We start from the raw sequence: 288,358 nt of genomic DNA on the forward strand, positions 1-288,358 counted from the left end.
TCCAAAAATGTGCAGGTTAGGTGGATTGGCCAAGCTAAATTGCTCCTTAGTGTCCAAAGGTTAGGTGGGATTACGGGTTTATGGGGGTGGGAGGGGAGTGGGCCTGGGTAAGGTGCTCATGTGGAGGGTCATAATAGGCTCGATTGGCCAAATGGCCTCCTCCTGCACTGTAGGGATTCTATGATTATACGATTTGCCAAACATGATTTCCCTTTCATGAATGCATATTGGCTCTGCGTGTTGATTTTCTAAGTATCCTATTACCGCACCTCTAATAATAGATTGTCACATTTTGCCTACTACTGATGTTAATCCAGCCTTCTGGATGCAACATTGAGTTCAACAATTTCAGACTGTGAACTCTGTCCTCCATGTTGAACTTCTTTCCCCAAGTGCCAGTCTGTGTCTTGTTCTCATGGTTTTGCATTCAGACAGAACTTTCTTTTGCAATGAACACCTCCTCTGAACCAATGCTTTGGGTCTTTCATCCTATCAATACCACTCCCTTGGCCTTGGGTTGAATTAAGCGCTTGCGGAGCAGGAGAGTGGTGGTCGCAATCCTTTGAGAAATACCCAACCTCATCTTGCCACCGCACAGTATTTCAGTAAGGAGGCGCGCACAGATGTCGGAAGTGCACCGGATAACAATTAAAGGGCCAATTAAGCCCATTGAAACTGCAATTGTCTCCTATTTTGAGCAGCCTGTGCACTTTTACGGTTGACACACAGGCGACGCAGCCAGGCAGCTTTCACGGTTTTCATGGCTTCTATATCCAGGGCAGGATTAAGGCCCACAGGATCTTGGCAAGGTGAGTATGTGGGAATTTTGATGTGAGTTGGTTGGAGTTGGTTTACAGACAGTTTCTGTCATTTTTTGGTGTTCTAGAGAACTCTGATTTCTCAGCTTTTAAGGAGGATTTCTGCTGGGAGGCCCCTTCAGTATATTATTGTCTTTAAAAGAATGGTGATCGTCTACTCTGCTGGGAATCTCCTGCGGTTGGTTTGAACTTTCCTGCTTATCATTGTAACAATATGTATATTGTAAGGAATACAAAGGGATAACAATTTGATGTTAATACTTCTCACCACCAAATGAAATAAGGAGCAGTCATATAAATATCCTGGGATTCCTGGGATTCTAGGAGAAGGTGTTTAGGCATGAAAGAGATTAGTTGCATAGTGTCGAGTTTTGTAGTTAGAGATATTGTATAGTTTAATTTGATAACTTTTTCCTTGTGACTTGTGCGAATCTTTTTTTAAAAATTTAGAGTACGCAATTCATTTTTTCCAATTAAGGGGCAATTTGACGTGGCCAATCTACCTAGCCTACACATCATTGGGTTGTGGGGGCGAAACCCACGCAAAAACGGGGAGAATGTGCAAACTCCACACGGACAGTGACCCAGAGCCGGGATCGAATCTGGCACCTCGGTGCCGTGAGGCAGTAGTGCTACCACTGCACCACCGTGCTGCCCTTACTTGTGCAAATCTTATTTAAGTAGTGTAAATAAATCAGCTTTGTTCATTTACTTAGCTTGATGGCCTTTGTTCAACACTGCGTTCTCAAGACACCCTGACTTATAAAACAGAGAACATCACCTGGCACCAGGAGTAGTCACCAAGGTAGTATAGTTTGATTTAGAGAGAGAAAGAAGAAAAAAAAATCTCCGAACAAAATACTTGAACATTGAAAAAAAAATCTCATCCAGACACTGATCGCAACGACTTTGTGGAAGCCAGTCACGTCGAACAGAAGAGCCCAGTTGAAGCTTCATGGAGGGTTTGCAGACTCCAAAGCAGTTCAGGACATTGGGTAAAGTAGATGTGAACTGGAGGAACTTCAAACAACAGTTTGAATTGAACCTCTCAGTCTCAGACCTCAAAGCGGCCAGTGATCAGCGAAAGAATGTGTTGTTCTTAACCATGGCTGGACTGCAAGCGTTAGAATTGTATTACTCATTCCACTTCGAGAATGATGTTGATAAAGAGAATACAATACGGTCATAGGAAAGTTCAACAGACACTGTGAATTGCAGAATAATGAAATGTTTGAGCGTTATATATTCCGAAAATGAGTCCAAAAGGCAGGTAAAACAATTAATTGTTTCACAACAGATCTCAGGCTCAAAGCGCAAAAGTATAATTTTCGATTTTATTAGACTCTCTTCTGTGGGACCAGATTGTATTCAGCATAAAAAATGAAAAGCTGCGTGAACGCTTGCTCAGGCAACAGAAATTAACACTAGAAGAAGCTATCAGTATGTGTTGTGCGAGTGAACTTGCTAAGAATCAATATTCCGAGATGGAGGTTTGCGAAAGTGGCACGAAAACAAACAACGTGGCTAATGGCATTGATGCTGTGGCGCACATAAGAAAACAGTGAGCTATGGACGGTGGCCATTTTGCGCATGATGCAAGCAGCGTCGTGACATGCAAACGTTGTGGCCACGGCCACCCATAGAAAAAATGCCCAGCCTTCGGGAAAGTATGCAGAAAGTGTCACAAACTGAACCATTTCGCTACGCAGTGCCGAACGGGAACTAGATCGCCACAGTCGAAGAAAAGAAGTTCAGTTAACAAATGCAGAACTGTTCAAACAGTAAATGCAAATAAATGTACAATGAAAGCGATCAAACCTGACAGTGTCCCAGATATGTGCGACTTGGAAGGCACTTTCTTTGTCAGCATTGGAAAAAAAATTAATGCTACTCCAAAGGTTATTTCTACAAAGGAAAACTTAAAGCCAATATCAATTGCCAATACTAAAGATGACTGACCAATTCCATTGAAGATTAATGGAACGGACATTCTATTTAAATTGGATACAGGTGCTCATGCAACTTTAATTAATGAATTGGACTTAGCCAAATTAAATGAAGCCTCCAATACATGACAATCATTGTCAACTACGAGACTATAATGGCAATTCATCAGTATGTTGGGAACATGTTATCTCACGGTACAAGTTAGACACGGGGATGCCTTTAAAATTTGAAATAATGGGACCAAAGCATTCATCACTCCTAAGAGTGCAGGCATGTGAAGAGAATTCACAGCACAGACAAAATCTCAGTCCATGCACAAGATCAAATAGATGCCATAATTGATAGATTTCCAAATGTATTTCAAGGAATGGATACATTACTATTCAGGTACAAGATAGAGTTGAAGGAGAATATCAAGCCGGTTATTCACCCAACGAGAAGAATACCTGCTCCCTTGAGAGAACGCCTGAAACAGGAACGCAACCACTTGTAGCTGTCGGGAATCATCATGAAAGTGATAGAGCCCACTGACTGGGTTAGTTCAATGGTGTACGTCAAAAAAAACAAATGGAGATCTCAGAATCTGTATATATCCGAAAGACCTCAATCAGAATAAGAAACATTATCCTATCCCAAAACGTGAAGAAATCACAAGTGAAATGGCACACGCCAAGATTTTTTCCAAACTAGATGCCTCTAAAGGATTTTGGCAACTGGAACTGGATGAAACCAGTAGAAAGTTATGCACATTCAATACTCCCGATGGTCGATATTGCTTCCACAGAATGCCCTATGGCATAATATCAGCCTCAGATATACCGTCGTGCAACGGAGCAAATTACTTAAGGAATTGATGATGTCCGCGTCTACGTTGACGATATAATGATCTGGTCGTCAGCCCATGAAGAGCATAATGCAAAACGTCTGAAAGTAATAATAACAATAACTTTATTGTCACAGTAGGCTTACATTGCAATGAAGTTACTGTGAAAAGCCCCGACTCGTCACATTCCGGCGCCGGTTCGGGTACACAGAATGTCCAAATTACCTAACAGCACGTCTTTCGGGACTAGTGGGAGGAAACCGGAGCACCCGGAGGAAACCCATGCAGACACGACACAGACAGTGACCCAAGCCGGGAATCGAACCTGGGACCCTGGCGCTGTGAAACCAGAGTGCTAACCACTGTGCTCTGTGCAGACATATTTGGTTTGAAGCTCAATCCGACCAAATGCAAATTTGGTATATCCAAACTCACATTTTTGGGGGACCAGATTTCCGCTCAAGTTGCGCAGCCAGATAACTAGAAAGTTGCAGCAATTAACAAAATGTCTTTGCCAAGGACAAGAAAGCGGTTCTCAGACTACTTGGGGTCGTTAACTTCCTTGGAAAGTTTATTCCAAACTTATCCTCAAGAACAACAGCTTTGAGACAGCTGATAAAGAAGAATGTTCTGTTTACATGGACAGACGAACATGCAAAGGAGTGATCTGATTTGAAATCAGCATTCACAACTGAACCAGTACTATCATTCTTCGACCAAATGAGTGAAACCAAGATACCAACCGATGCAAGTAAGGATGGCATAGGAACTGTGCTACTTCAGAAAAATTCTGATGAGCAATGGCGACCCATCACCTACACATCAAGAACGATGACTCTGACTGAACAACGCTACATGCAGATAGAAAAGGAATGTCTAGGTCTTTTCACAGGAATTGAGGAGTTCCATGACTATGTATATGGATTACCAACCATTACTGTAGAAACGGATCATCGTCCACTTGTAACAATCATCAAAAAGAATTTAAATGATATGTCATTGAGACTACAAAGAATCAGAATAAAACTTCAATGTTATGATTTCGAGCTTGTATATACACCCGGTAAGGATCTCGTGGTAGCTGATGCACTGTCACGGGCAACTGAAGAAGATACTGGGATAGATGACATAGTTCAGGTAGTAGAAGCTTAAGCTAATTTCTTGGAAGAAAATCTATCTGTATCAGATGAAAAACTTAAGTTGATAAAATAAGAAACCACCAAAGTGGACACATTACAGCGTGTGATGCGTTATACGAGAGATGGTTGGCCTAAAGGAAATTGTTTTAGTTATAGGAACATTCAAGCTAATCTAAGCACTATCAATGAATTTGTGCTTAGACAAGACCACATAGTGATTCCAACTACGCTAAGGCAAATGATCCTAACCAAGGTTCATGAAGGAGTCTTAGGAATCGAAATGTGCAAACAAAGAGCTCGACAGTCAGTCTACAGGCCAGGCATTAATGCAGACATCACTAACCTCGTATCAGAATGTGAAACATGTCAACGCAACCAATCACAGCAACAAAAAGAAAAATTGATGATGCATGATCTTGTAAAGACTTCATGGTCAAAGGTTGGCATTGATCTATTCTACTTTCATGGTAAAGATTATTTACTAATCATCGATTACTATTCGAATTACGCTGAGGTGATAAGATTACCCAACTCTAGTTTGCAAGCAGTAATCAAAGCCACCAAAGAAGTGTTTGTTCGACATGGGATCCTGCTCACAGCCATGACGGACAACGTGCTTTGACAGCTGCGATTGGACGGAATTTTCACAGCAATATGATTTTAAGCACAAAACGTCTAGCCCATTACATCCGCAATCGAACGGAAAAATGGAGAAAGGTGTTCACGTTGTGAAAAAAATCCTCAAGAAATCCCTGCATTCAGGAAGTGATCCATTCTTAGCTCTACTCAGCTACAGAGCTACAGCACTAGCTACAGGTTTGCCACCAGCTCAATTGCAGATGAATTGACAGCTATGTACAGCGTTAACATGCTTAGAACTAGCAGATCCTCTTACTGAAGATGTTGTAAATAAAATGAAGCAGAACAAGCAAATGCAACAATGGTATTATGACAGGATAGCTAAAGAAATGACAGGATCAAAAGAAAGCCAGACAGGCTCAATCTATGAACTGTAAAAAGTTTTAAAATTGTTAACATGTAAAAATATTCATTTACATGTATAGAGCACATATGCTTACCATGTATAAATGTTTGAAATGATGTACAAACATGTTCAAAGAATGGGGAATGTAACAATAGGTATATTGTAAGGAATGCAAAAAGTTAACAATTTGATGTTAATACTTCTCACCACCAGATGGAGTCATATAAATATCATGTGACTCCTGGGATTCTGGGAGAAGGTGTTTTGGCGTGAGAAAGATTAGTTGCATAGTGTAGAGTTCTGTAGTTAGAGATATTATATAGTTTAATTTAATAACTTTTATCTTGGGACTTGTTTGAATCTTACTTAAGTAGTGTAAATAAATCAGCTTTATTTACTTCATTTACTGAGCTTGATGTTCTTTGTTCAACAATACATACTCAAGATATCCTGATTTACACAACAGAGAACATCACACAAAGTATTCGAGAAACATTTTTTAAAAATATTTTTATTCACCATATTTTCATCATTTTCACCATACAAAAAGAAACAGAAACAAAACAACCCCAACAATATAACATATCAACTGAAAACAGAAAAGAGAGCAGTACTGCCCCCATCCATCTCCCGTCGCCCCCCCCTCCTCCCCTACCCCCCTCCTCCCCCCCCCCCTCAATATTCAATGGTAACCAACTCCCGAAAGTGCATAATAAACAAACCCCAAGAAACTTCACCTTCTCCAGGGTCAAACACTCCAGCAGGTCCCCCAGCCACTCCGAGGCACAGGGTGGAAAGACTGACCTCTTCCCCAACAGGACCCGCCTACGAGCGATCAGCGAGGTGAAGGCTAAAACATCCGCTCCCGCCTTCACTCGGGCTGGTCTGACACCCCAAAAATGCCTTCTATGAGCTGGATTCTCTGTTTCTGGGACGATGTCCTTACGCCGTCATAAAAATTGTGGTCTCTTATGCCAGAAAAACTGGCGTCAAAATGCCACAGATTCACCGTCTTGCAGGGGGCTAGCTCCAGCTGCCGATACGGGCCCCCGCATGTGCGGATCAGAGATCGCACATGCGCACGGCGGCGGCCTCCACTGGCCGCGACTGCGGAAATAGTCCGTCCGATTGGCCACTCGCCAGGCCCGGACCACCCTCACAATAAAGGCCCAGACCCGTATGAGACCCCCCCTGCTTTCCGATCGGCCCACCCCTGAAGATGGCAGCCACGGACTGAGTCTGCAGCCGCCTCGCGAGTATCCCGAATGGCAGGGCCTGATTAGAAATACACCGTCGGGACTTCGGCCGGTCGGGGGTGGAGAATGGAGAGGCGGACCTCAAGCAATCGCCACAGGTGGTGGATACGCGGCATACTTCCCGAGTATGCCGCTTTTAGGAGGTGGACAATCGCGGAACCGGCGCTGGGCCCGATTTCATGCGTGAAACTGGATCCTCCGCCCCTGCGCCGAATGCAATTTTGACGTGGGGGTGCGGAGAATCCAGCCCCACATCTATGTGCAAGATCCCCGAGATTGTGCTAAATATATCCTGCCAATACCTTGCCAGCTTTGGGCAGGACCAAAACATGTGAACATGGTTCGTGGGGCTCTCTCACATCGCTCACAGACATCCTCCAACCCCTCGAACAGCCGGCTCATCCTCGATTTTGTGAGGTGTGCCCTATGCACAACTTTCAGCTGTATCATTAACAGCCTCGCACTTGAGGTCGAGGCAGCACCTCGCACCACTATCCCTCTTCCATCGCCGGCCCTCCAGCTCCTCCTCCCACTTTGCCTTAATCTCCTCCATAGTCACGTTGTCTTCCTCCAGGATCCTCCCATTAATCTCTGAAATAACCCCCTTTTCCAGACACCCCTGCCTCATACCCAGGTACAGAGCAAAGTACCCCAAATTCATATTATTGATGCGAACACTCGCCATCGGCTCTTTGCACAACAGTACCACCATCAAGTAACCCGATCAAACGCCTTCTCTCCGTCCACCACCTCAATCTCCTTTCCCTCCGCCGGATACAGGATCACATTAAGTAAACTCCTCACGTTCGAGAACAGCTGCCTTCCCTTCATGAAACCTGTCTGATCTCTCCAATCACCTTTGGGAGACACTCCTCCAGCCTTGCCTGCCAAAACCTTTGCCAATATCTTGGTATCTGTATTCAGTCGGGATATGGGCCTCCTCAACCCACACTCTGTCGTAATATACACCAGTATATCATGGTGCAGGCACACACACTGATGGACACATAGCAAGACCAATCAACACACACAACACCGCAGCCAATCACCAGTTAGAGCACACTCACTATACAGACAGAGGGCATCAGAGTTCCCGCTCATTCGGGATGCAGCCTCTTAGAAGGACAGAGCTCACAGCTTACAGCACAGATCTTCACCATATGCTGAGTGCATAGACTGGTTAGGACAGCATAGGTCTTTAGTTTAATCTAACATTGTGTTAACCCACAGTGAAAGTATGTTCAACAGTTTCTAACTTAATAAAATAGTGTTGTACTATTTTAAGTGTTGGTGGCCTGTATGTGTTCCATGGATCCAGAGCACCCAACACATCATGATACCAGGAGTTGAGGGATGTTAGAACTTCTTAGACCTACCTGCAAGTGATCTGCCTTCCACCAGCACACAGCCATCCTGCAAAATGGACAGCGTCCGCCCGCCGCCGCCGCTCCGCATCACCGGTAACCTAGGGGCCAACTGGAAGATATTCAAACAACGCTTCCAGATCCACCTTGAAGCCACAGACCGGGAAGCTGCCTCAGACACCAGGAAGATCGCTCTCTTCCTATCCACGGCCGGGGAACATGCCATCCACATTTTCAATTCTCTCACCTTTGCTGATGGTGAAGATAAATCAAAATTCAAGACGGTCCTCCTCAAGTTTGACAGTCACTGCGACATCGAGGTGAATGAAAGTTTCGAGCGCTATGTATTCCAAAAGCGTTTGCAGGGTAAGGATGAACCTTTCCAGTCCTTTCTCACCCACCTCTGCATCCTTGCGCAGTCCTGTAATTACGGGTCCACCTCCGACTCCATGCTACACAACCAGATCGTTTTTGGTGTTCAGTCGGACCCCCTACGCCAGCAGCAAGGTAAAGCAGCTCACCCTAGCGATTGCCATCGACACCTGCGTGCTACATGAACACGCCACTAGTCGGTATTCCCACATCCAAGCAGCTGAAACGGCGCGGCAAGGTCCCCACGAGGCAGAACGGCTCCAAGCAATCGAGCAACTCCAGGGCCTCAGCCTAGATGCGGGCGGCCATTTTGCGCGCTTTTCGCGGACTCCCGCGCTTGTGCGCACCGAACGAGGTGACGGCATCGTCGACGAACGTACTGCGCAGGCGCGCACCATGTACGACCACACCACGCATGCGCGGTGGTGCAGCGAACGCACTGATGCTACAACATGCGGCAACTGTGGCTCCGCCCACTTAAAGCAGCAATGTCCTGCTTTAATAAAGACCTCTGCCTTGTCCTAACCAGTCGATGCACTCAGCACATGGTGAATGTCTGTGCTGCAGGCTGTGAGCTCTGTTCTACTGGGAAGCTGCAGCTCGAATGAGCGGGAACTCCGATGCCCCCTGTCTTTATAGTGCGTGTGCTCTAACTGGTGATTGGCTGCTGTGTTGTGTGTGTTGATTGGTCCCACTGTGTGTCCATCAGTGTGTGTGTGTCTGCACCATGATATACTGGTGTATATTATGACAGACAACTGGTCAAACTTTGCCTGAAGCTCCTTCCTCCTGTCCCAAAACAGTCAGGCCCGGGTCCCCGCGTACCTCCTGTCCACCTCCAGCAACTCCTCGATCAGTTTTTGGCCCTCTTCTCTCTCCTCCTTATCCACCTTAACCTTGAACAAAATCACCTCCCCCCTCACTACTACCTTCAGAGCCTCACAGACAACCAACTGCAAAACTTCCCCTGTGCAATTAAACCCCACATATTCCTCGATTACCTTCTCGAGCTTATTGCAAAACCTCCAGTCCCCTAATAGCTCCACATCCATTCTTCACCTTGACCTCTGAGCCATCCCCTTCTCCAGAACCACATCTGTGCAATGCGGCTCATGGTCTGCAATCAATATTGCTGAATACTCCTACACTTTGACCCCGGCCAATAACACCTTCCCCACCATGAAAAAGTCTGTTCTCGAGTACACTTTATGTACTGTGGAGAAAAATGAATACTCCCATTTCCGCGAGTGCAGGAACCTCCACGGGTCAACTCCTCCCATTGCTCTCATGAGACCAGGCACCGCCTTTGCCCCCCCCCCACTCCCGACAGGGTCAGCGAGCGCGGTTGAGACCTGTCCATCTTCGGTTCCTGCACCATATTCCAGTCCCCCTCCCCCTAATAAATCGTGGGTATCCAAATCAGGGATGGCACCCAACACCTTTTTCACAAACCTCCCATCATCCCAGTTGGGGCCATATACGCTTGACAGTGCCACCAACCTCCTGTCACAATCACGTACCTGGCTCCCGGTCCGCCACCACCTTCTCCATCTGAAACCTCACCCTTTTGCCCACCAATACCGCTACTGCCGAGCCCTACAATCGAACCTCGAGTGGAAAACCTGGCTCACCCAACCCTTTCTAAGCATCACCTGGTCCTTCCCCCTCCCCCAACAACTCCGTCAACATATTTTCAAAGTACTCAGTCAGCCTCGGACCCTCCACCCCTTCCAGCAAGCCCACTATTCTCAAATTCTGCCACCTCAACCTATTCCCCATGTACTCCACCTTGGCTCTGAGTCCTTTGTTGGCCTCCGCCACCCTCCACAGCTCCTCACCCATCGAATTGAACTGCCCACTGTGTTGCGACACAGATTCCTCCACCCCCTTTAACTTCTCTCCTTGCTTCCATATCTCAGACAATGTCTTCAACACTGTCGCCTTTGCGGGGGCCATTGCCTTCTCCACGAGTTCCTTCATCATAGCCATTATCTCCTTTCACAGCACTTCCATGTGCTTAGCCAACTGCCTCTCAAATTCTCTGGTCATCACCTCAGTCAGTCTCCACTGTGAAGGGTGGGGCTCCATCTAGCGATTCCGACTCCGCCATCTTTCTGCTGCCGGGCTGACCCGTTCACTCGACGGCGAACTTTCGCTCGCCTCCTTCTTCCCAGCGGCTTTTTTCTGGGTCCTAGACATTACCCAGCTTCCTGATGTCTTCCTGCATCAGCTTATTCAAAAACTGCCCCTAGAACAAGGCATTAAACTCCAAAAAGCAGAGTCTCGAGCAGGATCTACCCAAAGTCTGACTTCTACCTGAATGCTGCCACCAGACGTCAGATTTAGAGAAACTTAAAGGGCTAAAATCCAACAATTCTCCTGGGCCTGACGGGGATACCCTAGGGTTCTAAAAGAGATAGCTGCAGAGATAGTAGGTGTGCTGCCCATGATATTCCAAAATTACTTAGATTCGGGAACAGTTCCAGTGGATTGTAAATTGCAAATGTTACATTGCTTTTCAAGAAAGGATGGAGAAAGAAGGCAGTGAACTAGAGGCCAGGTAGTCGAACATCAATTGCTGGGAAAATGCTTGCGTCTATTATCAAAGATGTATTAACAATATACTTAGAAAAGCATGGTATAATTAGAACAATCAACATTATTCTTCTAAAGAGCAATCTTGTTTGACAAGTTTGTTCGTTCTTTTGACGATCTAACTGGTAGAGTACATGGAGGGGAACCAGTAGATGCAGTATACCTGGATTTCAGAACGGCATTCGATAACATGGCACATAAAAGCGTAATAGGTAAGATAGAAGTTGTGGAGTAATATATTAGCATGGATAGAGGATTGGTTAATGGATAGAAAACAGAGAATGGGCGGAAACAGGCCTTTTTCAAGCCACCAGACAACAAATCGTGTTGGAAGTCTAAGAGTTGTAAGGGATGATGGTACCTGGGGCAGTCCGGAGGGCAAGATCCGTCCCGGCCGGAGGGAGTATGGCAAGTACCTGGACCTCAGCTATTTACAATCTATATTAATGACTTAGATGAAGAGACAAAGAGTAACGTATCTAGGTTTGCTAATGATACCAAGCTGACTGGAAAGATAAGTTACAGGAAGGACAAAGAGAGGCTGAAAAGAGATACGGGCAGGTTAGCTGAGTGGACAACATGCTGACAGATGGAATATAATGTAGGGAAGTGTGAGGTTATTCACTTTGGTAGTAAGAATAGAAAATCAGAATTCTTTTTCAAAGGTGATAATTTTTAAGTGTTCATTTGCAAAGAGCTTTGGGTGTTCTGGTACAAAGGACACAGCAAGCAACTAGGAAAGGCATTTTGGCATCTATTGCAAGGGGATTGGAGTACAGGAATAAAGAGGTCCTGGTACAATTGTACAGACATTTGGTGAGACGGCATCTGGAGTACTGTGTGCAGTTTTGGACTCCATATTCATGAAAGTATATACTTGCAATAGAGGCAGTACAGCAAAGGCACATAAATTGGTCCCTGGGATGAGGGGGCTGTCCTATAATGAGGCAATTTAAATTAGTCTCAGGATAAAAGCAAATTACTGCGGATGCTGGAATCCGAAACGAAAGAGAAAATGCTGGAAAATCTCAGCAGGTCTGGCAGCATCTGTAGGGAGAGAAAAGAGCTAACGTTTCGAGTCCGATGACTCTTTGACAAAGCATCCAACAGATGCTGCCAGACCAGCTGAGATTTTCCAGCATTTTCTCTTTCGTTTTAAATTAGACTCATATTCTCTGAAGTTTAGAAGAGTGAGAGGCGATTCCTTGAAACCTACAAAATGTTGAAGGGGCTTGATGGAAAGATGCTGAGGGATCGTTTCTGCTGTCGGGGAATCTGAAACACAGGGGCATGATTTCAGGATAGGAGCAGAGCATTTGGAACTAAGATGCAAAAAATTACTTCATTCAAAGAGTAGTGTACCTTTGAATTCTCTACTCTAGTGAGTTTGGTCATGGAGTGACAAGCCCGAGTACCTCTACAAAAAGTAGGAATTGCAAGGTAGTTAGATCAATGGTCCCATCCTCTGCCAGTCAATTAGCTAATGGGTATTTTCCAAGTTTGGGGAATCTAATGCTGACATTGCAAAACTCATAATCTATTTCTTGAATTCTCCCTCTGTGTACCCGAACAGGTGCCGGAATGTGGTGACCAGCTGCTTTTCACAGTAACTTCATTGCAATGTTAATATAAGCCTACTTGTGACAGTAAAGATTATTATTATTATTATTGTGGATGCTCCGTGGTTGAATACATTGAAGGCTGGGATAGTCAGATTTTTGGTCTTCAGGGAAATGGTGTTAAAGCCCAAGGTCAGCTCTGATTGTACTGAATGGTGGAGCAGGCTCAATGGGCCATGTGGTTTACTCCTGCTCCTACTTCTCATGTTCTTATTTTATTATGTTCTCAGTAATAGCGACCCTAAAAGCTATCTCAATTTTTGCAAAAAAAAACACTTGGTTCATTGGTAGGTGCCCTTTAGGGAAAGAAATCTGTCATCCTCACCTCACTGTGCATGGTGGCACAGTGGATAGCACTGATGCCTCACAGCACCAGGGACCCCGGTCCAATTCCAGCCTCAGGTGACTGTCTGGGTGGAGTTTGCACTTTCTCCCTGTGTTTGCATGGGTTTCCTCCGGATGCTCCCTTTTCCTCCCACAGTTCAAAGATGTGTAAGTTATTGCCCCTTAGTGTCCAAAAGTTTAAGTAGGGTTACTGGAACAGGGTGGAAGTATGGGCTTAAGTAGGGCGCTCTTTCCAAGGGCCAGTGCAGACTCAATGGGCCGAAGAGCCTCCTTCTGCACTGTAGGGATTCTATGATTCTATAATATGGCCTACATGTGACTCCAGACCCACAGCAATGTGGCTGACTCTTTATTGCCCTCTGAAATGGCCTAACAAGCTACTCCGCTCAGTGGCAATTAGAGATGGGAAATAAATGCTGGCCTTTAATAAATGATGCCCACATCCCATTAAATAATTTAAAAAACATGCTTACACTCACATGGACCATGAAAACATTAATAAAATGCAGACCATTGCCGACAATTTTCCTTTGCACTTGTGCAAGGAAGGATTCAGAAATCCAACACAATTGTTTCTATTAGATGCCTTGTGTGACCTGGTATCACCGGACCAATATATAAGTGTTTGGTGCTACTAGATTTCCTTTAATTGGAATGAGTGGTGATTCGTTTTTTCCCCCAACCTCCATTACATCCTGCTTGACAGGCCTCACCAGAACAATGTCAATATTATTATGCGCTTTGTCAGGTATTGATCTGACAAATCTGATCTGGTCATGGAGTGACAAGCCTGAGTACCTCTACAAAGAGTAGGAACTGCAAGGTAATTAGATCAATGGTCCCATCCTCTGCCAGTTAATTAGCTAATGGGTAATTTCCAAGTTTGGGGAATCTAATGCTGACATTGCAAAACTTGTAACCTATATCTTGAATAGATAAAGTATGATCTCTGCAGCAGAACAGCCCGAAGACTGAAGTCAACATTTACATCAATAACTGCAACAAACTGCAGTGAACTGGCAATATGATTTTTTTTTTACAAGTTTAGCTACGGTTTTCCCCCATTAAGGTTCGGTTCTGTGCGTTCGATTTGTAACATTTTAGTAAAATACAATTGTTACTTCGTTTGGTTTAAAACAGTTGCAGTGGCCCCTTTTAAGTTGCTTGCCAGGTGGCAAACCGTGTCCTTTTCGCTACCTTAAAACCAGGAGTATAAAAATGAATATCTGTATAAAACATTTGTAATCTCTAGCGGCTGACTATTTGGTAGATGGAAGTTTGCATTGGGAGACTCTGTTGTTGACTGTATTGTACAACCCCAATGCTTGCTTTGTCTCCTGTGCGTTTTTCCTGCTTTATCCGAATTCGTCAAGTTTTACCCAGAGTTTTTCATGAATTGCCTTCGGCCTTTAATGAAAGAGAGAGAAAAATTGATTTAACTTCCGTTTGTCCAAAAAAAAAAGTATGAGTGAAAGCAATACCATGCTGGGGCATAGCTCTCTCCTTAATTGCATCGTCATTAAATCCGGAATAAAATAGGTTTAATAAATCAGATTTGCGTGATGCAGTCGATCAATAACCTTAAACTGTGTTGGAGTGCGGAACCATCCCTGCCAGACTGATCAAGGTCCGTCGAGTGGTAAGAACTGGCAATTTCTTAATGTTTACTCACTGTTTCCCTGTAAACCCCAGTCTTGAGGATTTAAAGGCAACGGCGACTATCTCATAAACGCTTTTATATATCTATCTATATATATATATGGGAAGTTAACCTGGTACAAGCAGAGGCAACAGGGCGGATATGAAAATATCCCGCGCGTTTTTTTTCCGTTTCTTCATTAGTTTCCAGTGTCCTGCTTCCCTCAACCGGATCAGACTGAAGTACAGATCTGGCCCATTTGTGACTCGTCAGGTCCCTTGTTCTCGGTCAGTCTGCAGCAGCTCGGTGCACAGGTCAGACACAGCGTGGAGTGATATCATTACAGATCCATCGGTAGCCGCACGATGGAGAATAAGGGCCCATATCAGCAAATTAAAGCACTATCATTTATAGAGATAACCCCCATTGTTGAATGTGCAGCTCCAGTAACAGTTTAAACTGTTGGAAATTGAGTGTGTGCAAGCACATTTAAATAGAGATGCGATATACAGATGGTATAAACATCTGGATAGAACTAATTACTAGCATAGATCCATTTATAGTGAAGTCAGACCAATATAACAAGCAGATATAGGTCAAAAAGCAGATATAGGTATCTGGAACAGAGCAGGTGTGCGGAAGGTATGTACTTCTAATTTTAAAGGTTGTAATTCAGAGTTTGAGTATTTATTTTCGGTGAAGACATCAAGTCCACTTTTAATCTGTCACGACTGTCAGATCTATTCTCGAGGCAAGTGAGCAATAATCCTTGGCCAGTTAGCCTCGAGAAGGCCACACAAACCAGCCTCTATTTCATGGGGCCGGGGGCAAGTGTCTGAGTTGAAATCCTTGTTGTTAATGTCTTTATATTGGCTCCATTTGGTTTGAAACGATGCCCTGTGAAGAAGCTCCTCGAGTTGTTCCTGTGTGTGAATTGGGCGCAGCGACGGGGGGGGGGGGGTCAATGTTGATCTGGTGGAGGTGCTGGCTGAGCTTGCCACTTGCTCCTGAGCGCCTCCTCGCTGCCACTAGCCGCTCCCAGCTTCCTTAGGCATTTTAACATCGCCTCCCGTTCCCGGGCTGCAGGAGGAGTTTTTTAAAAAATCACGTGTTACAGTCAGAACCCAAAGATATGAAAAAGGGCACCGGGTATTCCACCGATTACCTGGAGGGGGGAATCTTGGCATTTTTATTGAAACCAGTCTCTCGGCTGCAGGCATTCAATAGGTTTCACCGCATTGATGTTTGAATGGTCAGAGCACCGAGATCACGACAAGAGGGGCTTGAGGATTGACTTTACAGAATTAAATGGTCTAACTAGGTAAGTGAGAGAGTTGTATTCCACCGTCAATGATGTAACAGTCCTCGTTTTAATCACACTTTGTTTGACTTACATTCGTGACTGACACCCTGTGCCCCTACAGCCGATCGCTGTAACTCCGCAGGAGGCATTTTACACATTGAGTATTACAACCCCCCCCCCCCCCCCCCCCCCAAGTCATTAGAAATGCCCCACTCACTCGGACTGATTCTGAGCCTCCGGCTACAGCCGAGGGCGAAACAGCTCAGGCAGCCGATCGTTTCCTTGTGCGATCACTATGAACACCGAGGAGGAAGTGGGGCTCTCTCTGGGCTAAAGAAAAAGCTGATGGTGTTTTATTCGATCAGTAATTCGCAACATTTCGGAAAGTCAAAGCCAGCCTGTCAATTCCATCCCTCGAGCGCCAAAATGAATGGGCTATTTTTTTATTAGATCATAATTAATGAGGTGGTATCTATATTGAGTTTGCGATTCATGTCTAGTCGGTTTAGGATTAATAGGTGTGGCACTTTTAATGGATTTAGGATTAATAGCGATTTATGGTTTGCAATCAGTCGGGATGCTTTCTCCATTGTGTATAGGATGTACAGAATGCATCTTTATTGTGTTTGGAATGAATGAGGTGGTATCTTTGAGATTGGGAATGACGGTATATGTATTGCCCTGGGGCGACTAGAGGCTGTTTATTGAGGTTAAGATTATGATGGGTGCTTTTTGTTGGAATTGGGGGTAATGGGGACACATGGACCAAATGGGGGTCCCAAACCAACTCAGGACTGTTGGAGCTACCTTCCAAGAGGCAGCCTCCAAACAGGCTATCTCTGAGCTCCCTGAGCCTCAGCAAAACCATGGGGAGAGGTGGGTGCTGCTGAGGCAGGTCAGAAACACCCAGGGCAGATCAACATTGCCCTTCTTAAAGGCAATGAGAGGATGGGCAACACATGCTGGCATAGTGGTCATGCCACACAGCATGATAGAGGGTAATGAAATGAAATAAAATGAAAATCACTTATTGTCACTAGTAGGCTTCAAATGAAGTTACTGTGAAAAGCCCCTAGTCGCCACATTCCGGCGCCTGTTCGGGGAGGCTGGTACGGGAATTGAACCGTGCTGCTGGCCTGCCTTGGTCTGTTTTCAAAGCCAGTGATTTAGCCCTGTGCTAAACCAGTGTAAAGAAGAGACTTGGTTTCATAAGGACTGTAAGGTGGTCTCTCCTACCATTACTGTCATGGACAGATGCATCTGTGTTGATTCTCCTACCAGCTGCCAAAGGCCTTGTCTGACAGATATGTTCTTCAGAACTCAATCAGTAGTTGTACCATGGAACCAATCACCCAGAGAATATTCTGTGTCCTTGCTTCTTCCAAGTGGTGTTCAACATGAAACATTACTGATTCATCAAATGAGGGAGGGCAATAAGTGGTTGTTAGCAAGAGATTTCCTTTCCCATATTTGACCTAATGCCATAGGACTTCAATAGGATCCGGAGTCAATGTTGAGGATTCCCAGGGCCAGTCCCTCTGACTATATACTACTGTGCTGCCACCTCTGGTAGTCTGACCTGCTTGTAGGGCAGGACATACCCAAGGATGGTGATAGAGGAGTCTGGGACACTGGCTGTAATGTATGCTTTGATGTGCATTACTATATGGGACAGCTCTTCTGATGTTGGCACAAGCCCCCATATGTTAGTGAGGACTTTGTAGGTTCAACTGGGTTGGTGTGGATTTATGTCATTTATGGTGCCTAGGTTGATGGCAGGACTTTTCTGTGGTGATCTAGTCCATTATGGAGGGCATTTAAGGGTCAACCATATTGCTATGGATCTGGAATCACTTGTGGGCCCGATCAGATAAGGGCAGCAAATTCCCTTCCCTGAAGGATTCTAGTCTAGTGAACCAAATGAATTTTTAATGATGATCCACAGTTTCTTTCACATAATTAGTATGAGTATAATCTCTATCATAGTTAGCAATTAATAGGAGCACAATTTTTCTTGGGTTTAGGATTAAGAAGTATCATTACCTATTTTAGGATTAATAAAGTCAAATATTTGTTTGGGTTGAGATTAATCGTGAGGATATCTTTTTTGGGGCCAAATTTAATAGGGGCAGTATCTTTATTGTGGTTCTGCTCAATGGGAAGTTTTGTTTATTAGGTATACTGAGGCACGCTTGTAGTTTGTATTAATAGCTGCAGTAGCCTTATTCAATCTGTGATGAATAGCTGAGTTAACTTGATTAGATTTAAGGTTAACAGGGACAGTATCGACTTGCGGTGGCGGCCATGGAGGGGTAGGCCACACATTTGATAGCTCCAACCTGTAACAGACTTTTGGACCTTTTCCCCCCCGGTTATGTTCGGATTTTATGGGCTAAATCAGTGAAGAGTGAGACAGTAAGGAGAAATCCCCCTCCGGGGTGGAGAAGTGGACCAGAAGTGGCCGGGTGAGACGACAAAGTCCTATAAGGGAGACGCAAGCAGAGCTGGTAACACGGGACAGCATGGCGAAGGGCAAGGGCCGCGGGGAGACGGCACAGTGGTCGACGGAGCAGCTGGCGAAGTTTTTCGAGGATTGCTTCGCCAAGCTGAAGAGGGACACGTTGGACCCGATTAAGGCTTTGATTGATCAAGTGGTTCAGAATCAGGAAACCCACTGGAGAGTGATCCAGGGGGTCAAACAAGAGTTGTCCGAGCATGAGGAGTATATAACCATGCTGGAAAGCAAGGTGGGGATGATGAACGACCGCCAGAAAAGAATGCAGAAGCTGGAGGACCTGGAGAATATGTCCAGGAGGCAGAATCTCAGAATTGTTGACCTCCCTGAAGGCAGTGAGGGATCAGATGCGAGGGGCTATGTGACGGACATGTTGGGGAAGTTGATGGGGGCTGGGGCTTTCCCTCAGTCCCTGGAAGTGGACAGAGCGCACAGAGCCCTCGCTAGGAAGCCCAGAGCGAATGAACCGCCGAGGGCCATGGTGGTACGTTTTCACCGGAACACGTTTTGCGGTGGGCCAGGAAAGAACGGAGCAGCAAGTGGGAGAACTGTGAGTTGCCAAGAGGCGAGCTGGGTTCAATCGGGCAAAAACGACCCTTTTTAAGAAGGGAGTGAAGTTCGGGATGCCGTACCCAGCCCGTCTGTGGGTCACACATGAGGAACAGGACTTCTACTTTGAAACACCAGACGAAGTATGAACCTTTATTTAAGAAAATAAGCTGGAGGTGAATTAAAAGACATTTAAGCCTCGGAGAAGTTCTGTGGCGGCGATTTGTGGTGTTGGATTGTAAAAATGTAAGTAGTTCTGTGTGAAATAATGGGTTGTGTGGATGGTTAAAGGTTGTTTTGTGTTGCAGAGACCTTGTTTGAGGGGGGGGATGGGCATTGAATTTAGTTCTGCTTTTTGGGTGACTATTTTTCTAAAGTGTTTGCTTCTTCACTGTTTTTTTTCTGTTGTTTGTTTACTGGGGAATGTGATGCTGTTAAAATGTTTATTCATGTGGGGGGGAGAGAGGAGTGAACAATAGGGAGACAGACTGCTTAGTGCCAGGGGTGGGAGCTATCGAGTCAGCTTGGGTCAGCTGACTCTCGGAAGCGCAGTTGGGGTGGGGGGGGGTGGACAGGTGGTAAGCTGGAGCTTGACTTGGGGGATAGGGTTTTTAGTGTTGTTGCTGGGGGGAGGGGGGGAGCTGCTTTGCTGACAGGGGAGGAATTGTTATTAGGGGACAAATGGGAGGTCGGGAACGGCGACAGCCCGAGGGGGGACTCGAGGAAGCGGGAGGCGCGAGCTCGAGGCTGGCCTAAAAAAGGGTGATGGCTAGTCGGCAGTGGGGGAGGTGGAAGCCCCTCGTCCAGGCTGATCACATGGAACGTGAGAGGAGTGAATGGGCCGGTCAAGAGGGCTCGCATGTTCGCACATTTGAGGGAACTGAAGGCGGACATGGCAATGCTACAAGAGACACACCTAAAGGTTACAGACCAGACGAGATTGAGGGAGGGGTGGGTTAACCAAGTATTCCACTCTGGACTGGACTCAAAGACCAGGGGGGTAGCGATCTTGATCAGCAAACGAGTGGCATTCGAGGCTGGGAGAATCGTGTCAGACAAGGGGGGTAGGTACATAATGGTGAGTGGGAAGCTGGAGGGGGTACGAGTGGTACTTGTGAACATACATGCTCAGAATTGGGATGACGTGGAATTTATGAGGTGGCTGTTAGGTAAGATCCCAGACTTGGACTTCCGGTTGCGGTGATGCCGAGCTAGCCGCACGTTTCGGCGGCTCCAGCTCCGACGGACCTTCGGGCTCTTTTAAGAGCCCCAACGGGGAATTTCTTGTCGACCCAGCCCGGTGTGGGGTGTGGGAGAAGGGAGTCCCCCCCAAATGAAGGAGGAAAAAACTGGCGGCGGCGGCTGCAGCCCGAGGAATCATCGACCAAAAGGTCAGAGGGAGAGAAGTTCAAGATGGTGGCGGAGAAAGCGGACGCGACATGGGGGCCTGAGCAGGATGAAATTGTGAGACGGTGCGTGGAGCTGCTGAAGAGGGAGGTGCTGACCCCGATGCTACAGGCAATTGAGGGGCTCAAGGAGACATTAAAGACCCAGGAGACAGAGCTTCGCGTGGTGGAGCAGAAGGTGACAGATATTGAGGACGAGATCCTGGGCCTGGCGGTTAAGACTCAGACGCACGAGGCACTTCATAAAAAGTGCACTAAAAGGATCGAGGCCCTAGAAAACGGAGTGCGAAGGAAGAACCTTCGGATACTTGGTCTCCCTGAGGGTGTGGAAGGAGTGGACTGTGGAGCGTACGCAAGTACGATGCTGAGCTCACTGATGGGTGCTGAGGCCCCTACGGGCCCCATGGAGGTGGAGTGGGCAAATCGGATTCCGTCGAGAAGACCAAAAGCGGGAGAACCACCGAGGGCGATAATCGTGCGATTTTACCGCCTTAAGGACAGAGAAGAGGTCCTGAGATGGGCTAAAAAGGTGCGGAGTAGCAGATGGGAGAACGCTGTGGTACGGATATACCAGGATTGGAGTGCGGAGGTGGCGAGAAGGAGGGCGAGCTTCAACCGAGCCAAAGAGGTGTTGCATAAAAGGAAGGTGAAGTTTGGGATGCTGCAGCTGGCAAGACTATGGGTCACGTATCAGGAGAGACACCATTATTTCGAGACGGCGGAGGAAGCATGGTCCTTCATCAAAGAAGAGAAATTGGATGGGAACTGAGGGACTGATGCTGCAGGAAATGTTATTGTTATTGATTTTGTTAATGTTATGGGTGAAGTTAATTGAGAAGCAAACTGGGAAGGGGGGAGACATTGGGGAAATGTGGGCGCCGGTGATGGGGGAAAGACGGGACACAGTCGGAGAATGGGGAAGGGGAGGGGGAGGGGAAAGGGAGCTGCGCCATAAGAGGCGGGTCAGGTAAACGGATGTTCCCGCGCCAGAAAGAATAAGGCGGGAAGACAGGCGCAAGGCGGATGGGAGTTCCCCCACACGGGGGGGGTCGAGGAGTGAGCAGGAGCAGCCGGGGTCAGTTGAAGTCAGCTGACTTACGGAAGTGACATGGGGGGAGCAATCAAGCTAAATAGGGATCTAGCGGGGGGGGGGGGGGGGGGGGGGGGGGACAACTGGGTTGCTGCTGCGGAAATCCAAAAGGAAATGGCTAAAGAGTGGGTGGGCGGGGATGGTGTGCGACGCTGGGGGAGCGAGATGGAGCGCGGAGGCGGGATATGGGACTGGCCTAGAGAAGGTAATGGCTAGTCGACACGGGAGGGGGGCAGGTAGCCCCCTAGTGAGGCTGATCATGTGGAACGTGAGAGGCCTGAACGGACCGATAAAAAGGGCCCGAGTGCTCGCGCATTTGAAAGGACTAAGGGCAGACGTGGTTATGCTCCAAGAGACGCACCTAAAGGTGGCGGACCAAGTTAGGCTAAGGAAAGGATGGGTGGGACAGGTGTCCCACTCAGAACTGGACGCAAAGAACAGAGGGGTGGCCATTTTGGTGGGGAAACGGGTAGCATTTGAAGCAAAGAACATCGTAGCAGATAGTGGAGGTAGATATGTAATGGTGAGTGGTAGGCTGGAGGGAATGGAGGTCGTGTTGGTTAATGTGTATGCCCCAAATTGTGACGATGCGGGATTTATGAGACGGATGCTGGGGCGTATACCGGACCTGGAGGTAGGAAACTTGATTCTAGGAGGGGACTTTAATACGGTGCTAGACCCGGGGCTAGATAGTTCCAGCTCAAGGACCGGAAGAAGGCCGGCAGCGGCCAAGGTACTTAAGGGGTTTATGGACCAAATGGGGGGAGTGGATCCATGGCGATTTCTTAGACCGAGGGCTAGGGAGTTTTCCTTCTTCTCCCATGTCCATAAAGTGTACTCTCGGATAGATTTTTTTGTTTTGGGAAGGTCGTTGATCTCTAGGGTGGAAGAAGCTGAGTACTCAGCAATAGCGGTTTCGGATCATGCCCCACATTGGGTGGACCTGGAATTAGGAGAGGGCAGGGAGCAGAGAACACTCTGGCGATTAGATGTGGGACTGATGGCGGATGAGGGAGTGTGGGCAAGAGTGCGGGGGTGTATTGAGAGATACCTGGAGGTCAATGACGACGGCGAGGTCCCTGTGGGAGTGGTTTGGGAAGCACTAAAAGCGGTGGTCAGAGGAGAGCTGATCTCTATTGGGGCCCACAAAAGGAAAACAGAGGCCAAGGAAAGGGAAAGATTACTGGGGGAGATTTTAAGGGAATTTGCAGAGACCCCGGAGGAGGAATTGTACAGGGAGAGGAGACGACTCCAGACGGAGTTTGACCTTCTGAACACCAGAAAGGCGGAGGTACTGTGGAGGGAGGCACAGGGGAGGAGGTACGAATATGGGGAAAAGGCTAGTCGCCTGCTGGCTCATCAGTTGCGAAAGAGGGCAGCAGCGAGGGAGATAGGAGGAATTAGAGTCGAAAAGGGAGCCACGGTGCGAAGGGCAGGAAAGATAAATGAGGTGTTCAAGACCTTTTATGAGGAACTGTATAGGTCTCAACCCCCAGAGGGAGAGGAGGGGATGCGGCAATTCCTGGACCAATTGAGGTTCCTGAAAGTGGAGGAGCAGGAGGTGGTAGGCCTGGGGGCACCGATTGAGGTGGACGAGGTCATTAAGGGACTGGGAAGCATGCAAGCAGGGAAGGCCCCGGGACCAGACGGGTTCCCGGTGGAATATTACAGAACATACAGAGGGGGTGATTGAGAAGAGTTACAGGGAGGTAACCACACCCAAGGTACAGGACAAGAATAGCTGGGTTACAGTCAGGGGGAAAAAAACAAACAGGCAGACAGTGCAGGGATCCCTCGTGGCCGTTCCCCTTCAAAACAAGTATACCGTTTTGGATGCTGTTGGGGGGGATGACCTACCGGGGGAAGGCCCTAGCGGCCAGGTCTCTGGCACTGAGTCTGGCTCTGGGGCTCAGAAGGGAAGGGGGGAGAATAGAAAAGCAATAGTTGTAGGAGATTCAATGGTTAGGGGAATAGATAGGAGATTCTGTGGTCGCGAGCGAGACTCCCGGAAGGTATGTTGCCTCCCGGGTGCCAGGGCCAGGGATGTCTCGGATCGTGTCTTCAGGATCCTTAAGGGGGAGGGGGAGCAGCCAGAAGTCGTGGTGCACATTGGTACCAACGACATAGGTAGGAAAAGGGGTGTGGAGGTAATAAACAAGTTTAGGGAGTTAGGCTGGAAGTTGAAAGCCAGGACAGACAGAGTTGTCATCTCTGGTTTGTTGCCGGTGCCACGTGATAGTGAGGCTAGGAATAGGGAGAGAGTGCAGTTGAACATGTGGCTGCAGGAATGGTGTAGGAGGGAGGGCTTCAGGTATTTGGATAATTGGAGCGCATTCTGGGGAAGGTGGGACCTGTACAAGCAGGACGGGTTGCATCTGAACCAGAGGGGCACCAATACCCTGGGAGGGAGGTTTGCTAGTACTCTTCGGGAGGGTTTAAACTAATTTGGCAGGGGAATGGGAACCGGATTTGTAGTCCAGCAACTAAGATAGCCGATATTCAGGACGCCAAAGCATGTAATGAGGCAGTGGGGAAGGGAACACTGACAAAGGAGAGTATTTGCAGGCACGGAGATGGGTTGAAGTGTGTATACTTCAACGCAAGAAGCATCAGGAATAAGGTGGGTGAACTTAAGGCATGGATCGGTACTTGGGACTACGATGTGGTGGCCATCACGGAAACGTGGATAGAAGAGGGGCAGAAATGGTTGTTGGAGGTCCCTGGTTATAGATGTTTCAATAAGATTAGGGAGGGTGGTAAAAGAGGTGGGGGGGTGGCATTATTAATTAGAGATAGTATAACAGCTGCAGAAAGACAGTTCGAGGAGTATCACCCTATTGAGGTAGTATGGGTTGAAGTCAGAAATAGGAAAGGAGCAGTCACCTTGTTAGGAGTTTTCTATAGGCCCCCCAATAGTAGCAGAGATGTGGAGGAACAGATTGGGAAACAGATTTTGGAAAGGTGCAGAAGTCATAGGGTAGTAGTCATGGGCGACTTTAACTTCCCAAATATTGAGTGGAAACTCTTTAGATCAAATAGTTTGGATGGGGTGGTGTTTGTGCAGTGTGTCCAGGAAGCTTTTCTAACACAGTATGTAGATTGTCCGACCAGAGGAGGGGCAATATTGGATTTAGTACTGGGTAATGAACCAGGGCAAGTGGTAGATTTGTTAGTGGGGGAGCATTTTGGAGATAGTGACCACAATTCTGTGACTTTCACTTTAGTAATGGAGAGGGATAGGTATGTGCAACAGGGCAAGGTTTACAATTGGGGGAAGGGTAAATACGATGTTGTCAGACAAGAATTGAAGTGCATAAGTTGGGAACATAGGCTGGCAGGGAAGGACACAAGTGAAATGTGGAACTTGTTCAAGGAACAGGTGCTACGTGTCCTTGATATGTATGTCCCTGTCAGGCAGGGAAGAGATGGCCGAGTGAGGGAACCATGGTTGACAAGAGAGGTTGAATGTCTTGTTAAGAGGAAAAAGGTGACTTATGTAAGGCTGAGGAAACAAGGTTCAGACAGGGCATTGGAGGGATACAAGATAGCCAGGAGGGAACTGAAGAAAGGGATTAGGAGAGCTAAGAGAGGGCATGAACAATCTTTGGCAGGTAGGATCAAGGAAAACCCCAAGGCCTTTTACACATATGTGAGAAATATGAGAATGACTAGAGCGAGGGTAGGTCCGATCAAGGACAGTAGCGGGAGATTGTGTATTGAGTCTGAAGAGATAGGAGAGGTCTTGAATGAGTACTTTTCTTCTGTATTTACAAATGAGAGGGGCGATATTGTTGGAGAGGACAGTGTGAAACAGATTGGTAAGCTCGAGGAAATACTTGTTAGGAAGGAAGATGTGTTGGGCATTTTGAAAAACTTGAGGATAGACAAGTCCCCCGGGCCTGACGGGATATATCCAAGGATTCTATGGGAAGCAAGAGATGAAATTGCAGAGCCGTTGGCAATTATCTTTTCGTCCTCACTGTCAACAGGGGTGGTACCAGGGGATTGGAGAGTGGCGAATGTCGTGCCCCTGTTCAAAAAAGGAACTAGGGATAACCCTGGGAATTGCAGGCCAGTTAGTCTTACTTCGGTGGTAGGCAAAGTAATGGAAAGGGTACTGAAGGATAGGATTTCTGAGCATCTGGAAAGACACTGCTTGATTAGGGATAGTCAGCACGGATTTGTGAGGGGTAGGTCTTCCCTTACAAATCTTATTGAATTCTTTGAGGAGGTGACCAAGCATGTGGATGAAGGTAAAGCAGTGGATGTAGTGTACATGGATTTTAGTAAGGCATTTGATAAAGTTCCCCATGGTAGGCTTCTGCACAAAGTAAGGAGGCATGGGATAGTGGGAAATTTGGCCAGTTGGATAACGAACTGGCTAACCGATAGAAGTCAGAGAGTGGTGGTGGATGGCAAATATTCAGCCTGGATCCCAGTTACCAGTGGTGTACCGCAGGGATCAGTTCTGGGTCCTCTGCTGTTTGTGATTTTCATTAATGACTTGGATGAGGGAGTTGAAGGGTGGGTCAGTAAATTTGCAGACGATACGAAGATTGGTGGAGTTGTGGATAGTAAGGAGGGCTGTTGTCGGCTGCAAAGAGACATAGATAGGATGCAGAGCTGGGCTGAGAAGTGGCAGATGGAGTTTAACCCTGAAAAGTGTGAGGTTGTCCATTTTGGAAGGACAAATATGAATGCGGAATACAGGGTTAACGGTAGAGTTCTTGGCATTGTGGAGGAGCAGAGAGACCTTGGGGTCTATGTTCATACATCTTTGAAAGTTGCCACTCAAGTGGATAGAACTGTGAAGAAGGCCTATGGTGTGCTCGCGTTCATTAACAGAGGGATTGAATTTAAGAGCCGTGAGGTGATGATGCAGCTGTACAAAACTTTGGTAAGGCCACATTTGGAGTACTGTGTACAGTTCTGGTCGCCTCATTTTAGGAAGGATGTGGAAGCTCTGGAAAAGGTGCAAAGAAGATTTACCAGGACGTTGCCTGGAATGGAGAGTAGGTCTTACGAGGAAAGGTTGAGGGTGCTAGGCCTTTTCTCATTAGAGCGGAGAAGGATGAGGGGCGACTTGATAGAGGTTTATAAGATGATCAGGGGAATAGATAGAGTAGACAGTCAGAGACTTTTTCCCCAGGTGGAACACACCATTACAAGGGGACATAAATTTAAGGTGAAAGGTGGAAGATATAGGAGGGATATCAGAGGTAGGTTCTTTACCCAGAGAGTGGTGGGGGCATGGAATGCACTGCCTGTGGAAGTAGCTGAGTCGGAAACATTAGGGACCTTCAAGCAGCTGTTGGATAGGTACATGGATTACGGGAAAATGATATAGTGTAGATTTATTTGTTCTTAAGGGCAGCACGGTAGCATTGTGGATAGCACAATTGCTTCACAGATCCATGGTCCCAGGTTCGATTCCGGCTTGGGTCATTGTCTGTGCGGAGTCTGCACGTCCTCCCCGTGTCTGCGTGGGTTTCCTCCGGGTGCTCCGGTTTCCTCCCACAGTCCAAAGATGTGCGGGTTGGGTGAATTGGCCAATGATAAATTGCCCTTAATGTCCAAATTGCCCTTGGTGTTGGGTGGAGGTGTTGAGTTTGGGTAGGGTGCTCTTTCCAAGAGCTGGTGCAGACTCAAAGGGCCGAATGGCCTCCTTCTGCACTGTAAATTCAATGATAATCTATGATTAATCTAAGACAAAGGTTCGGCACAACATCGTGGGCCGAAGGGCCTGTTCTGTGCTGTATTTTCTATGTTCTATGTTCTATATGTGGACTTGTTGGCCCCGTTGATGGCGAGGATGTTCAATGATGCCAGGGAAGGGGGGGACTCTACCCCCGACGATGTCGGAGGCGACGATATCGCTAATTTTGAAGAGGGACAAAGATCCGTTGCAGTGCGGGTCCTATAGACCTATTTCACTATTGAACGTGGACGCCAAATTGCTGGCAAAGGTACTGGCATCGAGGATAGAGGACTGTGTCTTGGGGGTGGTGCACGAAGACCAGACAGGGTTCGTAAAAGGGAGACAACTGAATGTTAACGTGCGACGACTATTAGGGGTGATAATGGAAGCGGATGGAGGCAGCATCATGAAAAGACACCAGTCTGAGAGCATTGGTAACGGCACCTCTGCCGTTCTCGCCGGCCTGATACTCACAGGTCCGGTGGTAGTGGCAGCTCTGAGGGATCTGGGGCAATGGAGGAGATGTAAGAGAGTGAAGGGAGCATCGATTTGGACCCCGATTTATAATAACCACAGGTTTGTACCGGGTAGGCTAGATGGCGGTTCTGGAGTTGGCAGAGGGCAGGAATTAGAAGGATGGGGGATCTATTTATAGACGGGAGCTTTCCCAGCTTGAAAGCTTTGGAGGATAAATTTAAATTGCCAGCAGGGAATGGGTTTAGGTATTTGCAGGTGCGAGACTTCCTGAGAAAACAGGTGCCGGCCTTTCTGCTGATGCCGCCACGGGGGATACAGGACAGAGTAGTTTCCAGTACCTGGGTGGGGAGGGGTAGGTATCGGATATTTACCAGGCGCTTTCGGAGGCGGAGGAAACTCCGGTGGAGGAGCTTAAGGGCAAGTGGGAGGACGAGCTAGGTGGAGAGATAGAGGCGGGTCTATGGGCGGATGCTCTAAGCAGGGCTAATACCTCCTCATCGTGTGCCAGGCTTAGCCTGATACAATTTAAAGTAGTCCACCAGGCTCAGATGACAGTCGCTAGGATGAGCAGGTGTTTCGGGAAAGAAGATAGGTGTGCGATGTGCGCGGGAAGCCCAGCAAATCATGTCCACATGTTTTGGGCAAGCCCGAAGCTTAGAGGGTTTTGGCAGGGTTCTGCTAAGGCAATGTCCACGGTGCTAAAAACACGGGTGGTGCCAAGTCTGGAGGTAGCGATCTTTGGAGTGTCGGGAAAACCGGGAGTTCAGGGGGCGAAATAGGCCGACGTTCTGGCCTTTGCCTCCCTGGTAGCCCGGAGACGGATCTTATTAATGTGGAGGGACTCGAAGCCCCCGAGTGTAGAGACCTGGGTTAGTGACATGGCTGGGTCTCTCAGTCTCGACAAAATAAAGTTTGCCTTAAGAGGGTCAATGTTAGGGTTCACCCGGAGGTGGCAGGCGTTCGTCGCCTTTCTCGGGGAAAATTAAAATGTCGGCAGAAGCAGGGGGGTGCGGGGGGCAGGGGGGGGGGGGATTGTTGTTGTTTGGTTGAGGTGTGTGAAGATTGGGCTGGGGGGGGGGGGAATGTTTATTTTGCCATGTGGATGTTATTGTTTCTGTTAATCCTATAAAACATTTCAAATACCTCAATAAAAATATTATTTAAAAAAAACAGGGACAGTACCTTTATTGGGATGAAGGCAAAACATGCATAGTATCATAGTGCAGGAATCCTGGGAGTGAAAGGGAATGCGGTAGTGATAGGGGACAGTATAGTCTGGGGAAGGGATATTGTTCTCTGCTGCTGTGAATAAGAATTCCAAAGTTGTGTTGTCTGCCCATGCCAGGGTTAAATACATTTCCTCAAGGCTAAAGGTGGATTTGGAGAGGGAGAAGGAGGATCCAGGTGAAGCTGAATCTGAAATCCAAACAGAAAAGTTGAGGCATTTATGCAGTGTAGCAATATGGGTAAAGATAGGCATGGTGGGACAGAAAGAGCAAAGAGTTTACCAGTAGTGGTGCATGGATAAGGGGTGGGATTCTCCGTCGGCCAACGCCGGAATTGGAAACACGATTTGGCGGAAAATTGGTATTGATGCCAAATCTGGCGGGCACCGGTTTCAATCCAAATCGCAATTCTCCAGTGCCTCAACTGCGGCACCAATGTGTTCCACTCCGCACGTACAATAAATGCCGTTGGCATTTCATTCGCTGGCCCGACCCAGTCCAGGGAGTCCACGATTCTTTGCCTTCTCTGGGGGAGATCCCGACTGCAAGATTCACTTGTGATTCAAAAAATCGGGAAACAGGCACCGTGGCTGATATGGGAGAGAAAGGAGGTAGGAGACGGTGGGGTGCGACCATGGCTGCTGGGCCTGACACTGGCCGAGCAGACTGGGGTTGGGGGAGCGGGGGTGGCAGTGACGTGGGAATGACGCCCCGGAGTTGGGGTGACTCCTCACAGGACTGGGGCGGTGTGCAGGCATGGTCTGTGATTTCTTCGGCCTGCAAGGCAGCCATCTTGATGCGCACGCCACTGACCACCCAACTTGGCCCCTGGTTATGCAGAGTGACACCGGCCACATGGGTGTCCCCACCCCGCACCCCATCCCCCACTGGGGGGACATGCAGGGGCAGAGTCCGCAGAGCGAACAGGAGCCACCATGTAGTATGGAGGACCTGGTTGGGCATGGGGATAAGCACCATGCTAACATGTCGGCCATTCACCTCCTACAGACAATGGGTGTTGGAATACGATCAGCAATGGTGGTCTTCCTCCTACTCGCCACAGCCCTGGTGGTCTTCCTCCTACTTGCCACAGCCCTGGGGGATGCACTGGAGGAGGAGGAGGTGGCTGCCGCAGCAGAAGCTGCCCCAGAGGAACAGGAGGCAGCCGCTGAGGATGGAGAGCAGGCCATCAAACAGTCCGAGGAGGGGGAGGTATAAATGAGGTGCCTTATGAGCATCGTGTGTACTGGCAGCGCCTGTCATTCGAGGACCTGTCGGACGGGCCATGCTACATAGATACAGAGAAGATAGGAGCAGGATGAGGCCTGTTTGGCTCTTTGAGCCTGCTCCGCCATTTATCACGATCATGGCTGATCATACAACTCAATAGCCTAATCCTGTTTTCTCCCCATAGCCTTTGATCCCATTCTCCCCAAGGGCTATATCCAGCCGCCTCTTGAATATATTCAATGTTTTAGCATCAATTACTTCCCGTGGTAATGAATTCCACAGGCTCACCACTCTTTGGGTGAAGAAATGTCACCTTATATCTGTCCGAAATGGTTTACCCTGAATCCTCAGACTGTGACCCCTAGTTCTGGACACATCCACCATTGGGAACATCTTCATCTGCCATGTCTAGTCCTGTTAGAATTTTATGAGTCTCTATGAGATCCCCCCTCATTCTTCTGAACTCCAGCGAGAACAATCCCAACCTAGTCAATCTCTCCTCATATAACAGTCTCGCTATCCCGGGAATCAGTCTGGTAAACCTTCGCTGCACTCCCTGGAGAGCAAGAACATCCTTCCTCAGAAAAGGAGACCAAAACTGCACACAATACTCCAGGTGTGGCCTCACCAAGGCCCTGTATAATTGCAGCAACACATCCCTGCTTCTATACTCAAAACCTCTTGCAATGAAGGCCAACATACCATTAGCCTTCTTTACCACCTGCTGCACCTGCATGCTTACCTTCAGCGACTGGTGCACAAGGACACCCAGGTCTCTCTGCACACTCCCCTCTCCCAATTTACAACCATTCAGGTAGTAATCTGCCTTCCTGTTTTTGCTTCCAAAGTGAATAACCTCACACTTATCCAAATTATACTGCACCTGCCATTGGTTTGCCCACTCGCCCAACCTGTCCAGAACATGCTGTAGGATCTCTGCATCTTCGTCACAGTTCAAACTCTCACCCAACTTGGTATCATCTGCAAACTTTGAGATGTTACATTTTGCTCCCTCATCCAAATCATTAATATATATATTGTGAATAGCTGAGGTCCCAGCACCGATCCCTGTGGTATCCCACTAGTCACTGCCTGCCAATTTGAAAAGGACCCGTTAATTCCTACTCTTTGTTTCCTTTCTGCCAACCAGTTTTCTATCCACCTCAATACATTTTCCCCAATCACATGCACTTTAATCTTGCACGATAATCTCTTAATGTGGGACTTTGTCAAACGCTTTCTGAAAGTCCAAATATACCACATCGATTGGCTCCCCCTTGTCTACTGTACTGGTTACATCTTCAAAGAATTCCAACAGATTTATCAAGCATGATTTTCCCTTCATAAATCCATGCTGACTCTGACTGATCCTGCCACTGCTTTCTAAATATTCCGCTATAAAGTCTTTGATAATGGATTCAAGCATTTTCCCCACTACCGGTATGTTAGGCTTACTGGTCTATAATTCCCTGCTTTCTCTCTACCTCCCTTTTTGAATATTGGAGTGACGTGAGCTACCCTCCAATCTGCAGGGACAGTTCCAGAATCGATAGAATCCCAGAAGATGACCACAATGCATCCACTATTTCCAGAGCCACCTCCTTAAGCACTCTGGGATGCAGATTCTCAGGCCCTGGGGATTTATCCGCCTTTAATCCCATCAATTTTCCCAGCACCATTTCTCAGATAATTTTGATCTCCCTGAGTTCTTCCTCTTACTAAATCTTTCATTCTCCAACATTTCTGGTATCTGATTTGTGTCCTCTTTTGGGAAGACAGAACCAAAGTATGTATTCAATTGCTCAGCCATTTATTTGTCCCTTATTATGCATTCCCCTGTTTCTGTCTGTAGGGGGCCTATATTTCTCTTTACCAATCTCTTTCTCTTCCTAAATCTATAAACTCTTTGGACTCCGGCTGAGCAGGGGGACAGTGCGATATATCTGCCAGATTATGGAGCACCTGGCACCCCGGGGAGTGGGGGAGGACACACGTTCCCGATGGCCATCAAGGTGACAGTTGCCCTACAATTCTACCCAATGGGGTCCTTCCAGGCGTTGAGTGGGCACCTGTCCGGGATCACACAGAGCTCGGTGCACAGGTGCGCCAAGGCCCTATATGCCCAGTCGGCACAATACATCACACCCTTTTGACAGAGCATCGAGGCAGGTTGTAACATTGCGCACAGGTGTTTAATGCGAATACAGATTCATGCCCTAGCCCCTATCACTAAACTGTGCCCTGCACCCGTGACAATTTAAGTGGTGTCTACATTTCTGGCCTTATGGTCCTAATGCTACGTCTAGGTGAATCCATAGACGGTACATCAGGCGTGGAGGCAGCCTGCTGTGATTCCTGCCCTGCAACCTGGGTCCCCTTTGGTGGGCACCTTCTGGGGCCACCAGGCCTGGAAGGGCCCGGCTGCTGCTTGGGTGTCCCAGGTGGCGTGGTGCTGCCTTGTTCTTCCCGCTGCCCACCAGATGCGCCAGGGACAGGAGCAGATGAGTCCAAGGTGTTCCGGCACATCCCCTGCAGGAGTCAATGGCACCGTCCCCATCACCTTCTCCTCCACTGGGGTGCCCAATGGCTCTCGGGCTGCTCCATGGGGCAGGGGTGCGAGCAGAGCTAACCCCTGAGGCTCCCCCGCCACCTGGAGCTGCCAGTCATGGAGGTCTGCTGCCATCACAACCAGGGGCTGCATACATTTGCGGCCATGGAGAACAGAGAATGAACCACTTCCAATCGGGATTGCACCATATCATCGATTGACTGCGCCATCTCCCTCTGGGACTGGTCCACCTCCCTCTGTGTCTGCGCCACGTTAGCCAGCGCCTGGGTAATGCTGCCGATGCTCTCAGCCATGGCCCACTGCGATTGGGCCACGCTTCGGAACGCCGCTGCAATGTCCAGGTGGCTCTGGCACATGGTTGCCTTTGAGAGGCCAGCCCTGTCCTGGGCCTCAGCCGCTGCCTGTACAGAATGCCCCAGGCCTTCGACATGCTGATCCATGGCCGAAACCCTCGCCCCCAAGGCTTCCACCATGGACGCCACCCGTGCGGTGTTTGCCTGGGTGGCACGCATGGCCGGCACCACCTCCTGCACGCGGTTGGACTCCTCCACCTGCATTTGAAGGTGCTGGATGTTCGCTGACACCCCCTCATGTAGTCCCTGGCTCTGCAATTGCATCTCCACAATCGATGGGACTGTCTGTTCCAGAAGCCTGAAACCCCTCTGCTAGTCCCTGGGGTCGGTCTGCCCTCCGACCGTCCGCCCCCTCGGGAGTTTCTACCTCCACCTGCTGTACCGGAGCATGTGTGTGGTGAGATTCAGCTAGTGCCCCATGAGCCTCTTAACTAAAGTGCCCAACCAACGTAAGTGTCTCTGGGATGGTGGAAGGTGTTGGAGACAGATGTGACGGGAAATCAGTGTCATCCTCGGACTCAGGCTCCGGGTGCCCTGGGTCTCTGGACAATGGCTCGCTTCTGTTCCAGTGTCACCATCTCTGGTCGGCTCCTGGGATTCTGACTGTTGCTGGGGTTGGGGGTCCCCAGAATGATCCGCCCCATCACCAGCAGCTCCAGCAAGACACAAGACAAGACGCATGATTAGATCGCAGGCTGGGGAGGGTGATGTGTTTGGGAGGGGGAAAATAGGAGTGGTGGTGGAGCAGGGTGTGTGGGTGTGGGGGTGGTGTGAGGGGGTGTATGAGAGTGAGGGTAGTGTGATGGTGCTGTGGGGCTGGTGTGGGGGTGAGCGTGGTGTGGGGGTGGGGGTTGTCATGATATGCAGACACACACATAATGATATACAGACAAGCAGCTAATGGACGCAGAGAACAGGACATGACCAATAAGCAGGCAGGACACTCAGGGGTGGGATCTGACTATAAAAGACACGAGGCAGTCACACTCCGCCTCTTTCCACTGATGAACATCTAGAGAGTCAGTCCATGGTGTTGTTACAATCTCACACCTCCACCACGTGGCTAAGAGCTAGTCTGGTTCAGTCAGACAGAGTAACCACACTTAAGTTAGCAGAGAGTCGAACTCACAGAGAACTGTGCTAATTGTGCTATTAGCTCAATAAACCTGATTGAACTAACTTCAAGGTCTAGAGTATCTTTCTGATCTAAGCTGCATCCAGTTGCAGCCAGTGTTAGACCAGTGTACCTAACACGACAGGGCCCACACAAGGAACTGCAACTCAACAGGGTCTCACTGCCTCGCCCATTACAGCCCTCCACACTGGCCACTTCCTTTCTTCCCTTTCCTCAGGCCCGGCGACCATATCCAGGTCCCGGTGCTCTGCCATGGTGTGGGACCACAAGTTCAGTGGTCCTCCTCAAGTCTTCTCCTGCTCCTGGCAGTTTTGGGTGCCTTCTCCTTGGGGGTGGGGGAACAGAAGTCACACAGTGTTAGACAATCCATGCATGCAGTCCAGGAGGTCGGTAGCTGGTGGCTTCAGTGTCCAAGGCACCCCACCATGGCTGCCGGTATGGATGCCGGCATGTGATGCAGGGTGGGAATTTGGCTGTCCTCCAGGTGGTGGGGAGGTGGGATAACGGGTGTGTGAGGCACTGACGGCCTTTGCTATCTGTGCCCAGTGTCATGTGAGAGTACCTTTAAGAAATGGGTGTTTATAAATGGGTGTGTATATAAATATCTGTAGTGAGAGTACCTTTAAGAAATGGGTGTTTATTAATGCAGTGATGTCAGAGAGGGGATGGAGCTGGGCTGTCTGTCAGCTTTTTACTTTAATTTTCGGCTGTTTGCTGCAGGGTGTGTTTTAGTTTCGCTTTCAGAGCTGAATAGCTACAGTCACAGCTAAAAGGTGTATTAGAGTCTCGCTCTCTAACCTAAAGACTGCAAATCGATCCTGGTGATTCAAAACTAATAACTGCTCTCAGTAGTGACTTTAACCTGATGTGCTTCTGTTAAAAGTTCTTTTTTAAGTTTTATGGATGTTAAAAGGAAAGCTTAAAGGATTACTTAGTGTTGTATTCTTTGGGGGTTGTAGTTGAATTGATGGTTGCTAAGATGTTCACTGTATGTTTTAAAAATGTTAACTCGAGTTCATAGAATAAACATTATTTTGCTTTAAAAAATACTTTTCCATTTCTGCCGTACCACACCTGTAGAGTAGGCCGTGTGCACCCCACCACAATCCAGTAAAAGTTGTGGATCAGATTAACTCCATGATACACTTTGTGGTTCTCTAAACCCTGGTCCATAACAAATTGGGGGCTCGATCGGGATAAAAGTGTATCTATTGGATTGGCTTAGTGAACTTAAAGACAGTGAGGGGTGAGCATATTGTGATTGCTTTTCAGGTGTGGTATTTCAGTTTAAGTAGGTAGTGTGTTGTGGACAATGGCTCTTTGAGAGGCTCTGAAGTTTCTGGGGGTGGAGACGGTCGCATGCAGTACCTTACGGACAGGGACTAAAAGCAGACTGTTAGATTTGGCAAAAACATTGCAGTTAACATTACCTGACAAAATGCGAAAAGGTGAGGTAATTATGGTGGTGGCTAAGCATTTAAAGTTGCCTGAGATACAGTTTGACTCATTGGAAATGGCAAAAATTCAGTTACAAATTAAACAAATGGACCATGAGAAAGAATTAAAGCAGCTTGAATACGAAAGAGAGAGAGAGGAAAAAGAAAGAGAAGGAGAAAGAGAGAGAGAGGAAAAAGAGCAAGAAGAAAGGAAAACAGAAAGAAAAGCCCGAGCAGAACAAAAAGAAAGAGAAACGGAGATACAAATCAGGGAAAAAGATAAAGAGAGAGAGTTTGAACTTCAGAAAATGGCCATGAAACATGACAGTCAGTTAAAATTGGCGGATGTAAAGGGAAATATACAGTTGGAGGATAATGATGAGGATAGTGAGAAAGAGCGTCAAAGTCGAAGGCTTGGTGGGAATCTATTTAAATATGTCCAAGCATTGCCAAGGTTTGATGAGAAGGAGGTAGAAGCCTTTTTCATTTCATTTGAGAAGGTGGCTAAACAAATGAAATGGCCACAGGACATGTGGGTATTACTGATTCAATCAAAGCTGATAGGTAGGGCTCGTGAAGTGTTTGCATCACTACCGGAGGAGGTATCTGGGTCGTATGAGGAGTGAAAAAATCCATCTTAGGTGTATATGAACTAGTGCCTGAAGCCTACAGACAAAGGTTTAGAAATTTAAGGAAAGAATTTGGTCAAACATACATGGAGTTTGAAAGGCTCAAACAGAGTACTTTTGATAGGTGGATAAGGGCTTTGAAAATAGACCAAACGTATGAAGCTCTCAGAGAAATTCTACTTTTGGAGGAGTTTAAAAGTTCAATTCCTGATGTCGTGAGAACTCAAGTGGAAGAGCAGAGGGTTAAAACTGTGAGGTTAGCAGCAGAAATGGAAGATGATTATGAATTAGCTCATAAATCAAAGCTTGGTTTCCGACATCAGTTTCAGCCTGTGAGGGACAGAAAGTGGAGACATGAGAAATACTCAAGTGGTAAAGGTAAAGGTGATCTGGTGGGAGATAATAAGGAGAGTGTACCTCAGAGTAAAAAATAAATCCAGGAGGGTGGAAAAGAAATGAAAAGTTTCAAATGTTTTCACAGTAATAAACTAGGCCATGTAAAGTCACAGTGTTGGTGGTTGAAGAAAAGCACTGGGAAGGCTGATGTGGTAAAACAAGATAAGCCAGTGGGGTTTGTTAAAGTGGTAAATGAAAGCCCAAGTGAAGCAAAGGAGGTGCAAAAGATTGTACAGCCTGATCAAGGGGAGATTGATAAGAAGGTGCCAGATGTCTTTAAAGAATTTACTTGTGTGGGTAAAGTTTACTCATGTGTATCAGGAAGAGCAGATGAAGAAGTCACAATTTTAAGAGATACGGGAGCTAGTCAATCTTTAATGGTAAGAGATGAGGAGTTATGTAGTTTGGGAAGAATGTTGCCAGAAAAGGTGGTAATATGTGGAATTCAGGGTGAGTGGTGAAGTGGTAGTAGGAGTAATAGAGAAACTATCTTGTCCAGGAATACAGTTTATCTTGGGTAATGAGAGGAGTAGTGTTCCGTTATATACGGTAAGGTTGGAAAGTCCCTTTAAGAAATTGGTGTTTATAAATGGGTGTGTATATAAATATCTGTAGCGTGAGTACCTTTAAGAAATGGGTGTTTATTACTGCAGTGCTGTCAGAAAGGAGGTGGAGCTGGGCTGTCTGTCAGCTTTTTTACTTTCATTTTAGGCTGTTTGCTGCAGGGTGTGTTTTAGTTTCGTTTTCAGGGCTGAATAGCTGCAGTAACAGCCAGAAGGTGTATGAGAGTCTCTCTCTGTAACCTAAAGACTGTAAATCGATCGTGGTGATTTAAAACGAATCACTGCTCTCAATAGTGACTTTAACCTGATGTGCTTCTGTTAAAAGTTCTTTTTTAAGTCTTCTGGATGTTAAAATGAAAGCTTAAAGGATTACTTAGTGTTGTATTCTTTGGGGGTTGTATTTGAATTAATGGTTGCTAAGATGTTCACTGTATGTTTTAAAAATGTTAACTTGAGTTCATAGAATAAACATTGTTTTGCTTTAAAAAATACTTTTCCATTTCTGCTGTACCACACCTGTAGAGTGGGCCGTGTGCTCCCCATACCACAATCTAGTAAAAGTTGTGGGTCAGGTGAACTCCATGATACACTTCGGGGTTCTCTAAACCCTGGCTCATAACACTAGGCTTGGTGAATGGCGACGACTGGCAGCCTCCTTCCTCGGCTAGGGTACAGGGTCGGCCACTTCTCCACCATGGCGTCCAACAGGGTCTCAAACTCGACGTCGATAAAATGGGGTGCTGCTCTCCTCACTGCCATCTTGTTGGCTGGGATGGTGTGTGTGGGGAATGAAGTGTGTATATGCGGCTGGAGCTTGTAACCTCCTGAGTGTCCATTGCGAATCCCACACCATTTCCCATTGGAATCGATTGTGTTCCACGTGGTACTAGTACTAGCCCCTTAACGGCCGCTGAATCGGTCCAGCTGAGGCGCCAGTTTTGCTGTTGTTGAAGTCCATGAATCCTACCCCGACGTCAATATTTAGTCTCAGGATTGTAGAATTCTGCCTAAGGTCTATGCAAATAATATTGATAAAATAATAACATTTAATGCTCTTTGTATGAATGCACGTCACAGGATAAACACAAATGTAGATACATGAGATTGGTCTATAGTAATTACCATTACAAATACAAGGTTTCAAGCTGATTAAGGTGGTAAATACATTTTCCAGTGTACACAATTAGAACATATGCAGGCATCAGGATCATTCCTGCAGGGGTTAGAGATGTGCTGATGGGGAAATTGTTTCTGAGAGGCAGCCAAATAAGAGGCTGCATCTATGTTCGCTGTCCAATTGAGGATGGTGGGTGGATTCCCATGGCGGAGGCACATGAAATCGACTCACTCCAGTGGAATCCAGTGACCCCCCACTGTGAAACCAGTGGGAGAGCTGCTGAGGTGCAGCAAGAAGGAACTGCAGTCACCATTACTGTCTGTGGAACGGATGCAAGTTTCACGGCATATGACCATCAGTGATATCCGTATCCACAATGTCTTCACTCAAGGGCATTGTTGTGGCATGGACAAACAGCAGCCTCACCATTTTCTGCCAGTGAGGCCTTCAACAGCCTTAAACTTAACAAGGCTCTGCTCACCCGCCAGGGAGCTGACACCGCAGGGAAGGGGTGGCATAGGAGGGCTGTGGGCTGCTTGCAAGATCACTGCATGTTGTTTAACTGACAATGAACTAACCCCTAATTGCCCACCCATCACTGCTGAGTGGTTGGACACTGCCGTGCTGCCACTAATTCTGGCAAGATCGGAGGAATGTGTTGAGGAACCGGTCCAACAAGTAACTCACAAATTTTGCTCCCTATCCCACTTCTAAAATTGATTCTGCAGGGCCAGGAAGGTTCCTTCCAACATATTGTAAATGCAGGCAGGAGAGAAAAAGAGTTGGAATAGCCCTAATAATAATGGATGAAGGGCGGCAGAGTGGCGCAGTGGTTTGCACTTCTGTCTACGGCGCTGAGGACCTGGGTTCGATCCCGGCCCCGGGTGACTGTCCGTGTGGACTTTACACATTCTCCCTGTGTCTGCGTAGGTTTCACCCCCACAACCCAAAGATGTGCTGGTTAGGTGGATTGGCCACACTAAATTGCCTCTTAATTGGAAAAAAATAATTGGGTACTCTAAATTTATTTAAAAAAAATAAAGGATAACATAAGTACAGTAGGAAGAATGGATCTTGAAAGAAAGGACAGGAAACCAAATCAGTCAGGATGAAGATTAGGAATAACAAAGGTTAGAAAATGCTGGTGGAAAAGGTTTATGGATCTCCTCATAGTCGTTATAATATCAGACAGAACATTAAACAAGAAACAGTCGGAGCTTGCAACAAAGAAAATTTAATGATCATTAGGACTTTAATCTTCATATAAACTGGACAAATCAAGTTAGCCAAGGGAGTCTGGAAGATGAATTTGTAGTCTGTTTTGCAACCGTTTACTGGAATAATATTTTTGGGGACCAATTTGAGACAAAGTTATTTTAGATCTAGCATTGTGGAATGACTCTGGGTTAATCAATAAACACATAGTAAAACATCCCCTCAGAAAGTGAGATTGAATTCCATGTTAAATTTGAGACCGACAAATTTGAGTCCAAAATAAGAGTCTTAAGCTAAAATAAAACCGAGGTATGATGGGACAGCTGGTTAAGATTAATTGGGTAAATAGACTAAAAAATATGCTGGTAAATAAACAGCGGGATATATTTAAAGGAATTACTCAAAACATTTAACACAGGTAGATTACATAAAAAGACACAGAAGCACAATGGTTAGCACTGTTGCTTCACTGTGCCAGTGTCCCAGGTTCGATTCCCGGCTTGGTCACTGCCTGTGCGGAGTCTGCATGTTCTCGTGCCTGTGTGGGTTTCCTCCGGGTGCTCCGATTTCCTCCCACAAGTCCCGAAAGACGTTCTGTTAGGTAATTTGTACATTTTGAATTTTTCCTCTGTATACCCGAATAGGTGCCGGAAAAGGCGACTAGGGGCTTTTCACAGTAACTTCATTGCAGTGTTAATGTAAGCCTACTTGTAACAATAAAGATTATTGAAAAAAAAAGCTCAGGGAAGTAAAAATAATGCCGTTAGATTAAAAGACGAGGCGTGAACACTGAGCACCGGAGGCCAAAGAGAGCGATCCTGGTGGGGAGCAGCTGATCGGAATGATGAGGACACTTCAAAAGGAGCAGTGCAGTGAACCTTCACTGAATCCAGAGACAGAACTCCTGAAGTAACGTTAAAATCAAGGGTGACTCGGACTTGGCTGGTGAGGAACCGCAATTAGTGCTGACCCTAAATAGTAGTAAATTAGAAAAGTGTAATATTAAGGGATTAAGCACCAGAAATAAATAAAAGTCAGAGCCAGTATAATTATAACTAGTAATACAAGGATAAGAAGTCGAAGTAGGTTTAGACAAGGAGACTACGTTAAGGCAAGGGGAGTATCTTTCAAGTAATTAGAAAAGTTAGCAAGTAAGACAAAGTACATTTAAGTTTAAGACATGGCAGGTGAGGTCAGCCAATGGGAATGTGTAACCTGCCATATGTGGGAAGTCATGGACCGTTCCGGCGTCCAAGATGACCACATGTGCAGGAAGTGCTCCCAATTGCAGAAACTTGAGCTCGAGTTTCAGAGCTTCAGCGGCAACTGGATACAGTGGCGCATCCGTGAGGCTGAGAGCTACCTGGATTGCACGTTTAGAGAGGTGATCACATCCATAGCTCAAGAGACTTGATGAAAGAAGGGTGACCACCAGGCAGTCCAAGAGAAATAGGCAAGTAGTGCATGAATCCCCTGAGGCCCTGCTCACAAATCAATTTTCAATTTTGGAAGCTGGTTTCACAAGAGAGTGCGGTCAGAGCCAAGATACTGGCCCCACAAGTGGGCTGACTGTACAGCAGGGGAGGAAGGAGGAAGGAGGAGTGATAATGGGAGGGGATTCATCAGTTAGGGAAACAGACATGCATTTCTATGGCTGCAGTCAAGACTCCAGGATGGTGTTGCCTCCCTGGGGCCAGGGTCAGGGATGTCACTGAACAGCTGCAGGCATCTTAAAGGGGGAGGGTTTGTGAGCAGTTTTGGTCCCTGTATCTAAGGAAGGATGTGCTGGCCTTGGAAAAGATCCAGAGGAGGTTCACAAGAATGATCCCTGGAATGAAGAGCTTGTCATATGACGAGCAGTTGAGGACTCTGGGTCTGTACTCGTTGGAGTTTAGAAGGATGAGGGGGGATATCATTGAAACTTACAGAATACTGAGAGGCCTGGATAGAGTGGACATGGAGAGGATGTTTCCACTAGTAGGAAAAACTAGAACCCGAAGACACAATCTCAGACTAAAGGGACGATCCTTTAAAACCGAGATGAGGAAGGATCACTTCAGCCAGAGGGTGGTGAATCTGTGGAACTGTTTTCCGTAGAAGGCCAAATCACTGAGTGTCTTTAAGACAGAGATAGATAGGTTCTTGATGAATAAGGTGATCAAGGGTTATGGGGAGAAGGCAGGAGAATGGGGATGAGAAAAATATCAGCCATGATTGAATGCCTAATTCTGCTCCTATGTCTTATGGTCTTATAAGTCAGAGGTCGTGGTACACGGTGGCAACAATATAGGCGGAATGAAGGATGTAATCTTGAATAAAGAATTCAGGGAGCTAGGCAACAGATTAAAAAGCAGGACCTCAAATGTTGTAATCTCTGGATTACTCCTGGTGCCACATGCTAGCGAGTACAGAAATAGGAGAATAGGACAGATGACTGTGTATTTCAAGAGTTGGTGCAAGAGGGAGGATTTTAGATTCCTAGATCACTGGGACTGTTTCTGGCGAAGGTGGGACCTGTCCAGGCAGGACAGTCTGCACCTGAACTAGAATGAGACCAAAATCCTTGCGGGTGGGTTTGTTGGGGGGAATTTAAACTAGTTCAGCAGGAGGATGGGACACAGGGCATTAGCACATCAGGGACATAGCATACTATAGTGAAGGAACCAAGATAGGGGGAGTTCAGCCATGCTGAGTTCCAAGGGAGTAAGGTGAGGCTGGATGGCCTCTACTTTAATACTAGGAGCGCTACAGGTAAGATTGATGGGGTAAGAGTATGGATTGACAAGTGAAATTGTGATGTTGTTGCCATCACAAAGATGTGGTTCAGGGAAGGGCCAGACCACCTACCTTCAGGCGGTGAAAAGCATGGGACCTGTGAGGGACACACTTTCAAACAGAGGATTAAAGAGAGCGTGGGGCTTGAGGCTTTCATCCACCTTCAGGCAGTGGAGAGCATCGGACCTCCGAGGGACACACTTTCGAGACAGGGGATAAAAGAGAGCGTGGGGCTCGAGCCCTTCACCTACCTTCAGACAGCGGATGGCTTTGGGCCTGTGAACACTGTTCAGACAGCACACTGAGGTTGATGGCTTTGGGCCTGTGAACACTGTTCAGACAGCGGATGGCTTTGGGCCTGTGAACACTGTTCAGACAGCGCACTGAGGTTGATGGCTTTGGGCCTGTGAACACTGTTCAGACAGCACACTGAGGTTGATGGCTTTGGGCCTGTGAACACTGTTCAGACAGCACACTGAGGTTGATGGCTTTGGGCCTGTGAACACTGTTCAGACAGCGCACTGAGGTTGATGGCTTTGGGCCTGTGAACACTGTTCAGACAGCGGATGGCTTTGGGCCTGTGAACACTGTTCAGACAGCACACTGAGGTTGATGGCTTTGGGCCTGTGAACACTGTTCAGACAGCACACTGAGGTTGATGGCTTTGGGCCTGTGAACACTGTTCAGACAGCACACTGAGGTTGATGGCTTTGGGCCTGTGAATACTGTTCAGACAGCGCACTGAGGTTGATGGCTTTGGGCCTGTGAACACTGTTCAGACAGCACACTGAGGTTGATGGCTTTGGGCCTGTGAATACTGTTCAGACAGCACACTGAGGTTGATGGCTTTGGGCCTGTGAACACTGTTCAGACAGCACACTGAGGTTGAAACAAAATCCAAGAGTGACATCACAGGAAAGTGGTAAGTTAATTGGATGATGAGTAACTGATATTAGGAACAGTGTCCAAATTGTTGAAGCTAAAAAAAGTATTATTTGTTGGGAAAAATATGACTTCCAGGTTTGTTCCAGTCTAAAGCGTAAATTTGTACTTTTAAGACATGTCAGCTGAGTGGAATGTGTGGCCTGGGGGGCACGATAGCACAGTGGTTAGCACAGTTGCTCCAAAGCTCTAGAGTCCAAGGTTCGATTCCCAGCTTGGGTCACTGTCTGTGTGGAGCTTGCACTCTCTCCCCGTGTCTGTGTGGGTTTCCTCCGGGTGCTCCGGTTTCCTCCCATAGTCTGAAGATGTACAGGTTAGGTGGATTGGCTATAAATTGCCTTAGTGTCCAAAAAGGTTAGGTGGGGTTACTGGGTTACGAGGATAAGGTGGAGATATGGGCTTAGGTGGGGTGCTCTTTCCAAGGGCCAGTTCAGACTAAATGAGCCGAAGGCCTCCTTCTGCACTGTAAATTCTATGATTCTATGTGGGGAGTCTTGGGCCCTACCAGTGCCTAGATGACCACCAGTGCCTAGATGACCACCAGTGCCTAGATGACCACATGTATGGGATGTGCTGCCAGCTGCAGAAACTGGAATTCCAGGATTCAGAGCTTGAGCAGTGGCTGCAGACACTGTGACACATCCCCGAGGCTGAGTGTTATGTGGTTAGCACATTTAGAGAGATGGTCACACCACAGCTCAAGGGGCAAGAGGAAAAAAGGAAGTGGGTGACCACCAGACATTCCAAGAAGAACAGGCAGGTAGTGCAGAAGTCCCCTGGGACTCACAAATCAGCATTCTTCTCATATTGTTGGTACCAACATGTATCATGACCTCTGACTTTTCACCCTCCCCCTTTAGGATGCCCTGCAGCCGTTCAGTGACATCCCTGACCCTGGCACCAGGGAGGCAACACCATCCTGGAGTCATGTCTTTGGCCGCAGAAACGCCTGTCTGCTCCCCTGACTAATGAAATCCTATTACTACTACTCTCTCTTTCTTATTCCTCCCTCTCTGTACAGTCAGGCCACTTGTGGTGCCAGCAGCTTGGCTTTGACTACACTCCTCTAAGATATTGGAGCCCTTATCAGCTTCCAAACCTGAACCACATTGGGACCAACATCCTTGCAGGTAAGTTTGCTAGTACTGTTGGAATGAGTTTGAACTAGTTTGACAGGGGGAGGAGATGAGCATTAGCAAAATAGAGACACATCGTGCTACAGTAAAGGAAGTAAATCAGAGGGAGTTCAGCTACATTGAATGTCAAGAAAGTAAGACAAGGCTGGATGGTCTTTACTTTAATGCTAAAAGTGTAATACTGATGAGTTAAGGGCGCGGATTGACACATGAAATTGTGACATTGTACCCATCAGAGAGACGTGGTTATGGGAAGGGCAGGACTGGCAATGTAACATTCAGGGGTATAGGGTATTTAGGCGAGACAGAGGAGGGTGTGAAAAGGGAGGTGGTGTTGCACTATTAATTAAGGAATCAATTACTGCAATGAGGAGAGGTGATATCTTGGAAGGGTCTTCAAAGGAGGCTTAATGGGTAGAATTTAGGAATAGAAAGGGGGAAATCACATTACTAGGTGTGTATGATAGGCCCCCAAAGAGTCCATGGGAAATAGAGGAGCAGATTTTCAGAGATGTGTGATGCACGATCAATGACCACTAAAGCAAGGTTGTAGTCCAACTGAAGGCTTTAATAAGCTAGATGTTTCCCCCAGCAGCTCAGGTACAGAATGAAGGCTGCCGGGGCGGCACGTGTTCTTATACCCTGCCTAGCAGGGCGGAGCTATCATACATTCTAACCAATAGAAAGCATACTGTTTCCACCAATGGTGCTTTACCCTATCAGGTACTGTAATACCTATAATACCACATTCACCCCCTGTTAAAAAAGAGTCCGGCGGGGGTAGTGGCCTGAAACTACAAAACATGGCAACGTGGTATAATGAGTTATGGAGGTACCGTAATATCTCCGTACAGTGTTTAGTAACTATTTACAATTCTGACAGCTATGTACATTTGATGGTTTATATTTACAGTTTACAATTAAAATGAAGCAATCAGTCGATTGGGGGCCCTGGTCGTCCACTGTGATCATCGGAGCTTCGGTGGTGACTCCGGTGGAGGCTCGGGCGTCTGTGACTCCGGGAGCGTGGCTTCGATCTCCATGGCAGCTTCAGCACCCCTAGGCGGCGTTGGTGGGGAAAACGGTTGACCTGGGAAGGGAGCGCCTGTGGAGGCATCGGAGGGTGGGGGGGCCTAGATGGGGCCGGCGGAAGGACTGATCCTCCTGTAAGGTGCTGCGGTGGAGGGGAGGGTGGGACTGGTGGCTGGGATGTGCGTGGGGTTCCGGCGGCACCAGGTCCTATAGGGAAACCGTATCTTGTCGGCCGTCGAGGTACGCCACGTAGGCGTACGGGGGGTTAGCATGGAGCAGATGGACCCTCTCGACCAACGGGTCCGACTTGTGCGCCCGCACGTGTTTTCGGAGCAGGATGGGTCTGTGTGCTATCAGCCAGGTCGGGAGCGAGGTCCCAGAGGAGGACTTCCTAGGGAAGACTAGGAGACGTTCATGAGGTGTCTGATTGGTGGTCGTACAAAGCAGTGACCGGATGGAGTGGAGGGCATCTGGGAGGACTTCTTGCCAGCGGGAGACTGGGAGGTTCCTGGATCATAGGGCCAGTAGGACGGTCTTCCAGACCGTTCCGTTCTCCCTCTCTACCTGTCCGTTACCCCGGGGGTTGTAACTGGTCGTCCTGCTCGAGGCGATGCCCTTGCTGAGCAGGAATTGACGCAGTTTGTCGCTCATAAAGGAGGACCCCCTATCACTGTGTATGTAAGCGGGGAACCCGAACAGTGCAAAGATGCTATGGAGGGCCTTGATGATGGTGGTTGCGGTCATGTCGGGGCAGGGGATGGCGAATGGGAACCGGGAGTACTCGGCAATCACGTTCAGGAAGTACGTGTTGCGGTTGGTGAAGGGGAGGGGGCCTTTGACGTCAATGCTGAAGCGTTCAAAGGGACGGGAAGCCTTTATCAGGTGCGCTTTCTCTGGTCGGTAGAAGTGCGGTTTGTACTCCGTGCAGATTTGGCAGTCCCTGGTGGCTGTCCTGACCTCCTCAATGGAGTAGGGCAGGTTGCGGGTCTTGACAAAATGGAAAAAGCGAGTGACCCCCAGGTGGCAGAGGTCCTCATGGAGGGCTCGGAGGTGGTCCACTTGTGCCGCGGGACAGGGTGTCAGGAGGCTTGTTTAGCTTCCCGGGATGATACAAGATCTCGTAGTTGTAGGTGGAGAGTTCTATCCTCCACCGCAAGATCTTGTCGTTTTTTATCTTGCCCCGCTGTGCATTATCAAACATGGAAGCAACCGACCGTTGGTCCGTGAGGAGAGTGAATCTCCTGCCGACCAGGTAATGCCTCCAATGTCACACAGCTTCTACTATGGCCTGGGCCTCCTTTTTGACTGAGGAGTGGCAGATTTCGGAAGCATGGAGAGTACGAGAGAAGACGGCCACGGGTCTGTCCGCTTGGTTGAGGGTGGCGGCCAGAGCTACGTCAGACGCGTCGCCCTTGACCTGGAAGGGGAGGGACTCATCGATGGCATGCATCGTGGCCTTTGCAATGTCTGCTTTGATGCGGCTGAAGGCCTGGCGGGCCTATATCGACAGGGAAAAAGCTGTGGATTGGATCAGGGAATGGGCCTTATCTGCGTAGTTGGGGACCCACTGGGCGTAGTAGCTAAAAAACCCTAGGCAAAGTTTCAGGGCTTTGGAGCAGTGAGGGAGGGGGAACTCCATAAGGGGGCGCATGCGTTCAGGGTCGGGGCCTATAACTCCATTTCGCACTACGTAGCCGAGGATGGCTAGGCGGTCGGTGCTAAACACGCATTTATCCTTGTTGTATGTAAGGTTAAGGATTTTTGCGGTCTGGAGAAATTTTCGGTGGTTGGTGTCGTGGTCCTGCTGGTCATGGCCGCAGATGGTGACATTATCGAGATATGGGAATGTTGCCCGTAAACCGTACCAGGTCAACCATTTGGTCCATCTCGCGCCTGAAGACCGAGACCCCGTTGGTGACACCGAAGGGAACCCATAAGAAGTGGTTGAGCCGCCCATCTGCCTCGAAGGCAGTGTACTTGCGGTCACTAGTGCGGATGGGGAGCTGGTGGTAGGCGGACTTAAGATCCACCTTGGAGAAGACCTTATAATGCGCGATCCTGTTTACCAGGTCGTGTATGCGGGGGAGAGGGTACGCGTCCAGCTGCGTAAACCTGTTGATGGTCTGACTGTAGTCGATGACCATCCTATGTTTCTCCCCGGTCTTTACCACCACTACTTGAGCTCTCCAGGGGCTGTTACTGGCTTCAATGACCCCTTCCCTCAGTAGCCTTTGGACCTCTGACCTAATAAAGATCCGGTCCTGGGCACTGTAGCGTCTGCTCCTGGTGGCGACGAGTTTGCAATCCGAGGTGAGGTTCGCAAACAGGGAAGGCGGGTCGACCTTAAGGGTCGCGAGGCCGCAGACAGTAAGGGAGGGTATAGGGCCGCCGAATTTGAAGGTCAGACTTTGAAGATTACACTGGAAGTCTAAACCCAGGAGTGTAGCCGCGCAAAGGTGGGGAAGGACGTAGAGACGGAAATTTTTGAACTACCTTCCCTGGACTGTGAGGTTTGCTACACAAAACCCCTTTATCTCCACTGAGTGTGAACTGGAAGCCAGGGAGATGTTTTGATTAATGTGGTGGATGAGGAGAGAACAGCGCCTTACCGTGCCAGGGTGTACGAAGCTCTCCGTGCTCCCAGAGTCGATTAGGCAGGACGTCTCGTGCCCGTTGATGAATACGGTCGTCGTAGCAGTTGAGAGTGTTCGAGGCCGAGACTGATCCAGAGTCACCGAGGCTAATCGCAGCAGTTGAGAGTTCTCTTCGGGCAGTGCGTGGTCAGCCGAGCTGGGGTCCTGGGGGTTCATCCAAGATGGCGGCTCCCATTGGTCGCACATGGCTGGGGGTGCACAAAATGGCAGTGCCCATCCCTCCATCCCATCCCATCCCGTCCGCGGAACAAAATGGCGGCGCCCGGGATCCGCACGTGGCCCTGGAATATGAAGATGGCGGCGACCGCTGGCCGCATGGTGCCCGTGGAGAAGTTTGTGGTCGCGGACCGCATTCGCCGCCGGAGACCGCAGCAACCGCACTGGCCTGACATACCCCCACGAAATGGCCCTTTTTGCCGCATCCCTTGTAGGTGGATGCGCGGGCCGGGCAGCGCTGGCGGGGGTGCTTGGCCTGCTCGCAAAAGTAGCAGCGGGGCCCTCCAGAGTTGCTAGGCTGCCTTGCAGTGCAGGCCTGTGGGGGAATGGGGGAAGTCTCGGGGTCGGCCGCGGAGGGGTTCCACGCTGTCCAGGGGGCTGCCGCGCAGTCGGGAACGTAAGCGCGTGCATTCCTGGAGGCCACGTCCAGGGAGCCTGTAAGGGCCCGTGCCTCCCTGAGACCCAGGGTGTCCTTTTCTAACAGACGCTGGCGGATTTGTGAAGAGAGCATACCTGCCACGAAAGCGTCCCAAACTAAGAGTTCCGTGTGTTCGCTTGCCGAAACTTGCGGGCAGCTGCAGCTTCTTCCCAACACCAGGAGTGCATGGTCGAATTCCTCCAGCGATTCCCCAGGGGTTTGTCGCCTTGTTGCAAGCAGGTGCCGGACGTAGACCTGGTTTACCGGGCAAATATAGTGTCCTTTTAGCAGCTCTATTGCTGCATCGAAGTCTTCCGATTCCTCGATGAGGGTGTAAATCTCCGGGCTCACGCTTGAGTGCAGGACGTGCAGTTTCTGCTCTCCCGTGGGTGCATTTTCGGCCTTCTCGAGATACCCTTTAAAGCATGCCAGCCAGTGCTTAAAGATTGCAGCTGAGTTTGCCGCGTAGGGGCTAAGTTGCAGACACTCCGGCTTGATTCGGAGCTCCATCCTTTCTTCTTAAAAAACTAGCTTATTAAATTGATGCACGATCAATTACCACTAAAGAGAGGTTGTAGTCCAACTGAAGGCTTTAATAAGCTAGATGTTTCCCCCAGCAGCTCAGGTACAGAATGAAGGCTGCTGGGGCGGCACGGGTTCTTATACCCCACCTAGCAGGGCGGAGCTATCATACATTCCAACCAATAGAAAGCATACAGTTTCCACCAATGGTGCTTTAGCCTATCAGGTACCGTAATACCTATAATACCACAATGTGTAAGAATAGTAATCGGGTAATTATACCAGGAAGTTTCAACTCCCCCAACATAAATTGGGATTGGGTTTAGAGGGAGGCGAATTTCTTGAAATGTATTCAGGGGAGTTTTTGTATCAATATGTAGAGTGCCCAACAGGAAATGGAGCAGTGCTCGATCTGGTTCTGGAGAACGAAGCCAGACAAGTGTTCAATGTGGCAATGGGGGAGCATTTTAGTGATAGCAACCACAACATAGTATGGTTTAAGTTTCTTATGGACAAGGTAAAAGATGACCTGCAAAAGATGACTTTGGATTGGGGCAAGGCAGATTTTACTACAATAAGGCAGGATCTGGACAAAGTTGATTGGGAAGTCTTTTTGCGGTGGAGGGTATTCAGAAAGGAAATGGGGAGAGTACAGATTCAACATGTTCCCTATAGGGGAAAATTAGGAACAATAAGTTCAGGGAACCCTGGATGTCTAGGACAATCCAGAACTGGATGAGGAGGAAGAGAAAGGCTTTTAGCAAGGAGCTTAAGAAAGCAATTAGAAGAGCAGAAAGGGGGCATGAAAGAGGACCTGCGAATAAGATTAGGGAGAACTCTAAGACATTCTATAAATACATTAAGGGGAAAAGGTTAACGAGGGAAAGAGTAAGGCCCATTACAGACCAAGGGGGCAATCTGTGTGTGAAGCTGCAGGACTTTGCATGGGTGTTAAATGAGTACTTCTTATTTGTCTTCATTCAGAAGAAGGACATAGGTACAGAATTCAGGAAATGGGACTGTGAGGACCTTGTGCAGTTTGACATAGGGAGTGAGGAGGTATTGGAGACTTTGACAGGCTTAAAAATAGAGAAACGCCCAAGCCCAGATGAATTGCATCTCAGGCTGCTGTGAGAGGTGAGGCAGGAAATCTCAGGGGCTCTGACCCAAATTTTTAATTCCTCTTCACAGGGAAGTGCCAGAGGACTGGAGAACAGCTAATGGTGTTCCACCTTTCAAGAGGGTGGTAGAGATAAACCAGGGAATTACAGAATGGTGAGCATCCCGTCAGTAGTATCATAGAATCATAGAATCCTTGCAGTGCAGATGGAGGCCATTTGGCCCATCAAGTCTGCACTGACCTTCTGAAAGCATACTTTATCCAAGCTCACTCCCCCGCCCTAACCTATTAACCCCTTAAACTAACCTACACATTTTTTGGACACTGAGGGGAAATTTAGAATGGCCAATCCACCTAACCTGCACATCTTTGGACTGTGGGAGGAAACCAGAGCACCCAGAGGAAACCCATGCAAATACAGGGAAAATGTGCAAACTCCACACAGACAGTCACCCAAGGCTGGAATTGAACCCAGGTCCCAGGCACTGTGAGGCAGCAGTGCTAACCACTGTGCCGCCCCAGTAGTAGGAAAACTATTGAAGAAAATTCTGAAGGAGAGAACTAATTTACACTCGGAAAGGCATTGGTTGATTAGGGATAGTTAGCATAGCTTTGTCAAAAGGAGGTCATGCCTAATAAATGTGATAGAACTTTTTGATAAACAAATTTGATTGAATTTATCGAGGAGGCGATCAGGTGTCTGGATGAGGATAGTGCTGTTGATGTAGTTTATATGGATTTTAGCAAAGCCTTAGACACGGTCCCACATGGGAGTCTGATTGAGAAGGTGTAAGCACATGGAATTCAAGGAAACTTGTCGAGATGGATCCAAAATGAGCTTAGTGACAGGACACAAAGGGTGGTGGTAGAAGGCTGTTTGAGTAACTGGAGGCTGGTGTCCAGCGATGGATCACAGGGATCAGTGCTGGACCCCTTATTGTTTGTTATATATATAAACAATATAGACGAGAATGTGGGGCAATGATAAGTAAGTTTGCAGTTGACACCAAGATTGGTAGGGTGGTTAACAGTGACAAAGAGAGTTGCAGGTTACAGGAAGATATAGATGAGTTGGTCAGATGGATAGAGAGTAGTAGATGGTATTTAACGCTGATAAGTGCGAGGCAATGCACTTTGGAAGAAACAGGACAAGGGAGTGTGTAATGAATGGTAGGACATTAGGAAGCTCAGAGGAACAGATGAATCTTGGGGTACTTGTTCACTGATCCCTGAATATGGCAGAGCAGGTGAATAGGGTAGTTAAGAAGGCATATGGAAACCTGCCTTTATCAGCGGTGGCATAGAATATAAGAGCAAGCTGTACAAAACATTGGCTAGGCCACAGCTGGAGTACTGTGTGGAGTTCTGGTCACCTCATTATAGGAAGGAGGTGATTGCACTGGAGGGGTTACTGAGGAGATTCACCACGATGTTACCTGGGATGGAGCAGCTGAATGAAATTAAATGAAATGAAAATCGCTTGTCACAAGTAGGCTTCAAATGAAGTTACTGTGAAAAGCCCCTAGTCTCCACATTCCGGCACCTGCTCGGGGAGGCTGGTACGGGAATTGAACCTGCGCTGCTGGCCTGCCTTGGTCTGCTTTAAATGCCAGCTATTTAGCCCACTGTGCTAAACCAGCCCCTTACGGCTGTAAGGAGAGATTAGATAGGCTTAGATTGTTTTCCTTAGAGCAGAGAAGGCTGAGGGGGGATATAATTGAGGTGTATATGATTATAAGGGGTGTGGGCAAGGTAAATAGGAAGCAGCTGTTACCCTTGGTTGAGGGGTCAATCACAAAGGGACATAATTTTAGGTTGAGGGGCAGGAGATTCCGAGGGGATTTGAGAAAACTTCATTCAATCAGAGGGTGGTGAGAATGTGGAATGCACTGTCTGGGAAGGGAGTGAAGGCTGGAAACCTCACAACCTTTAAAAAGCACTTGGATGAGCACCTGAAACAACATCAATTCAATGATATGGGACAAATGCTGGTAATTCAGATTAGCCTGAGATAAGGGGTAGTTATTGCCGGTGCAGATTTGATGGACCGAAGGGCCTTTTCTGCTCTGTATGACTCTATGATCTGGCCAAAATAGACTGGGAACAGCTTATTGTGGGAAAATCTACACTAGAGGAGGGGATTCAAAAATGTGTCCAACATGTGACCTTTAGGGTGGAATGTAGGAGCAACAAACCCAGAGAACCCTGGATATCTGGGAATGTTCAGAACTGGATAAGAAAGAAAATAGGTTTTTAGCAGGCGTAAAGGGAGAATATCAGTGAAGGCCTTGGTGGAGTATAGAAAGTGTTGGGGAAAACATAAGAAAGCAATTAGGAGAGCAAAGAGGGGACATGACAAAGCACTGGTGAGTAAAATTAGGGAGAATCTCAAGATATTCCATAAGCATATTAAGGGTAAGAGAATAATCTTGAAAAGAGTAAGGCATCCATTAGGGACTAAGGGGGTAATCTGTGCGTGCAGCCGGAGGACATTGATAGGGTGTTAAACGAGTACTTTACTTCTGCCTTCACTTGGGAGAAGAAGGATGTAGGTACATAATTCGGGGAGAGGGTCTGTGAGGTTCCTGAACAGTTTTACATAGGGAGTGAGGAAGAATTGGAAGTTTAGCCTGGTTTAAAAGTGGACAAATCCCATGGCCTGGAGGAGTTGTATCCCAGGCTGCTGTGGGAGGCAAAGGAGGAAATTACATGGCTCGGATCGGAATTTTAAATTCCTCTCTGGCCACATGGGAGGTGCCAGAGGATTCGAGGACAGCTAATGTAGTTCCATTTTTCAAGAAGGGTGGTAGAGATAAATTAGGAATTACAGACCAGTGAGTCTCAAATCAGTGATATGGTAACTATTGAAGATACCATCCTGACTTGGAAATATATTGCTGTTCCTTCACTGCCGCTGGGTCAAAATCCTGGTACACCCTTCCTGACATCACTGTGGATGTACCACCATCACATGGGCTGTAGAGGTTCACGAAGGCAGATCTTCTCAAGGAAAATATGGGATGGAGAATAAATGCTGGCCTTGCCAGCAAAGCCCACATCCCATGAATAAATAAAGAAAATACTTTGTTCAGTCTCCCTGTGTATTTTTAAAAAGTATTTTCATTCAAAATTTTTAACATTTGAAACACACATTACAAAGTAAAACCAACACCGAACCCCAAATCTGCCTCCCCGACACGCTAACCAATAACCCCACCCCATGCAACCCCCACCCCCACACCCCAGATGATGGGAACCATTCCTTGAAATGTAGTATAAACAAATCCATCTCTTCTGGAACCCCTCACTTGCCCTTCAGAGCAAATTTCACCTTTTCCAAATGCAAGAACTCCATTAAATCCCCCAGCCATACCAAGGCGCAGGGTGGAGAAGCTGACCTCCACCCGGACAGGACCCACCTGCGAGCGATCAATGAGGCGAAAGCTAAAACATCTGCCCCACTCCCGACCGTAGCTCCAACATGTCCGATACCCCGAATCTGGCCCCCAGGGACTGGGCTCTGAATCCACGTGCAACATCACTGACATGGCGCTGAAGAACTTCCTCCAAAATTTCTCCAACTTTGGGCAGGACCAGAACATATGTACGTGATTGGCGGGGCCCCTCCCATACCGCTCACAAATATCCTTCAGCCCCTCATACAACTGGCTCATCCTTGACTTTGTCAGATGCACTCTTTGCACTACCTTTATCAACCCACACCTCGTGCACGAAGTTGAGGCATTCAGCCTCCGCAGCCCCTCACGTCACAACCCCTCCATACGCCATATGCAAAGAAGATTTACCAGGATGTTGCCTGGAATGGAGAGTAGGTCTTACGAGGAAAGGTTGAGGGTGCTAGGCCTTTTCTCATTAGAGCGGAGAAGGATGAGGGGCGACTTGATAGAGGTTTATAAGATGATCAGGGGAATAGATAGACAGTCAGAGACTTTTTCCCCAGGTGGAACACACCATTACAAGGGGACATAAATTTAAGGTGAAAGGTGGAAGATATAGGAGGGATATCAGAGGTAGGTTCTTTACCCAGAGAGTAGTGGGGGCATGGAATGCACTGCCTGTGGAAGTAGTTGAGTCGGAAACATTAGGGACCTTCAAGCAGCTGTTGGATAGGTACATGGATTACGGGAAAATGATATAGTGTAGATTTATTTGTTCTTAAGGGCAGCACGGTAGCATTGTGGATAGCACAATTGCTTCACAGATCCATGGTCCCAGGTTCGATTCCGGCTTGGGTCATTGTCTGTGCGGAGTCTGCACATCCTCCCCGTGTCTGCGTGGGTTTCCTCCGGGTGCTCCGGTTTCCTCCCACAGTCCAAAGATGCGCGGGTTAGGTGAATTGGCCAATGATAAATTGCCCTTAATGTCCAAATTGCCCTTGGTGTTGGGTGGAGGTGTTGAGTTTGGGTAGGGTGCTCTTTCCAAGAGCTGGTGCAGACTCAAAGGGCCGAATGGCCTCCTTCTGCACTGTAAATTCAATGATAATCTATGATTAATCTAGGACAAAGGTTCGGCACAACATCGTGGGCCGAAGGGCCTGTTCTGTGCTGTATTTTCTATGTTCTATGTTCTCTAAAATGTTTTTGTAGATCGCCGAGATGACACCCCCTCCCCCTCCAGTCCCTTCACCGACAGCACCCCCTCCAACAATGAGGAGGGTGCTGCCACCGGAAAAGTCAGAAAAACCTTTCTCGCAAAATCTCACACCTGCATCTACCTGAAAACCTCCCCCGCGGGATCCCAAACTTCTCCCCGACTCCTCTAAACTCACAATCCGCTCTTCCAAAAATAGGTTCATCATTTCCACCACCCCTTACTCTTCCCATCCCGGAAACCTAGCATCCATAGTCGCTGGCTCAAACTCATGGTTCCTTCTGATTGGCATCAACTTCGACCCCGCCCCCAGCCTAAAGTGCTCCGAAATTGCCTCCATATTTTCAGTGTGGCCACCACCATTGGACCCCCCGGGTACTTCCCTGGAGCAAATGGGACTGGCGCCATTGCCAGCGCCCGCAGCTCTGACTCCTTACAAGAGCCTGCCTGCATCTTCACCCATTTAGCCTCCGGCTCCCTACTCCAATCCTGCACCTTCTCAATGTTCGCCGCCCAATAATAGTGCAACAGGTTCGGAAGGCCAGATCCTCGCTGACTGTCACTCTCTCTGAATACCGTCCTCCTAATCTTTGCCACCTTACCTGCCCATACAAATGACAAATCCAACCTATCCACCCCATAAAAAAACTATTTGGGTCAAAAGACTGGTAGGCACTGAACTACAAATAAAAATCTGCAGCAAAATATTAGTCTTAACTGCCTGCACCCAGGCCTGCCAATGATAGGGGAAGGAAATCCCACCTCAGTAAATCTGCCTTGAGTCTGCCCATCAGACTCGTGAAGTTCAATTTACGGAGCCGAGCCCAGTCCTGAGACCCTGCACTCCCAGATACCTAAAGTGGGTTGTTACTACCCGAAATGGCAATCCCTCTGCCCTAACTGCTGACCCTGGAGAGGACACCACAAAACTTTATCCCAAATTTAACTTGGAGCCTGAAAAAGACCCAAATCTTCTGAGCAGTCCCATTATATTCCCCACTGAAGAGGCAGGGTTGGAGATATACAGCAAAAAATCATGAGCATTCAGGGACACCCTCAGCTGGATTCTCCGCTGGCAGGATGCTCCGTTTTATCGGCAGCCCGGGAGTTTCCCGACAGGGTGGGGCTGCCCCACAATGGGAAACCCCATTGACCAGCTGGCGTAACAGAGCATCCCGCTGGCGGGGTAAAACAGAAATGTGGCGGGGTGGAGAATCCAGCCCCCTATGTTCCCCCATCCTCACTATCCCCCTCCATTTATCTGAGCACCTAAGTGCTGTGGCCCAGGGCTCTATTGCCAGCGCAAACGGAAGGGGGAGACATGGGGCACCCCTGCCTCGTTCCCCTAAGCGTTCTTCAAACTCGGGGGCGCGGCCCGCGGGCGGGTGTCGGGAGGGTCGCGGAGCCGAACTTCGCGGCGCTCCCGATCGCGCAAATCCCCGCGTAGCAGCCGGCTTTTAATAACGTCGGCTGCAAGCGGCCTTTAAAATGGCCGCGAACATGTAAAAAATAAATTTGGCCGCTATGCGCATGCGCGCCGATGATCGCATGCGCAGTGCGGCCACTATTTTTTTTAACGGTCGCAGTTTTTTGTTTTACAAGTTCGGGGGGGGGGGGTTTATTCATTTATTTTATTCATTTAATTTTTATTTTTTTCATTTATTTTATTCATTTTTTTTTTACCAAGTTCGGGGGGGGGCGTTTATTCATTTATTTTATTCTTTTTTTTTTACAACTTCGGGGGGGGTTTTATTTAATAAAATTTTATGGAAGAAAATGCAGAACTTTGGACAGATGGAGACTCCATACTTCACCTTCAGCCAACAGGTTCCATTGGAGGAGCGTGTACGAGGGCCAAAGGGACCCAAAACCATTTCCTCAATTTTTATCAGCAGCAAACAAGGTAAGAGAAAATGGTGGGTCTCTCAGGTCGGCCGGCGTGGGTCGCGAAGGTCGGGCGGGTTGGGTCCCGAAAGTCGGCCGGGTTGGGTCCCGAAGGTTGGCCGATTGGTAAAAATGGGTCCCCGAAAAAAAAGTTTGAAGAACACTGCCCTAAGCATCAGAAAGTACCCTGAATTCATCTCATTTGTGCGTATACACGCTATTGGATCTTTATACAACAATTTCACCCGCGCCACAAACTTAGGCCCAATCCCAAACCATTCCAACACCGCAAACAAATAGCTCCACTCCACACAAACAAATACTTTCTCTGTATCCAGTGCCACAACCACCTCCCTTCTTCCGGAGAAAGCAAACAACAGACGTCACACATTTGATGACAACTGCCTGCTTTTTACGAAACCCGTCTGGTCCTCCCCCATCACCTTTGGGAGGCATTCCTCCAACCTAAACCCAAGCACCTTCGCCCAAACCACATTCAACAGAGATGTTGGCCTATGCACTCCACGCTCCACTGGGTCCTTGTCCTTTTTAAGCAGCAATGAAATGGATGCCTGTCCCACTGTCACTGGCAGTGCCCCCTTAGCCACCACATCCTCAAACATCCCCACCAACAGCAGGGTCAGCTTATCCAGAAACTTTTTACAGAACTCCACTGGGAAACAATTCGGCCCCGGAAGTCTGACTCATCCTCCGGAAACTCTGACTTATACAAATTCTTATAAAGATCCTCAACTGCCTTGTTCACTTGCTCCTGTGCCACCACCAGCTCCCCTGTCTCATCCCAGACCCGAACAATCTCGCTCGCTGCCACCTGAGCTGGCCCACCAACAAGCGGCTGGCCTTCTCCCCATACTTGTACACAGCCCCCCTCAATTGCCGAACCGCCTTTCCCATGGACAGAAGGTCAACCTCACTTGTAATTCCTTCCTCCTCACCAGAAGACCTGGAGTCGGATCCTCCGCATACTTTCCATCCACCTTCATAATTTCCTCTACCAACCATTGCCACTCCTCTCTTGCCTCTCTGTCCCCCTCAGCCTTAAATGAGATGACCTCGCCCCTCACTACTGCTTTCAACGCTTTCCACATTACTGACGACGAAACCTCCCTGTTCCTATTAAACCCCACACAAGCACCTTCCCCACTTTGATTAAAAATTTGGGTCCGCTAACACCCCCACAACCAACCTCCATGCAGGCCTCCCTGCCAGCCGTTTCTCCAAGACCACATCCATCCAATGTGGAGCATGATCCGAGATAACAATCAGAGGTTATTCTGCCTTCCTCGCCCTGGCCAACAGGACTTTTCCTCAGGAAATTAAGGAAATTCAGAATGTCCACATTGACTCTTACCAATTATTATAGATGCACCATAGAAAGCATCCTACCTGGCTGCATCACAGCCTGGTATGGCAAATGCTCGGCCCAAGATTGTAAGAAACTACAGTCGTGAACACAGCCCAGTCTATCACGCAAACTCGCCTCCCATCCATTGACTCTGTCTACACCTCCCGCTGCCTAGGGAAAGTGGGCAGCATAATCAACGACTCCTTCCACCCGGGTTATTCTCTCTTCCAACTTCTTCCATCGGGCAGAAGATATAAAAGTCTGAGAACACGCACTAACAGATTCAAAAACAGCTTCTTCCCTGCTGTTACCAGACTCCTGAATGGCCCTCTTATAGACTGAACTGATCTCTCTGTTCATCGTCTCTACAGTTGTAGCACTATATTCCGTACGCTTCACCGGTCTATGTATTTACACAGTATTTATCATATGTCCTATGTTTTTCATGAATGGCCGATCTGCCTGGACTGCACGCATTACAATACTTTCCACTGTACCTCAGTACATGTGACAATAAATCTAAATCTAATCTTCCTCGTGGCAAAAAAGTCAATGCTTGAATACACATTGTGTACTGTCGAAAAGAACGAGTACTCCCTATCCCATGGGTGCAAAAACCTCCACGGGTCCACCCCTCCCATCTCCTTCATAAACACCGCCAGCACCACTAACCTCCCCTCCAAAGCACCCGCTACAGTTACGTACCTACCCCCCCTGGTCGGCCACCACCTTCTCCATCTGGAAACTCACCCTCTTACCCACCAGTATCTGTACCCTCCCAGGCCCTACTATCAAAGCTCGAGTGGAATACCTGACTCACCAAGCCCTTCGAAGCCTCACCTCGTCCTTCACTCTCAGATGGGCCTCCTGCAACAGCTTTCAAACTCTTCAAGTGCGAGAAGACTCTTACTCACTTCACCGATCCCCCCAGCCCTCACACGTTCCATGTCACCACCCGGACCGGGGGTCTCTCACTCCCCCTGTCCCTCCTAACAGTCATAGCTGCTACTCCTGGCACTACCCAACAGGTGGGGCCCAGCCCCACGCCCAGTCATCATCACTTACCCCGCCCCTTCCCAGAAATCCCCCAGCCACTTCCTCTCATAAACACCTCACCCAGTATCGTCCCCATCAACTCCACCATTCACACCTCCCAGGCCTGTCGAAACCTGTCCATACAGGTTCCAATGACCACGGCCCCTCCCCCCACCTCACTCTTGCTCACTAGCCAACTTATGTTCGCCAGTGAGATGGCCCCTGCTAAAGCCCCCTTCCTCATATCGAGACAAGCAACACAAGCCCTCACACCAACCCTTCCAAATGCCACACAGTAATCCCTCAAACCTAAACAAAACAAATCACCACACAGCCCCAAACCATGCCTTCCCAAACATAACTTGAGAAGAGTGAGAAAAAAAAGAGAAGAGATAAAAAGAAAAGAGAAAAAAAGATTAACACAACTGGAGTCCAAATTCATTTTAGTCCCAGCCCTTCAGCTTTCACGAACGCCTCCACCTCCTCCACCGTTTCAAAGTAGAGGTCCTTGGAGTTGGGTGTACCCCTCAGCTTCACAGGGTACAGGGAGGGGTTCTCCTCCTCCCCCATCAACTTGGCGAACATCTCCGTGAAGTCGACCTCCAGCCCTCCCACCCCTCAGGCCGTCCCACGATCCTTAGATTCTGCCTTTGTGACCTGTTCTCCAGGTCCTCCACTTTGGCTCTCAGCCTTTGTTACTCTCCACCACCCTCCACAGCTCCTCACCCATCGAGGTGAACTGGTCATTGTGCTGCGACAATGCCTCCTCAGCGCCTCTCCTTGCTCCTCCACCGCCGTTGACGTTCTGTGCCAGAGCCTCCTTCATCGGAATAAGAGTCTCATCCACCCACTGCTTGAGTGAGGACATCATCTCCTTGCGATGCCTGTCAAAGTGCTTGGAAAACAGCCACTCAAAGTCCCCCGCCATCACCTTGGCAGCTTAACCACCATGATGGGCGCGGCCCCACTCGGTAAATCTACTCCAACCATCTTTCCTCCCGCTGAACTCCCCACCAAACCCACCGGCAGACTTTCGCTCGCATTTCCCAGATCCTTTGGGTTTTCGACATCCTTTGGTTGCCTTAGACGTTCCAACAAATAATCGTAGAAAATTCTCCCCAAAAACTGGGTGCAAAGGGCCAAAAAGCAAGAGCTCTAGCAGGAGCCACCCAACCTGTGACCTCCAACTACTGGAAGTTCCCTTCCTGTGTATTTTTGTGTGAAGACGCTGAGTAGGTTGAGCAATTGAAAAATGTGCTGCACGTATAAACTGAGTAAGAAGTCTTACAGCCAGGTTAACACCAGGTTAAAGTCCAACAGGTTTGTTTCAAATCACTAGCTTTCGGAGCACTGCTCCTTCCTCAGGTGAAGGAGCAGTGCTCCGAAAGCTACTGATTTGAAACAAACCTGTTGGACTTTAACCTGGTGTTGTAAGACTTCGTACTGTGCTCACCCCAGTCCAATGCCGGCATGTCCGCATCATATAAACTGAGTGAGCTGACTGTTGTCAGCTACTGAAAAGTCTTCTTTCAAAAACTTCAATTGATTTTGTAGGTCATTACCAGAGCATGCCTGTTTTTGTGACATTTTTGGAGTAAAAATTGAACACATGGCTTCCAGTGTGTGACGAAATGATACAACGTTGGTTCAATAGATGGGCGGACGGTAGTGCAGTAGTGAGTGATGTGATATTGTGGATCTGTACACATGTATACATTCGCATGATAATATAATTCTTAAATCATTTTGGAACGATCTAACAATATAACCTTACCCATGGCTTTGCTTCAGAAACAGTATAGCCATTTGGCAAAATCAGCTGTTATGAAATGCAATAAATATGAGGAGGCAGAAAATATGGGACCGTTTGCAACTTAAGAAAAAGGTCAGGACATCTGCGACAAGGCTTAACATGGGACAGTCCCTTTAAAAACAGAATATCTGGTCATCCGAGAAGATAAATGAGACTTTGTGTTTTGGGGGGTTAGATTTAATGGAGCGGTGTTGGCGTGAGTAATATGTGTATCTTTATTAGAGGAAAAATTAATAGAGTTGCTACCCTTTATTGGTGTTGGGTTCAATAGGGACTTTATCCCGTTTGGTATTGATAGGAGAGGCGCCTTTATTGATCTGCTTTGAGGGATGGTGGCATGCTTTTGGGGGTTAGGTTTAAGAGGGCGGTGTTCACCGGCGATTGACGAATTTTCTTTCTGACTCTTCATCGCTTCTGGTTTCAAATTTGCACATTCCCTTCTAAAGTTGCGGGCCCCGGCACGGTGTCAGTACCTGCTCGGGCGGCCAGGGTTTTATTTTCTACTGACAGATTAAAATCATTCATTAGGCGCCCTAAGAAGATGGGAAGTAACGCGGCAAGCTGGAAACAAAAATAAAACTCCGGTTGTTAATAATTTCGAAGGCGCCTTTGGGGTTGGAGAAAAGGGCGCGCTCAGGCCGTGTGTGTGTGTGTTTACATCTCCCCTCAACCTGACCGTCCACTGCATTCATCACCAGTAATGTGCGATGTCAGTGTCTAATATCCGCCATGGGGCTTGTGTTGTAAAGGCAGCTGATGTACTTTCAGTTTAAATATAGCCGGGCGTGCGGCAAGGAGAAGATTTAATGGGAAATGTTTGCCATTCTTCCCCTAAAGGCAACAGCGACGCCAGCGTCAAGTTTGAATTGCAGCCGAGCCGGGATGTTCCCCATCACCTTCGGATTGTTCCTCCAGCTCTTTTTCTGCCATGTGCTGGCTGAATCCACCTTCTTGGACAACGCTTTCCCATTACAAGCAGGTATTAACAGATGAAGTCGTCTCTCGCACTCTCTGTCCCCCCTCCCTTTGCTTGTTGCTCCGTATAAAATGCATGCCATCGGCAATGTGTGTAAAGGAGGGGGCCCGGCTGCAGATTGCTCTTGTCCACTCGGAGAGATCCTTAACCCAGCAGATTGACGACTTGACCCGGATCAGGATGTGGAAAGATTGTCCATTTCTAATGTTTTGTAAGCGCGTTCATTCTATTTCGGTTGGTCCGTCGGGAGAGGGAATAGGGTCCAAACGTAAATGTTCTTTCCAAAAATACCTCTCGGGTCTCTTCCTTATTGCCATCGGACTCCAATCGGATGTGAGGAAGGGGGGGGGGGGGGGGGGGAGGTAAACATCAGCTGGCTCCCTTCATATCACATATTCAGTGAGGTCTCCTGAAATAACTTGTTCAGCCAGCGGGGAATGTATGGGAAGCTATTTCTAATTGTTTGCGGATGTTGCCTTGGGAACGCCAAAGTCAGATGGGCACCAGCATGTTTTGATTGGTTGGGGCTATTGAGCAGAGCAACTCAGACGTTATCTGCCGAAGAATCCAATTAGTTAGAACACCATCGGGACCATTGTGCAACAAATGTATGGCACGCTCCTTATAATAATATATTTAAGACTGCAGAGTGCGAAGTCCATTTTATTTTAAAGTTGGAAATCATTCAGCACTCTCAGTGCGGGTAGTTTGTATAACAGCAGCTATCATACTCTGTAATGTTTCATCCATAATACAAAGGCGATACGATTGGCAGCCCACTTTTGAAACACATGCATCGAACACAGATAGGGATGTAAGAAATTTAGGTTTATACCACAGAATACAAACAAAATAACTTTTATATAGCAGTAATATATATGCATGGTGTATTTTCACCAGTATTTTCACCAATAATATATATGCCTTGTTCAGCAGAGTAATAATGAAATATTGTCAGTAATTTATATGTATTGTTTAGCAGAGTAATAATGAAGTATTCTAAATAATTTTAGCATTGTTTAGTAGAGAAATAATGAAGTATTATTGCCAGTAATAAATATGCATTGCTTAGCAGAGTAATAATGAAGTATTGTCTGTAATTTATATGCATTGTTTAACAGAGTAATAATGAAGTATTATTGCCAGTAATATATGTGAATTGTTTAGCAGAGTAATAATGAAGTATTACTGCCAGTAATATATATATATATACATTGTTTAGCAGAGTAATAACAAAGTATTAAATACCAGTAATTTCTATTCATTGTGTAGCAGTGTAATAATGAAATATTATTGCCAGCAATATATGTGCATTGTTTGGCAGAGTAATAATGAAGTATTGTCAGTAATTTCTTTGCATGGTTTAGCAGAGTAATAATGAAGTATTATTGCCAGTAATATATGTGCATTGTTTAGCAGAATAATAATCAAGTATTATTGCCAATAATATATATGCACTGTTTAGCAGAGTAATAATGAAGTATTATTGCCAGTAATATATGTGCATTGTTTAGCAGAGTAATAATGAAGTAGAACAGGTTAACAAACATATTAATAAAGCTTATGAGACCCTAGGCTTTATAAATAGAAACAGAGATTACCAAAGCCAGTAAATCGTGAAAAGTCTACATAATACAGTACCTTCCACCCAGTTGGAGTATCGTGTCCAATTCTGAACTCCCTCCTTTAAGAAGGAAGTAACCGCTTTAGAAAAAGGCTTTGAAAGAGATTTACTAAAACGGCTCCAGTCACGAGTGGATTACTATTATGTGGACAGAATTGAGAAACTGAGGCGCTTCCTCTTGGAGAGGCGAAGGCTATTAGGAAATTTGATAGAGATGTTAATGTCATGAAGATCTTAGGTAGAGTAAATAAAGTAATGCAAGTGTTTCTAATGGCTGAAGTATTGATAACCTGAGGGCACAGTCTTAAGATGATTTGTTCTTATTCATTTACGGGATGTGGGTACCACTATCTATGCCAGCATTTATTGCCAATCCCTAGTTCACCTTGAGAAAGTGGTGGTGAGCTGCCTTCTTGAACCACTGCAGGTAGGTACACCCACAGTGCTGTTAAGGAGGGAGTTCCAGGATTTTGACCCAGCGACAATGACAGAATGGCAATATATTTCCAAGTCAGGAAGGTGCGTGACTTGGAGTGGAGCTTCCAGGTGCATCGGTTTGGAAGGTGCTGCCTTAGGAACATTGGTGAGTTTGGGAGGTGCATCTTGTAGATGGTACACACGGCTGCACTGTGCATGGTGGAGGATTTGAATGTTTTGTGGAAGGGGTACCAATCAAGTGGGCTGCTTTGTCCTGGATTGTGTGAAGCTTGAGTGTTGTTGGAGTTTCACTTACCCAGGCAAGTGGAAAGTATTTCATTACGCCCCTGATTTATGCCATGTAGATGGTGAGGTACACACCAGTGAATTCCCAGCCTCTGACCTGCACTTTTATCCACAATATTTGTTTTACAAAAGATATTTGTTCAAATTTTTCAACAAATTTTCAACAAACCCCCCCCCCCCAACAATAAGAAAGAAACAAGAACACAACAAGCAGAAATTATACATTGGATTTCCCCCATATACAATAACACCCCATATAACAATAAAAAACACAAATAGGGGAAAAAAACACCTTCACCCAAATGCCACCTCCTGCACTCCCAGCTCGTCCGATACCCCAAATAATGCTATTCCCCAGCTCGGCTTGACCCGGACGTTCACCACCTTGGACATAGTCCTCGCAAAACCCCTCCAAAACCCATCCAGCGTCGGGCACGACCAGAACATAAGGACGTGATTTGCCGGGCTCCCCGAGCACCTCCCACATCTGTCTTCCACCCTAAAGAACCTACTCAACCTTGCCCCCGTCACATGCGCTCTGTGAGTAACTTTGAACTGTATTAGGCTGAGCCTGGCGCAAGAGGAGGAAGAATTAACCCTACTCAGGGCATCAGCCCACAGACCTTCATTTATCTCCTCCCCAAGCTCCTCCTCCCACTTGCCCTTTAACTCCTCCACCGAGGCCTCCTCCTCTTCCTGCAGCTCCTAGTAAATCGCCGAAACATTGCCTTCTCCAACCCATACACACAAAATCACCCTGTCCTGAATCCCACGTGCCGGAAGCAGCGGGAATTCCCTCACCTGCTGCCTCACAAACGCCCTCACTTGCATGTACCTGAAAGCGTTTCCCGGGGGGTAGCCCAAACTTCTCCTCCAGCGCCCCTAGGCTCGCAAACGTCCCATCGATGAACAGGTCCCCCATTCTTCTAATCCCTGCCTGATGCCAGCTACGAAACCCCCCATCCATCCTTCCCGGGACGAACCGATGATTCTCCCGAATCGGGGACCAAACCGAGGCTCCCACCTAGCCCCTGTGCCGCCTGCACTACCCCCAGATCTTCAGCGTCGCCGCCACCACCGGACTCGAGGTGTACCTTGTCGGCGCGAGCGGCAGCGGTGCCGTCACCAGCGCCCTCAGGCTCGTGCCCACACAGGACGCCATCTCTAGCCTCTTCCACGCCGCCCCCTCTCCCTCCATTACCCACTTCCGGATCATCGCCACATTGGCTGCCCAATAATAGCCACACAGATTCGGCAGCGCCAGCTCCCCCCCTGTCCCTGCTATGCTCCAGAAACACCCTCTTCACCCTTGGGGTCTTATTCGCCCACACAAACCCCATGATGCTCCTGCTTACCCGTTTGAAAAAGGCCTTGGGGAGCAAAATGGGAAGGCACTGGAACACAAAGAGAAACCTCGGAAGGACCGTCATTTTGACTGACTGCATCCTACCCGCTAGTGAGAGTGGCAGCATATCCCATCTTTTAAAATCCTCCTCCATCTGCTCCACCAACCGTGTCAAATTGAGCTTGTGCAGGGCCCCCAACTCCTAGCTACTTGGATCCTTTCCGCCCTCTTCATCGGTAGCTCATCTATCCCCCTTCCCTGGTCCCCTGAATGCACCACAAAGAGCTCACTCGTCCCTACATTAAGTTTATACCCCGAAAAGTCCCCAAACTCCCTAAGTATCTGGAAGACCTCCGCCATCCCCTCCACTGGATCCGCAACATACAACAACAGGTCATCGGCATACAACGACACCCGATGTTCCTCTCCCTACCCCCCGAACCAATCCCCTCCACTTCCTGGACTCCCTCAGTGCCATGGCCAGTGGCTCAATTGCCAGTGCAAACAACAAGGAGGATAAGGGGCACCCCTGCCTCGTCCCCCGGTACAGCCGAAAGTACTCCGACCTCCGCCGGTTCGTAGCCAAACTCGCCACCGGGGCTCTATATAGCAGCCCGACCCAACTGATGAACCCCTCCCCGAACCCAAACTTCCGCAACACTTCCCAAAGATACTCCCACTCCACCCGATCAAAGGACTTCTCCGCGTCCATAGCTGCCACTACCCCCCTTCCCCCTCCACCGAGGGCATCATAATCACATTGAGGAGCCTCCGCACATGTGTATTTAGCTGCCTACCCTTCACAAATCCCGTCTGGTCCTCATGAATCACCCCCGGGACACAGTCCTCGATTCTCGTAGCGGCACCTTCGCCAGCAACTTAGCGTCAACATTGAGGAGCGAGATCGGTCTATACGACCCACATTGCAATGGATCCTTGTCCCACTTCACGATCAAAGAAATCAGTGCCCTGGACATTGTCGGGGGCAAGGTCCCTTCCTCCCTCGCCTTATTAAAAGTCCTCACTAGCAACGGGCCCAGCAGGTCCACGTATTTCCTGTGAAATTCAACCGGGAACCCATCCGGCCCCGGGGCCATCCACAGTATTTATATGGCGAGTCCAATTCAGTTTCTGAACTGATTTTTTTTAAAAAAATTGACATGAGAAAAAACACTTTGATTAGGATTAGTATTTACAATGCACTTCCTGATAGGGTGATGGATTTGGATTGAATAACAGCTGTCAAAATGAAATTGGTTGAATAATTAAAGGAGAAAATACTGCAGGGGAAGGAGTCAGGGTGTGGGACTACCTGGACTTCCCTTCAAAAGAGCCAGAACAGACTCAATAGGCTGGACAATCTCTTTCTGTACTGTGCTTTCTTTTTTTTTTTAAATAATATTTTATTGAAAATTTTTGGTCAACCAACACAGTACATTGTGCATCATTTACACAACATTGTAACAATACAGATAATAATGACCTTTTTAAATTTAAACAAAAACAACAACAAATAAATAAATATTAAATAACAAAAAATAAAAACTAGCCCTAATTGGCAACTGCCTTGTCTCAGGCCACCCCCCCCCTCCCCCCCCATCCCTCCCCCCCCCCCCCCCCCCAAGTCCTGGGCCGCTGCTGCTGCCTTCTTTGTTCTCCCCTATCTATCTTTCCGCAAGATATTCGACGAACGGTTGCCACCGCCTAGTAAACCCTTGAGCCGACCCCCTTAGGACGAACTTAATCCGCTCTAACTTTATGAACCCCGCCATATCATTTATCCAGGTCTCCACCCCCGGGGGCTTGGCTTCTTTCCACATTAGCAATATTCTGCGCCGGGCTACTAGGGACGCAAAGGCCAAAACATCAGCCTCTTTCGCCTCCTGCACTCCCGGCTCTTGTGCAACCCCAAATATAGCCAACCCCCAGCTTGGTTCGACCCGGACTCCTACTACTTTCGAAAGCACCTTTGTCACCCCCATCCAAAACCCCTGTAGTGCCGGGCATGACCAAAACATATGGGTATGATTCGCTGGGCTTCTCGAGCACCTCGCACACCTATCCTCCACCCCAAAAAATTTACTGAGCCGTGTTCCAGTCATATGTGCCCTGTGTAATACCTTAAACTGAATCAGGCTTAGCCTGGCGCACGAGGACGACGAGTTTACCCTGTTTAGGGCATCTGCCCACATCCCCTCCTCAATCTCCTCCCCTAGCTCTTCTTCCCATTTCCCTTTTAGTTCGTCCATCATAGTCTCCCCTTCGTCTCTCATTTCCCTATATATATCCGACACCTTACCGTCCCCCACCCATTTCTTTGAGATGACTCTGTCCTGCACCTCTTGTGTCGGGAGCTGCGGGAATTCCCTCACCTGTTGCCTCGCAAAAGCCCTCAATTGCATGTACCTGAATGCATTCCCTTGGGGCAACCCATATTTCTCGGTCAGCGCTCCCAGACTCACAAACTTCCCATCCACAAATAGATCTTTCAATTGCGTTATACCTGCTCTTTGCCACATTCCATATCCCCCATCCATTCCCCCCGGGGCAAACCTATGGTTGTTTCTTATCGGGGACCCCCCTAGTGCTCCGGTCTTTCCCCTATGTCGTCTCCACTGTCCCCAAATCTTCAGTGTAGCTACCACCACCGGACTCGTGGTATAGGTCCTTGGTGAGAACGGCAATGGGGCTGTCACCATAGCCTGCAGGCTGGTCCCCCTACAGGACGCCCGCTCTAATCTCTTCCACGCCGCTCCTTCCTCCTCTCCCATCCACTTACTCACCATTGAAATATTAGCGGCCCAATAATACTCACTTAGGCTCGGTAGTGCCAGCCCCCCCCTATCCCTACTACGCTGTAAGAATCCCTTCCTCACTCTCGGAGTCTTCCCGGCCCAAACAAAACCCATGATACTCTTTTCTATCCTTTTGAAAAAAGCCTTCGTGATCACCACCGGGAGACACTGAAACACAAAAAGGAATCTCGGGAGGACCACCATCTTAACCGCCTGCACCCTCCCTGCCATTGACAATGCTACCATATCCCATCTCTTGAAATCTTCCTCCATCTGTTCCACCAACTGCGTCAAATTTAGCCTGTGCAATGTGCCCCAATTCTTAGCTATCTGGATCCCCAGGTAACGAAAGTCTCTTGTTACCTTCCTCAACGGTAGGTCTTCTATTTCTCTACTCTGCTCCCCTGGATGCACCACAAACAGCTCACTCTTCCCCATGTTCAATTTATACCCTGAAAAATCCCCAAACTCCCCAAGTATCCGCATTATTTCTGGCATCCCCTCCGCTGGATCCGCCACATATAGTAGCAGATCATCCGCATATAAAGATACCCGGTGTTCTTCTCCTCCCCTAAGTATTCCCCTCCATCCCTTGGAACCTCTCAGCGCTATCGCCAGGGGCTCAATCGCCAGTGCAAACAGTAATGGGGACAGAGGACATCCCTGCCTTGTCCCTCTATGGAGCCGAAAATATGCCGATCCCCGTCCATTCGTGACCACACTCGCCACTGGGGCCCTATACAACAGCTGCACCCATCTAACATACCCCTCTCCGAACCCAAATCTCCTCAACACCTCCCACAGATAATCCCACTCCACTCTATCAAATGCTTTCTCGGCATCCATCGCCACTACTATCTCCGTTTCACCCTCTGGTGGGGCCATCATCATTACCCCTAACAACCTCCGTATGTTCGTGTTCAGCTGTCTCCCCTTCACAAACCCAGTTTGGTCCTCATGAACCACCCCCGGGACACATTCCTCTATTCTCATTGCCATTACCTTGGCCAAGACCTTGGCATCTACATTGAGGAGGGAGATTGGTCTGTAGGACCCGCATTGTAGCGGATCCTTTTCCTTCTTTAAAAGAAGCGATATCGTTGCTTCTGACATAGTCGGGGGCAGTTGTCCCCTTTCCTTTGCCTCGTTGAAGGTCCTCGTCAGTAGCGGGGCGAGCAAGTCCAAATATTTTCTGTAAAATTCAACTGGGAATCCGTCCGGTCCCGGGGCCTTTCCCGTCTGCATGTTCCTAATTCCTTTCACCAATTCTTCTACCGTGATCTGTGCTCCCAATCCCATCCTTTCCTGCTCTTCCACCTTGGGAATTTCCAGCCGATCCAAAAACTCCATCATTCTCTCCCTCCCATCCGGGGGTTGAGCTTCATACAATTTTTTATAAAATGTCTTGAACACTTCATTCACTCTCTCCGCTCCCCGCTCCGTCTCTCCATCTTCGTCTCTCACCCCCCCTATTTCCCTCGCTGCTCCCCTTTTCCTCAATTGGTGTGCCAGCAATCTGCTCGCCTTCTCTCCATATTCATACTGTACACCCTGCGCCTTCCTCCATTGTGCCTCTGCAGTGCCTGTGGTCAGCAAGTCAAATTCCACATGCAGCCTTTGCCTTTCCCTATACAGTCCCTCCTCCGGTGCTTCCGCATACTGTCTGTCCACCCTCAAAAGTTCTTGCAACAACCGCTCCCGTTCCTTACTCTACTGCTTCCCTTTATGTGTCCTTATTGATATCAGCTCCCCCCTAACCACCGCCTTCAACGCCTCCCAGACCACTCCCACCTGAACCTCCCCATTGTCATTGAGTTCCAAGTACTTTTCAATGCATCCCCTCACCCTTAAGCACACCCCCTCATCCGCCATTAGTCCCATGCCCATTCTCCAGGGTGGACGCCCTCTTGTTTCCTCCCCTATCTCCAAGTCTACCCAGTGTGGGGCATGATCCGAAATGGCTATAGCCGTATATTCCGTTCCCCTCACCCTCGGGATCAATGCCCTACCCAACACAAAAAAGTCTATGCGTGAATAGACTTTATGGACATAGGAGAAAAACGAGAACTCCTTACTCCTAGGTCTACTGAATCTCCACGGGTCCACCCCTCCCATCTGCTCCATAAAATCCTTAAGCACCTTGGCTGCTGCCGGCCTCCTACCAGTCCTGGACTTCGACCTATCCAGCCTTGGTTCCAACACCGTGTTAAAGTCTCCCCCCATTATCAGCTTTCCGGTCTCTAGGTCTGGGATGCGTCCTAGCATTCGCCTCATAAAATTGGCATCGTCCCAATTCGGGGCATACACGTTTACCAAAACCACCATCTCTCCCTGTAATTTGCCACACACCATCACGTATCTGCCCCCGTTATCCGCCACTATAGTCTTTGCCTCGAACATTACCCGCTTCCCCACTAATATAGCCACCCCCCTGTTTTTCGCATCCAGCCCCGAATGGAACACCTGCCCTACCCATCCTTTGCGCAACCTAACCTGATCTATCAGTTTCAGGTACGTTTCCTGTAACATGACCACATCTGCTTTAAGTTTCTTAAGGTGTGCGAGTACTCGTGCCCTCTTTATTGGCCCGTTAAGCCCCCTCACGTTCCACGTGATCAGCCGAGTTGGGGGGCTTCCCACCCCCCCCCCCCCTTGCCGGTTAGCCATCATCATTTTCCAGCTTCTCGCCCAGTTCCCACGCGGCTGTATTTCTCCCAGACGATGCCCCCCCGCCCATCCTTTCCCGTACCCACTCCCCCCTTTCCCCAGCAGCAGCAACCCAGTAATTCCCCCCTCCCCACCCCCCCCGCTAGACCCCCCGCTAGCGTAATTACTCCCCCCATGTTGCTCCCAGAAGTCAGCAAACTCTGGCTGACCTCGGCTTCCCCCCGTGATCACGGCTCGCCCCGTGCGGCGCCCCCTCCTTCCTGCTTCTCTATTCCCGCCATAATTATCATAGCGCGGGAACCAAGCCCGCGCCTCTCCCTCGGCCCCGCCTCCCATTGCCAACGCCCCATCTCCTCTCCCTCCCCACCTCCCCCATCACCACCTGTGGGAGAAAGAAAAGTTACCATACCGCAGGATTAATCATACAATCCCTCTTCGCCCCCCCCCCCCACTCGTCCCACCACTTTGTCCCAACGTTCATTTTCGTAGTCCAATCATTCCAATTTTTCTTCTACAGTAAAAGTCCACGCTTCATCCGCCGTCTCAAAGTAGTGGTGCCTCCCTTGATATGTGACCCACAGTCTTGCCGGTTGCAGCATTCCAAACTTTATCTTTTTTTTGTGAAGTACCGCTTTGGCCCGATTAAAGCTCGCCCTCCTTCTCGCCACCTCCGCACTCCAATCTTGATAGACGCGGATCACCGCGTTCTCCCATTTACTACACCGAGTTTTCTTCGCCCATCTAAGGACCATTTCTCTATCCTTAAAACGGAGAAATCTCACCACTATGGCTCTGGGAGCTTCTCCTGCTCTCGATCCTCGCACCATAACTCGGTATGCTCCCTCCACCTCCAACGGACCCGTCGGGGCCTCCACTCCCATTAACGAGTGCAGCATCGTGCTCACATATGCCCCGACGTCTGCCCCTCCACACCTTCAGGAAGGCCAAGAATCCTCAAGTTGTTCCTCCTTGCGTTATTTTCCAGTGCCTCCAACCTCTCCACAGATCGTTTCTGGTGTGCCTCCTGTATCTCCGACTTCACCGCCAGGCCCTGTATGTCGTTTTCATTCTCTGCTGCTTTCGCCTTCACGACCCGAAGTTCCTGCTCCTGGGTCTTTTGTTCCTCTTTTAGCCCTTCAATCGCCTGTAATATCGGGGCCAACAACTCTTTCTTCATTTCCTTTTTTATCTCCTCCACGCAGCGTTTCAAAAACTCTTGTTGTTCAGGGCCCCATATGAAACTGCCACCTTCTGACGCCATCTTGGTTTCTGCTTGCCTTCCTTGCCGTTGTTCCAAAGGATCCGCTGCAATCCGGCCACTTTCCTCTCCTTTTTCCATCCGTGTCCAGGGGGAACACCCTTCTGGTTTACCGCACGGTGTTTTCAGCCGTTAAAATTGCCGTTGGGGCTCCTATCAAGAGCCCAAAAGTCCGTTTCACAGGGAGCTGCCGAAATGTGCGACTCAGCTGGTCATCGCCGCACCCGGAAGTCCTGTACTGTGCTTTCTATAATTCTATGATTTTTATACATTTAAGACATGTATACATCCATTGTAGCTGTTCAGCTCTGACAATAATAATTTATACAGTAGTTAAGAAGAAAAATAAGAAAAATACTGCAATGAAAATATAAGTTTGATATTGGCATTTCCAGAGCAAAGTCATATAATTATATGAAAGAGAATTCAATTTTTTTGCCATAATTCCAGATTATTCAGTTGTAGCTGGACAATTGGGCAGCCATTTTACACATTTGCATCGGGGTCATAGGAAGTGGTGAAAAATGAGCAGTATAATATACAGCAGGTAGTCTTGCTCAATGCCATCTTTGCACCTTGTTATTGTGTGACTTTGTCAAGCTCATCGTTTGAAACTCTTCATTTAAAGAACCCTTATTAACGTAGAACTTTTAATGATTATTGAGAGATTAGGATGCTCCCTGATGAAGCTAGCAAACAGCAGGACCATACAGAGTGGTAAGGTTCCACTGTTCATTTCTGTTCTGCACAGTTAGTTGGTCTTAGTCAGAGCAGTGGTGCATTAAATGGCCCATTACTAGGAGGGAATGTTGTGATGAGGGCAGGATGCATTACAGATAACAACTGGCCCCTGGCAGGGACTCGGATTTATGTGCAGTATCAGGTTTCAAGAAATGTCCCAGAGGGGGCCAGAGATGAACTTTCATGGCTTTGCTGTCACTTTGAGGACCCTAGTTCTCGAAAACAATAGCTTGGTACCAATAGCGCTGAACGCTGAAATGTTCATCAGTATTGAAAGCCAGAAAAGAACTGTAACCTCCGGAGAGGCGATTTGGGCTGGAGTCCGGAAGTTGCGGTTCACAAGAAAGAGCCCCAGGGGATTGCATGCTGATGGTTCCATTGGGATCTGCCAGTCGGGAAGTTAGCCTGATTGTCTTACACTTAATTTGTCTTGTACTGAATTATTTAGGGCTACTCATTGCAAATGTAGAGCACAGCCCTTTAAACCAGCAGAGGTGTCAAAACATTCTCACAGCCCTGTCCCCCTCACTCCCCTCGCACTGGCAAAACTGGGACATATTCTCATGCCATACATATATCATTTGTTTACAGTGAAATTAATAACTGTGACACAGTGGTTAGCATTGTTGCCGCACAGCTCCAGGGTCCCAGGTTTTATCCTGGCTTGGGTCACTGACTGTGCGTCTGCACGTTCTCCCCGTGCCTGCTTGAGTTTCCTTTGGGTGCTCCAGTTTCCTCCCACAGATGAAAGATGTGCTGTTAGGTGAATTGGACATTCTGAATTCTCCCTCTGTGCACCCGAACAGGCGCCAGATTGTGGCAACTGGGGAATTTTCACAGTAACTTCATTGCAGTGTTAATGCAAGTCTATTTGTGACACTAATAAAGATTATCATTATTATTACTAAGTAGTTTTGCAGAACATCTGCATTAGATACAATCAATATGCAGTGCTAATTACAACATCTATAAAATCAGAGAAATATACCAGCTCAACAGAGTCCTGTATGATTTGAACGCTTCCAATTTGGTCATGCCCAGCCTAGACTGACAGGGTCTGTAAATCTACCTTCTGTAATAGTCCACCCTGTACAACTTCAAATTATCCTTGGCCTGAAGGGAGCATGCTAATTAACCATAGAGGAACAAAATCGGTCCTGTCGTGTTGTGTGTTCCGCTATACAGACGAGCCAACACGGTTGTAGATGGTACAACTCTGTTTTATTACTCTTGATAACAACATCTGTAAACTTATGACTGTGGTTCGTAATTTACCCGTTAACCTGTGGACCCAGCCCTAACACTATCTTAGAGAGGCACTCAGCACATGGTGTATGTCTGAGTGGCACGCTGTGAGCTCTGTGCCCTGAGCTGTCTCCTGCTGGAATGCGCGGGAACTGTGGTGTTCCCCGTTTTATAGTGCGTGTGCTCTCACTGGTGATTGGCTGTGATGTTGCGTGTGTGTTGATTGGTCCGTTGATCTGTCCATCAGTGTGTATGTGTGTTTGCACCATGATATGTTTATCTGAATATCATGACATCCCTCCTTTTTACAAGAATATGTGCCTATGTGGTAATAAATATTGGTGTGTACTGAGTGCAGCTGAATATGTGTGTGCAATATCTACAACATGTACATGAGGCTAAACTATATACATAGGAAGGTGTCAGGTGCAACATAGCAACGAGGTTGTACCATAAACAAAACAAGTGCAATCATCAAACATCGAAAACGAACTCCTGTAACGACAAAAAGAGAAACACATTAACATTGTGGCATAACACTTTAATGAGTCCAATGTGCAAACAGGCTCATAAGTCCAGCCTAGTAGGTGGGCGACGAATTCGGATTGACCGTTAGGGTGGCACGCCATTCATCACCCGGATTAACGCTGTTCACTGGCATCAGCTGGTGGGTCCTACTTGGGGACATCCGATTCCTGTCAATGACCGCAACGTGGAAGGCTTCCCGGTCGTCGGTATCACCGGTCTGTACATTCTCAGGGTATGACTCGGTGTATGGAGGCTGAATGGCCTGCACGTCCCTGCGAGGCTGGCGGAATTGGGGAGCGTTGGCAGGTTGAGCTGCTCGACAGCAGGCAGCGTAATGTCCCATCTTGCCACAGCGGAGGCATTGTCGATTCTTTGCTGGACATTGCCGCTTTAAATGTGCGGATCCACAGTTGCCGCACATCGTGACGTCATGGCGTTCGTTGCGCCACCACGCATGCGCAGTTCAGTCCTGCGTAGAGCATGCCTGCGCGTCATGTCCCTCTGCGTCGACGTCTCTTTTGGCGCGTACAAGCGCGGGAGGCCGCGGAAAGCGTGCGAAATGGCCGCTCTCGTCCGGGCCGCGGGCCGGGAGGAACTCGATCGACTGGACCCACTCGGCCTCGTAGGACTCCTGCCGTGCCGATTCGGCCGCCTGGAATTGGGAGTACCGGCTGGTCGCGTTTTCATGGAGGACACAGGCTTCGATGGCGGTGGCTAGGGTGAGGCTCTTAATTTTGAGTAGCTGCTGGCGTAGGGTGCCCGAGGTGACCCCAAAAACTATCTGGTCCCGAATCATGGAATCGGAGGTGGCCTCATAGCCGCAGGACTGCGCGAGGGTACGGAGGTGTGTCAGGAAAGATTGAAAAGGCTCATCCTTACCCTGCAGGCGCTGCTGGGAGAGGTACCTCTCGAAGCTCTCGTTCACCTCGACGCTGAAGTGTTGCTCAAGTTTTAGAAGGACCGTCTTGTACCTCGTCTTGTCCTCACCTTCCGCGAACACCACGGAGTTGTAGATGTGGATGGCGTGTTGCCCTGCCGTGGAGAGGAGGAGGGCGATTTCCTGGTGTCCAATGCATTCTCCCTTTCTGTGGCTTCTAAGAAGAACTGGAAGCGCTGTTTAAACAGCTTCCAGTTGACGCCAAGGTTTCCAGCGATTTGGAGCGGCTGCGGCGGGATGATGGTGTCCATGGCGCAGGATGGCGGATCCCTGAAGATGTGCAGGTAGGTCTCACAGTTGCTGGGTTCCAATCCTGGTACTATATCGTGTTGGGTGTTCCGCTATACAGATGGTACAACTCTGTTTTATTACTCTTGATAACAACATCTGTAAACTTATGACTGTGGTTCGTAATTTACCCGTTAACCTGTGGACCCAGCCCTAACACTATCTTAGAGAGGCACTCAGCACATGGTGTATGTCTGAGTGGCACGCTGTGAGCTCTGTGCCCTGAGCTGTCTCCTGCTGGAATGCGCGGGAACTGTGGTGTTCCCCGTTTTATAGTGCGTGTGCTCTCACTGGTGATTGGCTGTGATGTTGCGTGTGTGTTGATTGGTCTGTTGATCTGTCCATCAGTGTGTATGTGTGTTTGCACCATGATATGTTTATCTGAATATCATGACGTCCATAAGAGAAGAATTTTATTTACAGAAAGAAACTCTGGCTCCGTAAAACAACATGCTGATGTCTCTTGCTTACATTCCTCCTGCATCACTATTGCTCTCGGTGGAGCAGGTTACTTCGAGGGGTAAATTATTAAATGGAGTCAGAAGCAGCAGTAAAGAACACAGCCAATTTACTTACTACACAAAAGATGCACCTCAAATTACTCCTCAATGTTTATAAACAGCTATACCTAAATCTAACAATTATGCCCTACTTGCATACACTCGGGTATACTCCTGTGATCAGGCTTCAGAATTAAAGTTTTGTGAATTTGTTGCATGTATTATATTATTTTAGTGTAATAAAAATTTTAATAACAGCGAACAGTGGCCAACTCTTTAAAATACATTATAAAAAGTCATCTACTGTAAATCCCTTCCACCGACCCTCTCACAGTAAACCTGACCTTCTCGGGGTGCAAAGCCTCCATGAAATCACCTAGCCACACCGAGGCGCTTGGCGGTGTAGTTGACCTGCAGCCCAAGAGGATCTGCCTCCTTGCCACATGTGAGGCAAAGGCCAGAATTTCTGCTCCTGCCCCCGCCCGGAGCTCCGGCACAACCAAAACCCCAAACAGCACCACCAGTGGGCAAGGCGCCACCCCAATGCCCAGGATTGCTGACATGGTATCAAAAAAGGAACCTCAAGAAGCCCACCAGCTTTGAGCACGACCATAACATGTGCGTGTGGTGCGCTGCCCCCTTGAACACTGATCGCATTAATCCTCCACCCCATTGAAAAACCGACTCATTCTAACTTTTGTGAGGTGTGCTCAAAACACTACCTTTAGCTGGATGAGGCTCAGCCTGGCACAAGATGAGGTTGCGTTCACCCTTCTCAGTGCCTCACTCCAAAATCAGCCACAGTTCCTCTACCCACTTTGCCGTCACACCCTCAACCGAGCATGTCTCCTCCCCCACTATCCGCTGGTATATGCCCGCGTACAGGCCACCTTGGACCCTGAGCAGGATAAAATCCACTCGGGCAACGTAGAAGAATGCTTCACCGGGAAGGTTCCAAAATGCCTTTTGACCCAGCTACGCACCTGGAGATACCTGAACCCATCAGCATTTGTAAACACATATTGCTTCTTCAGTTCCCCCAGGCTAGCAACCCACCCTCGAAAAACAAATCTCCCACCTTCTCCAATCCCTTTTCTTTCCACTCCCTAAAACTCACATCTGACCTCGCAGACTCGAATAATTGGTTTGCACAGATGGGAACTAGACTCAAGGTAGCCTTCAAATTGAAATGTTGACGGAATTGCCTCCAGATTTTTACCGTGGCTACTACCACCATCTTAGTTGAATCTTTCTTCAGCACCGCCGGGAGGGCAGCCATTATCAATGCCCCCAGGCATGTCCCCCTCACAGACTCCGCTTGCACCGGCCCACAGCTCCTCTGAATCCCCGCACCACTCTAGCACATTTTCAGCATTGGCTACCCAATAGTAATACTGAAAGTTTGGCAACGCCAAGCCCCTTGCTTGCCTCTTGCTCTGGAGCTCCGTCCTACTCATTCTCAGGGCCATTATCCGCCCAGAAAGACCCAGTCACAAGCCGGTCAATCTCTCTGAAGAACACTGAGGCCTTGAAATAAAAATAAAAATCTCGGCAGTATATTCATCTTAACCGATTGCACGCGGCCTGCCAGATAGAATAATGAAAATCGTTTAGAATAATAATCTTTATTAGTGTCATAAGTAGGCTTACATTAACACTGCAATGAAGTTACTGTGAAAATCCCCTCGTCGCCACAATCCGACGCCTGTTCGGGTACAAAGAGGGAGAATTCAGAATGTCCAATTCACCTAACAACATGTCTTGCGGGAGGAAACCGGAGCGCCCGAAGGAAACCCACGCAGACACGGGGAGAGCATGCAGACTCCATACAGACAGTGACCCAAGCCGGGATTCAGACCCGGGTACCTGGCGCTGTGAAGCAACAGTGTTAAGCACTGTGCTACCGTGCTTTAATGTACCTTGCAGTTTGTGTGGTTCAACCTCTGGGGTTTCCCCAAGTCCCTTGCTATCTGGACTACCAAATAACAAAAATGACTTTCTGCTAGCCGGAGGGCAACCCTCCAGGGCCCCCTCTCCATCCCGGTGCCCCAACCACCAGGTATTCGCCTTTCCTGCATTTAGCTTTTAGCCAGAGAGGCCCCAAAGCACTGCAAAATCTCTATCACGCTTCACACTGAAGTCTCCAGATCCCTAAGATATAACAACAAATCGCTGGCGTACAGCAAGACCCTATGCTCCACCCCTCCTCCAACTATTTCCTCACAAGCTTTCAAATTCCTCAGTGCCATGGCCAGTGCCGCTACTGCTAATGCAAACAACAAAGGGGACATCGGACATCGCGGCCTGGTACCCCTATACAGACAAAAGGGCTCAGAAGTCATTTTGTTAATGCAAACACTGGCATATGGGGCAATTTACAACAGCCGCACCCATGCTACACAGCCCGGTCCAAATTCAAATTTCTCTCGTATCACGAAGACATAGTCACACTCTGCCCGGTCGAACGCTTTCTCCGCATCCAGCGAAATTATGATCTCTGGAACCTGACTCTCCCCTGGGGTAAGTACCACGTTCAACAGCCACCTCAAATTTGCCGTGAACCTTCAACCCTTTACAAACCCCATTTGGTCTTTCCCCACAACCTCTGGGAGACAATTCTCCAGTCTTACCACCAACACCTTAGATAGAAGAGTCGCACCCACATTTAACAGGGAGATCGGACAATATGGCCCAAAGCCTGCGGGGTGTTTGTCCTTCTTCAGGAGCAGGGAAATAGACACCTGCCCCAGCATCTGTGGCAGAGCACCTATTTCCAAGAACATCCCCAACAATAAAGGGGCCAACTGCTCGACAAATCTTTTGTAAAATTCCATTGCGAACCTGTCGGGCCCTGGTGCCTTCCCCAGCTATCAATTTCAGCACCTCCTTGATCTCTTCCAACTCCAACAGAGCCTCTAATTCTTTCCGTAACTCCTGCCCTACCATGGGAAATTCCAGCTCCCCAGGAACTCCACCACATCCCTCGCATCCCGCGGCAGTTCAGACCTGTATAATGTTTCGTAGAAGACTTTAAATACCTCATTCACCTTCTGCTGAGCTGAGACCAGCCCCCATCCTGTGCCCTAATCTGGACAATCTCCCTCTATGTCTCCCATTTTCTCAGTTGATATGTCAGGAGCAGAATTGCCTTCTCCCCATATTCGTAGATTGTCTCTTGCCAACTGAATTGTCAACTTAAAAAAAACGCCCCATCCATAGAGATCAAATTGAACTGCATTTGCAGTTGTTTTCTCTCTGCTGATAGCTCTGGGGATGAACTGTTCACATACCTACGATCAACCTCTATAATATCGTCTATCAGCTTTTCCCACACTCTCCCTGCCTCCGCATCTACATGTGCCTTGAGGGATATAATTTCTTCCCTAATTACTACCTTCAGCACCTCCGATAGTATCGATGATGAGACCTCCCCATTGTCATTGTCCCAAATGTAATCCTGGATAGCCCATGAGATCTTTGCAGAGAACTCCAGATCCGTCAACAGATCTACATCCAAACCGCCACCCCTTGCGAAGCCCCCGGCCTATCTCCAACTCCAAGTCCACCCAATGTGGAGCATAGTCAGAAATGACCACCGCCGATACTTGGACTTCTTCACCGCTGCCAACAGCGCCCAGCTGATGACAAAGTAATCAAACCTGGAAAACACCTTATGTACTGAGGAAGAGAACAAAAACTCTTTCTCCCCTGGGTACCCAAACCGCCAAGGGTCTGCACCCCCTGCCCCCCATTTCCTCCATAGAGGCAGTTAACGCCTCTGCCATTCCCCCCGAGACCAGTGACCTTGGCCCAGAGCGATCCCCCCTCGGGCCTAGCACACAGTTTATGTCTCCCCTCATAATGAGTTGATGGGTATCTTGATTTGGTATCGCTGCCAGCAACCGTTTCATGAATATTGTATTTTTCCAATTCGGGGCATGTACATTCATCAACACACCTGTTTCTCTTCTAATACCCCCATGACTATAACACACCGCCCACCCGCGTCTGCTATTACCTTCTCCAAACTAAACTGGACCCTTTTATTAATGAGAATTGCCACCCCTCGGACCCTGCTGTCAAACCCTGAGGGGAAAACCTGGCTCACCCAAGCCTTCCGAAGCCGTGCCTGATTAACAGGCACATTTTAACAGGCACTTTTTAACAGGCACTTTTTAACAGGCACTTTTTAATATTAATTAATTAAATTGTAGTTATCCACTTTATGCTGTTGACATAATATGCCTTTTAAGGGATAGCATCACTTAAGGCATATTAAAACATGGTCCCCTAATGAAAATCTTAATGCACTGAACAAATAAATCCTTTTGGGCAAGCACGTTTGTATCTCAGCAGGGAAGTTTGTACAATTTACTGCGTAGTTTGAATTCTGCCCAGCCGCACACATGCAAAGTTTATTTAATTGTACCTGGATATTGCATGGTTAAGGTCGACTGAAAGCTATACCTCAAAAAGATATGTAGGATTTGACACTGAAGTGGTTAAACACTGATACTTGAAAAGGGCTTGATTCTGAGGTCTGCTGATTGGTTTGATGAAAGACTGCATTTCACCCTCGTGTTACAATATGCTGCTACAGTTTTGCAAGGAGATCGGCCAATTGAAGTCATCGTTCAGAAACAGAATATTATTTTGGATTCATGGGAATTTTTAATATTCTATTGGAAGATCTCCTCAGGAAGATTGTTTAACACTTGACAGACTTCGCTGGATGTATAAGCGCAGGCCTCAATTTTGACCTTTGTTCTTGCAGAGGGATCACACCCATACTGTTAAAGTACTCTGGAGAATGTTTTAAGTTCTTCCTGCTTTTGGGTTAATGCACATTTCTGCGGGCACAAACTTAGAAAATCAAGGGCGCAATCTAACCAAAGAAAGCAGTCTGTTCTGGGCAGGAATTGAGGGGTCGTTTTTGGCGCAGCCCCACCAAGGCCGCACGCAGCCGCTTTTCCTGCACTGGGGAACTCCGACCAGCAGAGCCCCTCAGTGCAGGAAGAAATATGGCGCCCCGATTTCTCAACATCCCCAGAAGTGACCCCGGACCCTCCCCCCAATGCCCCAACTTACCTGGTAGGGGGTCCGTGAGCCCCCCTGCACCCCACCTCATATGAGCAGGTCACCCCTGAGCCTGATCCCCAGTGCGGGCAAACTACCACCTGGGCACCTGGACACTGACAGTCTGGTAACCTTGCACTGACACTGCCAGCCTGGCAGTGTCACTTGAACACCCTGGCATTGCCAAGTCAATACCTGCTAGGGTGCCCAGGTGATATTGCTGGGGTGCCTAGCTGGCAATGCCAAGGTTCCTGGGTGGCATCAGCAGTGCCAGGGTGCCACTCTTCCCAGGTACCAGCCACCCGGGCGTCGGCAGAGTTAAGTGAGTTTGTAAACTCTGCGAGTCTGTGGGCGGGATCCAGATCACGACGTCTTGCGAGATCTGGTTAGATCTCGGGAGGCTAATGACTGTCGGGGATCCTGGGAGAGGACTCTTGCGGGATGTACCAGCCGAGTTCCATCCCGTCCAGATTCCGGTGGGACGCGGAGGGTAAATCACACACATAGCCTCTAGGACACTGAAAGATACGCCATTTAAGGAGTAAAATCAGGAGGTATTTCTTCTCAGTAGCGGAATTTGGAAATATCTCCCTCAAAATAGTATGGGTCAGTTGAAATTTCCAAGAATGAGGTCAATCAACTACTTTCAAAGGGTATCATGCAACATGAAACAAAGACTAGGAAGTAGAGTTGAGGTATAGGACAGCCACAATTGTATTGAATGACAACAGGCTCAAGGCCTAGCCCTGTTTTACTTGAAGTATTTGTCAAAGACTTTTGATTTATATGACTGTTGTATTGTGAAGAGAGATCTGTTACTTTTATTTGTAAGTCACTCACCTGTCAGCACGGTTAGCCAATTCAAAATGAGTTTGCTACCATACCATAGTATTGCATTAATACCTGTAAACTGATTAGTGCAAATGAAGCCATTAATAATCTCCCAGATATGCATATCTGTGAAAAGAGATCGGAATGGATATGCCCGCTTTAGGTGATTTGTGTCAATCATTAATAGAGGAGATGATTAAAAAATGTCCCATATCATGTTCATTAATTTAAACAGACATTTCACTAAAATACAGCGGGCTTGATTCTCGGATTCTGCGGCTATGTCCGGAGGATGGGTCTGGTTTTACGACCAAAACGTCGGCGCCGCCACCACGCCAATGCTCCGTCTGGTGGGGTACTAGCAGCCGTGCCATGCAAAGCCCCCGGCTTTACCTGCCGATATGGATGCAGAATGGCCGGATCTGCGGCGGCCGCGCCGTACAACATGGCACCGGACATTCGCGGACGCAGCCTGCCAAAATGTACCCCCTGTAACCCCGCTCGCCACCCCCCATCAGTTCCCCAAGCCCCTGCCGAAGCTCCCCTGCCAGTGTAACGGCTCCCCCACCGACTGTGGCGGCGCTAGACACAGTCCGCAGCCGCCACGCCAAGTTTACAAAAATTGAGAGGACACGTGACCGACATCGTCGGGAAGTCGGCCCATCGGGGTGGAGCATCGGGGCAGGGCCTCAGGTGACGTCCCGTCCCAACGGCGCGCGGCATACTCCTCGAGTACGTCGTTTTTGAGGGGGCGGAGCATCGTGGAAACAGCACCGCCCCCGATTTCGGCGTAAAAATGGATTTTCGCCGAACGCGATTTTTGCGTCAGCAATCATATAATCCGGCCCAGCAAATATCCAACCTTACTATACAACACATTAGTACTTTAAATAATAGTATTTGGAATCCAATCAATGGAATCCTTTTCACTTCTTTTTTAGAGGTAGCTTTTATTTACTCTTTATTATTAAAGTATTTCCAATCCTCATCTCCGCAATGTCCCACATTGGCAATTGCCTGGAAATTATGGGGAGTTTTGCCAGGAAACTGTCAGCGTTCACTGTCATTATCCCTCTGAAACTGGCTGTAACTTCAGTATTTAGTGCAGAGGCAGATTAACACAACAATCCTAAAGTTGTCCTCCATTGCTCACTGATCTGCCACCAGTTGTGCTGTAGACCCCCTCAGCCCAAGAGTCAGCAATCAGTGAAACCAGTTAACGTAGTGAGAACTTCCCCTTTGCTGCTTTGTTTAGTTCGGTGTAACTGGGTTTTTAATGGGAAGTCAGAATAATGACTATTACTGCACAAAAGATCTGGCTCAGAAAAAATAATTTATGCGTGTGGAGTGTTGTGTCAACACTAAGATTAATAATTATTATTCAATTTTTATACTTTTATTTTTTAGATTTTCATAAATTATTGTTTGAAATAATATTTTTGAATGTTTTTCATGATATTTTAACTTCTATCTTCACCCCATGCTTATGTCCAATGTTTATTTTTCCCTTTGTAAAATAATTGAGAAATTATGTAATTTTAGAGTTTTTAATTTCTTGGTGAATTGTCTGTGTGAATTCTTTAATGATTGAGACTCAGAGTAGATATGGAGAGATATATAACCAAAAGAGAAAATGCTGGAAAATCTCAGCAGAACTGGCAACATCTGTAGGGAGAGAAAAGAGTTTTTTTTTAATTTTTGAAATTTTTTATTTAAAACAAATTTGTAACATTTACAGAGAGAAAAAAGGCCCTATGCAAAGAGCCTTAACATAGTGAAAACGAACAATGGAAAGAATAAACATGTTAATAACGCACTTCCCCTGTCAGCTCTGTTTGCCCATGCCACACGTGTTCAACTAAACTAACGTGGCTCTAGCCCCCCTCCCCCCCTCGGGTGCTGCTGCTGTCGGTTTCCTGCGCTGTTCCCTGAGAGTCTGCAAGCGACTTTCTCCCCCAGGGGGATACCTAGACACCCCCCCCTTGCCCACTTAAGTCTCCTCTGCTCTCCTTCCCGGCTGCACCCCCCCAACCTCCCCTACACCCCCCCCCCCCCCCCCCCCCCCCCCCCGAGATCAAAGCCCTGCGCTTGGCCCTAGCCCGCCCCCTCCTCCTACTCTTCCTGGTGCCCCCTGACCTACGCTAGCTACGCTGACTCCTGCCCTTGGCGCCTGTCTGTCTCCTGCCTGAGCGCTCGGGCCGTCCCCCCACGCACCAAGGACCCATTGACCTGATCGTATCTTCCCGTGCCCTTTCAAGTCCCTTAACCAGCCCCTAGCCCAACCCCCTATCAGAGGCCCCGATCTTCTGCCAAAAGGTACCAAGTGCAGGGTCCCCTTTGCAGGCCCCCCCCGCATTGCAATCTCCCGAAATCACCCGAAGCAGTGCGCCCTCCAGCCCCCACTCACTGAAAACAATCTTAAATAAAACATTACAGTACAGGATAATTTAACAAACCGCCGCCACTCAAAAGCTCTGAGAGCCCAGAGTCCTTTAGTTCAAGTCCAGCTTCTTCTTTTAATAAAAGTCCACTCCTAGTCAGAGCAAGTTAGGTTTACACACCACCGCCACTGTACAGCACTGAGAAAACTAAATGCCCGTTAGTTCAAGTCCAGCTTCTTATCTTTAATGAAAGCCCAAACCTGTTCTGGTGTCTCAAAATAGTAGTGGAGTTCCTCAAATGTAACCCAAAGCTTCGCAGGATACAGCATTCCAAACGTCACCTTTTTGTAGAGGGCTGCCTTCACCTTGCTGAATCCTGCACGCCTCTTGGCCAGCTCCATTCCCAACTCCTGGTAAATGCGCACCTTGCAATTCTCCCATCTGCTGCTCCCGTCCGCCTTGGCCCATCGCAGCACACGTTCCCTGTCAGCAAGCCGGTGAAAGCGGACCACCAAGGCCCTCGGTCGGTCGCCCGTCCTGGGCTTCCTTGCGGGGTCTCTGTGCGCCCCATCCAACTCCAGGGGTCGAGGGAAGGCCTCCAGTCCCATCAGCGCCTCGAACATACCCGTCACGTATGCACTCACACCTGATCCCTCGCAGTCCTCGGGGAGGCCAACGATCCTCAAATTCTGCCTCCTGGCTCTGTTCCCCAGCTCTTCAAGCTGCTCCTGCATCCTCCTCTGGCGGGCGTTCAGCTCCTCCACCTTGTGCTCCAGCTCCGTTACTGTGTCCGCCTGGCTGGAGAGCTTCACCTCAACCTCCCTGAGCGCCTTCTCTTGGACCGCCTGTGTCTCGACCATTCGGTCCATTACTGCTCTCATTGGGTCCAACGTGTCCCTCTTCAGTTCGGCGAAGCAATTCCTGAAGAACTCCATCTGTTGCTCCCTTGGCCAGTGAGCCTCCGCTCCCTGGTCCCTGCCGTCCGCCATGCTTCGCCGCCTGGTCTGGGGTCCCCGCTGCTCCCGCTTCGATCCTTGCCACTCCACTTGACCACTTCTGATCCAGCTGTCCATACCCCAGGGGGAAAGGCTCTTCCCTATCGTCTTCACCATTGATTCAGGTCGGCAGGTCCCGAAAAAGCCAGTCGAAAAAGGTTTGTTTGCCCATCGTGGGCGGGAGCGATCCGACTTGCGACCTGCTTCCTCGAGGGCGCCACCGGAAGTCCGGGAGAGAAAAGAGTTAAAGTTTCGAGTCCAGATGACCCTTTCTCAAAGCTAAAAGACAGAGAAAGTGGGGGATATTTATACTGTGGGGTGAGGGAATGAAAGATGAGTCATAGCATGGTTTCTGTGGGTATCACTCCACAGTATAAATATTTCCCGCTTTCTCTGACTTTTAGCTTTGACAAAGGGTCATCTCGACTCGAAAGGTTATCTCTTTTCTCTCCCTACAGATGCTGCCAGACCTGCTGGGATTTTCCAGTATTTTCTCTTTTGGTTTCAGATTCCAGCATCCGCAGTAATTTTCTTTTATATATATATAGATATATAGATACAGAGATGATACAGATATATGCATAGATATAGAGATTTATCTATATCTATCAATATCGTAACACAGATTTAATCAAGTGTTTTGTGGGTGTGTGAGGGGGGCAGAAAGTGGAGTTAATGCCAGAATCAGGTCAGTCATTATCTTATTGGATGGCGGAGCAGGCTTGATGGGCTGATTGGCCTACTCATGCTCCTATTACATATACTCTTATGTTCATGTAATACCTTGCTGTGGAGATAGAAGCCACTGTCTAACAGTGGCATGTAAATGCACAAAGTAAGAATCAAAGGGTTAGATTTCTACAAGCAACGATGGCTGCAGTTATGTTAAGTAGACAACCCCCCATGACAACATGTCACTGCAGCTTATCATAACTTCATATTTCTTTAAAAGATGTTGCAAGCATAATAAAACACTTGAGCAAAAATAATGGGTGGGATTCGTCGTTCCTGAGACTGTGGGCGGGATCCTCCGCTTGTCGACGGCGATTTCATATCGGCAATCGGGCGGAGAATCCCTTTTTACGACCAAATCGGGGGCGGCACCTATTTTCATACGCTCCGCCCCCTCCAAAACGGTGTCATTGGGAGCAAGGCGCACGCCGTTGGGACGGCCTGAGGACGTTAGCTGAAAGCTCTCTCTCGATGCTCCCCCCCCCCGATGGGCCGAGTTCCCGATGGCGCAGGGCACGAGTGCTCTCAGTTTTCGGTAACTCGCCGTGGCAGCTGTGAACTGTGTCCAGAGCCGCCACAGTGGGGGGGAGCCGTGCAGCTGCCCGGGGGTGCTTCGGCGAGGGTTGGGGGTATTGGTGGGGGGTGGTGAGTGGGTGTCCAGGGGGGCACTATCTGGCAGGTCGTGTCCGTGCTCAGCCAGTGCCATGTTGTACGGCGCGTCCACTGCAGGTCATCGGCGTGCGCATGTGTGGCCACGGACCCGACAATTCTCTGGCAGTTTGTGAAGGCCGTGGGCTGGATTCTCCGCAACCCTGCACCAAAATCGTGGCTGGCGCGGGGGCAGAGAATCCACTTTCACGCTATAATCGGGCCCGGCGATTCTCCGGGCCGCAAAATCAGCGTGATCGCAGAGTACACCGTGCGGCCGGGGGCCCATTGCCAGAGGCCCACCCAGCAATTCTCCGCTCCCTACCGGCCGAGTTCTCGACGGCGTGGAACTAACCACGTATTGCTGATCGGGATGCTGGCGGACTCAGTCCGCGGCCGCCCTGGTCGGGGGCGGGGGTATTGGGGGGCCTTATAGGTGGTTGGGGATTAGATCTGCAGGGTTAGTTGCACGGGCGCGTGGCCAATCGGAAGGGGTCTCATTTCTCGGTGTGGCTTCGCGGTCTGAGTTCGCCATGGAGCTCGGCGTGGCCGCTGGAGGCCGCTGCTGTGCGCTGTGCACATGCGTGGACTCAGAACCGGAAGTGCGGAGGCCCGTATCCGGGTCCCTGCTAGCCCCCCTGCAGGGCATGGAATTAGTCTAACTTTTTAATAGGAATTTCGGAAGTAAAACTCCACTGTTTTTATGCCGGCATGGGGACATAATCTCATTTTGGGAGAATCCAGCCCCGTGTGTTTTATGTGGCGCGGCTGCTAGCCCCTCACCGGTTGGAGGGTCGGTCCTGGGGCCTCACCGATTTTTTTCCTCACAGAACTAGACACTTCCTCTGGACATAACGTCAAAATCGTAGAATCCAGCCCTAAGTGTTGATGCCAGGGCAGGGTTCGTGGACTTCCATGACAGCAAAACTGGCACCTCACCTGGACCAATTTGGCGCCTGTGGAGGGGCTCGCACTGGCACCACGTGGAACACAATTGATTCCAATGAAAGATGGTGTCAGATTCGCCGTGTCCATGATTGACACTTGGCAGGCTGACATGCTGCAACCGCATATACACATTACACTCCACAAACACACTCATCCCAGCCAACAAATGCCCTCCGGTCAATGGCACAACTGTCAGCAAACTATGGCGATGTTGGACACTTTCCGTATCCCCTCTCTCTCTCTCTCGCCTGTTTCAGGATGTTTAAAAGCACAAGTGATCCTCGCTGTCAGATATTCGCCCCAGTCGAGACGGAGAATCACGGAGGCTCCGCAGAATACCGGTTCAGGCCCCTAATGATATGCCAATGGCGTTTACTGTATGTGAGTTCTGGAACGCATTGACGATGCTGTCAAGGTACTGAGAAATGCGATTTGGCGTGAAACTGGCACCCGCTACGATTCGGTGTCAAAACTGATTCTCCGCCCAGTCGCGATTCCGGCGTCAGCCGATGGAGAATCCTGCTCAATGTCTCTTGACATCCAAAAGTGAAAAACTAATTATCAGTCAATTAAATATGTCAATTGTATTCCAAAATGAAATTGAACATTTGGATTAACTGATAAATCCATGAATCATTACTAATCTGCAGAATTTCAATCTGCCCAGTATACGGTTTAAACCTTTAACGTCACTCCTGCCAATCGATGCAAGGTCAGCTTTAATATTTAGGCTGCAATATTAATATACTCAGCCTAAAAGCAAAATGTGGACTAGAAACTCTTTTGGATCAATGCATTGCTTTGCACCAATTCTTAAGATGCTTATTCCTTAAAATGGAAGTGTTGAGCTGGAATGGTACCAACATAAAGATGATGCCTTGATGTGTTTCCTTTCTGATGCAGCACTGGCACGCGTGGAACACAAAAAGAGAAGCATTCATAAGTGTTGTCTTCTGACGCCTCCTCCACCCCCGATGTTTCCACCACCCATCTTCATGGAAAGTCTTGTGAGTACCCCCATGTTCCTTGGTGTCATTGGCACTCTGCTATCAGTGCCATTAACTGCATGATCGATGACGGTGAGGTTCTCTTTGCTGTTTCTTTAAGCTTTGAAATGTCCTTTGACAATTTTCATTAGTTACATGTGATCCATCGAATAACAGCTGTAAAAATTACCTGCAACAAATTTCAATGATGTGCATTAAAAATGAACTTGCTCTGTTGGAACCGGATGAGGGCAATTGATTGTGCACCTTCTTTTTTGAACTGAACATCTAGTTCAAACTCCAAAGTGCCTTTTCTTTCTTGCAGCTTTTCAACTGATTCAAATTGTTTTTGTGTCTTGCAAATATATAAATACGTATCTACTTTTAGAAATATAAAATTATGAACATAATGCTCTCATGACATGAATGGGCTGAGCAGATGTATATCCTGTTGTGTAAGTGAGTGATACAGGCTGTGGAGGTGCCAACTTTACTCTGTGGTTTGAGCTGAAGTTGCTGATCTCAACCAGCAGCAACAGATATGTTCCGGGGGGTGGAAACACAGCTCAGCTGCGATGCCCCTGTGGTCATACATCTCCCCAAAAGCTATGTTCCACATTTCAGCATAAAGAAAAGCCTCATGAGTAAATGACAAAAGTGTACCGGTGCCTATCAGAAGTAACATCCGGCATGTGTTCATTAGGGTTTTCACCTTTGTCAGCAATTGTTTCAGTGCCTCACGCCAAGATACATGCTTAACCAATAAAATCTCATTCATGGTACAGTTACTGTTTGTTGTTTTTTGCTGACAAGGGAAATATGTAGAATCACAGACATTCTCGTATTATATTAGCAACTTGCATTATAAGTGCTCTGACTGACTGGCTGGCTGTAAGTGAGTAATCCCCACTATCACATTCTAACAACAATGAGTGGGATTCTCTGTCCTGGGATGCCTGGAATGCGTCCCTGATGGGACAGAGAATCAGGCGTCGGAGGAAAATCGGGGTCAGCGTCAAACTGCCCCCCACTGGTGGAGTGAACGAGGTCCACAATGCGTGCTGTCCGGGGGGGGGGGGGGGGGGGGGGGGGGGGATATAGATAAATGCAAATGGATCGTAATGACCCATTTGCATCTAGTTAGCGGGCCTAGCCCTATACTCCGGCCTCCCATGATTCTCCGGTCCTCGCATTGGCCTGCCCACGCCTTCTATAGCAGACACCCCCCCCACAGCACCCCCCATAGGGACCTCTGTAATTGTGGGTTTCCCCCCCCTCCCCAGGAACCCGCCCAGGGGCCCCTGTATTAGGAGGACCCCCCCCCCCACAGGGACCTCTGTAATCGAGGGACGGGGGTCACTAAGTGCATTCCAATCACTCAAGCGTGTGATTTCATTGCACTTACCTCCCTTTGAAGTGGTCAATGTTTACAAACATTGGGGATTCACCACTTAGGCCACTGAAGCTGTCAATCATAGACCACTACTGGAAAGCTATGAATGGCCTGCAGATAATGGATCTGTGGGAACCAGATGCAGGCACAGGTGCTCTCCTTCTAGGAATAGACACGTGGAGCTGCAAGATAAGTATCACAACTATAATGCTCCCAACTGCCTCTCTAGCTTCCAGACAGAGGCCCCTTTTCTTGGGAGGGGAGAGGGTGATCTGTGAACGGAGCTCCTTTAGGCAAGGGGTTCCCCTATTACAGGGGTCCCTAGGGGGTCCCCTATTTCAGGTCCCAGGAGGGGGGGGGGTCAGGTCACCCCCATACCTGGGGGTAGGGGGACACCCAGGCAATCCGGGTGGGGGGGGGTCACTGCGGGGAATGGCCGGCCACGAGACCTCGCTATGGCACCGCCCGCTCTAGATGGCAGCCCGATAGCGGGATTCCCGGGAATCCCTCGTATTCCACGGCATGCGAATAATTGTATACCGCTCTACAACCGCAAGAAGATTGTAAAACTGGTGCAATTCAGCAAGAACATCGTGGGGGATTCTCCGTTTGCCGACGCCGAAATCGCGAAACGCGATTGGCTGTAGAATAGCTTCCGACGTCAAAATCGCGGTAGGCACCGGTTTGATGCCAAATCGGGATGCTCCGGCACCCTGAAAATGGCATGAATGCGTACAGTAGGCAGATCATTAGTGGGCCTGACATTCTATTCCCTGGGGCCTCCGAGATTCACCGCTGCCGAAGAGCCGAGGTTGCCAATGGCGTGGTTCACTTGTGGTCTCAAAAGTCGTGAACCTGGCATTGTGGCTGCTGAGCGAGAGAGAGGAGGTAGGAAATGGCATGGAATGACTGCGGGCTGCTGGACCAGACACCGGCCGTGCTGGCTGCGGCGGTAGGGGGGGGGGGTGAAGAAGCGGCCTTCTAACTGCGCACGCATAGACCACCCACCCCGGCCCCTGGATCTACACGCTGACACCAGTCGTATGGACGCGCCCAGCCCGCACCCCACCCCCCGCCACAGCACGCTCCACCCCGCCCCCGAACACCCCACCCAACAGGCCGCCACCCACCGGCGGACCACTCAGGGCAACACCCACGGCAGCCCCAAGTGAGGGCAGTGCCAGCCAACAGTACTCCTGTAAGCAGGGATGGGCGCTAGTACCAGGGGCCCCCATGGTGCTGGAGACCGATGGGGCAGGGTGCGGGGGTGGGGGAGGGACATGCGTGGGCAGGGCCCGCAATGCCAACCGGGTCACCGTGTAGCCCCTGGAACCTGGCTGGGCCCAGGAGTATGCGCCATGCTAACATGTTGACCTTCCACCCCCTGCAGACATGGTGTTTGACATTCAACCTGCAATGTTGGCCGCAGCGGCGATGGTCGCAACCCTGTGAGATGTCCTGCGGCCGCTCGGAGAGGAGGGGGAAGCTGCAGCAGCGGAGCGGGCAGCAGCAGAGCAGGCAGCAGCAGAACGGCCAGCAGAGGACCGGGCTGCAGAGGGGCACGTGGCGGCCACTCAGGCTGGAGGGGCAGCCGCCCAACAGGCCGAGGAGGAGGAGGTGCCAAGGCGGCGCTCCATGAGGCCTCGTGTGTACCGGCACCGCCTGCCATCCAAACCCAGATGCTCACAGCGGGTGCCCTGTACAAAAACCTAATCCACAAAATGAAATTAGGTCCGAAGCCAAATTGCCCCAATTACTCACAGATTACACCACTACACCCAGTCAAACGCTGTTTCCGCATCCATGAAGATGATTACCTCTGAATCAGCCCCAACGAGGGTGACAGCACCACATTCAGCAGTCTCCTAATGTTGGCTGACAACCCTTCGCAAAACCTGTCTGTCCTCAGAACTTTCCCCAGAGGCATCTCTTTCCAAACAGGTTGCAAGCACCTTAGCCAGCAACTTTGCATCTGTATTCGACAGAGAGATGGGCCTATATGATCCACACACCTGGGAGCTTTATCCTTTTTCAAGTTCAGGGAGATCAATGCCTGAGCCAGAGTGGCTAGTAACATCGGGACAGAGAATCCTTAAATATGTCCAACAGGTGTGGTCCCAACACAGTCCAAACCGTTTATAAAATTCCACAGGGAATCCGTCCTAGCCCGGTGCCTTCCCGATCGCATTGAACAAATACATTTCATAATCTCCTCCAACCCAAGAGGTGGCTTCAGCTCCTGCCCTCTTTCCCTTTGCACCCCCGGGAAAACCAACCCATGAAAAACTGTACCATAGTCCAGTCTTCTGCTGGAGGCTCAGACTTGTATAGCCCCCAATAAAAGGTTTCAAACAACCCTGGACCTTCGCCAGCACAGAAACTAGCCCCTCCCCCCGGTCCTTAACTTGGATTATGTCCCACGAGACCACCTGTCTCCTCAATTGGTGAGCCAATAAACGGCTAGCCTTCTCCCCATGCTCATAAAATATCCCTCTTGAACGACAAAGTTGGCTCACCGCCTTCCCTGTTGACACCAACTCAAACTCCATTTATAGTTTTTTCCTCTCCGCTCCCAGCTCCACCCTTGGGGCAGCAGAGTATTGGCAGTCCACCTAGAGGTTGGAATCCACCAACATCTGCCTCTCCACCATACCAGACTTATCTCTATCGGCCTTAAATTAAATGATCTCCTCCCTGACAGCCGCATTCAATACTTCCCAAAATGTGGAAGGTGAAACCTCATTCTTATTAAAATCCACATAATTTCCAATTGCAGAAACTATCCTCTCACAAAACCCCTCGACCGCAGGCAGCCCCGTGTCCAACCTCCACAAGGTCTCTAAAAGCGGCCCATCTCCAATCGCATATCCACATAGTGTGAGGCATGATATGACATTACAATCGGCGAGTACCCCGCCCCTACAACCATGAGGAGTCACAATTTCCCCATTACAAAGAAATCAACACTGGAGTAGACCCCATGCACTTGCGAAAAATGCCTTCCCTCTCGGATATCTAAATCTCCACAGGTCCACCACCCACACCTGTCCTCTCCCCCCAAAGAGCCGACTCATCCTTGTCCCGGTCATGTGTGCCCTGTGCAGCACCTTAAACTGTATGAGGCTGAGCCTCGCGCACAATGAGGAAGAGTTCACCCTCCCTAGGGCATCTGCCCACATCCCCTCTTCGATCTCCTCTCCCAACTCCTCCTCCCACTTACCTTTCAACTCCATCACCGAGGCCTTCTCCTGCATCACCTGGTAAGTTTCCGAGATCTTCCCCGCTCCAACCAACCCACCCCCCCAAGAGCACCCTGTCCTGTACTGTGCGTGGCAGCAGCCGCGGGAATTCCACCACTTGCCGCCTGGCAAACGCCCTTACCTGTAAATATCTGAAGGTGTTCCCCGGGGGGAGCCCATACTGCTCCTCCAGCTCACCCAGGCTCGCGAACTTCCCGTCCACAAACAGTTCCCCCAACCTTCTTATCCCTGCCCTGTGCCACCCCGAAAACCCTCCATCTATTCTCCCTGGGACAAACCGGTGGTTCCCCCGTATTGGGGTCCATACCGAGGCCCCAACTTCCCCCCTGTGCTGCCTCCACTGCCCCCAGATTTTGAGGTTAGCCGCCACTACCGGGCTCCTGGTACACCTCATTGGAGGGAGCGGCAGCGGTACCGTTGCCAGCGCCTCCAGACTCGTACCCTCACAAGACGCCGTCTCCAGCCTCTTCCATGCAGCCCCCTCCCCGTCCATCACCCACTTGCGCACCATCGCCGCATTGGCGGTCCAGTAGTACCCACAGAGGTTGGGCAGTGCCAGCCCCCCCCCATCCCTACTCCGCTCCATGAACACCCTTCTCACCCTCGGAGACGCTCGCGCCCACACAAACCCCGTTATGCTCCTGTTGACCCGCCTAAAGAAGGCCTTCGGGATACAAATGGGGAGGCACTGGAACAAGAACAAAAACCTTGGGAGCACCGTCATCTTAACTGACTGCACCCTACCCACCAGGGACAGCGGCAGTGCGTCCCACCTCTTGAACCCCTCCTCCATTTGCTCCACCAGCCTCGTGAAATTAAGTCTATGCAGGGCCCCACAGCTCCTGGCCACCTGGACCCCCAAATACCTGAAGCTCCTCTCCGCCCTTTTTAGTGGGAGCTCGCCAATCCCCCTCTCCTGGTCCCTGGGTGAACCATGAACAACTCGCTCTTCCCATGTTGAGCTTGTACCCTGAGAAATACCCGAACTCCCTGAGGATCCTCATTACCTCCGGCATTCCCCCCACCGGGTCTGCCACATATAGGAGCAAGTTGTCCACATAGAGCGACACCCTATGCTCCTCCCTGCCCCGCACCAACCCCCTCCAGTCCCTCGACTCCCTCAGTGCCATAGCCAGGGGTTCAATCGCCAGTGCGAAGAGCAGGAGGGACAGGGGACACCCCTGTATCATCCCTCGATGCAACCGAAAGTACTCAGACCTCCTCTTGTTCGTGGCCACACTCGCCATCGGGACCTCATACAACAACCTAACCCACCTAACAAACCCCTCCCCAAACCCGAACCCCTTCAGCACCTCCCACAAGTACCCCCACTCTACCCTATCGAAGGCCTTCTCCGCGTCCATCGCCACCACTATCTCCGCCTCCCCTTCCCTCGCCGGCATCATAATAACGTTCAGGAGCACATTCGCGTTCAACTGTCTCCCCTTCACGAATCCCGTCTGGTCTTTGTGGATCACCTGCGGCACACAATCCTCAATCCTCGTGGCTAAGACCTTTGCCAGCACCTTGGCGTCTACATTTAACAACAAAATTGGCCTGTAAGACCCACACTGCAGGGGATCCTTGTCACGCTTCAGGATCAGGGAGGTCAGTGCCCAGGACATCGTCGGGGGCAAAGTCCCCCCATCCCTTACCTCATTGAAGGTCCTAACTAGCAACGGGCCCAACAGGTCCACATATTTCTTGTAGGATTCGACCGAGAAACCGTCCGGCCCCGGTGCCTTCCCCGCCTGCATGCTCCCTATCCCTTTGGCCAGCTCCTCCAGCCCAATCGGGGCCCCCAATCCTGCTACCTGTCCCTCCTCCACCTTCGGAAACCTCACTTGTTCAGAAAGCGGCCCATCCCTCCCTCCTCCAGTGGGGGCTCGGACCGATACAATTCCTCATAAATGTCCCTGAAGACCCATTGATGTCAACCCCACTCCGTACCACACTCCCTCCCCTATCCTTAACTCCCCCGATCTCCCTAGCTGCGTCCCGCTTCCGAAGCTGATGCGCCAGCATCCGACTTGCCTTTTCCCCATACTCATAAGTAGCCCCCTGGGCCTTCCTCCACTGCACCTCCGCCTTCCTGGTGGTCACCAGGTCGAATTCGGCCTGGAGGCTGCGCCTCTTCCTCAGCAGTCCCTCCTCCGGCACCTCCGCATACCTCCTGTCTACCCTCACCATCTCCCCCAGCAGCCTCTCCCTCGCCCTCTGCTCTCTCCTCTCCTTGTGGGGCCTAATGGAGATCAGCTCTCCCCTAACCACCGCCTTCAGCGCCTCCCATTCCGTCCCCACTCGGACCTCCCCGTTATCGTTGGCCTCCAGGTATCTCTCTATGCTTCCTCGGACTCGCTCACTCACCTCCTCGTCCGCCAACAGCCCCACCTGCAAACGCCACAGCGGGCGCTGGTTCCTCTCCTCCCCCAGCTCTAGGTCTACCCAATGCGGGGCGTGATCCGAAATGGCTATCGCCGAGTACTCGGTATCCTCTACTCTCGCTATCAGTGCCCTACTCATAATAAAGAAGTCCGTGAATAAGCCTTATGGACATGCGAGAAGAATGAAAATTCCCTAGCCCCCGGCCTTGCAAATCTCCAAGAGTCCACCCCTCCCATCTGGTCCATAAACCCCCTCAGCACCTTGGCCGCCGCCGGCTTCCTACCCGTCCTTGACCTGGAGCGATCCAGTGCCGGATCCAACACTGTGTTAAAGTCTCCCCCCATTATCAGGCCCCCCACTTCCAAGTCCGGGATCCGACCCAACATGTGCCGCAAAAAACCCGCATCGCCCCAGTTCGGGGCATACACGTTGACCAGCACCACCCTCGCCCCTTGCAGCTTACCACTTAACATTACATACCTGCCACCATTGTCTGTCACAATGCTCGACGCCTCGAACGACACCCTCTTTCCCACCAAGATCGCCACCCCCTGATTTTTGGCATCCAACCCTGTGAAACACCTGACCTACCCACCTCTTCCTCAATCTTACCTGGTCTGCCACCTTCAGGTGCGTCTCCTGGAGCATGACCACATCTGCCTTCAGCCCCTTCAGGTACGCGAACACCCGGGCCCGATTCACCGGCCCATTCAGTCCCCTTACATTCCAGGTTATCAGCTGGATCAGGGGGCGACCCCCCCCCCCCCCCCCCTCCCCCCACCACACCTGGGATCTAGGATTCCTCCTAGCTGCTTTACTCCCCCATTGCACTCCCGCAAGTCAGCTGACCCCGGCTTCTCCCGCCTCTCCTTCGACTCCTCCCATTGTGGGACATATCCTCCTCCTCCTCCATTGCCCATCCACAGACTCTCCGCCTCCCCCTTCCATCCCAAGCGCGGGAAACAACCCTCGCTTCCCCGCCCCCTTAGCGCGGGAAAAAGCCCGCCCTTTCCACCTGCCCGGCCCCGCCACCCCTGTCGCTGCTCCATTTACAGGGCTAGTCCCCTCACCCCCGACTCGGGCCTCCCCCTCCCTCACGGGGCCCCATCCCCACTACCGGCCATCCACCCCTACTCCATTTACTTACCCCATCCAAGAGCGCACCCGACAGACCCAACCAAAACAGTGCCCAACCCACCCTAACCACCCTCATCGAACCAAACAGAAATAAGAGCAAAGAACCCCCCCTCAAAGTGTACCAACCCCAAAAACAATCCCCGACCACCCATCCCGACCTTCAGTTTGTGTCCGGTTTCTCGGCCTGGACAAAGGCCCCGCCTCCTCCGGAGACTCAAAATAATGGTGCCGGTCCTTGTAGGTGACCCACAGTTGCGCCAGCTGCAGCATGCCAAACTTCACCACCTTTCTGTGCAACGCCGCCTTCGCCCGATTGTACCTGGCCTTCTTCTTCGCCACCTCCGCACCCCAGTCCTGGTATATTCGAACCTCCGCGTTCTCCCACCTGCTGCTCCTCTTTTTCTTGGCCCACCTGAGCACACACTCCCGATCAGCGAACCGATGAAACCGCACCAGCACCGTCCGCGGTGGCTCGTTAGCCTTGGGCCTCCTCGCCAGCACTCTAGGGGCCCCTTCCAGCTCCAAGGGCCCCTGGAAGGACCCCACTCCCATCAGCGAGTTTAGCATGGTGACCACATAGACCCTCACTTCCGACCCCTCCAGCCCCTCCATGAGGCCCAGAATCCGCAGATTCTTCCGCCTCGACCGATTCTCCATCTCCCCGAACCGTTCCTGCCTTTTCTTGTGGAGCGCCTCGTGCGCCTCCACCTTTACCGCCAGGCCTCAGATCTCGTCCTCATTGTCAGAGATCTTTTGTCGGACGTCACGGATTGCCACCCCCTGGGCCGTCTGGGTCTCCAGCAGCTTGTCTATAGAAGCCTTCATTGGCTCCAGCAGGTCTGCTTTAATCTCCCTGAAGCAGCGCTGGATAACCACCTGCTGCTCCCACGCCCACTGCATCCATGCTGCCTGGTCCCCGCCCGCCGCCATTTTGCTCTTCTTCCCTCGCACCTTCTTTGGGTTCACCACCACTTTTTTAGTCACCTCGCTCCTGGTCCAAGCCATACACTGTCGGGGAACTATTGCAATCTTCTTCCCACACCGGGAAACGTCGAAGAAATGCCGTTGGGGGCCCTGAAAAGAGCCCAAAAGTCAGTTTTTATTGGGAGCTGCCGAATGTGCGACTTAGCTCCGCATAGCCGCAACCGGAAGTCAGAATCCCCCTATTACACCTATCTATCAGACCCCCCATTAGAATCCTCCCATCAGACCCCCATTAGACCCCCCAACAGAGACCCGTCCCCTTCCGAGACCCGTCCCCTTCTGAGACCCATCCCCATCAGAGACCCGTCCCCATCAGACATGCCACCCATCAGAGACTGAACCCCATCTAAGAGGATCAACAAAATCATTTTGGGCTTTGTTTGGGCGGGTAAGTCTCCACAGGTGAAGAAGGTGATGCTCGAGAGGAATCAGGGGAAGGGGGGCTTGCCCTGCCAAATTTTCGTAATTATTATTGGGCGGACAATATTGCTATGATAAGGAAGTGGGTGGTGGGGGCGGGGTCGGTTTGGGAGCGGATGGAGGCAGCTTCATGCAGGGGCACCAGCTTGGGGGCGTTGATAACGGCACCTTTGCCGTTCCTGCCGGCCGTGGTCGTGGCGGCCCTGAGGATCTGGGTTCAGTGGAGGAGGTACGTTGGTGCAGTGGGTGCATCGGTTTGGTCCCCAATATGTGACAACCATCGGCTTACTCCGGGGAGCTGAGATGGAGGGTTTTGGATATGGCAAAGGGTGGGAATTGAGAAGATGGGGGACCTGTTTCTGGAAGGGAGCTTCCCCAGCTTGAGGGCGCTGGAGGAGATGTTCGGACTGGCAGCAGGGAATTACTTCAGATATGTACAGGTGAGGGACTTTCTGCGCAGGCAGGTATCATCCTTCCCACCCCTGCCACTAAGGGGAATCCAGGATAGGGTAGTGTCTGGGGGCTGGGTGGGGGAGGGGAGCGTCTCGGACATATACAAAGAATTAATGAGGGCGGAGGAGACGCAGAAAGAGGAGCTGAAACATAAGTGGGAGGAGGAACTGGGGGTGAGATGGAGGACGGTCTGTGGGCGGAGGCGCTGAGCAGGGTCAACGCGATGTCATGAGGGCCTGCCAATCAATGCAAGGGTGTTTATAAACATTGTGGTTAGCACCAAAGCAGGATGATGGAGATACATTCAAGCGTGAAGGGAAAGATCAGTGAACAATCCACCAAGCAGCTGTCTCTGGAATAATTAAACTGTCAATCTTTGGCTAATGCAATGTATTGATGTGTGAAATTGAAATTGAAATTGAAGACCTGCATTTGGAAGGCTGTCAAAGGATTTAAAGCCCTTTGAGGTGTACTGGACTTTCAAAAAAGCCTCTGACACTTGTAACAGCTGATGCTTTAAACAATTTTGTCAGAGGCAGCAGATGTGGGGAAGGATAAATGCAAATGCCGTGATTTTTCAAACTACTGCCTGGACTGCTCTTCAGCTTTCTGGCAGAAGTCTTTGATGGGGGTCTCTGAGCGCGTGGATCTGATGGGGCTGTATGTGTTGGGGGTTGAATGGGGGAATCTGATGGGGCTTCGGTTGGGAAGTCATGGGGGGGTCCTAGTCACCCTCATGCGTGTGTGCAAGAGCATTGAATGCTTGATAAGAAACGCTTAGGAATCTTTTATACAAGATAAATTTAGCTCAGTTAGAAATGAAGCAAATGTTGCAGAGGCTGAAAATGTTAGAGTTTAGGCTTTTAAGGTGTAAAACTCTTCTAATTAAAATTTCTAGGCTTCGAATTCTTAAATTTAAAAAAAAATTGTAATAAAAATAATATTTTAAAAAACCTTCTCTTAAAAATAGGATTTTTTTTTTCAATAATCAAAGTTCAAAACATCTCTTCTCCTGGGACCGGACTTCAAACATCCCAAACATTGATTTCCATCGGGCAGGAGATACAAAAGTCTGAGAACACCCACTAACAGATACAAAACAGCTTCTTCCCTGTTGTTACCAGACTCCTGAATGACCCTCTTATGGACTGAACATGTTCTCTACACATGTTCTCTACTGAGTAGTACTGCACTCCGTATGCTCACCTGTTGCCTGTACCTATGTATTTACATTGTGTATTTATGTATGTCCTTAAGCTAACAAGGTAAAAAGGTAAAAATAACTAGTATTAATGAATCAAGTACGATTTATTAAGCTAGCTTTTAAATATACTTTAAAAAAAATAAATTTAGAGTACCATATTTTTTTTCCAATCAAGGGGCAATCTACGTGGCCAGTTCACCTACCCTGCATATCTTTTTGGGTTGTGGGGATGAGATCCATGCAGACATGGGGAGAATGTACAAAATCCACACGGACAGTGACCCAGAGCCGCGATCAAACCGGGTCCTCAATGCTGTGAGGCAGCAGTGCTAACCACTGCACCACCATGCTGCCTGCTTTTAAATAGCAGCGAACACAACATCGAAGTTTCTTATCCCACAAGTTCCATTGAATCATAGAATCCCTACAGTGCAGAAGGAGACCATTCGGCCCAGAGCACTCTGGCCATGTCCACCCAGCCCTATCCCCATAACCCCATAACCACACTTGCACATCCTTGGACACTAAGGGACAATTTGCCATGGCCAATCCACCTAATCTACACATCTTTGGGCTGGGGGAGGAAACCGGAACATCCGGAGGAAACCCACGCAGAACGCAGACACGGGGAGGACGTGCAAACTCCACACAGTCAGTGACCAAGGCCTGAATTGAACCCGGGTTCTCGATGCTGTGAGGCAGAAGTGCTAACCAATGTGCCACTTTACTGCTCAAGTTCCAAGACTCCTTGAGTGTTGCCAGCAGAGGAAACGTCTTTCTTTTCTCTTGACTTTGAAGTGATGTTGAACTGTATCCAGAAGAGTCATACTCCAGAAGCATTGGTAATAATATGCTGACAAATATTACAACTTCCCAACTTTTATTCCCATTTCTCATTATTACTTCTTCATAATTGGAAATAGTCCTAATTCGCCTCTTCCACCATTGGCTAAGGCTGTAATCATCACCTGTCACCCCACCTTTGTAACCAGAGCCAAAGAGGCGAAAGACAATTGTTCTTTGCTTTTTTCCTTGGGGCCCGCAAAACATTACACATTTTCTTTAGATACAGCGGTCACAAACAAAGTCATGTCCTCTTGTCAACCTATTTTAACTCATTCTCAAAAATAATAAAACCATTAAGAACAATTGTTAACACTTCCTATCATAATGTCAAAACAGGAAGATGTCTTCCCCAACAAATATAGTTAATCAATTACATCGATGCATGAGTTTTATTTATAGACCTCAGAACAATTTTCAGCCATTAATTCAAACTGAGCTGATAACAGTCTCTTGGACAATTAAAAACATATTTTTATAACCATTTTTTAATAAATAAAAGAATCATTAAACAAAACAAACAATCAGACACAACAGCATCACCCCCCTCCCTCCCCCCGCTAAGCAGCTGCCGGTGACTAGCTCTTTAAAGAATACAATCAAAGGCTGCCATACTTTGTAGAACCTCTCAATTGAACCCCTTAACTCATATTTAACTTTCTCAAGATGCAAAAACTCCATGAGATCCCCCCGCCACACCAAGGCACTCGTGGAGAATCTGTCCTCCTTTTGAACAATTTTAAGTCATAAAACAATTAAGTTTATCCCAACTGCCTTGACTGCCCATTGTCTCACTTCCAGAAATTCAAACTAAACCATTTGATTTAAAATGTGGTTAACAATAAAATTCATAGATGTTACAGACCAACAGCAAACCCTAAAAATTAGTAGACTTATCAAAATCTTACAGCAAACCGAAAATGCTGGAAATACTCAGCTGGTCAGGCAACATCTTTAGAGAGGTCAACTGAACTAACAAGCTGGATTTTTACTTTCCTGGCCCACGGGAATTGGGACGAGATGCATGGGGGATTCGTAACTTGCAGAGACCCCAGAAGTTGGGATCCCCCTGCACGCTGTGAAGTTTTAGCGTATGTGAGATAGTTCCCTATCCAGAAACCAAGCCTGATTGACATTTGACAGGCAGCTAGATAGTGAAGGTCGCAGGGTCAGGTAAGTCAGCACCTGGAAAGGGGAAAGTGATAGTGGAGTAAGTGGTCCAGGGGATGGGGAAATCAAATGCTCGCTGTTGGGGGTGTGGGAGGGGAACTGAGGCCTAGTGGGGGGGGGGGGGCATGGTTGGGGATGGGGGGGGAGAGATGAGAAAAAATCAGTGGCTTAGGGATTTGGCACGGAGTTGGAAACTGAACATAAGAACATAAGAACTAGGAGCAGGAGTAGGCCATCTGGCCCCTCGAGCCTGCTCCGTCATTCAATGAGATCATGGCTGATCTTTTGTGGACTCAGCTCCACTTTCCGGCCCGACACCATAACCCTTAATCCCTTTATTCTTCAAAATACTATCTATCTTTATCTTAAAAACATTTAATGAAGGAGCCTCTACTGCTTCACTGGGCAAGGAATTCCATAGATTCACAACCCTTTGGGTGAAGAAGTTCCTCATAAACTCAGTCCTAAATCTACTTCCCCTTATTTTGAGGCTATGCCCCCTAGTTCTGCTTTCACCCGCCAGTGGAAACAACCTGCCCGCATCTATCCTATCTATTCCCTTCATAATCTTATATGTTTCAATAAGAACCCCCCTCATCCTTCTAAATTCCAAAGAGTACAGTCCCAGTCTACTCAACCTCTCCTCGTAATCCAACCCCTTCAGCTCTGGGATTAACCTAGTGAACCTCCTCTGCACACCCTCCAGTGCCAGTACGTCCTTTCTCAAGTAAGGAGACCAAAACTGAACACAATACACCAGGTGTGGCCTCACTAACACCTTATACAATTGCAGCATAACCTCCTTAGTCTTAAACTGCATCCCTCTAGCAATGAAGGACAAAATTCCATTTGCCTTCTTAATCACCGGTTGCACCTGTAAACCAACTTTTTGCGACTCATGCACTAGCACACCCAGGTCTCTCTGCACAGCAGCATGTTTTAATATTTTATCATTTAAATAATAATCCCTTTTGCTGTTATTCCTACCAAAATGGTAGGAATAACAATTGTCAACATTGTATTCCATCTGCCAGACCCTAGCCCATTCACTTAGCCTATCCAAATCCCTCTGCAGACTTCCAGTATCCTCTGCACCTTTTGCTTTACCACTCATCTTAGTGTCGTCTGCAAACTTGGACACATTGCCCTTGGTCCCCAACTCCAAATCATCGATGTAAATTGTGAACAGTTGTGGGCCCAACACTGATCCCTGAGGGACACCACTAGCTACTGATTGCCAACCAGAGAAACACCCATTAATCCCCACTCTTTGCTTTCTATTAATAAACAATCCACTATCCATGCTACTACTTTCCCCTTAATGCCATGCATCTTTATCTTATGCAGCAACCTTTTGTGTGGCACCTCGTCAAAGGCTTTCTGGAAATCCAGATATACCACAACCATTGGCTCCCCGTTATCTACCGCACTGATAATGTCCTCAAAAAATTCCACTAAATTAGTTAGGCACAACCTACCCTTTATGAACCCATGCTGCGTCTGCCCAATGGGACAATTTCCATCCAGATGCCTCGCTATTTCTTCCTTGATGATAGATTCCAGCATCTTCCCTACTACTGAAGTTAAGCTCACTGGCCTATAATTACCCGCTTTCTGCCTACCTCCTTTTTTAAACAGTGGTGTCACGTTTGCTAATTTCCAATCCGCCGGGACCACCCCAGAGTCTAGTGAATTTTGGTAAATTATCACTAGTGCATTTGCAATTTCCCTAGCCATCTCTTTTAGCACTCTGGGATGCATTCCATCAGGGCCAGGAGACTTGTCTACCTTTAGCCCCATTAGCTTGCCCATCAGTACCTCCTTGGTGATAACAATCCTCTCAAGGTCCTCACCTGACATAGCCTCATTTCCATCAGTCACTGGCATGTTATTTGTGTCTTCCACTGTGAAGACCGACCCAAAAAACCTGTTCAGTTCCTCAGCCATTTCCTCGTCTCCCATTATTAAATATCCCTTCTCATCCTCTAAAGGACCAATATTTACCTTAGCCACTCTTTTTTGTTTTATATATTTGTAGAAACTTTTACTATCTGTTTTTATATTCTGAGCAAGTTTATTCTCATAATCTATCTTACTCTTTATAGCTTTTTTAGTAGCTTTCTGTTGCCCCCTAAAGATTTCCCAGTCCTCTCGTCTCCCACTAATCTTTGCTACTTTGTATGCTTTTTCCTTCAATTTGATACTCTCCCTTATTTCCTTAGATATCCACGATCGATTTTCTCGCTTTCTACCGTCCTTCCTTTTTGTTGGTATAAACCTTTGCTGAGCACTGTGAAAAATCGCTTGGAAGGTTCTCCACTGTTCCTCAACTGTTTCACCGTAAAGTCTTTGCTCCCAGTCTACCTTAGCTAGTTCTTCTCTCATCCCATTGTAATCTCCTTTGTTTAAGCACAAAACACTAGTGCTTGATTTTACCTTCTCACCCTCCATCTGTATTTTTAATTCCACCATATTGTGATCGCTCCTTCCGAGAGGATCCCCAACTATGAGATCCTGAATCAATCCTGTCTCATTACACAGGACCAGATCTAGGACCGCTTATTCCCTCGTAGGTTCCATTACATACTGTTCTAGGAAACTATCGCGGATACATTCTATAAACTCCTCCTCAAGGCTGCCTTGACCGACCTGGTTAAACCAATCGACATGTAGATTAAAATCCCCCATGATAACTGCTGTACCATTTCTACATGCATCAGTTATTTCTTTGTTTATTGCCTGCCCTACCATAATGTTACTATTTGGTGGCCTATAGACTACTTCTATCAGTGACTTTTTTGCCTTACTATTCCTGATTTCCACCCAAATGGATTCAACCTTATCCTCCATAGCACCGATGTCATCCCTTACTGTTGCCTGGATGTCATCCTTAAATATGAGCTACACCCCGTCCCTTACCATCCACTCTCTCCTTCCGAATAGTTTGATACCCTCGGATATTTAACTCCCAGTCGTGACCATCCTTTAACCATGTTTCAGTAATGGCCACTAAATCATAGTCATTCACGATGATTTGCGCCATCAACTCATTTACCTTATTCCGAATAATGCGAGCATTCAGGTAAAGTACACTTATGTTGGCTTTTTTACCTCTGTTCTGAATCATAACACCTCAGTCAGTAACCTCTCCTAAGTTATATTTCCTCTTAACCTTTCTCCTAATTTTGCTTGTCGTTGAACCCATATCTTCATGTCAGAACCTGCCGCGTCGCTAATATATTCCATTTCTCTTGAACAAAACACCAACATTTAATTTGCCATCCTAATCACTTGCTGTACCTTTGTTTTTTATTCATTCATGGGAAGTGGGCATTGCTGGCTAGACAAGCATTTATTGCCTCTCCCTAATTGCCCTTGAGAAGTTAGTGAGCCACCTTCTTGAACCGCTGCAGTCCTTGTAGGAACACCCACATGCTGATAGGAAAGGTGTTCCAGGATGTTGACCCAGTGACAGTAAAGGAACAGGGATATAGTTCCAGGTCAGGATGGTGTGTAGCTTCGAGCGGAACTTGAAGATGGTGGTGTTACCATGCATCTGCTGCTCTTGTCTTTCTAGGTGGTTGAGGTCACAGACTTAGAAGATGTTGCTCAAAGATCCTTGGTGAGTTCCTGCAGTGCATCTTGTAGTTGGTAGACACTGCTGCTGCTGTGTGGCGGTGGTGAAGGGAGTGGGTTTTTAGGTTGGTGGATGGGGTGCCAATCAAGCAGGCTGCTTTGACCTGGGTGATGTTGAGCTGCAAGTGTTGTTGGATCTCCACTCATCATGCAAGGGGAGAGTATTCCATCACACTCCTGACTTGTGCCTTGTAGATTGTTGAGAGGCTTTGTGGAGTCAGGAGATGAGTTACTCATCACAGAATTCCCAGCCTCTGATCTGCTCTTAGAACCATAGAATTTGGACAGTACAGAAGAAGGCCATCTTGGCCCATCCAGTCTGTACCAACCCTCTGGAAAAGCACCCTACCTAGACCCACTCCCCCACCCTATCCTCGTAACCCCATAATCTAACCTACACACAAGGGGCAGGTTTAGCACAGTGGGAAAACAGCTGGCTTGTAATGCAGAACAATGCCAGCAGCGCGGGTTCAATTCCCGTACCGGCCTCCCCGAACAGGCGCCGGAATGTGGCAACTAGGGGCTTTTCACAGTAACTTCATTGAAGCCTAATTGTGACAATAAGCGATTATTATTATTACACATTCCTGCACACTAAGGGGCAATTTAGAAGTACCAATCCACCTAACCTACACTTCTTTGGCCTGTGGGAGGAAACCGGAGCGGCCAGAGGAAACCCACGTAGACACTGGGAGAAAGTGCCATTCCACACAATCACCCAATGCCGGAATTGAACCTGGGTCCCTGGTGCTGTGAGGCAGCAGTGCTAACCGCTGCCATCGTGCTGCCCCAGATTTGAGGCCACTGTGTTTATATGGCTGTTCCAGTTCAGTTTCTGAACAGTGGTTACCTCCTAGGATGTTGATAGTGAGGGAATCAGCAATGATAATGCCTTTGAATGTCAAGAGCATTCTCCTCTAGGTGCCGCTGACTGCCTGGCTCCACATCCTCCTCTCATACTATCCTCTAGGTGCCGCTGACTGCCTTGCTCTACGTCCTCCTCTCACACCATCCTCTAGGTGCCGCTGACTGCCTTGCGCTACGTCCTCCTCTCACACCATTCTCTAGGTGCCGCTGGCTGCCTTGCTCTACGTCCTCCTCTCACACCATCCTCTAGGTGCCGCTGGCTGCCTTGCTCTACGTCCTCCTCTCACACCATTCTCTAGGTGCTGCTGACTGCCTTGCTCTACGTCCTCCTCTCACACCATTCTCTAGGTGCCGCTGGCTGCCTTGCTCTACGTCCTCCTCTCACACCATCCTCTAGGTGCCGCTGACTGCCTTGCTCTACGTCCTCCTCTCACACCATCCTCTAGGTGCTGCTGACTGCCTTGCTCTACGTCCTCCTCTCACACCATTCTCTAGGTGCCGCTGACTGCCTTGCTCTACGTCCTCCTCTCACACCATTCTCTAGGTGCCGCTGACTGCCTTGCTCTACGTCCTCCTCTCACACCATCCTCTAGGTGCCGCTGGCTGCCTTGCTCTACGTCCTCCTCTCACACCATTCTCTAGGTGCTGCTGACTGCCTTGCTCTACGTCCTCCTCTCACACCATTCTCTAGGTGCCGCTGGCTGCCTTGCTCTACGTCCTCCTCTCACACCATCCTCTAGGTGCCGCTGACTGCCTTGCGCTACGTCCTCCTCTCACACCATTCTCTAGGTGCTGCTGACTGCCTTGCTCTACGTCCTCCTTTCACACCATTCTCTAGGTGCAGCCGACTGCCTTGCTCTACGTCCTCCTCTCACACCATCCTCTAGGCGCTGCTGACTGCCTTGCTCTACGTCCTCCTCTCACACCATCCTCTAGGTGCTGCTGACTGCCTTGCTCTACGTCCTCCTCTCACACCATCCTCTAGGTGCTGCTGACTGCCTTGCTCTACGTCCTCCTCTCACACCATCCTCTAGGTGCCGCTGGCTGCCTTGCTCTACGTCCTCCTCTCACACCATCCTCTAGGTGCTGCTGACTGCCTTGCTCTACGTCCTCCTCTCACACCATCCTCTAGGCGCTGCTGACTGCCTTGCTCTACGTCCTCCTCTCACACCATCCTCTAGGCGCTGCTGACTGCCTTGCTCTACGTCCTCCTCTCACACCATCCTCTAGGCGCTGCTGACTACCTGGCTCCACATCCTCCTCTCACACCATCTTCTAGGTGCCGCTGACAGCCTGGCTCCAAGTCCTCCTCTCATACCATCCTCTAGGTGCCGCTGGCTGCCTTGCTCTACGTCCTCCTCTCACACCATCCTCCAGGTGCTGCTGACTGCCTGGCTCCGCATCCTCCTCTCACACCATCCTCTAGGTGCCGCTGACTGCCTTGCGCTACGTCCTCCTCTCACACCATCCTCTAGGTGCCGCTGACTGCCTTGCTCTACGTCCTCCTCTCACACCATCCTCTAGGTGCAGCCGACTGCCTTGCTCTACGTCCTCCTCTCACACCATCCTCTAGGTGCCACTGACTGCCTGGCTCCACATCCTGATGAGTTTATCCAGCATTTCCTGTTTTTATTTAGGCTTCTATTAAACCTGTTGCTTTGTAACAATCTGTACACTCTGACATATGGCCTAGGTGGTACTGCATGCTGGATCAAGTTTATCGTAACTATTCAAATTTTTTGACAGTAGCTGTTGACTTCAGTTTTTTCTTTCGGTGGAGGATTTAGCCATGCCCCATGGAGCAGTGCAGCCACAAATCATTGACTGCCAACCTAACCACTTGCTCTTTAATTTGTCTTGATTGCTCTCCTACCTTTTTCAAATTTGGTAGTGTCCAGTGCCACAGACTTTAACCTTCACACTTGTCACTCAATTTCATTAGCAATGGGTCAAATGTTCTTATTATTCTACTTGGCTAACACATGGGAAGAATCGGATGTCAATGGAGACTATTCAAGTTTCTGTTCATTATTTAAAATAGTTGGAATGTAGGGTGAGCTCTGCCCTTGAATTTTGCCCTCCTCACTTAATTCTACTTTGTACATGCCGTCAATGTTCAGAAGCAGTTGCATGCTTGGCCATAGACTGGTTGCAAATGAGAAGGGCAAGTCCTTTATATAGCACATTCACCTTTTGAATGAGCTCATTTAGACATGACCTTTTTCTGGTGTTTTTGTCCCTTAGCAAGAAGAATTAAATTTGAAGAATTTACCACTGGAAATAAAGACAACTGAATCTTCATGTAAAGTAGAAGGTACAATCGGTCCTCCTGGGCCTTCAGGACCCCAGGTAAGATTAGTAACCATTTTGAGATGAACAGGATGATCTGAATCTTCGTTCTCCTTTAATGTAGGATTTTCTCTGTTTAAGAATAATGCAATTTGCAGGTATTTGCGTTCAGTTTGCCGTATCTCCAAATTTGCAGATGACACCAAGTTGGGGGGAGGGGAAGCTGTGTGGAGGATACAGAGACCCTTCAGTGTGATTTGGACAAGTTGAGTGAGTGGGCAAATAAATGGCAGATGCAGTATAATTTGGATAAATGCGAGGTTATCCACTTTGGTTGCAAAAACAAGGCGGCAGATCATTATCTGAATGGCCATAAATTAGGAGAGGGGAACGTGCAACGAAACCTGGGTGTCCTCATCCACCAGCCACTGAAGGTAAGCTTGCAGGTACAGCACGCGATAAAGAAGACAAATTGTATGCTGGCCTTCTTTGCAGAGGATTCGAGTACAGGAGCAGGGACGTCTTGCTGCAATTATACAGGGCCTTGGCGAGGCCACACCTGGAATATTTTGTGCAGTTTTGGTCTCTTTATCTGAGGAAGGATGTTCTAGCTATAGAGAGAGTGCAGCGAAGGTTTACCAGACTGATTCCTGGGATGGCAGTACTGACGTACGAGGAGAGATTGAATCAGTTAGGGTTGTATTCGCTGGAGCTCAGAAGTATGAGGGGGGTTCTCATAGAAACCTAGAAAATTCTAACAGGACTGGACAGGGTTGATGCAGGAAAAATGTTCCCGATGGTGGGTATGTCCAGAACCAGGGTCACAATCTGAGGATATGGGGTACACCATTTCGGAGGAGAAATTTCTTCACCCATGTGGTAGTCGGTATTAGAGGTATTACGGTACCCTGTAATGCTGTACGACCATTGGTGTAGGAGGTACTGTTTTCATTGGTTAAGCCTGCCTGCTGGTTCCGCCCAGTGAGGCGGAGTATAAGAGCCCGTGTCTCCCCAGCAGCTGCCTTCTGCACCTGCGCTGCTGGGGGAAACATCTAGTCCAATAAAGCCTTCAATTGTCTCCAATCTCGCTTCTGGAGTTATTGATTGAGCATCAACCCAGAGAGTGGTCAGCCTGTGGAATTCATTACCACAGGAAGTAGTTGAGTCCAAAACATTGTATGTTTTCAAGAAGCAGTTAGATATAACACTTACGGCGAACGGGGATCAAAGGATATGGGGGAAAGCGGGATTAGGCGATTGAGTAGGTGATCAGCCATAAATCAGTAATGAATGGCAGAGTAGGCTTGAAGGGCCGAATGGCCTCTTCCTGCTCCTATTTTTTCTGTTTCTTTTTAAAAATAAATTTAGAGTACCCAATCCATTTTTTCCAATTAAGGGGCAATTTAGCGTGGCCAATCCACCTAGCGTGCACATCTTTTGGGTTGTGGGGGCGAAACCCACGCAAACACGGGGAGAATGTGCAAACTCCACACGGACAGTGACCCAGAGCCAGGATCGAGCTCTGAGGCAGCCAAGAGGCAGCAATGCCACCGTGCTGCCTTTTTTCTATGTTTCTAAACATGCTCGCTATGGGACTCTGTTCCCATTTAGTTAAATCCCACCTTAGGAGCTGGTATCTCTTTGACCTGCGCACCTTGATTTAAGAAATGAAAATGGAGTTACCCAAATGTCAAAGGCACCAAAACTAATTTAACATGATTTCTGATCGCCAGTAAATGGACTTTATGCCAGCATTATATAGTTCTCCTTAAGGAAACACTTAAGATGAACAATAATGCTATGACTCAAAAGTTTGTCACTTTTTGCAGTAGTTGCAATTATGATTTGCAGAAGACTTCGTCCTGTGTGAACATCTGCATCAGTTTGGTAGTAACAGTGAAATAAAAATGATGTATACAGGAGCACTGTGAAAATCTGCACATGAACAAGCACTAAAAGTGAACAGAGGCTTTATGATATACAGCCATACATAGAGGATCCAGAGGAAAGACCTGAGAGAATAAAAGAGCAGGATTATCAATAATATTTCTGCAGTGAATGAGGTCATATGCAAGAATTGCTTGAAATATTTCCCGTTGTAAAGTTTCCAATTCGGATATTCTCCTAATGCTGTAACTACATTAACAAGGTGAATTTATTTCTCATATTGCTGATTCATTTGTGTAAATGAGTTTTGAGCCTCTGTCTGGAGAACCGAGCCCATAGGTGAAATGTGTTGTGTGTCGTTGATTATATGCTCGGTATGTGGTTTAGTTTGTGTTGAGCTCAGTGGGTGAGAGGCTCATTTAGTAATCATGGGTTAATGAACATTATTTTACCACCAATTTTTTGAAAATCTATCATTGTGGCGTTAACGTATGGAGTGCAATGTGAATCTGTAATGTGTTACAAATATCTGTGAACATTCCTTGTACTTTTATTCCCTGTGCCCATATCTCTGTAAGTGTGTTGCATTGTTGGTGCTGGAGCAGCTTGAATATATATCTCCAGGCTCTTCAGTCTTAATTGATGAGAAGCTTCTTTGTACCACATACCTCTGTTTCACTGCTTCCCAAATTACTGTAGATTTTACTATTTAATTATACTTAAATAAAATCAAACTATCTCATTTATATTAAAATCGTGGAGTGGCCCACAACATTCCATTTCCAATTGGTACCTGTGCCAGGCATTCTTTATGGGGAAGATCATTATAAGCATTGTTATGGGCCAGGGCTTAGAGAATCCCAAAGTGTATCATGGAGTTCACCTGACCCACAACTTTTAATAGATTGTGGTATGGGGAGCACAAGGTCCACTCTACAGGTGTGGTACTTCAGAAATGGAAAAGTTATTTTTTAAAGCAAAACAATGTTTATTCTATGAACTCAAGTTAACCTTTTTAAAACAAACAGTGAATATCTTAGCAACCATTAATTCAAAGATAACCCCCACAGAATACAACACTAAGTAACCTGTATGCTGTCCTTTTACATCCAAAAGACTTAACACACCTTTAAACAGAAGCACATCAGGGTTTACATTCAATACTGAAAACATTAAAATTTCTGAATTCACCAAATGATCAAGAGATAGTCCTTCATGGCAGAGAGATCAACAATCCAGCTGCTTTGGCTGACTTCAGCTGCAACACACTGAAAAACGAAACCAAAAAGACAGACCCACCCAAGCTTTTCTCAAAGTGAAACTAAAAAGCAGAGCCAGAGCTCAGCTCCACCCACAATCTGACAACACTGCAGTAACATGAACAGCTAAGAGCAGCTAACCATCTCTTAAAGCGACATTCTCATGACAACATGTCCACATGAATGTACAGTACCAGTTCCACCTGCAGGTAGTGCTGCAATAGGCCATTGTGGTGATAAATATGCCACATGAGCTGGTGTTGTAACCTGGTAGTTGGGTGACTTCATGCTGATTCACATCCTGCCCTCCACGTGGCTTCTTTCAAATATTCGGGTGATTTTTAATTCAGCCCACAAGGTGGAAATGGGGTGTAATTGAGCTAAAATCGCTGTGTAATGCCTACCAGCCTGTTCCAGCTCTGTCACCATATGCACTGGGCCTTTCCATTGAGTGACGCAGGTGCCCAGCTAAATCAAATGGGAACCTACACTACTGTATGTAAACTGTCTATGACATAATTTTGAGGGATAACCAGGCATATAATTCCCCACAAGTACCGGGTAATGAAGAGTAGGAGGTCCCAAAAACGTATGGGACCAATTATTTTTATGAGGTGAGGAGGGGCAAGAATAATTTGGGCTATTGCCACTCTGGTCCCCCCCCCCCACCCCCAGAAAACCCAATATTAGTCTGGCCTGGGGATGTTGAGCTGCATTAGGAATCCCACAATGGTGTGCAGTTTGCCAGCAGCACGTAATGAGATCCTACCCTCGAAATAGTCCAGGCTTCTTGCCAGCAGGATTAGGCAGCCGGCTCACATTGCTGGCCAACTGCCCGAGGGTGATAATCCAACCTATTGTTTCAAAGTGAAATATTGGGGTCAAGACGTTAAATGTGGTGAAAGGGAAAGACACAGAGAGAAAAAGCCAGTAAAAGGATGATTGAAATTCTGGGATCTTACTGTGGATAATAGTGAAATATTGTTCACTAATATTGGGTGAATGAGGAACGAGGGAACAGTGATCTGAGTGGAAGGAACAATAGAGAGGGGAAGAAGAATGTTTAGCAACTGAAAGTTATTTGACCATGGGATCCTTCATAATGTGTGGTGATTTGAGATGCAGGCTAAAACATTTTCTTTCCAATTAAGGTTAATTTAGCGTGGCCAATCCACCTACCCTGCATATCTTTGGGTTGTGGGGTGAGATCCACGCAGACATGGGGAAGAATGTGCAACTCCACACGGACAGTGACCCAGGCTAGGATCAAACCCGGGACCTCAATGTCGTGAGGCAGCAGTGCTAACCATTGCACCACCATACTGCCCAGTGAAATGCAGGCTAAAATATAGTGCGCGATTCAACTAAATGGTAACAAAGTCCCATAGCGAGCGCGTTTAGCCGCGTGTTTCCCGGCGCTCACAGTGCCAAGAAAACGTGGCTCTGAAACGCCACTCGCATTAAATACAAAGAACATCACAGCATAGGAACAGGCCCTTCGGCCCACCAAGCCTGCGCCAATCCAGATTATTTATTTAGACCGACTACTACTACTAATAATCCTTATTAGTGTCATAAGGAGGCTTACATTAACACTGTAATGAAGTTACTGTGAAAATCCCCAAGTCGCCTGTTTGGGTACACTGAGGAAGAATTCAGAATGTCCAATTTACCTAACAAACACGTCGTTCGGGACTTGTGAGAGGAACCCGGAGCACCCGGAGGAAACCCACTCAGACCCGGGGAGACCATGCAGACTCTTCACAAACAGTGACCCAAACCAGGAATCGAACCCGGGTCCCTGGCGATGTGAAGCAACAGTGTTGACCACTGTGCTACTGTGCTGCCTAAATTATCTGAATCCCTCCATTCCCCACCCGTTCATGTTTTGTTATGAAGATACATCTTAAACATTGCTATCGTGCCTGCCTCCACCACCTCCACTGGCAAAACTTTCCAGGCACCCACCACCGTGAAAACGTTTCCCTGCACATCTCCCCTAAACTTTCCCCCACTCACCTTGAACATGTGGCCCCTTGTAATTGAGTCTTCCACCCTGGGAAAAGCATCTGACTATTCACCCTGTCTATGCCTCTTGTAATTTTGTAGACCTCAATCAGGTCACCCCTCATCCACCATCTTTCCAATAAAAACAATCCGAGTTTATTCAACCTCTCCTCATCATTAACATTCTCCACAGCAGGCAACATCCTGGTAAACCTTCTTTGCACTCTCTTCAAAGCATCCACGTCCTTCTGGTAGCGCGGCGACCAGAACAGCACGCAATATTCAAAATGTGGCCTAACTAAGGTTTTATACAATTGTAACATGAACTGCCAACTCTTGTACTCAATGCCCCGGCCGATGAAGGCAAGCATGCCATATGCCTTCTTGACCACCTTATCCACCTGCATTGTCACTTTCATGGAACCATGAACATGAACGCCCAGATCCCTCTGTATGTTGATGTTCCTAAAGGCTCTGCTATTTATTGTATAATTCACACCTGAATTGGATGCTCCAAAATGCATCATCTAGCATTTGTCGGGATTGAACTCCATCTGCCATTTCTCTGCCCAGCTCTCCCCATATATCTATGTTCTGTTGTATTCCCTGACATTCCGCTTCATTATCTGCAATTCCACCTATCTTAGTGTCATCTGCAAACTTGCTAATCAGACCATCTACATTTTCCTCCAGACCATTTATATATATCACAAACAACAGTGGTCCCAGCACTGATTCCTGTGGAACACCACTAGTTACAGATCTCCATTCTGAAAAACTCCCTTCCACTGTTAATCTCTGTCTCCTATTGCCAAGTCAGTTCTTTGTCCATCTAGCTAGCACACCCCAAATCCCATGCGACTTTACCTTTTGTATCAGTCTGCCATGAGGGACCTTGTCAAACGCCTTACTAAAGTCCATGTAGACGACATCCACAGAGCTTCCCACATCAATTAATTTTGTCACCTCCTCAAAAAACTCTATCAAGTTGATAAGACATGACTTTCCCCACACAAAACCATGTTGCTTATCATTAACAAGTCCATTTGCTTCCAAATGTGAATAAATCCTGTCCCTCAGTATCTTCTCCAACAGCTTCCCCACCACTGACGTCAGGCTCACCGGCGTTTAATTACCTTCCCTTCTTAAACAGGGACAAAATTGTCTATTCTCCAGTCCTCTGGAACCTCACCTGTGGCCATAGATGATGCAAAGATATCTGTTAAGGCTCCAGCTATTTCCTCTCTTGCCTATCACAGTAACCTGGGATACATCCCATTCAGCACAGGGGATCTGTCAACCTTAATGTATTTTAAGATATCCAGCACTTCCTCCTTCATTATGTTGACATGTCCTGGAGTATTCACACACCCATCCCTAACCTTAACATCCGACATGTCCATTTCCTTGGTGAATACCAATGCAAAGTACTCATGAAGGATGTCACCCACTTCCTCTGACTCCACGCATAACTTCTCTCCTTTGTCCTTGAGTGGACATACTCTTTCCCTAGCTACCATCTTGTTCCTTATATATGTATAAAAGGCCTTGGGATTTTCCTTGACGTGCTTGCCAATGACACTTCATGGCCTCTTTTAGCTTTCCTAACTCCCCGTTTGAGTTTGTTCCTACTTTCCCTCTGTTCTTCAAAAGCTTTGTCTGTTTTAGTTGCCGAGTCCTTATGTATGCTTCCTTTTTCTTTTTGACTAGTCTCACAATTTTCCCTGTCATCCATAATCCTGCCATTTCTGTCCTTCATTTTTGCAGGAACATGCCTGTCCTGCACTCTAAACAATTGGTATTTAAAAGACTCCCACATATCAAATGTGGATTTACCCTCAAATAGACACTCCCAATCCACATTCTCCAGCTCTTGCCGAATTCTGTTGTAGTTTGCTTTCCCCCAATTTAGCACTCTCACTCGAAGACCACTCTTGTCCTTATTCATAAGTATTCGAAAACATAGGGAATGATGATCACTATTCCCAAAATGTTTCCCTACTGAAACTTTGGTCACTTGTCCGGGCTCATTCCCCAATACTAGGTCCAGTAAGGCCTCCTTCCTGGTTGGATTATCCATGTACTGTTTCAAAAAACCCTCTTGGACACAACTAACCAATTGCTCTCCATCCAAACCTCTGGCACAAAGGGAGTCCCAGTCAATATGGGGGAAATTAAAATCATCCACCAAAGAAACCCTGCTATTTTCACTTCTTTCCAGAATCTGACCACATATCTGTTCGTCTGTGTCCCCCTGGCTGTTGGGAGGCCTATAGTACAACCCCAACATTGTGATTGCACCCTTCCCATTCATGAGCTCTACCTATGATGCCTCAGTGCAGGATCCCTCAAAGATATCCTCCCTCACCATAGCTGTGATATGTTTCCTAATGAGTAATGCAACTCCCCCATCCTTTCTGCTACCCCTCTGTTGCATCTAAAACATTGATATCCGGAACATTGAGCTGCCAGTCCTGTCCCTCCTTTAGCCATGTCTGCGTAATAGCACAATATCATAATTGCCCACATTAACCCAAGCGCTAAAGACATCCGTCTTACCTGTTATACTTCTTGCGTTGAAGCAAACGCACTCCAGACCCACTGAGATCAGTGACTTCCCTCTGCCTGCTCTCCCTCTTAGCTATATTTGTCTTAGTCTCAATCTCTTCCCTAGTCTCTACAATTGCTGGCCTGCTGCTCCGGTTCCCACTCCCCTGCCATACTAATTTAAACCCTCCCGACCCACATTAGCAAACCACCCGGCCAGGATATTGGTGCCCCACCAGTTTATATGCAACCCGTCCTGCTTGTATAGGGTCCACTTTCCCTGGAAGACATCCCAATGATCTCCATATCTGAAGCCCTCCCCCATACCAGCTCTTTAACCACGTGTTCAATTGTAGTATCTCTCTGTTCCTAGCCTCACTAGCACGTGGCACGAGGAGTAATCCTGAAATAACTACCCTAGAGGTCCTACTTTTTAGTTAACTACCTAACTCCTTGTAATGTGTTTGCAGGACCTTGCTGCTCTTCCTGCCTATGTTGTTTGTACCAATGTGGATAATGACATCTACCTGTTTGCCCTCCTGTTTCAGGATGTTCTGTACCCATTCACAGACATCCATGACCCTGGCACTAGGGAGGCAACACATCATCCTGGAGTCTCTTTTGTGACCACAGAAGTGCCTATCTGTGCCCCTGATTATCGAATCCCAAATTAGCATTACTCTATTATGCTTTGCCCCCCATCTCTGTACAGTAGGTCCAGCCATAGTGCTACTGCTACTGCTGTCACCTGATGTGCCATCCTCCTCATCAGTATCCAAAAGGGAATGCTTGTTAGAGAGGGGCACAGCCACAGGGATTCCTGCATTGGCTGCCTTCCCCGACTAGCAGTCACCCATCTTTCTTCCTGCACCTTGGGTGTGACCACGTCTCAAGAACTTCCACCTGTAATGTTTTACGCCATTTGAGTGCTTCTTAGTATCTCCAGCTACTGCTCAAACCGATTCATTTAGTCAGCAAGTGCATACACTTCCCTCAGATATAATTGTTAGAATATTGTCAGCATTTATGATTGACGACATGTCACAGGCAGAACACCAAACCACACCAACTGTCATGACTAACCCTCTGTTAAATATGATATTACTTGAATAAAATAAAAACGCTGTCATGGGAATGTATCTTTAAGAAATGGGTGTTTATCAAATAGCTGCAGTGATGTCATTGTGTGGATGGAGCTGAAATATGATTCTGTCTTTTACTTCCATTTTGAGCTGGGAGCTGCAGTGTCTTAGTTTAGTTTTCAGTTGAAAGCTGTAGTCAGTCTACAAGGATGTTGGAGTCTCTCTCTGTATGTTAAAAAGGTGTTCAGATCACTTGATAATGTAAAAGTGATACCTGCTTGCTGTAGAGATTTCAAACCTGCTGTCTTTGTAAAAAGGGGTCTTTTTGACTTATGGATGTTGTTAGGAAAGTTATTAAGGGTTACCTATAGAGGATTGTATCTGTGGGATTATCAATGTTGGGAGTTGATAAACTGTTTACTGTGTGTTTATAAAGTGTTAACTGAATTCGTAAAATAAACATTGTTTTGTTTTTAAAATACTTAAGGTCTCTGTTGCATAACACCTGGAGAGTGGACCCTTGTGCTCCCCATAACCAAAATCTATTAAAAATTGTGGGTCAGATGACCTCCATGATATACTTTGGTGTTCTCTAAACCCTGGCCCATTATAACACTCACAAGGACGTACTCACCAATCAGCTATCTTGTTAAATCCACACTCAGAAGAGTGGTCCTCACAGGTCTGGTGCTCTCCGAAAGTACTGTCTCACTCCCTCTTGTTTTGGTTTGAGGAGGGAGGAGGGATGGAAACACGATTCCATTCTTTGGCAGTAGGTCCTCCTCAATCACCTTCCAAGTTGTGTTGACTGCACTGATTTCTCCCAGAATGCTTTTCCGTGCCACTTTCTGGTGGATAAGTGGCCTCAGCAGGGAACGTGCAGCCAAGGCCGCTCACTGGAACTTCTCAGTGTCGCCATTTTGAAATAGTGTCCCGATCTCCAAAGTCCCGAACACACCTCCCAAACCCCCCTCCCCCCAAACACAAGGCACTCCCAGCCCAATCACACCCACACAAAAAATGACACCTTGGCAGTGCCAACCTGACAGTGCCCCAGCCAGCTGGCAGTGGTACCTGGGCACATTGGCAGTGCCAGATTGGCATCCATGTGGCACTGCCAGGGTGCTCAGTGGCACCAGCAGTGCCAGGGTACCACCCTGCCCGAAGGGCATGCACCTGGGGGCCTCCGATCCCCTGGGAGGCCCTATGAGTGCCATTCCATCTGGTCCCCGTTTGAGGGGACCAATTTTTTTTTCTCCAAAAAATATACTTTATTCATAAAATCTCCAATAAACATTACAGAACATTTTGAATTGTTATGACTGTACATTTCCTCCAAAGTTACATATTCACTTGACTTTCTTCCATTCAATTGGGATGACATTCCACACATTTCCCTGTTTACGTTACAATTCTTTCTTAAATATTTACATCGTCATGTTTCTTTTATACATTGGAGTATTAGTGACTCAGACCGAGGGGTTTTACACGGTTACCAGCCCCTCGGTGTACATTTGCTGGAAGGCCTTACACAATGGCCTTTCCCCATTGCGCCTTGGCGGCAGCTGCCCCAAGCTTGAGTGCATCCCTCAGCATGTAGTCCTGGACCTTGGAACGTGCCAGTCTGCAACACTCGGTCGAAGCCAATTCTTTGCACTGGAAGATCAGCAAATTTCGGGCAGACCAAAGAGCATCTTTCACTGAGTTGATGACCCTCCAGCAGCAGTTGATGTTTGTCCCGGTGTGTGTCCCTGGAAACAGTCCGTAGAGCACAGAGTCCTGTGTCACAGAGCTGCTCGGAATGAACCTTGACAAATACCACTGCACCTCTCTCCAGATCTTCTTTGCAAAGGCACATCCACAAGGAGGTGGGCGACCATCTCATCTCCCCCACAGCCACTCCGAGGGCAGCTTGCAACGGCGCTGAGCCTTCGGGTGTACATGAAGACTCTTGACGCGGAGGGCCCTTCTCACCACCAGCCAAGCTAGGTCTTGGTGCTTGTTTGACAGTTCTGGTGATGAGGCGTTCTGCCAGATGACTCTGACAGTCTGCTCAGGGAACTATCCAACATCCTCCACAGTCTCCTTTTCCCTAAGGGCCTCGATGACATTACGTGCTGACCACTGTTTCATTGCCTTGTGGTCAAAGGTGTTTTTCTGAATAAATTTTTCCACGAGGAACAAGTGATATGGCATGGTCCAACTACTTGGAGCGTTCCGCGGCAATGAGGCCAGACCCATCCTTCGTAACACCAGGGACAGGTAGAACCTCAGTACGTAGTGACACTTGGTGTTTGCGTACCGGGGGTCCACGCACAGCTTGATGCAGCTGCACACAAAGGTGGCCATCAGGATGAGGGCGACGTTGGGTACGTTTCTCCCTCCCTGATCCAGAGATTTGTACATGGTGTCCCTTCGGACATGGTCCATCTTGGATCTCCAGATGAACTTAAAGATGGCTCGGGTGACTGCTGCGGTGTAGGAACGGGTAATGGGCCAGACCTGCGCCACGTACAGCAACAGCAAGAGTACCTCACACCTGATGACCAGGGTTTTGCCCGCAATGGAGAGGGAGCGTTGCTCCCACATGCCCAGTTTCTGTTTTACCTTGGCGATGCGCTCCTCCCAGTTTTTGGTGCACGCCCCAGCCGCTCCGAACCATATCCCCAGCACCTTAAGGTAATCTGACCTAACGGTGAAGGGGACAAAGGACCGGTCAGCCCAGTTACCAAAGAACATGGCCTCACTCTTGCCGCGGTTTACCTTGGCTCCCAATGCCAGTTCAAACTGGCCGCAGGCATTCAAGAGCCTGCGTACCGACACGGGATATGAGCAGAAGACGGCAACGTCGTCCATGTACAGGGAGGCCTTGACTTGCACGCCTCCGCTGCCTGAGATCGTCACTCCTCTTATACCCGGATCCTTCCTGATGGACTCGGCAAAAGGTTCTATGCAGCACACAAACAGGGCCGAGGAGAGGGGGCAGCCCACGTACACATGAACCCCTTCAATGCCCTCCATCATCTGCTCCATGACGCGGTGGAAGATCTCCGATGCCGAGACAATGCCAAACGGCATGCGATTACAGCAGTATCTGCCAAACGGTGTGTTGAAGGTACAGAGCCTTCTGCTGGACTCATCCAGCTGGATTTGCCAAAATCCATGTGACGCATCTAACTTGGTGAAAAAACATGTGTGTGCCACCCGAAGCGGGATGAGGTAGTGTTCACGCATTATATTCTTATTGAGATCCTTGGGATCATGCAGATGCGCAGGTCTCCTGAAGGCTTTCTAACACATACCATCGAGCTGACCCAGTCAGTCGGTTCGGTTACCTTGGAAATGATGCCCTGTTGCTGAAGATACCTTGAGCTGTGCCTTCAGCCGGTCCCTCAGCGGAGCCGGGACCCGGCGTGGTGCGTGTCAAGTAGGGATGCCCTGTCTGGCTTGACAACTTCAAAATGTAACCGTGCATGGATGCTCCGGTTGGAGACGAGTAGATGGCAGGATCCCAGTGCCGTGATGGCATTTCCGTTGTAGTCCAGGAGCCTGCAGGCTGCTGGAAGGACCTTGGGCGGCTTCTTGATGCGTTTGAAATCTGCCTGTGAGAGGAGGTTGGTAGTAGCACCTGTGTCCAGCTTAAACTGGATGGAGCAGTGGTTGACCCGCATCACCGCACGCCATTCGTCCGCAGAATCCACAGCGAGGATGGATTGAATTTGTGATGAGTTAGATGTGGCATATTCACATTTGGTAATGATGCCCACACAGTAGGCGGAGTCCAGGCATTCTTCCTCTGGATACGTTGTGCTGCCAGGATCAGAATCCTGTAATCGTTGTTGCATATTCTGAACGCGCCGTCGTCGGAATTGGGAGCGCTGGCCCCTGACTAATGGTGCAGACCTGCACAAGGCTGCAGAGAGTCCAGGCTTCCCGCAGTTTAAACATCGCCTGCCTCTTGCAGGGCAGTGTTTCTTTTAGTCGTTGTTGCCGCAGTTCGAGCACGTCATGACGTTGGCGTCCTGGCGCTCCACGTGTCGTCGCACATGCGCAGTGTGGGTGTCGGCCGCTTCGTTATCCCGTTCGCATCGCGCGTGCTTGGGGCCCAGGGAAAAGGTCACAAAATGGCCGCTTTCATCGATGCTGAGGCGCTGCATTCCGGAGATGGCCTGCACACTCTCTGCCTCGTGGGAGGCAAGTTTCTCAATTTCAGCCGATTTGTACTGGGCATAGCGATTTTTGGCATGCTCATGCACTGTGCATGTTTCAATCGCGGCTGGCAGGGTCATATGCTTGATTTTCAGTAGCTGCTCCCTCAGAGGATCAGAGTGAACTCCAAAAACAATTTGGTCTCTGATCATGGAGTCAGCAATATCACCAAAGTTGCAGGACAGCGCTAGCAGGTGGAGGTTAGTTAAGATGGAGTTGAAAGATTCACCTTTACCTTGTAGACGCTGTTTGAATATGTAGCGCTCGACGATTTCATTGGTGTCCACTTCACAGTAACTGTCAAACTTGTCCAGGATGGTCTGAAACTTTGTCTTGTCCTGGCCTTCGGTGAAGTGAAAAGAGTTGAAGAGTGCGATGGCTTGATCACCCGCTGCTGAGAGGAGAAGCGCGATCTTCCTTGCATCAGATGCATCCACGAGGCCTGAAGCTTCGATGTACAGCAGAAACTTTTGCTTGAATGTCCGCCAGTTGGCACTGAGATTGCCAGAGGTCCTGAGCTGGTGAGGAGCCTGAATCTTCTCCATGGTGCCGGGATACAGTTGCTGGTCGTCACGGAACGGACTGAGGTAAACCACCTAGATTAAGCAGTCTCCTGGTAGCATGTCGTGTTATGTACTCTGGGATAACACAGGCTGCAACTGGATGCAGCTTTAACCAAAAGATACTCCTGACCTTGAAGTTAGTTCAATCTGATTTATTGAATCAGTAGCACAGTTGCACAGTTCTCTATGAGTTCGACTCTCTGCTAACCTAAGTGTGGTTACTCTGACTGAACCAGATTAGCTCTTAGCCACGTGCTGGAGGTGTGATACTGTACGTACACCCTGACTCACTCTGTAGATGTTCGTCAGTGGAAAGAGGCGGAGTGTGAGTGCCTTGTGCCTTTTGTAGTGAGCTACCACCCCTGAGTGTCCTGCCTGATCATTGGTCATGAGCTGTTCTCTGTGTTCATTAGCTGCCTGTCTGTGCCTGTCGGGATATCATTATCTGCATGTCTGCATATCATGACGGTGTCTAGTTTGCTGTCGGCTCTGCCAGATCGTCCAGCCGCATCGATGATGCAGTTGAAGTCACTGCCCAGAATGACCGGCATGGAAGTGGTCATTTGTGGGGACCAATGCTGAACAGCGCTTTGCCCAAGGTCTACGAGATGAAGGGGATGAATCCCAAAATGGGTATCTAAGGAAACTGCATATTAGAGTGAGACTAGCTGTCTCGCTCTAATATGCAGATTTGCTAAAAAGTGATCCCACCCACTAAGGACAGGATTTACATCGCAAGGTGTTGCAAGCCAGGTAGATCCTGGGAGCGGGGTCTCTTGTCTTTTATCAACCATGCTGCTCATGGCGTGCTGTTTTTTCGGTGCAGCGTGGCCGCTGGATCGCACCCATAATTTCAAAGGGAATGTATTATGTATCTGAAAAGGAAGAATATTAAAAAGATCTTGGCGCGGGGGAATGGGTTAGAGGAGAGAACACCAACACCAGGGTTCAACTCGGCTCTACCTTTGTTATAATATCTATAATTCTGGAAAAACTCTACATTACTGAAACTGAGACCAGAAGTTTTTATACTGCACTGAATTTAGGGCGATGTGCCCTGTAAGAAGTGCCCGGATTCTGAACCCACAGCCCTTGTGCAATCTTTTGGTTTGGTTCAGGTCGGTCTATGCTGCTGGGTTTTGACATGCGAAGTCCAGATACGAATCAGCCCTGTCTGAGGTTCCAGTTAGAATGGTCAGCTTCACACACAACCCAAGTTCAAACCATAGTCCAAGAAGAGAGGTCTGGTCTGTTAAAAGTGGCTGACTGGGGGACCTAACCGCTCCTTGTTCAGTGTAGGGAGAATTAGAAAACTGTTTCAGAATGAATATCAGCAGGTTATAAGATTACTATTACAGTCAGGTATTAGTAGCAGCTGCATAACAGGTAATGCATGAAGGCCCCGCCTTCTCTAACCTTGTCCTCGCCTGAGGTGTGGTGATCCTCAGGTTAAATCACCACCAATCCACTCTCCCTCTCAAAGGGGAAAGCAGCCTATGGTCATTTTGGACTGTGGCGGCTTTACCTAACGGCTGATTGGGTCACAGCTTTGCGCCTGCGTTTGTCGGGAACTCAAATGGCAACATTGGTACAATATATCGCAAGAGTCAGAAAACGAGAATCTCGCTGCTTTAGTCACGTAATGAATTTCCCGTCCAGAAAGATTGGGAACCCCATTTCAATACATTAACATCACATTAGAGGGCTTCCCTGCTGTATCGTTCCCCCCACATTAGGAATTACCTCACTGCTGAGGTTTGCAACAGGTTTTGCAAAATGTGAACCAAGCGAAGGGAACCCACCGGGAGCACACATTAAGTATGGCCCCCGGGGGAGAGGAGCATGCCCGCAAAGTGCCCTGGCATTGGCCAGACACTCCAGCTTACCAGTGGGCAGTGCCAGGATTCCAGGAGGCAGTGCAAAGCGGGAGACCCTCTGGGGAGCCCATTGGGGGGTTTCCCTTGTGCCTGTGGGTGGAGTTCTCCTTGTGACTCTGGAGGTGTCCCTGTGACTGTGGGGGTGTTTCCCATTGTGCATGAGGGGAGGAGGGGTGGTCTCCAGGTGGGGTGGGCGGAAGAAGTTCCTCATTTCTTATTGGAGATCGGGGCACCCTTTAAAAACTGTGCCCTGAACCTGGGATTCCCGGCATTACTGGCATTTTCTAACCACACCCCACCAATATGATGGCATGGGCTTTGCCTACTGATTTTTTCTTCACAGAGTCCCACACAATGTGGTGAGAAGAACCGGCTGTGCAGCCGGTGAGCTGAACGCCAGTTTTCTCGCCTCAACCAGCAGGGTGCAAAAAAACGGAGAATTCCGCCCATCAGTGAAATATTGCATTGCTCGTGGTTCTGAGGGGATTCTGATGCTCACAATTTTAGTATTGTTCATGTAATGTCAATGAATTACTATTACATTCCGGTGGAATTAAAGATCTCCACCTCTGGTGTTCCCTCGCAAACTGTACCGCCAACCTTTGGATTCCCTGTCCTCACTTTCTCTTCACCTGCTCACAGATCTCTTGATTCTTGGAACTTGTAGCTACTGGTGAATCGAAGAACAAAAAAAACCTAACAAATTGATAGATGTCATGTGGCCAGGCGGCTTGTGATTGGGCATCATATTGACAAATGTCATGTGGTCATAGTTACATGATCAAACTTCCAGGAATGTTTCAAATCAAAGAAGCCAACCATTGGAATCTTCAGATTCATTACCAGTTAGTCAGAAGAATAAATTCCCAACTACCTCAGATCACAGTTGTGATCATGACCATGAACTCTTCTGTTAGCAGGAACATTTAATCCCAACGACTGAAGAATTCCAAAGTTTGTGAAAGTGCATCTTTACTGCCTGCCTGATTTCAGGGGATAAAATAAGATTGTAAGATTGAATTAACAATAGCGTCATTTTCTATTGGAAACCACTTTTACATTTTACATTTCTCCTTTGCATCACAGGAGATTAACTAGTTCACTGATGTTCAGCTTGGATTCCACTTGGCTGCAGACTTCATTACATCCTTGGTTCAAACAGCAAGTCAGCACTTGACTGAGGTTGATACTGAGGAGCCCTAGTAAAACTGAAGTCAATAGGAATCAGGGTGAAAATTCTCCACTTTTCAGAATCATGGGTGAAATTCTCCCCCAACGGCGCGATGTCCGCCGACTGGCGCCAAATACGGCGCCAATCAGACGGGCATCGCGCCGGCCCAAAGGTGCGGAATGCTCCGCATCTTTGGGGGCCAAGCCCCAACATTGAGGGGCTAGGCCGGCGCCGGAGGGATTTCCGCCCCGCCAGCTGGCGGAAATGGCGTTTGTTGCCCCGCCAGCTGGCGGAAATGGCATTTGTTGCCCCGCCAGCTGGCGCGGAAATGCGGCACATGCGCGGGAGCGTCAGCGGCCGCCGACAGTTTCCCGCGCATGCGCAGTGGGGAGAGTCTCTTCCTCCTCCGCCATGGTGGAGGCCGTGGCGGAGGCGGAAGGGAAAGAGTGCCCCCACGCACAGGCCCGCCCGCGGATCGGTGGGCCCCGATCGCGGGCCAGGCCACCGTGGGGGCACCCCCCGGGGTCAGATAGCCCCGCGCCCCCCCCAGGACCCCGCCACGCCGCCTGGTCCCGCCGGTAAATACCAGCTTTGATTTACGCCGGCGGGACAGGCAATTTCTGGGCGGGACTTCGGCCCATTCGGGCCGGAGAATTGTGCGGCGGGTCCCGCCAACCGGCGCGACCCGATTCCCGCCCCCGCCCAATCTCCGGTACCGGAGACTTCGGCGGGGGCAGGGGCGGGATTCACGGCGGCCAACGGCCATTCTCCGACCCGGCGGGGGGTCGGAGATTGACGCCCCATGCCCAGCACAAAGGAGGATTCCTTGGGGTTGTTGGAGACCCATCATCTGAGCCCCAGGGCATCGCTGCAGGTGTTCCTCAGGAAAGTATCTTAGGCCCAAACATATTCAGCTGCTTCATCAATGATTTTCCCTCCAACAACTTGTAAATAATATCTTGCAGCTTTACAAGTCTAAATCCAATTTGGGCAGCCAGATCACAGCATTATGTGTTGTTAGGTAGATCGACTGGATTCCTGCAGCAAATTTAAATGTAGGCCACGTTCAAGCACAATATGGTGAACAGTCTGATCCAGGTGATCACAGTCACGTCTTTTAAATTCCATTTGTGGAAGTGAAATCCTTGCATGAAGAATGCGGGTTCTGTTAAGTGTAGACTACTGTTTTTGAGGGAAGTTGAACCCTCAGGCTGGTAGATAACAACTTTCATGTGATCCGCCCCATTTTTAACTAATGTCATTGCATCGACATATGCAGCGTGACTATTCCCTCGAACATAAGATTGGAAGTGGGGATATTTACTGCTGATTGCAGTGTTCAGTACCATTTACCACTCCTCAATGAAGCAGCCTATACCCATGTTATGCAAGACATGGACAATATTCAGGCTTTAAAGGAGGCATTACAAATGGGTTAACATTAAAAAGTGGACACAGGATGATCATGAGAAAACATTTAGCATCAATCTGCTAGATCTCTGGGATATAATGAATATGTTAATTTTGATTATTTTTGACAGTATGTGTGTAATTGAACTCATTCAGTTAATTGCTTCATTAGTCCAAGGCTTAATGTGATTAAAATGGAAAGATAAAGAAGAATTTTGAAGGATGGATGTGGCTTGTTGTCAGAAACCGTGAAGATCTCTAGTGTGTAAATTAACTGGATTGATGGTGATAAGCTTCTGAAAGTGTAAACAAGTGAATACATTAGTTAATGCCAAGTAAGAAACTTGCCCAAGAGCAAACATCCAAATTGTAATTCGTAAAAATTCACAAGAACTATCAATATATTTAAATGACCTGGATGAAGGTACCAGGGGCTGGTTTAGCACAGGGCTAAATCGCTGGCTTTGAAAGCAGACCAAGGCAGGCCAGCAGCATGGTTCAATTCCCGTACCAGCCTCCCCGAACAGGCGCCGAAATGTGGCGACTAGGGGCTTTTCACAGTAACTTCATTTGAAGCCTACTTGTGACAATAAGCTAATTTCATTTCCAAATTTGCTGATGGAATTCCAAAACTGGGTGGAATTGTGAGTTATGAGGAGGATGCAAGGGTGCTTCAAGGTGATTTATACAAGTTGGCTTCAAGGTGATTTATACAAGTTGAGTGAGTGGGCAAACATATAACAGATATAGTACAATGCAACTAAATGTGAAGGACAGAAAGGAAGAGTATTATCTAAATGGTGATATATAGGGAAGTGTGGATATACAAAGGGTGCCCTTGCAAACCAGTCAATGAAACTGGAGAAGAAGGTGCATCAAGCAATTAGGTAGACAAATGGTATGTTGCCCTTCATTGCAAAAGGATTTGAGTTCAAAAGTAGAGATGTTTTACTGCAGTTATACAGGGCCTTGGTGAGACCACACCTGGAGTACTGTGTACAGTTTTGGTCTCTCTACCTAAGAAGGAATATATTTTCCATAGGGGGAGCACAGCGGAGATTCACTAGGCTGATACCGGGGTTGGCAGGACTGTCCTATGAGGAGAGATTGATTCGACTAGGCCTGTATTCACTGGAATTTAGAAGGATGAGAGGAGATCTGATTGAAATGTATAAAATTCGAACAGGGCTGGACAGACTAGATGCAGGAAGGATGTTTTCCTTGATTGGGGAATATAGAACTGGGGGTACAGTCTCGGGATACGGGGTAGACCATTTTAGACTGAGATGAGGAAATATTTCTTTACTCAAAGGGTAGTGAACCTGTGGAATTCTCTACCACCGAAGGCTGTGGAGGTCAAGTCACTGAATGTTTTTAAGAAACAGATTTTTATATTTTAATGGCACCAAGAGGTATGGGGAGAAAACAAGATCATGGCAATGGGATCGAGGATCAGCCATGGTCATATTGAATGGTGGAGCAGGCTCAAAGGGCCAAATAGCCTACCAATGCTCCTAGTTTCTATATTTTTAAGCAATAGTTCATACCATATAATCTTCAACTTCTCTATTGAACATAATGGAACCTTCACCAGGCCAAGGGCCTAGTTCTTCTGAGCAACAACAATGCTGCGTGCATTGCCTCAGTTCAGAAAGATTCTCCTGATCAGATGCTGCTGTGCATTTCTTACAGGATTTTCAACCTTGGCTGTCAAAAAAGTGCATAGGGCAGTGAACCCTAGGGAACTCTATCAGAGTGGAGTAGAAATGGGGAAGACCAAACATAATCCCATTTTATGGGATTAGCTGTTGTATGGAATGTTTGAGCATCACGTCTTCTTATGGACATTATAAAGTGGTAAGTGGCTAGTATAGGTGAGATGGTACGTGGTTGAGTGGGAAGTCAGTTCGGGGTTAGTCAGGTTGGGTTGGGGGGGGTGATTGATTCTGTGGGACAGTCTCGTTGGGTCAGGGCAGGTCTAGCCTGGTTGGAAGGGGTGGTCAGGTCGAGTCAGCATGGTAGTTGGACTGGTTTGGGCTGGTGGTCAGGAAGTTTGAAGGGCTGTGTGGGGAATGGGGTGGTGTCAGATGTAGAGTTACCCAGGTTTCATACCAGGTTTTCATCTGTCTAACATTCCCTGGGGAACTATCCGAGTAAGTCCCACGGGTCACTCCCAAGTCTCCAACTCTCCGTGAATGTCTGAGCTAGAGTCCTGGTGAGCAGGCGAATTGCCCACCGTAAGGTTCGAGCTCCCAGACAATTCACATGTGGATCTAAGCATCAGGATCGCTGCAGGATGGCTGATACACATCTTCAATTGTATGATTTATTTCTGATTATCAAATACCAGAAGATTTGGTCCAAATTTATTAGGCCCAAATTTATTATTATAACAATCCACAAAACAATAGTTGGATCAGTCCCAAAAGCAATGAATTGTTTTTGAAGATATCTTGATGCGAAGTGCACGAATGCAAATATCATTAATAGTGCAGTGGAATCTCATTATCATGAAGTCTGTAATTTCATAATGTTAAGATCTCCATCCAGGCTGGTAATGCTTTAATCTACAAGCCCCACAAGAACAAACTACAACCCCAAAAACTTCCATCTGTCTGGGATTATAGGAAAGTCTGGAACCAGGGGCGAAATTCTCCCCCAACGGCGTGATGTCCGCCGACTGGCGCCAAAAACGGCGCCAATCAGACGGGCATCGCGCCGGCCCAAAGGTGCGGAATGCTCCGCATTTTTGGGGGCCGAGCCCCAACATTGAGGGGCTAGGCCGGCGCCGGAGGGATTTCCGCCCCGCCAGCTGGCGGAAATGGCGTTTGTTGCCCCGCCAGCTGGTGCGGAAATGTGGCGCATGCGCGGGAGCGTCAGCGGACGCTGACAGTTTCCCGCGCATGCGCAGTGGGGAGAGTCTCTTCCGCCTCCGCCATGGTGGAGGCCGTGGAGGAGGCGGAAGGGAAAGAGTGCCCCCACGGCACAGGCCCGCCCGCGGATCGGTGGGCCCCGATCGCGGGCCAGGCCACCGTGGGGGCATCCCCCGGGGTCAGATCGCCCTACGCCCCCCCCAGGACCCCGGAGCCCGCCCACGTCGCCTGGTCCCGCCGGTAAATACCAGCTTTGATTTACGCCAGCGGGACAGGCAATTTCTGGGCGGGACTTCGGCCCATTCGGGCCGGAGAATTGAGCAGGGGGTCCCGCCAACCGGCGCGGCCCGATTCCCGCCCCCGCCCAATCTCCGGTACCGGAGACTTCGGCGGGGGCGGGATTCACGGCGGCCAACGGCCATTCTCCGACCCGGCGGGGGGTCGGAGAATGACGCCCCTGATCTCTGAATGGTTTTCTCTACCTTCTTCTCAATTGCAACAGGAACACAATGATTATCTCTGTACACAAGTAGGAACATTAATAAGTTATCTCTAATCAGAATAGCCTTTCATTTCAGAAACAAAGGGACAGTTTCCAGCACAACAGTTTAAAACCTGATATTGCTAACACCTTTCTAGGTCTTAGGAGACTTGGGTCTTCTCACTGTGTACGTAGAAACAGCTATCTTTGTCCCTATGTGCAAATTTCTAGAATCTTATTCTGAATTAAACCATCTGAGTCGTTCTTTGAACTTTAACAATTAAACCACCCATGTCTACAGTCAGGCAGTTTATCTTAAGCTTAAAGATACAGTGGCAAACTCATTCTTATAAACCTATAGATATAGTCCTAAAACATAATAATCCGATAAACTTCACCATAGTATTTATAATTACAAAGTATCTCCTTAATTGATTCTGTTGCTGTTTCATTGTGACCAGTGAAAAGGAAATAATAACTTCCTAAAATGTTGACGACGATTAATTTGTTTATTCTTGAGACATTGTTGAAATGAAGCTTCATTGGAATGACAGATTTTTTTTTTCTTTGGAAAGATATATATATGGGCTAAATAAATCCTCAATCCTTCAAGCATTTTCCTGCCTTAACACCAGAGGAAAATGCTTTGAATACGGTGAATGATGGAACAGGCTTGAAGGGCTTACAACCCAGATGGTAATAGGGTAGAGTGTGAAGATTCTCTGGGAATACTTTTATCTTTGGGCAGTGGTACAAAATGGATGATATCGACACCTCATTTTCTTTTCCATTCATATCAATGGAAAAGATTGGATGGGGTGTAGTGTGCCATTGATTCGCTGTCACCCATTTCATACCCCTTCCCCGAACCATTTCACATTTTAGGAGTCACTGCAACCTCAACCTCTCCGTGGTTCAACACATTTTCTGGTGCTGATGACTGGGCTGACCTTTCTTCTGGGTGTCAGGAACACAACTTCAGGACCATTCTGGAGTGCTGACCACCGTATTTCAGTATCACACCTACCAGCTTAATTTTACAGGAGGCGGCCAATTAACAGGCCAATTAACAGGATACTGTTGGGGGAGATGAATCACCAGGGGAAGGCAGTAGTAGCCAGGCTCATGGCACTGTGGCTGGCTCTGCTGCACAGAAGGGCGGGAAAAAGACTGGCAGGGCTATAGTCATAGGGGATTCAATCGTAAGGGGAGTAGACAGGCGTTTCTGTGGTCGAAAACGAGACTCCCGAATGGTATGTTACCTCCCGGGTGCACGGGTCAGGGTTGTCTCAGATCGGCTGCAGGAAATACTGAAGGGGGAGGGTGAACAGCCAGTTGTCGTGGTGCATATAGGCACCAACGATATAGGTAGAAAACGGGATGTGGTCCTACAACCAGAATTTAGGGAGTTAGGAGATAAGTTAAAAAGTAGGACCTCAAAGATAGTAATCTCAGGATTGCTACCAGTGCCACGAGACAGCCAAAGTAGAAATTCAAGAATAGTCAGAATGAATACGTGGCTTGAGAGATGGTGCAGGAGGGAGGGGTTCAGATTTTTGGGACATTGGAACCGGTTCTGGGGGCGGTGGGACCATTACAAATCGGATGGTCTACACCTGGGCAGGACTGGAACCAATGTCCTTGGGGGGTGCTTTTGCTAACACTGTTGGGGAGGTTTTAAACTAATGTGGTAGGGGGATGGTAACCAGATTAGGAAGTTAGAGGTCAGTAAAGAGGCAGCAACTAAAGCCAGTAAGGTACTAGATAATAAACTCAATGTGACTAAGGGGAAGAGTAGACAGGAAAGAGATGATGAACGCAAAGGGACAGGTGGTCTGAGGTGCATTTGTTTCAATGCGAGAAGTGTAGCAGGTAAGGCAGATGAACTTAGGGCTTGGATTAGTACCTGGGAATATGATATTATTGGTATTATTGAGACTTGGTTGAGGGAAGGGCAAGACTGGCAACTAAATATCCCAGGGTATAGATGCTTCAGGAGGGATAGAGAGGGAGGTAAAAGGGGTGGAGGAGTTGCATTACTGGTCAGAGATGATATCACAGCTGTGATTAAGGAGGACATGATGGAGGATTCGAGCACTGAGGCAATATGGGTAGAGTTAAGAAATAGGAAGGGTGCAGTAACATTGTTGGGACTTTACTACAGGCCTCCCAAAAGCGAGCGTGAAGTAGAGGTACAAATATGTAGACAGATTACAGAAAAATGTAGGAGCAATAGGGTGGTCGTGATGGGAGATTTTAACTTCCCCAACATTGAATGGGACTCATGTAGTGTTGGAGGCGTAGATGGAGCAGAATTTGTAAGGAGCATCCAGGAGAGCTTTTTAGAGCAGTATGTAAATAGTCCAACTTGGGAAGGGGTCATACGGGACCTGGTATTGGGGAATGAACCCGGACAGGTGGTTGAAGTTTCAGTCGGTGATTACTTTGGGAATAGCGATCACAATTCCATAAGTTTTAGAATACTCATGGACAAAAACGAGAGTGGTCCTAAAGAAAGAGTGCTAAATTGGGGAAAGGCCAAGTATAACAAAATTCGGCAGGAGCTAGGGAATGTGGATTGGGAGCAGCTGTTTAAGGGTAAATCCACATTTGAAATGGAGTCTTTTAAGGAAAGGTTGATTAGAGTGCAGGACAGACATGTCCCTGTGAAAATAGGGGCTAGAAACGGCAAGATTAAGGAACCATGGATGACGGGTGGAATTGTGAGACTAGCTAAGATGAAAAAGGAAGCATACATAAGATCTAGGCGACTTAAAACTGTTGAAGCTTTGGAGGAATATCGGGATGTAGGACAAATCTCAAACACGCAATAAAGAGGCTAAAAGGGGTCATGAAATATCTTTGGCTAACAGGGTTAAGGAAAATCCCAAAGCCTTTTATTCGTATATAAGGAGCAAGAGGGTAACTAGAGAAAGGATTGGCCCACTCAAAGACAAAAGAGGGAATTTATGCGTGGAGTCAGAGGAAATGGGTCACATTCTTAATGAGTACTTTGCTTCGGTATTCACCAAGGAGAGGGACATGATGGATGTTGAGGCTCGGGATGGATGTTTAAATACTCTAGGTCAAGTCGGCATAAGGAAGGGGGAAGTTTTGGGTATTCTAAAAGGCATTAAGGTGGACAAGTCCCCAGGTCCAGATGGGACCTATCCCAGGTTACTGAGGGAAGTGAGGGACGAAATAGCTCGGGCCTTAACAGATATCTTTGCAGCATCCTTGAGCACGGGTGAGGTCCCGGAGGACTGGAGAATTGCTAATGTTGTCCCTTTGTTTAAGAAGGGTAGCAGGGATAATCCAGGGAATTATAGACCTGTGAGCTTGACGTCAGTGGTAGGCAAACTGTTGAAGAAGATACTGAGGGATAGGATCTATTCACATTTGGAAGAAAATAGACTTATCAGAGACAGGCAGCATGGCTTTGTGCAGGGAAGGTCATGTCTTACAAACCTAATAGAATTCTTTGAGGAAGTGACAAAGTTAATTGATGAGGGAAGGGCTGTAGATGTCATATACATGGACTTCAGTAAGGCGTTTGATAAAGTTTTCCATGGCAGGTTGATGGAAAAAGTGAAGTCGTATGGGGTTCAGGGTGTACTAGCTAGATGGATAAAGAACTGGCTGGGCAACAGGAGACAGAGTAGTGGTGGAAGGGAGTGTCTCAAAATGGAGAAAGGTGACTAGTGGTGTTCCACAGGGATCCGTGCTTGGACCACTGTTGTTTGTGATATACATAAATGATCTGGACGAAGGTATAGGTGGTCTGATTAGCAAGTTTGCAGATGATACTAAGATTGGTGGAGTTGCAGACAGCGAGGAGGACTGTCAGAGAATACAGCAAAATATAGATAGATTGGTGAGTTGGGCAGAGAAATGGCAGATGGTGTTCAATCCAGGCAAATGCGAGGTGATGCATTTTGGAAGATCTAATTCAAGAGCGGACTATACGGTCAATGGAAGAGTCCTGGGGAAAATTGATGTACACAGAGATCTGGGAGTTCAGGTCCATTGTACCCTGAAGGTGGCAACGCAGGTCGATAAAGTGGTCAAGAAGGCATACAGCATGCTTGCCTTCATCGGACGGGGTATTGAGTACAAGAGTCGGCATGTCATGTTACAGTTGTACAGGACTTTGGTTAGGCCACATTTGGAATACTGTGTGCAGTTCTGGTCGCCACATTACCAGAAGGATGTGGATGCTTTAGAGAGGGTGCAAAGGAGGTTCACCAGGATGTTGCCTGGTATGGAGGGCGCTAGCTATGAAGAAAGGTTGAGTAGATTAGGATTATTTTCATTGGAAAGACGGAGGTTGAGGGGGGACCTGATTGAGGTGTACAAAATTATGAGAGGTATGGACAGGGTGGATAGCAACAAGCTTTTTTCCAAGAGTGGGGGTACCAATTACAAGGGGTCACTATTTCAAGGTGAGAGGGGGAAAGTTTAAGGGAGATTTGCGTGGAAAGTTTTTTACGCAGAGGGTGGTGGGTGCCTGGAACGTTTTGCCAGCGGAAGTGGTAGAGGCGGGCACGATAGCATCATTTAAGATGCATCTGGACAGATATATGAACGGGCGGGGAACAGAGGGAAGTAGATCCTTGGAAAATAGAAGACAGGTTTAGCTAAAGGATCTGGATCGGCGCAGGCTGGGAGGGCCGAAGGGCCTGTTCCTGTGCTGTAATTTTCTTTGTTCTTTGTTCTAACCTACACATCTTTGGACTGTGGGAGGAAACCGGAGCATCCGGAGGAAACCCACACAGAGACAGGGAGAAAGTGCAAACTCCAGACAGTCACCCGAGGCCGGAATTGAACCCAGGTCCCTGGTGCTGTGAGGCAGCAGTGCTAACCACGGTACCGCCATACCGCCCTAGTATGAGGTCACCTAACGCAATATCTCCTTATGTGACTCAGTGTCAAACCGTCTTGTCCTTGTACAGTGCTTTGGAGCATTTTGCTACGTATGAATACAGGTTGCTGTTGATTTACCAAGAGCTGACAGAAAATACCCAAACTGCCCCCATACCTGTGAATGCTGCGTAAGAGGATGCTGGTCTGGAAAAGGCAAAAATGGCTTCACTCACCCCACCAAAACCTTCAGATGTGTAATTTGTGGCTTACCCGTAGAGAGAGCAGGGTTTTCACATTGACCATAAATTTAAGAGGGTAAAGAGTGTCCAATGCTGGAAAAGGGCTGAAGTTTGGAGGTGAACATATATCAACTAGGATCCAGGGGCGGGATTCTCCCCTACCCGGCAGGGCGGGGGGTTCCGGCGTAATGGAGTGGCGGGAACCACTCCGGCGTCGGGCCCCCCCAAAGGTGCGGAACTCTCCGCACCTTTAGGGGCCAAGCCCTCACCTTGAAGGGCTCGGCCCGCGCCGGAGTGGTTTCTGCTCCACCGGCTGGCGGGAAAGGCCTTTGGCGCCACACCAGCCGAGGCCGAAAGGTCTTCGCCGGGGACGCATGCGCGGGAGGGTCAGCGGCTGCTGACGTCATCCCCGCACATGCGCAGGGGAGGGGGTCTCTTCCACCTCTGCCATAGTGAAGACCATGGCGAAGGCGGAAGAAAAAGAGTGCCCCCACGGCACAGGCCCGCCCCCGGATCGGTGGGCCCCGATCGCGGGCCAGGCCACCGTGGGGGCACCCTCCGGGTCCAGACCCCCCCCCCCGCCAGGATCCCGGAGCCTGCCATCGCCGCCTTGTCCCGCCGTTCAAAAGGTGGTTTAATCCACGCTGGCGGGACAGGCATTCCAGCAGCGGGAATTCGGCCCATCGCGGGCCGGAGAATTTGCGGGGGTGGGTCCGCTGACCGGCGCTGACCGCAATTCCCGCCCCCGCCGAATCTCTGGTGGCGGAGACTTCGGGACACAGCGGGGGCGGGATTCACGCCAGCCCCCAGCGAATCTCCGACCCGGCGTGGGGTTGGAGAATCCCGCGCCTGACCTTTACAAGAAGCCCCTGAATTGTTGTCAGTGGGAAGCAGTTTTAGTCAAACGAGCAGAGAGCTGTTGAGAGGTTTTTTAAAAAAATAATTTTTATTAAGGTTTTCATAAAATATCAATAACAAAATGAAAAAGGAACCCAACAGGGTTAAGTACAAAACACTGTCTAGAAAAGCAACCCTCCCTACACCCTCCCCCCCCAGTACATAAATAATAAATTAACATTAACACCCCGACTTAACACAACAGGTGGAGACACCCCCTCAGACCCTCCAGTCTAAATAACAGAAACAGAAATAAAGTAAACCCCCTCCCCCCCCGAGTAGCTGCTGCCATTGACCAATGTCTACCATTCTGCCAGGAAGTCTAGGAACTGTTGCCACCGCCTAAAGAACCCTTGTACTGACCCTCTCAAGGCGAATTTCACCCTCTCCAATTTAATGAATCCCGCCATATCGTTGATCCAGGATTCCACGCTTGGGGGCCTCGCATCCTTCCACTGAAGAAGAATCCTTCGCCGGGCTACCAGGGACGCAAAGGCCAGAATACCGGCCTCTTTCGCCTCCTGCACTCCCGGCTCCTCTGCCACCCCAAATATTGCAAGCCCCCAGCCCGGTTTGACCCTGGATCCTACCACCCTTGACACCGTCCTCGCTACGCCCCTCCAAAATCCTCCAGCGCTGGGCATGCCCAGAACATATGGGTGTGATTTGCTGGTCTCCCTGAGCACCTAACACACCTGTCCTCACCCCCAAAGAACCTGCTCATCCTTGTCCCGGTCATGTGTGCCCTGTGCAGCACCTTAAACTGTATGAGGCTGAGCCTCGCGCACGATGAGGAAGAGTTCACCCTCCCTAGGGCATCTGCCCACGTCCCTTCCTCAATCTCCTCTCCCAACTCCTCCTCCCACTTACCTTTCAACTCCTCCTCCTCCTCCTCCTGCATCACCTGGTAAGTTTCCGAGATCTCCCCCCCCCCCCAAGAGCACCCTGTGTGTGGCAGTAGCCGCGGGAATTCCACCACCTGCAGTCTGGAAAACGCCCTTACCTGTAAGTACCTGAAGGTGTTCCCCGGGGGGGGGAGCCCGTACTTCTCCTCCAGCTCACCCAGGCTCGCGAACTTCCCGTCCACAAACAGGTCCCCCAACTTTCGTATCCCTGCCCTGTGCCACCCCGAAAACTCTCCACCTGTTCTCCCTGGGACGAACCAGTGGTTCCCCCATATTGGGGTCCACGGCGAGGCCCCAACTTCCCCCCTATGCCGCCTCCACTGCCCCCAGATTTTGAGGGCAGCCGCCACCACCGGGCTCGTGGTATACCTCCTTGGAGGGAGTGGCAGCGGCTCCGTTGCCAGCGCTCCCAGACTCGTACACGCACAAGACGCCGTCTCCAGCCTCTTCCATGCAGCCCCCTCCCCCTTCATCACCCATTTGCGTACCATCGTCGCATTGGCGGCCCAGTAGTACCCACAGAGGTTGGGAAGCGCCAGTCGCCCCCTATCTCTACTCCGCTCCAGGAACACCCTTCTCACCCTCGGAGTCCCTCGCGCCCACACAAACCCCATTATACTCCTGTTAACCCGCCTAAAAAAAGCCTTCGGGATAAACATGGGGAGGCACAGGAACAAAAACCTTGGGAGCACCGTCATTTTGATTGACTGCGCCCTACCCGCCAAGGACAGCGGCAACGCGTCCCACCTCTTGAACCCCTCCACCATTTGCTCCACCAGCCTTGAAAAATTAAGCCTATGCAGGGCCCCCCAGCTCCTGGCCACCTGGACCCCCAAATACCTGAAGCTCCTCTCTGCCCTTTTTAGTGGGAGCTCGCCAATCCCCCTCTCCTGGTCCCCTGGGTGAACCACGAACAACTCGCTCTTCCCCATGTTGAACTTGTCCCCCGAAAAGTCCCCGAATTCCCTAAGAATCCTCATTACCTCTGGCATTCCTCCCACCGGGTCCGCCACATACAGCAGCAGGTCGTCCGAATAGAGCGACACCCTATGCTCCTCCCCACCCCGCACCAACCCCCTCCAGTTCCTTGACTCCCTCAGTGCAATAGCCAGGGGTTCAATCGCCAGTGCGAAGAGCAGGGGGGACAGGGGACACCCCTGCCTCGTCCCTCGGTGCAACCGAAAGTACTCGGACCTCCTCCTATTTGTGGCCACACTCGCCATCGGGACCTCATACAACAGCCTAACCCACCTGACAAACCCCTCCCCAAACCCGAACCTCTTCAGCACCTCCCACAGATACCCCACTCTACCCTATCGAAGGCTTTCTCAGCGTCCATCGCCACCACTAACTCCGCCTCCCCCTCCCTCGCCGGCATCATGATAACGTTCAAAAGCCTCCGCACATTCGCGTTCAACTGCCTCCCCTTCACAATCCCCGTCTGGTCTTCATGGATGATCTGCGGCACACAATCCTCAATCCTCATGGCTAAGACCTTCGCCAGCACCTTGGCATCTACATTTAGCAACAAAATCGGCCTGTAAGACCCACACTGCAGGGGATCCTTGTCCCGCTTCAGGATCAAGGAGATCAGTGCCCGGGACATCGTCGAGGGCAAAGCCCCCCCCTCTCTTGCCTCATTGAAGGTCCTGAATAGCAACGGGCCCAACAGGTCCATATACTTTTTATAGAATTCGACCGGGAAACCATCCGGCTCAGGTGCCTTCCCCGCCTGCATGCTTCCTATCCGTTTGGTCAGCTCCTCCAGCCCAATCGGGGCCCCCAATCCCGCCACCAGTCCCTCTTCCACCTTTGGAAACCTCAATTGGTCCAGGAAGTGGCCCATCCCTCTCTCCTCCCGTGGGGGCTCGGATCGGTACAATTCCTCGTAGAAGTCCATGAAGACCCCATTGATGCCAACCCCACTCTGCACCACACTCCCCCCCCCCCATCCTTAACTCCCCCAATATCCCTAGCTGCATCCCGTTTCCGAAGCTGATGCCCCAGCATCCAGCTTGTCTTTTCCCCATACTCGTAAATCGCCCCCTGGGCCTTCCTCCACTGCACCTCTGCCTTCCTGGTGGTCACCAGGTCGAATTTGGCCTGGAGGCTGCGCCTCTTCCTCAACAATCCTTCCTCGGGCACCTCCGCATACCTCCTGCCTACCCTCACCATCTCCCCCACCAGCCTCTCCCTCTCCCCCCGCTCCCTCCGCTCCTTGTGGGCCCTAATGACTTTCAGCTCTCCCCTCACAACCACCTTCAGCGCCTCCCATACCATCCCCACTCGAACCTCCCCGTTGTCGTTCGTCTCCAAGTACCTCTCTATGCTTCCTCGGACCCGCTCGCTCACCTCCTCTTCCGCCAACAGCCCCACCTGCAATCGCCACAACGGGCGCTGGTCCCTCTCCTCCCCCATCTCCAAGTCCACCCAATGCGGGGCGTGGTCCGAAATGGCTATTGCCGAATACTCAGTATCCTCTACTCTCGCTATCGGCGCCCTACTCAAAATGAAAAAGTCGATTCGGGAATAAGCCTTATGGACATGTGAGAAGAATGAAAATTCCCTAGCCCCCGGCCTTGCAAATCTCCAAGGGTCCACCCCTCCCATCTGGTCCATAAACCCCTCAGCACTCTAGCCGCTGCCGGCTTCCTACCCGTCCTAGACCTGGAGCAATCCAGTGCCGGATCCAGCACCGTGTTAAAGTCTCCCCCCATTATCAGGCCCCCCACTTCCATGTCTGGGATCCGACCCAACATACGCCGCATAAAACCCGCATCGTCCCAATTCGGGGCATACACATTGACCAGTACCACCCTCTCTCCCTGCAACTTACCACTTACCATTACGTACCGCTGGTGAGAGTTTTATTTATTGAGGTCTCACTGCCAATAAATAATTGATCTTGGGGCATGGACACATAGTGGTTAGCATTGCTGCCTCACAGTGCCAAGGCCCCGGGTTCAATTCTGGCCTTGGGTGACTGTGTAGAGTTTGCACATTCTCCCCGTGCCTGGATGGGTTTTCTCCAGGTGCTCCAGTTTTCTCCCATAGTCCAAAGATCTGCAGGTTAGGTGGATTGGCCAAGCTAAATTGCCCCTTAATGTCCAGGGATGTACGGGGTAGGTTATTGGGATAGGGTGGGGGTGTGGGCCTAGGTACGGTGCCCTTTCAGAGCGTTGGTGCAGACTTCATGGACCATATGGCCTCCTTCTGCATTGTAGGAATTCCATGATTGCAAAACACAGGTTCATACTTAAATACATTCTCAATGATCTTTTTAACATTCCCAGAATATCACTGAGGAATACATTCTGAATTCAAGAACATTTGTCTTTGGCCCTCCTTGGACCTCAGGACTAAGACACCGACCACTCTGATTTTAAGTTCTGCCATACCTCTAATGTGCATGTACAGTCACAGGGATCTTGCAAATCATCCATGGGGTTTACAAGGCCAGGATGGGTATTGCGCTTCTCTGCACTTGAGAATGCCTAGAAATTTGGTGCCCTTATTGACACGATAAATCTCACTTTATTAGTAGCCATTGCTTTATTCAGCTGTCAGAAAGTGAAAGTCTTCACCCTCCTGTGAATTTGCATTTGTTTCTGCTGAAAATGAACCCCGATACAGTTATGGAACTATTTAATCAAATGAAACCATTGGTCTGAAAAGGTTTGAATGTACAGTGGTTGTACTTGGCATTTCCCTCAAAACTGGGTATTTTTCAAACTGAAGCAGTGAACTTTTTTATCAACAGGGTCCACCAGGAATTCCGGGGATTAGGGGATCAAAAGGTGAGAATGTAAGTATCTTTTGTCATAATATACACCAGTATATCATGGTGCAGACACACACACTGATGGACGCACAGCAAGACCAATCAACACACACAACACCGCAGCCAATCACCAGTTAGAGCACACTCACTATAAAGACAGGGGGCATCAGAGTTCCCGCTCATTCGGGATGCAGTCTCTTAGAAGGACAGAGCTCACAGCTTACAGCACAGATCTTCACCATATGCTGAGTGCATAGACTGGTTAGGACAGGCATAGGTCTTTAGTTTAATCTAACATCGTGTTAACCCACAGTGAAAGTATGTTCAACAGTTTCTAACTTAATAAAATAGTGTTGCACTATTTTAAGTGTTGGTGGCCTGTATGTGTTCCACGGATCCAGAGCACCCAACACATCATCTTTGTACCGGCTTCCTGCATGGTTTTTCTCAGCAATTCTCGAGTTTGTATTGGTAAAGGTGTAACATGTTGCGGACTTGGTTCAAGAAACAGGTATCAATCAAGTGTGTTTCTGTTTCTCTTAGGGAGAAATTGGAAGGCCAGGAAGACCAGTAAGTAAAGCTAAGGCGAACAATCATCAGTTCTGTGGTCCCCCTACGACGGGAGTTCAAAAATGATCTGAGATAAAATATGCCTGATATTACACTGCTGGTATCACATAACCCTAGTGAAGTTACTGTCCCATCTTCCTCCAAAATGTGTGGTACTCGGGACCCTCCATTGTTCATATTGCTCTACATTCACTGATGTACATTCACATTCATTGTAACCTTCATTTTGAGAATCAGTTACATTTTAGGCATTATTTTGATTGTTAGCTTTTTGAACAAAAATAAAATCGAGCTTCCAAGTTTCTAGTGACCTGCAGTCTTGTGGCTTTTTCTACACTGACTTCAATCCTGTGTCTCAATAACCAAATTGCAATCCAGCAGCACATTATGTGGGTTTAACGTGACAACTTCTAACTAGTGTTTGCTGTATTAGCAATGTAATTCAGCTTTCCTCACAACAAATGAATATGAAGCATTGCCAATCGCAAATTGCGTTTAGTTTGATGTATTGTCTGTTTAGTAAACATACACACCGATATGATCAATTTTTAACTATTGAGTTTTCTATCCAAAAACAGATGTACTCTCAAAAATGTTTTTTTTTTAAATATTTTTTAATTCTCCTTTTTCACATTTTCTCCCAAATTTACTCCCACCAACAATAAACAATAATCAGTAACAAACATGTCAATCCCCATGTCAATAACAACGATCCCATCCTCGCACCAAACTCCAAACATTAGCCCGCATGTTCACACAAACTAATGACAATTCGGAATTAGGGATCACCCATAGTCATCATCAACACACACAGCCCCCCTCTACCCAACCCTCCCACCCACCCGCCCCAACTAATGTTCGATGTTATCCAGTTCTTGAAAGTGCATAATGAATAATAGCCATGAATTGTAGAACCCCTCCATCATTCCCCTCAGTTCCAACTTAACCTTCTGAAGAGTCAAGAATTCCAACAGGTCCCCCCGCCATGCCAGGGCACAGGGTGGAGAGGTTGCTCTCCATCCTATCAGTATCCGCCTTCGGGCGATCAACGAGGCGAAGGCTACAACATCTGCCTCCCCACCCGTTTCCAAACCTGGCTGGTCCGACACCCCGAATATAACCTCCCGGGGGCCTGGGCCCAGTTTCACGTGCACCACTTTAGAGATTACCCGAAAAACCTCCTTCCAGTAAGCCTCTAGCTTTGGACAGGACCAAAACATATGAACGTGATTACCCCCCCCCCCCCCCACCCCCGGCAACACGTTCATTTTAACCGCCTGAACCCGACCCCCCGGCAACACGTTCATTTTAACCGCCTGAACCCGACCCTCCAGTGACAGAGGGAGACCATCCCACCTTGCCAGATCGGCTTTCACTCTCCCCACCAAACTAGAAATGTTGTACCTGCGGAGCCCCCCCCCCCTCTCCCACACCTGGGCAACCTGCACCCCCATGTAGCTAAAGTGAGTCCCTGCTCTACGGAATGGCAGCCCCCCCACCCCTGCCCCCACCCCCGGCCGAGCCACCACAAAATACTCACTCTTATCTAGATTTAGTTTGTCTCAAAAAATTTTTAATGTGACTGTTTTCTTGCCTTTGTCTCAAACCAAAAATCTGACTAATTCTTTAATATTTATTTTGAAGGGTAGAACAGGTTTACCGGGCCCTCATGGATTGCCAGGGGCAGCAGGCTCACCAGGACCAATTGGGCCTAAGGTAAGGGCTATTGGTTTTCCAGATTCTCACAGATGTATTGCACAGAAACATATACGGCCTTCCCTTAAAACAGACGCAACTGTTTCACATCTCTGAATTATGCACAAAATGTTGAGATGAAGTTATCAACTTTGTTAATCCCATAAATGAATTGATGTGCTGGCCAATAACAATAAATATTATTTTGTCAACATGACCAACTCCAACAACTTGTACTTCATATCAGATAGGTGACTGACCCATTGTCTTTGCAGACAGGGAAACATTTTGAAGTAAAATTTAGACTGTGTGGGAACCTGTTTCAAGCTTACTACTTAATTAGTGAACTTCTCAATGCTCTGGTCCCTTGGTCATCAGAGGCAGTATAACACAGCTTCAATGTTACTTATTGCTTAACTATAGGGTAGAAATAACAAAGCTGTGACCGTCATTTCCCAATCCTCTCTCGCAACAGTTGAGGTTTCAGAATATTGGAGAGTTAACATCAATTAGAAAGGCACAGATTGATCAAGAACAGTCAGTTTGGATTTGCTAAGGAAAATTCCTCTCTGACTAACTTGAATTTTTTTTTGGGGAAACCAGGGGGATTGATGAGACTAGCATGTTTGATGTATTCGACATGAACTTTAACAAGGCTTTTGGCAAGTTCTCACCTGGCAGACCGACTAGAAAAATAAAAACCCATGTGATTCCAGGTAAAGCCGCAATTTGGATCCAAAATTGGCTCAGGCAGGATGCAAAAGGGAAAGGATTGATGGGTGATTTTGTGACAGGAAGGCTGTTTCTATTGGGGTTCTACAAGACTCAAGATTAGGTCCCTTGATTTTCATGGTATAAATCAATGATTTAGACTTTTTTTCAACTATGATTAAGACATTTGCAGATGATGCAAAAGTTGGTCAGGTAGTATGTAGACTGCAGGAAGATACCAATGGACTGCTGAGGTGAGCAAAAATGGAACTCAGTTTGAAGAAGTGAGAGGTAATGCAGTCGGGGACAGCAAATAAAGGCATAGGAATGCAAAATTAATGATGACATACTGAGAAATGTAGAAGGACAGAAGGATCTTGGAACGCATGTCCATAGATTCCTGCAGGTAGCAGAAGAAATGGATAAGGTGGTTAAGAAGCCATATGAGGGCAGCACAGTGGTGCAGTGGTTAGCATTGCTGCCTCACGGTGGCGATCCCGCCTCTGGGTCACTGTCCGTGTAGAGTTTGCACATTCTCCCCGTGTTTGCGTGGGTTTTGCCCCCACAACCCAAAAATGTGCATGGTAGGTGGATTGATCACGCCAAATTGCTCCTTAATAAAGAAAAAAAAAGAAGCCATATGAAATATTTTCTTTTATTAGCTGAGACATAGGGCGCGATTCTCCCCCCAAAAAGTTAATTTGTGGTGGGTTTTTCAGGGAGTTTCCCGCTGGTTCTGATGTCGAGTTCCTCACCACTATTCAATGACACTTAGAGCGCGATGGAGTTGGCAGTGGGGATTGGACCAAAAGCAATGGGATTACCATTCAGTACTGGTCTCCAAAAACAGGGAGCAGACAGAATGGCACTCCTGGGGGATATCAGAAAATTTATTCCACAGAATCTCAATGCTACTTTTGTAATTACATTATGGGCTTGCAAACAAATAAGACATCTTTGTCAATTACTTTTCTCTGAAGATGCTTTTGCTTTATTATTATAAAGCATAATTAATATGGATTGCAGGGGATTGTTGTTTTAATAGGAATTGCCCAGGCTGTTTTCTCCATTACAAACAGTAATTTAGTGCTTAGTACAGTACAATAACTGATTTCTGTCTCTTATTTTAAGGGTGAAATGGGTGATCAAGGATTAATGGGATTGCCAGGTGCAAGAGGACCAATGGGCTCTAAGGTTTGTAGCTTTCTCCTGCTGTATGTCTCTCTTTTTTTTTGGAATTTTTTTATTAAAACAGATTTGTAACATTGACATAGAAAAAAGAAGGCCATATACAAAAGCCTTAACATATTGAAAACGAACAGTGGGAAAGAATAAACATATTAATAAGGCACTTCCCCTATCAGCTGTTTGTCCATGCCCCACGTGTTCAACTAAACTAATGTGGCTCTAACCACCCCCCCGCTGTCGGTTTCCTACCGCTGTTCCCTGCAAGTGACTTTCTCCCCCGGGGGATCCCTGACCACCCCCCCCCCCCCTCCCCCCCCCCCCCCCCCCCCCCCCCCCCCCCCCCCCCCCCCCGCCCACTTAAGTCTTCTCTGCTCTCCATCCCGACACCCGAGGCTTGACCTGCCAGGTCCGCCCCGCGCTTGGCCCTAGCCCGCCCCTTCTCCTACTCTCCCTAGTGCCCCCTGACCTACGCTACCTACGCTGACCCCTGCCCTTGGCGCCTGACTGTCTCCCGCCCAAGTGCTCGGGCCCTCCCCCCACACACCAAGGACCCATTAACCTGATTGTATCTCCCCGTGTCCTTTCAAGTCCCTTAACCAGTCCCTAGCCCATCCACCCCGTCAGAGGCCCCGAGCTCCCGCCAAAAGATACCGCCACTGTAGAGCACTGAAAAAACTAAGTGTCCGTTAGTTCAAGTCCAGCTTTTTCTCTTTAATGAAGGCCCAAACCTGTTCTGGTGTCTCGAAGTAGTGGTGGAGTTCCTCAAACATAACCCAAAGCTTCGCCTGATACAGCATTCCAAACCTCACCTGCTTTTTGTAGAGGCTGCCTTTACCTTGATGAATCCTGCACGCCTCTTGGCCAGTTCCGTTCCCAAGTCCTGGTAAATGCGCACCTCGCAATTCTCCCATCTGCTGCTCCTCTCCACCTTGGCCCATCGCAGCACACGATCCCTGTCGGCAACTCGGTGTAAGCGAACCACCAAGGCCCTCGGTCGGTCGCCCGTCCTGGGCTTCCTTGCGGGGGCTCTATGCGCCCCATCCAACTCCAGGGGTCGAGGGAAGGCCTCCGGGTCCCATCGGTGCCCCGAGCATACCCGTCACGTATGCACCCACATCCGATCCCTCACAGCCCTCGGGGAGGCAACGATCCTCAGTTCTGCCTCCTGGCGCTGTTCTCCAGCTCTTTAAGCTGCTCCTGCATCCTCCTCTGGCGGAGATCAGCTCCTCCACCTCGTGCTCCTGCTCCGTTACCGTGTCCCGCCTGGCTGGAGAGTCTCACCTCGACCTCCCTGAGCGCCTTCTCTTGGACTGCCTGCGCCTCGACCATTCGGTCCATTACTGCTCTCATTGGGTCCAACGTGTCCCTCTTCAGTTCGGTGAAGCAATTCCTGAAGAACTCCAACTGTTGCTCCTTTGGCCAGTGAGCCTCCGCTCCCTGGTCCCTGCCGTCCGCCATGCTTCGCCGCTCGGTCTGGGGTCCCCGCTGCTCCTGCTTCGATCTTTGCCGCCCCACTCGACCACTTCTGGTCCCAACTGTCCATACCCCGCGGGGGGGTGGGGGGGGGGGGGGGGTGGGGGGGGGGGAACCTCTTCCTTTCGTCTCCTCCACCGATTCAGGTCGTCAGGTCCCGAAAAAATCCTGTGAATCAGGTCCGTTTGCCCATCGCGGGGCGGGAGCGATCCGACCTGCGACCTGCTTCCTCGAGGGCGCCACCGGAAGTCCGCTGTATGTCTCTCTTAATGCCAGAAATGCTTAGCACAGTATCCAGTAATTGAAAGAAAGCGAGTGCCCCCCAATCACCACTACATTTTGGAACTGGACCAGATTGTGCGGGTTTCGACACAGCTTCATTTTGATTTTTGGCTTGGGGAAGAAGAAATGCTTTGTCAGTTGCAGTGATTTAGGCTATAAACTATGAGTCATCTTTATTGAAATTTGTAGCTGAACAATTGGATAAAGTCAGTACATTAGGTTTAATTTGGTTACAAAATGTCTAATTTATGCTCCCAGAAATTACAAATATAAAATACATGAAGTTTTGCTAATTATCATTATAACACTGAATCAGTATGGCATGAAACGACTTTTCACCTAACAGAGGGACTGAATTTCACTAGCCTTCTACCCCAGAGGGAAAGCTGGGGAGTGATGGGGCCTGTAAAATGGTGAGGGAAGGCAGGGTGTGGCAGGAGGCGGCATTTACTGGCCCTGCAAAAATCAATGATCATTTGCAATGCTCGCTGGCCATGCAGCCTGGGAGCCCACCGTGAGCCGCCTTCAGCAGGACCAGAACGGTCAGAAAATCCATTGTCTCCAGCAATCAAGGTTATGAGTTGACAATAGCTGGATTCAATATCAAAACAATGCAGATCGTTATCTATATGAAGAATTACTTCTGGTAAGATTAATATAATATATTATCAGATCTTATTCATGAAGGCCCCGTCTTCTCAAACTTGCCCCTCGCCTGAGGTGTGGTGATCCTCAGGTTAAATCACAACCAGTCAGCTGTCCCCCTCACAGGTATGGACAAAGTAGACAGGGAGTGGATGCTTCCTCTCATGGGGCATTCTAGAATAAGAGGTCGTCGTCTTCGGATAAGAGGTAGCAAATTTAAAATAGTCATCTTTATTAGTGTCACAAGTAGGCTTACATTAACACTGCAATTAAGTTACTGTGAAATTCCCCTAGTTCGGGTACACTGAGGGAGAATTCAGAATGTCCAATTTACCTAACAAGCACATCTTTCAGGACTTGTGGGAGAGCACCCGGAAAAAACCCACGCAGACACGGGGAGAATATGCAAACTCCGCACAGACAGTGACCCAAACTGGGAATGGAACCTGGGACCCTGGCGCTGTGAAACAACAGTGCTAACCACTGTGGTACCGTGCCGTCTCAGAGCTGAGGAGAAACTACTTCTCCCAAACGGTTGTGCATCTGTGGAATTCACTACCCCAGAGTGTGGTGGATGCTGGGACAGTGAGTAAATTTAAGGAGGAGTTAGACAGATTTAAGTGGTAATGGTTTGAGGGTTATGGAGAACGTACAAGACAGTGGAGTTAAGGCCAGGATGAGATCAGCCATGATCGAATGGCAGAGCAGACTCGATGGGCCAAATGGCCAAGTTGCACTCCTATATCCTATGACTTTACAGTTTACAATTATCAGATCTGATAAGCTGTTATCAATACAGCCATATGCAGATCTATGGATATGATTTTTCTCGCAATGTAATTTCTAGTCACACCTACAGGAGATGAATTCTTCCTCGCCTATAGATACACTTGCAGCTACAAAGGGTGGCACAGTGGTCAGCATTGCTGCCTCACGGCGCTGAGGTCCCAGGTTTGATCCCGGCTCTGGGTCACTGTCCGTGTGGAGTTTGCACATTCTCCCCGTGTTTGCATGGGTTTCGCCCCCACAATTCAAAAAGATGTGCAGGGTAGGTGGATTGGTCACGCTAAATTGGGCCCTTAATTGGAAAGAATTAATTGGGTACTCTAAATTTTTTTTTTGAATAAAAAAAAACACTTGCAGCTACACAAATTTAATGTGATCGATTACATTCCAGAGATAGATGTGACATAAGAGTGGAACTGTGCTTGAACATTCACACATGATCAAAGCACTCCAGTGCATTTCCCGAGTCACCTATTATCTTGTATATTTGCTAGACTCAACCAATTTACTCAGTCTCCTATGATACCGATATAACTCATTAAGGAAAGTAGATTACCTCATATATTGAAAATAGTGTTCCATTTAACTGGAGCCAGTGAAGCTAACATACATCGACAATCAGTTGCTCTTTTGAGTCTGGTATAGCAGCTCTCACTAAATTTACTTGGCACGCATCTGAATGGCATCTCCATGTTGCGGAAATCTATCTATAGAGCACTCAATGGAAAAAGGCAACTTATTCCTTTAGTCAAAATTGAGATGAAGTTTTTTTCGGAATGAATATGCAAAGACAGATGTAGGCTGATTTAAAATACGTAGTCGCATCAGGCCTTTCCAGGAATGATCAATGCGCCTGGTCCTTGATAGGATCGACATCTAAAAGCCATATTATTGACGAGACCAATGAATTACTTTGTAATTTGTCAGGAATCTATTATTATTATCAGAATTGGAGAAACATCATTTTATCTCAAAATATTCTAATGCTAATTGAACTGCAGAAATAAATAAAAATAAGTTTAAAAAAAAGTTTTACGAGTGAGCACAAGACTGTAATTCAGCCATGGAGTTCAGATGGCGTCATGAATTGCGAGAGTGAAATTCAAAATACTTATGACCGACACCTGAACCTTGAGATTGGCTTACAGTTTTCAAATGACTCCCTGATATCTTACTATTTATAACATAACATTTCAATTTAATATGCGGGGGAAGGGGCTGGGTATTTTAGTTTTAGGACATTTTTGTGCTACCAGTGACCGACAGTGCAGATGCCAACTGCCTGTGTGTTCCGTGTCCTTGAACCACCATGAGGCTCATACAAGAGAGTTTACAAGCAAGGCTGGAATTTCCACTTAGTGGGAGTAAAACGCAATCCTGTTACAACATAATCGCTGACTCACAAACCGCAACATTCTGTTTGCAAGTGATATTGGTATTTTAAAACATCGGCCACAAAGCTATTCTCATTCAATTATGAGATTAGTAAGATTTTAAAAATATATTGCAATCGAGGATTGTGAACATTTTTCAGCATCAATAACAAATTACTCTTGTTTATTAACTCACTTCCCTGTACAAGGTACTTGGTAAAATTCTTCTCAAGTCATTATTAGCAAAATAATCATATATAGATTGCATGGGTTCAAAATTGGTTAAGAGATATGTAGAAGAGAGTTGGTTTAACGGGAAGAATCTCTTGATTGTGGTGTTTCCCAAAGATCTGGGGCGAAATTGTCCGGAAACGGCGCGATGTCCGCCGACCGGCGCCCAAAACGGCGCCAATCAGACGGGCATCGCGCCGCCCCAAAGGTGCGGAATGCACCGCATCTTTCGGGGCCGAGCCCCAACATTGAGTGGCTAGGCCGACGCCGGAGGAATTTCCGCCCCGCCAGCTGGTGGAAACGGCCTTTGCTGCCCCGCCAGCAGGCGCGGAAATTACATCTCCGGGTGGCGCATGCGCGGGAGCGTCAGCAGCCGCTGACAGTTTCCCACGCATGCGCAGTGGAGGGAGTCTCTTCCACCTCCGCCATGGTGGAGACCGTGGCGGAGGCGGAAGGGAACGAGTGCCCCCACGGCACAGGCCCACCCGCGGATCGGTGGGCCCCGATCGCGGGCCAGTCCACCGTGGGGCCAGGCCACCGTGGGGGCACCCCCCGGGGTCAGATCGTCCCGCGCCCCCCCCAGGACCCCGGAGCCCACCCACGCCGCCTTGTCCCGCCAGTAAGGTAGGTGATTTAATTTACGCCGGCGGGACAGGCAATTTATCGGCGAGACCTCGGCCCATCTGGGCTGGAGAATCGAGCGGGGGGGCCCGCCAACCGGCGCGGCGCGATTCCCGCCCCCGCCGAATATCCGGTGCCGGAGACTTCGGCAACCGGCGGGGGCGGGATTCACGCCAGTCCCCGGCGATTCTCCGACCCGGCGGGGGGTCGGAGAATGTCGCCCCTGAATTGGGGCATGAATTTTCTGAGTTTTTCACAACTTATGTCAATGACTTAGATGAAGGATTACAGAATTGTACATCAATGTTTGTACTAAATTGTTAGGCAGGTTAGGTTGTGTAGGGTAGAGGGGCAATGACAAATAATAATCTTTATTAGTGTCACAAGTAGGCTTACATTAACACTGCAATGAAGTTACTGTGAAAATCCCCTAGTCGCCACACTACGGGTACACTGAGGGAGAATTCAGATTGTCCAATTCACCTAACAAGCACGTCTTTCAGGACTGTGGGAGGAAACCGGAGCACCTGGAGGAAACCCACACAGAAATGGGGGATCGTGCAGACTCCACACAGTCAGTGACCAAATCCGGGTCCCTGGCGCAGTGAAGCAACAGTGCTAACCACTGTGCTCCCGTACGTAAGTAAGTGGACAAAACTATGGCAGAATAACTTGAAATGAGAAAGTGTGCGATCATCCACTTTGCAATCTGAGAAAGACAAATCGGAATATTTTCTTAATTGTGAGAAAGTGGAGCAGTAAAGAGACCCATGCACATAAACCAGTAAAAGCACGTAACAGGTAGAAAAAGTAAAGAAAAGGGATATTGGAATGTTGACCTCTACCTTGAGGGTGGAACTACAGTTGTGCAGAGCTTTAGGCAAACTGCAACCAGTTTAAGTCACCGAACCTCAGGGAGGATTTGATGGCCTTGGAGTGGGTACAGCACAGATTTAACTGCATGATGCCAGAGAAGGCTCATAATATAACCTTAATCCCCTGGCATAGTACAGGTTAATTCTGAGGACAGATTACATAAATGTAGTTTGTATTTCCTTAAGTTTAGAAAGTTAAAGGGCCTACAATTTGGACCCGACAACATGGGGGAAAAGAAGGCCCTGGACAGATCCAAATGGAGGATTTTCTATTTTCAATATTCTCAACATTAAAAGAGTGCAGGCGCAGGAACCCACAGGACAAGTGAGCACGCTGTAAAGCCAGTGCCTTCGTCCATCCTTCCAACAGTATCTTCATATATAATATTTACAATTGGATCGGCAAATTAATATTTCGTTTAACACCACATAGATGGTGAATAGTTGGTCTCCTTGCTGAACATTCATCCATTGAAGCAATGGGAGAATCCATCAGAAGGTTAAGAGATGACCTTAGAGGTGTTTAAAATGATAAAGGCATACATTAGGGTAGATATAGAGGAACTATTTTCTATGTTTGATAACTCGGGATGAAGGATCATCATACTAAAATTGGAGCTAGACTATTTCAAAATGAAATGAAGAAACACTATTTCACACAGGGAAATTTAAACCACAAAATGCTGGGTCAATTGAAATCTTTAGTCCTGAGATTGATAAACTTTTCTTGGGTAATAGGATCAGTAGAATCTGACTGTATGCAATGCATATTGGATAAAATGTCCATATTAAAGAGGAATGTTAATTCCTTGACTGATTGTGAAAAAGTTAATTGCATTTTTATTCTATTTTTCCAGGGTTTGATGGGTCAAAAAGGTGAAAAGGTCAGTAGATCATTGAAGATATATTAAAAAATCATTTTTGAAATCTGCCTTTAGGTCCTTAATGGCTCAATGGTTAATACTGTGTGACTGAGATATTTAGGGCTGGATTTGGGAGTTGGGAAAATTCTCAGTTTGCCCCATCCGCCTTGGTTGAAAGTACCTCCAAGGATGGGATTTTCATTATGGGGGCGCGGCTTCCGCAAGCGGGTTGGCACATGCGCATGGCTTCCCACTTCGGCGTGGGCGACGCTGACATGGCAGATGGAGACGGTGGGCCACACGGAGGAAGGTAGGTCCTCCTCCGATCGCGATGGCCTGCCGATCGGTGGCCCCGATCGTGGGCCTGCCCACCGCTGAGGCCCCCCCCAGAGTCCGGTATCCCCCCACGCCCTCCCACCCCCAGGACCGCCACCATGGCCGCGAGTCCAAGCTCCCGCCGGTTGGTATCAGATTAGAACCACGCTGCCGGGACTCGTCAGAGTTCGGCACATTGAGCAGCAGAGAAATGGCACTGGGGGCTTCTTCAGCGGCCCCCGACCAGCGTCGCGTGGACCACGCCGCACGGCTGGCAGGCGATTCTCCGGTCCGCGAAGAATCGCGTCCCGGCGTCGGAGCGGCGTGGCGGGATTCTCGCCCCGCCCCGGCAATTCTCTAACCCGGCGCAGGCTCGGAGAATCCCGGCCCCCATGCCTCATCCATGACACCACATTGCCCACCCAACTCCCATGTCAAGTTATGCCCCCAAAACCACTCCTATTTCCTCTCATGCCCCCTTTCCAGTCTCTGACACTTCCATGCCCATTGATGCTCCTTTGAAGAGCCAGTGCAGCCACAATGGGCCAAAAGGCATCCTTCTGCACTGTAACAATCCTTTGATTCTGTGATTCACTCACTATACACTATATAACCAATTACACATGTAGTGCCAGGAGGATTTAAAAGTCATTCATTTATAACTTTCTACTTTCTTAATTAAAATTCATTTTACTATCGCCCAATAAAAGTATCAATCATTTAGACCCTTTGAAGTATCAATAGCAGAAACTGCAAACCCTTTATCTTGAGTAAAGGAATATTGTGAAATTGACAGCAGAGTTCAGAGCCAGAGCTGTCAATCAAGCAATGTTTTCTCTGGGGGTCAAGTGATTCACAAGCTAATTGTTTTATGGGCTCTCATTATGTATTCAAGGCTGAGAGGCCAGAAATCCATTATCCTGTTGAAACACCTAAGTGCCAGAGAAAACATTGCTTGATTGACAGTTCTGATCTCTGCTGTCCCTTTCACAATGTTTATTTACACAACATAAATAAGTTTCAAAAGCTTGCAGTGTCTATGATTGATACTTTAATGGATCTGGATGACTCACCCTTTTATTATTCTGCAGTAAGGCATAAATAAAGTGGGTGAATGGGCATGGATGTGCTATGGCTTTGCATGGAGGGGGGTCAAAGAGATTGTTTGGGGGGACATAGTTTCACATGGGGAGCATGAGCAACCATAGGGGTTCTTTGGGAGGCATAACTTGGCATTGGAGCATGAGGGGCCGTAGGGAATATTTAGAGGTATACTTTCACACAGGGGGCATGGTGAGTCTTTTTCGAACTTGTCTTTCAAATGGTCCGCTCTGCAGAGTGTGATTCACTACACCTCTGAGGTGCCATGAATCATGACTCTTTACAAAGCTCCCCAACTGCAATAAAATGCAGAGGAGTAAGACCTGCCGATTCCTATAATATAACCGGCCATGTTAGAAGTGCAGAGGGCAAGCTCGCGATCCAGACCGACCTTCATCCTTAAAAGGCCATCCTGAAAATCAGAAACCCCAGGAATATGGTTGGCGTCCCAGAATCAGGTCCCAGCCACCATTTTTAAAGGGACTCGGTTAAAATCCAGTCCCTCGACCAGGAGGTTCTGAGGTTCAATCCCTAGACTATGCCGGCTTAGTTATTTGCTGCTATGGTGTGAGTACGCTGCTACAGCATTGGGGTTATTCATGAAGGCCCGCCTTCTCAACCTTGCCCCTCAGCTAAGGTGTGGTGATTCTCAGGTTAAGTCACCACCAGTCAGCTCTGCCCTTCAAAAGGGAAAGCAGCCTACGGTCATCTGGGATTGTGGCAACTTTACCTTTACTGAATTGGGGACGAGATGATTGATCCTGCTTGTTGTCCAGCTACCTCTGCTGGAAATGGATGTCAGTTGAAGACACAATTTGTTAACCAAGCTGACTCGAGCAATAATGACAACTACTTTGGAGGAAGCCCAGTACATCTGCTGGAGTAACTGTACCCAAGTAACACGTCAGAACTTTCAGAACAAGTGAAGAGAAATCACAAAGGTTAAGTGATAAAGCTTTGTTGTGTTTAAAATACAATTTCTAGTCATTTGTTCTCTGCAAAGGACAGGTTAAAACATGTCAAAATATATGTATTCTAATAAAGTGTGCTTTTCACAGGGGTTGAGAGGTGAAAGGGGTCAACAAGGAATCAAAGGAGAAATGGTAAGAGCACTTGTCATCTAATCTATACTGACAATACATAATATGGAATGCTCTGTGACTTGAGAAGGAGAACATGAACTGTGTAAACATTGCTCTAACAAGGTTATCAACTCACAGAATCTCATTACATTTCAGGGTGTTATGGGTCTTCCTGGAATGTTGGGACAGAAGGTAAGTGCCTACCATTGAATTATGCATAGAATGGTAAAACACAGAAGGTAGACATTCAGCCCATCATGACTAAGATACTACATGAAAAATAGAAAAGTTAAAGCTAAGTTATAATTCGGAGAATGCACTACATTTAGCAAATAGTGACCACAATAAATCAAAAGTGAAAAACAGAAGGTAAAATCAATACTAGGAATATAACAATTAGAAATAGAAAATAAGTTAAGCAAAATGAGACTATAATATTTTTTTCTCCTAAGTATTTACTAATCAGTAACAAAAACAATAGGAATAAATCATTTTAAATCATTATTGTGGCCCCCTCATCGATAGACTGGAAATAACTGTCAGCATGAGTTGTTGTGCCTGTGTTGTTAGGAGTGCTGTATAGCACACAGCTCTCACTCATTGAACGCATCTGTGTTATCGTTATTAGGATAATTGAGCTTATTATTTCCGGCATAATAATTTGAATGGAAAGTGATAATGATATCTTTATTATTATTACTATTATTATTGTCACAAGTAGGCTTACATTAACACTGCAATGAAGTTACTGTGAAAAGCTTCTAGTCGCCACATTCGGGCGCCTGTTCGGGTACACAGAGGGAGAATTCTGAATGTCCAAATTACCTAACAGCACGTCTTTCGGAACTTGTGGGAGGATACCGGAGGAAACCCACGTAGATGTGGGGAGAACGTGCAGACCCCGCACAGACAGTGACCCAAACCGGAAATCGAACCTGGGACTCTGGTGCTGTGAAGCAATAGTGCGAACCGCTGTGCTACCTTGTAACGTTAATCAATTACATTTTGTGGTGTATTGCTGGCCCCATATGAAACTGGCTTCACCATGCCCTCTTCTGCTTCCTGTCCCAGCCAATGATGTAAAGGACAGCTATCTGAATACTGTCTGACCCACTTCCTGTATCTTGACTGCATCAAGGGTCACCTTGTAAGCTAACATAATTGTGCAGATATTGCAGCAAGAGCAGTGACAATGTACAATACTTATGATAATAATCTTTATTGTCACAAGTAGGCTTACATTAACACTGTAATGAAGATACTGTGAAAAGCTCCTAGTCGCCACATTACGGCGAATGTGGTGCCTATTCAGGTACACAGAGGGAGAATTCAGAATGTCGAATTCACCTAACAGCACGTCTTTCGGGACTTGTGGGAGGAAACCGGAGCACCCGGAGGAAACCCACGCAGACATAGGGAGAACGTGCACACTCCACATGAGACAGTGACCCAACCCGGGAATCGAACCTGGGACCCTGGCGCTGTGAAGCAACAGTGCTGGCCACTGTGCTACCGTGCTCAGGGCAACGCATAAGTTAAAGATAGATAATTCTTGTGTGCAGACTTTTGCCGTACACACAAGTTGCCATCTATCCTTCATAATTGTAACTGTACTATTTATCTGAATTTCTCCATGCAAGCAAAGGATTAATTGCCAAGGTATCCTACTGTGCCAGCATCAGAAGACCCTCCTCTTCTGGCACCATTTCTTCCAGGATGGAAATGTCTGCAGAGGTGATTTTCTTACATATTGGCCAAACTTTTCTGGCCTTTCCTGCCGGTGGTATCTGTTGGGCCCATCAAGGTTAACGGACATTTGAGTGGCTCGCCGGATCTTTTGGCAGGTGCTTGAGGTGTGAAATCACCAAAGCAGATTTCTTCGGGCCTATTCCATAGCGTTCATTGCCATCTTCTGCCTCCTGCAGCACCAAACAGTACTTGCTTCTCAATGGAAACAGAGTGTCCATCAACCCCACTGGGTCCTTCTCCTCCCTTAGCCCCTTCCTCTAGAGCTTTCACTAGTTTATCAGTAAATCCGGCTTCCATTTGGCAGCACAATTCCATCCTTCATGGATATTGTTGAGTCTTAATTGCCCGCGGTTCCCAGCACCACTCCAGCTGTTTAAGTGGCTCAATATTGAAGTGTACTGCTAGTTCCGATTATTGATTCTGCTGCTTTATTGGGTGACCTGCTGTGTGCATAATTTACTGCAATTCCAGCGTAAGAGTAAAATAGGAAATTAACTATCATGCTGAGTAACTGAGAGTATTGAGCAGTTAGCACGGCAATAGTGCTGAAATTACCATTTCTAAGCTTATATCTTAATAGACTGTTATGCATGATGTTTCGCCAAAAAAAGTATTAGTTGATACAGGATAATGCTTCTATATTATTAAAGCCTTTCCCACCTACATTCTGACCACAGCTAAGTTTCTCCACCAACAGACAAAAGGTAGCGGGCTGGATTCTCCTATCGGCGACGTCAAAATCGCATTCGACGATCTGCCGCATTTTTACGCTGGAATCGGGGGGGGGGGGTTGCCATTTTTCCAATCGCTCCGTCCCTCAGAAACGGCATACTCGAGGCTGCACGCTGTCGGGACGGCCTCAGGACGTCACCTGATGCCCTCCCCCGATGCTCCGCCCCTGATGGGCCGACTTCCCGAAGGCGTGGGACACGTGTCCTCAAAACCTTCGGGGACCTGCGAAGCGGATGCGGAATGAATCTAGCGCCTCCAGTCGGGGGGGGGGGGGGGCGGGGGGGGAGCTATTCCGCTGGCAGGGGGGGGGCTTCGGCGGGGGCTAGAGGGACTGATGGGGGTGGTGAAGGGGATTACGGGGGCGGGGGGGAGTTTTGGGCAGGTCGGGTCCGTGCGCCGCCGCAGACCCGGCCATTCTGCGGCCGTATCCGCAGGTGAAGCCGAGGCTTGTATGGTGCGGCTGCGCCGGGTGGAGGATCAGTACGAGGTTGACGCCAACGTTTTGGTTGTAGGACCAGATGGATCCTGCAGACATAGCCTCAGAATCGGAGAATCCAGCCCAGAACCTCTGTGCCTCCCCCTCCCCCAATCACACACAGACAGTTTGTGCTATCCTCCCCGTAACTACACACACAGTGTCTCTCTGCCCTTACCCCCCCCACCCAACAAATACACAGAAAGTGCCTCCTTGTGCCGCTACCCTCCATACACATACACGCATAGTGCGGTTCAGATTTGGCACTGAAAAGCCCAGGTGACGGACCAAGCTTCATCGAGTAATTTGAAGAATTAATAGATGACTTGAAGTGTTTCGGTGACACAGTGCTTGAATTTTAAATGCCAATTGATAATAGAAGCAAAGGACCTAGTTTGAAGGACAAACAAATTGTGAGCGAAATTCATCATTTGGGAGACTATGGGCACGATTCTCCGGAAACATTTCTAAGTGTGGTAGCAAGCGGGAACTGCTGCAAACCTCTGGACACTTGGCCCGGCGAGGTCAGCAATGCAATTCAACGTTAATTGATCCACTTAATGAGGCTTCACGGGCTTCTCGCCACAAATGAAAGCTCGCCAGCTGATTCGCCGGGACCACGCTCGCCAGCCCTCGCTACAAGGTTGAGCATCACTTAAGCAGCACTTGCTCAGCCAACATAGCCAGCTCGCAATAATGGCGCCAAGGAGACCGGACCCAAGATTCAGGAACACAGACCTGGGGAGGCTGCTAGACGCTGTGGAGGCCAAGAGGGATTTCCTGTTCCCCCGAGGCGCCCGGAGGGTCAGTCAGAGGGCAGCCAGTGTTGCCTCGGATGAGGTGATGGCATCTGTCAGCTCGGACATTGTGGCCAGGAGGACTGGCCTCCAGTACAGGACAAAGGTCAACGATCCACACTGGACATCATGAGTGAGTAGACACCAATGCACACCCCCGCCCCACCGAGACCTTTCCACCTCCACTGGACTGTCCACCTCACAACTCTCCATGTGACCCTCCACACCCCCTCTACCTTCAACCCGCCCAACCCTTCCTTCACAAACCCCCTCCCAGCACTGTGAACCACGCGTGTGGCTAACGATGCCCCCTCTGTGTCTCCTCAGGGAAAGCTCTCCCACAATCGCAGTCAACAACGCGGAGGCTGGCAGATGCCGCAGAAGTGAGGAACCACCGGTCTCTACCCGGAGGACCTGACAAACGTGAGTAGTGATTGCCTTACTGACTGACCCATCCCTCCCACTGACCACATGTCCATTCTCCCGCAGATCCTCCAGCCGACGGCGACGGCCTTTTCTGAGTGTCCTCCCCTCCAGCCTTCCATGAGACCACCTAGGAGGGGAGCTCTGAGGATACAACTGCAATAGTTGCATCACAGCTGTCATCCCCACCCTCCACCAGCGTAGATACACGCACCTCGGTGGAGAACGTTAGTGGTCAGGCTTCGGGGGCACAATCTGGTGAGCATCACAACGCTGATGATGGAGGCAGGAACCCCCATGCGAGACAGCAGTCGGAGGTCTGCTGGATCCCAGGAACCTGCTCGGTCCCAGCCTGATGCTGAGCCTGTGGAAGAGGTCATCCCAGAGCTGATGGAGACGTTAGGGTGCGGCCAGGACATTCAGAGGGAGATGTCAGCGACACTCCAGCAGATCCTTAGCCACTTGGAGGAGTCCCAGAGGCTACGGGCGCTGAAGATGTCACCGGCAATGCGTGGCATCGAGGCCAACACTGCTAGGGTGGCGACAATAGTGGAAAGCCTGGTGCACGATGTCGGCACCATGAGTGAAGGTGTCCAGTCACGCAGTCGGTGACAGCCATGGCTGAGGGTCTCGATGGAATGTCCGCCTCGCTGGGGGGTTGTGACCCAGTATCAGGCCTACCTTGATGAGGTTGTGCAGGGCATGTCCCGCTCTCAGGTGGGCATTGCCAAGATGCTGAAGAGCATGTCCCAGCCACTGAGGAGCATCACCGAGGGCGTCTACACGATGGTGCGGAGAATGGGGAACTGGCAAACCAGATGATGCAGGGGCAGCCAGGGCTCGAACCAGCTGCCCCTCCGTCCCAAGGTGAACCCCAGAGCCCTGTGGGCACTGACCGGGAGGAGAGGGTGCTGGATGCCAATCCGGACCCATGGAATGGCAACATGGCCACACGCTCCTCCGAGTTCCACTACTCTAATGAGTCCGCGTCTCAAGGTCAGCACATGGGACAGGGCAGCACCGCTGTGCATGTGCTGCCAACAGGTGAGCCGAGGTTTCAGGAGCGGGGCACCGAGGCGCTCCTGGACGTAGTGGAGCAGAGGAGGGAGGCCCTGTACCTCGGCCATGGCCGCAGGGTCGCTCCACGCCTCAGCCGGCGCCTGTGGAGGGAGGTGGCAGAGGCCGTCAGCGCTGTGGCCGTGACAGCAAGGACAGGCGTCCATTTCACAAGAAGATCAATGACCTAGTCAGGGCAGCCAGGGTGAAAACCCCCCTCCACCCCCGATGGGCGGCACAGCCCTAGGTGCAACCGACATGGCTGCACCCACCCATGCAGGTTGCAGTGGCAGGATGGGTTGTGAACCTCTGCCAACATACACACAACCGCTGGTCCGCTTGTATATGTCTGCCCTAACACTGATGCCCTTTATCTCTGCCACCCTCCTGCTCCCCACAGGAGAAGCGCGCTCACAACAACCGGGAGCGTGAGAGGACCGGAATGGGTCCACCCGAACTGTGACCACTCACCATCCATGAGGAGAGGGCCCTGGAACTTGCAGGCGGACATGAGGACCGGGAGGTTGCGGATGCAGAGGTCGGGGGCGCACCACCAAGTGAGACCCCCCCTTTCCCCCTTCCCCCATATTCCCCTTCCCCCTTCCCTATCCCCCTTATCCCCTTCCCCCATATCCCCTTATCCCCATAACCACCTTCCCCCATATCCCCCTTATCCCTATATCCCCTTCCCCCATATCCCCTTCTCCATATCCCCCATATCCCCCTTCCCTCATATCCCCCTTCCCCATATCCCCCTTCCCCATATCCCCCTTACCCCATATCCCCCTTCCCCATATCCTGTATATCCCCCTTCCCCCATATCTCCCATATCCCCTTTCCCCCATATCCTGTATATCCCCCATCCCCTGTATTCCCCTTATCCCCCATATCCCCCTTCCCCCATATCCCCCCTGCCCCCATCCCCATCTGCATGTCTAACCATGCATGCTGTATTGTGTATTGCAGGACCAAACGTCTACCCCCAGGACAATCCAGGGCGGCCACGTGCCAGGTACAAACCCGGCCCATCAGGCATACGACGGCCTCATCTAGTGCGAGTGCGGCGACGCCGGTGGGCCAGACCCAGCGACGAGGGGGGCAGCCACAGGAACAGGCCCCCTTTGCAGCCGACCCAGGACACACCTACCCAGGGCACACCTACCCTGGGCACACCTACCCAGGGCACACCCAGGGCACACCTAGCCAGGACACACCTACCCGGGACACACCTACCCAGGGCACACCTACCCAGGGCACACCCAGGGCACACCTACCCAGGACACACCTACCCAGGACACACCTACCTAGGACACACCTACCCAGGACACACCTACCCAGGACACACCTACCTAGGACACACCTACCCAGGGCACACCTACCCAGGGCACAGCTACCCAGGGCACACCTACCCAGGGCACACCTAACCAGGGCACAGCTACCCAGGACACATCTACCCAGGACACACCTACCCAGGACACACCTACCCAGGACACACCTACCGTGGACACACCTAACCAGGGCACACCTACCCAGGACACACCTACCCAGGACACACCTACCCAGGACACACCTACCCAGGACACACCTACCCAGGACACACCTACCCAGGGCACAGCTACCCAGAGCACAGCTACCCAGGGCACACCTAACCAGGGCATACCTACCCAGGACACACCTACCCAGGACACACCTACCCAGGGCACACCTACCCAGGGCACACCTACCCAGGGCACAGCTACCCAGGGCACACCTACCCAGGGCACACCTAACCAGGGCACCCCCAGGATACATCTACCCAGTGCACACCCAGGACACACCCAGGACACAGCTACCCAGGACACACCCAGGACACACCTATCGTGGACACACCTAACCAGGGCACACCTACCCAGGACACACCCAGGACACACCTACCCAGGACACACCCAGGACACACCTACCGTGGACACACCTACCAGGACACACCCAGGACACACCCAGGACACACCTACCCAGGACACACCTACCCAGGACACACCCACCCAGGACACACCTACCCTGGACACACCTACCCAGGACACTGACGCACAGGACACTGACGCCCAGGACACTGACGCGCACGCCACCCACGCACAGGGGACGGATGGACAAGAATCACCACTCCAGGGGACCCTGGACTTCAGGTCGGATGAGGAGCACACCATAACGCCACTGCTCTCCCCTACACCCTCCACCATCGCAGAGACACTCACCTCGGTTGGGCACTTTAGCGATGAGGCATCTGGGACACTAACTGGTGGGCACAACGCAGCCGTCCCGGTACAGCAGGTAGAGGCAGGAGCAGCCGAAGGGCCGGGCGGTTGGACGGCAGCCCGTCGTGGGCAAACATCTGCTGCCCAGACGGGTCCTGGGTTCCTGGAGTTACCACACCCACCCATAGACCCGATGCAGTCACGGACCAAGGGACGATCGAAGTGGGTGACGGCCGGCTTGCGTCAGCTGCAGACAAAGTTGGAGGTGTCCACCCCCGTGCAGGAACAGGGAGTGGTGCCGGTTATGCGTGCCACCCAGGCTGACACCGCACGGGTGGCGTCCGCGGTGGAGGCAATGGGTGCGACGGTGTCAGACATGGGCCGCAGTATTCAAGGCCTGGGATGATCCATGCGGGTGGCATCCGTGGCCCAGGACATGGCTGCCCTCTCACAGGAAGCCATGAGCCAGAGCAAGCAGCAGTTCGCGGAGGCGCTCAACGCCGTGGGCCAGCCTCAGCAGGCCATCGCTTAGGGCATCGGCGCCATTGCCCAGGTGCTGGCCGGCGTCGCCCAGACACAGACAGGGATGGCCAACTCCCTGAGCTCCATGGCTGCAAACTTACAGACCCTTGTTGATACCAGGGCGGGCCTCCAGGACTGGCAGCGCCAGGTGTTGGGGGGGCGTTGGATGCTCGGTCCATTCGCATTCCTGACCCATGTAGAGGCCCGGGTGCCATCGGGCACCCTGAGGGAGGAGGAGGTGCTGGGGCCCATTCCGGATCCCCCTGTATGGGAGGTCCAGGAACACCGCAACACCTCGGTCTCCCCCCCCGCCTTCCATCCCAGGTGCATCTGGTGGACAACGGGCAGGATAGGCTGGCAGCTCGCCATCCCAGTCGCCCGAGCCGCAGCCTGGCCCATCTAGGCCGGGCCGCCCCAGGAAACGGCCGCCAAAGGGGTCCCTAGTCACAGGGCAGGAATCACAGGAGTCCACCTCCAATTCTGCTGTACTGGCCAAAAAATTAGATACCAAATAAGTTGGCACGGGTGCAGGGCACAGATTAGTTATAGGGGCTGGGGCACGTGTATGAACTGTTTGTTATTAAAACCACTTTCACATCTACAGAAACTGCCTTTGTGCTCTGTCCGATGCGTGCGGGGGTGTGGTGTGAGGTGAGCGCCAGTGTGTGTGTGAGGGGTGATAGAACGTCGGCCTCAGGTCATCCTCCCAGGCAGACGACGGAACCGTGCGCTGCAGTGTCACAGCCGCATGCAGGGACGGTCCGGGTGGAGGGTGGTACTGAAGCCATGGGTCAGATATTGTCCAACGATGTAGAGCCCAGAGCTTATCGCAGGGCGGGTTGTCATCAATCTCCATGGTCTGCAATAGACACGCTTCCACCGGCGACCGTGTGAGCCCGACCCGTTGTGCTGCAGGTGGATGTGCAATGGAGGGGTGGTGTGCATGTGGGTGGGGTGAGGGTGGTTGGTGATGGGTGGTAGGCTGGTGGGTGGGTGGGGTGAGGGTGGTAGGCTGGTGGGTGGGTGGGGTGAGGGTGGTCGGCTGGTGCCGTAGTGTGCAGCCTGTGCCCATACTCGGCGATTCCCACGCCCCCCTAGTCCGTGAACTGGGCAGCTATCAGCCTGTCCCGTGCCCGCTGGCCCAGCCGGTAATGGTGGGCAGCCTCCCGTCCATGTCCAGCCCATCTGTCCTGACCATTGTCCCCATCCTCCTCATCTGGGGAGGTCTGCGCCTCGTCTTGCTGCTTCTCCCCTTCCCCCTCCTCTGCCTGCAGCACATCGCCCCTCTGCTGGGCTATGTTGTGCAGGACGCAGCAGACCACAACGATGCGGCCGGCCCTATCAGACAGGTACTGGAGGCCCCTCCAGAGCGACGTACATCCCATCGATCGCCCCCGCTGCCCAGGCTTCCTGGCTGGCCCGGTGCACAGGGAACTGGATGTAGCGGTCCGCAATGGCATATAGGGCGTCTGTCACTGCACGGATGCACCGGTGCACCGATGCCTGCGAGATGCCAGACCAGTCCCCACTCGGCGCCTGGAATGACCCCATGGCATAAATGTTCAGGGCCATCGTAGCCCTGATGGCCACGGGGAGAGGGTGTCCTCCCCCAGTGACACGCGGTGCCAGGTGTGCCATCAGGTGGCAGATATGGGTGACGGTTTCCTGGCTCATCCGGAGTCTCCTCCTGCATGTCCGGTCCGTGAGGTCCTGGTACAACGAGCGGGGCCGGTACACACGGGGCCTCATCGGGCGTCTCTGTCGCCGTGGCACCACCACCACCTCCTCCTCCTCCCCCTCCTCCTCCTTGTCCTGTCGGGTGGACGGCCCTCCAGTCTGGGCGCCTGCCACATGCCTCCCTGCGGCACGCTCCTCTGGAGCAGCCTCCGCCGCCTCCCTGGCACACTCCTGCTCCAGCTCCCCCAGGGCAACATGTAGAAGTGCGGCTCCCGCCACGGTGGCCAACATCGCTGTGTGATGACCAAACATAACGGCCTTCAGGGGGTGGAGGGTGGGGGTGGGGAGGATAGACGACAATGTCATCATTGCCCATACCCACCCCCGTAGCCAGGTGCCATGGGCTGCATGGTCGCGACAGTTGGAAGCTGGCACCTGGCCAGGCGGACACCCTCCCCAAACCCCCCGCCCCTTCCCAGCACTCGCCCCCCACTCCCTCCCCTCCCCAGCACACGCCTTCTCCTCCCCGGCACTCGTCTCCCACGACCCAGTATTCGCCCCCCCCTCCCCCTCCCCCCCCCAGCACTCGCCTTCCCCTCCCCGGCACTCGTCTCTCCCGCCCCAGCACTCGCCCCCCCCCCCCCCCCTCCCCAGCATGCGCCCTCTCCTCCCCGGCACTCGCGCCCCCCCCCTCCCCCCCAGCATGCGCCCTCTCCTCCCCGGCACTCGCGCCCCCCCCCTCCCCCCCAGCACGCGCCCTCTCCTCCCCGGCACTCGCCCCCTCCCTCCCCGGCACTCGCCCCCTCCCTCCCTAGCACTCGCCCCCCACTTCCCAGTACTCGCCCCCCCTCCTCATCACTCGACACCCTCCCCAGCACTCACCCCCCACCCCCTCCCCAGCATGCGCACTCTCCTCCCCGGCACTCGCACACCCCCTCCCCAGCACTTGTACCCCCTCCCCAGAACTTGCCCCCCCCTCCCCGGCACTCGCCCTTTCCTCCCCGGCACGCACCCCCCAACCACCCCACCCAACTCCCCCCCCCCCCAACTCCCCCCCCGCCCCCTCCCTGCCCCCCCAATCACCCCCCCCCCCTCCCCACCACTCGCCCTCTCCTCCCCAGCACGCCCCCCCCCCCACCACGTGCACTCTCCTCCCCGGCACTCGCCCTCTCCTCCCCGGCACGCGCCCCCCAACCCCCCCCCCCCCCCCGGCACGTGCACTCTCCTCCCAGAACTCGCCCCCCCTCCCCAGCACGGTGCACTCTCCTCCCCAGCACTCGCCCCCCCTCCCCAGCATGTGCACTCTCCTCCAGCACTCGCCCCCCACCCCAGCGCGTGCCCTCTCCTCCCTGGCACTCGCCCTCTCCACCCTGGCACTCGCTCTCTCCTCCCCGGCACGCGCACCCCCCGCACTCCCCAAACCCCCTTCCCCAGCACTCGCCCCCCCCGTTCCCCGGCATGCGCCCTCTCCTCCCCGCCACTCGCCCTCTCCTCCCCAGCACGCGCCCCCCAAACCCATCCTCCCTAGCACGTGACCCCCCCCCCCTCCCCAGCACTCGTCCTCTCCTCCCCGGCACGCGCCCCCCAACCCCCCCCCCGGCACGTGCACTCTCCTCCCAGAACTCACCCCCCCTCCCCAGCACGTGCACTCTCCTTCCCAGCACTCGCCCCCCCCTCCAGCACTTGCCCCCTCCTCCCAGCACTCGCCCCCCCCTCCCCAGCATGTGCACTCTCCTCCAGCACTCGCCCCCCACCCCAGCGCGTGCCCCCTCCCTCCCCAGCACTCGCCCCCCACTTCCCAGTACTCGCCCCCCCCCCCCCTCATCACTCGACACCCTCCCCAGCACTCGCCCCCCCCCCTACCCCCCCCCCTCCCCAGAATGCGCACTCTCCTCCCCGGCACTCGCCCACCCCCTCCCCAGCACTTGTACCCCCCTCCCCAGCACTTGCCCCCCCCCCCTCCCCAGCACTCGCCCCCCCCCACCCCAACACTCACCCCTCCCCAGCACTCGACACCCCTCCCCAGCACTCGCCCCCCCTCTCCCCAGCATGCGCCCTCTCCTCCCCGGCATTCGCCCTTTCCTCCCCGGCACGCACCCCCCAACCACCCCACCCAACTCCCCCCCACCACGTGCAGTCTCCTCCCCGGCACGCGCCCCCCAACCCCCCCCCCCCCCGGCACGTGCACTCTCCTCTCAGAACTCGCCCCCCCTCCCCAGCACGTGCACTCTCCTCCCCAGCACTCGCCACCCCCCCCCCCCTCCAGCACTTGCCCCCTCCTCCCAGCACTTGCCCCCCCCCCTCCCCAGCATGTGCACTCGCCTCCAGCACTCGCCCCCCCACCCCAGCGCGTGCCCTCTCCACCCTGGCACTCGCTCTCTCCTCCCCGGCACGCGCCCCCCCCGCACTCCCCAAACCCCCTTCCCCAGCACTCGACCCCCCCTCCCCAGCACTCGCCCCCCCCTTCCCCGGCATGCGCCCTCTCCTCCCCGCCACTCGCCCTCTCCTCCCCAGCACGCGCCCCCCAGACCCATCCTCCCCGGCACGTGACCCCCCCCCCTCCCCAGCACGTGCCCTCTCCTCCCAGCACTCGCCCCCTCCTCCCAGCACTCACCCTCTCCTCCCAGCACTCGCCCCCCCTCTCCGGCACTCGCCCTCTCCTCCCAGGCACTCGCCCTCTCTTCCCAGGCACTCGCCCTCTCCTCCCAGGCACTCGCCCTCTCCTCCCAGGCACTCGCCCTCTCTTCCCAGGCACTCGCCCTCTCCTCCCAGGCACTCGCCCTCTCCTCCCAGGCACTCGCCCTCTCCTCCCAGGCACTCGCCCTCTCCTCCCAGGCACTCGCCCTCTCTTCCCAGGCACTCGCCCTCTCTTCCCAGGCACTCGCCCTCTCCTCCCAGGCACTCGCCCTCTCCTCCCAGGCACTCGCTCGCTCCGTCCTGCCACTCGCCCTCTCCTCCCCGGCATGTGCCCCCCCGCCCCCGCACTCCCCAAACCCCCGCCAGCCCCACCTCCCAAAACACCCCCCCGGCATGCACCTCCAACGGGTCCTGCGCATCCCCCCCCACCAACTGCGGCCGTGCCGTCACTTCTCCTGCGGCTGCCCAACGCCGAGCCCTCCCTCCGCGTGGTCACGTCAGCGGGACTTCGGCCCATCCGGCCCAGAGAATTCGGGCGGCCCCGGGGCCCCTCGCCATTCTCCGAGGTGGGCGGCGTCAACGGGATTTTGGGGGGGCCGGAGAACTCGGCAGCCGCCGGTGGCTATTCTCCGACCCGGCGGGGGATCGGAGAATCCCGCCCCAGAGCTACGGTGACCTTGAAAACCACTGGGAGCGGGTATCCTCCTCCTCCACGTGTTGCCAAGTCCGCAAAGACATGACACAGGCGCCACACCTTCTCCTTGTTGAGGCGGAGCCTCCTGAGGTATGCGCTGTCCATCATCTCTTCAAACAACCAGCGACGCCTATACATGCTGGGCCATTGCGGGCATCCCCGTCGGAGTCTCACCCTGGCCTGATGGGCGGAAGAGTCCTCAGGATGTGGAGCAGAGTCTGGCACATGGTCCGCCATCTCGAGAATCTGCACATGCTGCTGCTGCTGCATATCCGATGTCTGGCCGCCCAGCCTACCTGCAGCACCACTAGAGTTTGTTCTGCGTGGTCCCAAATACCAACGATGGGATTCAATATCTTTAAGGAATTAGGAAAGGGTATTACACTGACAAAAAGTGGTGGTTGCCACCCCGGGACACTCCATTCCCCCATTGATCCCTCCCTCCCCCATGGAACACCCTGTCCACGCACCCCTGGCCGGAGCGGACCCCCCCCTCAACGGACCCCAGACCCTGTACCCCAGCCCCCCGCTCATAACGTCATCTGGGCCGGGCGCTGGTCCCTCCCCGTCACACTCACCCACCCTCAGGCCGTGGACATGTCCCCCGGAGCTGTGCCCCATACTCTGGGATTTCGGATGTTGGTTGCTCCGTGTGTGGTGCTGCCTCCTGCAGTGTTCAGGCACAGTGCAGGTATCACAGTCTGATTGGGATGCTAGGCAATGACACCCACATGCTACATGGCCATCCCACCCACCAAAATCCATTTGGGTTGTGTGATATGCTCACTTAACCGTGTGCGGCTGCCCCCCCCCCCCCCTCCCCCCCTTGCCCTCCAATGGCGGCCCACCCCAGCGGAAAGTTCCCCAGTGGACTGGTCCATATTTAAGAACTCAGCGACCAATTTAAACGAGTATGCCCATCATCACAGCTTCCGATGTCAGATCGGCCTTCCTGAAAGTGAACCCTCGGAAGGCGACAGGTCCAGACGGGATCCTTGCTCGTGCACTCAGATCCTGCGCGGACCAGCCAGCAGATGTGTTCATGGACATCTTTAACCTGTCCCTACTCCACTCCGAGGTCCCCACCCGCTTCAAGAAGACCACCATCATACCGGTGCCAAAGAAGACCCAGGCAACGTGTCTCAATTACTACCGTTCGGTGGCCCTGACTTCAATCGTAATGAAGTGCTTCGAGAGATTGGTCATGAAGCGCAGCACCTCCATACTCCCAGAACACCTTGATCCACTGCAATTCGAAATACCGCCGCAACCGGTCCACAGCAGACCCTGGCCCTACACTCATCCCTAGAGCATCTCGACAACAAAGTCTCCTACATCAGTCTCCTATTTATTGACTACAGCTCCGCCTTCAAACCATAATCCCAGCCAAGCTCATATCAAGCATCCAAAACCTCAGGCTTGGCTCCTCACTCTGCAACTGGATCCTCGACTTTCAAACCTACAGACCACAATCGTGAGAATAAAAAATACACCTCCTCCACAACACCCGACAATACTGGGGCCCCGCAAGGTTGTATACTTAGCCCCTACTATACTCCCTGTACGCACAAGACTGCGTGACAAAATTCGGTTCTAACTCCATCTATAAGTTTGCCTGTGAGCAAAGATGGCAGCTCCCCTCCTCGGCTCCCCGCAGAAGCCTTTCCGCCAGGTTCACGTTTTTCAAAAGGAGCACTAATCGGCGCCAGCGTGACCACTTGCTGGGGAGGCCGATGAATGACGGGAGGCCGTTGGATATGGGGTCGCTCCTGTTAATTGCATGGAAATGGAGCTTAAGTGGTGATAGCTTAAGTCCCACTTCTGGCTGGGAGCCCGGAGAATCCCACTCAGAAATTGAATTTTTAAAAAAACTTGTTATTCAGATGGGTAATGGGACAGGTGAGCTCAAATGCTTCTCCTCCCTGGTAAAGGTCCTGGGTGAGAGGATGCTGGCTCAATGGTCACCAAAATCTAGAAACAAGTTCTTATTTGCTGCTGCTTCAATACTGCATAGGATTGCACACCCTTCTGGGTCAAAACCTCAGTCTGCAAACCATTAATTATGATGTAGCTGCCAGAAGTCTCTCCCTTTAAATGGGTGGCCATGACCAACCTCCGGTTCAGGGCCTGCCCCTCTCTCCCTGGATATCCAACCCTGGGGGTCCGATTTAGCCCTCCTCCAACTCTTCCCTTTCCCATTTGACAAGCTTCCCACCAGGCAGCCGCTAATTTGGTTGCAAGATGCTTTAATCAGTGTGGGAGTCAGTGAAACACACACACGACCAGATTAGACTTCCAGTTCCCCCCACAACCCTGCCGACAAGCATACAGTTCACCCCATAGTGTGCATGGGCTTTCGGACAGTAATTATAATCTAAATTGAACATGGCTCAGTAGCGTGGATGAGCAGTTTTGAGAGTACAGGTTCACTGGATATTAAAGAGAGCATCTTCGTTTGATAAAATCATAAAAGATGTTCATGGATTTTAGCTTTTAATACGAGAGTAGAATATAAAAGAGATAAAGATGATTTTTTATACAACTCTATAAGTTTGAATATTCTTTTCGGCATAAGGTTTTCCAGTATAAGCAGGATATTAGAATACAGATTAAGATTCACTAGGATGCTGTCTGGAAAATATAAACATGAAGAAAGGCGGGATAAATTGTGTGCTCTTCAGGTAGAACAACACAGATTACACGCAATGTGATGAAGTGTTTACATTTATGAAACAATTGGACATAGTAGCTCAGGGGTGTAGAACAAGAGAATTAAACATAAGAGAGTAAGGGGAAGGCAAAATACTGCTTACAACTGGCTTTAATGCCCTTGAGTGAAAGGCAGAGCTGGTGCCAATGTAAAAAAACAAAACACAACAAAGTGTCTGGCAATTGTCCACCCTCTAACTCGCATTGAAGCTAATTGTAGCAAATCCATTATGGCAGTTAGCTTTTATGACCTCCAATAATGTGTACTTGGTAGTTTAACTCCTTTAACTTTCTGGTCACTGCACTCAATATGTTTATATACTATATATAATCACTGTAACAGGCAATGTAAATGCCAGTAGAGCTGCATAAAGTACAATGCAACCTTGCAATGTATCCAGGTTACCATGACACATGCACCAATGAAACACATGGAGTAATAATAAAATAAAACTGCCTACATCATTTCTCAAGTATGTAGTGTATGGAACAATTTAAAGCTTTTGTGTACGCACACAGGCTGGAATGCAAGGCTCACCCTGGAGGCAAGCTCTATGGAGGGAGGGACCATTTAATCAGCTGATAGGGTGCGGTCTTGGCTCTGATTGGCCAACAGCACTTGAGAGCAGAATTCCCAACCCTCTCGGGGAAGGGCAGCAATTGAACATCTGTGGAGTTGGGAGCCAGGTGGCAACAATCCCGCTGCCAGTTAGGAATTTAATTCCCCTGGCTTCTGGAAATCAGGTTGGTGGAGGTGTCACCAGTCCTGGGGTGTCATTCTCCGACCCCCCGCTGGGTCGGAGAATCGCCGGGGGCTGCCGTGAATCCCGCCCCCGCCGGTTGCTGAAGTCTCCGGCACTGGAGATTCAGCGGGGGTGGGATTCGCGCCGGTTGGCGGGCCCCCCCGCTCGATTCTCCGGCCCAGATGGGCCGAAGTCCCGCCGATAAATTGCCTGTCCCGCCGGCGTAAATTAAAGTAGGTATTTACCGGCGGGACAAGGCGGCGCGGGCGGGCTCCGATGTCCTGGGGGGGGGGGCGCGGGGTGATCTGACCCCGGGGGGTGCCGCCACGGTGGCCTGGCCCGCGATCGGGTCTCCACCATGGCGGAGGCGGAAGAGACTCCCTCCACTACGCATGTGCGGGAAACTGTCAGTGGCCGCTGACGCTCCCGCGCATGCGCCGCCCTGACATGTCATTTCCGCGCCAGCTGGCGGGGCAACAAAGGCCGTTTCCGCCAGCTGGCGGGGCGGAAATTCCTCCGGCGTCGGCCTAGCCCCTCAATGTTGGGGCTCGGCCCCCAAAGATGCGGAGCATTCCGCACCTTTGGGGTGGCGCGATGCCCGTCTGATTGGCGCCACTGGTTCCCGACGTCAGGCACCCTCACCCTAATTAAATTCCACCCACGGTACCCATTGCACTTGCATTTCAGCATCATCCTTTAAGCCACCTAATTAGTTCAAATATAGACAGGTAGGTAAAGCTTCTCGAACCCTTAACCAGTGGACAGATGAACGACCAATCAAGAACCAGCAACTCACGGAAAGCAACCAGTCAATTTTGCTTCTAGTGTCACCAGTGAGGATCTAGTAGCTTCTATAAAACAAATCAATCAAATTAGAAAAACAATTTTTTCAATTAATTTAATTGTAATTTTTCTATCCAGCTGATAACTAAAACATACCTTTTGTATAACATGACAAACATTCAAAACATAAATAATTTGCTGAAACTATGTAAATTTGCACGTTAACTTTCCCAAGTAGTATTGTAAAATGCCGAGGCTCACCCTCTCTAAAGGGACATGAGCTTGAACCTTGCTCCCTGTGCTTGTGGAATTCTCTGAGATGCTCAAACGCCAGATTTGCAATACTGGGCGCGATTCAGTGGCCTCGTTGCGCCCGACTTGCTGTGTGGCCTCTCATGAGATTTGTGATGCTTGAAACGTCTCATGAGATTGAGCAAAATTTCGTGAGACGTTGCGATCTGGATCTTGCCCTCAGGGATGACCCAGATCAGCATATTTAAGTGGGTCAAATATACATTCGTCGGATTTCCCCAGCACCCGGGAATCAACGGCCACGCATTCGAAACCTCGCCAGGGCGCTGTGTAGTACTGGTCCACACAAATTTGGATCAGGTGTAACGGCACTTAGGGGGCCTGCCTGGACATTGGAGACTCCCGGGTGTTCAGGGACAGGGAAAGGTGGTGCAATGGCTCTCCATCTGGCACCTAGGCACCTTGGCACTGCCAGGGTGCCTGGGTGGCACTGTCAGACTGACAGCTACACTAACAGGGTGCCAGATTGACAATGTCAGGATGCGCATACAGGGGGCCTTACCAGTTTGGGGGGGGGGGGGGGGGGGGGGGGGGGTTGAGGGGAGGGGGGGCCTCCTTAATATTGGGGAAGTGACGGAGAGAGTTATAAATTAACGGGGCCTGAAAGGGTATTAGGGGGGGAAATGGCACCCCGAACTGCGAATAGCCTTTGAAGCTTGCCAGCAAGAAATCCCTCTAAGTGCGGCACCGATGGAGAGGAACTCCCCGAGGCCAAACGAAAGGGCAAAGTGCCGTTGACTAGCAAGATGTATCTCGGCACTGCAGCCGTCGAGAAACACACCGCTAAATGCACCCAAAACCAGACATAGAAATTTTTCGGGTGAATTGCACCCAATATTTCTTACCTTCCTGTGTGTGTGAGGGGGGTGGTAGGGAGGTGAAGGTGGTATTGAATTTTTTGGGACAATCTTGTGCCAACATGTTTGGATTAACAAGTGATGGACAGCGTAACTAAAGTACTCGTGATTTTGAAATCACCGGTAAGAATACAAATGGACACAAATTCAAAAGCATAGATTTAAGGTGATGCTCAGAATATGAATATATGGAATACTTCAGCATTATAGTGCAAAAGACAAATAAGATTTGGAGTTTTACAATGCCAATAAAGCCATGAATAATAATAATGATTTATTAAGAATCTAACTTTTTCAAATAATATCTTTTTTATGAAAGGGTGAAATGGGTCCAAAGGGAGAATCTGGAGCCCCCGGACACCGAGGGCCTGTCGGTCGACCTGGAAAGAGAGGAAAATCTGTAAGTATTTTTCCCTTCTATCTATTGCAATGTTTCCGATTTAGCTCTTTATTTTGCATGACAGTTCAGGGTTCAGGGTTGTGTGAATAGTTAACAAAAACAAGATATCTTCAAACATGGAAACAGATTTTCCCAAACAACCTTTATGGCTTACTTGAAAGATATCTGGATAGGAAGCTTGCACATAATGGCCTAATCAGTAACGGCATCATTTACTATAACATGAAGGTCATGTAGCGGCACGGTGGCACAGTGGTTAGCACTGCTGCCTCACAGTGCCAGGGACCCTGGTTCGATTCCGGCCTTGGGTGACTGTGTGGAGTCTGCACGTTCTCCCCATGTCTGTGTGGGTTTCCTTCGTGTGTTCAGGTTTCCTCCCACAGTCCAAAGATGTGCAGGTTAGGTGGATTGGCCATGCTAAATTGCCCCTTAGTGTCCAAAGGTTAGGATGGGTTACTGGGTTGTGGGAATAGGGTGGTGGAGTGGACCTCGGTAGGGTGCTCTTCCAGAGAGTCAGTAAACCTGTTGGGCCAAATGGCCACCTTCTGCACTGTAGGGATTCTACGGATTCTATGGAATAGATGGCTTAAGGTTCCATTTCCTGTTTGCTCTAGGATATGTGATCCTTGTTGGGACATTACAGTTGGCCTTGAGTCCTAGATTCTGCTCCATCCATTAAACACTCGCGATGTAGAAATTTAAAAAATATATATTTTTATTAAGGCATTTGTATATACATTAAACACAACCAAAACCAGAATAAGATCAAACACGAAACCTCATAATAAATAAATAACACCCATCTGCTCCACCCTCTCTGCCATTCTACTCCACCCATCCTGCCTCTCCCAGTGTGCTGGTTTAGCACACTGGCTAAATCGCTGGCTTTTAAAGCAGACCAAGGCAGGCCAGCAGCTCGGTTCAATTCCCGTACCAGCCTCCCCGAACAGGTGCCGGAATGTGGCGACTAGGGGCTTTTCACAGTAACTTCATTGAAGCCTACTTGTGACAATAAGCGATTTTCATTTCATTTCATTTGAACCCCTTTATCCCCCTCTTCCCTCTTCCTACCCACCCCTCCCCCCTCTGCTGACATCTTCCTCGAAGAAGGCGATGAAAGGCTTCCATCTCCGGGCAAACCCATCCATTGACCCTCTCAAGGCGAACTTAATCCCTTCAGTTTTGGAACATGCCCAAAACATGTGGACATAGTTCGCAGGTTCCCCTGCGCACCGCCCACACCTATCCTCCACCCCCTCAAAGAACCTGCTCATCCTGGCCACCGTCATATGTGCCCTATGCACTACCTTGAATTGATTAAGGCTAAGCCTAGCACACGAGGAAGATGCATTTACCCTCCTCAAAGCCTTCTCCACAATCCAGCCTTCATTCCAGCCCCCCCCCCCCCCCCCTCCCCCCCAAACTCCTCCTTCCACTTCCATTTAACTTCTCCTATCGGATATCCCTCCCAGTCCATTAGCTCAGTGTTCTTCAAACTTCTTTTCCCGGGACCCATTTTTACCAACCGGCCAACCTTCGGGACCCAACCCGGCCGACCTTCGCAACCCACGCCAGCCGACCTTCGCGACCCACGCCGGCCGACCTGCGCAACCCACCATTTTCTCTTACCTTTGTTTGCTGCTGACAAAAATGGAGGATATGGTTTTGGGTCCCTTTGGCCCTCGTACACGCTCCTCCAATGGAAACTGTTGGATAAAATTGAAGCCTTCCGGTGTCGGAAAGTATGGAGTCTCCATCTGTCTAAAGTTCTGCATTTTTTCCTGTAAATGTTTATCAAATAAAACCCCCCGAACTTGTAAAAAAATGTTTTAAAAATGAATAAAATAAATGAATAAACCCCCCCCCTCGAACTTGTAAAACGAAAAGCTGCGACCATTTTTAAAAAACGCAGCCACACTGTGCATGCGCACCGATGATCGGGCGTGCATGCGCAATTCGGCCGCATTTTTTTTTAACCTGTTTGTGACATTTTGAAGGCCGCTTGCAGCTGACGTTATTAAAAGCTGGCTGCTGAACGCGGATTTGCGCAATTGGGAGCGCCACGAAGGGCGGCTCTGCGACCCCCGGCACCCGCCCACGACCCACCCGTGGGTCGCGCCCCTGAGTTTGACAATCACTGCGTTAGCTCCTTGTAAATCTCGGATTCCTTACCCTCACCCGCCCCTGCTTCCGATGCCACCTTGTCCTGTAGCACCAGGGACAGCAGCTCGGGAAAAGATGGCACCTGCTTCCTCACATAATCCCACACCTGTAAGTACTGGAACCCATTCCCACTGAGCAGCTCATACCCCTCTTCCAATTCCTCTAAACTTGAAAAGCTGCCCCCACAAATTGGACCCCCAATCGTTCGTCCCTGCCCGCCACCACCCTCGAAACCCCGCGTCCAAGCCCCCCGGTGCAAATCTATGATTCCCGCAGATCTGTGCCTACACCGAGGCACCCTCCAACTTCAGATGCCACCATCGTAGGGACTCATGGAGCACTTGGCCGGCGAGAACAGCAGAGGCGCCTGTTATAACCTGCCTGAATCTATTGACTGGGGACTATTGGTTATCCCATAACTCTTGGGGAGTGTGAGCTCCCCCAATGAGGGGGGGCAGGAAAATCATTAGTAGTTGCAGCTGTGTAAATAGAACTGGGCAGTGTGGTCTATATTTGTAAATAAAGTTACTTCCTGTTTGACTCTCCAAACCCGTGTAGATTCTTCATGGCCCTCACAAAAGCACCGTTAACAGTGCCCCTAAGAAGGGCAGCATGGTGGCGCAGTGATTAGCCCTGCAGCCTCATGGCACCAAGGTTCCAAGTTCAATCCCGGCTCTGGGTCACTGTCTGTGTTGAGTTTGCATATTCTCCCCGTGTTTGCATGGGTTTCACCCCCACAACCCAAAGATATGCAGAGTAGGTGGATTGGCCACGCTAAATTGCCTTTAATTGGAAAAAATAAGTTGGGTACTCTAAATTTATATATAGAAAAATAAAACCCTAAGCTTGTGCCCTTACAAGAGGTTGCCTCCATCCGTTCCCACGCCGACCCCTCCCCTACCACCAACTTCCTAACCGTGGCTCTATTCGCTGCCCAATAATGATTCAATATATTTGGCAAGGCCAGCCCCCCCCCCCCCCCAAAATCAGAGCAGTATGTTTCCTGAAAAAAGACTTTGGAATGAAGACTCGGAGGTTCTGGAAAACAATTAAGAGCCTCGGTAGTAGCGTCATTTTCACTGTCTGCACCCACCCCGCCAGCAGCAATGGGAGCACTTCCCACCTCTTAAAGTCCCCCCTCATCCGTTCCACCAACCACGCCAAATTAAATTTATGTAGCTGTTCCCATGCGATGTTGAAACATAATGGCTGCTCTAATTTCAGACTGTCGAGAATATTTTCATTGGATGCAATCAAACAATCTAAGAATGTAATTGCTGCAATATGATTTCTTCCATCAGAAATCATTTGCATGTTTAATTAACATGATGCAAATACAAAATGTTTTATGCAAGAGAAAATTAGCAAAAGATGATTTCCCAGCTAAAGACCCTGGGTGGGTTGGGATACTTAGTAGGACTTTTGTCATGTTTTTGCCCCTTTAATGGTGCTCCTTGATCTAGAGATGCTGCAGCAGCATCCCAACTGCAATATCGCTGGTATATTCCTTCCTTCTCACATCGGGAATCCGGCTGTGAACGCCCTGCGCATTTCTAATATACCTCAATCTAGGAAAATAGATCCAGGATAAGAGGGATTACCCCCATCTCACCAGAAGTCAACCTTGAAGAGGAAAATTCTCCACTCTGCATCTGGATGTTGGACAGAAATAGGAGCAGACATCAGTGTGACTCTGCAGCCAGGAGCCCTGCTGATGCTCACTGTATTTGCTCACACAAAAATATAACTGGCTGAGGTACTGGAAAGCAGTTAATGCCTGTGTAACTGTCTCCCACCAAGCATCAGTAAATGCAGATGAGTAAAGAAAACCAGAAATGAAACAAAAAAAAAGTGCATAGCGTTTCTTATTCAAAAATATGAAAAGCTAAGTATGGAAAATCGCCAAATTTGAAAAGTGTGGGAAGAAAGTCTAGATAATGAGGAAGTAGTGAACATATGATGCTCAGCATGAATTTTTAAATGATGTAACTTGCAAAGAAAAAGGAAGATTTAGGACAATATGAACGTCTGGATTTTTGAGGCCACAATTTGAGTAGAAGATAATGGGATAAGTTTTGATTTCCACTTAGAGAGGAATCAAGGAAGAGAAAGAGAAAAGAAGGGATATGCTTAATAACAGCATTAAAGACATGAAGCTCTATCCTGTACAATAATGCAGGATCGAAGAGGATCTACAGAGGTCTTCCACCAAATAATACTCAACATGCTATCTGGAGGAATACTCAACATGACAGTCATGAAAGCGCAAAGCAAACCTCAATTTATAGCAAAAGGACTGGCTGGTACTAGGCAGCTCTAGTTTCTGCGGGTGCCCTGTTTACTTTCTATGAATGGTTTCATGCCTTTTAAAGATGAGGATTCAACACCAAATACTTTGTTGAGAACACAAACAAAATTCATTACATACAGAGTAGTCCGTTGATGCAAAATAGAGGAAAGGTGTTTGTTCCTGCAGAACAGCACAGATATATATCTATTGGAGGAATAGAAATCTTGGGCGGGTATCTCCGTCCCACCAGCTGTCCAATGGGATTTCCCATTGTGGACAGCCCCACGCCGTCGGGAAAATTCCAGGGTGTGGGTGCGCTGCCGGTGTAACGGAGAATCCCGACAGCGGAGAATCCAGCCCTTTATGTTAGATATAATGCTGTTAATTTTATGACTGAATGTGGCACCTCAACATGCAATAATTGAGGAATCATGGAGTAAAACTGCTCTCTGATATTTACATTTAATGCTTTCAGCATCAATGTGAAATTCCTTTTTAAAAAATGTTTGTTAATCCACTTATATACCTCACTGAGAGAGCAATTGAATCTTAGGTAGAAACTATGATTCTGTGGAAATAAAATCGTAATTCCTTTTTTTATAAATTTAGAGTTCCCAATTCTTTTTTTTCTAGTTAAGAGGCAATATAACATGGTCAGTCTACCTATCTTGCACATCTTTGGGTTGTGGGGGTGAGACCCACGCAGACACGGGGAGAATGTGCAAACTCCACATGGATAGTGACCCGGGATTGAACCCGGGTCCTCGGTACCGTGATAAAAATCTTAATTTTGCTATTAGACTTTGTCTTTACAATGTTCAGATGGGAGACACTATTGTTGCAACATTTTAGGATTTCTGTTGGTACCACCATGGGAGAACCTTAGTGTAATGTATGTTCAATATGTAATTATTGTGCTAAACCTAGTACTTCAGATGTTAAATTCACAGGACAGCAGGACTGGGAGAATGAAACTTTGATCCAATAAGTTTTAGTCAGTTTGGACATTTCATTTACCTCTTTTCATGGTTGAGAAGACTTAATTCATTTGAAGTCAACATGGTTAGTTATCAGGGTTGAGTGTTGAGATTCCATTTCTTGAGCTTGGAATTAACAAAATTGAAAGGACAAACCCACCTTTCGGGTCAGTGTAAAATTTAGGGTTCGAGAGTCACGTATTACTCAAAATAGGCAGTTAAGAGTTCATAGGTGATTTCAAGGTAGTTTCTGAAAGAAGCAACAGTTGAAATGTGGTATATTAAAAAGACAGAAAAACATACAAACCATAACAAGTGAGAATGGTTTACTTCTCTCTAATTGGATAAGCAGAAAGGAGAAGCTTCAGAGTGCTAATCTCCATGGGGAATGGTGACAGTCTCCTCAGAACAGCTTACTGGTCCCAGATCAGACAAACCGCTGAATGAATTTGATCTCCCTAGCTGGAAGTGACAATCTCTTGACTCTTTGCAAATGGAAATATCCTCTCTTTGGTCTTTGCCTCCTCGAGTTGACTAAGATCACAGAATCACAGAATAGTACAGTGCAGAAGATGCCCTTTGGCCCATCGGGTCTGCGCCAATGCATGAAAGACACCTGACCTGCCTAGAATGCAGAAATCAGGAACCTCTTTGTCCTCTCCTCAGCAAGGATTGGAAGTTGCAATTTATTCTGTTTTCTTCAGTCTTCTTGAGCTAGCCAAAGGTTTAGGCTGGAAACAGCATCAGTTCACCTCCAGAAACTCCCTACCATATGAAGTGCTGTTTTCCCCTCAAGGATCTTTTTATGTGTCTGATTTCTGGGAGTCTTATGCCAATCATATTAATTTGTCCATCATCAAGGGACAGATGGTCAAGGTAATTCCTTTTATTTCCATCAAAAGTCCACAAAGTCATCTTGTGGGTCATCGCTTCCTTGTGTGTATAGCCTTCAGAGAGATTGTTGTGACAGCACGGTAGCACAAGTGATTAGCACTGTGGCTTCACAGCACCAGGGTCCCAGGTTCGATTCCCTGTTGGGTCACTGTCTGTGCGGAGTCTGCATGTTCTCCCCGTGTCTGCATGGGTTTCCTCCGGGTGCTCCGGTTTCCTCCCACAGTCCAAAGAAGTGCAGGTTAGGTGGATTGGCCATAATAAATTGCCCTTAGTGAGCAAAAAAGGTTAGGAAGGGTTATTGGGTTACGGGGATAGGGTGGAAGTGAGGAATTAAGTGGGTCGGTGCAGACTCGATGTGCCAAATGGCCTCCTTCTGCACTGTATGTTCTATATTTAAAAAACCCTGGGCTAGTGAATGGTCAATTCCCGCCCCACAGACCCCGGAGCCCCAACACAAGTCAAATAACCAATAATTTATATATAATTTGTGGAATCTTTGGCCCTTGACTGCACAATAAGTTATAGTCACCAGCTTTGAAAGTTGAACATTGTAACTGTTTATTTATACCAGGAACAAAGTTGAGGTATGCAATAACTGTAACAAAATAGCGGCCAGCTAATCTACTTCTCCCCCCTTTTACCATCCCATCCTATAAATAAGCACACACAAGACAGTCACCCACAGAGGCAGGGAAATGAGTACAATTACAGGGATTAAAATGATCAAAAGATGAAAAGAAAGAGATGCATGACCTTGTTTCTGATATTGAAGTAATTGTAACCATCTATCTTCCCCGGAAGCAGAGTGTTTGAAACTGGCAGTTAGATTGCTAATGAGGACCTTCTGGCATGTGCATTCAGTCAGAACTCCCAGGCTGTACTTTCCTCTAGGGGATCACTTTCACATTTTTAACCTGTAACAACCTCAACCCAAAAGAACAACCTCAGGCCTGGCAATTTTTATTTATTTCCAACTCCACAAGAATGGCCAACAGCTTGACTGAGATAAGAACACAGTTCCCCATGTGAGTGTTTCAAAGGGAGTTTTGAAGAACTGTCCCGGTCTTCAGCTGCTGCTGGAGTGGATCTTCCTGCAATTAAATCTGTGCGCAGAGCGACATTGAACCTTTAGACAGAGTCCATCAGGTAAGAGAGAGGGCGAGCAGGACTGTGGCCCTCCATCTTCTTGATCAAACTGAAACTGAAAGCCCGATGAAGCCTTCCTGTCCTTTGAAGAACATTCCAGAACATTCAGCACTAATCAGCATAGATTATCAGCTAAGAGCCCAGCAATGTAAATAGCTCATTGGCCACCAGCCAAGTCCATCAAGATGTGTCATCACTGATGTCAGACCAAGCAGCAAATCCTGCTGGGGAGACCTGTTTTAAAATTAAAGGTGAAGTCCATCTTAAAGACATAGGTCCTATTAATTGTCCAGGTACAGAAATTGAAATAGCAGAATAACAGGATTTGAATGGGAAAAACCAAGGGACAGACGGGGATTAACGTGGGGTCCTTACAAGATGGTTCACGTATGGCTTATAATGCGGCGCAACCCCGCCGGCAGCGGGATTCTCCATTCCCGCAGCCAGCCCAAGGGGTTCACCATTGTGGCTACCTCATTCCGTCGGGAAACCGCGGGTGGGGGTGCACTGCCGGTAGACAGGAGGATCCCGTCGATGGAGAATTCTGCTGAATGGCTTTCATTGTCAGTCCAGAGGGACGATGTGCTGCAGGAGGAGGATGAAGAGGAAGGGTAGGCCTCGTGTGGGGTGGGGGACTAGCAACCGCGCCACATAAAACCCCCGCCGTTGCCAACAGAAATGGCCGGAGAATTGCAAGGTCCGCGGCCACTCATGCGCAAGGCTGCGGCCTGCAGGGGTCACGCCGTACAACATGGCACCGGCTGCATGCAAACTCAGCCTGCCAGCTAGTGCCCTCTGTATCCCCCATCACCACCCCTGGACCACCCCCCAGCAGTCCCCCCAAACCCTACCGAAGCGGCAACCCCCCCCCCCCGGCTGTGGCGACGCTGGACAGAGTCACCACACGAGGTTGACAAAACCTCAGACCACAAGTGACCCACGCCGTCAGCAAGTTGGTCCACTGGTGGTGGAGCATCATGGCCTTCAGGTGATGTCCTGAGGCTATGGCGTGCGACACACTCACGGATCACACTGTTTTGAGTGGGTGGAGCATCTGAAAACAGAGGGCGCCTCCGATTTCGGTGTCAAAAGGGATTCTCCGCCCAATCGCCGAATGCGATTTTGCCGTTGGCAATCGGAGAATCCCGCCCATAGTCTCAGGAACGGAGAATCCAGCCGAGTACCTTTATACTTGTCTTTTTAATATTTTTACACATCTCTTTTGGTGCTATGGTCCTAATTGCTGCTAGCCCTTGTTTCCCCTGCCTTCCATTTTTGCTTTTAACTTTTCTGTCTGTCTTTTCTAACTTTGTGTCCCTCTCTTGTATCTCCCCCTCAGGTTCCCATCCTGCTGTCAATCTCATTTAAACCCTCCCCACAGTACTCGCAAATACCCCTGTTAGGATGTCAGTCCTCATCCTGCTGGGATGCAACCTGGAATCTGTACAAGTCCTATCTTCCCCAAAATTGGACCCAGTGCCTCCAGGAATATCAATCCCCTTCCTCCTATACCATCTTTCCAGTCACAGATTCATCTGGTCTATTCTCATATTCCTGGACGGGATTCTCTGAAAACGCAGCTAAGTGTTGACCGTCGGTGTACACACTGGAGTGTTTCACTCCGGCATCAACGGGCCTCTTGGCCCAGTGATTCTATTGCCCACACGGGGCCAGCATGGTGCTGGCGTGCTCTGCACTGCTCGCCTCGGGTCTGCGCATGCGCGCGATGGTCGGCCGTATGTGCGCACATACACGCAACATGACGGAGCCACACAGCGGGCTAGCGCAGAAGACAGTAGGCCCCCTCCGGGTCACGGGCGCCCGCCGATCGGTGGCACCCAATCGCGGCCTTGCCGTTGTGTAGGCCCCCCCTCGGAGTCTGATCCCCCGCCCCCCCACCAGCACGGCGGCCGCGGGTCCGAGCTCCCGCCAGGTGGAACCATACGGGAACCAAGGCGGCGGAACTCGGCCAGTAGACCGCGGAGAATTGCCTCTTTCAACGGTCCCCAACCGGCGGCGCATCGACCGCGCATGCGCGGCTGATGGCGATTCTCCGGTCACCGGAGAATCACGTCCCACTGTCGGACCGGGGTCGTGGGGCATCTCGGCACCAACGCCAATTCTCCGAGCTGGCGCGGGCTCGGAGAATCCCAGCCCTGATCTCGCTAGCACACCACTCTAGGAGTAATCCTGCGATTACTACTTTTGAGGTCATGCTTTTTAATATAGCTCCCTATATTCTGCTTCTCCCTCTCAAACAGATTTTCTGTTTTGGATACTGCTATGGGAGATGTTTTCTCAGGGGAATGCAAAGTCCCTAACACCATGAATGGCTCAGTTGCACCGAGGCCGGTGGAGGAGGGAGGAGGAGAAACAAAGAGTGGGAGAGAAATAATGAAAAGGGGGCTGTATAAAAACGGAAACAGATGGATGTTTCTGTGGCCATAGATGTGACACTAGGATGGTATGTTGCCTTGCTGGTGCCAGGGTCAAGGATGTCACAGGACATTCTGAAAGGTGGGGGTGGGGTGGGGGGAGTGAACAACCAGAGGTTGTGGTCCACATCAGCACCAATGATGTAAGTAAAAAGAGGGATGAGTTCTTAAAAGCATATTACAGTGCCTTCCTGATCCCACACTACTCCCGTGTGACCTTTCGCTGGTCGGGAAGAGCTTGAGTTGTAACCTCACACACACCGCTTCAGAAGTCAGGGATACCATTGTCATTGTGAGCCCGAGAGGAAATTTGAACCCCCCCCCCCCCCCCCCCCCCCCGGCCCCATTATTTTTGTGTGTTAGTGTGAGTGTTAGAAGCTGTCAAATAATTTGTCTCGTTGGAGAGTTCAAGACCACTGCAGAAGTTTGGTAAGGAGTTGGGAACATTCTGACAAGTGAATGCTGGAGATTTTGACAACTTAACATGTCATTGTTAGATGCTGTAATATAATGTAGATTTGTTTTAACTGCAGTGAATCATCATACGGCTCTGTCCTGAAAAGGAAAGCTGGCCAGCATTGAGGCACATTAAGGTACTTTTCCCACTGGATCAAAGTATACTAATGCATTCAAAACTGTAGAAAAAAACACTTAAGAATTTCTCCTGTCGTGTTTTGCCCCAAGATTTAAATATTCAGGGATGTTTACCTATGAAACTGTCCTTCAATTGATCAGCAATCTGCTTTGCAATGGAAAAGACACCATGCATAGCTTTGCGAAAAATGCCATCTGTTTATCACTTTCGACAAAGTTCATTGTTAAAATTGTACGGTTTTGCTTTGATAGCTGAGGCTAGTATGATTGTTTGACTGAGTTTCAGAAGCCAAGGAACCACTTATCTCAGCAGGAGGCTGTGTTGACAGTTTTAAGAAGTCATGAAAGAATTATCTCTCCTTAATGTAATAATTGAGTAAGTATTTGTTCCTACAACAGATTGAGAACTGGCTGAAAGACCAGGCATTCATTTGTTGGTTGAAACAGCTGGGCCCAAGGGAAAACATTGCTTGATTGGCAACTCTTTCTCTTAGCTCTATTTTGGCAATTGTATAATATTTATTTGCACCAGATAAAGAAGCGCTTGTAGTTTCTGTAATTGATGCTTTAAAGATCTGGGAGATTGATAGTTTTCTAGGACAGTAGTGAACACAGTTTTTTAAAAATTGATGAATGAATGACTGCTTTTAAAGCGATTCCACATATGCCATTGTTACTGGCCCTCACAATATTCTGTTAATAGGATAGAAGACCTGTGTTCCTGAACTTGCTGCGCCTCTCGCCAAGCGGTTCCAGGATAGCTACAGCACTGGCATCTACCTGGCAATCTGGAAAACAGGACAAATCGAACCAGGCCCATTACTGCTCATTCCGCCGACTCATGATCATCAATAAAGTAATGGAAGGTGTCATCAACAGTGCAATCAAGCATAACCTGCTCACAGATACTCAGTTTGGCTTCTATCAGGGCCACTCAGCAATTGATCTCATTACAGCCCTCACTCAATCATGGACAAAAGAGTTAAACTCCAGAGGTGAGAGTGACAAGTGGCAGGCAATGACCATTTCCAACAAGCGCAAATGTAGCCATCGGCTCTTGACATTCGATGACATTATGATAGCTGAATCCCCCACTATCAACACCCTGGGGGTGGCATGGTGGCACAGTGGTTAGCACTGCAGCCTCAAGGCACCTAGGTGCCAGGTTCGATCCGGCCCTGGGTCACTGTCCGTGTGGAGTTTGCACAGTCTCCCCGTGTCTGCGTGGGTTTCGCCCCCCACACCCCAAAGATGTGCAGAATAGGTGGATTGGCCACGCTAAATTGCCCCTTAATTGGGAAAAAATAATCAGGTACTTTAAATTTATTTTAAAAAACATCGTGGGAATACCATTAACCGGAAATTGAACTGGACTAACTATATTAATCCTGTAGTTACAATAAAAGGTCAGAGACCTGCTGGATTTCTGCTGCGAGTAACTCACCTCCTGAATCCCGAGAGCCTGTCCACAAATACAAAGTGTAAGTCAGGAGTGTTCTGGAATACCCAGCACTTGCCTGGATAAGTGCAGCTTCAACAACTCTCAAGAAGCTTGACACTATCCAGGACAAAGCAACCTGCTTGATTGTCACCCCATCCACAAACATTCACTACTTCCATCGCTGACAAACAGGGAACGCCTTGTGTAACACCTACAACTGGGTTTTTTCAGGAGGGTCGCAGAGCGATTGGTTTTGGCATTCCCTTGGAGGACCCAATCGCAGGAGAAGCGCCCAACGGCCACTACCGGCCTTTTTATAATGGCAGCCACTGCCGCCTTTTCAGATAAGAAGGAAATGACACGGTGTGCAGTCTTCTGGCCAGAAATGGCAGCAGTGAGTAAGTCATGTGCCCTGCACATGCACTTGACGTCAAGCACCCTCTATGTACATGCTTTTCACACCAAATTACGTGTTAAGGAATGGGTTGAGAAACATTCCAATCAGATGTCTCATTGATCCAATAATTGGCACTGATATGTAAAGAGGCTACAGGTGGCCTTTGGAGCATGTGATGTGATGATAGAGTTTGGTGCAGAGTGTGTTCAAGGAAAAATAAAGGTGTGAAAAGGAGCAAAGCTCTTGACTCTTTACTCAACAGCAGCCAGAGGCTAACAGTGGTAGCAGAGAATGTTTGCTGTGTAAATGTAAAGGGTTGAAAGATACAACTTTTCCAGAAGAAAAAAATAAATAAAAATTCTGCATTAACCAAGGAGTGAGTGAGAAGGAAAAAAAAAATATGGCTGAAACTAGGATAAAGATGGCCGGATATGATTATCCGCCATTATTTTCTGAAAGGGGATCGTGCGGCCAATGAAGAAGTGCAGTTGTGTGGACTACGGTAACTGCCTTGGGAAAGAGGAAATAAGGTATGGCATTGGCTTTTTCTCTACCATATGAGAGTAAAATCTGAAGCAAAGTATTTTCTGAACTGGAAATGGAACAATTAGACACAGAAGAAGGTCTGCAGACTCTATTATGTTTTATGGATAAGATTTATCAAAAGGATGACTTTTTAAGTGCGAATGAAGCCTGGTTAGAATTTGATAGATTCCAGAAAACAGAAGATATCTCTATGGAGGACTATATAATGGAATTTAGCAGACTATACAGAAGGCTGCACACACACTGTCTGGAATTTCCACAATCTGTGTTGGCATTTAAGTTACTGAACTGTGCTAGAGTGTCCAATATGGATAGGCTCCTGGTTTTGACAGGAGTAGAGTTTGCGGATAATGATAACTTATTCGATCAGATGATAGAGGCCTTAAAGACGTTTCTGGGGAAACATTCAATTCCTATGGCTCTTATAGAATCATAGAATTTACAGTGCAGAAGGAGGCCATTTGGTCCATCGAGTCTGCACCGGCTCTTGGAAAGAGCACCTTACGTAACCCCACACCTCCACGCTACCCCCGTAACCCTGCAACCCCATTGAACCTAAGGGCAATTTAGCATAGCCAATCCACCTAACCTGCACATCTTTGGACTGTGGGAGGAAACCGGAGCACCCGGAGGAAACCCATGCAGACACGGGTAGAACGTGGAGACTCTGCACAGACAGTGACCCAAGTGGGAATCGAACCTGGGACCCTGGCGCTGTGAAGCCATAGTGCTAACTACTATGCTACCGTGCTGCCCAATGGGTAAGTCAGCAATAAAGTAGACTATGGAAGATACACAACTTATAGGATGGCGAGATCGTACGGCTCCGAACAGGATCCGAGAGTATGGAAGGAGATCGGGACCAAGAAATTATGAGGACAGAAACCCATTTAAAACCTATAATAGGAGGAGGGACTTGGAGAATGGAAATAGGAAAATGAACCCCAGAAATGCCCGGAGTATGATAAATCGATGTTTTCGGTGTGACTCTCAATACCATTATACTTTCAACTGTCCAACATGTTATAATAGTGTTTGAAGCTACACATGACATGGAAGAGTCGGAAGCGGAAAAAGATAGTGACCAGAAAGAAGGCATTGTCCTCTTAACAAGCAGTTTTACTCTGGTAATGAGGGTGTTGGTTGCAGAATCCTTCAATTGTGCTGTATTGGACAGTGGCTGCACATCTACTGTGTGTGGAATTGACTGGTTAAAATGTTACCAGGACTCTTTGAATACTGAATATCGTAACAAGGTTAAGGAATTTGAAAGCTCCACAGGTTTCAGGTTTGGGGATGATAATACTCTGAAGTCGCTGAAAAGAGTGGTGATCCCTTGCAATATGGCCGGAATGAATCATTTCATTAGCACGGATGTTGTATCAAGTAAGATATCTTTGTTTCTGAGCAAACCGTCGATGAAGAAAGCACACACGAAACTGGATGTGGGACAGGATAAGGCAACAGTTTTTGGAAAGATGGTGGATTTACAATTTACACAGTTGGGACACTATTGTATTCCATTACTGACAAATAATATTTCAGGTGCAGTTGTTAAGGATGTGTTATTGGCAGCTGGAAATGGGACTTTAGCAGATAAAAAGAATGTTGTATTAAAACTGCATAGGCAATTTGCGCACCCATCACCTCGGAGGCTGAAAAATGTATTAAAGGATGCAGCGGTAAGGGAAGAAGACTACTAAGCTGATAGAACAGGTTACTGATCGCTGTGAGGTTTATGGGAAGTACAGAAGGACACCATCACGACCAATAGTAACACTACCTTTGGTCAGGGATTTTAATGACAGTGTGGCCATGGACCTTAAGATCTGGGATAAAGCGAACAATATATTTATTTTGCATTTTGTAGATTTAGCAACCAAATTTAGTCAATATACTAAGCTGATAGAACAGGTTACTGATCGTTGTGAGGTTTGTAGGAAGTACAGAAGGACACCATCACGACCAATAGTAACACTACCTTTGGTCAGGGATTTTAATGACAATATGGCATGGGCCTTAAGATCTGGGATAAAGCGAATAATATATTTATTTCGCATTTTGTAGATTTAGCAACCAGATTTAGCAATCAACCATTGTACGAAGTAAAGAAAAGAGAGTAATCCTAGATCAGATTGTGGAAAAATGGAAAGGGACAGGAATGGGCCCACTGGCAAAATTCCTTACGGACAATGGGGGGGAGTTTGCTAATGATGAGTTTAGGGATATGTGTGAAAACGTGCATATCACAGTTCTGAATACGGCTGCGGAAAGCCCATTTAGTAATGGTGTGTGTGAAAGAAACCATGCAGTAATAGATTTTTTTAAAAAAAATATGTTTTATTGAAATTTTTTTCCCAAACAACAATTTTTCCCCTCTTACAAAGCAAACGCAACAATAACAATACAGAAATTTTTAACAATACACAAGTAACAAAACCTCTTTATCTTTGACCTAAACTAAACTAAACCCCCCCCCTCCCCCTCCCCCCCACCCTTCCCCCTGGGTTGCTGCTATTGGTCATCTGTCTTCCCTCTAACGTTCCCCTAGGTAGTCGAGAAATGGCTGCCACCGCCTGGTGAACCCTTGAGCCGATCCTCTCAGGGCAAACTTTATCTGCTCCAGTTTAATGAACCCCGCCATATCATTTACCCAGGCCTCCAGTCCGGGGGGTTTCGCCTCCTTCCACATGAGTAGGATCCTGCGCCGGGCTACTAGGGACGCAAAGGCCACAACGTCGGCCTCTTTCGCCTCCTGCACTCCCGGCTCTTCCGCAACTCCAAATAGAGCTAACCCCCAGCCTGGTTTGACCCAGGCCTTCACCACCCGCGAAATCACTCCCGTCACTCCCTTCCAATACCCTTCCAGTGCCGGGCACGCCCAAAACATATGTGCGTGGTTTGCCGGGCTCCCGCCACACCTCCCACATTTGTCCTCCACTCCAAAGAACCTGCTCAATCTTGCTCCCGTTATGTGTGCTCTATGTAGCACCTTAAATTGAATCAGGCTAAGCCTGGCGCATGAGGAAGAGGAATTTACCCTGCTTAGGGCATCAGCCCACATACCCTCCTCTATCTCCTCCCCTAGTTCTTCTTCCCACTTTCCTTTTAGTTCGCCCACCGACTCCTCCCCCTCTTCCCTCATCTCTCGGTAAATCTCTGACACCTTGCCCTCTCCGACCCACACCCCTGAAAGCACCTTGTCCTGTATCCCCTGTGTCGCGAGCAACGGAAATTCCCTCACCTGTTGTCTAGTAAACGCCCTCACCTGCATATATCTCAAGAAATTTCCCCGGGGCAACTTATACTTTTCCTCCAATGCTCCCAAGCTCGCAAAAGTCCCATCTATAAATAAATCTCCCACCCTCCTAATTCCCAACTGGTACCAGCTCTGAAATCCTCCATCCATTCTTCCTGGGGCGAACCTATGGTTGTTCCTGATTGGGGACCCCATCAGGGCTCCCCGCACCCCTCTCTGTCGCCTCCACTGTCCCCAGATATTCAATGTTGCCGCCACCACCGGGTTCGTGGTAAACATTTTAGGTGAGATCGGTAGCGGCGCCGTCACCAGCGCCTCTAAACTCGTCCCTTTACAGGACTTTCTCTCCAGTCTTTCCCACGCCGCTCCCTCACCCTCCATCATCCATTTACGTATCATTGCCACATTGGCGGCCCAATAGTAATCGCCCAAGTTCGGTAGTGCCAATCCTCCTCTGTCCCTACTACGCTGAAGGAACCCCCTCCTTACTCTCGGAACCCTCCCTGCCCACACGAAGCTCGCGATGCTCCTGTCTATTTTATTAAAAAAGGTCTTGGTGATTAGTATAGGGAGACATTAAAATACAAATAAGAACCTCGGGAGGACCATCATCTTAATTGCTTGCACCCTGCCCGCCAGCGATAGAGGCTGCATGTCCCACCTCTTGAAGTCCTCCTCCATTTGTTCTACCAACCGTGTCAGATTAAGTCTGTGCAAGGTTCCCCAGCTCCTAGCGATCTGAATCCCCAGGTATCGGAAGTTTCTTTCCACTTTCCTTAGAGGCAAGCCTTCTATCTCTCTACTCTGGTCCCCTGGATGTATCACAAATAATTCACTCTTCCCCATGTTTAGCCTATACCCCGAGAAATCCCCGAACCCCCTCAAAATTCGCAAAACCTCTATCATCCCCCCCGCTGGGTCCGACACGTATAACAATAGGTCATCCGCGTATAACGAGACTCGGTGTTCTTCTCCCCCTCTAATCACCCCTCTCCATTTCCTGGAGTCTCTCAACGCCATGGCCAGAGGTTCAATTGCCAACGCGAACAACAATGGAGACAGCGGGCATCCCTGTCTTGTTCCCCTATATAGTCGGAAATACCCCGATCTATGTCGAAAAACCATGCAGTAATAGATGACGTGCTCTGGAAAATTTTGACAGATAGACCAATTTGCAAGTTATGCAAATTAGCATGGGCGGTAACATGCAAAGAATCCGTTGCAGATGGTTGGGGGCTATAGTCCCTGTCAAATAGTGTTTGGTAGATATCCTAAAATTCCATCATTTTGGATGACCAACCTCCAGCTTGGGAAGGGACTACAATTAGCTCTGCCTTTGCTGAGCATTTAAATGCATTACAAAGCCATAGAAAAGCTTTTTTGGGACTTCCGGTGGCACCCTCGAGGAAACAGGTCGCAGGTCGGATCGCTCCCATTCCCGAATGGGCAAACGGACCTTTTTCAACGGACTTTTTCGGGACCTGGTGACCTCAATCAGTGGAGAAGACGATAGGGAAGAGGCTTTCCCCCCCCCCCCCCCCCCCCCCCAAGATATGGACAGCTGGATCAGAAATGGTCGAGTGGAGCGGCAAGGATCGAAGCGGGAGCAGCGAGGACCCCAGACCAGGCGTCAAAGCATGGCGGATGGCAGGGACCAGGGAGCGGAGGCTCACTGGCCAAGGGAGCAACAGATGGAGTTCTTCGGTAATTGCTTCGCCGAACTGAAGAGGGACATGTTGGACCCGATGAGAGCGGTAATGACCGAATGGTCGAGACACAGGCGGTCCAAGAGAAGGCGCTCAGGGAGGTTGAGGTGAAGGTCTCCAGCCAGGCGGACATGGTAACGTAGCTGGAGCACGAGGTGGAGGAGCTGAACGCCCACCAGAGGAGGATGCAGGAGCAGCTTGAAGAGCTGGGGAACAGAGCCAGGAGGCAGAATTTGAGGATCGTTGGCCTCCCCGAGGGCTGCGAAGGATCAGATGTGGGTGCATACGTGACGGGTATGCTCGGGGCGCTGATGGGACCGGAGGCCTTCCCTCGACCCCTGGAGTTGGATGGGGCGCATAGAGCCCCCGCAAGGAAGCCCAGGACGGTCGACCGACCGAGGGCCTTGGTGGTTCGCTTTCACCGGCTTGCTGACAGGGAACGTGTGCTGCGATGAGCCAAGGCGGAGAGGAGCAGCAGATGGGAGAATTGCGAGGTGCGCATTTACCAGGACTTGGGAACGGAGCTGGCCAAGAGGCGTGCAGGATTCATCAAGGTAAAGGCAGCCCTCTACAAAAAGGAGGCGAGGTTTGGAATGCTGTATCCTGCGAAGCTTTGGGTTACATTTGACTCCACCACCTCCACTGGCAGTGCATTCCACGCACCCACCCCTCTCTGTGTAAAGAACCTACCTCTGACATCTCCCCTATACCTTCCTCCAATCACCTTAAAATGATGTCCCCTCGAGACAGCCATTTCCGCCCTGGGGAAACGTCTCTGGTTATCAACTCCATCCATGCCGCTCATCACCTAGTACACCTCTAAGTTGCCTCTCTTCCTTCTTCGCTCCACTACTACTTTGAGACACCAGAACAGGTTTGGGCTTTCATTCAAGATAAGAAGCTGGACTTGAACTAATGGGCACTTCGTTTTCTCAGTGCTGTACAGTGGTGGCAGTCTGTTAACCTAACTTGCTCTGACTAGGAGTGGACTTTTATTAAAAGAAGAAGCTGGACTTGAACTAAAGGACTCTGGGCTCTCAGAGCTTTTGTGTGGCGACGGTTTGTTAAATTATCCTGTACTGTAATGTTTTATCCGAGATTGTTTTCGGCCTGGACAGAGAGCGGGGGCTGGAGGGCGCACTGCTTAGGGTGTTTTGGGGAGTTTGCAACGAGGGGCGGGGGGGGGGGGGGGGGAGAGAGGGGGGGAGAGAGGGGCCCTGCAAAGGGGGCCCTGCACTTGGTACCTTTTGGCGGGAGATCGGGGCCTCTGATAGGGGATGGGCTAGGGGCTGGTTAATGGACTTGAAAGGGCACGGGGAGATACAATTAGGTTAATGGATCCTTGGTGTGTGGGGGGAGGGCCGAGCGCTCGGGCGGGAGACAGTCAGGCGCCAAGGGCAGGGGTCAGTGTAGCTAGCGTAGGTCAGGGGCACCAGGGAGAGTAGGAGGAGGGGCGGGCTAGGGCCAAGCACAGAGCTGACCTGGCAGGTCAGGCCTCGGGGAGCAGGGGAGGTCGGGAGGCGGGGGGGGGACAGCTGAGAAGTAGAGCAGAGGAGACTTAAGTGTGCAAGGGGGGTGACCAGGGATCCCCCGGGGGAGAAAGTCGCTTGCAGACTCTCAGGGAACAGCGCAGGAAACCGACAGCAGCACCCGAGGTGGCGGGGGGGGGGGGGTTAGAGCCACGTTAGTTTAGTTGAACACGTGTGGCATGGCAAACAGAGCTGATGGGGAAGTGCCTTATTAACATGTTTATTCTTTCCCACTGTTCGTTTTCACTATGTTAAGGCTCTTTGCATAGGGCCTTTTTTTTTCTCTGTAAATATTACAAATTTGTTTTAAATAAAAAATTTGGAAAAAAAAGAAAAGCTTTTTTGGAAGCAGAAGTCTCTGAAAGAATTCGCAGAGCTTTACGGCATAATGTACGGCCATCAAATACCGTTTTTCAGCAAGGAGACATAGTATACTATAAGAGAGACAATTTTAATGAATGGAAAGGCCCAGGGAAGATCATAGGCCTAGATGGCAAAACAATTATTTTGCAACATGGCAATCAGACTGTTAGGGTACATTCATCAAGGATAATGGGTACAGATTACAAATTTTCAAATTTAGACAGAGCAGACAGACATGATGAGGAACCAGGGTCATCTGGTACGCACGTGTTACAGAACTATGAGGATCAGTTAACTGATATAGACAGGATTTCTGTAGAGGAACACAATACTTCTGATGAATTAGAACAGGCCATTTTTCCAAAAGGACAACTGCCAAAAGTTGGTATAAATGTGGCATATTTGCCTGAAGGGTCTAGTCGATGGAAGGAAGCAACTGTTATTAGTAGAGCAGGAAAGGCCACTGGAAAGTATAAACATTGGTTGAATGTACAGCATTCAGGGGAAGGAGTCAAGATAATGGATTGGGAACACGGTGTTCAAAACTAGAGGGCACAGAAACGCAGTGGCAGTTCAGATAGTACATCGAATATGAACAGGTTCACAGGAAAAGGTCAAGAACTATTGAAAGGATATCCCACAGCAGAAAGGAAAGATCAAGCAGCAGCAGTGCAGAACGAGATACCAGGCGGGATAGGGGACGTAGTTTGTCAAGTTCTCGGAACATGCGTAAGACTGCAAATGCTACTAGACATAGAAGCCGTGAGATTTTGCACGTGAGATTTTGGTGGCCTCCAATAAATTAAATGAAAAAGTTATCAAAGATGCTGAACAGCAAGAACTGCATAGTTCGAGTAAATTTGGGGGACACACGGAAGTACCAGAAAAGGGTCAAAGAGTTCTATCCCACAGATGGATTTGCACGGAAACGGTTCTTCTGGATGGAACTTATAAGGCAAAGGCCAGTCTTGTGGCAAGGGGATTTGAAGAAAACTTAGAAGATCAGAATTTAAGGGATTCACCTACGGCAGGAAAGGTTATTTTAAAGATCTTCTTGGCTCTATTGGCCACAAAGGCATGGGAATGCAAATCTATAGATATAAAAGCTGCCTTTTTGCAGGGGCAGCAGCTTCAGAGAGACATTTTTCCCTGTCGTCCGAAAGAGGCAGCTAACACAGAAGGGGTACTCTGGAAGTTGAACAAATATGTATATGGATTAAATGATGCGTCTGGAGTCTGATATTTTTCGGTCAGGTCAGTTTTGTTAAAGTTAGGCTGTTTCCAGTTGAAAGCAGATCCGGCAATGTTTTACTGGCACCATAAGGGAAGTCTTTCTGGCATCTTTATGATGCATGTCAATAATTTATTGTGGGCTGGGACTAGTGATTTCAAAGCTATTGTAATCTCTGGGTTGAGGAAAGAATTCAGAGTTGGAAGTCAGATTCAGGCGCATTTAAATATATTGGACTGGAAATCGGACAGACTAAGTTAGGGGAAACTTTATATCAGCAATCTTACTTGGAGAGCATCAGCCCAATAGGAATTAGCCGTGGTCGGATTTCACAAAAAGGCGCAGTGGTTTCAAAGATGGAAAAAGAGCAACAGTAAAGTTTAATTGGCCAACTGAATTTGTTAGGTAGACAGACTAGATCGGACGTTAGTTTTGATGTCTTAGAGTTGAGTACAAAAATGAATGATCCTGAAGTGGAAGACATAATGAGAGCAAATAAAGCGTTGGTCAAACTAAAAATGTAGGAGTGTGTTTTGAGGTTCCCGGTTTTAGGTGATCTTAGGCATGGTCTTTAGGTTGGCATGGAGGGCATGAGGCAACAAGGGGGTGGATAGAGGGGCAAGTTGGCATAAATAAGGCATGGGGGTGGTTGAGGGGTTGTGATGGGTCAGGCAGAGACTGCCTAATATTAAATAAAACAATGGGATGTAGCACCAGAGCATCCGACTTCACCCGCTCCCCTGGAATAAAACTCCCGCCTGTGCAGGCCCTTTCTCCTGAGATGGGCATGTCAAGCTGGCAAATTTCCCAATCCCTGTTGCCTACAGGAAGAATGAAATGAATGACAATCTAGCTCAAAGCATTTTTCTCAGTAATAGCGATTATGAAAATACCAGTTTGCCATAAAAACCTGTCTGGTCCACTAATGTCCTTCAAGGGAGGTAATCTACCATCGTTACCGAGTCTGGCCTGTATGTTACTCCAGACCCACTGTAATGTGGTTGACGTGTAACTGTCCTCGGAAATGGCCTAGTGACTCAGTTGGATTAGGGATGGGCAACAAATGATGGTCTTGCCAATGATGCTCACATCCCTCAAATGGATAAAAGAAAAATGTTGTTGATTGATCCATTAGAAAAGAAAACCTTTTTTGGTTGCCTTAATGGTTCTGAATTTCCCTTCCTCCGTCCCACACTTTTTATTCTATTCATATCACATGCCCTTCATGTGGGGACTCATTGACTGCAGGTTCTACTGCATTCCTTCATTCTCTGGGTGGCCGCATTCACTGAGAGAGCCACCTCTGGCAATGCAGTCTAAGGTTTAAGATCTTATGCAAGCAAGCAAACTGCATTTTTGCTGCAGTCACCACCATAACTGGTATCATATTTCATTCAATAGGCTCATATGAGCAGATAACTTTCACAGATCACCTGCCCCCACCCCACTCCATGACCATATTTAGGCCATGCTTTGAATGATTCTAATCTTCTGTTATGTTCTAATACACATTGTTCTGTTAGGCTCCTTCTTAATTTTCAAGCACATTAAATAATCACTTTTGTATAAGAGTCACCATTGAATAATATCTCAATGAAGAATCGCCTGTCAATTCTCTATGAGGAATCAGCTGTAAAATCACAGGTGAGTCATCTCTCAAATCTTCAATCTTCTCCAACTTTTCAGAGAAGAATTATGTCTTAAATCTCCGTGCTAATTATTCCATGTCAAACCCCAGTTAAAATGATTCACTCAGATCTCATTATCAAGGTCGCAGGAGTGTACCGGCAGGCAGGAAGGTGGGTTGAAGTGTGTCTACTTTAATGCAAGGAGCATCCGGAATAAGGTAGGTGAACTTGGAGAGTGAATTGGTATTTGGGACTACGATGTCGTGGCCTTTACGGAGACATGGTTAGAACAGGGACAGGAATGGTTGTTGAAAGTTCCGGGGTATAGATGTTTCAGTAAGAGTAGGGAAGGTGGTAAAAGAGGTGGAGGAGTAGCATTGTTAATCAAGGATAGTTTAATGGCTGCAGAAAGGCAATTTGAGGGGGATTTTCATAGAATTTGCAGTGCAGAAGGAGGCCATTCGGCCCATCGAGTCTGCACCGGCTCTTGGAAAGAGCACCCTACCCAAGGTCCACACCGCCACGCTATCCCCATAACCCAGTAACCCCACCCAACACTAAGGGCAATTTTGGACACTCAGGGCAATTTAGCATGGCCAATCCACCTAACCTGCACATCTTTGGACTGTGGGAGGAAACCGGAGCACCCGGAGGAAACCCACGCACACACGGGGAGGATGTGCAGACTCCGCACAGACAGTGACTCAAGGCGGAATCGAACCTGGGACCCTGGAGCTGTGAAGCAATTGTGCTATCCAGAATGCTACCGTGCTGCCCCGTGCTGGGATCTGCCTACTGAGGTAATATGGGCTGAAATTAGAAATAGGAAAGGAGCGGTCATGTTGTTAGGAGTTTTCTATAGGCCCCCAAATAGTAATAGAGATGTGGAGGAAGAAATTGCAAAGCAGATGATGGATAGGTGTGGAGGTCTCAGGGTAGTTGTCATGGGTGACTTTAACTTTCCAAATATTTATTGGAACCTCTATAGGTCGAACAGTTCGGATGGGGCAGTTTTTGTACAGTGTGTGCAGGAGGGTTTTCTGAAACAATATGTGGATAGGCCGACAAGAGGGGGGGCCACATTGGATTTGGTACTGGGCAATGAACCGGGCCAAGTGTTTGATTTGTTTGTGGGAGAGCACTTTGGAGATAGTGACCACAATTTGGTGTCTTTCACTATTGCAATGGAGAGGGATAGGGCCATACGGCAGGGCAAGGTTTATAATTGGGGGAGGGATAATTATGATGTGATTAGGCAAGAATTAGGGAGCATAAGATGGGAACAGAAACTGTCAGGGAAAGGCACAAATGAAAAGTGGAGCTTGTTCAAGGAACAAATACTGCGTGTCCTTGATAGGTATGTCCCTGTCAGGCAGGGAGGAAATGGCTGTGTGAGGGAACCATGGTTCACAAAAGAGGTTGAATGTCTTGTCAAGAGGAAAAAGGAAGCGTATGTAAGGATGAGAATACAAGGTTCAGTTGGGTCGCTTGAGGGTTACAAGGTAGCAAGGAATGAGCTATAAAAAAAAAGGGCTTAGGAGAGCTAGGAGGGGGCATGAGAAGTCCTTGGCAGGTCGGATGAAGGAAAAGCCTAAGGCTTTTTACTCTTATGTGAGAAATAAAAGAATGACCAGGGTGAGGTTAGGGCCGGTCAAGGACAGTAGTGGGAACTTGTGCATGGTGTCAGAAGAGATAGCAGAGGCGTTGAATGGATACTTTTCTTCAGTGTTCACCGAGAAGAGGGGCTATGTTTTTGAGGATGTGAGTGTGATACAGGCGGGTAGGCTGGAGGAGGTAAATGTTCTGAGGGAAGATGTATTAGCAATTTTGAAAAACCTGAGGGTCGACAAGTCCCCTGGGCCAGATGGGATATATCCTAGGATTCTTTGGGAGGCAACGGATGAGATTGCAGAGCCTTTGCCTTTGATCTTTGGATCCTCACTGTCCATGGGGATAGTGCCAGAGGACTGGAGAGTGGCGAATGTTGTTCCTCTGTTCAAGAAAGGGAATAGGAATGACCCTAGTAATTATAGGCCGGTTAGTCTTACTTTGGTGGTCGGTAATTTGATGGAAAGAGTCCTGAGGGATAGGATTAATGACCATTTGGAAAGATGCAACTTAATCCGGGATAGTCAACACGGATTCGTGAAGGGTAAGTCTTGCCTCACAAATTTGATTGAATTCTTTGAGGAGGTAACTAAGTGTGTAGATGAAGGTAGAGCAGTTGATGTCGTATACATGGATTTCAGTAAGGCGTTTGATAAGGTTCCCCATGGTCGGCTCATGAAGAAAGTAAGGAGGTGTGGGATAGAAGGAAATGTGGCCAATTGGATAAGTAACTGGCTATCACATAGAAGACAGAGGGTAGTGGTGGATGGAAAATTTTCAGACTGGAGACCAGTTACCAGCGGTGTACCACAGGGATCAGTGCTGGGTCCTCTGCTATTTGTGATTTTTATAAATGACTTGGAGGAGGGGGATGAAGGGTGCATCAGTAAATTTGCTGATGACACCAAGATTGGTGGAGTAGTGGATGAGGTGGAGGACTGTTGTAGGCTGCAAAGAGACATCGATAGGATGCAAAGCTGGGCTGAAAAATGGCAGATGGAGTTTAACCCTGATAAGTGCGAGGTGATTCATTTTGGTCGGATAAATTTGAATGCGGATTACAGGGTCAACGGCAGTGTTCTAAGGAATGTGGAGGAACAGAGAGATCTTGGGGTTCATGTCCACAGATCTCTGAAGGTTGCCACTCAAGTGGATAGAGCCGTGAAGAAGGCCTATAGTGTGTTTGCGTTTATTAACAGGGTGCTTGAGTTTAAGAGCTGTGGGGTTATGCTGCAACTGTACAGGACCCTGGTGAGACCACATTTGGAGTATTGTGTGCAGTTCTGGTCACCTCATTATAGGAAGGATGTGGAAGCATTGGAAAGGGTGAAAAGGAGATTTACCAGGATGCTGCCTGGATTGAAGGGTAGGTCTTATGAGGAAAGGTTGAGGGAGCTAGGGCTTTTTTCATTGGAGCGAAGGAGGATGAGAGGCGACTTAATAGAGGTTTATAAGATGATGAGGGGGATAGATAAAGTGGACGTTCAGAGACTATTTCCTCGGGTGGATGTAGCTGTTACAAGGGGGCATAACTATAAGGTTCGGGGTGGGAGATATCGGAGGGATGTCCGAGGTAGGTTCTTTACTCAGAGAGTGGTTAGGGTGTGGAATGGACTGCCTGCTGTGATAGTGGAGTCGGACACTTTAGGAACTTTCAAGCGGTTATTGGATAGGCACATGGAGCACACCAGAATGACAGGGAGTGGGAAAAGCTTGATCTTGGTTTCGGAAAAATCTCGGCACAACATCGAGGGGTGAAGGGCCTGTTCTGTGTTGTACTGTTCTATGTTCTATCTCGGAGGTGAATAGTTCGACTGTCAGTAAAATATATGGTGCTAAATGTAACCGTAGAGTGCGGCTAGACTTTGATGAGCTATTCTGTCAGAAATAAAATTTTCAATTATGGATGCTCAGAAGCAAAGTCATAAAAATGGCACTTTGGGTTTCGTAATAAGGGCAGGCAGTGTAGGAATAACAATAATTTTGTTCAATCGCAGTAAGGCTGTGCCATTGTTGGCATCCCATTAGAGACTGAGCATTGCGGAAGGTGAAAAATCACCTCAGTGATAAGAACAAAAGCCTATAGTAACGAAAGAGACTTGAGACGCTGAGATTATTTACACCATGGCAGAGACAGCGAAGAGGAAATTTCTTCAAGGTTTTCTAAACTGTCAAGGATCTTGTAAGTGAGTCAGTGACAAGGGATAACCAATTTTAAATTATTCCCAAGAGAGTGAAGAAAGAGGCTGGGTAAGCATTTGAAACAGAGGAAGCTTTAGGATCGGGAGAGAAGAGAACAGGGCGGCGCCAATAATTTTGGAATGCGTTAACAAAAAGCTGGCACTGACAAGGTTATGCTGTACTGCTGTTCTATATTCTAATTACCTTTGGACTGATTTGACAGTATTTTATTGTTTCTAGTGCAATTAATATTATGTGGAAGTAAATTACCCCATTTTGCCTTTTTTATATTGTCCATGTTTGGAATTGCACACATCCTTTCCTTTGATTCCAAATTAAATTTTTGTTGCTATTGGAAATAATATTGTAATACATCTGAATTTACAGGCAGTATAGATTTTGTGACTAATAGTATATTGACTGATATTCTGAATTATGGTTGCAAACTGATCAAAATCCAGGGGTGAGATTTTAGCTCATTCAAAATATACCCTCTTACAGAGTTAACACCAGTCCCTGGATCTTATTGAGCAAGTATTTTTTTTCTGGAGGTATTGCCTGTTGGAATATTAGGTTTAGGGGCCTCGCGTTTTGTCAATATCATTTTGATTTGGTTCCATGAGCTTTAAAAAAACCCTTGGAAAATAATTTATTTGATATTGTAAGGGGGGGGGGGGGGGGGGCGCCATGTGTTAGTCATGCTGAAGTCCAATCCATTTCCTGAAAGAGTCTTCGTATTTTAGTTGACTTCTTAATATAGGAGCACTGTGATTGGATGCCCCGTGAAAAGCTTTCACTAATTCAGGAGAGAGAAAAAACTTGCCATTTCTATTTTAAACCACAAGCTATTAACCACCCAGCAGTGATATCTTCTAGACTTAGTATTCCCGCGTGTCCTCTTCAATTCTAACTCCAGTTTAATTTTATAATTCCTGTTCAAAAAAGGTTACTGAATTTCAATTTCCACAGCTTATTTATAACACAAGCAGATTTGGCATATCTGTGGACATAAATAACCTGTTGCTATAATTTGTTTTCCAACTGTCTGGAGCAACAGTTGAACCCAGATAAGGTTTGTGATGTCATGCCCTGACATTTTTCCTCAGTACTGTATTATATTTCCTGTTTTTATCCCCCCCGGGCATAACTGGGTGGGGGGGACGGGGGACGGGGGGTGGGGGGACGACTAAAGGCGAGAGACAGAGGGAGAAAAGGATGTTTTAAATATTGGGTAATATATATTTTGAAGGGGTATTAAGTGAGATTTTTTTCAATGTCTTTAATCAATCGTACACAAATGGGTAGATCAAAGACGCAAGAGGCTTTTTGAAGACACCATCACTTTATCACGTTTAAAAAATGGGTTATAGATGGAGAAGACTTTTCTTGCATTACTAATTTTAGCAATAAAGTAAAAAGTGGTAGTACACCAGTGGAAAATATTAAAGGAATATTCCTCTCTACTTAACATTGACTGAGAATTCTTACCCCATCCAGAAAGGATGATTAGCAAGGATCATCTGAGGAGTGAATGAAAATTCTGATCCTTTATTGTTGAGATCGATAATACGTGCTGCATTCTGCATCAAATTGGAAAAGGGAGTGTTTAACTTCAGATCAGACCTGATATTAGTGAATTTAATAAAGTTTAAAAGAATTACCACATCAGTGCAAAATCTGAATAATACAAACAGGCTGACTGTCCCGGAGCAATGGTGTGGCATGTAGCACCAGTTGGATATCAGTGGAACAGGAGATGGAGAGGAAAAATTGGAGGACATAGCAAACACACAGTTCACAGCAGGTAATATACCGGAAAATAAATTTGCCACCACTGCTATGTGGCATGGTGATGCAGCTATGTCCTCCTTAATAATATATCTAGCAATTTCCCTCTGAAAGGTGTTAGGCTCCCTCCATCCTTGAATAGAGGAGTTATATTCACTACTTTCCAATCTTACGGTTCTTTTGACCTGCAGGCGATACCTCTGGAGTCAGCTACTTCATTACTCATTTGATGAACTTGAGTGAAAAATAATTGGTGCGTGCTGTTTTATAGGCAACGAGCCTGCACCCATTTGCTGTGGAGGTAGGCAGCGTGGATGTTTGGTAATGCCTCTTATTTTACCCAATTGTACCCAATTGTAACATTGGTCCAAAAGGGACCTGAACATCAAGCTGCAAGGAATAGAGTGTGCAGACAGCATGTCGTACAGCCCGCCTCCTTAAAGGGCGTATGTCCCTTTTAAAGTGGACTTGCTCATAAGGAAGGCAACTACTGTCAGCTGCCTATACTGATATTGGCTGCATGAATGAGCTGCACAATTGAAGTATCCATGAACAAAGAGCGTTCCTCGGTTCACTGATGCTGGATGTTTTAGTGCAGGAGATCAACTGAAGAACATTCAATGTTGGGAGTTTGGCCCAAAGGACCTAACATCAGTGCCACAAGAAGTCAAACTGTGGGTGGTCAAAGTCAGTGAATGCATCTTCACATGAGATCTCCTACCTGCCACGACAATAACCTCATACACTGTTCAATGTAACACATTACTGTCACTCACTCATGTTATGGGCCAGGGTTTGGAGAACACCAACATATATCATGGAGTTCACCTGACCCACAACTGTTTATAGATTTTGGTTATGAGGAGCTTAAGGTGCCTACCATTCAGGTGTTATTCTACAGAGGCCTTAAGCATTTTTAATCAAAAAGAGTTTATTCTATGAATTCAGTTAACATTTCTATAAACACACACAGTAAGCATTTTTATCAACTGCAATCAGAAATAGCCCACACAGCTACAGTGTATATATAACCCTTAATAACTTCCCTTTCTGCTGTTTCAACTTGATAACAACATCCAATAAAACCAGAAAAACCCTCTCACCAAAACAGTAGGTTTGAATTCTTCACAGAAAACAGTTATCACTTTTAAATTATCAGGTGATTGAATTGGATTGGATTTGTTTATTGTCACTTGTACCGAGGTACAGTGAAAAGTATTTTTCTGCGAGCAGCTCAACAAATCATTAAATACATGGGAAGAAAAGAGAATAAAAGAAAATACATAATAGGGCAACACAAGGTATACAATGTAACTACATACGCACCGGCATCGGATGAAGCATACAGGTTGTAGTGTTAATGAGGTCAGTCCATAAGAGGGGCATTTAGGAGTCTGGTAACCGGGGAAGAAGCTGTTTTTGAATCTGTTCGTGCATACTCTCAGACTTTTGTATCTCCTGCCCGATGGAAGAAGTTGGAAGAGTGAGTAAGCCGGGTGGGAGGGGTCTTTGATTATGCTGCCCGCTTTCCCCAGGCAGTGGGAGGTGTAGATGGACTCAATGGATGGGAGGCAGGTTCTTGTGATGGACTGGATGGTGTTCACGGCTCTCTGAAGTTTCTTGCGATCCTGGGCCGAGCAGTTGCCGTGCCAGGCTGTGATGCAGCCAGATAGGATGCTTTCTATGGTGCATCTATAAAAGTTGGTACGGGTTAATGTGGGCATGCCGAAGTTCCTTAGTTTCCTGAGGAAGTATAGGCGCTGTTGTGCTTTCTTGGTGGTAGCGTCGACGTGGGTGGACCAGGACAGATTTTTGGAGATGTGCACCTCTAGCAATTTGAAACTGCTAACCATCTCCACCTCGGCCCCGTTGATGCTGACAGGGGCTGACCAACTCTTTAGTTTTGCTGGCATTGAGGGAGAGATTATTGTCGCTACACCGCTCCACTAGGTTCTCTATCTCCCTCCTGTATTCTGACTCATCGTTATTCGAGATCCGGCCCACTATGGTTGTATCATCAGCAAACATGTAGATGGAGTTGGAACCAGGTTTTGCCACGCAGTCGTGTGTGTACAGGGAGTAGAGTAGGGGCTAAGTACGCAGCCTTGCGGGGCCCCGGTATTGAGGACTATTGTGGAGGAGGTGTTGTTCATTCTTACTGATTGTGGTCTGTTGGTAAGAAAACCGAGGATCCAGTTGCAGAGTGGGGAGCCAAGTCGTAGGTAGGTTTTGGAGCTTTGATATGAGCTTGGCTGGGATTATGGTGTTGAAGGCAGAGCTGTAGTCAATTAATAGGAGTCTGATGTAAGAGCACTTGTTGTCGAGATGCTCTAGGGATGAGTGTAGGGCCAGGGAAATGGTGTCTGCTGTGGACCGGATGCTACGATATGTGAATTGCAGTGGATCAAGGCGTTCTGGGAGTATGGAGGTGTTGCGCTTCGTGATCAACCTCTCGAAGCACTTCATTACGACTGAAGTCAGGGCTACCGGACGGTAGTCATTGAGGCATGTTGCCTGGTTCTTCTTTGGCACCGGTATGATGGTGGTCTTCTTGAAGCAGGTGGGGACCTCGGAGTAGAGTAGGGATAGGTTAAAGGTGTCTGCGAACACCTCTGCCAGCTGGTCCGCGCAGGCTCTGGGATCAGGGATCCAGTCTGGGCCCGTCGCCTTCCGAGGGTTCACTTTCAGGAAGGCCGATCTGACTTTGGAAGCTGTGATGGTGGGTATGGGTGTGTTATGGGCTGTTGGGGCACTCAACAGCGGATTGTTTTGATACCTGCTCGAACCAAGCATAGAATGCATTGAGTTCATCGGGAAGGATTGCGCTGCTGCCAGAGATACTGCTCGGCTTCGCTTTGTAGCCCGTTATGTTGTTTAGTCCTTGCCACAATCGCCGAGAGTCTGTCTGTGACTAACTTGGTTTGATATTCTCTCTTGGCATCTCGGATGGCTTTGCGGAGGTCGTATCTGGATTTCTTGTATAGGCCAGGGTCGCCTGACTTGAACGCCTCAGATCTGGCCTTCAGTAGGGAATCAATCTCGTGACTGAGCCATGGTTTCCGGTTGGGGAACATACGTACCGCTTTCTTTGGCACGTAGTTGTCCACACATTTGCTGATGAAGTCTGGGACGGTGGTGGCATACTCATTTAAGTTGGTCGTTGAGTTCTTAAATATGGACAGTCCACTAAGCAGTCACGTAAGAGCTCTTCTGTTTCCTCGGACCAGCACTGCACGACCTTCTTAGCTGGATTCTCCCGCTTGAGTTTCTGCTTGTATGCCGGGAGAAGGAGCACCGTCTTATGGTCTGATTTCCCAAAGTGCGGTCGGGGGATGGAACAGTAGGTGCCCTTGATTTTTGAATAGCAGTGATCAAGAGCCCCTGGTGGGACAGGAGATGTGCTGGTGGAACTTTGGCAGTACACTCTTGAGGTTGGCCTTGTTGAAGTCTCCGGCCACGATGAACAAGGCCTCCGGATGTTCTGTTTCCTAGTTGTTTATAACTGTGTACAGTTCATCCAGCGCCTTCCTCACTTCTGCCTGGGGTGGGATGTAGACCACTGTGATAATTGCTGAAGTGAACTTGCGTGGAAGATAGTATGGGCGGCACTTCACGGTCAGGTATTCCAGGTCTGGAGAGCAGTAGGTCGTCAGGGTCGCCACATCCAAGCACCAGGAAGAGTTGATGAGGAGGCAAACCCCTCCACCCTTTGCTTTGCCTGATGACGCGGTGCAGTCCGCCGGGTGAATTGAGAAGCCTTCAGGTTGTATGGCACAGTCCAGTGAGGCGGGGGTGAGCCATGTCTCTGTGAAACAGAGCACACAGCAGTCTCTTACTTCCCTCTGAGAGGTAAGTCTAACGTTAAGTTCATCCAGCTTGTTTTCGATCGCTTGGACGTTTGCCAGGAGTATGCTGGGGAGAGGGGGTCTTGAAACCACGTTGCTTCAGTCTAACCTGTAGACCGCCGCATTTCCCTCGCTTCCTCGGTCGGCGGCTGCGGCTGGATGATCCTGGGATCCGATGGGAGCATTCTGACCTTGTGGAAGGTAGGTGGTTGCGACTGGCGGGGTCCAGGGCGCTGGCAGGGACCAGGGTGCTGGTTATGTTTCCGGGGTCGCATCTGGCAGGGTCCTGGGTGCTGGTTGAGGTAGAGGGATGGCTAGGGGGGCATGTTTGCGATCCGGATGGGTCCTAGCATTCTGCGGGCACGGGAATACCTTGCAGCGCGTTCGGGTCCTCGCACAGGGTCTCCTCCATTTCGGGGGTCCTGGGTCGTGGGCAGGGGATTCCTGAGGCAGGTTGGGCTGAGTCCCGTGGTCTGTTGCTCCTGGGGTCGGGTCTTGAAGTAGGCCCGGTCGGGCCTCCATATGGATTTTTCTTTCTTCCATCTCCAGGTAGGTCGGGTTGCTGGGTGGGTCTCTCCGGGTCGGGTCGCTGGGCGGGTCTCTCGAGGTCGAGTTGGGCCGGGTCTCGTCGTCGGGGGTCGGGTCTGGAGCTCCAGGGACTGGGCCGGGCAATCCTGGGTCTGACGTCGGTTGTTAGGCCGGGTTGGGAGTTCTGAGGTCCGGGTCGGCTCCAAATCGAGGTCGGGGCTTCACTTCCGGTTTGGGCCTGATCCACTTCCAGGTCGTGGAGGTCAGATCGGGTCAGGTCAAAAGGTCTCCACGGGCCTCGGAGGATGTTCAAGCCTGCAAGAAAAGATAAAAGAGAATGGTTAGTAATAATGTTAATCTTAGAATTAAATTTCAAAAGATTAGAACGAGTATAAGTTAAGTAAAAAGTGGATCTGTTGGGGAGAGCTCGCAGAGAGTCGCCTCGCTGCGGCACCATCTTCAATGAAATTGAATTATTACCTCGAGGTTGGAAGTAATCTATTTGCCCAGTTTGTCTGTGAACAATATATCTCCAATAATAATAGACCGATTTCTAAGAAACCTGACATACGGATAGGATTAGGCCCAAGGAAGAACTAATTATTTTTGGTGAACTGCACATTTGGATCCTGGAATTTTTTTAAAGATCTGTTAACGTTGAGAGATCAGGAGAATTTACTTTTTTTAAAGAATATTATGAGTTGGTTTAGTTAAAATGTTGTTGATTATTTTCTAATGTTCTGTATTGTCTGTGAGGCAATTTGTCACAGTTGTCAAAATGTGAGCAGAGTTTTCAGAGCAGGTTGTTGGATGCGGATTGTCCTGAAGTGCCCTCAGTGAGATCAAAGCTCTTAATTAAATGATTCATTTTTGCAGCTTTGCAGTTAGACAGCACCAACCAGACAGGGAAAAGAAGAGCTGTATGCATGTAATAATGTTGAGTTAACACAGTATGGTGTTCTAGTGATTGCGCTGTTCAATTGTTTTTGTCCTGTGCCAAATGTTTGTCCATTGATGGATTCTCCCTTGTTTGTTGTGAGCTTTTTATTTGTAGGTGTAACCAATGAATTACTTTGTGAGAGAGTTTTAAGTGACTTTTGGCCAACTGATAAGCTGCAGAGAATATAAAAGTCCAGCTACCTATATGTGGAGCTAACCATGATAAACAGGCATTGGGCTGAAATGCCTTTGCTAGAATCACTTGCAAATCAAAGCCATTTCATCTCTCATGAAATGAGGAGGCATTGAAACACAGTTGAAGGGCCAGCCAGCTGCTTCTGTGCTATTCACAAATCCTAATATTGGAAAACATGCCCTATCATTGCTTAATGATCTGTAAAAACACTGGACATTCCTTATTATCTTTTGTATGCTTATGTTTGTAATGACTCACCAATCCAGTTGAAATCGGTCGTAGCTCTATTTGGACCTCAAAAGACTGCAGGGCAGCTTCGGGAACTTTTCTACCAGTTACAAGCCCATTTGGAGAATTGGAGCTATCGGGTTATAATCTCACATTGGCACCTAAATCCCCAAGTCAACAGTGGAATCTTCTGAAAGCGCCCCTTTAATATCTGCCTGGTGTTATGTCCATAAAATGGTGATCATGAATAAAGAGAAAATAAAACAACAACCATTGATTTTTTCGTTTAAAAGAAATGTAACGTTGACTTTCATTTCAAGATGTTTTCTGATGGAAGCATGAAATCTATTTACTTTATCAGATACTTTTAATTTCCAAAAGCAGTCCATTGTGTCACATAACATACTTTTCTTTATCTATAAGGGACTAAAAGGAGAAATTGGTCCAGCTGGAATTATGGGACCTTCAGGTCCACCAGGACCATCTGGTCGTCCTGGTCCACCTGGGATATCAACATCAGGTGAGAAACTCTGTACATTGATGGATGGTGAAAAGTACAATTGTTTTAAGGTATGAGAAGATATTGGCCCAGATTTTTCTCTCAAAATAACAGTGAGGTTAATAGTGCTCACTGTTATTTATGCGCAAATCGTACAGTAACCTCAGGCAATTGGGTAGATTCATGGCTAAACTAAAGTATCTAAAACTTGCTGTCCAGATTGTGCTGGTCCACTGTTAGCTTCACAGAAATGAACTCTTCTTGCTTGCCTCACTACTGAAAGCATTGAATGTTGTAAATTGCTGAATTTGTGCAGGAGATATGAACCAAACGCACCAAAAAAAGTTAAATGTTGTCCATTTCGGTCCAAGTAGCCATTTAACAATGGCATGGGTTTTAGGTACTGCCAGACAACCTCTTTGGCACTGAAAATTAAACTATTTCCTGTAGGAACTGATTTTGGAGATTTCAACCATTTCAAATTGAATTTATTTTTTACTTTTACTTTCTGTATCCATTTTGCCTCTTTCTCTCTTGGTCCTGTGTTTCCCCCCTCTTTCTTTTCTGTACTTGATTTGACATTAAATTCCCCCCTTCAAATTTATAATTAATTCTCAGTCCTTACATAATCCATTACAACTTGTTTAATTATGAAGATACACAGTTGCTTGCCATGTTCACTCTGGTCCCAAATGCACTGTTTTCCTCACTGCAATGCTAGGTTATATCTGACGGCATAAATTGGTCCATTACTGTTGTCTGTTAGTGGACAATTGGACTGTGTGACTTTCTATGTACTATTTTAGTGGAGACATTAACACATTTAAAATAAATGTTAACATTAAAGAAGCAGAATAAAATAAAGTATGACAACACAGAGTGGTCATAAATGGAATTTAATGACAACATTTTAAATTTAATTGTATTCTTTCATGGAATGTGGGCATCACTGCCAAGGCCAGCAATTGTTTCCCATCACTAATTGCCCTTGGATTGAGTGGCTTGTTATACCATTTCCTCGATCAGAGTGAGAATTCAGACAGAGGGGAAGCGAGGTGCTGCTTTATGACTTTCTACAGTTGTAGGTGTTCATGTATTGGGAGCGATTAGTGAATGGGACTTGGTGCAAGTTAAAATATGGGCAGCAGTGTTTTGAGCAATGTCAAGCTTACAGAGGGTTGAATGTGGGAGACCAGCTAGACGTGCATTTGATTTTTTTGAGTGTGTTGGGTCTCTTTGTTTAAAATGTTAAAATTATAAATGCCTCAATAAAATATTTTCAACAAAAAAAAAGAAGTGCATTGGAATAGTCAAGCCAAGTGGCAATCGTGGAACAAGTAAAGATTTCTGCAACAAATGAACAGATTCAAGGGTGATGCTACAGAGATTGAAATAGGAGGTCTGAGTGACAGCGTAAATATGTGGTAGGAAGCTTGTCTCGGGATCAAATATGACAACAGTGTTGTGAACAGCCTGATTTAATCTCAGAATGTTCCAAGGAAAGGGGTGGAGTCAGTTGCAGGGGAATGGAGCTTGGAACAGGGACCGAAAACAATGGCTTCAGACTTCCCAATATTTAATTCTTTTTTAAAAATCTTTCCAATTAAGGGGTAATTTAATGTGGCCAATCCACCTACCCTGCGCATCTTTGGGTTGTGGGGGTGAGGCCCACGCAGACACAAGACGAATGTGCAAACAGTGACCTGGGGCCGGAATTGAACCTGGGTCCCCGGCGCTGTGAGGCAGAAGTGCTAACCACTGTGCCACTGTGCAGCTCTATTCCCAATATTCAATTCTAAGAATGTTTTGCTCATTCAGTCCCGGGTGTTGGATAAGCACTCTGATAATGTCTCAACAGTGGAGGAGTTCAGAGAGGCCCTGTTGACGGCAGAGCTGGGTGTCATCAATGCACTTTTGGAAACTAATGTTCTGTTTTCAAATGATGTCTTTGAGATGCAACTTGTTGTTAAAAGATGGGAGGGGGCTAAGAATAGATCCTTTGAGGGTGCCAGAGGCAATGGTGCGTTAGTGGAAAGAGAAGTCATTGTAATGATACTCTGGTCATGACTAGATAGAACTAGTTGAGAGACATCTTGCCAAGCTGACTGAAAATGAAGAGGCATTGTAGGCGGTTGTTGTGGTCAAAAGCTGCAGCCAGGTGGAGAAAGACTAGCTTACCTTTGTCACAGTCAATAGGGTGTCATTTGTGACTCTAATAAGAGCCATTTCAGCACAGGGGGAAGGGATTGAAACATGATTGGAGGGATTTAAATATGGGCTGGGATTCTCCAAAATCCCGGCCAAGTGTTGACGCCGGCGTAAACACCGCAGCACGGCGCCAGAGTGCTGCGCGCTGCTCCGGCGCCGATACGCGACCCTGTACTGCCGGCGCGGGTCCGCGATAGAGCGTGGTAGCCATTCCCGCGCCGGCGCATGCACGTGGTGGCCGAAGGAGGTAGGCCCGCTCCAGGTCGCGTGCACATGCCAAACAGTAGCCCCCGATCGCAGGCCTGACCGTCGTGCAGCCCCCCCCCCCCCCCCCCCCCCCCACCCCCCGGAGTCTGATCCCCTCCGCTCCCCCACCAGGATGGCTACCGCAGCCCTGGGTCCGAGCTCCCACCGGGCGGTAGCAGGTTGGAACCATGCCGGCGGAACTCGGCAGGAACTCGGCCGGTTGACCGCGTAGAATCGCCGCGGAGGCCGCGTCAACTGCGCGGGCATGACTGGCGCCGATTCTCCGGTCGCCGGAGAATCATGTCGGAGCGGCGTGGCAGGAATTTCCGGCGTGACCGGCGATTCTCCAACCTGGCACAGGAGAAATAAAAACTCCATGGGTAAAGTGATACCTCTGTGGCCAATAGAGAAAGTTAATGATAATATGGAGGGTATGAGAGGGTACTGGACGTGGGTGCTAGGAAAGAATTGGCATGAGGAAAGAGGGGTCATTGGAAGTGGATGGGGGCATGTGTTGGCCTGGAGGGTGTGATGGGCCATTGGGGGTAGGTAGGGGTCATGAGTTCGAATTGAGGGTATGAGGGGTCATTGGATGTTGATTGGTTGGCATGAGGAGGAATTTGGTAAGCCTTGTAAATCTATCTTTCATAACATTCCTACACCTAAACTATGGTTCATGACTCCTCCGAGGGGCTGCAAACTCCAATTCCCTGAAATCTGGACCAACTCTACAAAAATTGCAGAGGGTTAGGAGATGCCTACTCCTGCAATGGAGCCAGCCAAGTTTGGAATCTCCTGCACCAGCGAAAAAGGGGGCACCAGGATTGGGGATGATAATACCCTGTCCAGCATTTTAAATGCTCATGGAGTCTCTGCCTCACGCTGTGAAAATCTGATCCTTTCTCTCTGTCTGAAGACACAAAAAATATTCGAAAAATAATGGGAAGCCAAGATCTAATGATAGTGAGAAATTTACAGTAATTAACATTAATAAAGAAAAAGTACTGTAGAGATTAATGGAACTGAAGCAGCCAGGTTTCCTGCATCTGATGATCTACATCCTCAGGTTCTTAAAGAGATTATTGCAGAGACATTAGATGCATTAATTTGATCTTGCAAAATTCTCCATATTCTAGAATGGTCCCTGTGGCTTGGTAGGTAGCAAATGTAACACTACTATTCAAGAAAAGAGGAAGAGAAAATACAGGGAGCCAGCTAGCCTGACATCCATCACTGGAATCCAATGTTAAGGAAGCAGTGGCAGGGCATTTCAAAAATCCTAATACCATTATTCAGAGCCAACATGGTTTTATGAAAGGAAAATTGTGTTTTTAAGGACGTAACCAGCAGGATAGATAAAGGGGAGCCAGTGAATATAGTGACCTGGATTCTCCGTTAAGGAGACTCAGTGTGGCCACCAGTGGAGAAGCGCTACTCTTCTCTGCTGGTGCAAGGAGTGGCGCCCAGGTGCGGGTTTCTTCCTTCACCATGTTAATATATGCACGGGGAGAGCTCAATATCCCATTACCGGGCCGTCATTTTGAGTGGGCAACCCGATATCGAGGTTTCCCCCGCCCTCTCACAATGCAAATCCCACTCCCCTGCTGACAAATGGGGACATCCACACACCACAGCAATAACCGCACCCTCCCCCCCCCCATGCCTAAGCATGCACGCATGAGGGTGACCCGACCAGCATCTCCCATCAGACTGCCCATTAGAACCTCCATCAGAGACCATTCCCCCCCCCCCCCACCCCCACCCCCAGAGACTCCCATCAGTCATCCCTGCCTGAAAGCTGAAGAGTAGTCCAGGCAGTAAAGTGAAAAGTCACTGCATTTTCATTTATCCTTCCCTAACATTTGCTGTCTCAGACAAAAGTGTTTAAAGCAGCAGCTGTTGCACGTGCCAAAGGCTGCCTGGAAATCCAAGTACACTTTAATGGGATTCAAATCCCTTGACAGCCTTTGAAATTCAAATCTCTCATTCAATTTTACACACCAATAATTGCATTAGCCAGTGAGTGACAGTTTTATTACCCCAGAGACAGCTGTTTGGGGGATTGTCGATCTATGTTTCCCTTCATGCTTGAATGCATCTCAAGTGCCCTGCTTAGATGATAACCACAATGTTTATAAACACTCTTGTTATGATTAACAGTTACTCACCACAGCAAAAGCAGCTAAGTGCTTCCTCTTTTTTCATCCTCATTGCAACGGATGCTAACCCTGTTTTTCCCTCGACGTTCCATTCTCCGTCTGATCAGGAATCCCGATACCAGCGTCAGGCAATGGAGAATCCACCCCAGTATATTTGCATCTTGAAAGGGCACCCAATAAAATACTGCACAAAAGGGATTTTCCAGATAAGAGCTCATGAGATTGGGGATATATATTATCACGGTTAGCAGATTGATTCAGGACAGAGAGCTAAGAAAAGGAATAAACAGATCATTTTCAAGTTGGTACAGTGTAACTGGTGAGGTGCCACAAGTATCTGTACAGTGATCCCATGTTTACAATCTATACTAATGACTTAGATGAAGAGGTTGAGTGTAATGCATCCATGTTTGCTGACGATACAAAGCTAGATGGGAGAGTAAGGTATGAAGAGGACACAAGCAGTAGGTATTTTGGACTTAGTCAGGTGTGGGATCAGATGGCAGACAGGCCCCGGAAATACTGGCACCAGACGTTGTGTCGGTTTCCTGAAATCAATCACAGTGCATTTCTGAGCGGGCAGGATTTGGGACCAGCCGGGCAACTCTCTCATCCAATTCAGGCCTCTGTTTTAATTGCTGCACCACTAGTGACTGTGTCTAGTCTCTAGCTCTGGATTGTCCTTCCTCAACCTCTTCAATTCCTTTCCTCACTTTCCTCCTCTATGATGCTCCTTTAAATTCGCTGACCAAACTTTTGTCTGTTTGCCCTAATACCCACCTCCCCAACCTCCACCCGCAGTCCAATCTTGCCTCACGTGCCTGGTTTGCAGTCCACTCTTGATAGAAGGTAATTGTTTATCTGGTACTGTACAAATGGACATCGGTCCAGTGTTCACCAGGCATGAGCAGCAATGTACCACAATAAATAAAAACAGAAGTGCTGGAAAAACTCAGCAGATCTGGTGGCATCCATGGATTGAGAATAAGAGTTAACACTTTGGATTCAGAACTGAAGAACTTTGGTTCTGAAGAGAAGACAGATTGGACTCGAAACGTTAACTCTGTCTCTCACCCCACAGATACAGCCAAACCTGCTGAGTTTTCCCTGAACTTTGTTTTTATTTCAGATCTCCAGCATCTGCAGCATTTTGCTTTTATCATATGAGCTTTTATTATATGACTTGCAAATGCAAAAATCACTCAGAACGTACTCCTTTGAATGCTGTCTGATGTACTATGCTAAGCTCCTCTCCCACCAACTCCTGCAATATCTTTCCCACATGGCTAGCAAAAATTATTTGAAGGAGGTTTATTTTACTGCCTGGTTTTTCAATAGTAATGCATTAACGTGTAAAAGAAGTATGGAATGTGCACTGAAATTACTCCACCATGCAGTACAATAAAAGTAGAGGCACATTGCTCCTGACTGGTAATTATTAAGTACTAACTCATTCGTTTTCATTTAAAAGATCGCCTAATAGTTGGACCAAAGGGTGAAAGAGGACTCCCAGGGCCAGTAGGAAGATGTTACTGTAATCTCCCTCAGACCGTAAGCAATCCATCATACGGTGAGCTCCCACCTTTGATCAACTCTCCACAAATACCAGCAGTAAGTACACATTTTAGGTGGAAACCGTAATTTATATTCGAAAAATAGTTGGCTTATTGACTCACTATCCAATTTAGTTCTAATTCTGCATTTAACGTGGCTAATTTTGTAGATGTGTGTGTGTACATATGTTTGTACAGTTATGAGTACCATGATGTGATTGGATATGGATGCAGGGGTGACGTTAAGATGTTCCTCTAAGTGAAATTCGTAACAGGAAACAAGTTGGAAAATCACCTTCTGTTATTTAATTTAGGTCCAAAACGTTTAAAAAAATAAATATTACATTCGTCTGTGTAGATTGCTATTTTAACTCCCACCCCCTACCCCACCCCTATCCCTCGTGACCCCCTGACTCCCTGACTCCACCCCCAGCCCTCTGACTCCCAATTCCATCCTCGGCCCTCTGGTTCCCGACTCTACCTCCGACCCTCTGACTCCCTCTCCTTGACCTTTGACTCCCCTCCTTGACCCCTGACTCCCCTCCTTGGCCTACTGACTCCCTCCGAGCCCCCAACTGAACTCCCAACCCTCTGCCTCCCTCTCTTTCACCCTCCGACTCCCCCCTTTGATCTTCCAACGCACTACAGAACCCCCCGACTCCTTTCCCGACCCTCTGACTCCTTCTCTTTGACCTTCCAGCTCACCCAGCCCCTCACCAACTCCCACCGCCCGACCCTTTGACTTCCCCCTTACCTTCCTACTCCCCAACCTGACTTGACCACCATACCCATTCTGCTATCCTAACCACCCCATTTATGTCACTTCAACTCATTCACGAACACAGTGAAAAGCTTTTTAAGTGTCCCAAAGCTTCACAGTGTGTTGGTGAATAGCGACTTACCAAAATACAGCAGCTATTGCAGACGGTCCTGCAAGACGAGGAAGGACTCCGAGAACAGTCGGAGAACAGTGAAGGGTGAGAGTGCCGGCACCGGATATTCGGCGGGGCGGGAATCGTGCCGCGCCGGTTGGCGCCCCCTCCCCCCGGCGATTCTCCGGCCCGGATGGGCCAAAGTCCCGCTGCTGGAATGCCTGTCCCGCCGGCGTGGATTAAACCACCTCTCTTACCAGCGGGACAAGGCGGCGCGGGCGGGCTCCGGGGTCCTGGGAGGGGGGCGGGGCAATCTGGCCCCGGGAGGTGCCCCCACGGTGGCCTGGCCCGCGATCGGGGCCCACCGATCCGCGGGCGGGCCTGTGCCGTGGGGGCACTCTTTTCCTTCCGCCTTCGCCTTGGTCTCCACTATGGCAGAGGCGGAAGAGACCCCCTTCACTGCGCATGCGCAGGGATGCCGTGAGCGGCCGCTGACGCTCCCGCGCATGCGCCGCCCGGCAAAGTCAGTTTCCCGCCAGCTGGCGGGGCGGAAAACAGTCCAGCGCGGGCCTAGCCCCTCAAGGTTAGGGCTCGGCCGCTCAAGATGTGGAGGATTCCGCACCTTTGGGGCAGCGCGATGCCGGACTGATTTGCGCGTTTTTGGCGCCGGTCGGCGGACATCGTGCCGATTGCGGAGAATTCCGCCCCTGGTCTATAGTTATATATCCAATGTATATGATTGGAACCTGCTCATTAAATTACTGCAATCAGAAAAGTCATGTAGTTCTTACATTCTTTTTTGCTTTAATTAATCACACCACATCCATCCTGGGTTTATTAAAAATATTGTAATATCAAAACAATATTTAATAAAATGAGAAATAGTTCCATTTTCTTTTTTAGATATTTGTTGTAGATAGCGAAGAAGAGCTCGAAAAACTGAACACTGAAAATGCACTGGCCTTCCGGAAAGATCAGAGGTCATTGTACTTCAAGGACACCGTTGGATGGCTGCCAGTTCAGGTAGTGAGAGGTTAATTGTTGTGTCCTCCCTTCAACTTTTATTTTGGAATTTGAAGGGTGAGAGAAACAGCATAACAGGAAATATGCATTTTTTCCTACCACTCTTTTTATTTTTATTCACATATTTGTGTTAATTTTTTAATAATCTTTATTGTCACAAGTAGGCTTACATAAACACTGCAATGAATATACTGTGAAAAGTCCCTCGAACGATGCAATGTGAACACCAGCAATTAAAAAGATAGGTTTCCAGTTTTCAGTTTTCCTGGAAATGCAAACTGTTTTCCTAGTCATAGGAGAGTGACATCTGCTGGACTGTATGAATATTAAGATGGAAAATTGGGTTTAAGCTGTCAGTACTATAAAGCCATTTCAATAGTCATAGATAACATTCTGATATTCATAGCTGTGCCTTCATTTTCCCTTTCGAGGCTGTGTCATGGAAAATAGGAATAGGAACAGGCCATTCGGCCCTTTGAGCCTGCTCTGTTGGCAATATGACCATGGCTGATCATCTCAGCAACACATTCTCACTTTCTCCCCATACCCTTTGATAGTTTTAGAGTCTAGAAGTCTCTTCTTCTAAAATACATTCAGTGAATCCTCTTAATTGCAACCACGGGTGAAGTGAATAAGATGGAGGCAGATTGCACCAAATTCATTTTTTAGATATTTCCCTCCTCCATTGCAATGAGATAATCTATTGTTACAAGGTGTGTGATTTATTGGCTTGGTGAAGAAATATTACAGTGAACCAATGCCAGGCTGGCCTTAGCTTCAAGCCAATCAAAATGTAAATACAAGGAGAGGTAACGATTCTGAAAATATTAGCCCATAAACACAGAACACTGCAGTCTAACACCTCATTTTAAACCTCAACCATGTACAGGGGAGTTGGAATCTCTTTTCACAGATTGTACTATCGACAACCACGAATGATGAAGCTTACACATATTTGTGATAGATGCTCAGTCTCTCACATTAATCATCTGGAAAGAAGAAATTGGGATTTCTAACCACTATGCAAATAAACCCCAAAATACAGTCACCATTCTGGTGTGGTTGAGAGTAAGGCCTGTCTGGGCGACATGGTGGGAAGAATCCCATGAGTGGCATAGTCGAGGGGTGTGAGGGAAAAGGTAGTTGGGGGTGGGGAAAGAATTCTGTGAAGGTTCAGTCTGGGTGCATACGATAGTCACCCAGAAGCTAGAAGTGGTTTTAAACTTTCTAATCTCTTCTGGGTAACTATTGGTGTAGCCCAGTCAGAACCATCCAAAGTTTGCAATTTAAATCCCATTTTCAGATGATTCCCAGTACAGGGCAATTGCCCAGCAGAGGTTTGCACTTCTGGGCAAAACGTTACTTGGCAACTTCCGAAAGGGATTCCCAGCACGTCTTTGGGTATGGCCCCATGTATTTAAGGCTATTCTCTGTGAATGCTAACTGCAAAATTATTGTTTTTCCCCAACTAAACACCCCCTACACCCATATTGAAACAATATGGCAGATGATGCAGCAGCATCCAGGTTTTCTGCATTGGTATGCTATTTATATAATTACCGCTCATCTATCCTCCCATATATCAATTGGATCAATTGCCAGGAAATCACGAGGAGATGCAGAGATGAGTCTCTGAGTAACTTGAAGACCTGCCAACTTATAACTTAAATTAAAAGGTGGGTGTGGTGTTTGGAGGGACAGAAAGCCAGGCAATATTGTTTTAAGGTTTTTGTCTTTTGCTAGTTTGGCTCAAAGAGGATGTCACATCTGACAATGCCATGATCTAGTTTTGAGCCACAACAGTCATTGAGGAGGCCTGATACAGTTCAAGGTGGTACACAGGGTACATATGACTCGGGCAAGAATGAGTGGGTTCTTCCAGGGTTTGAGGGACGAGTGTGAGAAGTGTGGGCGGGGACCAGCGAATAACACGCATATGTTCTGGGGCTGCGAAAAGTTGGAGAAATTCTGGGCGGGAGTGTTTGCAGCGTTAACAAGGATAGTGGGGGAGGAAGTTGAGCTGGACCCTTTTGTGGCGTAATTCGGGGTATCGGAGAAGCCAAAGCTAATGGAGGGGACAAAGGTCACGTTGTAGCCTTCACCTCCCTGATTGCCCGGCGAAGAATTCTGTTGGAGAGGTGGCCTAGCTGGGGGGCTACATAAGATTTTCTTCGGCTGGAAAAGGTCAAGTACGACTTGAAGGGTTCAGCGGAGGGTTTCGAGGCAAGGTGAGGGATATTCATGGCCGTGTTTGAGGAGCAGTTTGTCACGGGTGGAGTTGGTGAAAAGGGGAAAAAAATTGTACAAACTGTACAGTTGTGTGTTGGGGAAGTTTCTCCCCGAATTGTTCATGCTGTGGAACCTTTTATATAAGTTTGGAATAAAGGAAAATTGAGGAGAATTAATCCTGAATGGTCAGCCTGATGGCATAAATAGGTGATTTCTTGGCTTTCGGACAGAATGTTATAATTTCATGTCACTGGGCTAAATCCTTCAAATTCAATTGGAATAGTTGTGTAATGTTTCCACTGGGACAGCAAAATACAGTACAAGTTGATCTAATCCGAGCATTGAAAGGGAGAACATTAGAAAAAAATTCCGTCCTGTGTCAATTCCAATCACATTGTTATCCATCGTACACAATGGGCGCGATTAAGCGGAGATCGGGATTTTGAGTGGCAGCCTGACTCCGCCCCCCCCACCCCCATTCAGGCCACTCCAGCGTTCTGGCCCCCCTCACCCCCTAAAATTGTCAAGGCTCCTATTAACACTCCCAATGGGTAAGAGTCCCCCCCCCCCCCCCCCCCCCCCCCCCCCCCCCCCCCGTCCCCCCGTCCCCGTCCCCCAGGGATCGGGCCTGACAGTGGCCCTGGCCATGCCAGTGTGGCACTGCTAGGCTGCTCGAGTGGTATGGCAAGAATGGCAGTGCCCAGATGACAGGGGGAGTGCCAGGTTGCCCTGTGCCTGACCACCTGGGGATCTCTAATGCTCTGTGAGACCCCTCCAGGTGCCATTATGCCTTGCCCACATTTGTGTAGACCAGTATTAAACGGCACGCTGGCCAATTCTCGCAGGTGTGGCTGTTGACTCCTGGGTGCCGAGTGAATCCACTATCTGGGTATTAGGCTAATTTAAATATGCAAATCTGGATCTCACTGTGAGGAGTTCACCCAGCGCACCCAGCTCCGTGCCTGGCGCACCGCGATCGCTGAATCATGTCCAATGTATTTCTCCTTAAACAGGAATTTAAAAATAGGTAATATAAAGTCAGGAAAATATGCAGGCTCAAGAAAATCTGATAAAGCTGAAAATATATTTTTTAAATGGGGTGTAAGTTATTTTGAAATTTCATGACATGACCACTTATTTATTCAAGGCTGAGCGAGACAGATTTTTGATAGACAGGAGAGTCAAGCTTTATGGGGGGCAGACAGGAGAGTGGAGTTGAGACCACAATCAGCCATTAACTTAAGTGGTCGCAAATTTAAAACAGATTTGAGGAGAAACTACTTCCCTCAAAGTGTTGTGCATCTGTGGAATTCACTACCCAAGAGTGCGGTGGATACTGGGCCAGTGATTAAATTTAAGGAGGAGTTAGACAGATTTTTAATTGGTAATAGGTTGAAGGGTTATGGAAAACGGGCAGGACGGTGGAGTTAAGGCCAGGATGAGACCAGCCATGATCAAATGGTGGAGCAGACTCGATGGGCCAAATGGCCTAATTCTGCGCCTAAGTCCTATGTTCCTATAGTTGGCTTTGGGAGTGTATATTGGGAACTTAGATAGGGAGGTTAACGTATCTAGCAGTATTTCCCATTCATATTGGAAAAGGAATATAAATAATGGCATGAATCTTACATTCTGAGATCAGGTGCACTCAACCCAAATGTATGTAAAATTGCCCCAAATCCTTTTGGGCGTGCATCTCAATGTCATTGCACATGTGTCTGAAGCACTCTGAGATGTGCTAAAGTCACGAAAAGTGTTGGAGTAATGCTTGTTCATTACTTTTTCTTTCTTCGCTGATGTAACTAGATAAAGAGAAGACCCTCCCCAACTCTTTCCCCCTCTGCCCACCCACAGTTTCCTCAGTGCTGCCACATTGTTTAGTTGGACCCGTGGCAGATGGTGGGCAGAACCTGGAGATTTTCAAGGCACATTTCACAGCTACTGTATACAAATGCATTGAGTCAATGAAGGTTTTAGTCAGGACCAGTTCTAAGCTGAAAAGCACGTTATTAACACCTGATTCATTCCCATGTTGTAGGATCTGCCTGATTTTCTACTGGAAGTTCATTTGAAGTTATCAAAGTTCTGGGGGGGATACCATTGGAGCCAGCACCTGTCTCGTCCCACCCCCTCCCCACCTGCATTGACAGGCCAACTGGAAGATGCGTCTCACGCTGGGCGGGCCATAATTGGCTATCCAGTGTGAAATTGCGCTGAGAACACAATCTCACTTGGGTGCAGATGTAGAGTTTTATCCCGGGCCTGCCAACTTGGCATGCACGTCAAGTGTGAAATTCAGGTCAATATAAAATCTCCCCAATGTGTTTTATTGCTTAAATTCTGCAGCGAGAGCATGAATTCATAAACCCCTCCCCGTGTGATTCTTTTAATGCTGCACTGAAAAGTCTTGTCCTACAGTGTTTGAGATGCTCTGGGCGAGGGAAGAATAGGAGTTTAAATCCTTCTCCATACCATGTATTGCTCTGAACATCAGCACTGTCCACCGGGGAAGTGCTAATTATAGGCTGTAGCATATTCCTGTTGTCAAGAGGAAAAAGAAAAGGAGCAAATCATGTTTCTGTAATTAAAGGTGTTTCCTTGCTCTGAGTAACAGAAGAAATTGTTGGCAATCTGGAAACATGTCACGCACTGACTTTCCAGGCTTCAGGCATCAAGCCAATTAGATGAAATCATTTTCCCTATATGAAATGTTCGTTCCAATCTTCATTAAGATCTGTAAGTGATGCAATAGGGCAGGAATCACAGTTCAAATCTTCAGAAAACAAATAAATCATTACATTCATCCTTCATTTTGTCTCAAGATATCTTCGAGAACATAACCTGGAATGTGTTCACTCTGAGCCTGTCAATCTGCAAACAAGCAAGCTTACCATAGAGGAAATAGTAGCAGAGTTTGTGTAAGACGATGGGCGCGATCCAAAGACCATGCTGTGCCGAAAAAGCAGCTTGCAGTTCAGCATGGCCATTAAATACCGGGGGCGAAATTCTCCTACCTGCCCCGCCATATTTCTGCCCCGACCGGCCGGCGGGAGTCTCCGTAACACCGGCCGGTCAATGGGGTTTCCCATTGTGGGGCAGCCCCACGCCGTCGGGAAACCCCTGGGCGCCGGCAAAATGGAGACTCCCGGCGGAGAATGACGCCCCGGGAGTCCCAGCTCCCGGGATCTACCCGGTTTGCCATGAGTCGCAAGATCCAACGTGATCTCGCGAGATGTTGCAGTGTAAATCCCGTCCATTGTGGGAAGGATCACCTTTTGGAAAATCTGTACATTAGAGCGAGGCAGTAAAGCTCACTCTAATATGCAGATTCCCGAGGTACCTGAGGCTTTGGAATTCATCCCCTTTGCCTCACAGATCTTAGGTGAGCACTGTTCAGTACTGGTCCCCACAAACGGGGATCAGTTGGAACAGCATTGTGGGGGTCTCCCAGAGGATTGGAGGTCCCCAGCTGCAGGCCCTTTGGGCAGGCTGGTGCCCTGGCACTGCTTCTGCCACCTGGAAACCCTGGCAGCGCCATTTTGGCCCCCAGTCTGGCATCTTGGCATTACCACTTGGGTGCCAGTCTGGCACTGCCAGATGCCACTGGCAGCTGGCATAAGCACTGCCAGGTTGGCACTGCCAAGCTGGCATGTTTTGTGTGATTGGGTTGGGGGTGCTTGGCGTGGGTGTTGGGGATATGTGGAGACCCTCCCATAGTGTGTTTGGGCTGGGGGGTGAGGTTGAGGATCACTTTGGGGGCCTCAGAGATCGGGATGCCATTCAAAAATGGTGAACCAATCTCTCGCTACACTGGGGTGTTCCAGCGAGTGGAGCTCCCCATTGTCCAAAACGGGGGCTATGTTCCCTGTACAGGCCCTTTATACAAAGCGAGTCGCGTTGAATAGCCATGTGTTTCTCAGCACTGCGAGCAACGGGAGACACGCGGTTAAACACGCTCGCTTGGGGACTTTGTTCCCTTTTGGTAGAAACACGTCCAATGAAAAGTGACATTAAGTTGTTGAATTAATTGTAGCTATTAAATTCTAACATTTACTTCACTTAAAGGAGATGTTAGCAAAGATCAGTTAATCTGATGTCTACTCATCAAGATCAAAGAACCATTTGAGATTTGTCAAGATCTCCTGTTCTAGATAAACAAATTATGAAAAGTTTTCAAATGAAAAGTTTCTATTTTTAATATCTTTGCACTCCTGGTTGACTCCCGGTCCACCCTCCATAAACTTGTTCTTGTTTTTCTTCGACAATATTGGTGCACAGGGCAGATTTTAGTTTCTTCCCAAAGTGAATACTTTTCCTGGAACAGGTAGCTGGCCTGTCGCCAGAGGCTTGTAGCTTGAAGGGCGTCACTCCTCATCAAACATGGCTGACCAGAAGTCTCTTCAACTCCGACCGCCTGCCATCAGCATGCCATAAACACAAGCTCACCCAAAATCTGTTTGTATTCTAACTCGCATCAAGTCCCATCACCCGTCTGCATCCTATCTAGATAAATTCTTGGTCCACCAACTCCTCAATTTTAAAACTCATATCCTTGAGATCAATTCCCCCCATGGCCCCACCTCTCCCTAATTCTGTACTGTCCTTCTGCTCTACAACCCTCTGCCATATTTAGCCTTTTGTGCACCACATTTGCTTCGACCCGGCAATGGTGGCCACGCATTCAGCCTTCTAGATGAAGTTTTGGATTTCCCTCACCAAATCTCTCCACCACTTCAGTTCTCTGCCATATATTAAGGTGCTGCTTAATACATCCCTTTTTAACCAAGAGTTGGGTCACCTCATGTCTCCTTCATTGGCTCCATGTGAATTTTTGGTTTAGGTTGAAAAAGAGTTACCATGATCATCTTAATGACTTGTTGTTAGTAGTAGGGATGGACAAAAATGATGTCCTTCCCAGCAATGCCGACATCCTGTGAACTTATAAAAATAAGTGAAACGGGCAACATTATCCCCACACCATAAACCTACAGCCAGGCAAAATATATATTGGGACGGTTACAGCAAATAATAATTCTGCCGTATGGTTTTATTTTCATATAGATCTCTCCTATTCAGCTAGCCGTGGCTTCTCCACCTCCAGCAGGGTTCTGCGGAGACGGAATAGTTCAGAAGGAAAATGAAGAAGAATGTGATGATGGAAACAAGATTGTCACTGATAGCTGTATAAGTATGTTAGCCATCTTTATATATTTTTTAAAACATTTCATTGGAAGTGTACACCTGCACATTATCATCTTTATTTGTGGACAACTGAGCTCAGTATAGGTCAGGGAAAGTCAAACGTGGCAGAGCTAATGTTCCTGAAACCACTCTCTCTGTGAACTGGACACTAGCAACAAACCTGAAGTGGGCTAATCCTGTCTAGTTCTGCGATTGCCTGGTTTTCCTACTCAAATCCATTGATGTGACCTGAGAAAAGTCTTGATGACGCAGTACCAACCCCAATCACAGGTCAGCTTTCGAGGTAGTGGCAGGAAAGTCAGCTGCAAATGTGTCATAGGATGAGGATCAAAGTAGCCAGAAGGGCCTCATTTGATCCAGCAGAGGGAGAGAAGGAGAGTAAGATGTCCTAAAAATTAATAATAATAATTTTTATTAGTATCACAAGTAGGCTTATATTAACACTGCAATGAAGTTACTGAGAAAATCCCCAAGTCACCATACTCTGGCGTCTGTTCGGGCATATAGAGGGAGAATTCAGAATGTCCAATTCACCTAACAAGCACGTCTTTCGGGACTTGTGGGAGGAAACCGGAGGAAATCCATGCAGACACAGGGAGAACGTGCAGACTCTTCACAGACAGTGACCCAGCCGGGAATCAAACCCAGGTCCCAGGCACTGTGAAGCAACAGTGCTAACCACTTTGTGCTACCATGCCACCAAAGAATCCTTCCTGTAATTTTCAGCTTGGCCTTGTGACCTTTACTGGATCAGGGCCAGCTGAGAGCTTGGAGTAATCCACCCCACCACCATCTACCAAAGTGTAGATGACTCTACACTTTGGTATCCAAATAGTACACTGGGGGAATAAGGTTTCTCCCTGAGAACACCCACTTTTACCTTTTTATAATTGTCCTGTCTGTCCTGTGCGCCCTACTGGTGCAGTCAGGCTCCACACCATTCATTGGCAGTAAAGCCCTAGAAATCCTAGGGATGGAGACTTAATGATGAGGTCTCCTCTGCACCTACTTCCTGAGCCTTGCTTCCAGAGAACAGTGTTTTCTGGTAAAGGACCTGTCGTGTGAAAACCAGACACTTGAATCAAACCAAGCTAACATGGTCTAGTGATTTTATATGAATCAGCTCCATGGGCAGAGAGACACCAGCAGTCAAAGCAATAATACAGCCTAAAGAGTATTGAGTTGAGCAACAAAATTTCATCCACAATCTGATGTTGATGGTCATACCAGAGGACTGCAGTAGTCAATAAAAAGAAATCTCCTAGTTTGTATGGATGTAAGCAGGTAGTCCTATTAACTGTCAGCCCTAATTTCTAAAAGAAACAACCTATTCTGTCATTAGCACCGCAAATATCTCCAAAATCTTAAAGTCCAATAATATTAAGTGTTCTCGAATAACTGCAGACAAAGGTAAGATTCATAATTAGTCAATAAATTGCCTCAGTTTCCGGCAATAACTATTTTCTATCTCTGCTTGTAACTAGTGAAGACTGTAGTGCAAAGCATCATGCAATGCACAATTTATTTGGAAAATAAATTAATATTCTGTTTAATAATATAGAAATACAGGGCAGATTACACTCTCTAGTGAATATATTAATGTTTTATGAATTGAAGAGTAGACTTTTAAATACAACTTAATCACAATATTTTATACCCTTCAATGATGCTGATTGGTGTCATAAGCTTCTAATGATACAATTGCTGTGTTGCTGCAGATTGTAAGCAAGCCCACTGTGGGGACGGATATCGATGGAAGGGACTTGAAGAATGTGATGGCAAAGATTTTGGCTACCAAAGCTGTAAAACATATCTTCCCGGGTGAGTTCGCCTGAAGACTGCATGTCGATCCACTACAAAGGTTAACTCCTTGAAGTGAGCACTGGTGAGGAATGAAGGCAAAATCCTGCGAATGCTGGAAATCTGAAATAAAAACAGTAAATGATCGGAAAACTCAGCAGGTCTGGCAGCATCTATGGAGCGAGAAGGTTTCAAGTCCATTCGGACGAGTTAAGTTTTCCCAGCATTTTCTGTTTTTATTTCTGATGAGGGATGGGTGCACTGAAATTATCTTTTGTAAAGACTTCAAAGAAGTTTAAAAAAAAAAATACATTTCTACTCTCTTTGGTAAGAGCCTGTGATCTTGACCATCTTCAATCAAGAGACTTGCGACCAGGTTTCTGCCAATAGTACTTTTGTAAGCATACAATAGAGAGCCTACAAGAGTGGCCCGGGTGAGTGAATGGCCTGCCTAAAGGATCCAGGCAAAAGATTAGCCCATCTTCACCTATTGTGTACTAACTGATCAATTGTGTGTTTCCAGCATTAATTGTTAATTTGGATTTCTTGGCTTTATGGATTTCATTTTATCCTTCCCATTTTTGTTTGCCCATTTGGTTCTGGATACCAGCTGTGTGCTGTATTATTTATTTGAGGGGCTTTTTTGCATGCAGCCCTTTCTGAAAGAATATTTAACGGTTCTGGTTCACTAATTGTGTTGTATTTGGTTTTCTTTAGGTCTTATGGGGAACTGAAATGCACTTCATATTGTTACATTGACTCCACAAGCTGTCAATATTTCACATGATGCTGAAAGGTGGCTGCTGGGTTACATGTCGCTGTAACCATATTCATCTGGTGCTATCACAGAACCAACAAGTTTGGGCTGCACATATACAACCTCTGTTCAACACAACCATAACCAGCAGCTGGAAGGCTCTTAGATTTACGGAATTTAATTCAAATCATTACCTGGATGACAATTAGGACCATTGCATTTTGTCTTAAAATAAAATCAACACCAACAACAAAGCTACGAAAAGAATGATATTTGCTTTCCACTGAGATCTTTAAAGTATACATATATTCATAAATATTACATATGTGTGTATATAGATATATATATTAGGTAGCCATGTCTAAAGACTGCTCATCCTCATTTGACAACTCTCAGGCAGAAATAAAGAAGATGTGATATTGTTCCATAAGAGACTGGAGTCAAAACTGCCATACCTCAACTGTGCACTGTTACTGTAGTTTTATACCTGAGCTTACTCAAGGGAAAAAACTGACTGAATCCTTGGTGCTGTATTGATACAGTAAACACATGAAAATGTCAAGTATTCAGTTGCTGAAATGTGAAACGCTATTTACTGCATTTGCATGAATATTATGCACAAAAATGTCAACTACAATAAAACACCTTTCCATACCTTGATTGCTGTTGGCTCAATAGGATCAGCTATTGCCCTGCAGGATGTCATGTTCCTCAGAGACATATATAACATCCCAATTCTGTTCAATATTTGAATAGCTCACCTTATTAACAATGAATAATGCTAGAAATTTACCAAATAATGGTTGCCAGCTGAGTGTGAGCTATGACATACATGATACATAGAAGAGGTTTGATATTTTGGTGAACATAAGTAGTGACAGATGTAGTAAAGAACACATGGCTTCTCTCTGATTCCAAGAAAATGTTACATTCTGAATATAAATAATGTTCACCTGAATGTATAATTAATAAATTAAAATGCCAAATGTAGCATTGACCACCTTCACCCTTCACCTTGTATTTACCTTTTTTCACATTATTTGATGGGTACAAATCATAGAGTCATAACAACACAGAAGGAAGTCATTGGGTCCATCAACTCCATACTGGCTCTCTATAGAGCAATCCAGTCAACCTCATTTCCCTGCTCTCTCCCTGTGACACTGCAAATTTATTTTTCTCAAGTGCCATCCAATTTCCTTTTAAAATAATTGATCATCTACACTTCCACCACACTAATAGACAGCAAGTCCCAGGCATTATCACTTACTGTGTAAAAAAAAAAGTTTCCTCACAATACCCGTGCACCTCTTGCCCAAAACCTTAACCCTGTGTCCCCTCGTCCTCATATCATCAGTTAATGGGAACAGCTTTTCTTTGTCTACTTTATCTAAACCGATCTTGTACTCTTTTATCAGATCTCAATCGCCTTTGCTCCAATGAAAACCCCAGCTTCCTCAGCCTAACCTTGTGGCTAAAATCCCTCATCCTTGTAACATTCTAGTAAACCTCTGTACCCTCTCAAAGGCCCTCACATCCTTCCTACAGCGTGCTGACCAAAACCAGGCACTATACTCTTAGTTGTGTAGTAGGATATTTACAGTGTTGGCTGTAGGTACTGGAGGAATTATGCACAAAGTCCCTTCAACTTGCATTTTCATCACTCGCATTTTCATTCTCCCTAAAATAAGATATGTTAAAAAATCCACTTCATATTTAGAATCGTACACATTAAAATGTGAATGCCTTTCAATTGAAGCTGGATTTGGCCTCACAGTGGCAGGACATAATGAGGTGAATAGATAAAATGCATGAGTTGCAGACATCAAAAGCAATAAGTGGCAATTTGAGTTAAATATCAGACTGCCACTGGAAATGTGTATAGTAAGATGGTCATTGTAATTAAAGGACGATTCCTTTTTTTCTAGCTTTCACAAAACATGTTGCTGCATTACATGTACCTTCGCATGTCCATGATACTGGAATTTATAATCAGTATGAATAAAAAGAACAAAATGATATTTTGTGTGATCCTCATTCAACAGTTCCATGGAGTATATAAAATAATTTTTTTAAAAGGTTACTATGCTTGATAGAATTTCACAAGCTCCCAAATGTACTGTAGAAGCAGCACACAGCCCACAAGGGAGGTCCAAGACATCTCAAAAATTTGACTCCCCACACCCCCTCTTTGAAAAATTTGTGGCCCTGGCTTTGGTCAGCAATCCAGGAGAAGGTGTAGAATGGCAACCCGGCACCCGCTCCACTGATTGGTAACCATTTGTGCCATCACTGGCAAGGGTGGCCTTCAAACAGGCGCAGCCATCATTTACATATGTAAGAGGGCAGGGGCCTATTTTAGAAAGCCAATAATGGTTATTGGAAAATAAAATTGGATAAAGTGTGAAGTAAGTTTGATATTACTTGACTTCCAGCCAGTGATACCATTTTGCACTATCTCTGTTACATTTGCACAATAAGTGAAAGGTTAGTGTTTCAGGCAATGGATGTTTCCTACACTTGTGGCTTATGAGTCATCTCCGAAAGCCATGCTCAGTGGCTGAGGTACACCACATTGTGTTTAAAATGATTTAAAGTAATTAAGGTATGAAGAAACATCTTCCTCTGATGGTTGAGTCCAGAACAGCTGGACTACAGCTACAGAAGTCTGGAACTCTCTACCCCAAAAGGCTGTTGAGGCAAAGATAACTAAACATTTCAAAGCTGAGATTGATAGAATTTTGTTAAACAAGGGTGTTAAAGCTTGGAACCAACGTGGGTAGATGGAGTTAAGATACAGGTCTGCCTGAATGGCAGAAAAGGCTCAAGGCAATAAAATCTGTGTTCCAACCATCAGATTATTGGGTGGACAAAAGTCCAATCAAGCAAACCCCAAATAATCAATCAGTCCTGGTCCACCCACATTGACGCTATGACCAAGAAAGCGTAACAGCGCCTCTACTTCCTCAGGAAACAAAGGAAATTCAGCATGTCTACATTGACTCTTACCAATTTTTACAGATGCACCATAGAAAGCATCCTATCTTGCTGCATCACAGCCTGGTATGGCAACTGCCCGGCCCAAGAGCGTAAGAAACTGCAGAGAGTCATGAACACAGGCCGGTCCATCCATTGACTCACTCTATGCCTCCCGCTGCCTTGGGAAAGCGGGCAGCATAATCAAAGACCCTTCCCAGCCAGGTTATTCTCTCTTCCAACCTCTTCCATCGTGCAGGAGATACAAAAGTCTGAGAAGACGCACTAACAGGTTCAAAAGCAGCTTCTTCCCCGCTGTTACCAGACTCTTGAATGACTCTCTTATGGACTGAACTGATCTCTCCACGCATCTTCTCCACTGAGTAGCGTTGCACTCCATATTCTTCACCCGATGTCTGTGTCAATGTATTTATATTGTGTATTTATCGTATGTCCTATGTTTTTTCATGTATGGAACGATCTGTCTCGACTGTACGCAGAACAATACTTTTCAAGAACTCACTTAGCTATGCTGACACCAGATCTAACAGCCGCCCGGAAACTACTGGCCTTGCTGAGGAGACCCCTGCCGGGCGCCGTTCAGTACTGTACTCGATACAGTGCCAGAAATAATGGAGCAAAGGATGCAGATAGGAAAAGTTCAATAAAAAAGTCAGTAGGGCTCTACACAGAAGACCCTACCCATTAAGGGGTTTCCCAAAACACTTTGTCTCATCATGCCTGACCCAGGAACAGGGCTTGCCATGACTCAAGTTCAATAAGGAGATGGTCACTGAAGTATGCTACCTCCTTAAAACAGACCTGGGGCCTCACATCGGAGCAAGGAATGCCATAAAAGTAACAATCATCCTCAATGTTTTTGTCAATTGGGGCGGGGGTTGTGGTTACAACACTTGCCAGAAAACCATCCATTGCAACATCTGGCGGGGTGGTCACAGAAGTTATCCAGTTCAGATGACGATAGTTCATTATCTTTTTATTGAAGAGCAAATAGGATAAAAAGACGTGGCTTTGCCAGGAAGGAGAGGTTGTTGACCTCGCAAGGCATCATCAACTGAGGTGCAGGGCCTCCATATCAATGGCGCCAGGTTTAAAAAATGCAAGAGTTTCCATTCCATAAATGATGCATCATTTTGGTGAATGTCCTTCTGTGTGAGAATTCCTCCAATTCTATGATAGCAAGCTGTAATGCCAGCAATTCCACAGCTCCATTCCATCCCCAGGCAATTTCTCTAGAGGTGTGCATGGAGAAGGTTTGCAGCTGGGCTGGCCACGTGTAAGCAACAAGTAGCCAATTAAGCCTTGTTAACATCTATTAAACCTGTTGTCGGAGGTCAACTGGAATTGTCCAATCATCTCCAGGTCTGTGGAGGTGTTGGAGAACAGTGTAGCTGCCTGAAGGCTGTCTCCATGAGACAGACCGGGAAGGGGTCAGCACTCCAAGGCAGACCTATAAGCCCTTCCTGCCTGTCTGGATTCAGCTGCAGCCGCAGGCCACCCTGTGGTGACACAACTGCTCTGTCTATTGTTTACTTTAAATTTTGAAAAGTTGGGGAAAGGACACTTACATCTTGGATGAAGCTGTGTCCAGAGGGAAATAGTTTGCTTTCACTGCAGTTCAGTTAAAATAGATTAATAGTCTTTAAAGCAGTGCATTCAGATCAGAACTGTCCTGCTTTCCCAAAATGCCTGATGCCTTAGCTCCACCCAGTAACAACATCACCATACCAAGCTGGAATCTAATTAACTCCACAGGGAATCCCCTTAATCAAAATAAAATTCCATTAGCCCAAGCCTTATCAAAGGAGCACAAACGTGTCTGAGAATAAGGTGACGCTGAAACAAGCTGAGAAGCATCTTCTGGGGACATACAGCTAGAGTTTCTGCATGGGTCTGACAGGAGTCAGAGTTTGTCTTTGAAGCAGTGTCAAAGGATCTCTCTCAATGAACATGTCTGAAGCATTGGTAGTTAACAGTGGATTGAGAGCTGTGATGGTTATGTTCTTCTTGTTTAAGTGGAAATAAAGATAGTTGTGAAGGGTATCATATTCACTGTATTAAATAGTATTGTTTAAGTAGTAATTGTAAGCTATTTTCTGGTGCGACATTAAAGATTTTAATATCATGTTAGTAATAAAGTCTGTCTTGGAATACCATATCCCTATTTCTTTGTGCAATCCTTTCCTCACAGTTTTGCAAAATTAAAATAAAATACTGGGGTTTCTGTCCAGTATCCTGGGGACTGTTGGGGTCTAGTCTGGGATCATAATAAGCTAAAAAGGCTGCATTCATTTCCCACCTTACTTGTTCGGAGAAGGGGCTCCAAAGGGAAGGGGGTGCGAGGAGGCGGATTGCTAAAGTCCTTTCAGTGATGGTGCTGCCATCATGGTGTTTGGCAACAAATTCTCAGAGGTTGATTTTATTTAGTCCAGTTACCAGGTTAGAACATGGCTGAGGAGTGTGTGTTCTGTTGCCCTGCGGGATGTCACAGCATTGCTTAGTGCTTTTGCACTCTAAAACTGATTTTGAGCAAGCAGCATTGCGCTAGCCTCCTGGCACTGCTCTCCCCTTTCACAGACCCACAATATATATCGCCATAACAAGGAAGGTTTGGCAGTTTATGTTTCAAACCCCAGCCACTAATAAACACCTCCGTGTTTCTTGCCAGTTGCCTTTTCAACTTTAATGGTTGTATTCAGTGGTTACACAAACACATGCACCTCAATTTGAAACTCAATGTAAGCTTCTTTCCACTGCTTAATTTGGATGCTTTGCAACAACAATTTTTACTGAATGATGCCGGCAACATTCAAAAAACCTATAATTAAATTAACTATGAGACGATTAGCCAGGCTAGAAAGAAATGTAATTAGGAAATGTCTCCAAGCTGGCAGCAGTAATAATTTTAAGTATGAATTGAAAAAAATAAACAACTTGAATATTTCTTTCCATGTCATTGTCCACTATAATGGCACAAAATAGAATGGAAAATAAACCAAGAGCTGCAGTCCTCAGAAAACCTTGGTTGGTTCAAGTAACACCCAAAGAATGCCAGTTTTCAAAAGAATTCTAATTCCTTTGTTCAATTTTCAACACCTAGGCCCAGATTTTTGTCCCCACGCCAGGTGCATAATGTCGGGAGATTTCCCAGCTCAGCCAACCTGACCTTTAAAACTGCATGTCCGCAGATTGGAATTTTTGTCACAGAGGGACAGGCTGAAATGGGGGCACACAACCCCACAATGAGAGCAGAGGCTGCTGGGTACTGAGGCAGGATGGCTGGAAGGCCTGGCTCTATGCACCAACACTGTGTTTAAATAAGTAAAAGAAAGTATTAAAACAAAATACAACCCTCCAGCCCTCACTCTTCATCCCTCCTATACATTCCTTATGACCCATTTATGCTCTCCTACTATCTTTGGAAATTTCCTTGGCAGCTTCAACACTTCATTGACAGCTATGACACTTCTTTGACAGCTGGACTGTTCCTTGAAAATTTCTTGACAGCTGGACAACTATTTAGCAACTTGACAGTACCAATAGGTATGTGCATAAAAAGTGCATAATCATGTTTAATTTTAACAATTCGAAAGGTGTTCCAGGACCCTATCCAAGAGGGTAACCTGGCTATTTAAACAAATCCACCAAGGTCAGACCTTCTCTTACCCGCTCTAATCTTCACACTCTGGGTTTCACACTCTAGGCCTTCTAAAATCATACGTTAGTGGAAGCAGCTTGCGTGAAACATACGCGTGTAAACCCTGGCCCACCTCCAGTCTCGCCTGCATGAAGATCGGCAATGCCAGTTTCAGGGGTGGTTATTAGAATTTTCGGTCATTTCCGAGTCCTCATTTTCTTGCTTTTCTTGTGGCATTTTAAAATACCTGCTGCTGATTCACAAGTTATAGAAACTTAGAGAACTGGAAGCATAAATATTCTTCACTTAAACCAAAGTGTGGGACTTTTATTTGCGAATCAACCGCACATGGATAGTGACACCTTGCGCCAACATCATTCCTGTCCTTAGTACAATTGCTACCTCTTGGATGGGTTGCTGGGTGTAGCTTGGCAACTGAAAGTGCAACTCGCTAGGATTTCTGATGTCAGTTCCTTTTAGAACACAGTTTAAGCGTATACTTCCTTTCACTGCACAGCTGCACTTCAACATTCCGTAACACTACAAAATAGTTTCAGAGTACTAATGCGAAGTGGAGGTCTTATGGTGCAGTGGGTAGCTCCTTGCCTCCGAGCCAAAAGCTCTGGGGTCGTGTCCCACCCAGGACTTGATGGCCAAAGAAGGTGCATTCACAATGTGAGCGGGAGAGATTCCTGGTCAGCCACACCTGATGTGGAGTGGTGCCATTCAAGTGATAAGCCCCTGGCATTAGACTAGCGACCTGTTCTGGAAATTACTAGCTTTAGAAACAGACCTAAATCTGCCCTACTGCACCATTAGGTACAGGCAGAGAATTGGATTGGATGGAATGTTGAAGTGGCCAACACTTATCCCTGCCTTTAAAGCCTCCATTCAGACCTTGCCCCTTGCACGCAAAAAAAATCAATGAAGAATTAACCATCATTTGTGGATGCTAAAGTATTAGATTGTGTGAAATTTGTGACCTGCCCTCAGTTACAGAAATGCAACATCACCTGATATATCAATCTTTCCTATTATAAATCTACAATTCTCATTCCATCTGGTGTCAGTCAAAAAACCCATTAACTCTAAAAGAGATAAATATGATAACGCTAACTTTGTCTGTCCTCACCTACTTTGTATCTGTGAAGCCCAGTTGTCACTACTGTGCTTATGTTATCAATTTTGCAAGAATTCTCAAAGCAATGTAAAGGCCAAGATTTTGGCACCACCTCAGTGGTGAAGCAGAGGTAATCCTCCATTGGCGGTGAGCTGCAATGGGTTATTGCTCTCCTGGCGTTTCAGCAATCCATTGGTGAGTTGACTGGGGAGGTGAGGTGGTGAGGCGCAATCATGGTGAGACTGTGTTCCCTCTGACATCACGAGCTGAAGGCATGCCCATCGAGGCCGGTCTTAAGCTGAATGGCAGTCCCTAAATTAATGGCCCATCTGGCGGTGCTTTTGATCATTTATATTTGCTACAGTGTTAATTGCAGCCACCCACAGCCACCAACTCTCCCCATCCATCACCCACCATCAGGCCATCCACATCCACCACCTCGCGACCCCCCCCCCCCCCCCCCCCCCCCAAAATTTTTCTCAAAATTGTTGACTCTGCTCCTCGGTTCCATGGGTCTGTATTATTTCACACATTTTGTATAAATTTTGATATCACATTTTACTAAAATGGGTCACTTGTTGCTTTATAGCCCCAAACCTTTATGGCAGGCTAGTTTCACAGTTGATACAAGAAAATGTTTCACTTTATGGCACCCATTTCAAAAAGTCAAAAGGACTACTGACAACAGAAAACAACAGACTTGTGGACTTGGCAGTGGGATCTTGAAAACACGTAAACAGGTGGAGACCAGTATTAAAGCAGTATTACTTGCTGCAGTTCAGAGAGAAATAATTGAGGTTTATGAAAGGATGATATTGTTTATGATATATTACAACTACTAATATTACAATATCTAGAGTCGAAAATAAACATTGCTCCTGGAGTAATATTTCAGTTCATGAAATTTACTTTAATGGACATTTATGCTTTCAGAATCATTATTTACTTGTCTTAACTAGTTCATTTTATCCCTACTTTTAAAATCGACAGCATATTTTGTAAGAGTTCCCATGTATTACTTATGGTTAATAATTATTTTAATATCTATGCAATTTTTATTTAGAATTATTTTTAAAATATATCGCAGAAAATAAACATAATTAATTGTTAATAATAAAGGGAAAATGTAATTAAGAAAGTACAACTTAATTGATTTTCTTGCTTTCTTTAAACAAAAGAGCATGATTTTCAAATAAAACTCTTTTAAAAAATTTTTTTTAATTCAAGGCATTTAACATATATACACTAGAATATCAGAAGAATGACACATCAACCCAATAAATAACCACTACCCTCCAAATCCCTGACAACACCCCGCCACGTCCCACCTTCCCCATTTTAACCCCTTTACCCCCAACAAAATTACCCCTCCCCTTACTGACCCCTCAATTCTCCTTGAAGAAATCAATGAACCCCTCTACCAACCCCCGCAGATTGAACTTGACCTTCTCCAACCTCAGGAGTTCTGCCAGGTCACCCATCCACACCCCCATTTTTGGCGGCTCCGAGTCTCGCCAACCCAATGAAAATCCGTCTCCGGACCAACAGGGAGGCAAAGGCCAATGCTTCGGCCTCTCTCTCCCTCTGGACTCCCGGGTCTTCCGACACACCAAATGCCACCTCCAGACTCGCAACCACCCAGCACCTTGGACATAATATAATAATAATCGCTTATTGTCACAAGTAGGCTTCAATGAAGTTACTGTGAAAAGCCCCTAGTCGCCACATTCCGGTGCCTGTTCGGGGAGGCCGGTACGGGAATTGAACCCGCGCTGCTGGTCTTGTTCTGCATTACAAGCCAGCTGTTGAGCCCACTGTGCTAAACCAGCCCCTGGTTCACATCACATCTGAGAACCCCTGCCAGAACTCCCTCAGTCCTGAAACTCATTGTTAAGTGGAAGCAATATAGGATTTCAAAGGAGAATGGAAAGTTCAATTGGGGTAGATATGTTACAGGCCTGGATAGTTAAGGATGGACAGCAAATGTCGGCCATCGACACACACATCTCATAAACAAATAGAAAAACAAGGCTTCTGACACCTGACGCTGCCTGTGTCACCGCTCTACCAAAGGTGAAAGTTTTGCCTCAGGATCTATATTTTGCACAAGTGGCACAAGGTGATTTAGCTTGAAAATTCAAATATTAATGCCAACCCAATAAGAGAACAAAGATATTGAGCTAGTCCATTTAGCAGAGAAGAATGTAAAATAGCGAGACTCCTGATTTAAGCAGTAAGAATTTTGATTCAGAAAGTCAGAGCTTCAGATGGAGAGAGAAATAAACCGATAGTTATGGTACGGCCTGGAAAAGAAAAGGTTAGTACCACTTAGTTCAAAAATTGTTAAGTAGCAAATACGTTTAACTATGTTGGTGGCAGAGTTTCATGGTTTATTATCTTGGGATATGAGAATCTGTAAAAAATAAATATATTCACTGGAAAATTGAATGCACAAATGAAACAGTTTGTTGGTTTCCGATTGTCTATCACCTCACTAGAGCAATTTTTCAGGCTATTTTCTGAAAAGGCAGGAGAATACACTTGGTAACACATGTGAGATCATAGTATCTAGAACATATGGCAGGGGATCCATTATTATGGTCTCCAGGTCATATTGTCATTGAACAACTATTGGACAGTTACATTGCTGCCTAAGTCATATGAGATGGCAGGTATGCTGACAGGAGTAACTGATGACATTGAGCCCAAAAGTGTATCTACTGTGATCACTGATTATGTAACTGACCCCATACAATATTAAACAGGCTTCTATCAAATGGCTCACATCCCAAATACCGGCAATTGAGTTTCATTACTCATCATCATAATAATAATAATCTTTGTTGTCACAAGTAGGCTTACATTAACACTGCAATTAAATTAGTGTGAAAAGTCCCTAGTCACCACATTCTGGCACCTGTTCGGGTACACAGAGGGAGAATTCAGAATATCCAAATCACCTAACAGCACTTCTTTCAGGACTTGTGGGAGGAACCCAGAACTCCCGGAGGAAACCCACGCAGACTCAGGGAGAATGTGTAGACTCCACACAGACAGTGAACCAAAGCTGGGAATCGAACCTGGGACCCTGCAGCTGTGAAGCAACAGTGCTAACCACTGTGCTACTGTGCTACCCATCCAACCCCATCCAGGTTTTTGATGATGATAATGTCACTCTAAATTTATCAGCCAACTACAAGTCATACACTCACGGTGCCTACAACCTACAAACCTCTCATGTCACCGCATGCTGATAATTCACAAGAGAAATCCATTCCTTCCCACTGGGATATGAACTAATCAGACGGGTCAGAAGTTGGGATCAGAGGCCATCAAAATTAATCCATCTGACATAGCGTTAGTGTTCATTAGAATCAATCAGATAGGAGGCTAACTGGAGCATGACAAACTAAGCAAATCAGCTGAAGGGTTGGATTTGAAGCTATCAGAAACAGACAATTGGGTATTACTTCCTTCACTTTCATCTATGGATCATTCTAAACTGTAAACGCATCATTTTATAGACCCGTTTCCTTCCTGCATCTTGCCGCTAATGCCTACTCTATCCAAACACTATATGCAGGATTTGAAAACTGAAATATCTGGCCTCCTTCAATCTTTCCTTCCTCTGACAATCTTCAGGCTTTTACGACACAAACTTGTCATCAGGCGGTAACTAATATCTGATTTATCACTTCTCGTTTAATCTCCTTATGCTCATGATCCATATACTACAGGTCTTGGACCTTCATCGTTATTTCTCAAGAAAATAAAATTATGCCAAAAATTTCCTGGATTTAATTTAGTTGTGCGCTTTGCTAGGGCAATATATTTTGATAATAAAAATGTATGCCAGATAACACAGTGCTTTTAATTGTGCCTGTCAGCTGCAGAAATTTCTCTCGGTGGCCAATAAAACTACCAAGCTAGTTAGTAAAGTGGTCTACTGGGTTTGAACATAGTCCTACAGGGAATAACCATATAAGAAAATGAATCCAACTTGTCAAAAAAAATCAACAGATTAAAACGGACCTGTGCAAAAGTCAGCTGGTATATTGTGATTATTTTTGAAATTAATTACAAAATTAGTTAAGAAAATGGAGCCCAAGATGTTAAGTAAATGGAGTCAATTCAGATAAGATGCTTGAAACATTGCAATTAGGCAGCCCATATTATGAGGCTGGAGAACAGTCTGATTGCAAATTGCGTTAAAGACTTTTTTGGCAAGAAAGCCAAAGCAATTATATTTGTCTGACCTTTTATTGCTGCTTCAGTCTGCTTTGCTCAGCATCAAATTACTTATTTAAGCGTATATAGAGACTGATGCATATGAATACCTTTTTACTCTGATATTAAAAGTGCCAAACTTCCATAAGCAAGCCCTTTGATTAAATTACGATTCGATTGAACCGCAGCGCTTAACATTATCAATCAATGTGAGAACAAAGTAAAGGAAACAAAAACACTGCCACATTTTCGGAAGGAAAGAAAGAACTTGCATTTTTACTAATGCAGGACATCCAAACACACTTTACAGCCACTGAAGTACATTTTAAATGAAAACCCCCATTTTAACTTGGGGAATAAGTGCGGCATATGCAAGGCTTGGAATGAATAATAAGATAACATCATGGCTGAGTTTGAGGCCCAGAGAGATCCTAACTCACAGACCCCATTTCCATGTTGAATATATGACTCCAGCCTCAACAGTCAGGAATCACTACAGTCGGTCAAAGTCGTTGGTTAATTTATGTATAGATTCCACCATTGTAGTTCACTATTGTCCCGTATTTCAATCCGGATCACAGTCTGAAGGAGCACTGATAGCATACATTTGTTTTGGAGGCCTCTTACAATTACGTATTGAAGTTTCAATGTTGAGATGGTCTAAAAAGCAGAGAACAGAACAACTGTCAACATCCATAGACACCAGTAAACTTTGTTGCACAAGATAACACTAAGACCCAGCAAACTTTCCAACTGTTCGGGATACATTCTGTTTTGCATGATGACATGGATGAGTTTGGGAATTTCTATACCAAAGTAGCCATTTACCTCTGGAGATAGCGTGAAACATTGGCACAGGCCACAGCTTTATAAATGGATACAAAAGACAGAGGCACAATGCTAAACAAAGACGAATAAATCATTCCATCCATATCTCTTTTATCTACCTTTAGTATGGCATTGTTTCCTTCCAACAGCAAATAATAGACAACTAAGGACAAAGGCAAGCTAGAAAAACTGGACAGTCCCATCTAAATCAGAGAATTCATCTCTGCCCATACTCGGGAAAGTCATGCAGGTCTGGAGATGGGCTCTACAGCATGTTAAAATGCACAGCAGATTACTTTATGTGCACAAGAAACGCCCATCTTTGATAAGAAAATTGATGATATATCCTTTTTCTACCGCTCAGCAGGCAAGCTCATCCTGTTACAGTTTAACTAAGTACAATGACCAGGATTTCCCACCCACTTTGTGGATTATCTTGGAAATGGGGGTTGAAAATCTGCATGCTGTGGCACTGGAATGCAGCCTCCATCATGCCAACTGGCTGGTTGCCAACACATAGACATTGAAAGGGGACATAGAAGTGGTGTGGTGGTATGGTTGGTAGAACATTTGGGAGGGTGGTGTTTGGGCCTGGTTGTGTTCAACTGCCATGGGAATTGCCCACTCAGGAGGAGGAATCTCCAGTGAGAAGAAGACCTGAGAGGGAGAGAGCTGCAGGCTAAGGGATCTTGACAGCAGCAAACTCATGGCCACCTGCAGAAGCAACCTCAGGGTGGGAAAACAGCAGGAGATCCGAGTGGGAAAAGCTAACAAGCGCCAGTGCGGAGAAGGAGTCCCCTGTAACAATGCTGTACAGACAATAAATGAACTGCCATGATGAGAGTCGAGTTGAACCCATCTGCACTGGTGGTCATCCAATGCCATTGCCATTGGAGGTCACTATGGTCCTCAATTTAATTTGCAGCATCTCTCGATAGAGATATATCACTGCATCAAGGTGCAGATGCCCACTTCAAGAGGACCAGTCAGTACACCCATCGTTGCACTAGCCATTCAATTTAAGGCAGCTAGAATCATAGAATCACTACAGTGCAGGAGGTAATTTGGCCCATCAAATATGCACTGACCCTCCAAAAGAGCCCTCAACCTTGGCCCACTCCCCCACACTATCCTCTTAACCCTATACATTGGTCATGGCCAATACACCTAACCAGCACATCTTTAGACATTAAGGGCAATTTAGCATAGCCAATCCACCTAACCTGTACATCTTTGGCCTAGCTAAAGGTTTCAAGGCCATTGCATACATAATAAGGCTTTGCTTAGAGTCCACATATCCCTCAGTCTATTGAAGTCCCTGAGCTCTAGGGAAATTATTGCTTGATTGACAACTCTGGTTCTCTGATCCCTGCTGTCAATTTCACAATGTTGATACATATAAGATCAAGAGATTTCAAGTGCCTGCAGTCATTAATGCAAAACATTATGATCGATTGACCATTTTTAAAAAAAATAAACATTTTATCGAGGTATTTTTGGTTTTACAACAATGACAAAATAAACAACATACATAAGTCCATAAACATAGTGCAAAAAGCCTGCTTCCTCCCTTACAGGTCCAACCTTTATTAACGCCCTACTCTAAACTAAACTAACCCCCCCCCCACCTCTGCTGAAGTTAAACTTTCTGCAAAGAAGTTGACGAACGGTTGCCACCTCCGGGCGAACTCTAACAGTGACCCTCTCAAGGCGAACTTGATTTTCTCCAAACAGAGAAAGTTAGCCATGTCAGATAGCCAGGCCTCCAACTTTGGGGGCTTTGAGTCACTCCAAGCTAATAATATCCGCCTCCGGGCCACCAGGGAAGCAAATGCCAGAACGTCTGCCTCTTTTTCCTCCTGGATTGCCGGATCTTCCGACACCCCGAAAATGGCCACCTCTGGACTCGGTGCCACCCTTGTTTTTAATACCGTGGATATGATGTCTGCAAACCCCTGCCAGAATCCCCTGAGCTTTGGACATGTCCAAAACATGTCGACATGGTTCGCTGGCCTCCCCGCACATTTTGCGCATCTGTCTTCTACACCACAGAGCCTGCTCATCCAAGCCACTGTCATGTGAGCCCGGTGGGGCAGCAAGGTGGTGCAGTGGTTAGCACAGTTGCCTCACGGCGCCAAGGTCCCAGGTTCAATCCCGGCTCTGGGTCACTGTCTGTGTGGAGTTTGCACATTCTCCCCGTGTTTGCGTGGGCTTCACCCCCACAACCCAAAAGATGTGCAGGATAGGTGGATTGGCCACGCTAAATTGCCCCTTAATTGGAAAAAATGAATTGGGTACTCTAAGTTTATTATTTTTTTTTTTTAATTTTAAATGTGAACCCGGTGAACGACCTTGAATTGTATCAGACTGAGCCTGGCACATGTTGTGGACACGTTGACTATACTCAACGCCTCTGCCCAGAGACCATCCTCTATCTGTCCTCCTAACTCCTCCTCCCACTTGCGCTTCAGCTCCTCAGTCTGCGTGTCCTCTGACCCCATGAGTTCCTTATAGATGTCGGAGACGTTCCCTTCTCCCACCCACACTCTGAAAACTACCCTATCCTGAATCCCCCTTGGTGGTAGGAGTGGGAAGGTTGAGACTTGTCTACGTAGGAAGTCCCACACCTGCAGGTACCTAAATTTGTTTCCCCTTGCCAATCCAAATTTCTCCTCCAGCTCCCTCAAGTTAGGAAAGCTCCCTTCGATAAACATATCCCCCATCCTCTCAATTCCTGCCCTCTGCCATCTCTGAAACTCGCCCCCCCCCCCCCCCCCCCAGTCCATACTCCCCTGGGCAAACCGGTGATTATTACAGATTGGAGACAAGACCGATGCTCCCTCTACTCCCACATGCTTCCTCCATTGCCCCCAGACTCTCAGGGCTGCCACCACCATGGGGCTGGTGGAGTACCGTGCCGGCGGGTACGGCAGAGGCGCCGTTATCAATGCCCCCAAACTGGTGCCCTTACACGAGGCCGCCTCCATACGCTCACATGCCTCTCCCCCCCCCCCCCTCACCCCCCCCCCCCCCCCACCCCCCCCCACCCCACTTCCTGATCATGGCTATATTCGCCGCCGAATAATAGTTACTGAAGTTTGGCAGCACCAGCCCGCCCTCTCCCGGCTCCACTCAATCATCCCCTTTTTTACTCGCGGGGTCATGCCCGCCCATACAAAGCCCGTGATAACTTTGTTAACCCGTTTAAAAAAGGACCGCGGAATAAAGATGGGGAGACACTGGAACACAAACAGGAATCTCGGAAGGACCGTCATCTTCACCGTCTGGACCCTCCCAGCCAGTGACAACGGGAGCGCATCCCATTTCCGAAAATCGTCCTTCATTTGGTCCACCAGACGGGATAGATTAAGTTTATGCAACCGTTCCCATTCCCGTCCCACTTGGATGCCTAGATACTTAAAACTCCCTCCTACCACTCTAAACGGCAGTTCCCCCAGTCGTCTCTCCTGCCCCCTCACCTGGACCGCAAACATCTCACTTTTCCCCATATTTAGTTTGTACCCCGAAAACCGGCCAAATTCCCCCAGAATCCTCATGATTTCTTCCATTCCCTCTGCTGGGTCCGATACATACAGGAGCAGGTCATCTGCGTAAAGTGAGACTCTGTGCTCCACTCCCCCCCGGACCAACTCCTTCCAGCCCCTTGAGGCTCTCAGCGCAATTGCCAGCGGCTCTACAGCTAGCGCGAACAACAGTGGGGAGAAGGGGCACCCCTGTCTCATCCCCCAGTGTAGCCTAAAATAGTCCGATGTCGTTCTATTCATCCGTATGCTCGCCACAGGAGCCTGATACAGCAACCTGACCCAGTCAATAAAGCCCCGCCCAAATCTGAACCGTCCCAGTACCTCCCACAGATATTCCTATTCTACCCGATCAAAAGCCTTCTCTGCGTCCATTGCGACCACTACCTCCACCTCCCTACGTTCTGGGAGCATCATGATCGCATTTAGCAGCCTTCTTACATGGACACCAACTGTCTTCCCTTAATGAACCCCGGCTGGTCCTCCCCAATAACGTCCGGAACACAGTCTTCAATCCTAGAGGACAACATTTTGGCCAACATTTTGGCGTCCACATTCAATAGGGATATCGGCCTCTAGGACCCACACAGCTCTGGGCCTTGTCCCGCTTCAGAATCGGCGAGATTGTGGCCTGTGACATCGTCGGGCGAAGGACCCCTCTCTCCCTTGCCTCATTTCATGTCCTCGTCAACAGCGGCCCCAATATCCCCGCAAATATTTTATAGAACTCTGCTGAGTACCCATCCGACTCCGGGGCTTTACCCGACTGCATGGCCTTCAGCCCCTCCGCTATCTCTACGATCCCGATGGGGGCCCCCAGCCCTTCTACCAGCTCCCCGTCCAATTTCGGGAAATTCAGCCCCCCGAGGAAGTGCCTCATCCCCTCTGCCCCCTGTGGGGGTTCCGACCCATACAGCCTACTATACAACTCCTTAAATGCCTTGTTCACCCCTGCTGAGTCTCCCACCAGGTTCCCGTCCCCATCCTTTAACTTTCTCTATCTCCCTGGCTGCCTCCCTCTTTCTAAGCTGCTGTGCAAGCATTCTGCTGGCCTTCTCTCCATACTCATAGATCGCCCCCCTCGACTTTCTCAGCTGCTCCACCGCCCTCCCTGTGGTTAACAAGCCGAACTCCACCTGTAGCCTCCGCCGTTCCCTTAGAAGCCCTGGCTCTGGGATCTTTGCATACCTCCTGTCAACCTGTAGTATCTCCTTTACCAGTCGGTCCATCTCTGTCCTGTCTACCTTCTCCCTGTGGGCCCATATTGAGATCAGCTCCCCTCTAACCACTGCGTTCAATGCGTCCCAGACCCCGCTGCCAAAATTTCCCCTGTGTCATTGACCTCCAGGTAATTCTGAATACATTTCCTCAACCGCCCGCACACCTCCCAGCCATTGCTGGCACCCTGCCCATTTTTGAGATTGACCGGTCTAAACCAGGGTCAATAACTGTATTGAAGGCCCCTCCCATGACCAGTTTATGCGAATCCAGGTCCGGTATCTTCCCCAGCATCCTCTTTATAAACTCCACATCGTCCCAGTTTGGCGCGTATACATTTACTAATACCACCTGCACTCCCTCCAATTTCCCACTGACCATAATGTACCGGCCTCCCACATCCGAAACTATTCTTCCCGCCTCAAACACCACTCGCTTGTTTTTTTTTAAATAAATATTTTATTGAGGTATTTTTGGTATAGTGACAACAACAAAATAAACAATATACATGAAACCATGAACATAGTGTAAAAGTCATTTACCTCTCGTACAGGTCCCACACTTATAGACCCCCTCCTCTAATCTAAACTATTCCCCCCCCCCCCCCCCCCATCTGCTGATGATTAATTTCCCGCAAAGAAGTCGATGAACGGTTGCCACTTCCGGGTGAACCCTAACAGTGACCCTCTCAAGGCAAACTTGATTTTAACACCACTCGCTTGTTGATCAGGATCGCGACCCCTCTGGTCTTCGAGTCCAGTCCCGAGTGAAAAACCTGTCCGACCCAACCTTTCCTTAACCTAATCTGGTCAGCTACACTAAGGTGTGTCTCCTGCAGCATTACCACGTCCGCCTTTAGTCCTCTCAAGTGCGCGAATATGCGTGCCCTTTTGACCGGCCCATTGAGCCCTCTTACATTCCAGGTGAGCAGTCTAGTTGGGGGGCTAATTGCCCCCCCCTTCGCCGATCAGCCATCCCCTCTCTTGGGCCAGTCGTCAGCCCGCGCCCCACGCCTCCACCGGCCCGCCCCAGGCAGAATCCGCCCCCGATCTCCTCACTGTCCCTCAGCAAAAGTCCCTCCCTCATCAGCAGAACATTCTTCCCCCCTCCCCCCTAGTAACAGCACAAAATAAATCAACCCCTTTTATAAACCTAACATCTGTTCACCCCCCACTACGCTTTCGTAAGCTAGCCCGCCCAGTTAGCTTGGTGGCCCTCGCCCCTGGCGCCAGACAATCTCCCACCTATTGTTCCCTCCCCACCCTCCCCCTGCTCATACATACATATTCAAATGAAAAACAATCCCAACACAATTGTCCGACAGATATTTAAAAAAACGAAGTTGAACACAAGAAAAAAGATCAAGCAAAAGATCCAGCATCTGAACAAACACACCTCCATCCCCCAGCACTGCAAATGCAAACTTTACCTCACTCAGCTCTGCAGCTGGCCCCAGATCCATACAGCAGGCATAACAAATAACGTCCGAAAAGGCAAGAAACTCAAGAAACATTTTTTTGAGAAACAAAAACACTACAGCAAAATTCAAAATTCAGAGTTCTCATTCCGACACCAGTCCTTTCCTTTTCTCGAAGTCCAGCACTTCCTCAGGCGACTCGAAATAGAAATGTTGCTCCTCGGTGTGTGACCCAGAGGCAGGCTGGATACAACAGCCCGAACTTCACCTTTTTCTAGAAAAGGGTCGACCTGATCTGGTTAAACCCCGCTCTTCTCCTGGCCACCTCCGCACTCAGGTCCTGATAGATCCGCAGGATACTGTTGTCCCATTTACAGCTCCGTGTCTGCTTTGCCCACTGTAAGACGTGCTCCTTATCCAGATACCTGTGGAATCTCACCACCATTGCCTTTGGGAGGGTCTCCCATTCGCGACTTCCTCGCGAGTGCTCTGTGAGCCCTGTCCACCTCCAAGGGTCGGGGGAATGCCCCATCCCCCAGCAGCTTCTCGAACATGGCCGCTATGTATGCCCCAGCATCCGCTCTTCGGACCCCTCCAGGAGCCCAACGATCCTAAAGCTCTGCTGACGGGACCTATTCTCTAGGTCCTCCACCTTCTCCAGGAGCCTTTTCTGCTGGTCTCTTAGTATCCCCACCTCCAATTCCACCGCTGTTTGATGTTCCACCTCGTCAGCCAGCGCCTTCTCTACTTTCTGGATCGCCCGATCTTGGGCATCCAATCTAAGTTTCAGCCGCGGAATTGCCTCTTTAATCGTGTCCAAGCAGTCCTGCTTCTGCTTGACGAAGCCCTCCTAGATAACTTGCATCAGCTGCTCCATTGACCGCTGGGTAGACAAGCCAGGGCTCCGGTCCACCGCCATGCTTCCTCCCGGTGCTGCTTCAGCCCAAGCCTTCTCTGTCCTTCTGTTTCTGCCTTTACGAGCACTTCTAGTCCTCCCCTCCATGCACCGATGTGGGAATTCAGTTCACAATTTGCCTCTGTCATCAATTTTTCAAATCAAGTCCGGTAAAAAATCGGGGGAAAAGGTCCAAAAGTCCGACCTGAGCGGGAGCCACCAAATGTGCGACTTACTCCTTCATACCCACCACCGGAAGTCCCACGATTGACCATTTTTAAAAGCTTTTTTTAAACACACCCTATTGTCACTATATTATTTATTGGTTCTATAAAGTGTATAGTGGGTAAATGGGCACAGAGGTGTCACAGCTTGGCATAGGAGCCACGAGGGTGTGGATGGAGGGCATAACTTGGCATAGGAGGCACGATTGGCTGTAGGAGGTGAGTGTATGGGTACGGCTTGACATGAGGGCATGAGGGGTCATTGTTAAGGCACTATGAAAGGCACCTTGACTCTTTGAAAAGTTGGCCTTCTCAGATTGAAAATTGTGCATGACTAGGGCATCCTTATCCCTGCAAAGGAGCCAGCCTGGTCTTGCAGACTGCAGGTTTGCAACCTAAACCAACCCACACCGTTAAAAGGACCTGGTTTAAATTGGAAAGCCTAGGAATGGGGATGGGAATCCCAGAATCGGACCCACCAAAGGGCTAGGGCCTCCCCTACCCTACATGCAAATTGATGCAAAATCCTGGCCTTGGAGTCTGATTTGGCATGTGTGAAATTTGCTTTAATTAAAAAAGAAGCAGCCCCTCATTCCACAGAGTATGCTGATTCCACAATACGCCATTCACGTGATAGGGAAGTTGAATTTTCATTCAATGTATTTCAAGTGTAACTCCCAAGCAGATTTGTAGGGACATAATGACAGTGAGGGTGGGGTCAGAGATCATCCCCATGGGCTCTGACATGGTGGCGAGTGTGAACTTGTCTCATTTTTCCCACAAGGTTAGAGATAAGCTTGAAGCCTTTTCCATTGTGTTCGAACAGATTAACAAAAAAATGTGTTGTTTTCAATCACTGTGCCTATGTAAACATTTTGGGTGAGATTTTCCACCTCCCCTGCAGCATTCTGTCAACGGGTTTCCTGTTGTTCACACCCTTCACGTGTCGGGGAACCCGCGGTAGGATGGGTGCCATTGGAGGAATGGGAAGCTCCCACCGGTGATGGGAACAACCGGAAAGTTACAGCCATAACATTTTGAACTATGAATTGATGCAATTGCACAAAACTACTGTACCCACACTCGGCCTTTTTGCTTGTCCCTGTGCAACAACCAAGGGGGAACCATGGCAGTGTTCTTCCTATGATATTCAGTGGATGGGCAGAAAGCTTTTCAAAGCAAACTGGTTAATCTTGGGGTATCTTCAATTTCCCAGTACTTCACCATAATGTAATGATGCAAATTATCTAAGGTGAATGAGAAGACTGTGATAAAACCACAGTGTAAGTTGTTCATCCTTATCAATTAAGGAAAGCACTTCTACTAACTTCAGAAACAAACAAGGTAGTCATTCAATTAAAGTGATGGGTTGAATTTTGGAGGCGGAAAATAATGATGGTTGCAGTAAGTACAGCTTTAAGATTTTAAGTTAAGGTCAACACAAAGGATAATAAAAACTTATCATTCCTCTTTGTGATTAATAGTGTGGTCTCTTGACATTTTCCTGTATACTATAAACCACAATTCTATTACATTACAGTTCTATATTGAATGAGATAATCATAAGAAGCAGTTAGCAGTGTGAAGGATTTATAAGATAATATGGCACTAAAAAGACAGGTCGGAACAACTGAATAAATCAACTTTTTAAAATATGTAGTATGCTCATTAGGATTCTGTTAGAATAGATTTGGGGTATCAGGGATAATATTTAGACCTTATACAAATATACTTCGCAGTTTCCACCTTTTGAACAAACTGTTTTTTTTAATAGAATTTACAGTGCAGAAGGAGGCCATTCGGCCCATCGAGTCTGCACCGGCTCTTGGAAAGAACACCCTACCCAAGGTCCACACCTCCACCCTATCCCCGTAACCCCACCCAACACTAAGGGAAATTTTGGACACTGAGGGCAATTTAGCATGGCCAATCCACCTAACCTGCACATCTTTGGACTACGGGAGGAAACCGGAGCACCCGGAGGAAACCCATGCACACACGGAGAGAACGTGCAGACTCCACACAGACAGTGACCCAAGCCGGGAATCGAACCTGGGACCCTGGAGCTGTGAAGCAATTGTGCTAACCACTATGCTACCGTGCTGCCCTTGTACCGTGTTGTTCTTGTACAGTGAGTAACATCAACAAGTGCAGTATTTATTCCCCCTTGTGAACGTAAGAATCAATCTCTGATATGTGACAGGAGTCACGTTGCGTAGGGGTGACAACTCCCTCCCTGGAGAACATCAGTGATCTAGCTAGTTTTTTTAGATCAGAACAGCATGATAATCTTTTTTCGTGCTTGTCCCAGATTATCCAACTGATTGAAATTCGGATTTGCAAATTAGCATGATAGGCTTTGAGATCATGACTTCCAGGTTCCAACCTACCACTATAACTGCTAGGTTACAATATCTGAGAATAAATTCTCCGATTTTGAGGCTATATCTGGAGGATCAGTGGCGTTTTACTTGGGAAATATTGGCGCCACCCCAGCGCCGATCCTCCGACCATCCTTACGTGCCACGTAAAACGCCCAGCCTCCATGATATAAAAGGATGGAGAATTGCTGGGTCCGTGGCAGTGCATGCACACGCCAATGACCTGCAGCTGTCGTGCAGTATAACATGGCGCCGGCCGTGTGCGGATCCGACCTGCCAGATAGTGCCCCCCTGGACACCCCCTGGACACTCCCCACCAGTCCCCCCAGCCTTTGTCGAAGCCCCCCCCATCCCCCGCTAGCAACACGGCACCAGCTCGACTGTGGGGGCACAGTCCGCAGTCACCACGTCGGATTCCTGCACGGCTGGGACCACGCGTCCCCCGCGGCATCATGAACTTTGCCCATCGGGGGAGGGCCTTCAGGTGACGTCCTGAAGCCGTCCCAATGGCATGTTGCGCGTGCCGCGTGATGCTGTTTTGGAGTGGGCAGAGCATGCACAACCTGCTTAAAACAGAGCCGCCTCCAAGTTGGTTGTAAAAATGGAGTCTCCGCCCAATTGACGATTAAGAAATCGGCATCAGGAAACGGAGAATCTTGCCCCATGTGTCAGTCGGGTATATACCTTCCTTTATTCGGAATTGACTCCCCTGCGATTTTCATTCATTTAACATTCCCCCTGCTGGCCATTTCTTACATTACTAACTTAAAACTTTGTATAACAACTGCAGATGAGCATCTTTCAGAATTTCATGAATTAAATCAGGATAAAACCATAGCAGTGTAGTCTTCTTTGGAGATCAATGTACATTCCAATAGCAAACCTATGACTGATTTGAAGACAGCGATTTCTGAATGATTTTCTACACACATTTAATTAAATGTATATGAATGATTAAAACACAAAATGGAATATCCTGGGAAATGTTAGTAAAAATACTTAACAGTAATAAGTAAATTCCAATGTTTTAATTTGCGAGCCGATATGAAACTGTTGTGACTCCTGGGGATATAATTGGTTGCTAATAAAATCAAAAGGGGAGACATTGCCTAAAGTAAAGTAAGTTATTGGAGTTACAATCTTTGCTTATGTTGTAGGTAAATAGCCCCAAGGGTCATCATTTCTATAATATTATATTTCTGGACGAGCAAAGATAAAGTACAGAGGATAATCAGGCAGGGCAATTCAGGGATCCATAAGTGCATCGCACTCTCCAACCGTGATTCAGTTCTGAATATTTATCTGAGCGATAGTTCCTCCAGGAAATGCAGAGTGGGTATGTGGCCTCCCTGATGCTGGGTCAAGGATGACACTGAATGTCTGCAGGATATTGAGGTGGGACAGTGAGCAGTCAGATGTTGCCCATATTGGAACCAATGGCAGAAGGAGGAAGTGGGATGAGGTCCTGAAAGCATATTTTAGGGAGCTAGGAGAGAGTTTGAAAAGCAGGATCTCAACAATAGTGATCTCTGATTACTCCTGGTGCGAGGTGCTCGAGAGTACAGAAATAGGAAGACAGAGCTGATGAATAGGTGCTTGGAGAGTTGGTGGAGATTTGGTTTTGTTTCTGGGGTAGGTGGGACCTGAACAAGCCAGATTGATTGCACCTCAACAGGACAGGGACTAATAACCAGGCAAGAGGTTTAGCAAGTGCTGTAGAGAGAGTTTAAACTAGCTTGGTGAAAGATTGGGAAGCTGATAATTGATTCAGAACGGAGAAAATAAAAGTTGGATATGGAGAACAGAATGTGACTAAGTGTTCCTGAAAGGCAGAAGAAGCAAAAGATAGAAACTAGATACCAAGGATCTTTGGCAGTGCTGAATCCTATATACTTTAATGCAAGAAGTCTAAGAAATAAGACAGATGAGCCGAGAGCACAGGTGGGCATTTGGGAGGATGTGAGACATTGGGCGCCATTTTATGGCCACACTGCGCCCGAAAAGCAGCTCGCCGTGAAAAGCCAGGAGACCCCACTCCCGGGATCTACCCGGCTCGCAACGTCTCGTGAGATCTACCGCGATCGTGTGAGACGTAGCAATGTAAATCCAGCCCATTGTGCCACCAAGGCTCACACCCTGGCAGTGCCACCTGGGTGCCAGCCTGGCACTGCCAAGGTGCCCATGTGGCACTGCCAGCTGGCATGGACACTGTCGGGGAGCCTTGCTTGGGTGTTGGGGGGACTGGGGGTGGAGTCAGGGGTCACTTTGAGGGCCTCGGAGATTGGGATGCCATTTAAAAATGGTGTCCCGATATTTCGCTACACTGAGGAGTTCCGGCAAGCGGAGTACATCAAATCTCTGTCCAATATAATCTTGAATATATTCTATGACTTAGCCTGAACTGTTCTCTGGGGTTTAGAAATCCAAAGGTCTATGACCCTCGGAGAAGAAATTCTTTCTTGTTTTTGTCTTACTTGGGAGATCCCTCATTCACAACTGTGCCCCCTAGCTCAAGATTTCCCTCACAAGTGGAAGCATCCTCTCGGCATCCACTCTGTCAAACATCCTCAGAACCGTATATGTTTCAATATGACCACCTCCCAGTCTTCTGAACTTCAATGAGTTTAATGTTTCTTCATAAGACAGTCCCTTTATCACAGGAATTAACTTAATGAACCTTCTCTAAACTGCCGGTAATGTAAATATATGCCTCTACAAATAAGGGTGAGGATTCCCCTTTTCAGAGACTCCGGGGCTGAATCGCGGGAGTTCCATGGTCACCATGGGGACAACGGTCCTGGAGGAATTCAAGCAAGGTTCTAATAGACCAGCACCAGTGCCATGTGGAACTAGTGCGATTCCAATGCATGTCGGCATGTGATTGGCTGGGCCGGGATTGGCACTCGACAGGCTGACAAATTGCTGCGGCAGATAAGCACTCCACTGCCCACACTCTCATTCCAGCCAAGAAGATGGCACCCTGAAGAGCAGCACCAAGGTTTGCCGATGCAGAGCTGGAGACACTGCTGGATGCAGTGGAGGAAAGGCGGGACACCATGTTCCCCAGGGTGGGAAGGAGGCTGCCACCTGCTGACATCAGCCAAGCCTTGGTGGAGGTGGAAGAGGCGCAGGCACTATGGGCCCCACCGCCAGGGCAGCAATGCAGGAAGAGGCCGCACAACCTCTTCAGGGCAGCCAGCGTGAGTCAGCTTTACCACTGTGCTCCTGGCACCACCTCTGCCCCACATAACGCAAAAATAATCAACCCCCCCCAACCACCAGGCTGGCAGGTGGACGATGCCGGGTGAAGATGGGCAACCCCTCATGCTTGCCACGGTGAGTCACCACCACCACTGTGCCCCTGGCATCAATCCTCGTCCCACACACCTGTAGCTCCATCACCTCTTCCAGAGGGCGATTGAACCCCATTTGATGGCAGGCTGCTTGCACCCCACCCACACCACATGGCAACAGCAACATTGCCCGCCATGGCCAGATGCCCTGCACTCACAGACCACTAGCCACGGACCCCCTGCGCTGCCCACATATGAGTGTCTCACACAGTGTATTATCTGTCCCCCCAGGACAATGCAGCCCACAACCAGAGGAAGCGTGAGAAGACTGAGGAAGGGGGGGGGAGGGGAGGAGGGAGGCCTGCAGCCACTCACCGTCGCATAGCAGAGGGCGATGGCCCTTGACATCAAGGCAGCTTTTGACTGATTCTGGCTTCAAGGAGCCCTCGCTAAACTGGAGTCAATGGGAATCAGGGGTAGAACTCTCCGCTGGTTGGAGTCATACCTGGCACAATGGAAATTGTGGTGGTTGGAGATCAATCATCTCAGATCCAGGACTTCACTGCAGGAGTTTCTCAGGGTAGTGTCCTCGGCCCAACCATCTTCAGCTGCTTCATCAATGACCTCCCTTCCATCATAAGATCAGAAGTGGGGATGTTTGCGGATGAATGCACAATGTTCAGCACCATTTGCGACTCCTCAGATAATGAAGCAGTCCATGTCCAAATGCAGCAAGACCTGAACAATATCCAGGCTTGGGCTGACAAGTGGCAAGTTACATTCATGCCACACAAGTGCCAGGCAATGACCATTACCTACAAGATAGGATCTAACCATTGCCCCTTATAGGTGGCATGGCAGCACAGTGGTTAGCACTGTTGCTTCACAGCTCCAGGGTCTCAGGTCTGATTCTCGGCTTGGGTCACTGTCTGTGCAGAGTCTGCACGTTCTCCCCGTGTGCGCGTGGGTTTCCTCCGGGTGCTCTGGTTTCCTCCCACAGTCCAAAGATGCGTAGGTTAGATGGATTGGCCATGCTAAATTGCCCTTAGTGTCCAATAAGGGTATGTGGGGTTACTGTGTTAAGATGACAGGGTGGAGGCATGGGCTTAAGTAGGCTGCTCTTTCCAAGGGCCAGTGCAGACTCGATGGGCTGAATGGCCTCCTTCTGCACTGTAATTTCTATGACATTCAATGACAATATTTTCACTGAATCCCCCACAGTCATCATCCATTGATCAGGAACTGAACTAATCCTACGGCGAGTAACTCACCTGCTGACCCCCAAAGTCTGTCCACCATCTACAAGTCACAGGTCAGGAGTGTAATGGAATACTCACCACTTGCCTGGATGAGTGCAGCTCCAACAACACTCAAGAAGATCGCCACCATCCAGGACAAAACAGCCGCTTGATTGCTCCTCCTTCCACAAACATTCAAACCCTCCACCACCGACGAACAGTGGCAGCCATATGCACCATTTACAAGATGCACTGCAGTAACGCACCAAGGTTCCTGAGACAGCACCTTCCAAACCCATGACCACTACCATCTAGAAAGATATGAGCAGCAGGTACCTGGGAACCCCACTACCTGGAGGTTCCCCTCCAAGTCACTCACCACCCTGACTTGGAAATATATCGCCATTTCTTCACTGTCGCTAAAACTCCCTCCCTAACATAATAATAATCTTTATTATTGTCACAAATAGGCTTACATTAACACTGCAATGAAGTTACTGTAAAAATCCCCTGGTCCCCACACTCCGGTGCCTGTTCGGGTACACAGAGGGAGAATTCAGAATTTCCAATTCACCTAACAAGCACTTCTTTCGGGACTTGTGGGAGGAAACCGGAGCACCCGGAGGAAACCCATGCAGACACGGGGAGAACTTGCAGACTCCACACAGACAGTTATCCAAGCGGGAATCAAACCCGGGTTCCTGGTGCTGTGAAGCAACAGTGCTAACCACTGTGCTACCGTGCTATCCACTGTGCTGCCATGTCGCCCACACACCTCAAGGACTGCAGTGGTTCAAGAAGGCAACTAACCAGCACCCTGTGAAAGGAAACTAGGGATGGGCAATAAATGCTGGCCTAACCAGCGATGCCCAGAACGCCATAAGACATAGGAGCAGAATTAGGCCACTCGGCCCATCGAGTCTTCTCTGCCATTCAATCATGGCTGATATATTTCTCATCCCCATTCTCCTGCCATCTCCTCATAACCCTTGATCCCCTTATTAATCAAGGACCTATCTATCTCTGTCTTAAAGACACTCAGTGATTTGGCCTCCACAGCCTTCTGCGGCAAAGAATTCCACAGATTCACCTCCCTCTTGCTGTAGAAATTCCTCCTTATCTCTGCTTTAAAGGATCGTCCCTTTAGTCTGAGATTGTGTCCTCTGCTTCTAATTTTTCCAAATGTGGAAACATCCTCTCCACGTCCACACTATCCAGACATCGCAGTATCCTGTAAATTTCAATAAGATCCTCCCTCATCCTTCTAAACTCCAACGAGTACAGACCCAGAGTCCTCAACCGTTCCTCATACAACAAGCTCTTCATTCCAGAGATCATTCTTGTGAACCTCCTCTGGATCCTTTCCAAGACCAGCGCATCCTTCCTTAGATACGGGCCCAAAACGGCTCTCAATACTCCAAATGAGGTCTGACCAGAGCCTTATATAGCCTCAGAAGGACATCACTGGTCTTGTATTCTAGCCCTCTCGACATGAACGCTCACGTTGCATTTGCCTTCCTAGCTGCCGAATGAACCTGCACGTTACCTTAAGAGAATCATGAACAAGGACTCCCAAATCCCTTTGTGCTTCTGATTTCCTAAGCATTTCCCCATTTAGAAAATAGTCTATGTCTCAATTCCTCCTCCCAAAATGCATAACCTCACACTTTTCCACATTGCATTCCATATGCCACTTCTTTGTCCACTCTCCTAGCCTGTCCAAGTCTTTCTGCAGCCCCCCTGCTTTCTCAATACAACCTGTCCCTCTACAGATCTTTGTATCATCTGCAAACTTAGCAACAGTGCCTTCAGTTCCTTCTTCCAGATTCTTAACGTATATTGTGAAAAACTGTGGTCCCAGCACCGACCCCTGAGGTACACCACTAGTCACCGGCTGCCATCCTGAAAAAGACCCCTTTATCCCCACTCTCTGCCTTCTGCCAGTCAGCCAATCCTCTATCCATGCCAGGATCTTACCCTTAACACCATGAGCTCTTAACTTATTTCATAGTCTCCTATGCGACACCTTGTCAAAGGTTTTCTGGAAATCTAAATAAATCACATCCACTGGTTCTCCTTTGTCCAACTTCCTTGTTACTTCCTCAAAGAACTCTAACAGATTTGTCAGACATGACCTCCCTTTGACAAAGCCGTGCTGACTCAGGCCTATTTTACCATGCACTTCCAAGTACTCCGTGAACTCATCTTTAATAATGGACTCTAAAATCTTAACATTGACCAAAGTCAGGCTAACAGGCCTATAATTTCCCGACTTCTGCCTCCCTCCCTTCTTAAACAGTGGTGTTACATTAGCCACGTTCTAGTCCTCTGGCACCCTCCCTGCCTCCAGTGATTCCTGCAAGATCACCACCAATGCCTCCACAATCTCCTCAGCTATCTCTTTTAGAACCCTGGGGTGTAGTCCATCCAGTCCAGGTGATTTATCCACCTTCAGACCTTTCAGTTTACCCAGAATCTTCTCCTTAGTAATGGTCACTGCACTCACCTCTGCCCCCTGATTCACCTGGAGCTCTGGCATCCCACTGGTGTCTTCCACCATAAGACTGATGCAAAGTAACTATTCAGTTCCTCTGCCATTTCTTTGTTTCCTATTATTACTTCTCCAACCACATTTTCCAGTGGTCCAATGTCTATTTTGCCTCTCTCTTACCTTATATATATCGCAAAAAACTCTTGCAATCTCCTTTTATATTACTAGCTAGCTTGCACTCATATTTCATCTTCTCCACTCTTATTGTGTTTTTGGGTGTCCTCTGCTTGCTTTTAAAGGCTTCCCACTAATCCTCGCCACATTGTATGCTTTTTCTTTTGCTTTTATGCTGTCCTTGACTTCCCTTGTCAACCATGAATGCCTTGTTCTCCCCTTAGCATGTTTCCTCCTCCTTGGGATGAATTTCTATTGTGCCTCCCAAATAACCCCCAAAAACTCCTGCCATTGCAGTTCCACTGTCTTCTCTGCTTGGCTCCTTTTCCGACAACTCTGGCCAGCTCCTCCCTCATGTCTTTGTAGTTACCCTTATTAAATTGCAATACCATTACTTCTGATTCCAGCTTCTCCCTCTCAAAACTGCAGGATAAATTTTATCCTATTGTAGCGACTCCGCACCCGCGATCCATGCGCGTGATCTACGGGCGAGGGTAGGGGGCCATTGTCAGAGCCCCCCCCCACCCCGCGATTTAGCAACGCAAACTGGCCGAGTTCCTGATGGCATGGTTCTAACCATGTTTTGCCTGTCGGGAACGGCCAGTGGCGGCTGCGGAGTCAGTCCGCGGCCAACCTGGTGGGGGACAGGGGGATCCTTCACCGGAGGGGAACCTCAGGGATGGCCAGGCTAGTGATTGGGGGCTACTGATCCGCGGGCACGCGCGATCTCGAGCGGCCGATATTTTCAGTGCCGCTCCGCTGTGTGAGTCCGCCATGTTGCGCGGGGCGTCCACCAAAGTCCGTCGCTGTGCGCATGCGCGGACTCCTGACCAGACATGCAGGGCCCTGTATCAGCAGCCAGAGCTGCGAGGAGTACTCCGGGGCCCTGCTAGCCCCCTTCAGGTAGGGGAATCATTATGGACTTTCTTCAGGAAGGTCAGAGTGAAATGCCCGCATTTTGACACTGGAGTGGGGACATAGCCCCATTATTGGAGAATCCCACCCGCTGTCTCCGCAGGTCTTTTAGTTTAGCTGAGCCGCAACAAAGAGGTATGACCCCCAAGTAAGCGCCAGCTCAATACACAGTCCCTGAAAATGCTTCTACAAGATGTAGGTAGGAACCCCCGAGAGGGCGGATGGTCAGATGGCGGCCCCGACCCCAGGGCGTAGCTGTCATCCAGTTGGGTCTCAGGCTTCTGGAAAGGGCGGTCTCATCAATGTTGGAGATGCAGAGCCGGGGATTACATGAGGGGGTGTCAGCAACCATCCAGCGCCTGCAGGTGCAGTTAGAGGCAGCCTACCGCCTGCAGGAGGCGGTATCGACTATGCGTGTCAATCAGGCTGACACCGCATGGGTGAAGTCGGCTGTGGAGGCCTTGGGTACGAAGGTATCGGCCATGGGTCAAAATTTCCGAGACCTGGGGTACTTTGTGCAGGCTGTGGCCGATGCACACGACAGGGCGGTCATGTCACAGGCAGATATGTGCTAGGGCCACATGGGCACTTCAGTGGCGCTTCAGAGCTTGGCCCAATCACAATGAGTCATTGTTGGGGGCATAAAGGGCATTGGCTGGTGTGGGCTGATCTGAGCCAGTCCCTGAGGGACGTGGCACAGTCCAAGAGGGACGTAGCACAATCTGTGATCCATGGCCGCGGGCATTGAGACCTCGGTCGAGATGAAAGCAAACCTAGAGGACTGGTAGTACCAGGTGGCAGGGGAACACCCAGAGCGCGCTCTGGCCATACCCCTATCCCAAGGAGTAACCCGGGAGCCATCAGGCACCCCAAGGGAGGAGGAGATGATGGGGCCCATGGGGCCCGCAGGGATGTGCTGGAACACCTCAGCTCCTTTGAATCATCCCCCACTTGTCCCAGGTGGATCTGATGGGCAGAGGCAGGTGGTGTGAGATGCAGGTAATGGAGGTGGACATGGGCTAGGTATCCCCAGGGTACTCGGAGGTTACCTCTGGGGACGCCCCAGGAGGCAGTAGGGGAAAGGGCCATATATGTGGGGGAACCGTGTGGTAGGGCCTACCCGGTGTGTGACCCATCACCGCTTACTGTCCCGATAACAAACCCCACAGCCGCACTCCTCCCCCCCCCTTCCCCCCAAGACCCCACAACCCCAGGGGTTCATTGGGATGTGAAGTGGAATGGCCACCACATGCAGGGATCACCCAGGACGATGAAAATGAAATGAAAATCGCTTATTGTCACAAGTAGGCTTCAAATGAAGTTACTGTGAAAAGCCCCTAGTCGCCACATTCCGGCACCTGTTCGGGGAGGCTGTTACAGGAATTGAACCGTGCTGCTGGCCTCCCTTGGTCTGTTTTCAAAGCCAGCGATTTAGCCCTGTGCTAAACAGCCCCTGTGGAGTGTTCTACCGAGGGTAGGAGTCAGGCTTCGTCAAATGGTGCACCGTACCGCCAGTGGCACTGTGGCAGCATGGTGTCACAGTGGTTAGCACTGCTGCCTCACAACTCCAGGGACCTGGGTTCAATTCCGGCCTTGGGTGACTGTCTGTGTGGAGTTTGCACTTCCACTTCCACGTCTGCATGGGTTTCGTCCGGGAGCACCGGTTTCCTCCCACAGTCCAAAAATGCGCAGGCTTAGTGGATTGGCCATGCTAAATTGCCCCTTAGTGTCCAAAACGTTAGGTGGGTTAGGGGGATAGGGTGGAGGCGTGGGCTTAAGAAGGACGCTCCTTCCAAGGGCCGGTGCTGACTCTATGGGCCGAATAGCCTCCTTCTGCACTGCAGGTTCTATGATTCTATGATCCTTTTCTATGATGCAGAGCCCACCGTTGAGCAGGCTGTCATCATCCTCCATCCAATGGACCAGACCCGGTGGTATTGCCAACCCAGGGCCAGCAGCCTGTAGTGAAGCTGGTGGGAAGCATGGAGGGAGGGGAGAGGGGGGGGGGGGGTGGTTGCAGGGATGGGGTGCTGGTGCATTGCAGAGAGGGAGAACAGTAGAGGGGTGGTTGGCCGCTGATCAAATTTTTTGATTCTCTTCTGTATCGGCGACCCTGCTACCAGCAACGGGCACAGATAATCCAGGTCATTGCTTTTTCAGGGCCGGTGAGTACGATCATAAGTAATTATCAACTTAATATGGCATTAAATGTTAGACCTCAGGCGTAATCTTTTTAAGTGTTTTTTGACTGAAGAATAAAAGGAGAAATCACACAACCGCTGGCGTACTATAGATTCCAAACAATCAGAGGAAAATGGAAGAATTAGTATGTCGGCAAATGTCTAAGAAGTCAAAAACCATAGGGCAGTAATAGTGTGGGATTTCAACTAGTGTAATATTAATTGGGATAGAATTTGTGTGAAAGACACAGAGGGAAATAAATTCTTAAAGTACATTTAGAAGAACTTTTTTTTAGCAATATGAGGCAAGTCCAACAAGAGAAGAAAGTGGTTTGACATTAGTTTTGGGGAATAAAGCTGACAGATTGACAAGTTGGGAAACTGTTATAACCTGCCTGCTTACCATTGGCTGGGGACTAATGACAATCCCACAATCCTGTGGGAGTATGAGCTCACCTAATGAGGGGGGCGGAGAAACCATTAGTAAACTCCAAGTATAAATAAAGCTGGCCAGTTTGGAACCAGCAGGAAGGAGTGTGCAGCAAGGGAAGTTGTTGTTGCTGCTGTTATATATATATATATATATATATATATATATATATATATGTTATTGTAAATAAATGTTATTACTTTGTATCCTTAAAACTCGTGCTGGATTCTTCGTGGCCCTCACAAAAGAAACACTTTGGTGGAAGTGGTCACAACTGATTTTGTATAGTTACGGAAAAGGACTAAGATAAACCAGGGATGGAAGTTCTCAATTGGGAAAAGGTTAACTTTATGAAGGGCTGAGGTGTGACTTAATTAAAGTTGACTGGAAACAACTACCCGAAGGTAAACCAGTGTCACATCTGTCAGTGCCATTCAAGGGAGAGGCAGGAAGGGTTCAGGGACCCTTAAAGAAAAAAGGTGAGATGGACAAATCCAAAGGTCCCTTGATTTTTTAATTTTATTTATTAATTTAAGGGATGTGGGTGTCACTGGTTAGGCCAGCATTTATTGCCCATCGCTAGTTGCCCTTCAGAAGGCGATGGTGAACTGCTTTCTTGAACTGCTGCAGTCCTTGAGGTGTAGGTACACCCCCTGTGCTGTTAGGGAGGGAGTCCCAGGATGTTGCCCCAGCGACAGTGAAGGAATGGTGATATATTTCCAAGTCGGGGTGGTGAGTGACTTGGAGGGGAAGCTCCAGGTGGTGGGGTTTCCACGTATCTGCTGCTCTTATCCTTCTAGATGTCTATGGTCGTGGGTTAGGAAGTTACTGTCCAAGGAACTTGGTGAGTTGCTGCAGTGCATCTTGTAGATGTTAAGGGACTTCAAGGAGAGGACAAAGTGAAAGGAAAGTTTATGATAGATCCTAAGGGCTTAATATTGCGGAAAACCTAGGGGCAAATTAAAAAGGAATTAGGAAAGCTAAAAGAGGACATTAAAAAATATTGACAAGCAAAATCAGGACAAGCCCAATATTTAAAGAGCAAGTGTATAATTAAAGAAAGAGTAGGGTCTATCAGGGATCATAGGGGTGACCTGTGCATGGAAGTGGAGGATGTTGGTATGGTTCTTAATGAATACTTGGTGTCTTTCCACAAGAGAGAGAGATAATGCAGACATTGCAATCAGTGAGGGGCTTTGTAACATTTTATGATAAAATGAATATAGCGAGGCAGGATGCAGAAGGGGGTTTACATTTTAGGAAGTGGATAAAGCCCCAGACCCAGATAACGCTGTAACAGAAAGCAAGAGAAAAATAATAGAGTCTCTGACCATCAATCCACTCTGGCTACAGGACTGGAGGACTGTATCATTGTTTAAAACGTGAGTAACCACGTAATTAAAGGCCAGTCAGCCTTGGTGGGAAAGTAATTAGAAACAATTCTGATAGGCAGGACAAATTGTCATTTAGAGAGACACATTAATTAAAGACAGCTCGCATGGATTTGTTAAAGAAAAGCAGTGTCTAACTAATACGACTTCATTTTTTGGGGAGGTAGCAAGGAGGGTCAGTTTGGCTATGGTATATATTTGATTTGATGTGGTATATGTGGATTTTAATTAATCTTTCAATAAAATCATATATGGTCGACTGGCCCGAAAAATAAAAGCCCATGACATCCAAGAAAACTGGAATCCAAAGCTGGCTTCAAAGGCAAGAGGCAAAAGGTAATGGTCGATGGTTGTTTATGTGACTGGAAGGCAGTTTCCATTGGAGATCTGTAAGGCTCCGTACTGAGTCTTGTTTGTTTTGGTACCTGTACATAGCAATGATGTGGACTTAAATGGAGGGGATATGATTAAAATATTTACTAATGATGCAAAAATTGGCTGTGTGGTTGATATGGAAGAAAAAGTAGGAAGATATCAATGGACTAGTTAGGTGGGTGAAACAGAGGTAAATGGAATTTAATCCGAGAAGTATGTGTAAATGCACTTGGGGAAGGTTAACAACGCAAGGTAATGCACAATAAATGGTTAGAAACTGAGAAGTGTAGAGGAAAAGAGGGACCTTTGAAGTACACAGTCCCTGAATATGGCTGGACAGATTGAGAAGGTGTTATAACCTGCCTACTGACGATTGGCAGGGGACTAATGACTATCCCACAATCCTATGGGAGTATGAACTTCCCCAATGAGGGGGGCGGATAAACTCCTACTATAAATAAGCTGGCCAGTCCCGGAACCAGGAGGAAGGAGAAGGTAGCAAGGGAAGTTACTGCTACTGTTATGTATATATTGTTATAGTAAATAAACATTATTATTTTGTATCCTTAAAACTCGCGCTGGATTCTTTGGGGCCCTTACAAAACTGGCGACAAAGGTAAAAGTGAATAGCTGTCTACACTGCTGAAGCCACCTCCCTGGATTTTTGTTGGATACAGGTTGGAAGTTGTTTTCTATTATACCATGCCTCTGTACGGACGTTTGGATGTTTTTGGTGCTGCGCTGGAAAGCTGGAACCAGTACACGCAACGGATGCGTTACTATTTCCGGGCAAACAATATCACTGAAAACGAGCGCCAGGTGGTCATATTGCTCACCGCCTGTGGGCCGCATACGTTTGGGGTGATTAGGAGCCTTACGTACCCAGCTGCGCCGGACACCAAAACGTTTGACGAACTTGTGAATATAGTGGGGCAACACTTTAACCCAACCCCGTCCACGATAGTCCAGCGTTACCGGTTTAATACCACTGAGAGGACCCCTGGAGAATCCCTTGCCGATTTTTTATCCAGGCTACGCGGGATTGCGGAATACTGTGACTACGGTGAGACCTTGTCAGAAATGTTACGCGACCGTTTGGTTTGCGGTATTAACAATGCGGCCACCCAGAGAAAGTTGTTAGCGGAGCCAACATTGACTTTTCAACAGGCAATACAAATAGTCTTGTCCCGAGAGAGCGCAGAGCGAGGAGTACAGGAGCTACAGGGAATGGAAGTGCATGCCTTGGGGCGCAACCCTTTCCGCCAAAAACGTCCCCCCGCACTCCTGCGGTACCTTGGGCGAGGCAACGACCAGACCGACGCCAGTGGCCATCGGACATTCCTCCCCGAAGGGAGCCTTCTCCAGAGCCAATGGATGAGGAGCCATGTCCGTGTCAGACTTGTAGGCGCCGACCCCGTCGCGGACGGCGGTCCTGGGGACGCCAGAGGCGCCGTCGTTCCGACCGAAACTGGGACCAGCCCAGGGGCCGTAACTGGGACCAGCCCAGAGGTCGTACCTTCCATGTGGATTAACCTGCGGCGACCACTCCTGAGGACGTGGAGACGGAGGACGACTGCCTGCAGCTGCATTGTGTGGCAGCTCCCCGTGTGGCCCCCATTAAGGTGACAGTGCGAGTCAATGGCCACCCGCTGGAGATGGAGTTGGATACTGGCGCAGCGGTCTCCGTGATCGCCCAGAGGACATTCGACCGCATCAAGCAGGGTATACAGACCCTTACACTAACTGACTCACAGGCCAGGTTGGCCACCTACACGGGGGAACCACTGGACATTGCAGGAACTACAATGACCCCTGTTGTCTATGGACGCCAGGAGGGGCGTTTCCCACTTATCGTAGTGCGTGGCCATGGGCCCAGCCTGTTGGGTCGGGACTGGTTGCGCCATTTGCGGTTGCAATGGCAGCACATCCTCCAAACGGTTTCTGGAGGGTTGACTGAGGTGCTAGGACGATACCCAGAGGTATTCCAGCCTGGTTTGGGGAAAATAAAAGGGGCCGTAACCCGTATCCAAGTTGAACCTGGAGCCACACCGCGCTATTTCCGGGTGCGCCCAGTGCCTTACGCTTTGCTCGAGAAGGTAGAAGGGGAGCTCACTCGTTTGGAGAGTTTGGGTATTATCAGGCCCGTCCGTTTTGCTGACTGGGCAGCACCAATTGTACCAGTAATGAAGCCAGATGCCACAGTTCGCTTGTGTGGCGACTATAAACTTACAGTGAATACAGTTTCCCGACTCGACCGATACCCAATGCCTCGCATAGAGGATCTCTACACGAAACTTGCAGGCGGACTCTCATTCACAAAATTAGATATGAGTAACGCCTACCTGCAGTTGGAGCTGGACCCTGCCTCCCGACCATATGTAACAATTAACACACACCGGGGCCTGTATGAGTATACACGGTTGCCCTTTGGAGTATCCTCTGCCTGCGCAATTTTTCAACGTGTTATGGAGGGCATTTTGAGAGGTTTACCACATGTGGCTGTCTACCTAGATGACGTGTTGATTACAGGGACGTCGGAGCAAGAGCATTTGGAAAATCTGGAGGCTGTCCTGAAACGCCTTTCGGAGGCTGGAGTCCGTTTACGTCACACAAAGTGCATATTTCAGGCAAAAGAAGTAGTCTACCTAGGTTATCGGGTGGACCGCGAGGGTCTGCACACCGTCGCAGAGAAGGTGCGTGCAATTCAACATGCCCCCACCCCGACTGACACTTCGCATCTTCGTTCTTTTCTCGGTCTCGTAAACTATTACGGGAAGTTCCTCCCCAATCTGGCAACTACGCTGGCCCCCTTACACCTGCTGCTAAAGAAAAATCACACCTGGGTTTGGGGTCAGCCGCAAGAAACCGCTTTCCGGCGGGTAAAGCAACAATTGTCGTCGTCTGGGTTACTAACCCACTATGATCCGGGAAAGCCTTTGCTCGTCACATGTGATGCATCCCCGTATGGTATTGGGGCTGTCCTGTCCCACAAGATGGAGAACGGGGCCGAGCGACCGATAGCTTTCGCCTCCCGCACATTGACTGCAGCGGAGAAGAAGTACGCGCAGATCGAGAAGGAGGGCCTGGCAGTGGTTTTCGCGGTGAAACGCTTCCACCAGTATGTGTACGGCCGCCATTTCACTATCGTGACTGATCTTAAGCCCCTGCTGGGACTCTTCAGAGAGGATAAGCCAATACCGCCCATTGCTTCTGCACGGATCCAGCGCTGGGCTTTGTTGCTTGCTGCATATGAGTATTCTCTGGAGCACAAACCAGGTACGCAGATAGCAAATGCCGACGCACTGAGCCGATTGCCTTTATCGACCAGCCCCATGTCGACCTCCACGACCGGTGAGGTGGTCGCAACCCTCAATTTTATGGACATCTTGCCTGTCATGGCATCACAGATCCGTGAGTGGACCCAGACGGAGCCTGTCAAAGGTTCGGCACATAGTCCTGTATGGTGGGCAGCATAGACAGCTCCCAGGCGAGTTGCGGGCATTTTCCTCCAAGCTGTCAGAGTTCAGCGTGGAAGACGGCATCCTCTTGTGGGGGACGCGTGTGATTGTCCCGGAAAAAGGCCAGGAGCTGATATTATCAAACTTGCACAATGGGCATCCGGGCGTGACCAAGATGAAAATGTTGGCCCGGAGTTATGTCTGGTGGCCAGGCCTCGACACCGACATTGAGAAGGTGGCACAAAACTGCTCCATTTGCCAGGAGCATCAGAAGCTTCCGCCGGCCGCGCCCCTACATCACTGGGAATGGCCAGGGCGGCCTTGCGCACGCTTACATGCAGATTTCGCAGGCCCTTTTCAGGGATCCATGTTCCTTCTACTAATTGACGCCCAGTCCAAATGGCTGGAGGTGCATAAGATGCAGGGGACAACGTCCTGCGCAACAATTGAAAAAATGTGTTTATCATTTAGCACGCATGGCCTCCCCGAGGTGCTGGTCACGGATAATGGCACTCCATTCACGAGTGAGGAGTTTGCTAGGTTTACAAAGATGAACGGCATCCGCCATATCCGCACTGCCCCTTACCACCCAGCTTCAAATGGGTTGGCAGAGCGTGCAGTGCAAACATTCAAAAGAGGCCTAAAGAAGCAGTCTTCCGGATCAATGGACACGAGACTGGCTCGGTTTTTGTTTACGTATAGGACCACCCCCCATGCAGTGACTGGGGTAGCTCCCGCAGAACTCCTAATGGGCCGGAGACTTCGCACCCGCCTTAGTATGGTCTTCCCGGACATTGGCGCAAAAGTACGCCGCACACAAGAATGGCAGGGACCGGGATTGTCTCGGCATCGTCCGATTCGGCAGTTTGCGCCCGGTGACCCAGTATTCGTGCGGAATTTTGCTGGTGGTGCCCAATGGGTTCCTGGTGTAATCTTTCGCCAAACAGGCCCTATATCGTACCAAGTGCAAGCCCAGGGTCGTCTCCAGCGAAAACATGTAGACCACGTCCGGTCCAGAAGATCATCCCCGCAAAAGATTCCCCGCCCCCGGAGCTCAGTTCAACAGCGGCAAAGACCAGAAACAAGGGAAGGTAGTCCTCCAAATCTTCCACTGGTGCCTCACTCGAAGCCTGCGCAGGTCATGACGGGACCGAATGGGGATAGAGACGCTGACATGACGGAGGCAGCAGACTCTGACTCCGAGATGGAGACACAGGATGAATCAGAGGGGGAATCCTCGGGTCCACAGGCCGTGGATGTACAACCGCGCCGTTCATCACGGAAGCGCCGGTCTCCGTCTCGTTATACGCCGCCTGATCCAGCGCCGCGTGCAAATGGCGTCCGGCCTGCGGCCAAACGAGTTCGACGCCTTCCTTCGCCAGAGCCTACGGTGGATTCCTTGGACTTTGGGGGGGGGGAGGGATGTTATAACCTGCCTACTGACGATTGGCTGGGGACTAATGACTATCCCACAATCCTATGGGAGTATGAACTTCCCCAATGAGGGGGGCGGAGAAACTCCTACTATAAATAAGCTGGCCAGTCCAGGAACCAGGAGGAAGGAGAAGGTAGCAAGGGAAGTTACTGCTACTGTTATGTATATATTGTTATAGTAAATAAACGTTATTATTTTGTATCCTTAAAACTCGTGCTGGATTCTTCGGGGCCCTTACAAAAGAAGGCGATCGGGAAGACATCAGGATACTTGCCTACTTGCCTTTATTAGTCAACACATACAAGTAATAACTGGGAGGCTATGTAGAGCTGTTTAAAACACTGCTTAGGCCACAACTGGACGTGCTGCATGCAGTATTAGTCACTTCCCCCATAAAAGGATGTGATTGCACTAGAGAAGGTCCGAAGGTGTGCAGGTGAGGTGGATTGGCTATGCTAAAATTGACCCTCAGTGTCCAAAGATATGCAGGTTAGATGGGTGTTGTGTTCTCTACTCTGCTTTACCTGGATGGCTCGGATGCATAGTGTTGAATAAAGAACACAAAGCTTTGTTAACGAACAAAACCATAAATGTATTACACTGCTAACTAAGATTTGTTCACATTCCTAAAGTAGGTTATTATATAAAACTATGCTATCTCTAACTTACAGAACTCCCAAGTATATAACTGCTCTCTATGCCTGACACACTTACAGCTCTCTCCTAACTCTTGACTCCTAATCATTTTCTAATCTAATTCCAGAATTCCCTGGTCACATGATATGACTGATCTGTGGTTCCCTCTAGTGGTAAGAAGCATTAGCATGAACTTGTTAACTCTGTACCTCCCAGTCAATATACATCATTACAGTGGGGTTATGGAGATTGCGCAGGTGAGTGAGCCTAGGTAGGGTGTTCTCTCAGAGGGTTGGTGCAGACTCGATGGGTAAAATGGCCTCCTGCTACACTCCAAGAATTCTTTGGCTTCTTAGGTACAGAGGAGATTTGAGGATGTTACCTGGACTGGAGAATTTTAGATATGAGGAAAGATTGGGTAGGCTAGAGTTGTTTACTTTGGAAAAGAGGAGGCTGAGGGAGACTTAATTGAAGTGTATAAATTTCTGAGGGCTTTAGTTATGTGGATAGGAAACCCCAATTTTCCTTGATTGAGGCACCTGAACCAGAGAGCATCGATTTAGGCGAAGAGGCGGCAAGCTTACGGAGGATTTGAGGGGAAATGCTTTCACCCAGAGGGTGGTGAAGATCTGGAACTCACCGTCTTAAAGACTGGTAGGTTAAAAACTCTTAACGTTTAAAAGATTGCTTGGATATGCACGTGATGTGTTGTAACCCACAAGGTTACAGCCAAAGATCTGGAAAATGGGATCAGACCGGATAGCCACTTGTCGGCCAGCACAGACACGATGGACCAATTGGCCTCATTCCGTGCTTTAATTTCTGTGATTTACACAAACCATCTTTTAATATCACTGGGTATCTGTGGCCTGAGCTTCATGTACTAGCACAAGTGGATAGCACTGTGGCTTCACAGCGCCAGGGTCCCAGGTTCGATTCCCCGCTGGATCACTGTCTGCACGTTCTCCCCGTGTCTGCGTGGGTTTCCTCCGGGTGCTCCGGTTTCCTCCCATAGTCCAAAGATGTGCAGATTACGTGGATTGGCCATGATAAATTGCCCTTAGTGACCAAAAAGGTTAGGAAGGGTTATTGGGTTATGGGGATAGGGTGGAAGTGATGGCTTAAGTGGGTCGATGCAGACTCGATGGGCCGAATGGCCTCCTTCTGCACTGTATGTTCTATGTTTACTAAATACTGCACTGTGTATATACGGTCACAGGATAATAGCTTTATTGGATTAATTTTCTTTATTGATATTAAGTAATATCATCGGACCAAGTTCTACCTATAGTCTATTTATTTTTTCTAGCAAATTAAAGTTGATGGTAATTAGATTTCACTGTATTTCATTACATTCACATTTGCTCTGATGGTGCAGGAAATACTTTGTAAAACTATTGATTGTTAGTTGAGTGGACTCTTTTCTCATTTTAATTAACTTTGCACTTGTCACAAACTGTCACCTGAGCTGTAAACAGTAAAATTAATCCCAATGAGTCATAAAATGAACCCTTGGTTTGTGCAGTTAGTTATCAGGATAGAAAAATGGCTCATAATGGGCAGAAACAACATGAAGGAAAAAAGGGATGGAGATGCAGTGCAAGTTTGTCTATGTTGGTAGCTGAAAACCTTCTCTTACAACTCTTCAAAGAAAACAACATAAAACATACATTTATGTGGCACCTTTCATGACCTAATGAGCTCCCCAACTGGCTTCACAGTCAAGGAAGTGAGCTGCTGTGATGTAGGGATATGTAGCAGTCATTATCACACAGCAAGGCCCTAGCAGTGAGGGACATGATCAAATTATTTATCGTCAGTGGAGCTAATTGAGGGATAAACATCTAGCATCTTGGGTGGGATTCTACGTTGGCTGATACTGATTGGGCAGAGAGTAGGTTCCGAAGCTAAAATCACGGCAGGTGCGACTTGACGGCAAATCGTAATTCTCCGTCACCTCGCCAGCAGGGTCAAAGTGGTCTGAAACGCACGTACAGTAAACACCATTTGCATATCATTATCGGGCCCGACTCGGTATTCTCTGGGGCCACCGCGATGCTCCGCCTCCGATGGGCTGAGTTTCCGATAGCACAGTTCACTTGTGCTTTAAAATATCGTCAAACGGACGTCGTGGCTACTGAGCGAGAGAGGGAGGGTCCGGAAAGCGTCCAACAGTACCATAGTTTGCTGACAGTTGTGCTGTTAGCCGGGGGGGGGGGGGGCTTCTGCCAGGGGCGGGGGGAGTAGCGGGTGTGGCCAGGAGGTGGGCTGTGGGGTCGGGGTGGACGGGCACGGAACACCATTGCCACAGCCAGCAAGGAAGCCATGCAGCGGCACGCGCTGCTAACAGCCCACTGTGAACTTAGGTCCACGCTCCAGCCAACCAGTGCCATTTTGTTTGCTGGGATGAGTGTGTGCGCGGACTGTAATGTGTATATGTGGCTGCAGCTTGTCAGCCTCCCGAGTGTCAATTCGGGAACCGGGGAATCACGCACAGTTTTCATTAGAATCAATTGTGTTCCACGTGGCACCGGTGCTGAATCGATCCAGGTTTGGTGCCAGTTTTGCCATCGTGAAAGTCCATGAATTCTGCGTCGGAGTCAACACTTCGGGCTGGATTCTCCGATTCTGCGACATCCCCTGCACCGATGCTCCGTCCGGTGGAGGGCTAGCAGCCGCACCACAATTACCTGCTGATATGGATGCAGAATGGCCGGGTCTGTGGCCACGCATGCGCATGGAGGTGGCCGCGCCGTACAACATGGCGCCTGCCACGCGCGGACTTGGCCTGCCAAAATCTGCCCCTGTAACCCCTGTCGCCACCCCCGGACCACCCCCCACCAGTCCCCCTAGCCCCCGCCAAAGCCCCCCCCACCTACCAGCAAAATGGTGCCCCCCTTCCCACCACCCCCCGCCGCTGTACACAGTCCGCAGCTCCCATGCCAGGATTACAAAAATTGAGAGGACATGCGACCGACGCTGTCAGGAAGTCAGTCTATCGGGGGCGCAGCATCGAGAGAGGTTCTCAGGTGACATCCTGAGGCCGTCCCAATGGCATGCGGCGTACTCCTCGAGTATGCCATCTTTGAGCAGGCAGAGCATCCGAAAAACGGCGCCGCCCCCGATTCCGGTGTGAAAAGGAATTCTCCGGCCGATCGCCGAATGCGATTTCAGCGTCGGCACTCAGAAAATCCTGCCCTTAGTCTCAGAAGTTGAGAATCCTACCTCTCACCTTTTGACTTGGCACTCCATGGGTGGATTGTCTGATCCCCGACGGCAAAATCGCATTCGGCGACGGGGCGGAGAATCTTCGATGCCAACAAAATTGGGGGTGGCGCTGCCTTTGGGATGCCCCACCCCCTGAAAAGCGGCCTACTCGAGGAGTACGCCGCACGTCGTATCCACGGCCTCAGGCCATTTCAGTCGTGAAGCGTGACGGCGTTCACGACGGCGGGGACACTCTGTCCCGCGATCGGAGAATCGCGCCCCAGGTTTGTAATGGGTGAGTCTGGACTGCCCGGTGTTTGCTGCCGAGATGGGTAGCTCAAGGCAGGATCGTCGTTTCTTGGGCACAAGTCTCACTGACATCTGCGGCCATTTTGTCTTTCATTTTTAAAGAGCTAGGGATTTAAATGACTTTACATTATAACAATTATGCGGCCTTCTCCACCCTTCAAAAACATTCGCATCACTTCCATGGAAAGGAGTTTTTGGATGGATTCCATGCCCCACCACCCAAAGAGTCAGTGGGGAACATAATCCTGTCAATACTGGCTGCAATACTGGCTTCTTCCTCTCACTTGGGAGGACGTTCTGCCTCAAAGAGCTGCCGGCCACTCTGATTCACCAGCCATTCCGTATTCCCAGGAATGCCATTAGCGGCAATGGCCAGGTGGGGGTCTCCATGGAGAATCCGGGGGGAATGGAGCACTCATGGTGGGGGACCGGTGCGGTGAGGTGCGGTGGTGACCTTGTCAGGGGGAGGGAGGGCACCAAATGTGCAAAGGAGGCCCCTTGTAAGGTTTGTTGGGTTTCCTCCCTGCCCTTCAACTCCTTCCACCAGCCTTAAAATTTAAGTTGTGGAAGCATACCAGAAGCAGCACCAGACATACCTAAATAGGAGGTGATGAAGCTACAGCACAGAACTGCTTGCATGCCGAACAGCAGAAGCAGCATATGATAGATAGAGTCAAATAACACTACAACCAATGGATCAGATATAAGTTCTGCTGTCCTGCCACATCCAATGGTGAATGGTGGCGGACAATTTAAAAAATAATCAGAGGAGAAGGTTTCATAAATATCACCAACCGCAATTAAGAGGGAGCCCAGCACATCAGTGCAAAAGACAAGGCTGAAGCATTTGCAACCATCTTCAGCCAAAAGTGCCGAATGGTTGATCCTGGTCTCCTCCTGAGGTCCCAGTATCACAGATGCCAGCCCTTCAGCCAATTCGATTCACTTCACATGATGTCAGGAAATGACTGAAGGCACTGGATACTGCAACAGTGATGGGCCCTGACAATATTTCTGCAGTGGAGGGCAGCACGGTGGCGCAGTGGGTTAGCCCTGCAGCCTCATGGTGTCACACGTTCGATCCCAGCTCTGGGTCACTGTCCGTGTGGAGTTTGCACATCCTCCCCGTGTTTGCGTGGGTTTCGCCCCCCACAACCCAAAGATGTGCAGGCTAGGTGGATTGACCACGCTAAACTGCCCCTTAATTGGAAAAATAATTGGGTACTCAAATTTAAAAAAATATATATATATTTCTGCAGTGACACTGGAAACCTGCTTCAGAACTAGCTGCATGTCTAACCAAGATGTTCCAGCACAGCTCCAACACAGGTTTCTGTTCAACAATGTGGGAAACTGCTAAGGTTTGGTTTGCTCACAATAAGCGGGAGGAAATCCAACCCAGCTAATTACTACTGTACCAGTCTATTCTCAATCATCAGAAAGGTGATGGAAGTGGTTGTTGATTGTGCTATCCAATGGCACTTGCACATAACCTGCTAACTGATGCTCAGTTTGGGTTCCGCCAGAGTCACTCAGCTCCTGACCCGTGGTTCAAATGTGGAAAAAAAGAGCTGGGGCGAAATTCTCCGGAAACGGCGCGATGTCTGCCGACTGGCGCCCAAAACGCCGCAAATCAGACGGGCATTGCGCCGCCCCAAAGGTGCGGAATGCTCCGCATCTTTGGGGGTCGAGTCCCAACCTTGAGGGGCTAGGTCGGCGCCGGACGGATTTCCGCCCAGCCAGCTGGCGGAAAAGGCCTTTGGTGCCCCGCCAGCTGGCGCGGAAATGACATCTCCAGGCGGCGCATGCGCGGGAGCGTCAGCGGTCGCTGACAGTTTCCCACATGCGCAGTGGAAGGAGTCTCTTCTGCCTCCGCCATGGTGGAGACCGTGGCGGAGGCGGAAGGGAAAGAGTGCCCCCACGGCACAGGCCCGCCCGCGGATCAGTGGGCCCCGATCGCGGGCCAGGCCACCGTGGGGGCATCCCCCGGGGCCAGATCGCCCCGCGCCCCCCCCAGGACCCCGGAGCCCGCCCGCGCCGCCTTGTCCCGCCGGTAAGGTAGGCGGTTTAATTTACGCCGGCGGGACAGGCATTTTAGCGGCGGGACTTCGGCCCATACGGGCCGGAGAATCGAGCGGGGGGGCCTGCCAACCGGCGCGGTGTGATTCCCGCCCCCGCCGAATCTCAGGTGCCGGAGACTTGGGCAACCGGCGGGGCGGGATTCACGCCAACCCCCGGCGATTCTCCGACCTGGCGGGGGGGTCGGAGAATCTCGCCCCTGAACACAAGTGAGGTGAGCGTGACTGTCCTTGGCATCAATGCAGTATTTGACTGAGTATAGCATCAAAGAGCCCCAGGGTCCCCGCCTGACAACCCACTGGCGAGGGACCTTAAATACTGCCCCATAAATTTGTGCCTCCCACACTGTGGGTTAAGGCCCTTGCGATAACCAAAATGAGATCAGTTTGAACTCAGCACCGAGTTCAAATGGCCCTGCTTGATTTGGGTTTACCTCATGTATGAATCATACCCTGCCCTCTTTCCCCTACCAGCAAAAATTGGATCCCTCTGAAATGGGGGTGGAACTTCAACATCCGGATCCCATCCGCCATTTTGGAAACTCTGTGAAGTATCCACGTCTCTGCGGAAATCTAGGCCTTAGCGTACTCCATTATTCTACAGTTGTTTGCATTCCAAAATATTGCACAATCTTGTCTCTTTAGTGCAACCATTAAAATAAATGTTTCAGATAAATAGTGTATGAAATTACATTATTTTCTCTGTTAAGCATGTTTTACTGCTTTCCCTTGATATTACATTTGATACTTTTGTTATCTAGTAAATTCAATTAGCTCCATAGATACAACTTGAGCCACAAAATGCAGTTTAAATTTTGCAGGAGGAGATTGTCTGATGAGATTGTGTAATTGTCAATTTCATAGCAGAGGAGGTGTACTTCAAATATTGATACAATCGGAGAAATTAGAGAAATAATTGTGATTTGCATTTTAACAGTAGTATGAATACCTGACAGAGGTAATCTCAACCTAAATCGCTTTGCAAAGTCCTCCTCACTACTACCTAGGGATGTGGTATCCAAGGTAGGAGAACTATCCAACAGTCTAGTTCAGTGTTTTTCAAACTTTATTTCATAGATCATTGATCATAGATTTTACAGTGCAGAAGAAGGCAATTCGGCCCATCGAGTCTGCGCCGGCCCTTGGAAAGAACACCCTACCCAAGCCCACACCTCCACCCTATCCCCACACCTCCACCCTATCCCCGTAACCCCACCTGCCCTTTTTTGGACACTAAGGGCAATTTAGAATTGGCAATCCACCTAACCTGCACAGCTTTGGACTGTGGGAGGAAACCGGAGCACCCGGAGGAAACCCATGCAGAAATGGGGAGAACGTGCAGACTCCGCACAGGCAGTGACCCAAGCCGGGAATCAAACCTGGGACCCTGGAGCTGTGAAGAAACTGTGCTAATCACTGTGCTACCGTGCTACTCTACGACCCACTTTTACCAACCAGCCAACCGGCGTGACCCATGCCAGCCGACCTTCGGGACTGCAGCCGGACGACCTTCGCAACTCACTCCGGCCGATGTTCACGACCAATGCCAGCTGACCTCCGCGACCCACCATTTTTGCTTACCTTTAATGCGACAGGTGAACCATTCAGTGTTACATTTCTGCTAAGGACTTCAACTGATAATTTAAGTTCTCGCTGCATTCTTTGAAAAAAACCTTGAGGTTTGTCCTCAAACTCACCATGTTTAGTCTTCAAATGTCTTTGTAATTGTGAGGGTTTTAAACTTTCATTTGCCAGTACTTCCTTGCATTGTAGCCACCTGGGTTGGCCACTTCCCGACTTAAAATGGAGATCCGCAAAGACTGCAGGGAAATTCAGCCAACACAGGCAAGAACTAGCAGGTGCAAAGTTTCCTGTGTATTAGACTTTGCAGAAACCCAGACAGCACTGAAACCAGCAGCCATCTGCATATTAATGAGTGATCCCCGGGTACAATTGAAACATGTAAGGTGAATAAGGCCAAGCCAGCCTCCTCGGCGCCAGCAGGAGCCAAGACAAAGGAAAGCCAACGGACACTCAGGGACCGCCCAGGGAACGGCTCCAGTATTGGAGAAATCGATCCAAGTGATCAGAACGCAGTCCAATCACTTGGAACCAGGTACGGGGTCCACCCAAAGGGCGGGAAGCCCTTGGGGACTATAAAGTAGAGTCCCCAAGTTCAAATCGTCCTTCTTGGCAGGATCACTCAGCAGATCGAACCAACCCTTGACAGTGAACTGCCTAAGTTGCTGCACCAACCAAGTAAGTCTCCAGCCAACGCACGCTATGTGATAGGCGCTCCTAGCTACCAGTCCGTACCCGCTTTGAAGCCTGCAGATTCAGAACCCGAACGAAAGGCCATTTGTTCCCCTGACCTGGTGGGTCAGTCCAAAGCTAAGTATAGGCCTATAATGTTAGAGATAGTCCAGTAAGTAGAGTTTTATGCATGAGTAGTGATTGACTGTGTATAATAAATGTGTTTTGATTTGAAACTTACTAACTGGTGTATTGAGTTATTGATCAGTACTTGAACTTGAACCTCGTGGCGGTATCATAAAGATATCTGGCGACTCTAGAGCAAAGGTTATAGAAACAGAACAAATTAAGTAAAGATACAACGGGCAATATTTAAGAGCCAACCAAAAGTTAGCAACAGCATATAACACATGGGCTTTGCATTATGATTTGTATTGGCATAATTAACAAAGCCATACCCAAAAAATCATCTTCACACTGCTTTATTCCTGATTTCAGTTTTTCTTTGTTTAAAATGATCTTCAGTCCTGTTGCTTGCTTGCTCAGAGCTAGAAAATGGAGGAATCTCTCTTCCACGATTTTGCGCCAAAAGCACGGGTGTACAGGGCACGTGATGTGAATGTACGTGCCAGACATATGACCTGCTCTCTGTCGCCGCTTCCAACCTAATCATAGTCTCTGCCAGAAGCTTCTTCTGGATATTAAGATTATGGATCCCACAAACCAGCCTATCGAGCAACATGTCACTAAGCGCGGTCCCAACCTCCCAGTGCTCATCAAACTGGTGAAGCTTGGCTATGAAGGCCGAGACTCTTCATGGTCCCTCACTGCAGAGTTCAACTTAAAGCATTGGAGGATAGTTGAGGGCCTTGTCCTTTTCACTATTTGGTCAAAGGTCTTTGAGTCGGGTGTCAACAAGGATATGAGGTTCCTGATCAAATTATATGTTTGGGGGCCACAAACTCCCAGAAATCATCTTCTGCCTGTCTTCGCCTGTGATGTCATTTGCAGTTACAAAAAAGCATAGCCGTTCAATGTACTGACTCTAATCCTTAGCCCCTTGGTCAAATGGGTTTAGTTTACCAAGGCATTTTCACTTATGGTGTAAATGATCATAGAATCATTGAATTTACAGTGCAGAAGGAGGCCATTTGCCCCATCGAGTATGCACCAGCCCTTGGAAACAGCACCCTACCTAAGCACACACCTCCACCCTATCCCCACACCTCTACCCTATCCCCTTAACCCCACCTAACCATTTTTGGACACTAAGGGCAATGTAGCATAGCCAATCCACCTAACCTGCTCATCTTTGGACTGTGGGAGGAAACCGGAGCACCCGGAGGAAACCCACGCACACACGGGGAGGATGTGCAGACTCCGCACAGGCTGTGACCCAAGCCGGGAATCGAACCTGGAACCCTGGAGCTGTGAAGCAACTGTGCTAACCACTGTGCTACCGTGCTGCCCCTGATGACCCTAAGTTCAACAGTCAGTCTCAAAACTGTGGAGTATTTTTCAAACTTGAAGTCAGTATATGGGGCACGTGACTTGCTCTCTGCGCCCCTTCTGGCAGGAAAACTGCATCGATTTTTTAAACAAATCTGGTCCTGGGACAGCGTGCGACCTCAGGAAGAGGCAGTCTGTCGTGCTGAGCACCGGGCCTGTGCACTGCTGGATCTGGCTGAGGGGGCACGCATGCGCGGGACAGCCAGAAATCGTGAAAGCCAGTCGCGGACAACATTTTTTAAAAACGGTCGTGACCATTGTGCACGTCTTCCCGCGATTGGGAATGCTGCGTCCGATCACTCTGCGACCCTCTTGACACCCGGCGTGACCCACTCGTGGTTGCGACCCTGAGCTTGAAAATGGCTGACCTAAACTATTAACGTTTCCAGGTTCCAAATCATTAAATACCTTGCACCAAAGCAAAATAATATGCAAATATGTTACTGAATGTGATGTTAAGCAGAGAGAAAATAAAAAGAGAATGATCAATTTAAAAAATGGAATTAATAATATAATGTGCAAATTTTCTCTGCATTGTGCACTTAATTAGTTGTCAATTAATATGTTCAGCCTCATTTAACGGAATGCTGGTGAATTTCCATTTGTGTATTCTGCTCAATTTGTGATACTGTAGTAGTTAAATAAATGAGGGATCAATCTATTTCCAGTTTAGCCGAGAAGGGCAAGTTATTCACCATCATAGATTCAACAGGGATACTCTTGTTTACTTTCTACATGCCACAGGGAAACCTGGTAGCAGCACGTCAGGAGCAGAGTTTCTTTATTCAAAGTCAATCCAGTTTGGGCACGGATGAAAGGAGTCCAAACAAAGTAATTAAATGAATCTGGGCAACCACTACAATGAACCTCTTTGTGCACTTTGGTTTCATTTTCACCCTGAATGTGTTTACATAACAAAATTAGAGGCATTGTTGCACAACATGCACTTCAATAATGAAACAAAAGAGAAACTTAATTAACATTTGGTTCAAAGTCAACAACATAGGAGATTTGCAAAAAGCACATTGAACCAATAACCTCTGTGACCAGTTCAGTCTACGGCAAACAATGCAGCTCCTACCAAAGATATTTTAATATCCGTCATCCACTATGACAGAGCAATGCATTTTTAGAAATATACTAATTTAAAAGCATTTGCTTTCATTACTTGTTACATCCTATTATTACAAGCTATTATTTATGAATACTTTTTCAAGAAGCAGTTAGATATAGCACTTGGGGCGAAGGGGATCAAATGATATGGGGGGGAAGTCGGGATTAGGCTATTGAGTTGGATGATCAGACATGATCATAATGAATGATCTAATGTGGGCAGCACGGTAGCATGGTGGTGTAGCCACCTGGGTTGGCCACTTCCCGGCTTAAAATGGAGAACAGCAAAGACTGAAGAGAAATTCAGCCAACACAGGCAAAATTGAGCAAGTGCAGAAATCATGTGTATTGAAACTTGCAAAAACCAGACAGCACTAAAACCAGCAGCCATCTGCATAGTAATGAGCGATTCCAAGGCACAATTGATACACTTAAGGTGAATAAAGCCAAGCCAGACTCCTCGGCGCCAGCAGGAGCTAAGACAAAGGAAGGCCAACGGACATTTAGGGACCGCCCAGCGATCAGGGAACAACTCCAGTATTGGAGAAATCGATCCAAATGATCGGAATGCAGTCCAATCATTTGGAACCAGGTACGGGGTCCGCCCCGAAGGAAGCCCCTGGGGACTATAAAGTAAAGCCCCCAAATTCAAATCGTCCTTCTTGGCAGGGTCACTCAACAACGCGAATCAACCCCTGACCTGAACGAAAGGCCATTTGTTCCCCTGACCTGGTGGGCCAATTCTGAAGCTAAGTATAGGCCTTTTAGTGATAGGAATATCTAGAAAGTAGAGTTTATGCATGAGTAGTGATTTACTGTGTATAATAAATGTGTTTTGATTTGAATCTTACTAATTGGTGTGTTGTGTTATTGATCATTACTTGAACTTGAACCTCGTGGCGGTCTCATAAAGATACCTGGCGCCTCTAGAGCAAAGGTTAAACAAACAGAGCAAATTGCGAATTAAGAGCCGACCAAAAGTTAGCAACAGTGGTTAGCACAATTGCTTCACAGCTCCAGGGTCTCAGGTATGATTCCGGCTTGGGTCACTGTCTGTGCGAAGTCTGCACGTTCTCCCCGTGTCTGCGTGAGTTTCCTCCGGGTGCTCCGGTTTCCTCCCACAGTCCAAAGATGTGCGGGTTAGGTGGATTGGCCATGCTTAATTGCCTTTAGTATCCAAAATTGCCCTTAGTGTTGGGTGGGGTTACTGGGTTATGGTGATAGGGTGGAGGTGTGGGCTTGGGTAGGGTGCTCTTTCCAAGAGCCGGTGCAGATCGATGGGCCGAATGGCCTCCTTCTGCACTGTAAATTCTATGATTCTATGAATGTCGGAGCAGGCTCGAAGGCCTGAATGGCCTCCTCCTGATCCTATTTTCTATATTTCGATGTTTCAACACAAGCCACAGGTAAGGGAAAATATGTCAGTTTACGTTGAAGCATAGTCGTGGTTAATATTACCTGTCTTTGGGTCGACTTCCGGTGGCGGCAATGAGTGAGTGCGCCGCACATTCGAAGGAGCGAGCAGAGCTGCATGGAACTGCGGGAGAGCAGAAAGCAGCGCAAACGGGTGAGGATGGGACAAAGGCAAGGTGCAGGGGAAGCTGACCCGGGAGCAAAGATGGCGGACCTCGGACCCGGCGATCCAGTAGGCGCTGGAAAACATGCTACAGGTAATAAAGAGCAGTTTTGAGTCATTGAAGCGGGATAACTTGGACCCACTTCAGAAGGTAGTGGATCAGCTGAACCAGAGACTGGATGCCCAGGACGACAAAGTTAAGGAGCTGGGGGAGGCGGTGGAGGAGCAGGCGGACACGCAGACGATTGCTGCGCTAGAAGTCGACGGTTGAAGGAGAGACAGCGAAGACTGCTGGACAGAGTAGAGGAGCTGGAAAATAGAGCCCGTAGTCAAAATCTGAGGATCATCGGCCTCCCGGAGGGGGCGGAGGGAGCTGATGCCAACGCGTTCCTGGCGGACCTGTTGATGCAGCTGATGGGGGCTGAAGCCTGTCCGCGACCGCCGGAGCTGGAGGGGGACACAGAGTTCAGGCGAGACAGGTGTGTCCGGGCCGTCCGATGGTGATTAGACTCCACAGGTTTGTGGAGAAGGAGCGGGTGCTGCAGTGGGCAAAGAGCGCTAAGAGCAGCACGCGGAATAACCGTGTCCTTCGCATTTACCAGGACATAAGCCAGGAGGTAGCCAGGCGGTGAGCAGCCTTTAAACAAGTTAAGGAGGTGTTGTTCAAAAAGCACGTGAAGTTTAGTCTGCTCTTCCCGGCCCGTCTTTGGGTAACGCATCAGGGCCAACACCACTACTTCTCCGAGCCCGAAGAAGCGATGGACTTTGTGAGGGATCAGGGGCTGGTCTCGAAAAAAGGTCCCACGGACGCAAGCTAGGGTCCGAGAATCACTGGTTGAAGGGACGTCTACTGGGCCTGGACTGCTGGTCGACTGTTTACTGCTTTAAAGGTGCCTTGTGGTGTATTTTTTGTGGGCAGTTTTTGCATGTGTTGGATGTGGGGGGAGGGTATCTCCCCCCCCCTTTCGAATGGTCTTTTTCCTTTTTTCTGTTGTTTTTTTTTCTCTCTTCTGTTGTGGTGTGTACCTTTTGTTGGGCTCTCTGAGTGCGCTGGAGCCTGTATTGTAACAAAAGGGTGGCCGGTCAGCAATGGGGATTAAAGATGTTGGTTGGGGGCTTTTGTTTCATTTATGTCTATGGGTTTTATGTTTGTTTCGGATGGGGGATGTACGGTGGGGGGGAGGAGGGGGGGAGGGGGAGAGAGTTATTTTGCTGCGTGGGGGATCTGACGTAGGTAATGGAAAGGAGGTCGGGGGTGGAGGCAGCCAAGAGGCGAGCCAGGAATGGCACGGCGCATGGGCCGGGGGCGAGCCCAAGAAAGGTTATGGCTGACCGGCGTGGGCGGGGGGTTGTGCCCCCCAACCAGGCTGATCACCTGGAATGTCAGGGGACTAAATGGGCCAGTTAAAAGGGCACGTGTGTTTGCGCATTTGCGGGCTCTAAAGGCGGATGTAATTATGTTGCAGGAGACACATCTGAAAGTGTCTGACCAGACTAGGCTAAGGAAGGGCTGGATCAGCCAGGTCTTTCACTCAGACTTGGATTCGAAGTCCAGGGGAGTAGCAATTATGATCAATAAGCGGGTTCAATTTGAGGCGGAGGGCGTACTCGCAGACAGCGGGGACAGATTCCTTATGGTAAGGGGCAAGCTGGAGGGGAGAAGAGTGCTGCTGGTGAACATATATGCTCCGAACTGAGACGACGTTGACTTTATCAAAAGAGTGCTGGGGAAGATCCCGGACCGAGACTCACGTAAGTTGATAATGGGGGGGACGACTTTAATACGGTCCTTGACCCGGGGCTGGACCGGTCATGTCCCAGAACAAGCAGACTCCCAGCAATGGCAAGGGAGCTGAAAGGGTTCATGGAGCAAATGGGGGCTGTGGACCCATGGAGAGCCAGACTGCCGATGGGAAGGGGCTACTCGTTCTACTCGCATGTTCATAAAATATATTCGAGGATTAATTTTTTATCGTGAGCAGGGACTGTGTAGGGGAGGTAAAGAATACGGAATACTCGGCAATCACTATCTCGGACCATGCCCCGCCCTGGGTGGACCTGCAGGTCGGGGGGTGGGGGGGGGTGCGAATTACCAACGCCCGCAATGGAGGTTAGACGTAGGACTGTTGTTGGAGGAGGGGATATGTGAGAGACTGCGGAAGTGTATGCAAAATTACTTGCAGGTGAACGATACGGGGGGAGGCGCTGAAGGCAGTAGTGAGGGGGGGAGCTGATCTCAATTTGGGCTCACAGGGTCAGGGCGGACAGAGCAGAAATGGACAGATTGGTTAGGGAAATTCACCGGATAGACGAGGAGCATGCGGGGTCTCCGGGGGAGGACCTACTCAGGGAGAGACGAAGATTGCAGACGGAACTGGGGGTGCTATCCACGAGTAGGGCCGTGGAACAACTTAGGAAGGCGAGGGGAGTGGTGTCTGAGCATGGGGAGAAGGCCAGCAGATTGCTAGCGCAGCAACTCAGGAAGAGGGAGGTGGCCAGGGAAATAAGTAGAGTGGTTGATGGGGAGGGGAGCAGAGTGGAGGACCCGGCAGGACTGAATAAGGTATTTTGGGACTTCTATAGTAAGCTGTACACTTCAGAACCCCTGGAAGAGCCGGAGGAGATGAAAAGGTTCCTGGATGGACGAACCTTCCCAAAAGTAGGCAGGGGACTAGTGGACGGGCTGGGGGCCCCGATTAGAGCGGAGGAGGTATTGGGGGGCCTAAAGGCCATGCAGTCGGGGAAAGCCCCGGGACCGGATGGATACCCAGTAGAGTTTTACAAGAAGTTCTCAGAGATAGTGGGACCGGTCCTGACAAGGGTTTTTAATGAGGCAAGGGACAGAGGGACCCTGCCACCGACGATGCAAGCCACCATCTCGCTGATACGAAAGCGGGACAAGGACCCGGAATCCTGCGGGTCATACAGGCCAATCTCCCTGATCCATGTGGATGCCAAGCTCCTGGCCAAGGTCCTGGTGATTAGAATTGAGGACTGCATACCGGAGGTGATTGGGGACGATCAGACAGGGTTTGTGAAAGGCAGGCAGCTGACAGCTAACTTGAGAAGATTGCTTAATGTGATCATGATGCCCCCGACAGGCAAGGAGGTGGAGGTAGTGGTGGCAATGGACGCTGAGAAGGCCTTCGACCGGGTGGAGTGGGGCTATTTGTGGGAGGTGCTTGGATGGTTTGGGTTCGGGGAGGGACTGGTTAATTGGGTCAGACTATTGTACCAGGCCCCAAAAGCTAGCGTTAGGACGAACAGGATAATGTCAGATTATTTCAGACTACACCGTGGGACCAGACAGGGGTGCCCACTCTCCCCGTTGTTGTTCGCGCTGGCCATAGAGCCGTTGGCGATAGCGTTGAGAGCTGCGAAGGGGTGGAAGGGAATGACTAGGGGGGGGGTGGAACATAGGGTCTCTCTCTATGCGGACGACCTGCTCCTGTACGTGTCGGACCTACTGGCCGGGATGGAAAATATATTGGAAACATTGAGGAAGTTCGGCCGGTTTTCAGGGTACAAATTAAATATGGCCAAGAGTGAGATGTTTGTGGTGCAGGCAAGGGGCCAGGAGAATAGACTGAAGGAGCTGCCATTTAGGCTGGTGGAGGAAAGTTTCCGGTACTTGGGGATACAGGTGACAAGAGACTGGGGCAGGTTGCATAAGTTAAATTTGACTGGAGTGGTGGAACAAATGAAGAGGGAGTTTCGGAGATGGGATGCACTCCCGCTGTCACTGGCGGGGAGGGTGCAGACTGTAAAGATGACAATCCTCCCTAGATTTCTGTTCATCTTCCAGTGCCTCCCGATCTTTATCCCACGGTCCTTCTTCCAAAGGACTGGCAAAATCATCATGAGCTTTGTCTGGACGGGAAAATTCCCGCGGGTGAAGAAGGCGATGCTTGAAAGGAACCGCAGCGAGGGGGGACTGGCATTGCCGAGTCTGATCAACTACTACTGGGCGGCTAACATAGCCATGATAAGGAAGTGGATGGTGGGTACGGGTCTATCTGGGAGCGAGTGGAGGCGGATTCGTGCAGGGGCACCAGTTTGGCAGCCCTGGTCACGGCTCCCCTACCGCTGTCGCCGGCCAGGTACTCCACCAGCCCGGTAGTGGGGGCGGCCCTGCGGATATGGGGCCAGTGGGGGAGGCATGTAGGGGGGGGGGGGGTGCATCTGTCTTGGCTCCAATATGTGATAACCATCGATTCGCCCCCGTGAACAAGGATGGAGGGTTTCGAACATGGCGGCTGGCGGGGGTGGGGAGGGTGGGCGATATGTTCCTGGAGGGGAGCTTTGCGAGTTTGAGGGGCTTGGAGGAGAAATTTGGGCTGGTAAGGGGAAATGACTTTAGGTACTTACAGATGCGGGACTTTGTACGCAGACAGGTCCCATCCTTCCCACGCTTCCCGCAAATAGGGATCCAGGACAGAATAGCCTCGAGAGGAGAAGGAGGAGAGGGTAGAGTCTCGGATATCTACAAGGTGCTCATGAAGGGGGAAGAGTCCCAGACGGAGGAACTGAAACTCAAATGGGAGGAGGAGTTTGGCGGGGAGATGGAGGACGGGCTGTGGGCAGAAGCTCTGAGTAGGGTAAACTCACCCGCAACATGTGCCAGGCTCAGCCTGATTCAATTTAAGGTCGTTCACCAGGCCCACATGACAGTAGCTCAGATGAGCAAATTCTTTGGGGTGGAGGACAAGTGTGCTAGATGCGCGGGAGGACCAGCGAACCATGTTCACATGTTTTGGGCATGTCCTAAGCCTAGGGGGTACTGGGAGGGATTTGCGGGGGTCATGTCCCGGGTGCTGAAAACAAGAGTGGTGATGAGTCCAGGGGTGGCAATTTTTGGGGTTTCAGAAGACCCGGGAGTCGAGGGGGAGAAAGAAGCAGATGTTCTGGCCTTTGCTTTCCTGATAGCCCCGCGGCGAATACTGCTGGCATGGAGGGACTCAAAACCCCCGAAGACCGAACTATGGCTTTCGGACATGTCAAGTTTTCTGGGTATGGAAAAAATCTAGTTCGCCTTGAGGGGATCTGTATTGGGGTTCGCCCGAAGGTGGCAACCATTCATCGACTTCTTCGCGGGAGAGTGAACATCAGCAGGGAGGAGGGGGTGGGGGGGAGATTAGAGTAGATTAGGAGGGATAAATAGGCGGGTAGTGCCTAGGGGAGAGGAGCGGGCATGTGCAGTATGTTTTGATTGACGTATTGGTTTTATATTGATGTTTGCACATTTCTGTTATCTGTAACTGTTTACAATGCCAAAAAATACCTCAATAAAATTGTTTGTTTAAAAAAAAATATTACCTGTCTTTGGATTCATTAATGATACCATCATAAAGTTTAAAAAAAGTTAAAAATATTATTGAACAATCAGCAGTAAATCAGGATCACGACGTAAGTTATCTAATTATAACATATAACACAATCAATGCCTTGTGAAACTGAATTCTCTCCATGGTGTAATAGTTTGTGAGCAGCTGGCTTTACACTGCTAGAATGCAGATGGAAAGTATAAAGAACTATTCATTACACGTTTATTCAAAAATATTTCATCTGCTCTGAGATTAATCTTTGACCTATTGACCTTGAACTGCAACAATATCAAAAAACAAGACAGTCAACTGTTGAGTGGAGGAAAGTAGTCCGGTGTAATGTTTAGGAGGTGTTGTACACCAGACTGCCAGTCTCAAATATCATGTGACTGAAGTGTGAAAAGCTGATAGTGAAGAAACAGGGTCCCGGGGTTGTACTGATGAACAGCGGCTTATTTTCAGGAAGAAGCCTGGGTACCAGCTGTTAAATGAAACCAAGTGGAAAACTGTGACCTATAGGAAACTATGTGAGGCACGTTACTCTCGGATGAGTTCAAATGAACTGACCATATCAGCACTGGAACAGATGCTAAATTAGTTTAAATATTTTTGGCCAGGAGCCTCCGTCGTGAATGTCGCCTTCAAAAATCAGAACAGATCAATTGCTCACATCACCAGCTCATCAATCGCTGATGCTGGAAATGTGAAACAGACACTGGAAGGGAGCACTTATCAGGCCAGGCAGCATCTGTGGAGAGAACAGACAAGTTAACATTTGGGATCAAAACCGGAAAATATCAATGAGCAGCATTTCAATCGGTAGTGGAACAAGGAAAAAGGAAAACACAATTAAGGCAAGTACACGTGCACACGAGTAGAAAAAGGAACAGAGTGACCTGTGAAATTAAATGGAAGATAGTTAAATGGTAGAGGTGTTGTTCACAGGAGACCAACAAGATGAGAGAATGTGTAATTGTCTGAAAGAGATATGGAAATGAGGCAGGAGTTAAGAGATCCATGAAAAGCTGGCAAAGCAGAGCAGGGTTCTGCAGTTGGTGACCCTGGTGGAAGGAAACTAAAGCAGATTGACACTAAATGTCAGCGGTGGTGACCCTGTCTATCAGCCAGAAAGCTGGCTGCAACCCTGTCACAGCTCTTTCCAGGAGCCCCAACGCAATTCAATTACCTTGAGGGAGGTGGCTTTGGGGCTGCTTAATGTCCCTTTAAAGGTAAAGACCCCAGTTCCAAGAGCTGCCGGGCCAGTAGCTCTTAGACCAAGCAGCGCCACACGAGAGTGGTGGCCACTGCTAGTACAGCAGGCAGCCTGGACCAATAACAACGGAGGAGGACCCAGGGAAATGGATCAAGCTTGCTGAGGCCCATCAGGCAGAGATTGGCAAGAGGGAGGCTTATAAATATAAAAGCAAATTACTACGGAAGCTGGAATCTGAAACAAAAACAGAAAATACTGGACAATCTCAGCAGGTCTGCCAGCATCTGTGGAGAGGGGAGGGAGCCAACATTTTGAGTCTGCATGACTCTTTATTAAAGAGGGTTGCATTGTTGACAAGTGACAGGTACTCCACTTGCTGCCATCCAGCCCACTCTCAAGGGCTGGATAACCTCACCTCGGTGGTGTTTGGAGGGCGGAACCTATTTGAAACACCAATCTGCTAATATTTCCCCCTTTCCTTATTTACACGTTTCAGAATGGCAAATGAGAATGTGGCTGCTTGGCGTTATCAAAAACAAAAGCTGCAATAATGAATATGAGATTTGAAAACACATACTTTTACTGTAAAAACTAAGAGCTGGATTCTCAGATTTTGAGGCCATGTCCGGATCATGTGTCTGGTCTTACGACCAAAACGTCGGCGCCGCACCCACACCGATGCTCCGCCTGGTGGGGGACTAGCAGCCGTGCTACGTAAAGCCCCCGGCTTTACCTGCAGATACAGATGGAGAATTGCTGGGTCCGTGGCCACGCATGCACACGGAGGCGGGCGCATCTTACAACATGGCGCCAACCGCATGCGGACTCGACCTGCCAGATAGTGCCCCCCTGTAACCCCCCCCCCCCCTCGCCACCCCCGGACCACCCACCACCAGTCACCTAGCCCCCGCAGAAGCCCCACCGGCCAACCGAACGGCTCTCCCCCCCCCTCCCCCGACACTGTGGCGGCGCTGGATACAGTACACAGTCGCCATGCATGGTCCCTGAAAACTGTGAGCATTCGCGCTCCACACCGTCGGGATGTTGGCCTATTGGGGTGGAGCATCGGGGAAAGGCCTCAGGTGACGTCCTGGGGCCGTCCCAACGGCAGGTGCCAGACTCAGCGATGACGCCATTTTTGAGGGGACGGAGCATCTGAAAAATGGCACCGCCCCTGATTTCACCGTAAAAACGGATTCTCCGGCCAATCGCTAAATGCGATTCTGGCGTCGGTAATCACCAAATCCAGCCCCAAGTGTTAACGGCGGGGCAGGATTTGTGGACTTCTATGACAGCAAAACTGACAGGGCACCTGGACTGATTCAGTGACCACTGAGGGGCTAGCACCGGTGCCACGTGGAACATAATCGATTCCAATGAAAAACGATGTGGGATTCGCCATCCGTGATTGACACTTGGGAGGCTGACAAGCTGCAGTTGCATACACACATTACACTCACCTCACACACTTATCCCAGCCAACAGGATGGCACTAGCACATCCATATAGCTGATGGGTCGCCTGGGGCCAGAGGGCACCGAGGGGGGTGGTCTGGGGGAGACCTATACAAACTGTGGACCTAAGTTCACAATAAGTTGTCAGCGGCATGTGTAGCTGCATGGCTGTCTTGCGGGCTGCGGCAATGGTGTTCCATGCCCGTCCACTCCAACCCCACAGCCCACCTCCTGGCCACCCCCCACTACTTTCCCCGGCTCTAACAGAAGCCCCCTGGCCAGCGGCACAACTGTCAGCAAACTATGGCGATATTGGACACTTTCCGTACCCCCTCTCTCTCCCTCAGCAGCCACGACGCCCGTTTCACGATTTTTAAAAGCACAAGTGAACCTCGCCGTCAGGAATTTGCCGCAGTGGAGGCGGAGAATCGCGGAGGCCCCGGAGAACACCGGATCAGGCCCGCTAATAATATGCAAACGGCGTTTACTGTACATGCAGAGTGGAACGCATTGATGATGCTGTCGAGGTTCTGGAGAAATGCGATTTGGCGTGAAACCGGCGCCCACAAGATTTCAGCATCAGAACTGTTTCTCCGCCCAATCGTGTTTCTCGATTCTGCCGTCAGTCGACGGAAAATCCCGCTCTATGTGCTTAAAACAATTTTTGCAGCATTTAAGAGAAAATAAATATTATTACTAATGAGGCCACCAGATGAAAATGTTTGACTTTAGTGACCTTGCTCTAGAGCAGGATTAAAATAAACGCACCATTTACTGTACTACTACAACTGCATTAAGTAGAAACTGCATTAAATTAAATTTATTAAACTGAATATATATCAGCAATCCACAATTAGTATCAGACTCATTCATACCTCAAATGCAAAATACTCACATTTCAGATCACTGTAGAATTCACAGATTTTGATCTGCCTCTTGTGTTCATTTTTACACCGGACGGCTGACAAGGATTTTTTTGTATAGTCAGTGTCATAGTCATTCTTATGACATTGAAGGAGACCATTCAGCCCATTGGGTCCATGCCAGCTCCCTGGAGAGCAATTCAGTTAGCCCCATACTCCTGCTCTATTTCCTGTACGTTT

The 288,358-nt window shown here is 48.5% G+C and overlaps 1 protein-coding gene across 3 annotated transcripts; it reads left to right on the forward strand.

The window, feature by feature from the left end:
- Positions 1-16,019: 16,019 nt before the first annotated feature.
- colq (collagen-like tail subunit (single strand of homotrimer) of asymmetric acetylcholinesterase) lies at positions 16,020-228,736 on the forward strand. 3 transcript variants are annotated; one of them, XM_072509367.1, is made up of 21 exons: positions 16,020-16,223; positions 44,548-44,656; positions 50,696-50,779; positions 57,056-57,138; positions 62,171-62,312; positions 89,475-89,578; positions 109,554-109,658; positions 141,629-141,673; positions 142,193-142,219; positions 143,864-143,935; positions 145,757-145,819; positions 152,957-152,983; positions 155,437-155,481; positions 155,617-155,652; positions 174,177-174,257; positions 208,593-208,689; positions 214,753-214,892; positions 216,610-216,729; positions 224,020-224,146; positions 225,879-225,981; positions 226,678-228,736. In XM_072509367.1, exons 5-21 carry the CDS (start codon positions 62,216-62,218, stop codon positions 226,745-226,747), a joined length of 1,359 nt encoding a protein of 452 aa, XP_072365468.1. In that variant the 5' UTR covers positions 16,020-16,223; positions 44,548-44,656; positions 50,696-50,779; positions 57,056-57,138; positions 62,171-62,215; the 3' UTR covers positions 226,748-228,736. The 3 variants fall into 3 exon arrangements, with proteins under 3 accessions (XP_072365468.1, XP_072365469.1, XP_072365467.1); XM_072509368.1 differs by lacking the exons at positions 44,548-44,656; positions 50,696-50,779; positions 57,056-57,138; XM_072509366.1 differs by lacking the exons at positions 16,020-16,223; positions 44,548-44,656; positions 50,696-50,779; positions 57,056-57,138 and having other exon boundaries at positions 61,969-62,312.
- The last annotated feature ends 59,622 nt before the right edge of the window (positions 228,737-288,358 follow it).

The sequence above is a fragment of the Scyliorhinus torazame genome, chromosome 6 (assembly GCF_047496885.1).
Source record: "Scyliorhinus torazame isolate Kashiwa2021f chromosome 6, sScyTor2.1, whole genome shotgun sequence".
Classification (NCBI taxonomy): Eukaryota; Metazoa; Chordata; class Chondrichthyes; order Carcharhiniformes; family Scyliorhinidae; genus Scyliorhinus; species Scyliorhinus torazame.

Bases quoted from the DNA above. Each gene is read 5' to 3' on its own strand.
- colq (XM_072509366.1), top strand. From the start codon at position 62,147: ATGTTTGCCATTCTTCCCCTAAAGGCAACAGCGACGCCAGCGTCAAGT. The intron at 89,579-109,553 runs GTGAGTACCCCC...TTTGTCCCTTAG, and splicing joins CCATCTTCATGGAAAGTCTT to CAAGAAGAATTAAATTTGAA. The intron at 214,893-216,609 runs GTAAGTACACAT...TTTCTTTTTTAG, and splicing joins ACTCTCCACAAATACCAGCA to ATATTTGTTGTAGATAGCGA.